We start from the raw sequence: 214,453 nt of genomic DNA, 5'->3' as shown, positions 1-214,453 counted from the left end.
TAATAATAAAGATTGGTCTGGTAGGAATGAAAAATGGTACAGCACTGTGAAAAACAGTTTCTCAAAAAGTTGATATATAATTATCATATGTTCCAGCAATTCCTAAGTATGCACGTTAAGAGAATTGACATGTATACAAATGTTTATAACAGCTTCATTCATATCAGCCCAATACTGAAAACCCAGATGTCCCTCAACTGATAAATGGATAAATAAAATGTGATATATCTGTACAATGGAATATTTTTCAGCCATAAAATGAATGAAGTACTGACATATGATATAGCATAAACCAGCCTTGAAAACGTCATGCTAAGTGAAAGAAGCCAGTCACAGAAGGCCACATATAATACTTTTATGTGAAGTATCCAGAATAATTAAATTCATAGAGACAGGAAGTAAATTAGTAGTTGCAAGGGAGGGAGGAATTGGGAGGCATTGGGTTCCTCCTTGGGGTGATGCAAATGTTCTAGAGTTAGTAGTTGTGCAACTTGCAAATGCAAAAAACCCCTGAATTGTTCATGTTAATATTAAAAGGGAAAATTTTATGTATGTTGTATGTAAGGAAGCCACCCCAAAATGTGTCTCTTTGGCATGAGTATTAATTTAGGGAGATTATTTTTAAGAAACAGTCTTAAAAGTCTTTTTTTTAAGTCCTAAAGTCTTTCTTTTCACCTGCCCCTTAACTGCCTAAAGAATTTAGATAAAGCGTCTATTGCCAGAATAGAGGTATCACCAGAGATATATGCAAAGGATTTAGGCTAGGTGTGGTGGGGGAAACTCAGCAAGGCCCAGACATTTAGAGTTCACTCTGTCTCATTGTCTCACCCTGGCCCAACAAACAGTTGTTTACCAAACATTTGCTTTTCCAACTTACTTGAATTGCCTTCCTTTGAAGTCCCAAACCATTACCCTCAACATCCTGCTTTGTCTTTAGCTGAAAGTGGTTTTTAAGATCAGGGCTTTGACCATTTTAGTGAGCTATTCAGTATTCCCGATTCTCTCCCATGTTATTAAACTTTTGATTTTCTCCTGTTAATCTATTTCATGTCAAATTTACTGTAATTCTTAGACCAGCCAGAAGAATCCAGAAGGGTAAAGGAAAATGTATTTCTCCTTGACATAGATGAATTATATCTCATTTTTTTAAAAAGTAGATCAGTGTGGGCTCACATATTCTCTGCCTAGGAAGCACCTTTACTTTGAGATAAAGTAATTTTAAAATTGCCAAAACAGTACATGACAGCTACCTATTAAAAATTACAGTAGGCTTTACTACTGTGTAGCATGGGGAACCCTACTCAGTGTTCTGTGGTGACCTAGATGGAAGGCTGTCCAAAGGAGAGGGGCTCTATGGATAAGCAGAGCTAATTCACTTTGCTGTACTGCAGAAACTCACATAACATCGTAAAGCAACTGTACTCTACTAAAAATTTTAAAAAAGATGAGCGTTTTTGCTGAAACTATTTCTGTAAAGCTAACTCCTCCAAAATGGTGTATGGAACAGATAACTGCTATAATATACTTCTTTCCTCAACTTCTTGTGAAAATTTGTATTTCCTCAATAAATCATTGCCCAATTCTTTTTTATTTTTAGTTGTACTATTATAAATTTGGGTTGAAATGTCTTCTAAAATGTTGAAATTAAATGGCATTTTTATAGAAATCACAATAACTTTGTATTTAATTTAAAAGACCCCATTTATAAGTGTTCAAAAGATACATTAAAAAAATTAGACAATTTTGGATATGTTGCTTAGCGTTAACTTGGTATGATTTTAGAGTTAAATATTTTTATTTATTGAAATTGTAAGCAGATGAATACTGGACAAGTTAAGATAAGCTGAGAGGATATTTTCAGAGACCAGGACATACAATGCAAATTCAAAACTTCTGGAAAATACAGAAAAATATCTGTTTTACTGCAAACTAAATTTTCCCTAATACTTTTCTTCAAATTATTTAAGGTAGCAAGATATATACTTTGCTTTTAAAAATATTTAACTTTTAATGGTATAAGAATAACTTTCAATGCTCAAGTCTCCAGTTTTCAAAGATACTAAAATCATTCATTTTAAACAGTTTTCTTTCTTTTACTCCTTGAAACTAAAAGCAGTTCAGTTATTTGATTAGTTGATGCTAGAATTTGACCTGGAGCTTATATAATTAGAAGAGACACTAGTTTTCCTCATTTAAAAGCCTAGTTAGCATATGACAGTCTCGTTTCCGGGGAAGTCAAACCTCTACTGCTTCTTTTTATAACCTTTAAGTTAATGCAGAATCCAGATACGCCTTGATCTGATGATGATATAACCACGGCAAGCAACATGGGGTAAGTGGTGCTTTTATATGCTCTGAGAGGCACTGAGAGGGCAAATATTTTCATAAGAGAAGAAATCTCATAAATCTTTACTAATGTAGGTTCAAAATACGCTAACTTTTATTTAAGGAAGTCATTTAAAGAAATGACTATTTATTCAAAGTTACAACAATTTGTAAAATAGTCATCTTCTTGCTTAATTTTTATATGATGTCACAATCTGCCTTTGCAGGTTGTCAACTAAAAAATGTTTGGACTGAAGAGCTTGCTTATTTACATGTTTAGTTGAAGCTGACTTAAAATTTAAGAGCAATCTTAAAGAAAGGATGACTGACTGCCTATTTTACAAGGCAGATAAATCCAATATGTATATGCCTCTTTAGGATTAAGAATGAAATATAAAAAAGATTAGAAATGGAGGGAGGTTAATTCATGCCTTTTGTAACATAGAAAAGGGATAGAGGATTCTCAGTGTTTACTCCTCTATGTGCAGAAAAATCTGTGCTAATTAATTACATGGGAACATTAGTGAAAATTCTAAAGCCTTTGCAGGAGCTTGGGGAACATGATAAGAATTAGGTTTCACTTGAAAGCTTTCTTAAGTGAGAATAGGAATCCACTATAATTAGTTTTTTATATGCTGAAACAATAATATTCTGAAAAACATAGAAATTTTTCTTTGTGTAAATTTTGTCTTTTTTATATCTCCTTTTAATACAAAATTATTGGCTGCAAATGGTGTAGCCATTTAAAGGCACTTCTGAAGGCTTTAGCATAAACAATCAGAATTTATATGAAAGAACTTTTTGGACACACTTTCTTCTAAATAGTTTCCATGAATTGAATAAACGTCTACATTTTTGCTAATACCATGGGCTCCAAAATGCAATCAAAACCAGCCTGAAACCTCAGAGGCTATTGATTATACTATTGCTAACTTTTCATACAAATACAAAGGTTAATAGATAAGTGCCTTGTACGAAGTTCACATACATTTGATTGATTTGGTTTGGGACAGAATTGATGAGACTCCTGAATTCTCTTTATTTCCCTCCTTTCCTCTCTCTCTTTCCTTCTCTCTTCCTCTGTCCTCTTTTATTTAATGAAGGGAGTTCACCTTTTTGAGGGTCAAGGATCACTCTAAGAATTTTTAGAAACCAGCCCACCCTCTCTGCAAAGAAATGTAAAATCACACCAAATTTTGCAGATAATTTCAGAAGACTTATAGATGGCCTGAAATACAATCTGTGGACACCCTGAGTTAAGGACCTTTGATTTTGAAATTTAAGACTAGAGTATGAGTTGCTCGACATTTTTCTTAGCTTCTGGGTTTTTATAAAATGTAAGAATCTTTTAAATTAATAATTCCTGCTAATCTTCCCTCAGAGACAATGTTGAAGATGTTGGTTCTCCCACTGACTAGCTCCCAACACACACACACACACACACACACGCAAACAAACATACACAAACACCTTACCTGAGAGTGAAACAGTTTATCGGATATCTATAGTTTTGACAATCACATTACTGCTGCTTGTCCCCACTGACTTGATTAATCACTTCTGCTTTCGAGAGTGCTAGGAATCACCTTGGGAATCATGGAAGAAAAAAATCCTCATTATTTTATTTCATTTATTGCTCTCAGTGCCCCACATAAGATGAACTAAACCATAAATTGCAGAAGATTACACAGAACACGCTTCTGATTTGTAGGTTCATGGTTATTTTGTTGTCGGCTCCTGCCCTACTGAGAAAAGAGAGATTAGAAGGTTTTAATACCAATTTCAATCTTCCTCAACAATCAGGAAAATAAAAAGAGAAAATGGCAGCTGATTAAATGCTCAAATGTGTCCATTCAAGGAGATCTCTAGAATGTATCTCCTGATAATGAAGAAGTAGCTATTTAGGATTTGGGGGAGGGGAGTGTTATTTATCTGAAAGCTGTTAGAGAATACAGTGCCCTTACATGGGTCTATGCTAGCCTTTTCCATTTTGGGGGAGCTAGGCTGGCATGGTTTTAGTGAGCAGTGAAGAGGCAAATAGGAAATTCTTATACTGTTTAGAAAACCTCCTCTTCCTCTTAAATTTTCTCTGGATTTCTTATGGAGTGTGTGCATGGGTAGACTGGGTGAAAATGGTGCATAAGGATGGGCAAAGGGATAACCGAGGAGAAGTGGAAGAACCTTACGTTATAAAATACCTTCCATCTGCTATTTACTATAACACTTGGGCAAAGGATACATTTGGGCAAATTGAACACATTGTTCAATGGGATAGAAGGGTTGGTTGCATTCTTTCCCGAGATGCTCTTCAATATTCTTTCCTTAGCTCCTAGAGGGTCAGTCAGAGTACCCCCAATTGACATCTGGGGAAAAACAAAGGTTAAGTCTCTGTCAAAATTGTAGAGCCAATAAATTCATTATTACAGCATATTCAGCCTCCTTTTAGTTTCCTAGTGTAAGAGTGTAATTTTAAAAATTCTTTCCACTTATGGATCAGGGAATTATTCTTTTTCCAACTTTTTTTTTTTTGTCCTGGGCAAAGCATACATTTAGTTCATGCAGTAACCTTTGAAATATTGCTTCTGTCTGTGCCCTCCTTTCCATTCTAATAGTCACTTCCCTAATTCAGGCCATCATTGCCTTTTACTTGGATTATTAAAGGTGTCCATCTTAGCCTCTTTGCAGCCGGTCTTTCCTCTGCAGTCAAAATTGTCATCTTCTTACTCAGGACATGTGATCTGGTTATTCCCTTGCTCAGAGGCTTTCAGTAACTCCTTATTCTCTCCACATCAGATCAGACTCCCAAGAAGATATTTACTTCCCTTTACCTGTCTCTAATCCACCTATCCAGCCTTACCTTCTACTCTACCAATGATACTCCCTGGAACCCCTAAATCCTCTGATGCATTGCAACTGTCCACCTCTGACCCATCACTGATCCCCTTTGTACCATTTCTACATACTGTTCACAGTCAAGCTCATAACCTATCTTCTTTATGACACTTTCTTTAATCCCCATGACCAGAACTCATCTTTTCTCCTCTGCAAGTTTTAGGTACTTTATACTTTTCTTACTGCATTTTTCCAGTCCATCATATGCTATAGTTATATGTATGTCTCATCTTTCCTACTAGTCTGTAAACTCCCTGAAGGAGGAACTATGTCATCTTTATATTCCCTCCCAAGATCTGGCACAATGCCTTTTACATAGTATGGGCTAAATGTTTTCTGAGTTGAAATGAACTCTACTTTTCCTATAATATGCAAAAAAGCTAAAATTTAATTTTAGCCAAAATTCCTTTTTCTCTCTCCAGTAGAATGGTCCCATTTTCCAAGTTCTTTCTGAGGAGCTCAAATGAATGTACAGTATCCAAGATATGGGTGATGCAAGAGAGAAAGGGTAAAAACAACTGGAGGGATACCCTAGAGGCTTTTGAATAGTAGAAAATTTGTTGATATGAAGAAAGCACACATAGGATCAAAGGAAATGTAATGACACTTTTAAGAATTAAAGATGGTTCTTGGTTCAAGACAACTTTCTAAAGGACCAGCATATAAGTAAGGTTGGGCTCAAACCTAAATAATAGTGGCTTACGTAAGCTAGAAGCTCATTTCTCTCTTACGTTAAAAAAAGAAGGTCCATAGATAGGCAATCCAGAGCTATTCAATCAATTCCTTGGTGTGAGAGACCAAGATTCCTTCCATCTTGCTCTTCTGCCACCCTCGGTGTCTCACCTCTTGTACAGAAGGTTGCTAGGAGTCCACCTGTCTCATTTGTGTGTTCAGCCAGCAGGAAGAAGGAATGGGAAGAAAAAGACGTGCTGTCTCTTTTAAGGAGACTTCCCAGAAGTCACTCACACTATTTCTACTTGTAACTCATGAATAGAATCTATCCCCATGGTTACAACTACCTGTGAAGGATAATGGGGAATACAGTTTTGTTTTGCTTTTTTAACAGGTTTCTTAGAAAACAGGGAACATGGTTACTGGGTGGCAATTAGTGACTGACAGAGCCGGTAAGGCCAACCATTGCCTCTCATATTCCTTTAGGACAAAGAACAGCATTTGTACAAAAAAAGAATCTTTTAAGAAAAATTTTCTGTGAAGTTAAAGGGAAAGAAAGAACAAGCCAAGCTGGAATAAACATAGATTCACTTAGAATAAAGGACAGGGACCTTGACAGAATGATAAAGGTGATTCAGTAAGCCCACTCCTGTGTCCTGGTCCCTCACTCACTCACCTTAATCTCACTTCTGAACCGTGAGGTGACTCTTACTACTACTGTGCCTCAGCCCTCACTCACCTTAATCTCACTTCTGAACCGTGAGGTGACTCTTACTACTACTGTGCCAGTTACACCAGCTAAGAAACTGAACGTCCAGAGATTCAGAGACTCGGCCAAACTGCCCAAGGGGCTTCAGATAATGAAAAATAAATAAAAGACACAGCTGGCTTGGAGTCTGCTGTCCTACTCACAAAGCTATATAATTCATAGAGTGTTCTCCAAAAGGATTTATACCTACTTTTGACTAGATCACCTGACTTAGCCCCAACAGAAAAACCTATTACAAACCTACTTCACTTGTCACTTGATGTCAGTCATTTCATTTAATGTGGGATACTTAATGAAAAATCTCTAGATTTTTGGCTTTCATTATTTTCAGGTCAGATGAGCTGCTTTGAATTCTTTTGATTCAGCGAAGCTCCCTAAGCCATGTTAGAGTATTCCAACTACATTTCTAAATACATAAGAATTAATTTATTAGTCACTCAGATATAGATACCAAGGTCATTGTGCCTACTTAACACCAAGTGACTTAAAAATTAAAAGTCTAAGAGGAACAAGGACTTTTGCATTTTACTTTATGTATTTTTAACTATTAGAAATTTTAAACAATCAATTGCATATATAACAAAACTTTTAGTTATGAAATTATGGGATAAAAGGATGGTAGAAATTACAAGGTACCTGTCATTATCAATGACATTTTATTTTTTGTAGAACCTATAAAGAAATCAAGAAGGCTTCACAAAATATGGTGTAATGTCTACAGGTGGAGACAGGCCACAAGGTGAGTGAAAACTGCAAAGAATTTTTTATTAGTAAGAACATGGATAAACTGAGAACCCAATTTAAACATACTTGTACTTTACTTAGTTTAAACCAATGCTTGTACTTCATTCTTGAAGTACAAATATTACAAATTGTTCTGAAAAATTTTGTAACCCTTCTTTATTTAAAAACAAATGAATATATTATGGGATTCCTTTATTAATTAGCAATCACAGCTAATAGCCACATCATAAACCAGCCATATGACATCAAACTTTTACTGCATTTATGAATGTTTACTCACAGTATTGAGATAATAAAATGGGCTTCCCTGGTGGCTCAGATGGTAAAGAATCTGCCTGCAATGTGGGAGACCTGTGTTCAATCCCTGAGGTGGGAAGATTCCCTGGAGGAGGCCATGGCAACCCACTCCAGTATTCTTGCCTGAAGAATCCCCATGTTCAGAGGAGCCTGGCGGGCGCAGTCCATAGTGTCACAGAGTTGGACATGACTGAGTGACTAAGTACACTTTAATGTTTACTCACAGTATTGAGATAATAATGGCTATGTTTTGAGTTCTATTTTAGATGTTTTTGAAGAGTGCAAAAAAAACCCTTAACTTTACATTCAGCTAAATTTACTGTCTACTTTCTACTAGACTTTGTGGTGTAGTAACTATGTGGGATTAGTAACTCTTCTCCTTATTTTACAGTTGAGGAAACATAGGTTTATAAAGATTAGTAAGCTTCCAGGGTCACAAAGCTAAATAAGAAACAGAGCTAGAATTTGAAGCTAGCTGTTTAATGCACTTAAAGTCCCATAGTTCAAAGTATTATTTTTAAATTTAAAATCTAAAAAGTGCACATTATAAAACAAACACTTGTTCAAGACAGAAGAGTATAAGTAAAAGGTGTAAGTCCATCTGACCCTTAACCCATCCCTCTTTTCAAGAGTAACCACTGTTAGTAGTCTGGTGTAAACCCTTCCATCTCTTTCCTTTTATCCTATGTGCTTTTCATCGTGTCACACTTCTAGTCTACATAAAAACATCAAAGAATAGAGGAAGTTGAATTTACCATATATCTTTACTAGTATGAACATCTATCTTTAAATAATAACTGAAAATCTCATTCTGCTAACATTTAGTTATCTAACTATAGAGACCCAAAGAACAGAATTCACTCTTTTCTAGGGACTGATCATCTAGTGCAGTGTTCTTAGCTTGATTTTGAGAGTAAATACCGACTCTTTTGAGAGTCTGATATGAGCTCTGAACCTTCTCCCCAGAAGAAAATAGATCTGCATAAAATTTTGCTTATAATTCAGGTGATTCATGGATACTCTGAGAGTATGCAGACCCCTGATCTTATAGAAGCAAGATACTTAAATTAGTAATTTAACATAGATAAATACTATAGTAGAAGTGTGGACAAAACACTAAGGCAGCTCAGAAAAGTGAGGACTTTACTGAGACATATCAAGAAAGGGAAGAGTGATACTTGTACAGACTCTTAAAGAACACAAGGAGTTTGATAGCTAGCCCAGAGTAGGGGAAGGATGTCCACTGAGGAAACAACACTTACAGATCCTACAAGCTAGAAAGGACAGGGAACCACAAGATTGTTTTTGTGTCAGGAGCCCAGTTTGTATATGAAAGGGATGAAAGATGAGTTTGCAGAGCTATATAGAGGTCAGATCATGAAGGGGTTTGTCTATTGTATTAGGATGTTTGAATATTAGGAGTCAGTGGAGGATTCTGAGCAAGAATTTCATCATTGTAGGTTAGAAGCCTACAGTTAATGCACGACTAAATAAATGATCCTGGGAATACTCATGTGGATGATAGAATAAGCTATAAGAAAGAGATTCAGATTTTTTGAGGGATCATTGATGAAATAAGATGCTATTGAAAAGACAGGTTGTAAAAATCAAATGGAATTGAGTAGAAGGTCACTGTTTTTACAAAGGACATTGGGAGACTGCAGCTCTGAGACTGTATTTGTGAGATAAAACTCAAAATTTGGGCAGTCCACCTGCCCCCCACTGCAGTGAATCCCCTGTAGAGTCAAGCCCAGTGTCAGTCCCTCGGGGTCAGGGGTCACTCCTGGTCTGTCACACCCTCCTGTCCTCCACCATCCTCCAGTGACTCCTGATGGACCATTTGGTTTTCTGTTGACTGCCAAGAGGAGGAAAGAGAAAGAGGGTACAGTAGGTCAGGTTTTCAATTCTTTTTAACACCGAGTATGTATCACTTTTGGAGAAGGAAATGGCAACCCACTCCAGTGTTCTTGCCTGGAGAATCCCAGGGATGGAGGAGCCTGGTGGGCTGACGTCTATGGGGTCACAGAGAGTCGGACGCGACTGAAGTGACTTAGCAGCAGCACCATGTATCACTTTTACAGTTATTTTTTTAATTTTGTTATTTATTTATTTAGCTGCACAGGTCTTCGTTGTGTTGCAGGAGCTCTCTAGCTGTGGTGCGCAGGCTTAGTCACTCTGAGGCATGTGGGGTCTTCCCAGACCAGGGATTGAATCAGTGTCCCCTGCATTGTAAGGCAGATTCTTAACCACTAGACCATGCAGGAAGTCCCTGTAATTTTATTTTAAAGTAATGTGGTAGAAAGCCAGGCTTACAAACAGTGTCATAGCCCATTTGTTTCTGTTTGGTTGTACTTCACCTGATGTACGTACCTCAATATCCAGTATTAGTCTCACCTCCTGCTTTTTGGCAGTGGCTTCATAATTGGAGTAAGAATCTAAAATCTCAAAGATATTTCACCTGATAAGTATTTATTACTCATTAAAAAATATTACTTATCAGATGTTGTAAGGGCTTTGAAGACTATACTTGTACATGTATTATATATGCTATTTTGTGTGTATGATGTATCATAAGAACTTTTTAAAATACAAGAAGCATTTGGTCTTTGCCAAAGGGTAGTGCTCTGAAAGATTTCTCAGTCTACATGTATAGTGAACTTTTGTTAAAACAAAATTTACAATTTACGTATATATTGTATATAGATATAAAATTGATTTTCCCAGTCTGCCTTTCTAGCTCATTATTTTATTTTAAATGTCTCCTTGCTATTAATAAAAATAAATAAGTTACTGTGTTGTTTTCCTTTTCCCCAGCTGTGTTGAGGTATAACTGATAAATAAAATGGTAAGATACTTAAAGTGTGCAATGTGATGACTTGATACATTTATACATTGGGAAAGGATTCCCCTCCTCTATTGGCAGGGACATTTAAGCTGTATTCTTTTAGTAAATTTTGGTTATACAGTCCAGTCTTATCAACTATGAGTGTAAACGCTTAGTTGCTCAGTCGTCCAGCTCTTTGCAGCCCCATGGACTGTAGCCTGCCAGGTTCCTCTGTCTGAGGAATTTTCCAGGCAAGAACACTGGAGTGGGTAGCCATTCCCTACTCCAGGGGATTTTCCTGACCCAGGGGTTGAACCCATATTTCTTGCATCTCCTACACTGGCGTGCCTGTGTGCTAAGTTGCCTCATTCGTGTCCAACTCTGTGTGACCCTATGGACTATAGCCTGCCAGGTTCCACTGTCCATGGGATTCTCCAGGCAAGAATACTGGAGTGGATTGCCATACCCTCTTTGAGGAGATCTTCCCAACGCAAGGATTGAACCCATGTCTCCTATGTCTCCTATATTGGCAGGCAGGTTCTTTACCACTAATGCCACCTGGAAATCCCCTTATCAACTATAGTCACCATGTTATGCATTAAATCTTCAGACCTTATTTTACTTAAAACTGAGAGTTTGTACCCTTTTACCATCCTCTCCCTATTGTTTTCTTTAGGGAAAGAAGTTAATTACTATATAAACATCCTCTGGAATTTAATAATTAAATTAAACTCAAATTTGACTCAAGTGTCCACTGCAAAAAGTTCTCAAACTTTTCATATCAGAGGAATATGAACAAATGACATAAATGTCATATCTCTAAAACTCAAGCTAATTTTGCATGCCTCTCTGTGAAACATCTGAACACTTAAAAATATATAATAATTTTAAAAATTGCTTACCATTGAGTAAAACTGCTCCTATAAAGAGATCGTCTCTGTTAGCTGAGGCTTGCAGTCTAGCACTCTAGTTTGGTAGGAATCAGATACTCACCAAGTACAATGGCTATGAGTAAGAAACAGTCCCTGCACTGGCGGAGCTTATAGTATCATGTGGAAACAGAGACTCCTGCCTATAAATCTCAACAGGAAGAGACACTAATAACATGGTATGAGAATGCAGTGAAAGAAAGAAAGTAAAGTCAGTGAAGTCATTCAGTCATGTCCAGCGCTTTGCAACCCCACGGACTGTAAGCTACTACGCTCCTCCATCCATGGGATTTTCCAGGCAAGAGTACTCAAGTGGGTTGCCATTTCCTTCTCCAGAGGATCTTCCCAACCCAGGGATCGAACCCAGGTCTCCTGCAGTATAGGTAGATGCTTTACCATCTGAGCCACCAGGGAAGACAAGGGAATAACTAATGATGGCTTGGAGGACCAGGGCAGGCTCACAGAGAAGGAGCTTGAACTGAGCCTTGAAGGATGAGAAGCATTTCATTAGGTAAGGAAAGATATTTGAGGCATAGAAGATGGAAGGATACACAGGCAAATGTTTGATAAAATGCATGAACTGTGATCATCTATACATCTGCATCATATATACTAACTACTACCAAGTTTTATTTGAAATACTATGAAATAGAGAACGAATCAAGTAAGTTCAGCTAGTCCAGTCATTAACTGTTACAAGTAGTAAAATCATATCAACTAATGTCTAACTGGCTACAGAGACACATTGGGAGTAACCCTCAGGCCTAAAATTAGGGTCCCACAGGCAAAGTTGGATCCAGAGACATGCAGCCAGCTTAAAATCTGACAGTCAAATGGGTTTTCTTTCATTATTCAACTTCAGAAGAGAAAAGAGGCTGATTCTTCCCTGGAGATAGAGTATAAGGGCAGTACTCAGCCTCCTGTCCAGGATGAAGTACAGTTCAGCTCTGGCCTCATATTGGCTACACCGCTTAGCAAAATCAAAATCCTACAGGAAAACCAGACTCACCCTTCTAGGAAGGCTTTTCAGCAACCACTTGTTGCTGCTCAAGCCGTTGCCCCCACCACAACATAGACACATACATACACATTCTCAGGGTGCTGACAGAAGCATTCCTTTCACTCACACAAGATATTTTTCCTGAGATAATTCCTGATAAATATGGTTTTCTCCCTTTCACACTTCCAGGCTCTTTCAGCACTTCTGAGAGATAAGTGCATGCATAGCTCCTGAATCTAAAAGCTCTAAGCCCATTTCCAGGCCCGATATTGCCAAGCAATTGATCGCTGAGGACTCCCTCCTTCTCCACGGCTGGGTTCAGGTTGCTGCCGTGCATCAAGCTCTCAATTGTGGCTCATGAAGTGGTCACCGGAGCCTGCACAGTGCTCACCTGTGTGAGCTAGGTGCTCCGGACTGCAGAAGAAGCTTAACACACAGTCCCTAGCTTTAAAGACCAATGAATCTAGACTCCTTGGGAGGATCCAAGTTTGCTGCTTCTTTCATCTCTGTCAATTTTAGGTGAGAGCCTCCAGCTTTGTCCTAGGCAAAACTGCAAAGGATAGTGATAATCACTACTAGAAATAATCATACTAGAGGATGAGCTAATCAGACTCTCCGAGAGGGTCGCTAATTTTCTCAAGGTCAATCAGCTATTTAAATCATCAAGCTAGGATTTGAGTCCAGAAGCACCATATTTTAAAGCTCAGATTCCCCATCTCCATTCCCCGCTGGCACCTAGCTTGGCTCTCAGTATTGCTTTCAGCTGGTGAAAGTGGTAACTGACAACAGAGTAAATAAAGCATGTTTTTTAAAAAATCTCTCAGGATCCAAAGGAATAAAGTCACAATGTTGGTGACAGGTTAGTATATTTGGGTGAAGGGCCTGACCTGATAGTCTTTTTATTCCACTTATTTATGAGGCCCGCCTCACTGAGATAAAAATGGTATTATCAAATAACATAATTACCATATTTGCATAAGAAATTGGAACTCTGTAGTGAACCATTTTATTATTTCTGTCAAAACAAGAGCTTATGACTTGGTCAAGTCACTTAATCATGATCTCACTTTATTTGTGAAGTGACAGGATTTGGCTGGATGGTCTCTGGGCCATCTTTTAGTTCTGACCTTCTTTACCACACTTGCTGAACCTTTAATTTATATTGCAAGTTGTTCTGGTTGGGTATGGTTTGGTTTGATTTTTCTAAACCATGATACTGGTTCATTTGTTTACTTCACACCTATGTATTTGGGGTCTATGCTGTGCTAGACCCTGTTTCAGACCTTGGGGAATGCAGAGTGAATAAAAATGTCCAAGCCCTCATGAAGTGGAGGTGATGGGCCAAGAAGATCAAAGAGCAAGCAAATAAACAGGCAGCATTGTCGTTTGATGGTAAATGCTGTGGAGGAAGCGGAAGCAATGGAAAGGATACAGGCTTTGAAAATGTGAGCTGTTCTTACATGTGTGGTCAGGGAGTTGACATTTAAACAGAGACCAGAAGCCTTAGAACTTTTTTATTCTTAATGGATGATTGTGGGCTATTGCAAATTTGACCAGACCTTGAAGCTGTCAAAATTCTGATAGGAGCAAAATGGTCCTGGTGGACATGCGTGAGTCTGAGTTTCAACTTCGCCTTTACACTAACATCCTGTGGGTCCCAGGATTTTCACAAATGAGCTTTTCTTGCTTCTTTGATTCTAAATATTCTATATTAACATTTTAATGGCTTTTCAAAAGTACTGCATCTACTTATATATGTAATTTTTGCCAATGAGGGTTATGGTATTAGCAGTAAGTTCAAAAGGGTGTTAAAACTGAATTTACAAGATTTTTAAGAAGCAGGAATTTGATTTGCATGTAAACTTTGCATCTAGATTTAGAGTATTTCTTTCCTCAGCTTCATAAACCACAGGCTTAGAGGAAGAACCTAAGCTTAAAGATGTGTGAGGAGTTAAAGATTTAAGGAGTAGTCTAGAAATACTGCTTTCAAAGCGATGGGTGTAGTTTTGTTTTGTTTTGTTTTTTTCTGGATTCATTTTCTACCTACTAGCTCCGTCACTGCCCATCTCATATTTGTTTTGGAGACCTGGAGCATAGATCCCCAAGAAGATGAGTGGTAGACATTATAGACCAACAGCAGGTCCTTGAGTTTTAAGAGGAAAGAGGTAGACAAACCCCAGGAAGTGAGGTTTCTAAGGTACATCTCAAAATGAGTAGAGGAAGAAAAGGATTAACTTGGTCTCTAAATCCCAAACATTTGAATCTAATATATGTAACAAAGGCTAAGCCATTACAGATCATCTTGTTTTAACTCCATCACACTGAAAACGCCCATTAAGACTAAGATAGAACATTAAATCTCCTTGTTCCACTCTCTCAGCCTGGGTTTCCTGTGACCAAATTCTTTCTCCCTTAATCTTTATGTCCATGACTATGATTACCAGATTGTTAGGTAAGAGAACACTTAATAAGTAATTATTAATAACACCTAATTAATTACAGGAGAATTGTGTGCTAAATACTTACTATTGACAATGTTTAGCAGGTTTATCATCTTAGTCTCAACAAAGTTTTATTGAGCTGATATTCTATGTAAGAATATAAAACAGGCACCAAGAACACAAAAAGATGGAAAAACTAGCCTCTTTACTCAAGAAGTTTGTTTATGAGATTATATACATAAGTTACATTCAGCAGAAAATCATGGTTTTGGTTCCAGTTGAGTTCTACAGATTTTCCAAGAAAGGGATAATTTCCTATTGGACTGAAGGTGAAAGCCCAGACAGGTATTGGGCCTGAGTTAGACTTTGGGGAATGAGTAAGGATTTGACAATTGGAGTAGGATGAGGAGGGCATACCAGGCTATAGGGAAGAGAAGAGACAAGATAGGAATACAAGTGATGAGTAAGAGTTAGGAGGCTGGAATACCTCCTACATATCAGAAAAAATGTTGGAGAGGAAGGTCTGGGACACTGGAAGACCTTGAGGTTCACTGTCTATTTTAACAAGGAGAGAGCTGTTCAAGAGCATGAACAAGGGCAAGAGATGATCAAAGTGATATTTAAAGAAAAATAATCTAGTACAAGTATAGAGTGTTGATAAACTAATGAGGATGTTACTATAGATGTTTGAGAACAAAGCAGTCAGGTTGAATCAAAGAAGTGACATAGAAAGAAAGGAGAAAATGTAAGAAACCATATAAAGGAAGACTCAAAGATTTCACTACAGTGGATCATAGGATGAGAGGAAAATCATTCCAAGGGCTTAAGTCTGGGTCAATAGTGGCAATTGTGACAGAGCCTGGGAAATGAAATCTGAAGTGGGTACCTGGATAGGCTGAAGATGACCAGTGTGATTTAACCGGCTTGAATTTGAGGTAACCTGGGAACAGCCAAGTGGAAATTTTCATTGAAAAGAAGTTCAAGATATATAAAAAGGATATTCATTTAGCAGAAAAAAAGATCAGAAAGACAGTTTTGTTTCCTTCTCTTGAAATACAGACCTGAATACTGAAAAGACAGCTAAAACTGTGCAGTGGAAGAACTAGAAATTAGGAGATTGTGAACTGTTTAGCATCACTTTAGTTTAGGTACGAAGCATCTTTTGGTTTTTGATTTTTAAATTGAACAAAAGGACAGTTATGAAAGGCTCTGGACTGGGTGCTGGGAAGGAAGGCCCCTGGTTGCCATATCATCACGTTGCTGAGTAACATTTGGAGATGCCCTGCTAGATTTTAGCCTTGCATTTTAGAGCTGCAAGGACTCTGAGAGCCTCTAAATGATAGAGGTGAGGACATGGAAGCCTGGAGAGGGTTCCTGGCTTTTTCGTGGCCGCGCAGTGAATGAGAAGTCAGGATCAGATCTCAGTCCAGTGTTCCTTCCTTCCCCCGACACTGCTGGTCAATGGGTGTACCTTCCCGACTCTTTAGGGAACATTTTTACATAGTTCTATGGTAGGAAGCCTGATGAAGATGTTCACAGATTATATCATCAAAAAGCAAAACGGGGACCTCCCTGGTGGTCCAGTGGTTAAGACTTGCACTTCCAAGGTGGGGCAGGGGTTGTAGGGTGGGGCGCAGGTTCAGTCCCTGGTTGGGGAACTAAGAACCCACAGGCTGTGCAGTGCAACCAAATTTTAAAAAAAGCAAAATGGATGCCTTAAGAAGAGTGCTAAATACATAGCAGTGAAGGCAGGAAGTGATGGGGCAAGGGGAGAACACGCATGTGCCCTGTTAGATCAACTCACCTTCAGTTAAGGGAATCATTTTCAAATGACATCAGAACAAGATGAATCTACATAATCTACACAGGGAATGATTTCCCATCGTACATTTAAGGAGCCCTAGATAGATTCTAATGAGGTTGTTTAGTATCTTTCCATACTTATTTTTAAAGGTTCTGAAGAACTGGATTGCTATCCAACTACCTGGGATATGAGAAGTATGTAATTCAGTTGGGAGGCAGGAGCATTTATATATTTTATTTACTTATTCCTGTCCTAACTTTTTCCAAAAAGGAAACTTAAATAGCGCAGTATGAAGTTTAGGAATCAAAATACAGCATCTCGCAACACCAGCCCCAGTGTGCCTCATGTATTCTGGTCCCTTTATGGAATGTTTTTAGGCCTTTTTTCTTTTCTTCTTTTTTTCAGTCGCACCATTGAGTGGTTTGCAGGATCTTAGCTCCCTGACCAAGGATTGAACCTGTGCCCTCAGCAGTAAAAGCACAGAGTCCTAACCAGGGAATTCCCCAGGGCTTTTATCCTTGTGCCAAACTTACCAGATGTGGTAAGAAATTATCCATTGATTGGGTTCAGTATGCCTTAGCTCTGAGGAGGACATGTATGAAATAGAAATTCATTTCAAAAATTTAAAAAGAAACTATCGAACTAATGATGGCATTCCATTTGTTATCAATTATATCTAGGTTACTCTGCTGTTGGACTCTAATAAGAACAGATTACTGGATGATCCTTGCCCTAGGCAGGGTAGATGACAGTTGAGGAACTTAGCCAAGTCAGGCTTATAAAGAGTATGAGTCACGCTCTGCCCTCTGACGGGTGTCCCCTGTCAACGGTGCACGGGCTATGGGCGACCCTTCTACTGAGGTCATAGATGTGCAGGATTGTCTATGATTTCCAAGCCCTGGGGTTCCCTGGGAGGTGGTGAGAGGTTAGTCTTTCTGAAGATCGGATTTTACTCTAGTCTCATTTTTAGCACTTCAGAAAACGCCAAAGGCAGATCCAAATTAGATGTCATTTCATCTGAACTATGAAAAAGAATTCTCCTAGGAATAGCAGCAGTAACCTGGTTTCCACTCTCACCTAAAATAGGTTGTTGTGGTAACTGATGCTCTATTTTACAAAGCACTGCTAACTCCGCTTGTGATTCAGGTCTAGTGAGTCCTGCCACTGCCTCTGCTTCGGAAGGAAGAATACTTCTGAGGACTAGTTAAGGATTTACCCTCTGTAATTTAGGGCCATCCCTAGGGCTGGACGGAGCGCTCGCTGGAGCTCAGCGCCCCTTCACTGCACAATTCTCCCAGGGGCCTCTCCTGCCCTTCACTGTCTTGCCTCTCTTCCAATCAGGACTGACCTAGTGAAAATATAGCAACAATCAATTTTCTTTTGAAGGAAGTATTTACCTGGTATTCAGGTAACACCGTGCCCTCTGCCTCTTGCAGTGTCTCTGGGAGGCTCTTAACTTCCACTCAGATGAATCCAGGGAGAGAACCTGTTTAAAAGGTTGAAATTAAAGTGAGTCAAACCAGGATAAGAAAAGAGATGGAAGAAAAGAAAACATCTGTGTGGAAAAGAAAACATCTTCCACGGCAGACCCATAGCCCCTGAAGCATCCAGGCTTGCAAAATCAGATTCTAACACCTTTTTATTTTTGCAAATCAATGAGTCAGAAGAGCTTCTGGAAGTATTACAAGCTTTTGATAAGTTTTGATCTCTTAAATGAAGCATTCTTAAAATAATTATCTCTAGCCATTGGATATTTTTGTAATGACATGCTGATAATATTTCTTTTTCTGACTGAGTTGACAAATAGCAACTCAAGTAAATTATCTTGACTGATATTGGTAGATAGAACAAAAACAAATTAATGTGTCTGTGGAGTGGAGGTGGGAGGACCTCTGGTTTCCACACTCAGAGAAAAAGAACCTCTGTCTGCTTTATGAGCTACAGGACTGCCCACTCTCTGCGCTTTGTCCCTCTTCTCACTGGTTCTGAGCACTCTGAGGTTGCTGGCAACCATGGGGTATAATTAGTTATAATTATAAGAGTTATAATTAGTTTTGGTACAGGGCCATTTGTTAGGAAATTCTATCTACTCTCTCTTGGTTCCTCAAGCCCAATGGTGGATGCAGTGAAACTTGGTTCAATAAAATAAAATTGGAATTTTTTTCTAACAAAAATCACCTCCAGGCTAAACTTTTCCATATTGATCACTGATTATTTTTGCTTATGTGAAGCCCATGTGGTAAACAGTATGTTTCTCTTGTAGTCTATTAGATGAGAATTCAACTCACTTCCACAAAATATTTGGGAGCACAAGCTCAGAATGGGGCAAGGAGCTGGCGATGCAAAAATGAATAAAATACACTCTCTGCTTATGGTCTGGGGAGGGAACTAGCATTCAGGCAGTTAACCAAGGATGTGACAATGGCCTTGTGACCTTCTTCAGTGGCAGGGGTCATCCGGTTTCTAGCAACACCTATATCTGAGAAAAGGTCAAGTAAGAAGCTGACTTGAGGACCAAGAACTTTTTCAAAATAAGACTACTTATTGTTTGAGTTGTCTGCTGACAGATCCCTGTTACTTTAATTTATTGCTTTTGCATAAATTGCAGTGTATTCAAGGATGATTTGGTTATATATATTTGTGGGAAGTGGGTATAAAAAGTTACATTATCACTAAAGTATCCTCATTTTAAACCCGTGCGTATATACTTATGCATTGTGAAATTTGTCTTATCTCTTTATTTTGCTTCTTAGGGTAACACTGTGCTCTTTGGTTTTTTTTGTTGGATTTTTTTTGCATTATATTGGTTAATGAATTACATCAATAGATTTCTAAGCATCAAGATATTTTTATAACCTAAAACCACTAATCATACTGTTGTATTTTTGTCTTCTAATATTTTATTTAGAATATGTGTATATATAGGCTATCCTAGAGTAGATTTGGTATCAGAACCTCATAGAATGGATTTAGTGACTTGTACATATCTTATTTTGGGGTATGGATTAAATGACACAATCATTGTTATTTATAGACATTTCCTGTTATATTATCCTGGGTGATTTCTTATTTGGAGGTTGATATTCAACCTCCCCCTTTCAATATCTTCTATAAATAGCTGCTGTAATTGATTTTATAAAGCAAATTTCAATGGTCTATGTTTTCCTTAAAAATTATCCATTTCATTTCGCTTTAAAAGTTATTAGTAATAAAATGCACATAGAATTTTATTAATTATATTTCATAGCCTCTGAATCAGTGGTTACATCCTATTTTTTTGTTCTACTTTGTATTCTTTCTCTTTCTCTCAATCTCCCTATCTCTTATTAAACTTATCAAAACTTTTCTCATTTTACAATTTATTCAGTCTTTTTTTTCAAATAGATATCACACCACATGTAAGAACTGATATACTTTTTTTTTTCCATTTGTTTTTATTAGTTGGAGGCTAATTACTTTACAATATTGTAGTGGTTTTTGCCATACATTGACATGAATCAGCCATGGATTTACATGTGTTCCCCATCCCGATCCCCCCTCCCGCTTCCCTCCCTATCCCATCCCTCTGGGTCTTCCCAGTGCACCAGCCCCGAGCACTTGTCTCATGCATCCAACCTGGGCCGGTGATCTGTTTCACCCTTGATAGTATGCTTGTTTCAATGCTGTTCTCTCAGAACGTCCCACCCTCGCCTTCTCCCACAGAGTCTAAAAGTCTGTTCTGTACATCTGTGTCTCTTTTTCTGTTTTGCATATAGGGTTATCATTACCATCTTTTTAAATTCCATATATATGCGTTAGTATACTGTATTGGTCTTTATCTTTCTGGCTTACTTCACTCTGTATAATGGGCTCCAGTTTCATCCATTTCATTAGAACTGATTCAAATGAATTCTTTTTAATGGCTGAGTAATATTCCATGGTGTATATGTACCACAACTTCCTTATCCATTTGTCTGCTGATGGGCATCTAGGTTGCTTCCATGCGGCTAGAGACCAGCTCCCCAGAACTGATATACTTTTAATGACAGTAAAAGTGATTTTTGATACAATAGTGGTTTGGAATCCTGTCACATGAGCAGTTTATTTAAAGATAGAAAGTAATACAAAAAATAAGGGTCCTACTTCGAACTACTTCCCTAATCGTTCAGAGCTACAGTTTCCTTCTGTATAAAATGCATGGTAAAGTGTGCTGCCCACTGCACAGCATGGCTACAATCATCTGCTGAGATAACGTAGGTGAGAGCATCTTGGAGACTATGATGCAGGTACGAAAAAGGTCATGAAATATGTCATTTCATGAAACATATGTTGCTTTTAGGCTGTATAGAAAAAACAAACAACCCCTTTCAAAATTTTTTTTAAAGTACTTTTCTATATCACGAAGTTCATATAGACTTTCCTCTTTGAAAACATTAGCAAGATTTGTCCTGATGAATTACTTTAGTTTCAGGGGAAAATATTTCCTCATCAACCTCCCCACAACATAAAGAGTTCTCATTCTACTAAATTAGAAATGTGCACTAAAGACCCATTCAATAAAGGACACTGGAATGGAAATTAACTCAAGTCTACTTTCAATTAATTTCAATTCCCCAAAGTGCAAAACTTTCCTTTTCTGTCACAGCGGTAATTGGAAAGTAATAGACAATCCTAGGTTTTTGTGGTCTTACACCTGCATTGGTGTGTGGGGTATACATTCTAGGTCAGTCTGGGGGAGGGTCAGGAGATTTTCCGGTATTCTTTCTGCTTCTATTAACTTTATTAATGCTATTAATCTTATTACTTGAGTTAATTTCATAAAAATCTGGCTATAACTTTTTAGATGAATGTTTCAACGTTCCTATATCTCTATTGTGATCATTTTAGAACCTGTTTTTAAAGCAGCAGAAACCCATTTTAAAAGAAATTTCTTCCCCCAAAGTTATAGTATGTAAATTAGATGAGAACAGAGAGACTCTACTTCAAGGGATGGGAAGGGGGGGCCCAGGACTCCACCAGCTTAGTGGCTTTCTCTTTGCTCCCAAGGCAGGCTCAAAAGACCCAAGGGCTTCAAAGTAGAGACTAAAAACATTGTTCTATGTAATGATCAGACATGGTTTAGAGACAAACAGGCTTTTTCTAAAAACTTATCAGTATTTTCTCAAGGGTCTGGCAAGGCCCAGATGGATGTTATTAGAGGCTAGCATCACTCTTTGGGCTTCTCTGATAGCTCAGTTGAAACTCCAATACTTCAGCCACCTCATGCAAAGAGCTGACTCATTGGAAAAGACCCTGAGGCTGGGAGGGATTGGGGGCAGGAGGAGAAGGGGACGACAGAGGATGAGATGGCTGGATGGCATCACTGACTCAATGGACATGAGTTTGAAGTAAACTCCGGGAGTTGGTGATGGACAGGGAGGCCTGGCGTGCTGCGATTCACCGGGTCACAAAGAGTTGGACACGACTGAGTGACTGAACTGAACTGAACTGATAGCTCAGTTGGTAAAGAATTTGCCTGCAATGCAGGAGACCACTTTGATTCCTGGGTTGGGAAGTTCCTCTGGAGAAGGGCATGGCGACCCACTCCAGTATTCTTGCCTGGAGGACCCACTCCAGTATTCTTGGGTTTGCCTGGTGGCTCAGACAGTGAAGAATCTCCCTGCAATGAGGGAGACCTGGGTCGATCCCTGAGTAGGGAAGATCCCCTAGAGGAGGGCATGGCAACCCACTCTGATATTCTTGCCTGGAGAATCCCCATAGACAGAGGAGCCTGGCAGGCTACAGTCCATGAGGTCGCAGAGTCGGACACGACTAAGCACAGCCTAGCTCAGGCAGTGATTCAAGGATTATGAAGGACAAAGTAAAAAATTACTGGGCTCAGAGAGTGAGGGATGCCCACAATGAAGAAGAGTACAAGATCTCAAAGGAATTTCATAATGTATAGCTCTTCCCAGAAAAAGTCTACTTTTCCACATAATACTGTTATTTTCCCTTTTAAGATGTATCTTTCAAAATATGTTACTCACTAATATGATCATACTCTTCAAATTAGCAATTTTCTTCTGTAAACCTAGCCTAAAAATGCCTTAAATAAGAGGGGAAAAAAATCTATATTCTTTTTTATATTAGCTATAATTTTTCATTAACTATAATGACAAATAGAAAATGATCCTAATATTCAATAATTTAGAAAGGAAAAGACAACAATGACATAATTCCTCAAACGACTATTTTTCAGTAATTAAATATAATGACTGCAAAACTATTTGGAGAAATCTAGGAATTGAATCCACCAGTTCTAAAGTCACAGAGACCTATTCCAGTTCTGGCTCTCTCTGCCATATCTTATCTGTGATTCCTGGTACATCATTACCTCATTTTCCCAAGCCTCAATATGCTCATCTGTAAAATGGAGATAATGATCCACACTGAACAGGATCAGTGTGAGGATTCAATTAGATGTGACAATATAAAGAAAACATGAAGACGGTGCTACAACCATAGCAGCTGTTCACAAAATGTAGATACTTATCCTCTATCAATAGATTTGTTAATAAACTTAAGGAAACACATGATGTCCTAAGAAAATACAAATGATAAAATTAAGCTTAAAAGTTGAGTAGACCAATTACCTTTTAAGAAATTGAATTGGGTTTAAGGATGTGTCTACTTTTTTTAAAAGGCATTAAGACCAAATGTTTTCATAGCTATGATATACTGTCTTTCGATGAACAGATAATTCCAATTTAATTGAAACATTTCTAGATCATAGGACAAGATAAAAAACCTCTCTAATTCATTTTAAGAAGCTAGGATAATGTGAATATCCCTCTGCCATAGAATAAAAAATAAAAAAAGCAATTAATCTTCCACAGATCAAAATCACTCATGAATATAGATGCAAAAAATCTAAATATTAACTAATAGGATCCAGCAGAGTGCCAATAAAACTATCTCCTATGACCAAGCAAATATTCCAGGAATGTGAGGATGATTCAACATCAGAGAATCAGTATAATTTATTATGACAAAGGAGAAAAAGGCAAGTCTATCAATAGCTGCTAAAAGATGGATAAAATACAGTAGCCATTCCTTTTAAGAAATTTTGGTAAAACAAGGCTAAAGTTACTTAAATATGATATACATTATTTACCAAAGGTAGAAAATATGATTATAAATGACTTTAAAGTCATTTACATTAAAATAAGAAGATGGATAATAATATCCACTGTCACTGTTATTAGCAAACATTATTCTAGAGGTTCTAGCAAATACGATATCATTCAACTGTGAAATAACCAGTGTAAAACTTGAAAACAAGAATTAAAATCATCTAGAAATATTTATTTTAAAATCTTCTATAATTAATAAAGGAATTTAGTAAGATGGCTGAGAACAAAATAAATATTTAAAAAAGAGAGAGAAACACCAGCTAGAGAGAATTGGAAATTGAAAAATGCCATTTGCAGTAGCAATAAAAACTATACACTACTTAAGAATAAATGAGTCTTACTTATTAAACCCCTAAGTATATAAAAGCACCAATATATACGGCTCTGTATGCCGAGATGTTTGTTGTAGCATTGTTTACAGTGACAAAATAATGGAAATAAAGGGAATGCCCATCGATAAAAGAACAATTAAAACAGATTATTCCCACCATGGATGTTACTCAGTCATTAACAGTGATTTGCTAGATTTATACCAATTAACTTGGAAAGATTGCCATGATATATGAAGTGAGAGGGATGATGCAGAGAGGAAGAGTATGAACCTACAATGACAACCCCCACCTTATCTGTATATTCTGTATATACATTTGATTGTGGCTCTATGAGGATAGAGAAAGGAATGAAGAATTTCAGCAGATTGTTAACACTGACTGGGTCTAAGGAGGGACACTTGTACCTCAATCCAAATAACCACAATAAAAACAACTTGAATAATAAAGGTCCAATTTGTAAAAGAAAGAAAAATACTTAATATAGGTAAAAAAGTAGATATAAAATTATAGGCTCCATTAACAATCAGGTAAAATATACAAGAGAAAAGTGATAGACTAGCAATAAAATCAAGTGATCAGTAAGTAGAGGCATCATAGCTGTTTTTTTTCCCTCGGTATTTTCTAAAATTTTTATAATGTGGTTTGGTTGCTTTCATAATTAAATAAATAAAATTTCTAATGTATTTTCTAGTAACCACACACCTTATCTTCTTGAAATCAGTAACTATTTGTACACTTGTGAACTTGATGATGTCTTACCTCTGAAAATGCATAAATTTACATTTTACCTATGACAGATGGCAGTTTGGGGGTTTGTTTTTAATTAGCTGCAGATTAGATCAACAAATCCTCTGGAATTAATTATCCATAAAAAATCCCATTAAAATATGGCTTCACATATTTTAATACTTTTTCCCCCAAATAGTAACAGAAATCACATCTAACAATTATTTTCAAAGCTGTGTGGTTTTAAGCAGATGACTTATCTTCCCCTCTCCACGCCTTGGTTGCTTCTCCAATAAATGAAGAAGTTGAATCAAGTAATTTTCTCAGTGTCTTTTGGCTCTAACTTTCTGTGATTTAATTATATTCATTATGGAATTCATTAAATATCAAATGATTATTTGCTAAGGAGCAGAAACTTTTCCTCTTAGTGATGTTTATATCAGCTATGAAAGAGATTCAGATAGCTAGGGAAGATGCCTTATCTTGATATAATTTCCATGCTCACATGAAAAATGTACAAGATTCCAAAGAGCATATGGCCTTCACTTCGGGCCTTTCTTTAGATTCCTCATTTATAATTTGCAGCTATTGACCAATGCTTTTTCATCCATTTGTGCCTTCCAGACTCTGTCAATTTATCATTCTGCTTCACAGACCTTAATATATGCATGAAACACTAATTTCTACTTTGAGGTGTAAATTATATAGGATAAAAGGCACTCAGTCAAAATACACATGAGTGTATTTTGATGAGTTTTGACAAATTTATGCATCTGGATAACCACTACCATAATTAAGCAATAGAATATTTTTATCAACCTAAAAAGTTCCCTGTGCTTCTTCCCAGTTAAACTCCCACCTCCTGCCCTAGGTAAACATTGATCTGCATTTTATCACCAGTAATTAGATGTGTCTTTTCTAGAGCAGTGAACAAAGTTGTAACTTATGCTTTCTCAATCTTGGATAGTGTTGATATATTTTTATTATTTCAATTAAGTTTCTTAATTGTAAAGCAATAGGAAATAATTGGCTGATTTACTCAGCAAAGGACTTTGTTAAAAGGATATTGACAGCTCATAAAATCTCTGGGAGACTGGAGAACCAAGTTTGGGATTATGCATCCAGCAGCAATGCCCCAAATCATGTAGTACAGCTGTTCTGGTGAGGAAAGCAGCAGCTGGAGTTCCCTAAACTGTCTATACCAGATCATGGTCACCACTACCACCCTTGTTGATGCTGCTGCTGCTTGTCTTAAAAATCATTTCTATTTCCAAGAAAGTAGAAAGTATATCAAGTATATCTGCCTTAGGAAATCCTTCTGCAACTGCCAGCACCAATTGAGGTGGGTGTATCAAAATGTTACCACATGTCCATCATGCCTTAGCTGCAAGGGAGGCTAGGAGAACCTGGCATTTTCAGCCTCCACATAAGGGGAGGCCTCTGATCAAGCTGCATAAGGTTGGGGAATTCCCCAATCATTGAAAAGGGTTAAAATTCTAGATGGGATAAAAAGAGGGCCGGTGTCCACAATACTATTTTTACTTGTTAGATTGCATTCTGAACTGGCAGTTTCATGTCCAAAGATCACAACAGCCAGACCACATTTGACTAGCATCTCCTGGTGTAAAGAAGTCTACAGATGGTGAAAGTGGGGACAAAGCCATCAAGGAACTTACTATTTAATGAAATAGAAACAGATATATTAGCCTTCATGCTTGCTCAAGTTAATTTCCCCAAACTATACCCTGCTAATAAAATTAATAGGTTTAAGTTAATTGGTTTGATCCCCAACAGAATTCAGTATATTAAAAACTACCATAATTTTAACTAATGAAATTCATACTTGTTGACAAAATATTTACCTTTGAGTTTTAAGCTAAATGTGTGCTCAACTTAATATTTTCACTCTTCTGAACCTGCACATAACACCTGTTGCTTCTGTGTTCGTTTCAATTTTTTAAAGTTAGCACATAAACTTAAGTCCAGTCACTTCACCTGTTCCCTTACTCTTGATTTCAACTGACAGGTCTGGGGACGAGGGGATGGCCTGATCCAGGGATGATGAAGATGCAATGTTGAATAAGCTGGAGGAGAGAAGCAACAGGCACCATGGAAAAGACCAAAACCAAGCAAGGTAAGATTTTTCCTATGTCTTGCTTAAGGCTCAGGATTTAAGAAATATAGGTTGTAAGCTGGTCTTGCCCTTATCTCATAACATAATAATATGTTAACTTGACTATTCTTATTTCACTATCATAACAGAATGACCAGGAAGAGCACAGACACAGTACTGGGGAAACAGGAAATGCTACATGTATATCTATAATTTGAGTAGTTTCTTACTTTTCTTAGCAATAATTTTAGGACTGCCTCAGAATGACCTCCTGAAAAGGGTCAAGATATATATTGAACTAACAGACATCCAACGCCTTCTAGGCTGACCTAGAAACATGAGGGCTTCCTCTTTTAAACTTTACCACACAGAATCAACCATATAAAAGTAGGGTCTGTTATCATCTTCAATTGATAGGTAAAGAAACAGTCATAGAGAAGTGAGGCTATAGCTACAAAATGTCAGAGTCTGGTCTGGGACCCTGGTCTCTGTCCCTAGGTTCTGGTTCTTGCCATTATACCAGGCTGTTGGGACATAGCATGAAATAGGTTAAGTAAATCCACTCAAGTTTGTAAGGGGGATTGGTAATCTCAAACCATCTGGATTTTATAGAGACTGCCTTTGGTGTGTATAAGATCTGAGCTGAAGTTATATATTATTTATAAACTTAACATACTGAGGCTGATTCCTCTAAGGAAGGATTTCCTGTACCTGAATGTCCTAGGAGAACAATGTACACATCTATACATCCAAATATTTGCAGCTGGGGATTTTATCTATAAACTGCTTGATTCATACAATGTGATACAAAGGAGATGTGGCTAAAATGGATAAGCAAAGGGCTGCATGTGAGGTGTACATTTTATGCAATTTACCTCGTTCTCGGGGCTGAGGTTCTGACAGGTACATTCTAGGCTAATCTTTTTCCTCCCTAGTGCAAATGGTTTTCATAACCTACTACTTTCTTTGTGTTTGACCTGTCTCTAGTGTTGACAATACTGTTTTCTTTCTGCCTGCATCCTTCCAAGACCCTTTGTATTGCAATTTCCTTCCATCAGCCCTCTTGCCCAAGAGGACAGCAAAATTCCTTTAGCTGATCTAGGCAGGACAGAGGGCGGAGCTCTGAAGTTTAGCAAGGATCAGAAGCAGAAGAAGTAAGGGATATTTTACACAGGCCTCCTGAGAACAATAGAGTGACGACTGGATAAAAGACTTCCTGACTGGAACTAGCCCCTCAGATAAACTTCACTCAGTCCCAAGAATAAGACAGACCCTTTTTTTTTGGCCCTGCCATGCGGCTTGTGGGATCTTAGTTCCTTGACCAGGGAGCGAACTTGTGTCCCCTGCAATGGAAGCACAGAGTCTTAACCACTGGACCACCTGGGAAGTCTGAAAGAGACCCTTCATGGGCATTCCCTTCTGGCTAATGAATGATCGTTTATCATTCAGTTTGATTGAGAAACTTCCCCACCTTGGTAGCACATCATTTTCTACTATAAGAGATATATCAGGTAGATATGGTTTGATCATTAGAATGTAATATAAAATAACCTATGCCAATTTATCTTCTGTCTCTGTTGAATCATTGGCTTCTTATCATGCAAGTACAGATTTAATATCCTCTAAGTCCCCTCATTCCCTGCATGTGAAGAGAATAGGGACAGAATGAATTGTGTTGATTAAACTGAGCTCTTTTCCCTACAGGAGATAATGAACATAAGCCAATGAATAATCCTTCTGCACAGATTTACCAGGTAAAAACACAGATTGTTTTAAACTCTTTTATGTATCACAATGATGACTGTTCTTTATGTACACATTGTTTTTAGCACTCACAAGAGCTTCTACATGTATCATTGTGTTTGTTCACTTAAGACTGTGAGATGAGCAGGGTTAAGAGTACCATTCACATTGTACTCTGGTGAAAACTGATCACTGAAGGACAGCTTACACAGTTTATAAAATATAGCAGCACCACTCCCACATCAATGATGCTTTTCTTTTTGCCACCATCATTCTGGTCATTACCCTGTGTAATAACATTTCCATCAGAAGGAGAGAGCAAGATCTGGTTTTTTCAGTCTCTTATTTTAGTGGGGAGAATTGAGAATAAAAGGGGGTTAACACTGCAGATGTTCATATATGATAACAGAAAAAAAGTTAAGCTCTTTTAACAATGGGAATAATTTGATTTATGAGGAGATAAATGTTCTGCCAACTTTTATGTAATATGTTTGCAATGACAGTCACTTTGGCTCTCTACACAGTATTTCTTTGGCTTCTATCTACCAACTGTGATTTAAAGTAAATTTCTGTCCTTAAAAATCATAGAGTTCATTCTGACATAATATGTAACGTGAAAAGAGCTTGGGCTAGGGAAACCCATGCTACTCTCTAGACTTAAGGCATTGTTATTTGGAATACTTGAGAAGGAAGAAAGAACTGACAGGGTTAGGTGGGGGTTGGGAGAAAGGGTGATTTCAAAGTTAGCTCTTAAGGTTTTAAGCCCTGGTATACCAGACCACCTTACCGGTCTCCTGAGAAATCTGTATGCAGGGCAAGAAGCAACATTTATAATCAGACATGGAACAATGGACTGGTTCAAAATTGGGAAGGAGTACATCAAGGCTGTTTATTGTCACCCTGCTTATTTAACTTATATGTTGAGTACATCATGCAAAATGCTAGTCTGGATGACTCACAGATGGAATCAAGATTGCCAGGAGAAATATCAACAACCTCAGATATGTAGATGATACCACTCTAAAGGTAGAAAGCAAAGAGGAACTAAAGAACCTCTTGGTGAGTGTGAAAGAGGAGAATGAAAAAGCTGGTTTAAAACACAACATTCAAAAAACTAAGATTATGGCATCTGATCCCACCATTTCATGCAAATAGATGGGGGAAAAGTGGAAACAGAGACATTTTATTTTCTTGGCTTCAAAATCACTGAGGATGGTGACTGCAAACTTGAAATTAAAAGATGCTTGCTCTTTGGAAGAGAAGCTATGACAAACTTAGCATATTAAAAATCAGAGACTTGGCTTTGCCAACAAAGGTCTGTATAGTCAAAGTTATGATTTTTCCTGTAGTCATGTACAGATGTGATAGTTAGATCATAAAGAAGGTTGAGCACCAAAGAATCAATGCTTTCAAATTGTGGTGCTGGAGAAGACTCTTGAGAGCCCCTTGGACAGCAAGGAGACATAAAGGAAATCAACCCTGAATATTCACTGAAGGACTGATGCTGAAGCTGTAATACTTTGGCCACCTGCTACGAACAGCTGACTCATTGGAAAAGATTCTGATGCTGGGAAAGATTGAGGGCTGGAGGAGAAGGGGGATGGCATCATGACTCAATGGTCATGAGTTTGAGCAAACTCCAGGAAATGGTGAAGGACAGAGAAGCCTGGTGTGCTGCAGTCCATGGGGTTGCAAAGAATCAGACATGACTTAGCGACTGAACAACAACAAGTAGGAAAAGGGGGCATCCATGGTGACTCAGTGGTGAAGAATCGGCCTGCCAATGCAGAAGGCGCAGGTTCTATCTCCGGGTCGGGAAGATCCCCTGGAGAAAGAAACAGCAACCCACTCCAGTATTCTTGCGAGGGAAATCCCACCGCCAGAGGAGCCTGGTGGGCTATTGTCCATGGAGTCGCAAAAGAGTCGGACATGACTGAGTGATGAAACAGCAACTATGAAAAAGAGTGTTCTCCCAAATAGAGATATAGGAATCCAGAGGAGCAGGTAGTTTGGGGAAATGTAATTTAAATTTGTTTACTTTGAGTAACAGTAAAATGAAAATAACAACTAGTTAGTTCCCAAAAATATCATGTAAGAGATCACTGCTGAGGACCCAATTAGGGCAAACCAGCACAAGATGATGAAAACATTGTAATCATGTTGCTCTTAGAACCAGACCAACAAACAGAGAGGCTGAAGAAAATAGCCTCATTTCAACTTAATGCATATTTATTGAGCAGTTACTATGTGCAAAGTCTACTGCTTGGGACTTGAATGGGGGATGAAGCAGTTGTTCTTACTGATTTTTAAGTGTCCTGAAAAACATACAATAAATACAAGGTAGGCTGTTTGGAAGAATTTCAACAGAGGTATTGATAAAATTCTGTGGAATATGAAAAAGGGATGAATTAATTTTAACTGAAGGATTTGATCGGGCATGTAAAAACGAGTTAATCATTTGGTAAGTGGGTGTGAGGAAGGGTAATTTTAGGCAGAGGGACTAGCCTGAACAATGGTCTGGAAACAGGAAGTGAATCTTCCTTCAATGCTCATCTGACGCTTCACTTGTCTGTCCAAGACCTCCCTGCCCACCTCCCCTCTGTTAATGCCTGACCTGTGTATGGCATTTGAATGAGTGTGACTATCTCTTTAAACTCAGGTATGATTTAAAGTCTATTACAGATTTTATGTAGGTCACTCCCTGAATGTTGGCTAAATATAGCTGCAGCGGGGATGGCCTCATTCTCTTATTGTATACATCCAAGTACATCTGTTCACGGAGGAACAAACGAAGCAGTGGAAGTGAACTTGCTCCATGTGACCTTTGTGATGCTGTGATTATAACCCCGTCCTTGTTTTAAAAGAATGTCTCCTAAACCCCAGTCTGTTTACTCCAAGCAACATTTAACCAAAAGATGGAGGAGAAATCAAGAAGAGGACAAGGAAGGAGGGATACAGGGAGAGATTAATTATAATAGGTACAATCTGTACTTAAAAGGGAGAGCAAGATATGAAAGGTGAAGGAAAATGTGACATTTCAGACATTTTCTATCTCCTTATTTTCTCAACAGACCTCCCAATCCCTACCTGACATTATAGTAAATATTAACTTGTTTATTATTTTTCAATTGTCTGTCTCCTTCTCTAGAATGTAAGCTCCAAGGGCAGGGATTAGTACATTTTGCTCTTTGTTATATTCTCAGAACAAAGTATAGTGCCTGGAATATAATACATATTCAATAAATATTAGTTGAATGAATGAATGGATATCGTGAGATGTATATATTGCTTTAAGCCAAGGGGTCTGATGTAGTCCTTTTAGTTTGGTGCTAAATGGTGTTTGGAAAACTGTCTGGTTCTTTGCAAAAAAAGAAGAGATCTTTGCTTCATACTCTAATCAAAATAAACTCAAAACTGAATTAAAGCATTAAATATTTTAAAAAACCATAGAAGTTTAGAATTAGTGAATATTTATTTTGTCTCTGGATGTCTTTTTAAGAAAAAAAGCGCTAGAAAATATCTTTTTAAGAAAAAAAGAGCCCTGGAAAAAAATCACAAAGGGAAAGGTTAGTGAGTATATCACATCCCAATTAAAAATTTTCCCAATGTAAAAATATTTTCAACAAATTCAGAGACAAATAACAAAAACTGGAAAATTTCCTACAAAAATATTACAGAGCTTTCATGATATATAAATAATTCATAGAATCAATAAATAGGAAAATTCTGAAACCCTGATAGAATATGGGTGAGGAACACAAACAATTTACCAAAACAAAATTGCAGATGACTAATAAATAGAAGGAAAGGTTGAAGCTCAAAGAAACAATGATTAAAACAAGGAGTATTATTTTTTGACTAATTTAATTTAAATGCAGTAAAAGTGTTAAAATGTTCGTACCCCTAATTGGCTTCCAGTTCTTTGGATGAACGTAACCTTGGTAAGAATATGGTGCTGTGACCTAAATCAGGTCACAGAAGTCAACAGTAGAATGAGCACGATCATCTCCCAGCTCACTCCAGGTAGAATTACTGTGGACCAGGTGAATCAGCAGACACCCTGACCGCTCCTTAGCTTAGTACACTCCCTTTTATTTGCATCCAAATCTATCCCTCTCCTCTTTGTCCATTGTCCATAACCCCCTCAAAGTCCACCCCAGTCTCTTTTCCAGAGTCCGCTGTGTTGATTCAGCCAAGTGATTACTTCATTTGGAATATATATTTTAAAATTCTGATTTCAGTAACATGAGAAGTAAGGGTTGAGGGTCCCCCAATTAAGGCATCAGATGTGGTAACAGCACAATTTAGTTCTAGTGCAACCCTCACACTAATGACTTGAACTCCAGCCATGTTTTTGGCTCATGTGTAGCCTTAGGAATGTGGACACTTTAACTTCTACCATTTATATTACTTATGTTTCATATGTCTTGTCTAAGACATGATTTTCCAAATACACTAATTTAGGACATTGCATGTCATACAGTATGTTTCCAAGAATATATACAACCACATTATTATAACTTTTCAAGCCCTCTGGTCAAATATATTTTGTATAATTATTAGTTAATTGAATATGTTCCAATATGGTATATTTTCCTTTGGGTCAATATTACCTAACATCCTTTGACTCAGTAATTTCATATTCAAGAATTATCCAAAGGAAATAACTGAAATATATACAAAGCTTTAAGTAAAAAGCATTGTATTTCAATGCATTATCTTATATTGAAAACTTATAAATAACAAATTTACAGCCAGGGTGAATGAGTAAGTAAACTCTGGCACACTTGTAGGATGGAACATTATATAGCCATTAAAATGTACACTTAGACAAACATTTGAAGGCTGAGGGAAAGGACTTATAAGAATGTTATGCAAAAGGAAAGAAAAAGGAGGGCAGAATCAAAATATATCTTTTATGTGATTTCAACACTATAAATATGCATGCATGTGTGCTTAGTCGTGCCTGACTCTTTGAGACATGATGGACCATAGCCCGCCAGACTCCTCTGGCATTTTTCAGGTAAGAATACTGGAGTGGGTTGCCATTTCCTACTCCAAGGGATCTTCCTGACCCAGGGATCAAACCCATTTCTCTTACATCTCCTGCATTGGCAGGTGAATTCTTTACCACCATGCCACCTAGGAAGCCAAAGCCAATGCTATTAATACTTGCATTTATATTCATAGCACAAAATAGAAGGAAATATACCAAAATTTTAATGGTTATATTAAAGTAATGAGATTTGGGGTGACTCTCTTTTTTTCTTTTTCTCTGTTAATAAAAATATTAATAATTTAAGAAAATGGGTTATATGCCCAAAGAAACTCTAACTGTGAAACTATGGGAACCAGTCCTACAGTAATAGGTTTCATCATCAAAATTTCCATTGAATGTTTTCTAGGATTTATAAGCCCTGTTTAAGCCTCAGTCTCTTTTTACCATTGAGGCATGTTCTTCTAACTTCAGAGAAGCTACCTCTGCTAGACCTGTGTTGCATCCAGGGATAGATAAGATAAATTTCCACCACACCAGGCTTCCTATCAGCCTCAGTGTTGCCTGGTAAGAATAACTTTAAGGATCAACTTCTGCAGGAAGTGTAGAGGAGTAGATTTGGGAAATTTACTCTTGACTGTTCAAATGACTCACTTTGTGTTTTAAATCACTGCATTAAATTAATTGCAATGGGTTAATCCATTGCATTGGATTAACAGAGGCTAAAAATTAGGGAGTGGCAGCTGGCAGAAAGACCCCATTTCTTCTCTAGCAACCCTGATTTAGGGGGAAGCCAAAGCAATTACCCTGGCATTCTAGTCATTATGGGCTACTTCAAAATACTTGAGCTTCTGCTTCTGTAGAACTTTTAGTCAGGTGTCACAGGAATTTGGCATACCTTGTGGAGATTTCTCAAATCTTGATCTTTAAAACTTTGCAGAGTTCTCAAAGCACAGCCCATTCCCTGCTTTTCTGACCTTAATAATGAGACAGAAGGGAAGGAGAAGTTTGTGTAAAAGACAAGTTGGAACAACTTGCTTAATTTATGAAAATTTAGTTTAAGGGATCTTTAGTGAAAAAAAAAAATTTGGAAGACATTGACTAAAATTCATCTTGAGAAGAGTTAAGAGCCAAGAAAGTAGAGGAAATTGAGAAACAAAAATTAAGAGCAGGAAATAGGAAGAATTCGGACTCCCCTCCCCTATTTCTTTGAGCCTAAGAAGCCCTCTGTGGTACCGTAGGCTTCCAAGTACAAGAGTTCCCTGAACCTGCCTCCAGTGGGAGCCCGCCTCCAGCGGCAGGATGGAGGGATCATAACCTCTCTAGAGCAGCTTCACGAAAAAATCAACGAGATGAGGAACGTGTTCAACTCGCTGGAGAACAAGGTAGACACCCATTTCTAATCCTGGGGGTGGGCTGTGGGCTGTCAATTAAGAAAGCGGGAGACAGAGCAGAGCAAATAAGTCCACGTCTTCAGAGTATTTTTTTTTTTTACTTACAAAGGAATGGCCAGTTGGTACCAGAAAACCAGTCTGCAGTAGCTAAAGGTTTTCAAAATCTCCCAAGCAACTTAAAAGTGACCTGTAGTCTCAGGTGTGTGATTGTACTCACTATGTATGGCATCCCCTGCCTGATCAGTGGTCATGAACCTGTTTATAAAGCAGTAGTGTTACTTCAGTGGCAGGTATCGAAGGAGCTCAAAGTAGCATATGGAAAGAAAATGGGTGCTTCCTAGCTCAAAACGGTTTCAGAATTCCCAAAGTCCCTATATAACCTGGCTGTTAGTGAAAGGTATTGATAGCTCTTAATATTTGAGAACTGGGGTTCTACGGGTGAAGAGAATCCTGCTGCTTCCTTTTGCCTTCTGGGCAAAACGCCACACATCCACCTAGGGGAGTAGTGCAAATGAAACCTATTTCTGTTGGAAAGTGGTTCCCTTTTTTTTTCCAAGCAGGAATCATGAGTGAATGTTAGATTTCCTTCCTTCAATTTTAAAACATGCCTACATTTTGCTTTGATATCACATGGCCATCGACTTCATTTTGCTCACAGAAGATGAATTTGTATAATGAAAATTACCAGATCAAATGTAGTTGATCTGGTGATTTAACCTAACATGACAACTGAATTAGGACATGTGCTAAAACCCATCACAGACATATCAAAATTAAAAATGACTGGAATGAAATACAGATTGCTCATGTTGTTTCCCAATCTTTCAGCTCCAAACACCTGAGATGTCATGCTTTTTTTCCTCAGAATGATCTCCTTGATTCCTCTTACTTTCCCCTCCTCCAAGCCCTCTGTGAAGCACAGAGACCCACAAGCCCTATATTTTGAAAATATGGTGCAGAAGAGTAATTCATTTTATACTTTGAGATGTCACACAAGTTGGAACCATTTGGAAAGGGTGTTTAAGGCTCCTAAAAAGTTTTGTTTCAAAAAGCAATCTGGAGTAAGCATTTCTATACCTAGCAGAATGTAAGATCATAAAAATCATGTAAGTAATGTTATTATTACCTTATTGTTATTATCTTAACCTTTTGTTTGTTGAAAATGCTTTTTTCAATGACTCAATAAATAAAACTGAAATTTAGAAGTGCTCCATTTTCTCCACATTTCTGTTTGTGCTTAGCTTTCTGATTTACCACTTCAAGGGGGAAAAGAATTAAAATTTCCTGAACACTTTTTACATACCAAGCATATACTGTGGTAGGTACCTTACCTACATTTATTCATTTAATTCTCAAGACAGTCCTGTGAAATATTATCCTAGCTATATTATAGATGAGAAAATTGCTACAAAGAGGCTAACCAACTTGCTTGACGTTTTAGTACTTGTAGCAGACTTGCTAGGATTTATACCCTACCTGACTCCAAAATTGACACCCTTTTCATGGTTGGAAGTTGACAATAAAAATCCAAGTGTGCATTCCTACAAGACCAGGCTTGACGGCTGAAGATGGTTCTCATTACTATCAAAGTGCTGAGTTTCTACCACTGTAGGTTTTCCTGCCCCTGGAAACACAATAATCTCCTTTTTCATGATATCATCCAAGAATATTAAGAAAACTTCTTCCCTTTCAAAGAAATATTCAAATATGCTTAATTATTACTCTTTTTATCATTTCATTTTTTTAAGGAAAAATAACTGAATTTCTTCAACATCCTTTCTTGCATGGAATTCAAAGAGTTACTGATCAACACTGTCTTTCACATGCATAGGTTGCTTTTAAAATAAATCTCTTTTTAATCAAAGGTGTTCAAATAAATAGTAAGTTGCAGGAACACTTGCAAACAATAAATTGGTTGCTTTTTTATCACTATCAAGCTTCATGGTGAGTGATATAAAGAAGACCCACTTTTCCCTAGACATGTGGGACCAAGGTTGCCTTAAGTTGTGTACACAATAGTCTTCTAGTAAATGAGTTCTGTACATGTTCAAGAGCCTGGTTTTGCAAACAAAAGAAACATCCAAGGGATCAGAGATTCCATTCATAATAATTTATAGCAAATTGAATTAACTCTTTGTGTATTATTTAGTTGCAGGCTCTAGCCTCTGAACTCAAAACTGGCTTCACAGAAGCAATGCAAGAACTGTCAAGAATTCAACATGGAGAATATGCTTTGGAAGAGAAGGTTAAGAGCTGCAGATGTTCCATGGAAGAGAAAGTTACTGAGATGAAGAATTCATTGAACTATTTTAAGGTAGGTCCTTCTTCTATTTCCTTCCTAAAGATTTCTGGTTATCTTAACAGAAGTAAAAAAAAAAAAACAAACTTGCCTTTTTGCCTAGCAACCAAATACAAGAATTTTCCTCTGGCCCATTCACTAACTTTCATGAAAAAATATCATGTTTTACTTGGTTGGATCTCTATGTTAAAATTAGAAGCTACAATAGAAGTTTTCATCTCTCATTCATTCATTTAATATGTATGAAAAGTTTTATGTGTACTAAATATTATGTTATATACTTTAACTCCATATACCAGATTAAATATATATCAATTCTTATTTTTTAGGAAGAGCTGAGCAATGCCATGTCAATGATCCAGGCCATCACTTCCAAACAAGAAGAAATGCAACAGAAAATTGAACAGCTTCAACAGGAGAAGCGAAGAGAATCTCGAAAAGTTAAAGCCAAGTGAGTGTCTGACCAAAAAACTGACCAAAGGCAAATGTATAAGCAATGGCTCATAGACAGGCACCAGGAATACCTTTCCTTCTATTGGCGGACAGCTGGCCACTGGGCTCCATGAATCAGCATGTGATAGAGATTATGCAGCACAAAAATGAATGGTGGGACTTCTCTGGCAGTCCAGTAAAGACTCCATGTTTACAATGCAGGGTGCAAAGTTTCAATTCCTGGTGGGGGAAATAAGAACAGTAGCAGAAAAAACACTTAATATAACTGGAAGTTAAATAAAAATGATATGAAGTGGCATGCAGAATTTAACTGTAAAAATGTAAAATAACAACTAGAAAGTGAAAGTGTTAGTCATTCAGTCATGTCTGACTCTTTGTGACCCCATGGACTGTAGCCCACCAGGCCCCTCTGTCCATAGCATTCTCCAGACAAGAATACTGGAGTGGGTTGCTATTTCCTTCTCCAGGGGATTTTCCCGACCCAGGGATTGAATCTGGGTCTCCCACATTGCAGGCAGACTCTTTACCAACTGAGCCACCAGGAAAATAACAACTAGAAAGATATATTTAAATTATGATTTTTGTGCTAAGATAGTGGGGTCACCAGTGATTTTATTAGATTTCTGAAATTTCTCTAATACTATTATTATTTTACTTTGACCATTGAAAATAAATTTATGTTAAACAATATCCCAACCAGCCTGAATTAAGTAAAGCTGCACCACTAAGGAGACATAATCTTCATTGTTACATGTTTTGATATGATCAAATTTAAAATATAACTAATATTTGTGTGACCCTGGAGAATGGTTCAGTGTTTTCAGTCGAGTACCTGCTCCTTCCTGCTACCCTTGTGTTGCTTTGTGAAGAGAATGTAAATTATCCCAAGAAATTATTCCCGCTGTAAACTCTGTAACAGGGAAGCTAGTAACAGAAAAATAAGAATACAGATATTATAATTAGAAGGTGAATTGTAGGTATTTGGTGATGAGTTGCATTGAATCATATGAATTGCTAGTATTCAACTGTGTTTAATTTACAAAAACTGCAATTCTGTATGGTTCAGAAATTTTCTTGACCTATTCTGAACTGACTCTTTTCTTACCCTATCATACAGTAAGAGCCTTTTTTCTTTTCTTTTTTTAGGAAAACTCAGAAAGAAGAACATGGATCACAGGCTGGACCTGCTCAAGCACAAGGAAGTCCTTTCCGTTCCATCAACATCCCTGAGCCTGTTCTTCCAAGTGAAGACTTTACAAACCTTTTGCCTTCTCAGGCCTATGAAAAAGGTACAGTTCACACATCATATTGAATTAGCCAAGTAGTTCTCCCTTGGTTCCTGGACTTCAGTAACATTGAGAATAGGCTTACAGCCTCCATCTTTATTAGATGAAAATAATGTATCACTCAGGATGTTTCGCTTTTGTAACTGGAATGTAAAAGAATTCAGAGGATCTAAGAGATGGAGAGAGTCTGCCCAAATTTAAAAGATTTTCTTTTGAGGGAAAATAATAATCTGGGTATTCTAAGTTTCAAATGGGTTGGAAATAACTTATTATACAATGATACTATACCAGATATAGTAGAAAAAAATTTTTTAAATTATTCAGTCTAATAAATTGTTTTATTTTCTACATTACTTCTCAATCCTTACCTCTCTGCACAGATGGAAAATCGTGTTCTTTTTTTTTTCAACAAAGGTTTCACGGATATGAGAAAGTTATATCTGCCCTAACAGGCAAGCATTGATGTCAGTGATAACCTAATTCTGTACTCTCCTTTCTCTGGAAAACTGATCTGGTGGTGTTTGTGGGCTGAAACAGCCACAGCCACATCACCGAAAATAATTAGAAAATATCTGTATGTAGCAGTCCTGAAGAAAATGGCTTTCCAAGAGATGTTGCTAAGCATGTTCACTTACATGTTTGCTACATCTTTGTATCCTCAACAATGTTTAGCAAGTACCTTATATGCAGGAGCATGAATGGAATACCAACATTGTTTCGATAAATTTTCCTATGATTTTTCGGTCTCATGTTGAAAGTCTCCAAAAGAGACTCAATAACTTCTAGACCAACTGTAATCTCCTCAAGAACAGGACTGGTGGTTTTCCACCCTTATGGCTTAAGAAACAATGTAACTCATATATTCAAAGATAATAAATCTGCTTTGGATAATTTAAAAATCTTAATCAAGTGGCTTTTAAATGGTGTTAACTTCAAAAGTACAGATTTGCTTTTTTATTTTTTACCCATTTGAGTAGTTATTTTAGAGACTCAATAGGTACAGCCTGGGAAGACTCACTTGATCAGTCTAGGAAATGGGTTCATCACAGGTGGCTCTACATTTTTTGTTCCACGGCATAAAAAGCACAGCATACAATGAAGATGTTGTTAGGGAAGAATGTAGAATGGGCTTGGAAGGTAGAAGTCAGATCAGAGTCAAGTCTGGGACCGCTGACCATATGCACAAGATAAAAGATTAAAAGTTGTATTTGCCCAGATGCATGGCAAATTCTCCTTCTTTCATTATTATATAGGCATGGCTTATATAATATAATTTATTCTACCGAGTTGCTATACAAATTTGGGAATAATATGGCATAGTAAGACATTCTGGATATGATTGGTGGTAGTTTATGTTAAAACTTGAGGTCAAAGGACCAAACTTTCAGAAGGGGTTGGCTTACCCATTATAAAATGGTGCCATTGTTATCCACTGACCCCAAATTCAGTATCTTAAAATAGCAAACATTCATTATATCACAGTTTCTCTGAGTTAGGAATCTTTGCACAGATTAGCTGAGTGCCTCTGGCTCAAGGTCTCTCATGAGGTTGCAGTCAAGGTGTTGGCCACCTGCTACCCTTCCTTCTCTCCATCCATTCATCTATACTTTCATCCATCCACTCGCCTCAAGCATTGATTTAGGTGGTGGGATATCATAATGAACAAGAATTTCTAACACTCAAGGACCTCTTGTTCTGAAGGAAGCAGACAATGAACAAGACAAAATATGTAGTATGTTAGACAGTGATCAGAAGACAAATAAGGAAACACAGGTATAATTTTAGAGAGGGTACCAGGTAAAGACCTGAAGGAAGTGAGAAAGTAGGTTTATGGATATCAGAGTAGGGGAAAGGGACCAGTCCCAAGGTCCTGGTAGGAACATCACTGATATGCTCAAGAAATTGCATAAGACCAGTGGGGCTAAAAGCAAAATAAACAGGGAAACAATAGGAGATGGGTTTTTTAAAAAAAGAAAGAAAGAAAAAAAACCAGCAGGCAGGGGAGGGGGGCAGATATTTCAGGGCCTTAAGGTCATTCTAAGATCTTTGGTCTTTGCACGGAAATGGGGAGCTGTTGGAGGGCTAAGCAGAGGCTTGACAGGGTCTGACTTACATTTTAAAATCATCCTTCTGGCTCTGTTTAGCATTACCATCCTCACCATAATAGTTACATAATCATTTAGCTCTTGCTGTGTGCAGTTTAGAAATGTTATCTTATTTAATTCTTACGGCTATCTATGAGTTAAGTACTAGTTATATCTTTGTAGAAATGAGAGACTAGTACTTGCCACACTCTATTGTAATTTTTTTTTTGCTGCTCTGGCTTCCCCAGTAGAAGGTAAGCTCTGTGAGCCTATCCCAGTTCTTAGTTCATAGAAGGTGCCAGTCTATGTTAGTGGGATAAGTATTGATTGAAAGCTTTCCTTCATCTGCAGCGCAAGAGACCAGATCCATGCACGTAGGAGACAGCAATGTGAAGGGAATAATGGGTTCTGGTAAGTGGCTCTTCTTCAAGTTCTCTCTTCTTCTAACAGTCTCACCCTATCCCTTCTTCTACCTTTCCTGCTTCTACGCCCTCAGTCCCAAACCAGGCATGAAAGAACTCAGGCAAGATGAAGCACTGTGTTTACTAAGATTCCAAGATGTATGCTGGAGTAGGTCAGCAACTCAGTTAAACCCAGAGAGAAAGGGAAGGGAAGTTGAAGACAAAACCAGTCTTCTCAGTTCCTTCAGGCTTGTTTCAGTTACCACTGAACTAACACTTGTTGAGAACTCACAAGTGCAGGTGGAATGACATTTAAGTTTTCTGTGGACCACACATCTTAGAGTTTATGTATTTAAAAGTTATCTAGGAGATAATTCACCAGAATCTTATAAATTATTTCATCTTCCCTCCCTCCCTTCCTCCTGCTCTTTGGAAATATACCATCATCAGGGCCAAGGAGGACAAATTCCAAAATACGATGCTGTCTTTGGTACCCTTCTTCCTGCTTTCTGTGTGTTCTCCCCAGGTGTGCTCACCTGAAAGGAAGAAATATGAAGAATCAATACATATGACTATAAATTAGTTTTGTTATTATATTTTATAAAAATAAATAATTTATAAATTAACTAATTTATATTTTATTTTATAAAATTTATTTTTAAAAGTCATTCAGTACAGTCTATGTGCCAAGAGTCACGTATATAGACAAGAAACAGAGAAAGGTGATCCTTTATAACTGTGGAGACTTTTAATTCTTAACTGATATGTTTAACCCTCAAAGGATAGTTGTATCCAAGCAAAGGCATAATATTTTTGAGTTAGTAACAAATATAATTTAAAAAAATCAGAACTTGATGGCAGATGTTATTTTTCAGGAATGACCCCAACTCCAGAAGCAGAAGAAAACCTTAAGCCTTGCCTCTCGGCTGATATCCAACCCAAGAGTCATCTCCCACCTGGTGTGTGGAGGCAGCCTAAGGATACTAAAGACTGGGGTGAAGAATACGTCACAAAAGACCATCCAGATAAACTCAAGGAAGTGGGCCAGGGCAGACATAGCTCCTTGGAAAATGTTTTATGTGAAACTTCTTTAGCTGGTAAGTCCCAAGGGGCAATGTAGGCTGAAAATGTAAAGAACAAGAAACCTAAGGGCTGGAATCCTTGCAGTTTAGATGCAGCGGGCCTATGAGACCACTGAGCCTCTGGTTTCCTTTTGAGATGAACAAACTGAAGTCTTTAGTGGTAAAGGGACTCACCTGAGGTCATACGGCCAACTGAGACTAACACCTTGATTCTGGATATCCGTGACACTTAGTATTGTACTGCTCTGGAAAAAAAGGCATAAGGTTAGTGGAGGAGAAGGCAGAATTTTGTGATGGATTTATTCAATGATATGGAATGTTCAACGTATGAATCTTGTATCAGGGGTTCACCACCAAAATGTCAAATACTGCAATGAGGTCTGTTTTTCCCTTCCTCCTTTTTTCCTTTTTTCCCTCTTTCCTTTCTTTCTTCAAATGATAAATCATCACTGAGCACTTAGCTTATGTCTGACAATGGCATTACCCTCCAACTGTTGTTTTTAATTAATTAATTTTAATTGGAGGTGAATTACTTTACAATATTGTGGTTTTTGCCATACATTGACATGAATCAGCCATGGGTGTACATGTGTCCCCCATCCTGAAGCCCCCTCCCACCTCCCTCCCCATCCCCATCCCTCAGGGTCATCCCAGTGCACCAGCCCTGAGTGTCCTGACTCATACATTGAACCTGGACTGGCAATCTATTTCACATATGGTAATACACATGTTTCAATGCTATTCTCTCAAATCATCCCACCCTCACCTTCTCCCACAGAGTCCAAAAGTCTGTTCTTTACATCTGTGTCTCTTTTGCTGTCTCCATATAGGGTCATCATTACCATCTTTCTAAATTCCATATATATGCATTAATATACTGTATTGGTGTTTTTTATTTCTGACTCACTTCACTCTGTATAATAGGCTCCAGTTTCATCCACCTCATTAGAACTGATTCAAGTGTGTTCTTTTTAATAGCTGAGTAATATTTCATTGTGTATATGTACCACAGCTTTCTTATCCATTCGTCTGCCAAAGGACATCTAGGTTGCTTTCATGTTCTAGCTATTGTAAATAGTGCTGTGATGAATATTGGGGTATATGTGTCTCTTTCAATTCTCGTTTCCTCTGTGTGTATGCCCAGTAGTGGGATTGCTGGGTCACATGGCAGTTCTATTTCCAGTTCTTAAAGGAATCTCCACACTGTTCTCCATAGTGGCTGTATTAGTTTGCATTCCCACCGACAGTGTAAGAGGGTCCCCTTTTCTCCACACCCTCTCTAGCATCTATTGTTTGCAGACTTTTTGATAGCAGCCATTCTGACCGGCATGAGATGTTACCTCATTGTGGTTTTTATTTGCATTTCTCTGATAATGAGTGATGTTGAGCATCTTTTCATGTGTTTGTTAGCCATCTGTATGTCTTCTTTGGAGAAATGTCTGTTTAGTCCTTTGGCCCATTTTTTGATTGGGTTGTTTATTTTTCTGGAATTCAGCTGCATGAGCTGCTTGTATATTTTTGAGATTAATTCTTTGTCAGTTGCTTTGTTTGCCATTATTTCTCCCATTGTGAAGGCTGTCTTTTCACCTTGCTTATAGTTTCTTTTGTTGTGCAAAAGCTTTTAAGTTTAATTAGCTCCCATTTGTTTATTTTTGCTTTTATTTCCATTACTCTGGGAGGTGGGTCATAGAGGATCCTGCTATGATTTACATCAGAGAGTGTTTTGCCAATGTTTTCCTCTAGGAGTTTTATAGTTTCTAGTCTTACATTTAGATCTTTAATCCATTTTGAGTTTATTTTTGTGTATGGTGTTAGAAAGTGTTCTAGTTTCATTCTTTTACAGGTGGTTGACCAGTTTTCCCAGCACCATTTTTTAAAGAGATTCTTTTCTCCATTGTATATTCTTGCCTCCTTTGTCAAAGGTGTCCATAGATGCATGGATTTATTTCTGGGCTTTCCATTTTGTTCCATTGATCTGTATTTCTGTCTTTGTGCCAGTACCATACTGTCTTGATGACTGTAGCTTTGTAGTATAGTCTGAAGTCAGGCAGGTTGATTCCTCCAGTTCCATTCTTCTTTCTCAAGATTGCTTTGGCTATTTGAGGTTTTTTGTATTTCCATACAAATTGTGAAATTATTTGTTCTACTTCTCTGAAAAATACTATTGGTAGCTTGATAGGGATTGCATTGACTCTATAGATTGCTTTGGGTAGTATACTCATTTTCACTAAATTGATTCTTTCAATCCATGAACTTGGTATATTTCTCCATCTAGTTGTGTCATCTTTGATTTCTTTCATCAGGTTTTATAGTTTTCTATATATAGGTCTTTTGTTTCTTTAGGTTCCCTCCAACTGTTTTATAGGAGGTAATTTTAAATTTTTTATTATCAAATACATGAAAACTGAATAACACTAAAAGGTTTATTGTGAAAATCAGTAGCACCCACTTTAAATTCTTTAGACATATTTTTTTTTCTGGTGCTTGCTTCCATGTTTTAAAAAAAGAGTTTATGCTGCTATTTGTTTTTCTATTGGTACATTGCGTGCATGCTAAGTTGCTTTAGTCGTGTCCAACTGTTTGCAAACCTATGGCTCCTCTGACCATGGGCTTCTCCAGGCAAGAATACTGGAGTGGGTTTCTGTGCCTCCTCCAGGGGATCTTCCCAACCCAGAGATTGAACCTGCATCTCTTATGTCTCCTGCATTAGCAGGTGGGTTATTTACCACTAGCACCACCTGGGGATACACAGACCTGTATAATATGAGAACTATATTGGGTTGGCCAAAAAGTTCTTTTGGGTTTTTCCATAATGTCTTAGGGAAAAACCCAAAATAACTTTTTGGCCAACCCAACATTAATATTTCTAATAATAGAAATATTATCTCATAAAGTTCTCTCATATACCTGTTCAGGCAATACCCACCCACAGAACCACTACTCTGACTTCTGTCACTGTAAATTAGTTATGTCTGTTCTTAACTCCATAAAAATGGAATATTACAATATGTTGTTTTTTCATGTCTGGCCTCTTTCTCTCAACATAACGTTGCATGTAATTCATTCAGTAATTTATTCTTTTTTATTAATTATATTGAATGAATTTACCATTATTTGTCCATTCTCTTGTTGCTAGAAATTGGATTGTTTCCAATTTAGGGCTACTATGAATAAAACTGCTATGAATATTCTTGCACAAGTCTTTTTTTTTTTTTTTTTTTAATGTGTGCCCTCATTTCTCTTGAGTGTATACCTAGGAGTGGAATCTTTGGATTATGGGATAGGATTATGTTTAACTTTAAAACACCAGCAGTTTACCAAAGTGGTTGGAATATTTTATACTCTTACCAGCAATGTATGAAACTTTCCAGTTGTTTTACATTCTTCTCAGTATTTAGTATGATCAGCCTTTTTAATTTGAACCATTCTGTGGGTGTGTCCTGTGTCACATTGCAGTTTTAATTTGCACTTCCCTGAGGACTAATGATGCTGAGCATCTTTTCATATGCTTGTTGACTATTTGTATAATTTCCTTTATGAAGTACCTATTTAAGTCCTTTGTCCAGTGTTTAAATTGGGTTATCTTTTTTATTCTCTATTAGTAGGGTTTCTTAATATATTTTGAATATGAGTTCCCTGTAAGATATACGTGTTGAGAATATTTTATTCTATTCTCTGCCCTGCCTTTTCACTTTCTTGGTAGTCTTTTGATAACAGATATTTTTAATTTTAATGAAGTTCAATTTATCAATTTTAAATGTTTTAAATAGCTTGTGGCTTATGTGCCCTTGCAAGATATTTTTGCAAATTCTAAGGTTATTAAGATATTCTAGTATGTTTTCTTATTAAAATCTTTATAGTTTTAGCATTCACATTTAGGTCTATGACTCATATTGAATAAATTTTGCTGTGTGGTATGAATCCAGATTCATTTTTTCCCCATATGGCAATCCAGTTGCTTCAGCTCCATTTATTGAAAATGCCTTCCTATTCTCATTGAAATGAGTAGGAAAAGCCAAGTCATCACATATATGTGGGTCTAACTCTAGACTCTAAGGCTTCCCAGGTGGTTCAGTGGTAAAGCATCTGCCTGCCAATGCAGGAGATGCTGGAGACGTGGGTTTGCTCCCTGGGTCTGAAAGATCCCTTGGAGAGGATAATGGCAACCCACTCCAGTAGCCTTGCTTGGGAAATCCCATGGACAGAGGAGTCTGGTGTGCTACAGTCTATGGGGTTGCAAAAGAGCTGGCCATGACTTAGGGACTAAACAACAAAGTCTACTCTGTATTCTTTTAGTCTGATTAGGAGAGAATTGACATCTTGACAGTACTGATATTCCAGTTGAAGAATATGGTATATGACTCCTTTTACATAGGTCTTCTTTAATTTTTCTTAGCAATGTAACAAAGTCTATCATTGACATTTTTTTAAAACAGCACTTGCCCTAGAGACCTCTGTCATCCTACTCCATTCTGACTCACTGCACTGCTGCCCTCCTGGGACTTCTCAGTCTTCCTATGAATTCCCTTAAAATTTATCCTATGTTAGATTCCTATTCGGGTTTTGTAGAGGTATTTTTGTTTTGTTTTGCATAACCTTCTCAGTTTCTTGGTTTACTACTTGTTTTGAAGGAACACATAGCCTGGTAGGTTCCACATAATTCTTGACTATTTAGATGAATATAAAGTCATTTTCCACTATCATTTTGAAGCAATTGTTCCACTGTCTTCTAAATTCTAATGTTGCCAGTGAGAAATCCAATATCATCTAATCCCCAGTCCTTTGTATATTACCTGATTTTTCTCTCTGGTAACTTTTAGGATCTTCTCTTTACCTTTGGTGTGCTAAATTTTCACAGTGATGTGGTATATTTTACAGTGATGTGAGAGTTTTTTTTCATTAATTATACTGAATGCAAATAGGCCCTTTCCTCTGGAAATACATGTCCTGGTATTTTTTGTGTTATTAATTTGATAATATCTTCTCATTCATTTTCTTTCTTTTCTCTGAAACTTCTACTAGTTTGATATTGCATCTCCTGGACTGATTTTCTCTATTACTGCCTTTCTTGGTGGGGAGAGAAATGGAGGCAGGTGCACAGATTTCCTTGACTTTGTCTTCTACTCTTTTTTAAAAAGTCAAAAAGTTTCTTCTTGTTTTCCTGGATTGTTTTTTAAAAATAGGATCCTGTAATTATTAAATGGGCAGAACATTTTTGGTAACTCTTTGAGGATATTAATTATAAGATTTTTTTTTTTTAATTTTTTTATTAGTTGGAGGCTAATTGCTTCACAAAAGATTTTTTTTTAAAGGTTTCTTTTTTTTCCTGCATTGTCTCTATTTATGGTTCCTCCTTTTAAAAATGTGTGTATACTTTTTTCTTCTCTTTCTTTTATGATGTAAGATTGATTCAAGTATCTGAGGATTCTTAGCTAATTATTCATATCCAGGAAAAAGGCCCTAAATAAAAAGAAACATAAAAATCCTGGGTTGGTCAAGCTGATCAATAAGTGGGCTTCTTATCTGCTAATCAGGTGGCAAATTACTGTTTTGATAGGTGACCTCTGTATGTCAGTGTTTGTAGATCTTTTTCACTTGGGCAGCTCATTCCTCCAGTGGAAGATCCTCTGGTCTCCAGTCTGGACAGTATAAGTCTGGCTGCTGGCACTCTGGGACCTGCTGGCACTCTGGGACCTGCAGGCAAAGAGGCTGAGAGGAGTCTCACTGTTTTGTATGTGAGCCTTCTCTGAGTCCCTTTGTTTTCATTTTAGCATTTCAACTCTGCTCTCTACTCTGTCTGATGTTGTTAGTTCAGATACCAGAGACCCAGGCTTCTCTAGCTTGTCTCATTTCCCTTGGGGTGGAATTGAGGAAGCCATCCAGCATGGGGCTGGGAACTAAAGGTTCAGCTTCACTGAATGTAGACTGTTTCTCCTGTTCACAGCATTGCCTCTTACTTGTACTCTCTATGATGCCTTGGTGTCTCCAATCCTTTCGCCTTTCTGCTTCTCAGCCAATTTCCCATCCACAGATGAAAACACTGAAGTAAATGGCTTGGTGCCCTTTGCTCCGCTGAATTAATGACCATGCCTCCACTCTGCTTTCCATCTTCCAGAAACTTGCCGGTGTCTCTATTGCTTTCAATACCTTTTTATTGCTTTCTATCATTTAACAGGGTCTCAGGGAACAGTGGTTAACAAAAATTCCCTCCTTGGTTTGTTTTTAAAGCTAAAAGACAGACTGTGGCTCTAGAACTGCTTGAATCAGAAAGAAAATATGTCATTAACATCTCTCTGATCCTGAAGATCAAGGCAACATTCCAGGGGTCAGATGGAAAGAGGAATTCTAAAGAGAGAAGGTACCCATGTATTCATTGCCTTTGCTTTTCAGATTGATTAAAATTTAAGGTAAGTTGTTTATTGTTTCCACTTTGGGAATTCTGGTACTTATCAAGAGCTCCAGACATAGACTTGGAAAAGAGAATAGTCAGTGACCGCAGGTAACCGCTGGCAGGTCTCAACTTTTGACTTCCAGCAGATAAGAAAATGAGTGGAGTCTCTGGGGCTTTCAGTGGCTCTGGCATGTCTGTTAAGAATTTAAAGGGGAAAAGTGCAACAGTGAGGGAGGTATTCCTGTCTGTTGCCATCTGCATATTCCACTGGAAATCCTGGAGGAACCCCTGGAACCACTTCTCATGGGAGCACAGGGAATGGATGGGAATGGAGATCTGAAGTGGCCATTAGATAAATGATACAGGGCTTAACATGGTTGTGAACTTAGACCCTTATTATTTGTTCAGGAAATCCTGGTTAAGGTATGAGTCACATGTGAGTGTAGTCACGTTGTGGGGGCAGAGCTTCCATCGGGCCTCTGATGTGTTATAGCAACTTGCTAGTCCCCAGGTTACCACACCCCTCCCTCTGTATCTGTTCCAAAACTTCAGATTTTCCTTGCTTCCCTCTCTGCTGAGAGAAAGCAGGAAAGAGAAACTTATGATTTGGTGGGGAAAGACTACTGTCATAAAGATGTAATAATCCAGATCAACTGAGGAAAAGGCCAAGCCAAATAAATGAGAAGTCTGGATGATGGATGACTAGAGACAAACACAACATTACCACTTTAAGTATTCGACCAGGTGATATGCACTGGTGGTTCATGAAGTTGTGGGAAGCCTGAACTATATTTTCCAGATCCTTATCACCCCCACCCCCAATTTTGCTTGGCTTTGCAGCTGCCAGCAATAAACCCAATCACCAAAACACAATGTTCCTCCATCGAAGCGACTGATGTGAGAAAATGTTCCACGACAAACCCACAATTGCTTCACTATTTGCAAGAATTATTTCACTGCAAAACTGAGATAAATAGAAAGCTGTAAGGAACCGAAAAGGGTAACATGACACTGAAAGCTGTGAACAGTAGAAGCTCTGGACTGGGTTTTACTTTCTGTGGGCACCTAGATCCTTGCTGGCTCTTCCTTCCCCATCTGACCACTTGATTCCCCCTCCTTCACCCCATCCAGCTTGTCTGAACCTCCCAGATTACCCCTTCAGCCCTCCAAGAAGTCTCTCTGGCCTCTTGCTATCTTGCTGGTGCCAAAGCTTTGCTCAGTTCACATTTAAAACCCAGTTAAACCCAGTCTACCTTTTGATGTGGCTTTGCCTCCACATCTATGAGTCTGAGCCAGCAGCATCTCTTTCTAGCCTCTGAAAATGTGGGATGGGGTAAGGAGAGTGAAAGAGAGGATTGTTTGCTCCAGCATACAGTAATCAGGCTCCATGCTTGGGTACTTCATTTACTTCGTGAAATCTTCACAAGAACCTGTGATTCCTACCTGATAGATGAAGAAACTCAGGTCCAGTGAGGTTTGAAGTCACATAACCAACTGAAGCCAGAGCTCAAACCCAGGCCTGTCTCGTGCTCTTTAAACATCACACTGCTTCTCGAAGGACCATGTGATTTCAAAGATACCACCTTGACTGACAGCGATATGCCAGGTGCCTCAACCAGAAGCTGACTTTGTCTCTTCCTGCTTCATAAATCAGGCTTCTCCCTTCTGCCCATTTGTCCTTACTTCAGATCTCAGCTGACCCGTCAAGTAGGGGAATGTTTTTAGTTCACAGAAGCTCTTTTCTGCTTGACCTCTCTTCTACTTCTCATGACCCATTACTAAGGAAGAAGTGGGCTTTCCCCCAAATCCTGAGATGAAAAATAATTAAAACTATCATTTAAACTACCTTCCTCAAGAAAGTAAGATAATGGTTATTTCTCATACCCATGATTACGCTATTTATGTTAGTTATCTGCTAAGCTGATGCTGTTTTTTGTTTTCATTGCCCAAGAACAGAAAAGCTTCAACTGAGTAATCTTAGTGCTAATATGAAATCTCTGGTTCTGAGCTTTGCTGTGCTTAGTCACTTAGTCATGTCCTATTCTTTGCGACCCCACGGACTATAGCCTGCCAGGTTCCTCTGTTCATGGGGATTCTCCAGGCAAGAATACTGGAGTGGGTTGCCATGCCCTCCTCCAGGGGCTCTTCCCCCACCCAGAGATCTAACCCAGGTCTCCTTCATTGCAGGTGATTCTTTACCACCTGAACCACCAGGGAAGCTCCTCTGAGCTTTGCAACATCACCCTTTTCCTACTGTTGTTGAGTCGCTAAGTCATGTCTGACTCTTTGCGACACCATGGACTGTAGCCCACCAGGCTCCTCTGTCCATGGGATTTCCCAGGCAAGAATACTGGTTGCCATTTCCTTCTTCAGGGGATCTTCCAGACCCAGGGATCAAAGCAGAGTCTCTTGCATCTTCTGCATTGGCAGATGGATTCTTTACCACTAAGGCACCAGGGAAGCCCTACTCTTTTCCTACCTGAGGTTAGAGCTTCATCCTCCTCCTCAATTCACGGTGTTTCTTTTTTCCTAAGCTTTCTGAAGCCTCCACGTGTAGCCTCTTTATTTAAATAGATCAGCGGAATGAAATACAGAACAGAATGAGATTATTCCTCTTCTCTATTGGCGTTTTTCCTCCCATGCAAAGATGAAAATTACCTTATGAACATTTACCTTTCCCATCACAAACCACAAGCCTTCTGCATTTTCTGCCCTCATTGAAAAGTCACCTGGGGGTGAAAACAACACCCAAAAGTACAAACCTGATGCTCAAACCTGAGGTTGCCACATCTTCTCAAACCTATAAAATAAAACTTCAGGTTTTCCCTAGAAAAACATGAAGTGCTCAGGAGTCTCTGCAGGCTGCTTCCAGCCAGCCCTGCCCCTGGCTGAAATTGCCGGATGCGGCAGGAGCAAGGCTGCCAGTGGAAACCCGAGGGGAAAGTGTGGGCTGTTGTGCACTGGTAGAAGGATCACAGATGTTGGAGTTCTTGGCTTTTTCTGGTATGTTTCACCCACACAGAGCCACTACCTCAGGCTTGAATAGTCCTGCCTGAACCCTTGTCGGGAGGGTTAAAGTCAGCCCCATAGGATTTGCCAGTTAGCCTTTAAAGCTGAACCCCAGAGAGACATCCTCCAAGAGCTCAACCAACTTCAGATCACCACTAGGTGGCACATGTTTTTATTATCATCAATGCCTCATCTTGCAGCTGAAGCTCAGGAGTTGTTTTGACCTAGGTTACTAATTTAAAACTATAACTGGATGTTCATTGATTGCTTTTAGTTTATTCCCCTTGTTGCTTAAGTACTGTCTTGCAGGAGTTGAAATTACTTTGAAGGCTTTAGAAAGAATAAACTTATGTTGCCATAATCTCACCCCTGGTAAGGAACAGAAAATAAGTTGAGCACTTAACATTTTTGTCCTAATGAAAAAGTTGCTTCTGGGAGTCAGGTCAGGCTCCAGGCAAAATAGTGAAATAGGTTAAGTGTGTCTATACTTCTCGCTTCTTTCTCCCTCTGCTCCTCATTTCCTGGCTCACCTCCTCTACACTCTACCCTAATTTCAAATATTATCCTTATTAAATTAAAAAAAACCTTAAAGCCTGTTTTCAATATTTGGTACAGAAAGTGAAAAGTGAAAGTGAAAGTCGTTCAGTCATGTCAAACTCTTTGTGATCCCATGGACTGTATAGTCCATGGGATTCTCCAGGCCAGAATACTAGAGTAGGAGAAATACTAGTATTCTCCAGGCCAGACTACTAGAGTAGGTAGCCTTTCCCTTCTCCAGGGAATCTTCCCAACCCAGGGATCAAATCAGGTCTTCCACATTGCAGGCAGATTCTTTACTAGCTGAGCCATAAGGGAAGCCCAAGAATACTGCAGTGGGTAGCCTATCCCTTCTTTAGCAGATCTTCCTGACCCAGGAATCCAACCAGGGTCTCCTGCTTTGCAGGTGGATTCTTTACCAACTGAGCTATCAGGGAAGCCATTTGGCACAGAATCCACCTTAAATCATTGCTCTTCATGTAACTTACATGCTTCCGTGAAACTTAATGAGAGTATTAGCCTTTTGTGATCCCCGTCCTAAAACCTTACACTGTCACTCCAGTGGACTGTCCACAAGGCACCTGGACTCCAACCGAGTTACCAACTGTCCAACTCTGCAAGGACAATGGTCATAGTGTAACAGAAGACAGCTTTCTTGAAAGAAAGGAAAAGAAAGGACAGGATAGGGCAAAAAAGGAAGGAAAAAAGGACGGGAAGGAAGGAGAGAAAAAGAAGAGATAAATCAAGACATTTTATACCAGCCTACACTGACCACCCATCACAATCTCAGATCTTACCACTGTGCCCTAACATTTCGCAGTGTCACACCAGGAATATTGCCTGTAGTCACTGTCAGCATCTGGGTGGGGAGAAATCTTTCATGCCTAGGTCTTTTGCGGGTGTAGTGTTTGACTCTTTCAGTGTGATCAGTTCTGCTTTCCTCCATCAGCTTTATGGTTTTTCCCAGTTAGACTGTCTCCTAGCCACACCTCCAAATTCCCTCTGATGTGGACAGGGATTACTTAGGTCTTCCGAGCCTATTATACCAGCCCTAGCACAGATCAGGAGGCCTCTCCTCCTGTGCTTAGGGATCAGTGGGCTTCACATACATGGAGACTCAAGGCACAGGGACTGGAGGGGTTGGCAGACTGGAGTAGAAGGAATCTTTGTCCCTTTTCATGGGAGGCTGGCATTTGTGTGTCTACTCTGAGCTGCAACCACAAGGGACTTTTCTTTGCTTGGAGGTGGGCTGAAAACTCCTCCTTCCAAACTGGTGTTCTTCCTACTGTTCTCAACAGAAGTCTGCTTGTTTGAGGGTGGCAAAGTACCCCAACTGTCCAAAGTACCCCAACTCATTTACTCTTGGTAGACCCTTGGGGAAATATCCAAATAAGTCAGACTCTCGGCAAGTGACAAGCAGGCCAACACTTTCATCTCTATTAAACTTGTAGCCCTGGCAGCTCTCGCCTTTTGAGACAGACCCACATTCTGCCTATGGAATGTATTCTCTGCTTTTCCTTTACTATGGCTCGCCCTTGAGTTCTTTTCTGCATAAAGCCGAGAACTCTTACTTGGTGGCCTGTCCCAGGAACCTGCCCGAGACCTGGGACATAACCATCCTCTCCTGCCTCATTTTCCTGCAACTTCTTTACAAAGGATATTAATAAATCTACTTCTTACCTGAAACAAAAGAATCAAGAAAACCAACCAAACTAACATGAAAAACGTTGTGGTCTTGAAAGCACAGGGGAACTTACTTTCAGTTCCCCCAAATTACCAAGCTGGAGCTGACATCCTTGCTGTAGTCCAGCAAGGCTCTACTCCTGTTTCTTCCTTCCTCACTCCTCAGGCCTCTGCTCACCCCGCTTCTCCATCCAATCCACCTTCTCCTTCCTCCCATGATTCTCTTTCTGATTCTCCTCTCCATCCCATCCTCCTCTGACTTCTCTTCTTTCCTTCATTTCCTCTGAAATAAATGAGACACACGGAGATAGAGGGCAGAGGGTGGGAGAGCAGGGGGGGCGGTGCTCAGCAAAACTGGGACCAGCAGGCCAGACCTACTCTGTTGCCTCCTCTGGCAAGACTCCATCCATTCCCAGATTCCTCTTAGAAACTGAAGGAAAGGGGGAAAGTAGCACTTTTATGCCCTCATCCCCTGAACTTTCAGTTGCCAGCTTTAAACGAAACTTCCTCCTTCTCTAAGTACAGTTGGTAGCTATGAATGGCCAAGTGCCACCTTAGTGCTGTCATCTGCAACATGAATTAGAATAGATGATTTGCACATCAAGTGGGAAGAACTTTAAAACATTGAAAAAGATTTCCCTTAAAATTTTGCTGTCATCTAAATAAGAGTGTACCGTTTTGCTTTGAAAAGGTCACTCAAGTGAAGTGCTCTTTACTAGTTCAATACACATTTGAACAGGAGTCATCAGTAAAGGGGTCTTGCTGTGGTCTGAGGTTACCTGCTGTGAGGTTGACAGTGACAAACTTTTTTTTGAATACTAAAGGCAGACCTGTGACTCAAAGTATTTTGAATGACTGGGAAAACTGGACTTGTTCCGTATGTTCTTGAAGAGCCTTTTCTTCTCTACACCTGGTTTGTGTGATCCTGTCTCTATTCTGTTTCAAGCCTCTTCCCTGGCTCTTTACGGTACATTGTCCAGCAGCACCTGGATTTGCTTCATGCTCTGCAGGAAAGGGTCTTGAAGTGGCCACGCCAAGGAGTCCTTGGAGATTTATTCCTTAAGTTAACAAATGATGAGGTAAGTTTTTTTCTTAATCCTTTATAAACTTGAATTACATGCATCTGTGTCTTCCCTGTCCATTTCTCTTAAAGGAGAATCTAGAATCAGTGGATTTCAGAGTCCGAGGAGATCTAGTCTAACCTCCTTGTTCTACAGATAATGAAATAAAGTTCAGAGAAAAAATCATGGTTGAAATTACCCAGCTTTCTACATATTTGTAGATCTGTGGCTAGAACCCAAGTCTTTTAACTTCCAGTTCATCATTTTTCTGCTGAACTATAACTGCCCCATTGAATATGATGTGTATGTGTGTGTGTATATATATACATGCACATATATATCCATCCATACATATAAAATACATATATGAACATTTGTATATATGTATATGCTTTCACACAATTTCACTTCTTAAAGATTTTTAAAAATGTGATGGGTAGCTATTTGTCTAGAATGTTTTTTGTTTTCACTTTCTTGGAGAAAGGATGCTAAGTTTTTAAATCTCTGTAATGTTCTTTAAAAAACATATGATTTAGGTCACAAGCTGCAAACTCAAATGCCTACAGGGCCAACAGATGACATTAGTAAGTAGAGGTGAGCTGAATGTAATTCAATGAAGGAATACTACTGGGAAGTGAGCTTAAGTGGAGCACATATGCTTTGCTATAAGGAATGGTTGCTCATCTTTATCCAATTATTATGCAGGAAAAAAGGACTAGAGTTGCCAGATATGGTATTTTAAGAGAAGTGGAAAGTCCAGAATTTTGTGTGAAATTTTATTTTTAAAATATTGCATGGGTTAATTGAAATTGGTCTGCAAGTAAGATTTTACCTTCAGTTGACCTCTATATATGAATGATTCATAATACAAGTTTACAAATTATTTACTTGTATAGAGTGGATGTAATGCCATCCCTCTAAACTCACTTTTACTCATTTGTATTCAATGTGCTTTCTTGAGCTGAGAATTGTTATACCTATGGGAAAATAACTTTGAGAGGTGAGAACTGTTTTCCTGAGGGGATATTCCGTAGGTGAATAAGAAATTAGTGGAAAAAGTCGAGAATTCCAGATCTAAACCCTCTGAGGTGAGTTGGAAAAAGTTCCTCATTTGGATGTAGATGATTGAAGCAGAGAGTAATTAAAAAACAAAATTTGCATTTTTATCATTTAACTGTTTCAAATATTTTTTCAAATTACATGGCACCTTCTTTCTGCTCTGGTTTATCATTTCACTTTCATTAAAGCAGGGATACTGAGTTTTGGTTTCCAAGTCCATAGGACTATTTTCCTTAAAACCAAAAAGATTTTTTAAAAGGTGAATAAAAAAACAAAACAAATATTCCTAAACACATTTAATGAATGATTAAACTAATCTCTGCAAAGTACTCCTTTATATATGCATGAGTCCGCCTGCCAATGCAGGAGACGCAAGAGATGTGAGTTTGATCCCTGGGACAAGAAGATCCCCTGATGTAGGAAACGGCAACCCACTCCAATATTGTTGCCGGGGAAATCCCACGGACAGAGGAGCCTGGCGGTCTATAGCGCATGGGCTCCCAAAGGACTGACCATGACTGAGCAACTGAGCCACACAAGCATAAGCATACTAATTACTATCATTCCTGTCCCCAAGTTCTTACCATGACTTTCTCTGTTTGTTTTCAAGAATAATTTTTTGGATTATTATGTTGCTTACCTGAGGGACTTGCCTGAATGCATCTCTTTGGTTCATGTGGTTGTTCTGAAGGAGGTAAGTTAACTCTATGTTTGCATTCTCCTTTGGTTACATGTGTGACTACATGATGTTGCTCACCTTTCCAGAAAACACAGCACATGCCCTCTGAGCTTGTTCTCCAGGCTGCGGGACGGCTTGAACAAAGCCACTGACTCTCCTCCCTGGGGTTCAAGGAGCCACTCAAGGATCAGTGCCATTGCTTTGGTCTTTGCCCTTCCTTACTGAACTTCTGTTCCATTCCACTGGAAATACAGACAAAGGAAACAAATATTCTAACCAGAGATCCTCAGGCTGCAGTTTGTAACCTTAACGGGCTTGGGGCTTTATAGACTTAGACATATTAATCTGAATATTAAATTCATGTCATATTGTGTCTGTCATTTTATAAGATTATAAAATGGCTCTAGTCATGTTGCTTTAAGTATTGTTACTGCAGTGATATATTAGATGCTCAATAAGCACATATACATGTAAAGCAATTCTAGTTATTTTAGGTCAATAGAAAAGTACTATATCAGAAGCTCTAAAGCTAAGAGTTAATTAAGTTCCACAAGAGGTGAGAGGCTCTCTTAACTTTCTACTTCAACCTCTGACTGTTCTCAACCCAGTATAATACCTACCACATATTAGCACTCAGCAAATATTGAGTCAGCCGAAAATTTCATGGGGGTTTTTCCATAAGATGTTATAGAAAAACCCAAATGAACTTTTTGACCAACCTAATATTTGAGAAAGGAGAAAGGAAGAGAAGGGACATGAAGAAAGTTCAGCATGTTTCCTGTTGCCAACTGATTTCTCCCTTCTTCATTCTCATGAGGTTCAAAGCACCTTTAATGCCTTTTGGTAAAAACATTGTACAGATTACTTGCTGAAGAACCTTAACAAATTTAGTCCACTTAAGTCTAATTTATTGAGTGCTCACTTTGCTAAGATGGTGTTGGCGGGTGGGGAGGAGGAGGGGGTGGTTTGGACACTTGGGTAGATTCTAAAGAAGAATATGACACACTCCTTGTTAGCAAAGAGGTGTCTTCTTGAGCATGTCCCTGAATAAGTAGCCTCTCCAATGACAGATCAATGTTTCATGACACTCTCAATGAAGAAAATGCTCTAGTAAACCCTTGCTACTCTAGTAGAACTGACCTCAGTTTTGCAGCCAGAACTGGAGGCACCCTGAAGACTGACTCCAACTTTCTTTCCTTCAGGGTGATGAAGAGATTAAGTCTGACATCTACACATTGTTTTTTCATATAGTCCAGCGCATCCCTGAATATCTGATACATCTACAGGTAGGCATGGCTAGTCAAGCCACCAAACTGATTTTCATGCTAAACAGTTGTTTTGGGCTTCCAATGAAAAGACACCATAAAGGGTCAAGGAATCATTAATATTTCTAAAAAGTGTTTGAATGATTTAGATTTTTATGATTACCCTATCTCCACCTTGTGGTATGAGCTAAAATCTCATCCTCAAAAGTTTTTGGCTCAGGATGCCAAAAAGGAAATTCTATCTTTATTTACCAGCAATTCACACCTATGCTGATCCAGGATCTTTCTATGGAAGCTCCTGCCAGATACTGGGAACCTCTTCAGTTCTTCCATCTTGGTTCCACAGCCATCTAAATTCACCTCCACTCCCAGCCCTACCCCTTGGGTATCTAAGAAATATCTATACAACCTCCCCACTTACCTGCTATTCTGACTACTTTCTTTTGACTTGTGTCTAAGGATCTACCATACTTTGCTTATGTCTTGTGTCATGAAAGAAGCATGGAGAAGCTGATGAGCTGACATCATCACACCATTTTCCTATAGGCTTGTAGCATCTTAGAGGCAGTAGAGTTGAGAGAGACTCATCAACACCCCTACCAGTCCCTCTTCTTCCCACTACCCACCTGTTCTGGTTTAATTGCTGACTGATTTTTCTAAGCAATTCAGTGAAAGTATCTCAGAACTGCTTGGAGTTTGTCTCAGGTAGAAGTAGCCCAGTATTAATAATAAAAGGACTTTCAATTGTATTGGCTTTATATCTTGAAATCATTCTTTCATAATAATTATCTAATTTAATCTTCAACTATCCCATGAAACTGGTATCATTATTAACACTTTAGATAGTGGAGAGACAAAGAAGTAATTTGCCCAAGTTAAGATATTTGGTTGGTGAAAAAAATATAGGCTTGAAACCCAGGTCCTGCAAGCAGTGTGTAAGTAAGCAAACAAGAACCTAGAGTCTACTCTCTGGTTTGAGTTCAAGTCCTGGCTTTGATCTTCATTAGATGTGTGACCCAGTGAAGATTATTTAACTTCACTGTACCTTGATTTCCTTCTTTGTTAAATGGAGGTAATAATGGTACCTATCTAACTGGGTTTGGGCATAAGTTAAATGAGAAAATGATGTAAATGACTTAGTGCTTAGCAATGGGAAACACTCAGTAACTGTTCAGTTCAATTCAGTTCAGTCGCTCAGTAGTGTCCAACTCTTTGCGACCCCATGGACTGCAGCACGCCAGGCCTCCCTGTCCATCACCAACTCCCAGAGTTTACTCAAACTCATGTTCATTGAGTTGGTGATGCCATCCAACCATCTTATCCTCTCTCATCTCCTTCTCCTCCTGCCTTCAATCTTTCCCAGCATCAGGCTCTTTTCAAATCAGTCAGTTCTTTGCATTGGGTGGCCAAAAGTATTGGAGTTTCATCTTTAGCATCAGTCCTTCCAATGAACACTAAGGACTGATCTTTAGGATGGACTGGTTGGATCTCCTTGCAGTCCAAGGGACTCTCAAGAGTCTTCTCCAATACCACAGTTCAAAAGCGTCAATTCTTCAGTGCTCAGCTTTCTTTATAGTCCAACTCTCACATCCATACATGACTACTGGAAAAACCATAGCCTTGACTAGATGGACCTTTGTTGGCAAAGTAATGTCTCTGCTTTTTAATATGCTAAGTTGGTCATAACTTTTCTTCTAAGGAGTAAGCGTCTTTTAATTTCATGGCTGCAGTCACCATCTGCAGTGATTTTGGAGCCCCCCAAAGTAAAGTCTGTCACTGTTTCCACTGTTGCCCCATCTATTTGCCATGAAATGGTGGGACCAGATGCCATGATCTTTGTTTTCTGAATGTTGAGCTTTAAGCCAAATTTTTCACTCTCCACTTTCACTTTCATTCAAAAGGCTCTTTAGTTCTTTGCTTTCTGTCATAAGGGTTGTGTCATCTGCATATCTGAGGTTATCGATATTTCTCCCTGCAATCTTGATTCCAGCTTGTGCTTCATCCAGCCCAGCATTTCTCATGATGTACTCTGCATATAGGTTAAATAAGCAGGGTGACAATATACAGCCTTGACATACTCCTTTTCCTATTTGGAACCAGTCTGTTGTTCCATGTCCAGTTCTAACTGCTGCTTCCTGACCTGCATACAGGTTTCTCAAGAGGAAGGTCAGGTGGTCTGGTATTCCCATCTCTTGAAGAATTTTCCACAGTTTGTGGTGATCCACCCAGACAAAGGTTTTGGCATAGTCAATAAAGCAGAAATAGATGTTTTTCTGGAACTCTCTTGCTTTTTTGATGGTCCAGCAGATGTTGCAATTTGATCTCTGGTTCCTCTGCCTTTTCTAAAACCAGCTTGAACATCGGAAGTTCACGGTTCATGTACTGTGGAAGCCTGGCTTGGAGAGCTTTGGGCATTGGTTTACTAGCATGTGAGACAAGTGCAATTGTGTGGTAGTTTGAACATTCTTTGGCATTGCCTTTCTTTGGGACTGGAATGAAAACTGACCTTTTCCAGTCCTGTGGCCACTACTGAGTTTTCCAAATTTGCTGGCATATTGAGTGCAGCACTTTCACAGCATCATCTTTGAGGATTTGAAATAGCTCACCTGGAATTCCATCACCTTCACTAGCTTTGTTCGTAGTGATGCTTCCTAAGTCCCACTTGACTTTGCATTCCAGAATGTCTGGCTCTAGGTGAGTAATCATACCATTGTGATTATCTGGGTCATGAAGATCTTTTTTGTATAGTTCTTCAGTAACTGTTAGCTTTCCCAAACCCAACCAGCATTCATGTTCCACTACAGCACAGCAGGCATTGTAATGGGAGGGGGTGCTAGGGCAGGCTTGATCATAACGTCCCCCTACTTCTAGCCCTGATGCCTGACATTCTCACCATTGATTAGAGACAATAATTGTTAGAATGGCTCCATTACTTCAGAGATCTAATTAGTAGATCCTTCTAATTTTCCACATGTTCAAATTCAACTCAAACAGGAGCAAAAATGACTGTTATTTTCCCGAGGTGCGATGGACAAAGGGAACAACAAGTTTGACTTTTCAGTTTGTAATTAAATTGGCCATTGTTTTGAGTAAGTGGCTACCAAACCCTTACAGCATATCAAGGCAAGGTACACAAGAGACAAAACAACTTTTCATTCTAACTCTGCAATGCTGCTTCCTTTTTTTCTTCCATCCAGAATGTCCTGAAGTTTACAGAGCAGGAACACCCTGACTATTACCTACTTCTGGTGTGTGTTCAGCGCCTGCGAGTATTTATCTCACACTACACCCTGCTGTTTCAGTGCAATGAGGATTTGCTTATTCAGAAACGGAAAAAGCTCAAGAAGTAAGGTTCTGATGGTGAAGTTTAGAGGGTTGACCAAAGGTTTCTGAGAACAGGGATACACATGGTCAATGTGAGTGTCTGTTGCAAGTAACCAGATTGTATGTAAAGTAGCGGAAATGCAGTGGTGGAGACAGAAGAGAAGAGAGAAGGGAATGGAAGAGAGGTGGCCAGGCTGGCTACAGGAGGGAGGTACTTACCAGCTGGTAGAACTCACTTTAGAAAAATAAGCAAGTTTGCTGTAATGTTTACACGGACCTTCTAATATCTCATGTTGCTAACCATCTCAAAAATAGTTATTTTGCTAAACTTGCTTGGTTTAAAATTGCAGTTTAAAGGCCAAAATCTGATTTCTTTCATTAACTCAAGAAATATTTATTGAGCACCTATGGTATATCATGGAGAAGGAAACAGCAACCCACTCCAGTGTTCTTGCCTGGAGAATCCCAGGAACAGGGGAGCCTGTTGGGCTGCCGTCTATGGGGTCGCACAGAGTCGGACACGGCTGCAGCGACTTAGCAGCATGGTATATCAAATACTGTTCTGCAAACTGAATACACTGCAAAGAACAAAACAGTAAAAAATTGTTGCCATGTGCAGCTTACTTTTTAGACCTGGAGAGCCAGGTAATAAATAAGATAGATGGTTTTATGTGCTATGGATAAAAATAAAACAAATAAGGGAGAGGGTGGTGGTTGAACAGATTTCACACTAAGAAGAAATAGGAAGGACAGGAAAATCTGGTCTTCAGAGGAACAGAAGCAACTCATAACAAAGCTTCCTAATAACCCGGATTTTTTCCAACCTCATCTCAATCCAATGAGGAAAACAGAATTATTTCTATCCGTGCTTCACATTAGAAGAAGATGCTATCCTCCAAGTCAGGGCTCCTCTAATGGATGACATCTCCCCATACTCCCCCTATCCCCAAACTCAGTTCAGCCAATTGATCAGCATCCCTACTCCCACCCAGCAGTCAGCTTGCACTCTAATATACCAGCAACCTAGTTTGTAGAGCGCCTGAGGAGAGCGAGAACCTCACAGCTGAGATTCACCTGAGAAACTGTACTTTGCTTGGTATAATCTATACATTCAGAGAGCTGATTTTCCACTGAGAATTATTACCTCCACTCTGTTAGGTCATCCATGGCGAAGCTGTACAAAGGGCTGGCTTCCCAGTGTGCAAACGCCGGGCAAGACGCTTCTCCCACTGCAGGCCCTGAGGCTGTCCGTGACAGTGGCATCCACTCCGAAGAGATGCTGCAACCCTACCCTTCCGCTCCCAGTTCCGGCCCTGCTGTCACGTAAGCACCCGTTGCTGTGGAAAGGCTCATGACAATGCCCTCGCGTCCCAGGCGGTCTGTATGGGGTAGCAGGCCAGTCTGTGCGGGTTAGCAAACCAGCTTAGATTAGGAGTATCATTTACAGGGCTCCTTCCTCCCACTCCCATCAGGTCTATATGTGGCAGACAAACAGCTGACCCAATGTCTGGATCCCAGAGGAAGGCACTCATGTTAAGGAGCAGGCCTAGAGGCTGGAGGTTACTCCCAACAAGGTTACCACATGTAACCATCCCCCACCTACAGCATGTGTCTCTCAAGTTTTGCACAATGATAGATTGGAAGGGAGTGCCATAGATGACAGGAAGGCATTTTATAGCTCTCAGAAGAGTGGGGCTTAAATATCTCCAAGAGATACAGTGGGGAAAAAAGCTATCCCAGCCAGGGGTCAGAGGAAGTCTGGGCTCTGAGGATGAGACATTGGTCTGAGGTGATGCAGAATATTGATTAGCATCTCCCAATTGTCCTTGAAGCTGCTTCAGAAATAGACTTCATGACCTCTGTTCTTCACTTACAACAGCTTCTCTGAAAGCTGTTCTGGGTCGTGAATGGATGTGATCATTGTTAAAGTCTCTGCACACAACCTTTTCAAACACTAAACTGGTTTTTCCATTTAGCAAACTTCTTGATGATCTTTACGGTAAGGATTAGGCCACTTATCTGGAACTCATTTTACCTCTGAATGATAAGTGGACTTGGGCCACCTCTGAAACTAGGACTTCTGGAAGGATCAGGGAAACCAAAACTCAAAATTCCAAATCCCCACTTTACCAAATATAGACAATTCTCCCCAAACTAATTCCTCGGACTATAATTTCTGCTTTGGGTTTTATTAAGGAAAAATTAGAAATCATGCAAAAAGCTACTTTTCTAATATTATAATTAAGAGAGAAGCAGTTGAGCTTATTTCATTTTTTAATCACTAGTTTTTAGAATGCAAATTACAACCATGGAAGGAGCAATTGATCAATAACTCAAATCCTGTTTGCTTTTTGCCTTCATCTCTTAAACTGAGAACACTTAGCAGTAAGAGATGGTAGAGAAGGAAATGGCAGCCCACACCAGTATTCTTGCCTGGAGAATCCCATGGACAGAGGAGCCTGGTAGGCTACAGTCCATAGGGTCGCAAAGAGTTGGATACAACTGAAGTGGCTTAGCACAGCATAGCACATCAGTGAGAGACGAAGTGCAAATGTGCAGTCAGGAGGGTGAAATTTCATAATCATTCTGAAAATCTGAGACATTAATCTTTCTCTACATAAAGTCCAGGATGATTTTCCTACTATAGAGAAAATCTTAGAAGACCTGTAGAGAGAGTACACCACACAGAAAAAAATACCTTTCCTGGGAGGGGAGAGAGACAGGAGATGGAATTTTTCTTGTGGACCACTTCAGCTTTTTTTCACTTCTGTTAAGACAACGATAAAACTATCTTCTTTGAAGTTAAGACTTATACTGCCCCAAAATGAAATCCCTAGAGATTACACCCAGAAGAAGAACATGGCTGCCACGGCACTCTGTTGGGAAAATAACCAGAAAAGAAACCCAAGTCTTCCAAGTTAAAAGAGAATTCAAGTCAACATTCCATTTTACTATATTTTCACCTTTGTAAATGTGACACCTAATTTTTAACTTAAGACCATCAGACAAAATAGTGTTACAGTTTATTTCTGCATTCTTTATGCATTTTTGTGGTCAAATTTAGTATAAATAAGTTAACACAATAACTAGTTTGGGTCAGTGTGTAGTCCACTCTTATCTGTCTGGCAATTAAATTACAGCAGAACTAGCAAGTCACATCCAATCTGATGCGTATGCTATCCAAGTATCCAGTGTGAATTACTCTTTATCCACGATTAAACAAAAAAAATAACTCTCCATGAAATCGGGCATATTCAGAGTGACAAACTTTTCATTTTGGTAATGTTCTTGCGGATGGAAGTTTGAGACGACTTATATAGCATGCTTTGTAGCCACAGGGAATTTTTTAGTTTATTATGAAAATGTCAAATACATACAAAAGCAAAATGTGATACCATCATCACATTTGATACCCCGCATACCATCATCCAGATGTTTTTTACTTCATCCAGATGTTTTTTTACTGCTTACTTCATCTGGGAATTTAATTGTTCTTAAGCAGGAAGATCCTTGAGTTGAACAAAAGTTGTTTCCATGATTTTCTATGACTCTGCTAGGACAAAAAAGGGAGAGAAGAGAGAAAAAGATGTGCCTTGGGGCCTTGACACATGGTGGAGAGGGTCAGCGCTGAGCATCCTTGGCCCACCAGCCATCTCTACACAGTGCCTCTGGGCTCAGACGGGTACTTCCGGGATCCTCTTCACAGACGGTTATTTTCACTCTCCCACTTGGGGGACCAGGGCTCCTGGGGACTCCTTAATTTGACAAGCCTGTGGCGCTTGGTAGGTAACACACAGAGGCTCCGGGGAGGGCCGGAGAAGAGGGAGCAGACAGTTTGCGTCTAAGCGGTATGTGGTAGGCACTGTGTGGTTCCTGGCCTCGCGCTGCTCGGGGACAGGCGCGCACTAATACACCGTAAGCACACCTCTTTTGTATTGTCTCCCCTTTAAAGACATTTGATGCCCCCAGTGAAGAAAAGCCAACAGCAGCAAAGCTTGATGGAGAGCATGCAGCCCGGGAAGCCCAGTGACTGGGAGATGGAGGGCAGAAAGCACGAGAGGCCGGAAAGCCTCCTGGCGCCTGCGCAGTTCTGTGCCGCTGAGCAGGACGTGAAGGCGCTCGCCGGGCCCCTGCAGGCCATCCCGGAGATGGACTTCGAGCCGTCGCCGGCGGAGCAGCTGGGCAACGTGGAGCGCTCCCTGCGCGCCCCGGCCGAGCTCCTGCCCGACGCCCGCAGCTACGTGCCCGCGGCCTACGAGGAGTTTGAGTATGGCGGCGAGATCTTCGCGCTGCCCGCGCCCTACGACGAAGAGCCCTTCCAGGCTCCGGCCCTCTTCGAGAACTGCTCGCCCGCCTCTTCCGAGTCCAGTCTGGACATCTGCTTCCTGCGGCCCGTCAGCTTCGCCATGGAGGCCGAGCGGCCGGAGCACCCGCTGCAGCCGCTGCCCAAGAGCGCCACGTCACCGGCGGGCAGCAGCGGCGCCTACAAGCTGGAGGCGGCAGCGCAGGCGCACAAGGCCAAGCCGCTGAGCCGCTCGCTCAAGGAGTTCCCGCGCGCGCCGCCGCCCGAGGGCGTGGCCCCGCGCCTCTACAGCACGCGCAGCAGCAGCGGCGGCCGCGCGCCGCTCAAGGCCGAGCGCGCCGCGCAAGCGCACGGCCCAGCCGCCTCCGCTCGCGGCGCGCCCCGGACCTTCTTTCCCCAACAGAGGTCCCAAAGCGAAAAGCAGACCTATTTGGAAGTAAGGAGGGTAAAGTAAAACCAACCCCAAACCCACAGCGCTGGCAATCCCGGGCCTAGATCTCCAGGGGTGCAGCCTGGGCTCACCTAGCGTGGAGGGGAACGCAGGATGGCCAGGCGGGGGCGGCGGGGGCAGCAGAAGATGCTGAGAGCCCGTGTTACTTACAGGCTTGTCCGTCAGTGGTCCTCGGAGGAAAGTGTTAGCTCTCATTCTTCAGGGCCAGGAGGCAGGAGCATGCCATACCTATGTATGTGTATGATGACAATAAGACTAGGAATCCTCTTAGACCTGCTTAAAACAACCCCCGCCCACCACCACCAAGTTAAAAGAGTTACAGGTGTTCTCTGCTTTCCTGCCTAAGCTCTGGCACCTCCCAGATGCAGTTCATATGCAAAACACTTCACAGAAATCCCAGGGCCTGTGTCTTCTTTGCCTATTAAACGCACCCCTTATTGTTCAAAATATCGAGCCCTGTGTGCTAGCCTACTGTACTTCCTGACCTGCACCCTTGTTTATAGCTAGGGAGGAGGCAAGTTGCCCTTTCTCCCTGAAGATTCCTGAAAAGTTCATTTCCGCTTGCTTTCCTTTTGCCTGGAAAAGGGTGTCATGGTACTTTGCAGACTCCAGTTGGACGAAGACAGCACCAAACTGTCCAGAAAGCATTGACTCACAAACACCTTCTTTGGCCTCTATATGGATGTTTGGTATTTTGATGTTTGATCTTGACATCTGCAAGCCTTGGGACATTTAAAGAAGTGTTTAAATACATATTCCTGAAAGGACTAATAGTTCCTGAATAAACAGTGTCTACGCAAGTGATTGGAACAAAGGCAATTTCTGATTTAAGTAGAGAGTAGCAGAGTGACTCTGAGCTGCGGCCCCATTCTTCCTGTTTAACATTTTAGAAGCAGGGTTAGGATTTACAGGGCAGCACTGTATTGATTGAAACACCTTGAAAATGACAGTCCAGGACTGCCCTTCACTAAGTGTCCCTTACATCCAGCACTAGGGATCCTTTGCCTTCAGGAGAAATGATTTTCCAACAGGAGCGAGGGCCCTGCATTCCACCTGTTCCTATTTCTAAAGGAGTGGGAAGAGGTTGAATATCACTGACTCCATTCATTTTTCAGCAAATCCTGACCTGCCTCACCCCAGGCTCTGTGCTAAGCGTTGAGGGTTCCAAAATAAACAACATCCAGTCTCTGCCTTCCAAGGCCACTGGCTTAGCCCTGAAGGAGACACATAAGCAGAATTATAATAAACCATGGGAGCACATCAGAGAGTCTCTATTTAAACCCTCAGAGAAGTTTTAGATAGTTCGAACATCTGAATTCAATTTTAAAAGCTGCTTAGCTATTGGCTAAGTGAAGAATGGTGTAGGAAAATATAAAAAAGACAGCTCAGGGGCCTTAAAAAAAGAAAAAAAAAAAAAAAAAAAGGCAGGAGTGAGTCTTCCTTTGAATACGTCCCCAGGTGGGAGTGGTGGATATTAAGCCAGAGGAACATGAAGAACCTTGGAGCTTCTAGCACATCTGGACTCCAGAAATCAAAGTCTGTGTCTGGCTCCTGAAAGGCAGAAATACCTTAGTGTGCCCAGCTAAGGTTGCTGAAGGGCCCTGCCTGGGATTCTCAGATTTCCTTCTGCCTCTGATTTTCAACTCTGAACTTTATATACTGTTTTACTAGGTAAAATTTCTTAGATAAATCAAAGTTAGGCATGTGTCAAAGTTTAAAAGTTTAGGGACTTGTCTGGCAGTCCAGTGGTTGAGACTCCGTGCTTCCAATGCAGGGGAGGGGTGATGGTGACATGAGTTTGATGAGTTTGATCCCTGGTCAGGAAACTAGGATCTCACATGTTGCACAGCATGGCCAAAAAAAAAAAGTGGATGCAAAAATGAAAGAGATATATATTTTTTTAAAGTTCATTAACAAGGGAAGTAGAAAATACTAGTGCCAACTCAAAGTGACTTGGAATGGGCAGAGATATACATCCAAAATCTTTTAACTCCTATAGTATAAGCTCCAAAGAATGCTTTTATTTCATATGCTCATACAAATGTCTTTTTTGATGTGTGAAAAATTGGGAGCTCACCAAATGGTTTCGCCAGGCAAAAACCATTAATCAGAGTGAGATGGGGTTTTAGTTACAAAAGATGAGCCCTTCAAAAGCCCCATCTGTGAAGATATCAGCTCTTTCCTAATGAGGTGTGCAAAGCTCCTAGGGTTCCATCTCCTCAGATATACTGTGTATTTGCCATCCTTGCCCTCAGAGCCAGCCAAACCCTAGTCCTTAGTGTTCTGTCTCTAAGAGTCAAGAAAGAAGACAATATGCTTTAGTGGCAAGAGCACCTGACTGGGAGTCAGGAGATCCGTGTTCTAATCCTGACTCTGCTGCCAAATAGCTGTGTGCTTCTGGACAATTCATTTGGCCTCTCTGCCTCCAGTTTTCTCATCTATGAAATAAGACAATCCATATCTTACCTACCTCACAGGGTTGTTGTGAGGATAAGGCCAAATAAGATAAAGTTTGTGAATATGCTTTGCAAAGTGTGAAATGCTACACAAATGCAAGATCTTATCAAGATCATGATTCTACAGAAAGATTTTCCTTCAACTATTAGTAGATTTAGTTCCTAAAAAAGTCCCTAAAAAGCCCACTTCTCAAGATATGGTCCTTGCACGAGTAGTAAATGCTTTACCTGTGAGCTTGTTATAGATGCAGAATTTGGGCTCCACCTGTGACCAGCTGAATCAAAATCTGCATATTAGCAAGATTCCCAGGTGATTCATATAAACATTAAGTGCAGGTGGGCAAGAACATACCTTAAACTGCTGGTTTTCCTAATCTGTGTGCAAACAGATTAGCTAGGCCTAACGTCAGAGATTCTGATTCAGATAGTCTGGCTTAGGGCTCAGGAGCCTACATTTAAATGAAAGCCCCAGTTGATCCTATAGCCTCAGGACCACACTTTCAAAAATGCTACACTCAGCCATCAAAATGTTGATCTCTATTATTTAGTTATGAATCTTAGTAGAATCCCGAAGAATCCCTAGATCTAGTGTCTTAATTAGTCCAGGTTTGCTTTAGTTGGAATAGGTGCCTGTCATTAGTCTTGGGGTGGGAGAGGAAAGTGAGAGGTTAAAAAAAATTGTCCCATAGTCAGGATCAATGTTAACTTTGGAAAAGAGTAAAAATACACCCCTCTTTTGTGTTTCCAGGAAATGCATTTAGAAGATGCCACCAGATTCTGTCCAAAGGAAGAAAGAGAAAGCGAACAAACATCTTTCAGCGATCAAAACCCCAGGCAAGACCAGAAAGGGGGCTTTCGCAGCTCCTTCCGCAAGCTCTTTAAAAAGAAGTGAGTAGCCCTTAGACAAGACAGCATTGTAACTCATTTCCCTGTGGGCTAAGTCCTGAGGTTTTAACAGTAACAAGTAGCCTGGTTTTACACAACTGCTTCAAGCTCAGTGCCTGTACCCAGTAGCCACAGTTCCTGCCAGGTGAAGATGTTTCTCATTGTGATCTCCTAGAGTAAAAGCACACTCGGCTCTGTCCTCTGCTGCCTCTGTCTTTTAGCCCTGCCTCCTTGTTCCCAAAGTCCCGTGTCCTGGGAGGAGTGGGCAGAGGAGGTCTCCTGGAAAATCCCCATGGGCGCGAGGAGTGGGATCCCCTATCGGGGTTGGGTGTATTGGGTGCACCATCAGAACCTCCCCGCCTGTGGGAGGTTTTCTCAGGCATCGCAGCTCTTCCGCCTGTAGGGGCCTGTAGTTACCCTGGTTGCGAGTGCATATCTGGGGGACATCTGCCTGTGTTTTCCCTAGCACAAATGATTGGATGGATTTGGCTTGGGTCCTACTTAAAAAATCAATTTAATGGAGTTTCCGTACTCCATAGGAGGCAAAAGCAAGGCATTTCTTTCCTGTGGTCCTTCTAAGATTCTCAGCCCTTGCTGTGTGATATCACCCACCTGTCGTTTTGGTCAGCACTTACAAGCACTGTCTCACAGAGTGGGAGGCATTGGCCAAATGCCAGCATGAAACTAAGATGAAAGCACTGAATGTTAGCGTTTGGCAGTAGGGGGGCGGTCTCCAATCCAGCCATCACCCCCCTGGGAGACTACTGTCTCTTTCTCCACCCGTGCTCAGGCCTGTTGTCTCCCCCTTAGAGAGAGCTGTTGCCTGGTGCTTAGTTTCCCTTGTTAGACGAGGTTCTCGCAGCGAGCCTTAAACAGCAAGTGTTCCTATTTTAGTGGATGGAAAAGTTAAAGGCACTGTTGCTGACTTCCTAGAGTTTGGAGTTCCTGTGTGAGGAAACACAGGGAAATCCCTTTCTCCCAATTTAGATAGTGGTCTTGATGGAAGAATTGGGGGCAGGCTTGGACTGAGGACTTTTGTGGTTGGTTTGTCTAATTCCTCTTCTAGAGGGAAGGTAGTACTGAGATTACTAGGTCTCTCTGATCGTTGGTCCCACCCTTTGTTACTGGAAGAAGAGGGAAGGGGGACCAGCAATCCTGCAGAGAGAGCCCTATTCCTATTCTAGCCCTTTCAGTTTTGCTAGAGTAGCCTGGGCATGCGTGACTGCTGGAGCCCCTTGATTTAGGGGTAATGAGCTGAGAATTGAATCTCTTTCTAGGACCATAGATTTAGATCCTTCCTGACCCAGCACCTCCTGACAATTATGACAGTGGAGAGACTGGAGACAGACAGTTCTCCAGCCTGACTTTGGAATGCAGGTTTCTGAATCCTGCTAAGAACTCCAGACTCCTAAGACCACTGCTTGAACCTTTTATTTTTACTTATTTCTAAACCACAGTATTTCCCATGAAAACAGTCACTTTTTGCCATTTACAATGACTGCGTGCTGCCTGTTGGCAAGCACTGAGTATGGATCTGTCACTGGTTTCTTTGCACATTCCCGTTTTTTCAGCGAGATGTAAGAAAACACTCTGCCTGTTCCCTGAGGCCAAGGGACAGAACCAGGAGCAGTGGATAAGAGAGGAACTTTCTTAAAACGCAGCTGCCTGGAACTGGGGCTGGCTGCCCCACGAGGCCGTGGATTCTCCTACGGAGGATTTGGATGACCCTGGTTAGGGAGGCTGTGAAAGGGAACCCACACCGGGTGGGAGATCACTGCCACCTGAGTGCTTTCTAGCTCAAGATTTGCTTTATCTGTATTTTGATTTTGTTGTAGATCAGTCTGGGAGATCACATCTTTTTAATGCTTGAAACAAGAAATCAGTGTGGCCTGGGACCCATCATTTTAATGACCACATAGAAGGCCAGATTTTATCTTTCTATAGCCTCCCACAGTCCTTGGTTCAGTGCCAAGGACTTGCTGTGGACTCTGCAAATTTTCATGTTGGATAATTACTTTCAGCCCTCTGGCAGATTTTTGGGATCCTTTCTGGAGGGTCAAATGGATGTTCTGAGTCCTCTCCTACTTTTATCATAGACAAGTCCCTCCTGCCTCAATCCAGTTGCTGCCACCACTTCTGGTGCTGCCTTTGTATTTAAAATCTGAAGTGTTATACGGATGGAAGTAAAGGTGGAGCCATACGGTTGTTGCTCCCTCCGGTCGGTTTTCTGGCTTTTTACGTCTTGTGTAGGACTGTGAGCACTGCTGTGTGATACTTGCTTGTCGCCTTGCATCCGGGGTGCTGTGGTGGGCCCTCTGGAGACTTGGCTCGGAGTAAAGAAGCAGCTTGAGTAGCTTCTCCTGAGTATTTTCATCCAGGAACCTTGGAAAGTTTGTTCCATTTTGCTAAGTAGAGACAAAGGGCAGGGAGGCCCCGGCATAGCGCAGAAAGGTTAGCGGCTCTCAACTCAGATTAGAACACTTGACTCTTCTCATGAATGAAGCGTTCTTTGCCATACACAGGTACTGTGTGAGATGCTTGTCTAGGGGTCGTGAGTGACTTGGTTGGTCCCAGCTGTTACGTAGGAACTCGCAGACTGAAGCCAGGCATACGGACAGGCACAGGGAGAAAGCAGATAGGAGAAACCCATCCTCCTCCCCTGTGTCGGGAGGTCAGGCTGGCAGCAAGCCCTGTGACTTCAAGACATGCTTCATCCTGGGTTCTGAAGTCAGGGGGTCCAAAACGGATCAGCACCAGAACGGCTGCCTGTGTCACACCCGGGGCTCACTGCCTGCCTCCCCACAGCCCTCTGGAGGCTCGTTCCTGTCTACACTGACACACTTTTTGTATCCATAGGGGCTTGTTTGGCTGGTGGCCCCACACACCCAGAATGCTGCTTCGGGATGAAGTTAGGCATGGAGCCAGATGCAACAGAAAACCTGGGAAAGGGTTCTCTTCCCTCTGAGGCTGGGAGGGCCGAATGCTCATACCCACAAGGATTCAAAAGGGAGAGTCAAGTTGACATCATAAAAAAAAAAATCATGAAAAATGCCCAAGATATCTGTGGGAGAGGATGATGCTCTGACCGTTTCTATCTCAGGCACATTCGTCCTGGGTAGATACCAGGTCACATGTCCTTGAGAGCTGCCCAGAATTGGTCAAAATAAAGACGACATATCTTAAAGTTGGAAAACGTTAAGTGATTTAAAAAATTTTTAAATGAGGATTCTTAGAAGCCAGGAACAGAACAGACCTCATGTGATAGGTTGATGCTGGACTGAATCCTTGTTCCCCTGCCTTTGAGCAGGATGGAAGGTAGACCATCCCATTGTACAAGCATTGACCTGGAAGCTTTCAAAAACTTAAATCTAGACTGTCCTGAAGTCTGAGACCGGTGCTACTTCATCCCTATGTGTGAATCTTACACTTAGGCCAGTACGTAGTCTTGGTTGGGGCTGTGCATGGGGGAAGAGGGTTCTGTAAGACAGCTTAGGGGCAGGGATGTACATGCTGTTTTTATCTTCAACTCTCATGGGAGTGGAAGACAAAGAATATGGTGTCCAAATGATTAATTCTACTTCCTCACCCATTTCTTCCTCTTTAGCACTTTGTAATTGACATGCCTCAGAGGGTCTCTTTCCCAGTCAGCAGCCTCCCTCTACCAATCCCATGGAAATCTCTTCTTTCTTTAATCACACACTGCAGAGAGAGCACTTCCACAGAGCCCCATATGATTGAGCATCAGTGAGTCCACTTTTATGCCGTCCTGCCTTTGCCATCTGCCCAGCCTCGACTGTGGAGCAGACCATGTCATAGAAAGCACGACTACTAAAGAATCCATTGATCACTGCACCCTCACGTTCTTCTCTACCTCCTTAGAGCCCGCCTCAACTTCTTCCTCCATTCTTAGCCACTTTGGGATTCTCTCTCATTTCCCATTTTAATTCCCTATATAAGTTGAAAATGGAAGGAGCTGGTTGAAGAGAAAACATTTTCTTAAACCTGATTATAGATGTTACTCAGTAGGTCATTTGAGATCCATCACTAAGTTAAGGGTCTTCGGTGTTCTAGGTTCTGTCAGCAGAAGCTTAAGATGCAAATATAAGAGTGACCCAGCTACAAGGTTTAGTGCCTAGAACATAGTAACCCCTTTACAAATCGGCATTAAATGAGTGCGCGCTTGTCACCCTGTTGATCGTCAGGACCGACTGACGTGGCCGACAGGATGGGTGCTCCCCTGCCCCCTTTCTTCTCCATCTGCATGTTCCTGAAGCTTTCAAGGCAGACAGTCTTTCCAGTCAGAAAAGCAACCCTTCTTGGGTCAGAGACTCCTGCACCGCTGATCCCCCCCCTCCTCTTTTCCCCAGTTCCAAATAAACTTTATGGCTTAATATAGCAAATTGATACGTGCATGACCTACCCAATTTGTGATTTTTTTGGTCTCTGTCAGTTGAGTGGAAGGAAAATTAGCGACAGGTGTGTTCCCCTCCCATCAAACATTTAGATGGCTGTGTCAGAATGTCCTGGCAGCCATCCTAATCTTGCCCAGCAAGTGTTTGCCTGCCTGGCCCTTGTGTGTGTTCCTCTGTGGTCAGTCAGAATGGCCCTAGCGACTCAAAAGCCATTTCTGTTTTATAGAGAAAGGGGATAAAAAGCAAATCCACTAGCTTTTCACCTAGATTCCACAGGTTATTTTTCAGTAATTTAGGCATGCATTACTCTAGAACCTGACAACCACACATTCACAAGGGTCCAAGAGTTGAGGTGTTCATATACCATGTAAGCATTAGAAAGAAATCAGCTAAAAATATCTTTAAAAGGGTGAAAATTAGCTTCTAGTCATGGCTACAATAGAATACTACTTAAAAATGATTAGCAAGTTACCATTTAGTTAATTGTTAGTTAATATCAAGAAATGCAGAGCCATTCACACACCTGCAGACAGAAAGGTGGTTTGTGAGAAGAGCAGTTAAAAAAGAAAAATACTAAGCTGAGTTTGTGGACTTTGGAAACTAGACAGGGCGATTTTGGCATTTGTTTCAGAAATGGGAACTCAACTGGTGAAGATTTCTGTGGTCCTTGGGGCTGGTGGTGACATCAGAGCTTTCCCATTTCCAGGTAAACATGAAACAGTTGCATGTTGGAACCATCAAAGTATGACATGGTGGGTTTTGGAGAGATCAGATGTAGCTAAGAGGGGAAATGGGAGGCAAAGATTTTAAGTTTTGATGAATGTTTTCTGATGAGAAACTATCATGTGGGGAAACAATTTAGAAGAAACAGCAGCCAGATTCAAATCTTGCTTCCTACTTCCTGCCCCCTCGCCCCCCAATGCTTTAGGCATTCTTAGTCTTCTGGATAACAGAAGATAACGGGGAAAGAATGACATGGTCAAAAATCTATCTTCCTAACAGTTGGGGCACAAGTGCACCAACCAGGGATGATTTGAACTGGAGGTAGCGGGGAGTTCTGAGAGAAAGCCTGGAGCTTTAGGGTGAGGCCTGAGGAGGTGGTTTCAGGGGAGAATTGCAGGCGGCTTCTGAAAAGGAAAGAGACTTTCACCCCAGCCAGCCATCATCTTACTTAATGAACACCCAGATGTACTGGGGTTGAGGAGAGAAAGTTCTTCCTCTATGGACTGGAATATAGTGGAAAAGGGCTCCTTACTGACCAGATGGAGGAAGTGTGGTAGACAGCTAAGGCCTTCATCTGTGAAACCAAATAACAGTCAGAGTTAAAAAAAAAAAAATCCAGTCAGTCATCAGGTGTCTAGACATCAGAATTTTAGTCTTTGCGTGGATCTGGATTCTTTCCTTAAATAAGGTAAAGGAATGCTTGCATTCTGCCCAATGATTTCAGTAAATGATAGAGTCATAATTAACTTATATAATAGCAACAGTGAGGACATTCATAGTATTATCTACGATAGTGAAAGAATGTATCCTTCTTTTGTGGATAGTGGAAGCATGCCTGACTCTGCCTCGGCATATGGAGAACTTGCTCAGTTGTGTAGGAGTTTTGGACAAAGAACTTCATGTCTGATGTCACTGTCATACACCTTGCATGAGGTCTTTTGATATTGCTTCTTAGTCGCTGGGCTAGTTTTTACCCGTTCTAGCTCAGAGCTGAAGCTAGCCAAAGGGCCCCAGCCTAGCTTATTAGAGGTTATTTCCAGAAAGCCTCCTCCCTCTAGGGACTTCTGACATGAACAAACTGGAGAAGGTGCAGAGCTGGAATGGATTACCCAACTGGCTTAACCAAGAGAAAGGAAGAATACACCCTCGACTGGGGACTCAATTGGACTGTTTTGAGTTGTTGCTCTTGATTGGGCTTGGTCTCCTATGTGGTGGTTGAGATAATAGAATCTCCTTAATCTGATTACTGTACTAATTTCTGCATTCTACCAAATGTAGCATATATGTGTGGTTGGCTTCAATAAATTTTTCATTTAAAAATGAAAACAAGCAAAAGCAAGAGTTTGTAATGTAATGCCCAGATTAAGTAAAGGCTCTTGATAACCTTGGTTGAGAGCAATGAATTCTATCCCTTAAAATCTAAGGGCCTTCTTAATTTGTGTAGTAGTTCCTTGATTGAATTGAAAATAGGATTTATTGAATTTTCTAATCCTTTCTCCCCCATTGACAATGCTATTACACGATTTCTTACACTGTCATACACAATTGTCACAAGTGTCCCCATAAAGGACTAGAAAGGTAAACTCTTTATGTGCACTGCAACTCTTAGTTACACGTGTCCTGAGTCATGAAATTCAAGGGAAGTTAAAATTATTCCAGATCTAGGAGGCAACTGTTTTAAAAATGCAAAACAATTTGGTTAGATAAAATATTTGAAAACAATTAAAACCAAATCAACCTGTACTTTATCTGTGTGCTGAGATTTTAGGTCCAGTGGATCAGAATACAGGGAAAAAACTAATGAGAATCCCTCAATGGATCCTTCACCCACCAAACAAGATTTCTTCAGAAACCGACTTGCTCTTGCAAATGAGCTTGACCAAGGAACAGCTGTGTAAAACATACTTAAAGTTGTATTGTCAAGTGGTAAGATGAGGATAAAAAGCTTGTATATATCTGTGTAGGAATATATATATATTGATGTATAAATCCCTGAGGAAAACTAATATAAATACTAACATATGAAACTAAATCAACATACAAGACATTGAAGAGATGAAGATTAGTCTGTGGTTGAGAGCTGGCTCTTTGAACAACACTTGGGACAAGGGAAATGAAGACTTTTCACAGCATTACAAAAACACAATAAATTTGGAGGAAAATAAATGCTTGTAAGAAAACTTCTACCTTGAAGTCATTCCCCCAGTATAATATTGAGCATGTTCATATTTAACATGGATGTGAAGTTTATGCTTCAGAGGTATTTAGCTTATTCATTTCGTCTTAGACTAGTATACACCATGCTAGGGGCCAGTTCTGTCATGGCATATATCTTCCAAAAACCCCAAGGCAACACCTAACATCCCTTAAGGCACAGCATCAGTTAACACAATTGTATTACGTGTTGCAAATACGAGTTGTGGAAAATTTGTGCTTAAACCATGACACAGAAGGTTCACAGCTTAAAGACATGTTGATATGCAAATAGGAAAAGACCTTAAGAGTAGTATTCCTCTTGTTTTATGGTTATGAAAACCAGTGCAGGGAATAGTAATTCCTCTAGAAACCGGGGGTTCAAAAAAACATTTTCCCTCATGTGGGTTGTGGGTTGTGCTGTGGATGGGAAAAAGTCCAGAGTCTATGTTTTATTAAATACTCAGGATTCAAAGATCTACCAGTGATCCTGAGTGTCACTCATACTCATGACCACGTGGACTGAGAAGAAAGCATTGATTTAGCCTCATTGTCTTAAAAGAGGTTCTTCAGTCTCTAAAGAAGGTAGCAACAATGTCTATACTTTACTGGCTTACACACAGTGGTTGCTACAAACACCAAGTCAGAATGAAAGCTTAGGGCTAGCATTACCTTATTCTGTTTTCCAGAAGTAAGTTGAAAAGAAAGTTCTTACAGTACAGGCAGAAGAATTATTGCAATGAGGCTTGCCTGGCTATAGGGAAATAAAATGTGCTCTGTTTCCACACAGATATGGCCCAGATGGTCCTTGACATGCCTAGACTTCGGAATCGTAATAGAAAACAATTAGGTTTAAACAATCCGTCTCTATTTCTAAGCAGTTCTCTGTAACTTGGGGCATAGGTTACTACTATTCATTGAGAATCTTGGTACTGCAGCTGACTTCTCCAGAGGGCTGTTCCTCTAGTGATGTACTGTTTGATAAAATAGGGGAAGTTTCACTTGTAAGTCTTACAAGTTTTCTTCTCCTTGTCTGATGACTAATCAGGAACCCATCTATTAGCATCTTGAATAAAAGGAGTCTGGAACAGTCACAGGATAACTGCCAGCTTTTTGGAGTTTCTGCTATTTAATTTGAAGCCAAGCTTTTCATTTTTCTGAAATTAATGAACTCCTTTGAAATTAGATGTCTATTATCAGGCCACAGATGTTTTTGGGGGTCAGTGCTTAAAAGCATAGTGTGAAATCGACTGGACACGAAAAGTGAAACAGCAGACATAAGCTCGTAAATAAAAGATTAAAAACAAAATTTCTTTCCCCTTCATATTGTTTATTATAGAAATGATCAATTACTGGGAAGGTTTCAAAAATATCACACACATCCCAAATTTTCATTTTGATAACATCCTTTGAAAAATCTTAATGCTGCATTTGTAGCACAACTCCACTTAGTTGTATTTTAGGAACGTAACCTATAAAAACTAATTGTAATGTTGCTGCTCTCTGGGTCTCAATCACCTGATATCTGGATTTTTTCCTGGTAGATTTCCTCCTGCTCCCATCAATCTCACAGGTCTCTAACATCTCATTCCGAAATATTGCTTGTGTGAAACTCTTTGACTGTTCTTATTTGTCTACAGTCAAATTCCAAATTCCTTGACTTGACATTCAGTCTCTCTCCCTCCAGTACAGCTCCAGTTATTTCTCTGGCTCCTCTCTCCCTGTTTGCAGTCCGGGTGAACTACTGTACCTCAGCTAAGCTGGGCTCTTATTATTTCCTGGCAAGCCATGCACCTTGCTCAGTTTCACTCCTGCTTCATGTCTTTACTCTGGCCTCCTCTGCTAATCTTTAAGACCCAAATCTAAGCCTCATCTTTCTGTGGCCTCTTGTGGTGCAACTTGTCTATCTTTTGATGGGTATGTCTTGTCTTCCCAACAAGAATGTAAGATGCTGCAAGGGCAGGAACTATACCAGAGCTTTTGAAATTCTTTCCACCTCTGGAATAGTAGGTGCTCAGTAAATGGCTGATATCAATATTAATGGGGGTGCTCTAAAAGAGACCACAGAAATTAATTTCTACTCATAATTGGTCAAAGAGTTTCAGGGTTGTCACTTTACTTTCCTGTCTTTTTAAAAAGAAAAATACCAATCACAAAGGAAATAAAATACAGTTGTCATCAGAAGCAGGTAAAGGCACCACTACCTTTCACAGTATCTGCATTAGAAAACATCTCTCCATTAAGGAAACAGTTTGCTGCTCTTCCAGGCTGTACTGGCTGATTTCATCATCTTTATAGGTAGTGCTGTAAACTGAGGAAGGAGACATGATCTTTAATGATATTGATTAAGGCTATTTAACTGATGTCACACTAGGGATGAGGTCAGGGTGGGGAAGACTTGGGAACTGCTAAAACTTGTTGCCTCCAGTCCTCTGGAGAAGCATGGTTTACAAAGGAGACCACTGACAGCTTCTGGAAGTGTTTGGATTAGCAGAAAGAAGCATTCCACCAAAAATGAAGTGGGTATTTCTGCCCACGCTGGGAGTGGCTACTGATTCCTTCTGCATTCTTGTGAGGTCTGTATAGAACCCCAGGCAAGGATTGTCCTGCTTTTCTGATTCCAGAACTGGAACCTCATAGAACCAGGAGTTTATGGACTAACTTTCTGGGGTTCCATGTGGTGGGTTATTTCATCATAGTTTAAACTTCTTGAAATTACTGTCTCTTGCTTGCTCAAGGAAAACCCTTTGAAAAGTGTTTCTATAGCACCTCCTGTCATAATCACTCACCTCCTTCACGTCTGTACGAATATATTATCTTCCCTATGAGGGCACTTAGAAAATTGAAGATTCCTGGGTAACATTTCAGTTCCACTCTATTGCAATATTTCAGAGTGGGGCCCGTGAGTCTGCATTTTAAATGCACTCAGATGATTCTTTGGCCCACTGAAATTTGAGCCACTACTTCAATTCAATAAATTGAATGAGTCAGTATATAAACCACAAAACTCAGTTTCTAAACACAGATTGACTTTTAGGACAGAATAAAGGATTATACTTACCTTGAGTTACAGAAAACTGGTAGTTCATGAAAACCCCAATTAAATCTTATTTAATTTACCATCTGTGTCCTCTATTATCATTTGATTAAAAATATATACATGATCAGTGTTCTTTCTAAGAAACTGGTAAAATTGACTGTATATTCTGAATAATCTATTGCATGCACTTAGAAACATGAGAAAATGAATGTCTTACATTAAGTGGTATAGTAAAATTAAGTCTAGTTTTCAGACTAGATTTTCTCTTGAAATATCACCATACTAAACTTCCTTCCTGAGGCTAAAACAGGGATGCTCTGGGAACACTGGGGATTCTCATATTCTGAGAGCCAATTTGACTTAACGATGTACATTTCCCACTCAGCCTGGGAGCATCTTAATATCTGTGCAGGGGCCAGTGAGTCTCGCATGGTAGAGAAGGGTTGAGGGAAAAAAGGGTGAGACAGTTTTTCAAAAAGGAAATGGATTAAAAGAAGGTTGAGAAAACTGATGGGAGAGACACTTCTATATTTTAAGGGAAAAGTTTAAAAATTGATGTGTGACACTAAATTTAGACACATGAGAACATAAGAATGTGCTGTAAGCAGTGCTGAAAGTACTTTTTTGGGAAATTATCAGAGATTTGAAATAGTATTTTTGTCCTTAAGCCAAATAACTTGCTTCCCAAAATTTATTGTGCTTTCAAAGAGCTTAGTGCATAATCTTTAATAAGTTATCAAATGTGTTAAATATCCTTGTAGAGATATTTTTATTCCTTCTTCTTGTTTCATTCCTTTCAGAGATAGTAGCATTCAGTGCTCCTAATCCTTGGCAGGAAGACTGGATGTGTAAGTGTTTCTTCCTCACGTATGTAAACCTGTTCATCTGAAGATCGTGGTGTCTACTGTAAAGGGCTGGTGTGGGTCCCATCTGCGTTTCTAAGTGGTCTGTTTCCACTTAGCGCTAGAGCCCATCCCCTCTTCTCATTATCATATTTTCCTTTGCCACTGGGGCAAACCCTTTAGAATACAAACACGCTTTTATTTCTCCCATTTTACAAAAGAAACTTGATTGCTCTAGCTCTGTCTCAGTTCTCGGCTTCCTTTGATTCCTCCCATTCCATAGCACTCCCCTGACTGCTTCTGTCAAGGGTGCTGGTGATTTTCACCCTTGCTAAACGAATTCTGTCATTTTATTCCCCATGTCAAATAGCACTGGACATGCTGATCACTTCCTTCTTCAGAAATTCCTTCCGTACTCGGCCTCAAGGACACAACGGGCTCGCCATTCTCACCTCCATTCCTTCCTGGTCTGTGTGGTGGTTCCTCCTCTCTCCTCTTTCATGTTACGATGCCTGAGGGCTCTTTGCTTAAATTTCTTTTTCCAGTCTGTGCTCTCTTCTTTGGTGATCTTATCTGGTTTGTTGCCTTTACTATATAATGTTTATGAGAGTGACTCCCAATTTTATATCTTCAACCGTGAACTCTCTCTGACTCCAGACTCACATTTCCACCTGTCTCCTGGGCACTTCTCAGATGTCTTCTGTATTTACTGAAGCCCAAGCCTGTTTCAGCTGAATCTTCCCCACTTCAGTTATTGATAACTTTGTCCTTCCAATTGCTCAGGCCCCAAATCTGGAACAATTCCTTCCTTGACAATTCTGTTTCTTAAACCCAACATCAAGTCTATCAGCAACTTAGCTGTCGTCAGCAATATATTAGGGCTCCGATCTCTCCTCACTACCTCCTCTGCCATCACCCTGGCCAATCTGCTGTCTACTGGGCTAGCTGCCCTATTCCCACTCATAACCTCGAATTATTCTCAACACTGCACCCAGAATGCCAGCCAGGGTGTTGTTAATATGTAAATGTGATCACATCGAACCCTCTAAGGGCTCTATTTCTCTCAGACAGAAACGAAAGCCATTACAAAGGGTCTGGACCCCCTTAAACCTCTGACAGCATCTCCTGTTCACTCATATTCATCTTCTCCAGACACAAGTAGCCTTGCCATTCCTCAGATATATTAAGCATGCTTCTGTCTCCACACTTTTGAATTGGCTGTTCCTTGTGATTTGGCGTTCTTCTTTTCCTAGATACTTGCATGTCTCACTTCTGCACCTCCTTCAAGGCTTTACTGTGTCCTCTCCTGCACGAGGCCGACTCTCCCCACACTGGTCAGGTTTCACTTCCCCTGCCTCTGCTTGTCATCTTGTCTGGCCTTTGTTCATAGCAGTTACAACATTCTTACATATATCTGTTCTTACATTCTGTTCTTGTCTACGTTTCCTCACTAGATTATTAGTCCCGCGATGATGCGGATTTTTGTCTGTTTTGTTCATTGCTATATTCCTAGCATCAAAACTGTACCAGATGCAATAAATATTTGTTTAATGTTGAATAGTCAGATGGGCCCTTATCAAATGTTTATAACTAACGTCACTCAAAACCAATTTAAATGACAGTGAACATCAAAGAAGCTATATGGTATGTAATCAAATTATGGGAACTTCAGGATGAAATCAAACTCTTAACAGATATCTAAAAACAGGCAAACTCTGAAGATATATCCCTCATAACTTTAGTTACTATTAAACACTCTGTGAAAGGCATTGGGTTTTAGACATCTTACCTTTAAAGTTCACAGTAGTCCCAGGTAGATCTATTAACCTTATGTACTGAGAAACAGAGACTCAGATTATTTATATATCTTCTCCAAAGTCACACATCTAATGGGTCATGGAAGCATAATATGAACACAGAAATCTGACTCCAAAGCACGTGCCTGTTGTACTCCACCAACAGTGATTTTTCCTTTTCTAAATGAGTCATGATGGTAGAGAAACTAGCTTCTAAAAAAGGGCTGTAGCTTTCTTTCTTGTCTCCAATGACAGTCAAAAGTCCTAAAACAGTAGAATGGCTATAAGGCAAAGTCCTCCTTGCCATCTGCATCTATCTGCAAAAATGGTCTCTGCTGAACCCTAGAGGCTCAAGTGCCCTGAATCCGTGATGAGCTAGTGACTAAGTAAAAAGGCAAAATACCTGGTTAAAATTCAAAAGAAGTGGTGTTTCAAAAGCAAATCTGAAATCAGGCAGGTCTGACTAATCAATATTAATGTTATCTTCCTACAGCTATTAAATTGATTACCTAGAATATACCCAATAATACATATTTGGATTTCACAGTGGACTACAAATGGAATTTGTACGAATTAATGATTTTGGGTCTTTAAACCAGGGGTTAAAAACAAACAAACAAAAAAACCGTGAATTTTGACTGTTCCGGAAAGCAGTCCTCCAAATACCAGGAATCAGTTGCTTCAATTTTTAAATAAGGGCATTAGATCTCTCAGGATCATGAGTTTTCACATTCTGTAGTTCACCGTGAATGACCTCACATTTGCATAATTCTTTACAGTGTGCAGCTGTAAGCTGTATCTTTTCCTGCCAAGCCTACAAAGAATTGCTGAATGTCAGTCTGCCATGTTCCAGCAGGTCTCAGCAAAACCTGCCTTTCGAGGAACTGTGGTATCTTAAAAACTTCTTTTAGGGAATACAAATGCCTCAGCCCTCCCCCTGTAACTTATCCAAGTAACACCCAAGGTCACTAAAGCACTAATTTTCATCCTGCTGTCCTCCCACTCACTCTATTCAGAGAGTGTGCAACAGGAGGAAGTATTCAACTTCTTTTATAATACTGTGATACAGAAAAAAGCAGCTCAAAGCAAGAGCATGATTAAGAGCAAACCATTTCTACAGAGTATGAGCTAAAATGAGAGTCACTGATGACATTAAAATGTTGCTCTCTAAAATAAACACATGCAAAAATAATACACGTGTGGGCTATGTAAGGCATTTTTCTTTATTATTTTTCGGTTTATCTTAGTAATGCCAGAAAAATAACAGCCATTATTTTCACTTTAAATGCAAACCAAATACTGCTGCACACAGAGTACAAAGATCACCTATGAACATGGTTAGGTACAAAGGCCGTATTAGATGTGTAGACCGCACTTTGTTTTTACATCAAAGTAAGACTGACAGAGCAATTTTTGGGACAATTATTTTAGCAAATAACCGTGCTACTAAACAAAGGCAAATACACACATATATACACAAACATGTTTCAACTAAAGTTATTCGTGTCACTTTGACAAACGAAGGCTTCTTCTCTGGTGGGTTTCACCAGATATTTGCACCCCAGAGTCCCCTGCCCTGATCCCGCCCCCAAATGCTGACTTGATCTGAAGAAAAAAACTAGAGATGTTCTTAATTAAAGGCACATTTGGCAGCTACTGAAAAGTGGCATGCATCTGGCACAGGTGCGCTCTCCCTAAAGCCACACATGTGACTTCCATCTGCTATGCATCTTGTTTCTTTGAGTGGTAGTCCAATGTGATCCACCTTTAGCTAACTTGCTCTGTAATTCTGCAGCAATTGGCTACTTAATGCACTATTTTCATTAAAGGCAAAAGGGAAATTTGCTCACAGTTGACAGAAAATGCACTTTACGGTGTCAAAAATGGAAAATAAGGCATGAAATTTACAAAACAAGTTACAAGTGCTTTTGTTGTTCAGATTTATCATATAGACTTCATGCTTTTCTTTAACTAGAGCTCAAAAGATTTCATTGGCTCATGTATAAAGGATTATGAAATGATTTTAAAAGTAATGAGATGCTTCAAAAGAAAAATATTGAATAAATAAACTAAGTCACCACTTTCCCTTATAAATAATTTTACTGCATAATTCTTTCAGCCAAACTGGTATTAACCCTGTGATGCTTATTTTACTGGTAAAGATTAATGTGCAACTCCATAGGACCTACACTTGTACAACAGTCATACGATATAGGTTAAAAGATAAGTGAACCTACCTATAGCAGCAGAAAACCAAGAAATAAATGGTTTATTTTTCCTTTCTGAATCTGGAGGGAAAAAAAATAGGTTTTCCTCAATATGTATAACACTAATAAATTGGAATTATCCCCCCTATTTGCATTATCTGTTTTGCTGAGCCACTTAAAACTCTCAATTTAAGCTGTCATTAAAAGACAAACGATGAGGTACATGATTAAAGTGAGCTAAATTTGAGAATTAAGACAAGATAGTGATCATAGATAGCAACTAATTTTTGGTTTAATTTTTAATGTAGGGAAAAACACATTAAGGAATTTGGAACCACAATGTAGCCTCCGGCTGAAAAAGTACGGTTCACTACACTGTTCTGTTAACTGTAGTATAATTAGGGTGGCATGCTCTTCGCTAAATTTAGATTTCTTAAAACATTCTTGAGTTGTTAGAGCGTAGTAACCTACTGAACACATAATCTGATATCCAACAACCTTTAATTAAGCAAACTTTTGACGTTTATACATTTCCTGATAATTTGTAGTCTTAAAATACATTTGGAGATGCAGAAAGAGTAAATAACCTTTCAATAAATTTAGAAACATATACTTTATTTGTTCCTGTTTTTAAAAGTACTTAGATGTGAAAAGCCTCCCTTTCTATTATATTGGTTATTGGCCCATGTAGGTAAATTCAGCCTTGAAATATTTTCATTTTGTTGATCCAAAGATAATGAAACAACTAAGAGCATTTCCATTTCTAAAAGAAATGTTCCATGTTTTGGAATGTGGTTTAGAAAAGTCATGCTGCACTGACTGTCTTGTAATGTCCTGAATTCAAAAGCAGAATTTTGTGGTGATGCATTTATCTTCTCAGCCACTTCTTGTCCCTGGATTAAGTAGATTTCAGTTACTACAAAGAGTAAATCTGCCAGTGAGTTAATGCTTCACATGTGAAGAAGGCAAGGATACAGTTTTCTTACCACTGTTTAAGGGCATCCAATTGAAATTTTTCTAATCAGTTACCACTGCAGAAAATCTTTTGCCCCCACTTTTACACTTCAGAGTACAAGTATCCTCTGTCCACAATGCATATACAGCTGATGCACAGTGAAGCGGTCGCCTAGAACCACCAGGGTAAAAGAATACTTCCCTTTGGAAGAAGTATGATTAGAACTTCAAATCTGAGTTTTTCCTCTTTATGCAATCAGGCAGGTTGAAAAGAGGTCATTACCTTATTAGAAGGCTAACACACTGGCCAGAGGGATACTGAATGGGCTCCAATGTGACTTTTCTCAGGTTCTCATTTGGAGTTAGGGTTGGGGTAATTAAAGAGAAGTGTGCATAAGACACATAAAGGGAAATCCTAGGGATGATGAGGCTGGTCTAATCAAAAGTCATGGAAATTCTGGAATGTGTATTATGATTAATTGTAGCAGCACTAGTAAGTAGGCTTAGATAAATACTTGTTGAATGAATGGTCTTATGGATGCTTTGCAAACAAGAGTGGATTTGAAATAAATTTTGGGGGAGACTTTTGAAAGGAGACATTTCATAAAAGTGGCTACCCTGACAGGAATGGTACAAATATTAAAAACAAAAGATTCAACTCTAACAAATAAATAAGAAAGGATATGACAGGATGGATTGCTTAATGATGATGCAACCAACGTTCTGGTCTTAAAGGACTATATATTGTACTACTGTGATGTATATTTAATGCTCTAATAAATATCACAGAAAATTATTAAAGTACTAGGTTTCCACCATGATGCAGCACTTCTAAAAATGCCTCTAATGGCATGGTTAACAGAACTGCTGAAATGTTACTTCATTATTCAGAGGACACATGCAGATACAGATGAACTGATGACTCTCTAAGGATGGAATACTGCACACTTCACAGATATTACAGTGGAGACTAATAACATTTTTTCTCTTCAACAAGTTGCATGCATTTCAGTCACAGTATTTGTTAGACTCAGAAGGTCAGTACATAGGTTTAATGAATAATCCATACTATGATATTAATGATGTAGGTAGATGTTCTATTATGAATAGTTCTGATAGAGCAAAGACCTCAGGCAAGGTAGAGTGTTTAATATAAACTTTAACAAACTGTAATACATGTTACCTAGGAAATTAAAAACCTTACAAAGCTCTGCTTAAAAGATACCCATCCTACTCTAACCAAATATTTTCCTACATGCCAAACTGCAACTTTAGATCATTCTTTTAAGAGGAATACATACATCCAGGACTAGAAACCAAGGCGTACCACAATACGAGCTTTTATGCTTAGTGTTGTGTGTGTGTGTGTATGTATGTGTGTGTTTCAACTGAAAGAAATAAGAATCAACCATTTTCTCCATATAATAATTTAATATATGCCAGCCAAACAAAGTATTTGTATCTTTATTCAATTAAATTAAAACAGACCTGCCAGGTATATTATATAACATTCACTATATACACATGATTTAGGCAATGCAAGGTAATTCTAGATATGCTGATCACTCAACTATTAGTCAAACATGACTGGTGTCAGCGACGCCCAACAAGTGCTCCTTTCCCACCGGGTAACTGCATCTCCACAGTATGGTTAGAGGGACATCTACAAGCCATGACACGGATTACCAGTAAACTTCTGTGGGAAAAGGGGGGAAATGACAGTCTAGCATAAAGATTAACAGTCTCCTAAATGTAAATCATATGCTTGACAGTTACATTTTTAGAAGAGTTCTTCTGTCATTGTTATAAAACTTCTCGTTTGAAGGCAACACCACCACATTCTGTTTGTGTAGGGAGGGTGGGTAGGGCGATGCTCTTAAAATTGGCATAATTATTCTTAAAAAAAAAAAAAGTACCTCTTTGGTGAAGCCTCGGTACCCACTCACTTCACTGTGATAATCTGTAAACAGGACCGCGGGATGGTGCTGGGCTTGATTCCAACAAGGGCAGGTACCACGGCCTTTCCTCACAGTCCTCTGAATGAGTTTTAAGAAAATATTCTAAAGTAGGACGAGTAAAAGCAAAGGAAAACAAAGGAGGATTTGAAGATCCCTGTTTAAGATTTCTTTTTAAAAAGTGCATAAGATTTTGAATTACAAAAACTGTCATCATGTGGGCCTGCTGGACACTAGACTGTTTTCCATCCCTTTAATGATAAAGATCACTTCACAAAAAGAGGACTCCTGCCTACTGGCTGGCAAAAGGTTCCTTTACTTGATTTTCAGGTGAAATCAGTTGTCCACTTCCTCTAGATCAGTCTTTCCATATTCACTTTATAATTATGTCCGTGTTAAAATTCATTGTCTTATGACTGCATCTTGAAGTAGAGTCGTTAGTGTTTGGAGTTCTCATTTTAACTCCTCAGTGCTGGCACGTTCAGTGCATCCATCGCCAGCAATGGATCTGGGGCTAGGAAAGCGTACATCCTGGTCCAGAGGGACTCAGGAAGAATGGGCATTCTCCAGCAGTGGTGGCCCATCTCTGTGCACGGACGGGTGGGTGTGCTCCCTTTTGTAAGTTTTTGGAGGGAGTTTAGGGATATGCTGAGAAGTGCTTTGTCGTGGAGGAACAGGCGGCCCAGCAATGGAATGGAGGTCCACTTCTTGTGTCAATGGTGGTGACGGCAGATGCCTTCTTGTTCCATGAGGAGAAGGTGTTTGAGGAGGAGGTGGTGTAAAGGGGGAGGGGCTGTTTGGGAAGAAGGCATTACTATGGTCACTTTTTTTGCCCAAAGGGGGAGGTTGGAGATGTAGTGGTGAGCTTGAGAAAACATCAGGTGTCCTCACGGGTTCTCGTGGAGGTAATAAGGGAGGGCTTTCAGGAGGGTCTGATATAGAGGTCCGGTCTGATATTGAATACCGTGGTGAATAGGCTTTTGATGTGGGTTGCCTAGGAGGAATTGCTGGGGGGCTGTCCAAATGCTTAGACATCATCTAACATAAATGGAAAAAAAGAACATTTATTAACAACATATGTAGCACCATGAATATACTAAGAATTAAGCTGGGTTTTCAAATATGTTATTGGAAGAACTCTAGGTGTGGATCAGGGAGTTTTGCCATATGCTTTAAATTGGAGGTTATTGGCAGTTCATTCATTAAAAAAAGTATTTTTCCTTCAATGTTAAGCTATTATTTTTCTCAAAATTTTGTTGTTTGCTGCTGCTTACCTATCATTCAATCTAATATAAGATCATTTCAACTTAGCATGTTACCTATCAATTTTACAATATTAAATTTACTGTAATAGCATTTCATGGTATTCTGCAAAGAGTTTTGCCTTGCCCAGGTGCTCTGCTCTCTGGACACTTTGAGACCACTGAATCATGTTAACAGTTGGCAAAGAAAGAAATTTAAACAGGTAGGGAAAAAAAAACAGCTATTATGAGCTGTTAAGGTCTCTTCTGACCTGGAATTTTCATGAAAATCCCACTTAAAAGCCTGTCAGATTCACCTGTTACAGGCTTAGATATGTAACATTTAGCACTGAGATATAGTTTCATTTAAAACATGCCTTCATATAAAGCTTCAGATCTCTTTCCTTATGTCTATCTTTTTAAAGAACTGCTTGAGACTACATTACTCTTAAATTATAGGTTAAACTTGTGTTTTTGTTTTTTTTTTGAAAACCTACCAGAAAACTGTTTTCAGAAGAAATAAAACATTACTGCATGGTAAACCCATACTTAATTCTGGTTTACACTCTACTAAGCCCCAATACCCTGAGTATTAACCTCATTCAGTTAGAACTCAATGAGAGATGAGCACTTGATTATAATGGAACTGCAATGATTCCAGTCTCCAGATAACCAGATATTCTACTTTACCTTAGATGGCGAAGATTCTGCTGGGGCAGACTCTGGCCGTCTTCGTGGAGGAACAGGAGGGGGGACAGGCACTTCATCAGTGCTCTTGGTTAAACTTATAGATGATACTGAAGCAGATCCTGTAGATGATACAATTTTGAAAAGTTCACAGGAATTTTATTTCATCAATCCTGCTTATATTTATTAAAAGAAATGTACAGAAGTATAAAAAGCAGTTCAATAAAGCAACACCCAACAGTACTTCCTTTATTAAAGCAAACTGCTATAAAAGCATGCAGAAATATCTTAGCAGAGTTTTCAGAAAAAAAGCTGCCTAAGTTATTCTGTTGTTATACTTCTTGAACAAAATAACATTTCTATTGTTAATCTATTACTGGAATTTTCTGGGAGAGAGCAAACTATGAAAAACTTTTGGAATGGTAACTTTTGTTAACCTTTTATGATGGGCTCATTTCCCGCCCCCCCCGACTGTATTAGTACAGAATTTCCTTGCCTTCACTGGATAGTCTTTGGGAATACTTTCTGGTCTTAAGCACTCTCTCCAATGTCTCTCCCTGCCATGCTTTAAAAGGACGTCCTTTAAAAGGACGGCAGGGAGAGACTCTATTGTCCCGGGGAGGGATCTCTTCAGTTTGCTTAGGTATCAGCTCTTCTTGGTGGGGAAGCAAAGTCAGGTTCATCACACTCTAATCCAGAATTTTTCATTGTGATGAACACATTTAAAATGACTGAGGCTGTGCGGATAATAAAAACAGAAATTACACTAGAATATAGTGAACCTGACTTAGGAGTAAATTGATGAATTGGCACTAAAAAGGTAAGTAAAAGCCTCTGATTGTAACCTGTCTTACAAACATTTATGATAAGGGCTTAATATAGGCATATAAATAACTACACTTTGAAAAACATTAATGTAAGTTAACCTGTACATCAGCACAATGAAAAAGACGTGAAAAAACACTTAGATGATCATTCAAAACTGTATTTGGCAGGTTTTCTTTCCCTTAAACACTGACAGTTTTAATTTTGTTAATTAAATGTTGTAACAAGATAGAACTTAGAGTACTCTGTGTATTTATATTATTTAAATGAGCAACATTCTGATCACCTACCTTTCTTCTTATGAGACTATGTTAGCTTATAAAACTATTTTCCATGGTATACATTCTGAAATCATTTGTATGAAGGGCAGCAAAAACCAATCTATTGGCTTAAAGTTTAAGGGATAGTTGGTGAATTGTTAGTTTACTTTAAAAACAAATACCTACATTGGAACTTTATTTTGCTTATTAGTGATGAATATTTAGGTTATATAATACAGATACTCACAGTGATAAGACAGCTGTTCTAAAGTCAAATAACAGTCATTTGCCTACAGCCTGTGCTTTCCCCAGCCTAAGGTATTTTGTGACTTAGACACTGCATGTAGCTGCCAACATTCTCATATGCGCATGCATGCTCTCGCCTTTTTTTTAAAGTTGGGCATTAGAACTCCAGAGTTGGAAATGAGAAATGGTTAAATGTGGAAGCCACCCATATAATAATGTTCTTTCAAAAGAGAAGAAAGGTTTTACAAAAAGCATGAGAATTATATAAGTTTAAGCAAATCATTTATGATCAAAAGATAGTACAAGTGAAGGCCTCACTTCTAAGATGCTGCAAAGCAAGGCACCAATGCTGCCAGACCCAAGACGAGTTTTAGCAGGAAAGGTTACATTTGGTTTAATTTTTAAAGCCAAAGCAAAAATTATGAGTCTTAAACCAAATATACTAACTTGGGCCATGGGGCAGTGTAACTTGGATAAAGACGGTATCGCTGCCTGTGAAAGGAAACAAGAAAAAGTAGATTTTTTTCTTTCATAAATATATTCAACTCATCTGTAAAAATTTATTTATAATAGAAATGTTATTTCTGTCATTCTAGTTTTAAAGAATGATAGAACAGCTTAGCAAAAGCTCATTACTACTTACTTTTGAGAAAAAGAATTAAATTGCATTAACATCATTGGGAATTTTGAAGATTCGTTTTAGATTCACTACTTGATGTCATAATAATTAAATGAAAAAGCATTCATGAGAAAACTATAATATCCTTCTATTTTAGTGGAAGACTTCCAAAAAATGTATAAACCCAATTTGAGCAAAGAATTCATTTGGACATACAGAAATATGTCATTCAATAAGGATTATTTTGAAAACCCAAACTTGTGAAAATAAGTAGTAAATAATGAATTTATGTTATAAAAATTGAGAAATAAAAGGGAATTTCTTACCATTATTGTCAGTAGTAGTAGTATATATATACCTTAGAAAAGTTCTTGGGATATGTGTTCATCACAAAATAACTATAGCTTGGATATTACAAACAAGCTGAAAGTGATATAGCTTTTTTCCTTCTATATTTTTAAACACTTAAAATATCATTAAACATTTTTGGTGCTTAGACACATTATTTATGCAGGAAATGGATACTTTTTGAATATCTAATTTCAACAATACTCACTCTTTTAAGAAAAAAATTGAAAATCATAAAATGCAAAGCCCTGAAAGCATTAAAGTAGAAAAACTGAGACAAAAGCTGGAGGATCTATACTGGCTCTAAATCAATACAGTTGTTTAGCTTACACTGCCTCATATCACCAACATACCGAACAGATCATATCTAAGAGGCTAAAGCAATAATAACTCTAGCATGAGACTGAGCTGATTAATTCAGGTTTTTCTCTCTCATTTTTGCACAACAAACAATCACTCAATTAGGGCTGTTGCTTTTTCTAGCTTCTTTGGTCAGAACAAGCATAATTTACGTCCTAGGTTTAGTTGGCAGAACCATTCATTTGACTGCTTATATAGATACAGTGTTTTTGTTTCCCAGACAGCCCTGATTTCAAATAACATATGGTACTACCTCCTTTCCATATGTACTGATATTTATTTGCAGGCTATGGTTACTGAGGGTAGGAATCCAGCTAATCCTAATAAGTTAGCTCTCAAAAGATTAAAATTCATTTTTATACTTTTGACATTAAGTAATGCTGCTGCTGTGTCAAAGATTCTTTTCACTAAAAATGAGATTCTCTTCACTAACATAACAGGGGTTTTAAAGGGAGTATCTGCTCCAGTGCTTACTACTTATGTATTTTCCACTTTTTTGGAAAGGAAATAAGTATCCTTTCTGGAGATAAGCGTCGAGAACATGGTCGTATACTTTGTAAAATATAGGAGTAAAATCAAAACATAAGCTAATGACAGCTACCAACTGCAGGCTTTTAGAAAGAATGATTACACTTACACATACATACTTGTGCACACAGTTGTAGGCTGGGCTTTGGTCTAATGTATATACAGCAAAGGCTTAGATTTATGTGTAAACTTGGGGCACTTTTCTGATTTGTCACTTCAAACTAATTGCTTAGTCTTACTGCCTGGAAAATGCTATTAAAAAATTCTTTGAGAATTATACATTATAAATCTCAAGAAATATATACTAGGAATTCTTGTCAGCTAGGTACTGAACAAATTTATTGACAGTGACTTAGGGCTAAAATCCAGTTAATCAAAAAGTAGCATAAATTGGTAAAGTACAAATCCCAGACAACAGATCAGTGGTTTTTCCATTGTGCCTGCATGTTAGGCCCTGCTGGAAGGTTTTTAAAAATATTGATGCCCACATGCCAATGCTGGTCTAATACAAGCATGGACTGAGCATATAGGTATTTTTTTTAAAGCTCTTCAGGGGATTATAACTTTCAGTCAGCGTTGAAACCACTGTTGGAAGATAACCTCCAATTTATAACTGAGTCATTCTGAGAATAAAAATAAGCATTTTCCTATAGAAAAAAATTATATAAATCATGGATAATTTCTTAAATTCACAAAAGCCTGTTAAATGCAAATGTATGAGATCAGAAACTAATCACCTACAACAATCTGCTACAAAGAAAAGCTTTGCATTCCAGCTTGAAATATATCTTTTCTTATTAAAGCCTTCCCTACTAAGGGATGGGATAAAGCTCATCTGTAGCACACAGACCAGGCCAGATCCATGGCTCCCTTTTATCACCAGGCAGCCTTCAATAGCAAGGTACCCAGAGCACTTCTTCCTCCTCCCTCCATGCTAGAGCCACAGAGAGAAAGCTGGTGGCCTTTCCCCTTTTCCCGGCCACTGAGAGGCAGGCCTGGTGAGCGCAAGGTGTGGAGCCGGGCTCTGAATGTGAGGCTATGTGTAGCAGCACTAGAGGGGCCAGTTTCCTTCCCTCTCTGTCTTCACCACAAAGTTTTCTCTGACCATTCCTGCCCATTCTGTGGTCATCTTCGTGTGAACTTCTACTGCATTTATATCTTCACTCATTTAGCATTTTGTCAATAAACTAAAACTTATACATCTTCTCTGCAATCTTACTGAGAGATGAAAAAAATCATAGTACAAACAGAATCAAAGCATTTAACCCTTGTTAAGCATTTAACTGTGAGTTTCTTTTATTATGATTATTTTTTTAAATCTCTCAGTAAGATTGCAAGCCTTACCAGAGAAGATGTATCCAAGCTTACTTAGCAAGAAATGAGATATTGACAGATACTGGCTGAAGAAATTAATCTTTGTTTTTAAAATAAATTATTTTGGGGGAAAAAACTAAAAAAAAAAAAGCAAAACAACTATTATAACCAATCAAAAAATTCTAGTCAAATTCTACCTTTTGAAAAACCTAAGCAATGTCTTTGCTTTGCAATGCCTTTGCTTTGCAGTGCCTTTCTGCCTCTTCATACTGAGTAGAATATGCCCAGATGACTTAAAAATGTAGGTACATCAGGTCTTTCCTGCCAGGCCCTGAGGACAGCAAGGAAGTAGGTATTCGCTCTAGTGGCAACACAATGAGTACCAAGTTGGATGTGCTGGTGACCACTGGGCCCTCCCCCCCATTAATACTAGCAGATCTGTTAAGCAGAGTGGGGCCAAAAGCAGATGAGGACCTTTAATATCCATAGATGAGCTTTAAGGAGGGGATTAACTGAGCTTACAGATGGTTTTGTATTATACTGGCTTTCTTAACCTCAAAATCTGTTATTTTCAATTTTTACTAAGAACAAAAGGAATAGTAACAGAGGTTTCCTTTTATCACAAAGAAAGAGAAACTGAAAAAATCCTCAGGGATAAGATTACAAAGTCTAATTCTTGCTACAGTGGTTTCTTCGTTTGTCCAGCTATTTTAAGTTAGTATTACTCCACTGCCACATATGAGAAAACAATGATCCAGAACACTGGATTCCAAAATGACTTTTTTCCCTGTTTGACTAATCACTGAAAGATTCAGCACTAGTAGGGAATGAAATATGTTTATCTCCTGTTTCTCCACATCTTTCATTTTTAGCTACTTCAATAAGAAAAACAGAATTTTCAGTTGATGGCTTTCATGCAATTTCAATAATTCACGCATGTGGGAATCTTTATAACACAGATCATTGCCATCTGCTTGAGGAAAAAACCTCTTCAAACAGTTAAATGGGTCATAATAAATAATAATTTTAAGTCAGGTACACTGTAAAATGTGTTGGTTTTATATTATCACTTAATTTAGGAAGTTGGTGAGTTGGGGAAATGGTAATATTTTACCTGGTCTTACTTGAACTTATAAAAAATATCTGATAGCCTACTAGTAACATAACATGATTTTGTAATCTTCAGTAGCCAAATAAACCCAAGATGTAGTAATTCTTAAAACAAACACCGTTTATGTGGTAGAAAAGATAAGACAAACTAATGGGTAACTACAAATATATATTCAACACAGGAATAAATAAGTAGTATTCTGGACCAAATCTCAAAATAATAGAACTCCATAGAATAATTTTTTTTAAAACAGATTTTCTGAATTGGAAAATATCTTAAAAATCTAGTTTAACCCACAGAAGGCATCCAGAAACTGTTTAATCTAAAATCAGAAGGCTCACTAGCAGACTGAAATGACAAACTAGGAGTCAGGAATCCTATGTTAGTGCTTAACTACCTCCCCAACAATGTCAGGCTGCCTCTCAGTATTGGATTCTATTACGTCGAATATTAGGGGAAAACCTGAACGATACAATGAGCTAAGGCAGCCAGTGGGAAGAGCATGTGGAAGGGGTTGTGAAAGGGTTAAAAGAAACTGCATTCAAATTCTGATTTAATAATGAATAAATGAAAAAAGGTTCTGAGATCTTAGTAGAGCTTTAAAGCTCAATATGAAATTGATTAAAAAAAATTAATGGTAACAGTGAAAGTAGCCTCTCAAAGGGCTAGGCTGGGCTGTACAGTTTGGTACCCATTAGCCACATGTGGTTATTAAGTGCTTGCATGTGGCTAGTCCAAATTGAGATCTGTGGTAAGTATACAATACATATTGCATTTTGAAGATTTGGGACAAAAACTGAGATTGTAAAATATCTCAGTAAATTTTAATACTGATTTCACGTTTAAATGACAACATTTTGTATATACGGGGTTAAATAAAATATATTATCAAAATTAATTTCACTTAATTTTTGCATTTTAAAAATGTAGAAAGAACATTTAAAAGTCACATATGGGGCTCATATTATAAATATTTCTATCGGACAGCACTGATTTATAAATAGAAAAGGATGAGCAACAGTGTGCAATCTGTGAGAGTTGTATGGCTGGGCTTGAAAGCACAGGAGTTTATTAGTAGGCACTATATAGGATGCTGTTGACTCAACAAGGGTTAAGTAGAAGTTTGAATTTGATACATTGTAAAATTAGAAACTACAAGATTTGGTGAGAAAGAAATCATGTACTGAGCAGTTTCAAATATAGTTTTGGAGGAAACATTTAAGGCATCAGATTGATTAGTCCATGTAGTTTTAGCAGTTATCTTCGTTTCCTCTGGAAGTCAGAGAGGCATTTTAAATTCGCCAATTGAAAACAAATGCTCAAATGAAATTTCAATTACAAATTTAATCACCAGGCCTATCAGTAAAGTGTACTACATTTAAAGAGGGCTGTTCTAATTTATTTTATACTTTTATAATAATATATTTTGAAATGGTATGTGGTTTATATCTACAAATTTACAAAAAAATATATATATAAATATATATATACACACACAGATTCTTTTTTACCTCTAGTACACATAACACTAACAGTTACTTAAAGCACTTAAAACTTGAACACCTACTTGAGTGAAAAGGGCTTGAATGATCAGAATCAAATACGCTGCAAACATCTGTGGTACTAGAAGCACCAGAAGCAGGAGGAGGTGTTAACGGTGTTCTTGGAGAATTTGGTGCAGATGCTGTACTTTCTGTTTCACTTTCAGGGATCCTACTATAACTAATTTTCCTTGGCTCTTGCTGCAGAGGTGTGGGATGTCTCATAGTACCTGGTCTTGGGTTTGATGGACGAACACCAGGAGATTTTAGGGGATAGTTGTATTTTTTTGGCTGTAGACATATCAAAAGAAACACAATACATACAACACCGTTAATGGAAAAGAAGGTTCTTCTATAAATGCCTGGTAAAATTCGATTAATATCCAGGAAAACCATAAACCACTAATACTGATTCAAATCAAAGTATCCAAGTTAAGTGTTAACAACCCATTTCCATAAAGCCTTGGCTATCTAAATTAGTAGGGAATGAATTTCTTTAAATAACTGAATTTTAATCCTATAAATACCAGAGTATTTGTTATTTCAATATTTCTGATGGAAATCTTTCTAAGATACAGTGAACATTTCTCTGGCTTTTAAAATGGACTGTGTGAAACTAATTTAATCTTGGGAGGAAAGCCAGGACCGTTGTTTTGAACTATGATACCTTACTGTGCTGTAATACAGTGATGCCATCAGGATTATTTACAAATGCATTAAATTGCTTGCATTCTCACCTGTTTATGCTAGTTTGATGGCTTTTTTTTTTCTTACAGAGTGATTGTTTCTCAATGATTGTCAGTATGTTTCACTGGAGCAGACTATATATAGCTATTTTCAATTTTCTGTTTTTAATCTGTCTTTTGAAATTGTTTTAGGCCTTGAGAAATTTTCTTATAGAGTAACTTCATTAAGCTTTAGTTCACAGACATTATGAGATTTATCTTGGTTACTTAGAAGCCATTTATGTTTACTTCTTGGTTCCTAACTTTCTTATGAATAAGAGAAATTATATTCAGAACAGGGAAATGATGATATTGTACATAAATTTGGTCAGGCACTTACAAGTAATAGGAAAGAATGGAAACTTTATTTCCCCCTCCAAAAAGTATCTTGTCAAACCTGTTATTTTTACAGCTAATGATTTCATACTTAAAATTCTCATGTCATTACTTTCAAAAAAGTTGTAAGTACATATATTTACTATAAGAGAATAAATCAGTCAAATTTCCTGCCCTTTAAATAATTAATAACATTTTTCTTTGTCAAACAAAACAAAACAAAAACTTGTACGTTTGCCCAACTTCTTCATCTATTGTATTAGGATTTTATTCACATTAATGTTACTGCTCATTTACTTGGAACTAAGTGGACTAATCCTGAGTATATTTATTAAGGATTTATCTACTATTTTTATCCATTACACGTGCACTTCATCCCTGAATGCCTTTATAGAAAACCATAAACCACCAGATAGATGTAGATAACAACTGCAAAAAATATTTAAATGTAAAGGAAATAATATGAATGCTTACAAATCTTGGAAGAGGCTTAGGGTTTCGTGGTTCTATTTCTAGGGATTTGTTGAAAAGATAATCTGTAAATTCTTTTTCCATGCTACTTCCCATTGGATTCAAGTTTTCAAAAAACCTCTAAAATAAATGCAAAGAAATAAAATATTATTAATGTTAAATAATTTAAATTCAGTTTAAAAGTCATGAAAGTAACTTAAAACATTTTAACGCAAGAAAATTGGAAATATTTAAAGTTTTATTTTCCTTTTTCTCTTCTATGAAATAAATCCGACTCTTATCAGGTGGTTATAAACTTAATCAGAAATATGTACCTTCAAAGAATTCAACTTACTTTGATATCTGACTCTACTCGTAAACAATAAGGCTGATTTTGGTACTGCTGGATCTCGCCTGTTATTTCTGCTACTTTCCTCCTTTTGCTAAAGTTTATAAGCTCTTTTCCATGCCGTTTTAGGACCTCAGGGTTGCCTTCTTCTGTTTTCAAGATATTAGTTAGATAAATTCCTGGAAGATATAATGAAATTACTTCAAGGATAAAAATGGAAACAGCTAGTTTTTTTCTCTTTCAGTAATTATATTACAGTGTACCATTTCAATCGTCATAACTGAAGAATTAAAGCACAAATTTCGACTCTATGAAAAACAACGGGCTAAGTAAATATCAGAGAAAGGGAGACCAAGTTTAAGAAAATTAATAGATTTACAGGAAGAATAATTAAGTTTCCATCTCCAAACCATAATGTTATTTGACATATGTCATGATTTTGTTAATGGAACTTTAAGAATAACCCATCACTTGACGCATATTTTTGGCAAAAGAGGAAAATGTTAACTTCAGAGGATCATATTTTCTGCATAATTAGCTCTTGGAGCCCTCAAGAGGTTATTAGGATTTGTAATTCAGAGGTGGTACTGTTTGGATAGGCTTACTCATGAAAATGTGAAAGGATGTGCAATCCTATCAAGGACAGGACTGCATATAATTTATGTATATTCTGGTCTTCAGTACTTCTAGAATTATGGCAACCAAGTAAGGAGTTCCTGTTTCTGCCTCACTGCAGGCTGTGCAATGGATAAGGAGGAGAATGAACAGAAAAGCAGGCTTTTTAGTTCCTTTCTGTTCTAGCATAAAGGTTTTGGAGCCAGCTCTGCTGCTTTCTCTTTTCGTGATCTTGTACAAGTTGCTTAACCTCTGTGTGCCTTGGTTTACTCAACTGGGGAATGAGGATAGCAGGGTCGCTGTGAGAAACATTACGAGTAAATTTATGTACAGACTTAGAATAGGGCCTGACAAAAGTAGATGCTTAATTATCTATGGTTGTGACTGCTGATGCTGTTGTTGCTATTCTTACCCTATCCTCTTATGTCTGCCTTTCCTCTCAAGTACTGACTGTGATGCGTGGGGGGAAAAAGTGTGTGAATGTGAGTTCCTGCACTCAGTACACATGTACTGAGTCTCTGCTCTATGCCAAGCACTGCTCTAGATACTGCAGATACAAAGATGAACAAGATACACAGTTCCTCCCTCAAGGAGCTCAGAGCTTTGAATGTGGGCTACTACAGTACGATTTGGTAAGTGCTATATTGATTGGTACTAAAGCATAAGATGCTATGAGAGCATAAGCAAGGTGTGCCTAATTCTGCCTTGAGCTTCTGGGAGAGAAAAAGGCACCACGGATTAAAATATGTTTAAAGCGAGTCTCAAAAAATGAACAGAAGCTTAATAACTAGAGTAAGATAACGGGGTGTTCTAAGCAAGGCAGCCATATGTTTGAAGACATTGGTCTGTAGTGAAGCTGGAAGGCATACTCAGAATTGGCTGGACTTTAGGGATTTGGTGAGTGCGGTGGAGGAAGAGGGGCAGGAAATGAGGACAGGTATAGGCAAGAGGTTAGTAGTTCTAATCCCTTCTCCGCAGCTATACGTTATGTACCAGATGAGAAGAATGAACAGAGTAACAGGCATTTTCGTTCTAATCAGAGATTAGTGGTTCTAAATGAGTTTGTGGTAGAGGAACTTCATGGCTTGTGGGGTTCTAGTTCCCCAACCAGGGGTAGAACCTAGGTCCTTTACTGTGAGGGCAGCAAAGTCCTAACCACTGGACCACCAGCGAATTCCTGAAGCAAAACTTTTAAATACTAGAATTTTTGGTTATCTTCTTCAAAAGATTAAATGACTCAAAACCAAAGTGAAGAAGTTTGCAATAATGAAATATGATAGATACCAGTGCTTGTCTGGTTCTAGAAAGTATTCAATTGTTAAGTGTATTGGTTACTTGGTTATTTCTCAGCATGACCATATGTTCTAACAAGTCCAGGCTCTTTTATTTTTCATATCTCTTATCACTGACTCCTTTACTTATAGTCAGTTATATTCTCCTCTACACTAAGTCACTCCTGTATTCTTGCCTGGAGAGTCCCATGGACAGAGGAGCTTGGCGGGCTGCAGTCCATGGGGTCACAAAGAGTTGGACACGACTGAAGTGAGTTAGTATGCACTACACTTAGTTGCAGTGATCCACTTAGCTCAATGTTCAGTCTTATAAATGTCCATGACAGTACACATGATTGATGACAGCCAAAATTAACTTTCCATATTCCATACTGGTCACAAATTGATGGCCCAATTGTGAAGAGTTTGTGGGTCAGGAAGAGCGCCCCCCCCCTGTTTTTTAATTAAAGAGCTTAGATTTTATCCACTAAGTAATTAGGAGATGATAGCATCTTCACATTCTAGAATGATTTCTCTGGAGTTAAGAAGGAGTTAAGACTAGAAGCAGGAAGCTCAGCAGTCCTCAGTGAGATGATGAGGATCCACAGGGATAGAGTGGAGCGCGTAAATATTTAAGAGGTAGAGTCCACAAGAACTGGTTAACTGGTTTGGGCAGAGTTTGGCATAGTGAGAACAAGACTCTCAACTTTGTGCCTGAGGGTCTAACTGGGTGATGGTATAATGACTGACCTGGGGAACATGCGGATAAGAAGTTATAGGATATTGTAGGTGTTAAAAGTATACTTGAATTAAGTTGTGAAAATGCTTACAAGTAGCATTTTGAGAGAGTTCAGAATAAAATTTGGAAATTATTTTATGACAAATAAATTGCTAGTTAAAAGGAGAATAAATGATTAAAGACATGGTGTTCAAATTTTGTTGATCATAAACTATCAGTAAAAAATGTTTAAGCATGCATGTTTTTTTATATATGTGTATACATATATATGATAGAAAATGTACTGCACATATATATATGACCTGAATATTATAAACTCTTAAGGCCTAATTTTTTTTTTTTAAAAAAGATCATTTTATATACCTGCTCTGAAGTCAGCCGTTGTAGGGAGAGGAAAAGCAGAGCATTATGACAAATAATGAAGAGGAGTGAGGTTTCTGGGAAAAAGTGGCTGCTCAGAGTTCCCACAGCACTTTGTTGATGCTCTGACTTACATGTTTCTACAATACAGTGGTATATTTACTGCACAGCACTATAACTTATTTTCCTGCTCTTTCAAGGGAGCTTATTGAGGATAAGACTACGTTTTACTTGTCCCTCTCTTCTCAACACCTAGTCCTGGTTCTGGCACATATAGGCATTCAACTGATGTTTCTGAATGAATAAAAGCAGCACATTATTTCAGAACAGAAATGAAAGCACTTGCAAACTACAGCAGGATACAAGAGACATACAGTCAATTCTAAAATGGCAGGAAAGCAAGAGTGGAGATGAAGCAAACTGACCAGAAAGGGGGAGGACACGCAATTAAAGCTCTGTGAGAGGCAGGAGCAGAGCCGAGGCTGTCGGCTTGGAGTTTCGCTTAGAGAGGTGAGGCTTGGTTGAGGTGGGAATCTACTGCACAGCCTATTACCTGAGAGGAAATGTTAGTCTGCCCATATATATATGGCATTCTATCTGCGAGTAGAACCTTTTAGTGTCTGGAGAAAAATTGGGATATAGACCCGTAGCCTGGCATAACCTTGGAAGGAGAAACTGCCTGATTTTTATCATTCTGTAAATAGTGCAGTGCCAGCCCAAAAAAAACTGAGTAACAATTCTGATAAGACGATAAAGAAAGTGTTGGGTAGATACTACCCTTGACCCTCTTAATAGAGGGGAAGTATCTAGTCACAGGGACCACAGGATATCACGAGTAGCATGACTGTAAGTTCAGCAAGTGTACTGAATGACTATGTATATTTCATTTTTTTTCTAAGCACCTGACATAGTTCCTGATACTTAGGTACTCAAGAAACATTTGTAGACAGGTTGAATGAAATGAACATCAGACCTAAGGTCCTTCTTAGGTTCCTTTGTATGAACTGGCACCAGTTACCACACTTAAAAGTAAATGCATAGACTTCATTGTTTTATCAGGAAGAGAAAATAAATGAACTCAACAATTTTATCAAGAATTTATGGGGAAAAAAATCCTCAGAAGACAGAATAAATTAATAATGATAAAAAGCCATAAATGACATAAAACTATAAAATCAGGGAGAATAATTATATTTCAGCTTTGTTTTGAAGAAAAACTCAGTATGTAAAACAAACAGTAAAAATAGAAATGGAAAAATATATTGCAGATAGGAGCAAAATCAAAAGTGTCATTTTAATAGAATGCTAGTACTTTAAAAGACTTAAATGAGACAACTGTGTAGCAAAAAAAAAAAAAAAAAACTGAAACAGAAAGAAAATTAAGGAAGAAATGAAAATGTTATTATAGAATTACATGATACAAAAGATTCTAGGCCCAGATGGTTTTTCTGTTGGAATATTTCAAAGTTTAAAGGCTAGATCATTTCATGACATCCTGGAATCAAATAATATGGAAAGCTACTAAACCTTTGTTACAAAGTAAATATAACCATAATAACAAAAGCTGATAAATATATATATAAGACAAGAAGAGAAACCACAGAGCAATCTCATTTACAAAGATGGATGCAAAAATCCTAAATAAAATGATAATGCATAGAATTCATTTGTATATTTAACAGATTAATCCACCATGAACAAATAAGGCTTAATTAATGTGAGTAAACAGAAAGTTTCAGTATTAGCAAACTTGTAATTTTAATTTGTTAAGCAAGAAAAATCATTTGCTCTCAGATAGCAAATTACTTAAAACAGTAAATGTATATTGCCAATAAAAAAGCAGTAGAAAACTATAAAGAGAAATTTTCTAAACGCAGTAAACAGCACTGAATCATGCAAACAGCAAAATTATAACGTATCCCTGCTGAAATGGAGATTAAAACAGAATTTCTTATTTTTATTATCATTTAACCTTTGTTTAGGAAGTTATGACTAATGTTATAAGGCTTAACACAGAAATAAATTCAAAGGAAGAGCCACTGTTATTACCCTAGATATGATTAAATATTTAGAAAATCCCTGAAATGAGTAATTCCTGGAATTAAGGGAAATTGACCATTAAAAAATAAATACCATTCACAATTAAAAATACCTAAGGAAAAAACTAAATATCATATATGTACGTCCTTTCCAAATTAATTGATAGATCATTCCAACTGTATTTTGGGGAATCACCCCCTCATTCCCAGGTTCATTTGAAAAAATAAAGAGACAAAATTGGCAAAAAAAAAAATACTGACGAACAAAGACAAGCCGGCTTTACCATATATGACAATATTTTAAATATAAAGCAGAATTTTGGGGGTTTTTTGGCCCTGCTACATTGGCTTCTGATCTCAGTTCTTCCACCAGGGATGGAACCGTGGGGCCCTGGCAATGCAGCTCCACGTCCTAACCTCTGGATTGCCAAGGAATCCCCTAAAGCAGGATTCCTTATCCTTGGTACTACTGACCTTTCACACTGGATATTTCTTTGTTGTGGAGGGCTGTCCTGTGCACTGAAGAATGTTAGCAATATTCCTATCCTCTACTGACTATACTGAACAATAAAATGTCTCTAGACACTGCTAAATGTTCCTTGGAGGGCAAAAACCACCCTGGCTGAGAATCATTGATTATAAAGTGCCAGTCATTAAGACTAGGGCACAAGGATAAGAAGTTAATGGGATGGACTTAGAGATTATCATACTAAGTGAAGTAAGTCAGACAGAGAATGACAAGTATCATATGATATCATTCATATGTGGAACCTAATTTTAAAAAAGATACAAATGAACTTATTGACAAAACAGAAACAGACATACAGATATTGAAAACAAACTTAGAAATGCTGGAGGGAGGGATAAATCAGGAGCTTGGGATGAACATGTACACATTACTATATATGATAGATAAGCAACAAGGACCTACTGTATAGCACAGGGAACGCTACTTAATATTCTGTGATAACCTATATGAGAAAAGGATCTAAAAAAGAATGAATATATGTGCATGTATATAATGGATTCACTTTGTTGTATATCTGAAACTAACATGACACTGTAAATCAACTCTACTTCAATAAAACTAAAATAATATAAAAAGAAGTTAATGGGAAATATTTTTTTCTTAAAGAAGGGGGTACAATGTGTAAACGGGAATAAAGAAAACTTATTCAATAAACCAGGGTCAACAGATAAAGAATTGGTGGAGAAATAAATTTGAGTATTTCATGATATCTAAAAGAGATTTCAACTTGATTAAACAGTTAAATATAATTTTATAGGCCAAGTCATAAAGCTAGGAGAAAATATGACTGAATATTAAATTTCTAAACTGGAAGAACTTCCTAGGGTTAGAAACAATAGAAATCATAATGAGGAAAATGAACAGATTATAGAATTTTTAAAAAACTGTATTTCAAAGAATAAAAACTAAAAGGCAGATTGGTAAAAATATATAGCTCAAGAAATATCCAGCTAGATATAAATTATCTAGCTAAATTGGCTTTACAGCTCAAGAAAATATTCTCAAATGCATAAAATAAGCATAAATACGAAGATATTCATTATAACATTATTTAGGAAAGCTTTAAAAAAGATAGACACAACACACACGTCAGGTCATAGGGTAATGGTTAAATAAACTGTCATAACAACTTTAAAGGATGTCATGTAGCCATGAGAAATGTTAATTATGAAGACTAATAAAACACCATACATTTGGGACATGCTAAGTGAAAAAAGTAAACAATGTGTACATGTCACACAGTTACAACTATATACAATATGTATAGGACAAAGATTAAAAGTAAATACAAAAATGGTTATTAGAAAGCCTGAACAAAGATGTTAACTGAAAAAATATCAGGGCATAACAATGTTACATGCAATATAACTTAAAACTATATAGAAAATATACAAATAGAGATGAGGGAAAGGCTAGAAGAAAGTATACCACATACTAAAAAGATTAAACAGCATATATGTAATTGAGGTCATAATTTTTCTAAGTATTTAGAGGAAGAATCACCAGAGCATACATACCAGCAGAGAAAAGAAACCAGTGTGAAAGAGATACTGAAGATATAAAATACAGGAAATAAATGATGGAATAAGACAGAGAAACCTATCAGAAGGGAGAAGATTCAGATGGTTGGTAGGTTTCAGTCTTTACAGAAAGAAAAGGCACTACTTTCCTCTTGTGCAGAAGAGAGGGAAAAAGAGTAGGTAAAATTTTGATGTGTAGAGCATGTGGGCCCTAAGGCGCATGATTTTTAGCCATGTGAAAAAAACTGAATATAAGAAGCATGGTTATAAATATGGGTAAATATGGCCATGCCTCTTCTGCAGAGTATCTGGTTTACTATAAGTCAATAAAAAAGACTTCTATGAATATTAAAACAGAAGTAAGCATTATACAATACTGAATGGCTGCCCATTATGGAAATAAAAAGTAGAATGTACATATTGGGCTTGATTTTAAAATCCTCACAGAGAAAAATTCTAAGGGAATTCAGGTGCTAAATATTTTTAAATATTTTCAGCTGGTATATTAGACATGTGTATACTCAGTCACTTAATGAAAAATTGTCTTAGAAACATGATAAAAATTTAAGAAGAAATGCTCACCAAAGAAAGGCACACATGGTGGATTGATAGACCTGAGTTTTGCCAAATATTTCTTATAGTGATCTTCACTTAGTTCATGAGCTTCTTCTAAAATTTTCTTTTGGCGACTTGGTATTTGCTACAAGAAAAAAAATATTTAGGGAATATAAGTTTAGAAAAGGAATCACAGATTTTGCCCCAAATTGCCAGGCTTACAGCAAAGAAGCCCACACACAACAGTATCAGTTTGACTCTAAGAATGGTAACACTGCTTCAAAGAGACTATCTTCATAGACTCTAGTACAATCTTAAAGAAAAAGCGTGTGTATGTGAGAGAAATCTAGTTTATCTTGCCATTCCTCAATTATCTGAGCATTTTATTATACATTATATTACAAATCAGATGCTGAAATATTTTTCTTCTAACTTAGGCTAGGACCTGCGAATGTATTTTAATAAGGTTACCTAATTTAAAAAAGAGCACACCAATTCAATAAAAAATATAGATAATTACATCATTTTGGCTGTTATTGAAAAGATAGATGTGTCTCTCAAAAATTAAAGATCATAACTGTTAAAATCCTGATCCTTAAAATGGGGAGTGGAAGTTTATTTAAAAAAACACTTATGCAAACCTACCTCAAACGTGTGGTCTAGTCTGTAAACAGGGGAGGAGTTCATAGCACTGACAACCTCAAGAACACCATTGAAGTTGTTGAGCTCTTGGAACACTTGTAGAATCTCAATTATTCGACTCACCACGGCTACTCTTTCTTCTAAGTTTTCAGTTTCTACAATACATCTGGGAATCAAAGACAAAAAGTGAATTAAAATATTTGTAGTTTTCCCAACAAAGGTATGATTTAAAGAATTTACCAAGTAAAATGGTGTGGACGGCAGCTATAGTGTAACAATAGAGAGTATGTATTCAGGGTGGCAGGTAAATAGTAGGTGAATAGAAGAGAAGGAAATGCTTTCAGTCAGGCATGCTTCTCTTCTCGTTTTCCAAACCGAATCAGTCAATCGTTTTTCCTACTATATTTGGTGTGTTCTCCAGCACTGGAGTTCTCCCAAGTGGTTCAGCAGGTAAAGAATCTGCCTCCCAATGTAGGAGATGTGGGCGACCCGGGTTCGATCCCTGAATGGGGAAAATCCCCTGGAGTAGGAAATGGCAACTCACTACAGTATTCTTGCTAGGAAAATTCCATGGACAGAGGAGCCTGGTGGGCTACAGTCCATGGAGTCGCAAAGAGTCAGACAGGAGTGAATATGAGCAAAATCAATCTATCATTTTGTTGAATGGATGCTGGTCTTCAGGATGTGGGTGTGTTCTAGGGAAATTTATTCTCAAATTTTGTAATTCTCTGACTCTTACTCTTCATCTAATTGTAAGATTTTAGTGATTAATGCTCAATTTCTTTGATATGTAGGAATAATTAGCTACATTTCTAAGAACAGCTCTTGAGATAAGCACTATAATGTTAAAAAGTGACTTTTACAATTAAGCACAAAATTTTAAAAATCAGAAAGAATGAAGAAATCAGTTTTGAATACAAAAGCTCTTTATATTTAAATACCAAGAATCCTTGGAAAGTATATATATCCAAGTAAAAAGAAGCTATGCTCAAAAAAAGAATTCCTCAGTGAGCATTTATTCTCTATTTCTAATATTTGAGAGAATTTTTCATCTACTACTCATTTATCAGCAAAGAAAGTATTTTAAACTTGGTTTTCAATGGCTGTTCTGTCCTGTCTGACTTTTTGCAACCCCATAGACTACAGCCCGCTGGGCTCCTCTGTCCATGGAGTTCTCCAGGCAAGAATACTGGAGTGAGTAGCCATTCCCTTCTCCAGAGGTTTTCAATAATGTAATACTAAACAAATCAATCTAAGAAAAAATAAAATACACATATGGAAAAAATAAATATAAACCAATATTAAATATTAACAAAAATGTAAAGTTGCAGGTTATACTATTCTCTGATGAGGCTGATCTAACACTATGAGAAAAAAAACTGCAAAATTATCAAAATAAACTTGTCTTATTATCAAATTAAACATGTTTATGCATTAAAACATTAGCTAGATGTCTATAAATATATCATCTATTGGCTAACTAGTTATCTGGACATTTTAAAAGGTATGAAACAAGTATATTTACATCTTTTAAAAAACTATTTTAGTTGATATTAACTAGGTATACAAAATGAGATCACCTGTGGAGCTTTTGTAAAAACCAGGTAAGTCTGGGGTGATTTATTGAGAAGTGATTTCAATTCTAATGCACATCTATGGCCAAACCACTGTAGCAAGTGAACAAGAACCTCTTCCATTGAAAAGGCAGAAACTGGAACCCTTACACATTTTGCAAAATGATGTAGTTGCTATAGAAAACAGTATGGAGGTTCCTCAACAACAACAACAAAAATTCAAAAATAGAACTTTCCTTTGATCAGCAATCCTGCTTCTAGGTATTTATCCAAAAATATTGCAATCAATATCTCAAAGAGATATTAGCACTCCCATGTTCATTCCAACACTGTCCACAATAGCCAAATACAGAAACAACCTGAATGTCCATCAACAGATGAAAGGATAAAGAAAACAAGAAATACACGTACAATAGGATATTATTCAGTCTTAGAAAAGAAGGAAATCCCAAAATGAACGCTGAGGACATTATGCTATGTGAAATAAACGAGTGGTAGGACAACTATTGCATGATTCTATGTACATGAGGTATCTAAAACAGTAAAAAGAAAACAAAGAACTTATAGAAGCAAAGAATAAAAGTTGCTTATCAATGTATAAATTTTCATGCTGATTAGCACTTATTTATACAAGATAAATCAGTTCTAGAGATCTGCTGTACAACATTATGCCTATAGGTAACAATATTGTATTTATATATTGAAAAAATCTTACCACAATTAAAAAATAACAAGAGAAAGGAAAAAGAAAAGGAAATGGCTGCCTTCTCAGTAATCTATTAAAAATAGGACAGATGGAAATTGTCTGTAGGTCTTATGAGTTCTGTTTCCTCTTTACAGACATAACTTTTAACTATTATGATGGAAAAGAGCCTTTGCAATTGAAGTATAGTTACTTGATTGATAAAGAAGAAATCAGGAAGCAACACTGAGAGGGCAAACTCCAAAGTTCTACTTTTTAGAGGCTAAGAAGTAATAATATAAGTAAAAGGAAGTCCTAACTTTCAAAGGATTTATTTCTCTTTAGGAATTGCTTTCTGGTCTTTATCCACACTATAGCTCCAGTCATTCCCTTATGTCACTGGTCTCTTGTTCTGATAATGCCAATATGATCTGTGCAAACTTCACATCACCCTTATAAAACATGGGTCAAGATCATAAAAAATATGGCCAATACATAAAACTCTTATTTCCAGTTCCAATTAAAAAACTGTATTGAGATCTGGACTTCTGACATGACAAGAAGTTATGCTTCCTTACTCCTCAGGGACATTGGTTAAAATTATATAAGTTCTAGCAGTCTCTAGAAATGGCCCTAAGAGTAAACAGCAAGTAAAGAAACATCTATTCAGGAAATTTACAATTCAGTAAGAGAGGCAAGAGTCTGCTTCCTCAGAGAATCTTGAAGAGATGGGGGGTGGAGGGACACAGCCTAGACAGCCAAAAACACAGGGCTCCCTATCTCCTTTGACATCTAAAATGTCAAGATTCACTGGGGAAGAAAAAACAGGGAATGGTAAACTGCCTGTAAGACAGACCTGATATGTCAGATTTAACAACAACAACAACAACAAAGATTTCAAAGTAGATATTCTGAATTTATTCATAGGACTAAAGGGAAGTATGATTTAAAAAGTAAAGGGGGGAGCTGATGACAGTGTGCATCATCAATAGGAGTGTCCTAAAAACACAGGAATTGTAGAAGAAACCAAACAGAAACTTTGGATTTTGAAAAATATGATAATTAAATATGATAATTAAAATAAAAATGTTACTAGAGGGACTCAATAGTCAGTTTGAACTGGCAGAAGAAATAAATAGTTAAACTTATAGGGGTATTGTTTTTCAAAAATGAAAGACAAAGTAAAGATTTTCCCATATAAACAAAAACTAAGAGAATTGTTGCTAACAGACCCACCATATAAGAAGTGCTAACGTAAGTTCTTCAAGCTAAAGGCAAGTAACCCCAGATAGCAGTGTGAATCCACACAAAGAACACTGGTAAAGGTAATTATTTAATTATAAGAAACAATATAAATGCCTGTTTTTTCCTCATTGTTTTTTTAAACTGATTTTAAAAAACAACTGGATAAAATAATATGCATGTAATGTATTGTTGGGTCTATAAGACATAGAAATGTTAACATATGTGAAATACATTGCCAATAAGAGAGCAAAGCTGTGAAGGGCTAAGAAAATAATACCAAGTGGTAGTAAAACAACAATTATAACAATGCACTGTTAGATCTACAGTTACAATTATCTATAATTACAGATCGTTAATTATATGTAATACATGTTACAATACCACAAAAGGGGAGGAGTGAATAGAGCTATAGAGGAGTAACATTTTTATATATCAGGTATAATCTGAAACTAATTCTGTTACAATGCATGTGGCAAACCTAAAAGGCAATCATTAAAAAAAAAAAAAACACTTAAAATGCAGTTTTAGAAAAACATTCACTAATTGTCAAAGAAAGGCAGAACAGAGGAACAACAACAACAAACACAGGAGACATGGAAATAGAACTGCAGTGAAATTTATCACGTAACTGACTGTCATGAAAATTAAGAAGATCAATAACACTTACTTCTCAAACCACAGAGTGAGATTAGTGGTATGCCGGATCATTTTCAGAAGATTAGGAGAATTAATTTCTTTGTCTTCTTTTGTCCACACACTTCCAACTAATTCTGATGGCTGTACAGCTCTAAAATCATCAAGACATAATTCTACGTGATATTTTTCCCTCTAGTATATTGTTTTATCAAGTAAATGAGATAAAAGGTTTATGAAAACAAGGTAAAACAAAAGCATTATAATTTTGCATTCTTTCTATTGATTTAAAAAAATTTTGTATGCATGTACCTGTGTACTTTTTTTATTGCTTTAGAGCAGTATTTTGCTTTGGGCATGGGTGGGATTTCTTCACAGTGTCTTTCCCAGCACTTATAAATATTATCTAACAAATGAGGGAAAGAAAGTAGTTTGGGATAATTCTTTTAAATAATGATATAATAATTGAGGGTATAGTAATTGCTGCAATTCATAAATCTTTTTTCCCCCCACCTCTTCAAGGAAGGGGAAAAACTCTCTTAGGAAGAGTCCTGGGAAAGAAAAACAAAAGGTTCTAACACTGATTTTGGGAATAGTGATGATCTTTGGTGGGAAAGCTATACATTTAGTTTCCTTTTCCATTTAGTTAAAAAAATAAACAGCTTGAAATCTAAAAAGTCTAAATTTAAAACTAGAAACAGGCATGTTTTTTGAGATTAGTAGCTATATCAATATATGAAAACTAAAAAAGGTTAAATGGCCATGCCTTATGTTCATAATGACAATGGTGCTATCTAACCCCCTGAGCCCTTACTCTGTGCGGGGCAATGTGCTAAATGCTATAAATATATGGACTATTTTAAACCTTGCACAACAGCTCTAGGAGTAGGTACCATCATTAACTCCATTTACTCTGGAGGAAACTAAGTAGCAGAGGAGTAAGTCACAGAAGAAGATTAAAGTTGCCCGGGGATACGAAGTTAGCAAATGAATTTAGCAGATTCACTACCTAGGGGTGACTGCATAAAGAGAGAAGTTGTAAACCCAGACAGCAAAGGGGATCGAGGAGTAAACGAAGAGGCGTCTTCTATACAGAAGGCCTTATTACAAGACACTTGGTGTGCTATCTCATTTATGTCTTATAATAATCCTACATGCCAGAAATCAGATTTCATTTTGAAAGTTAACTCATTTGAAATGATTTTTCAGCTTGAACATCAAATTACATACCGATATAGATCTGATTCAAGTAAAGTAAGTTGTCGAGCAATTTCTATTGGATGTAAGGTGAGCAGGTCAAAAGTCTCAATGTGCCCAGGTCTGCTTATATGCCACTCAACTGTGGGAGGTGAACTCTGAAATGTAATATTATGACCTGGTCCATTGTCTCTTGCAATTTTTTTCCTTTGGATTATTTTAGTGATGGATTCAACCCATTTTTTCATTGCTTTACCTGAAATAACATTATATGAAAAGTAACGTTTAAATATTTTACTCAATATTTAAAAAAATAGTTTAAAATCATATAAATGATACCTGAATATATCTGTTATAAAAAGTTCAAACAACCAAAATTTTAAAATGAAGTTCCCCTTTACCATTTCCCTGTTTCCTATCCCAGTCTCATTTTTCTTCATGTGGCTAATCATTTGTTAATAGTTTGGTATATATTTTTCCACATCCTTTTTAAATAAAATGAGAAAGTAATTTATTTGCAGAAAATCTTCACTTCTATTGTTCTAGACTTCAGTTCAAAATATTATTTTATAATCCTCTCCAAAAAAGATATCTTACACAAATAAGATTTATAATGATAGATCATACAACATTAGCTGTTAATCTAACAAACTACATTTTATAAACCAAACAGTGCCAGAGGACTGATTCCTTCCTTTTGTGTTTTTTCACGTGGCTTTGTTTTGCACTAGGCATGAAATTTTTCGATTCTCATTTAAAGTGTACAGTGGAAACAGAAACAAGTTTGTTAAGGACATCTTTAGAACTAAAAGGGGAACTGGAGATCATCAATCCTAGCTCGTCATGTTACTGAAGTCTAAAGAATCAAAATTATTTCACCCAGTCATTTATCTAACAAGTGGCAGTGTTCAGAAGAGAACTCTTATTTCTCAGGTCTTAGTTCAATATACTCTGCTGACTCTCTGATATGTTATGCACTATTTACCTGTTTCTCAGTCAACCTCCATTGTGGTGTTACTACAACAGTTCCTAATTGTCCTCTGGTACACATACTTTCAGATGTGTACAAACAGCATAAATTGAGACTCCTTCTATCCAATTCCAAAATAATCAGTAAGCTGATTTACTAAATGAAAATTCACTAGATCAACAGGATCATTATTAAACAATTTGTAGGTCAAAAATGTTTGATGAAAAAATTTTGACTTTTCCAGTTGGTTATGCTGGCATAATTATAAATACCTCTAAACTACAGTGAGTAGTGATGTTAGTTGATGGTTACCATACTTTTGTTACATATAAAACTAAGGCACTTAAAAAAAAGAAACATACCTCTTACGGTTCCAATAAATTCCTCCATTCGCTGCAAAAGATCTGCATCTCTTTCAAAATCATAGAAGTGGTGCTCTACCCAGTGCCGACATACATTTAACACTCTATGGTAGTAACACAGAAGAAGAATTAATTATACGGGAACTCAAACATAAACATTTATCACAATGAGAGGTATAAATGAAAACACAGGAACTCAACAAATTAAATACAGATGACCCTTGAATAACAGGGTTTGAACTGCGTGGCTGCATTTACAGTTTTTTTTTTCTCCTGCTAAATCTATACCACAGTACTACACTCTAGGCAGGTGGTTCAATCTGTGGATGCAGAACCAAAGATTTAGAGGGCTGAGTGTAAGACTGGATTTTCTGCTCTGCCGAGGGTCAGTGTCCCTAACCCCCATGGTGTTCCAGAGTCAACTTTAATCTTGTAAGTGGCTTACCACCTTCAAAATTCTATTTTAATCAACACTTACACAGTAATTTCTGATAATTTCTCTTTACTTTACTCATTTTACATGTTACTTCCTCCTTGCTTGGGAAAGATCTTATTTAACTCTGAAACAAAAGTTCAACAAAGACTTATTTACTTATTAATGCTTACCGCAACTGCACAGGCTGTATATATTCTTTTCTAAATCTTTTTAGTTCTGCACTCAAGGGTTGATCTCCATTCTCTATAGCAATGCGATCAGCTTCTGTTGGCTCAGGCTCTGGAATTTCAAACCTAACATAAAACAGAACAAACTAATGAAAAGATCAATTATATCAAATTAGGCAAACAGAAAACTACAAATCTTTTCACAGCACAATTAAGTCAGCACAATTAAGAGAGCACTGTAAAAATTACTAAGGATATACACAACAGTGAGAACAAGTGAGGTATCTATAATGTAAAGACTAATTTTTAAAAAAGAAATGAATACTTGCCAGGATAAATAAAACTAACTAGAAATGTAATAAGGAATAAAGAATATATGCAATGCCTAAAAAATAGGTATGATTATAAAGTTAAGGGAATGATATTAATTTTGGGTTTGTGTAAGTACTCTAAATAAGCCAACATAAACTTTTTTAATGGTAAATTTTGAAAAATTGAGTGCTCTTTGGTTAGAAACATTTTTCTTGATTATAGTACTTGTTCACTCCATTCTCCTCAACATGTAGTATATTTTAAAAATTCTATTTAGAACGTTTAAATCATTAAAAATTCAATTCCCAGAGCCTAAATTCTACATTTTTATAGTTCTTTAACATGGTTAATTCTATAAATTTGAAATTTCACATGCTGAGTTTCCATGTAAAAAAATATGCCTATTTTTATATTTAAATAATCAAAGCTAACATAGAAATATAAAACAAATGTTCTTCCAAGATATTTTCTTCTCAAAGTATTCTTGAACTAGAATGTAAAGCTCCTTCAAAATATTTCTATATCTTAGCTCAATCTCATTAAAAAAAAGAACAAAGAACTTAAACATTTTAAAATGACAGACCTTTCTATTATAAGACTCAGTAGTTCTTGAGGTTTACAAAAGGATCTATATGTTGTAAGAAATGTCCGGACAAAATTGGGATCTATGAAGAAAAAGGAAAAATATCTTATTAAAATCTTGTATGAAGAATGATTAAAATTATTATTTACATTTCCAAAAGAGAGTAAATAGTCAACTTTTAAAGTCCCAAAGTGTTCTGACCACACAGTGTGCTTGGGACCTTGTAATCAATTGCTAGCTTTAGTTTTTTACTAAATTAGTGACAAAATCATTGACACCAAAATTTTACATCAACTTGTTTCTTGACCTCTGCACACTCTGACTAGCTGCTATTAAGCTCATTATTGACCACAGGAATGCAAGGGGGAGAAAGGCCGAGCACAGAAGCAAGTCTACATGCTGCCTGGATCTCAGCGCATCATTAGGTGGTTTCTCTCTCTCAGAAACACAAAGGCCACGTAATAACCCATTACTTTTTCCTGCCATCCAGACTAATTTATCTAGGATTAGTTATCTAGATTCCTTTAAATCATGTCAACAGAGCATTCAACTGGAGATTAGATCTTATAATGTCGTTGATTAGTTAAATAGTTTCTAAATTGTTTTATTTGCTAGAGGTCTTAATTAAAACTGCTAAAAGATGCTTACAAATAAACACCTGTAAGTTATTAAAACTATTACATGTATGAGAACATGTTGATTTGGCTCTATTTACAACTTTTAATTGCTTGCACTGCAAGTAGGCACAATGAGGGGGTTTTCCTGGTGGCTAAAGGTTGGACAAGACTGAGCGAGCATATACACAGACTCAATTAGAATTTCACTGTAAGACCATGAATCTTCAACTGCTTCCACGAAAAGGACCTACTTTTCATTCATACTTCCATGAGAGGACCTACTTTTCATTCTTCATAAAGAGGAAGCTGGTTGAGTGTGATCACCTCTCCAGACCTGCCTATTCCAGTCTCTGACAGTATTCTCCCAACCTGTGGAGAAAGGCTGTTGTCACCAGCACAAGAGGCCTGGTGGCTGGGGGACAACTTCCCATAATGGGGGAAAAAACCACTCACCAGTCACTGTAACTCACATTTCATCAAGGTCCACATTTAGCTGTTAAGAGTCTTTAAAAAGGAGGAGGGGAGAATTCATTAACTTGCATTTTTTATTGGGAGTATCCTTTTTCTATTTCATATCACTATGGAATGGTAAGCTCTAATTTAATGATAAATTTATTGAGAGTAGCAACTAAATTTATTTTTGTCAGGCTACATATTATGGATTCTTTATAAGAAATACTATGTATTTTATTAGCATAGGATGTAGCAAGAATCAGAATTTATTTGCGTGGAAAACCTCTATTTAGTCTGATTTTTGTCTGATTAAGAATCACCCTAAATTTAGCCTGAAAGTAAAATAACTATATTAATTTCCCACCTGCCAAAATAAAATTCATGGATTTATAATAAATATCTACTTCCAATATACTGGTATATGTGGTCGTCAAGATAATGAACTGATTTAAATATCAGACAACCTTGAATTTAAGATTATAATACTTTAAGTTAAAGAAAAATTAACACAATAAAATATATTCATTTTAAATCCCCTCTTCTCCTTTAGCTTCATACCTTCTGAGGCTAGAGTGGGTTACTGATAAAAGTAATTTAAACAGATACAATCCTTTAGTAATTTCCTCTCTGTTGGTATTTTATTGTCTGTCTTCAGTTACAGAGTTCCTCAAACGTTAAAGACTAATGTCTCAACCAGAAGAAAAGATTTTAAAACAGAAGGCTGTACAAGATTTTAAAACAGAGATTTATATCGGTTTCATCACAATCCTCCCTTCCAAGAATCTTCTTCCTGTTCTGCAAATCTATATGTAAGGTGAGGCTACTCAAAACATCATGTATTTAGGAAGCAAAAGTAGTGGCCACTGTAGAGATACTGAGCCAGACCTTAGTACAGAGTGCTCCAAATATCCCTGAGCTGTCAAAATTAAGGGCGATCGCTCCCTTTTTTAAAACAAAAGTTTAGTCTAAAAGTCTAAAATCAATATCCAGGTCCATTTCTTCTCAAATTCCACCTAAGTCAGGCTAAAAATTTGTGGGATATCAAAGCTACTTTTAAGTTGAAAAACAATAAAAGCAAGCTCTAAGTAAATTAAAGTATGTTTTAAGAAAGTTGGCTATTTTTTAAAGGCAAACTATTTTAAAACAGCCTTTTCAGCTTATACCAAAGCTTCTGGCCATTTCAGTACTTTACTAACTAATCATGCTGCGAAAGTCACGGTGTGTCCCACTGCCTCATCAGTCAAAAGGGATCACATCAGTTCCTGATGTCTGTTATGTAATGAATTCAAAGAGCATTCACATCATTCATTCCATGTCATTTCTGTGAAGTCAGCAGAGTTGCTGAGGTTTGTCCCTTTCTACATAGGAGAGAGGTAATTGAGAGTTATCTAAAGTCACACAGTGGAGTGACAGAAATGGAATTGGAATCTGGATGGTGTGTTTTCTGATGTATTGCTTTTTTCTACCACATCACATAACCTCCCTGGATTAAAGGATTTTGTTAAGGTTTCCAAAGCTGTGAGATCTAACTATAAAGAATGAATCCATGAGTTATATAGTCACTATAGAAATTTACATAAATTATTAATTCAGAATAAAGCTGTAAACTGCTAATCTTGGTTAAAGGCACTGAAGTCATTGAAAAATTAGCAGTCTAATTGTGATTCTGTAATTCTTGTTAAGCCTTCTTCCAGATTTTAGGAAGGAGCAGCTGTACCTTCCTGTACACTGTACTCAGAAGAGGAGTTTTTCGAGCTGGCGGTGAAATAAACACTCCCACAAGCATCACTGTTGTATTAACTTCTGAAGTGACTCAAGTTTAAGTTGTTTTTAGCCTGATTAGAAATTAGAGCAGACTTGCCAAAAGAAAAAACCAGCAGAAGCTAAAAATAAACCAAGAAAATCTGGCCAAAGTTTAAGTACTTTCAAAAAACATCTTAAAGGCCACATATATTCCCAGGCTTGAATTAATTCTGGCTCTGTTTTTAGTAGAAAGCCATAGAAAACTGCTAATGAATGAAAAACTTAAAGAAGGACATAACATCTCTACTTGAAATTTTAACACAAAATATCACATTCCAGATGCTGTTTTTATTTCTGTTGATTTCCCTATTTCAGGGATAGTAACACATATAATGCTACACTAACCACTGGAGACCTTTATCTTACTGATGATAGGAAAGCCCAAGATAACTAGATACTTAAAAAACACGCATCAATAAGGACAGGTTATGTAATTTTGTAGAAAAACAAAGTACCCACTTGACATTTATCAGACAATGATAGAAGTTAAGTTTTACGCTGCCTCTGATGGTTGTAGAGCAACAGTTTTCTCCCTATATTACAAAGTGATGTTTCAGAGACAGATGGAAGGCAAATGCATTAAAAATACAAAAGCCATGCTATGCTGATTTGATTTTAACACATAAGCACAAATATTTGTGGAGAAAATGAAAATCAACTATTTTGATATTCTCTTTTTGTTTCTTGCTAGTGGATGTAATTCCACAAACTTCTTTCTCAAACAATATAAGCAATGGTAGAAATGTCCTCTGTGGTTTTTCTTCCTTTTAGGCAACACTCTTTTCTCCTTGATTCTCAAAGCCCTGTACTAAGATTTCTATCCTGCTCTGCTTCCCTTCCCTCTGTCTACCCAACCTCTCTGTATGTACAAATTATCTTCCAAGTTTACCATCATGTCCCTTGTCTAGGTTCAGGTTATTTCAAATAAGATATTTCCTATTTTCTGCTGGTCTTTAGCTGCCTGTCTCCCTCACTCTAAAGCTATTCTTTCATAATATTTTATTGTACATTTCTTGAAAATCTTAGGAAATCAGAATGTAATTACTATAATGTTCAGAATACAGCATATTACATTTGAGGTGAAAAACTTAATCCTTTTTTTCAACACATTTTTATTGGCAAGGTCAATACATTTATGAAATATTTGTTACATAGAGTTATTTATGTAAACACCCCTCCCCCAACCACCATAGTGAAACACTGTTAATCAGGATGTCTGTTCATGTGATAATTCTCCCTTTAATACAGCCATTTAAAATGCCACAAGAAACAATAAGCTCCTCAACAAGGATTTATAAACAATCACTCTTGAATTCCTTAAAAAAGGAAACAGACGCTATGCTGACGCACAAACACTTAAAAAAAAAAAAATCAGAGTTTAAAAATAGTACAGCACTGCCCTATAGATCAAAAATTGTTCAAAAGTTTTTTTTTAAGAGCTAAAACACCCAAACGGAGCTTATATAGAACACAAACTTCAAAGAAATCTAAAGCAGTTTTTTTTTTACAAATTTTCTATATGAGGGCCTAAGATAGCAGTAAGTATTTTAAAGAAAAATATGAATTGGCTTAAGTTTTTTAATACCATTTTCTTTAAAACCAAAGTACACTGTGCATGGGAAACACCTTTTTCCCACACTTTAAAATGAAAAGTTCTTGCTTTTACATAATGTCAGATCTAATAGAGACCCCCTCCCTCAAAGGCATCTCATTTCTCTAAAAAAGACTATCAAAACCAGACACACCATCTCCAAACATTTCTTTACACATGTTGTTTCAAAGTCTCAATAATGAATTTATACTAAATTATTTCCTGTAACTCTGGAATAGAACTGAAATTCCTACTTTCATCTCCTCCTTTTTATGCATATTGCTTTGTGTTTTCTCACTGTGAATAAAGATCTCTTCATATCCTTGCCAGGTCCAGAATGATACATCTAACAAGACAATTTACCCCCACACCATTTCGGATGAATTCTGAAGTTCTGATGTAGTAAGCAAATTACTGTTATGCCCAGAAACACTGGATCTGCAGCACCATATATTAGATTCTACATGAGACTCTGTTGTAATCTTTTGAGCAACAATTAAGCACTTTCCAGTTCACCTAAATTTACATAGCAGGTAACACCAATAGACTGGATTTTGTTAAAAACTAAAATTATAATGACCAACATCTAACTATAAACTAAAATCTATGCATTAAAATAGAAGTTATCCATAGTTAGAATTTATTACCTATCTCAATAAGGAAAAACAGTACTCTGACTATATCTTCATAGTAGACCTGTGTTTGCCCAGAAGTGAAGAACCATTTATATTCCTGGCAATTCAAACCAAGCAAGTAATTCTATTTTTACTGTTCAATATACATAATAAAAATATTATAATCTAAAAGTGAAAAAAAAATTCACCTTGTATGAGTCAGTGTAACATGACAGAAAATAAACTCTATATTTAAAGAGTCAAGAAACCTGATTTCTCACACTCTTTCCTGCAATTAACTGATATGATTTCTGGCAAATCACATAACCTTCAAGGCCTTGGGTTTGGGTCTATAAAGTGAATGACTGATCATTTGAGATCTATAGCTGTTTTATAAATTACTGTAAAACACTTGAGTGATCAAGTTGACTGAAGCCACAGTGAAGTCTGAATTAAGAATGGTTAAACAAGTTTTCTGTTTTTTGATGACAATGTCTGACCAACCTATAATCTAAAAAATTCTGTAAGTAGTGCTTATTAGCTACTGGATTTTTCTCATGTATTACAGCCAATGTTTTTATTACAATTCTATACAACATAATAAAAATATGCAATCTAACTTTTAGCTTTTGTTTCAGTGCAAGCCACAACTTACACTGTATGTTCTGATAAAAAATACCTATCAAACAACCAAACCAAAATTAAATAGAGCAGACCAACAGTTCTTAAACAGTTAATCCATTATCACTGTGTGAGGCCTCAGAGTCCAATTAAGCTGGAAAAGGCCTTAAAAAATAGCTGCTTGCATGTTTTACAAGTTCGTACATGGTCTATTAAAAACACATTCTATGTTGCCAGTAATACGTTTATCATAGACCTTACAGAAGTCAAATAAGCTAGTAACTAATACTTATTGGTATATATGGTAAACTACAGTTCATGAAAGCTGCTTGTGGATTTTAGTTACACTAGTAATATATTTATGACGTAAGTTAAAATATTCTATTAAACTTCAAAATAAAATAGAAAAGAAAAATGTAAAAAAAAAACTTAGCTATAATACTCTAAACCCAACACTGGCTTTTTATTCCTCAAGAAATTAATGAAAGGAATTTTTAAAAAACTTTAACATTTTAAAAAAGTAAAAAGATCTTGTCACTTTAAATTTGGATACACTTAACTTTGCAAAGTTCTATAAATCTAGAAAACTGAGTGCATATTAATTAGAAGTAAAACTATTTAAGTTATTCTATTCAAAAGCTAAAGATGAATATAAATGAGGGTGACTATCAAAAGTAACTAATAAAACACCATAGCAAATGTACTCTGTCTATAGATTTGGTGTGAACTGTGTATATTAAGGAGAAGATTGCCAAGACTAAAGAAAAACTATCAGTTATGCTTGTTAAGTTTTGTTTGTTTTAAAGTATCCTCATTCAAAAAATAAATAAAAGAGTAGGTCTCTAGAAAAGAAATATTTAATTGTAGCACTATAACTACTTAATAATAATCAGAAGTTAGTTCTGTGAAATAAAGCAGGCAGTAAAGAATATTTTTATCACTAACAGTAGTGCTTTAAGGAAAACAATTATATTAAAAAATTTGAAATTTGAAAATATTTTCTAAATCAAATACCACGTGACTTGATAGGAAACACTAGTAAGTCTTCTTTAGCACCTGCGGCTTGTCCTGCTGTACAGAAGAAAAAAGAGTAGAGCTGCTGTCTCACAAACACAGGTAAAAATCTAAGGATTAATTATACTCTCAATAGTCTAAGGACCCAAGACAAAGGTGTTTAAAATAAGATGATGAATACTTTAGAATGTTTAGGCTAAAAATTTCTGTGAATCTTCTAAGATCCAAAAATCAGAATAATGTGGCAAGAAGAACAATTTGAACTTTCATATCCCTAAAAATCCCTTAAGAAGGACCAAAGAAATAACTGTTTTGCAACCATAAATTTCTGGTAATTGAATAAGATAGTTTTTAAGCTGTATTCTAGATCTTAAAGAAGTTGATGGGTCATATTTACTACTGAAATTGCACCTATCAAAATTAGTTTCACATGTAAAAAAAGATGACAGAATAATGTATTTATTTTTCATGCAAAATTCTAGGCAGCTTATTTAAATTTTCTATACTTGGATTTATTTTTTATTTTTGTGTCAGTAAAATGAATACACTGACTACATAAGTTTCTAAGTGAAAAATCAACAGTAAAATTGATTAATTAATAAAGTCAATTTTACTAAAAAGAGTAAAAATCCCAGAGTCTTTTTTTGTTATAGTCAACATGTTTCAGTTACTGCCTGCTACTACCAAATGGCATATGCTTAAAGAGCCTAAACTGCTTTTAAAATTACGTCTGGGGGAAGAAAAAACACTATTATTTTACAAGGGAAAAGATTAGCAAAAGAACTACCAAATAGAGGCCAAATAAAAACTAAAAACAAAACACGGGCTTATTTATCCCAGACATGTGGAGATAATGAAAGAGATCATATTTATAACACGCTTTGGGATCACAGAAACAAAATTATAATTTTACTTTTTTGCAAGGTGGCCCTGATAGTTTCCAGGCCATATGAGTAGTTCTGACCAGGTATTTAATAAATTAAACAGATTAATAGTGTTGAATACCATTCATCTTTATTACAGTGGATTATAGTTAACAGATATTCTTAAAAGTTTAATTGAACTGGTGCCAGAATAGTTTCCAGACAGAACTGAGAGCCCATTTGAAGAAGTTTATTTATTTTTTTGAAGAACTTTAAAAGCTGGAGAAATTTCCCCAGAAAGACACATATCCTAGAGATAGAAATATATTTAAGCAAAAAGTCTGGAGATGGAGGTTAACTTATACATTCAATTATTTTAAGACTAGCACTTGTAAGAATTAAGTTTAATTTTATGTATCTTTGTAATAAAAGCATTCTTTGAAAATAAGTTTATAAAGAGCTTTCACCTATAGTATTTCATTTATTCTTTCCAACAATATTCTAAGATAGCTGTTGTGATGTTGGTTTTTGAGATGAAAACTAAGCTACTTTTGAAACCTTAAGGAACTGTGATAGAGTGAGGGTGTGAATCTAAATATAGTGCTCTTTCCACAGTATTTTATAGTCCTCAAAATTCCTACTATGTAGGGAAGCTATAGAAAACTGGAGTATCATCTGTTACTTTATAGAAGAAATAAAATTAAAGAATCGACCATTACATTTGTTCCTTACCTCCCAAATATTATATTTGATTCAGTCCACTTAGAGACAAACATGTCTCAACACTCTAGGAAACCTCCAAACCCCTATGTTTTTCTCTAAAAATTGCCATAATAAGGTAAATTGTTTTCTAAATAATATCAGTTGTAAAAAATCCTGAAAATTTAAAAGACTCCAGGATTGTTAAATTTAATAAATTTTAGGAATGGAAATTAAGAAAAAGCAATGCTGTATATATTTGTACTACTGGTACAGTTTTGGTAATGGATACATAACATATATTAGAATTTTTACTAATTTTATAACCCCAGTAATGAAAGAGAAAAAAAGAGGTAAAGGAGTAAAAAAATTTTTTGATCCTAATGATGACTGGTTTATCACTAGTTTCAGTCTTATTTTTGTCACTGGCTAACTGGGTAAATTCAGCCCAGTGACTTTATTTATAATTCGATTGTAAAGTTAAAAATAACATATGTAAATGTGGCAGAAAAATTATAAAATTTCAAAGAATTATAAAGTGGCAGTATTTTTAGTCAAAGGAAAATGAACTCTGATAATGCAGAGGTCTTTTGTTGTCAGTTTGCTTTCTATTTTCGGCACAATGACCTGTGCAACAAAGAAAAATCAGCTTGAAGGAGGAGAATAAAAGTGACAGGCAAGTTCATATTTCTTACCTGCATACATGTGGTATGTGAGCCTCTCTATAAGTTTAATAACGGTTCCTGCCTTGATAATTGGAATTCCGGCTTTGGGCTGCACGTTTTCTTCAAATATGATATTTTCTTCAGAGTCAGGCTCTGCAAATCTATAAACGTCAGCACTAGGGAGCCTCATCTGCTCCTCCTTTTCTTCCTGCAGCATGGTCACATCAAGCATTCTTTCCAGGGTACTCCGGTACTGTAAAGATATCAATGCTGCCATCCAATTGTTCTTCTCTTCAGCTGACTTGGCAGAAAATACAACACTATTTTCATCTTTTAAAATTATTTCAAAAGCATGCTTGTACTCACTGGTGTCATCTTTGTCATTAATTTGTACCTTTCTCATAAAAAACTTTTCTTTAAGACGATACTCTGCATTGCTAGCACCAGGTAGTCTTGGCTGCCCATGATTCGATTTACAGCAAATCATTAAGCCATCAAAGAGAAATATGTGTCTCTCATGTTTGGCTCCTACACGTGTAAGAGTTCCTTCCATTATAAACTCATTGCAACACTGTCCAATGTCTTTTCCCTCCCAACCATCAATATTCTTCTGAATCTCGTTCATTTTCTTGATTGCTAGTTGTTTCCCCTTCATTTGCTGACTATAAAACCGACATGCAGATTCACTGGGATAAAGGAAAAAAACACTGTTAGTACAAAGATGACAGGGAATCTATAATTCATGAATATAAATGACAGTGCTAAAGTATATTTTTAAAAGTTGCACTGTGAAGGTTTTCACTAATTCTCCAGATATATTAGTGTTACAGAGTTGCACAATTTTGGAAACTAAAGCAACACATTAGAGACATTTTTTTAGTGCTCTAAAAAGAACAACTGAGGACTGACAAAAATCTACCCTATATATTTAGCTACAGAATGATTATTTCTACCATGGCTACTAAATATTTAGAATGACAAGTATTACAAAGTAGCCCAATACAGTGAAAAAAAAAGTAAGAGATTAAATTTATCTAGAAATGCTTAAGTAGACAATACCTAAAGCTAAAAACCATGCACTTACTATAATTAGGAAACTGGAAGCGTATTATCTGAATTAATGCCTCGAGTTACATAATCCCTAAAATAAAGGCCACTACTAATTTTACTTTGACAGAACAATGTTGTTGACATAAATCTACCCAATACGTTTGCTCTATCTCTCCTTTAGCTTACCAGTTGACTCTCAGGAGGTCTTGTCTGGGAGTATGCAAGGAAAATGCACAAATATGAAAGGTTTTTCAAACAATAACAAATTCTCTTGGCTTTGATGTCACTTCCTCTGAAAGACCAAGCTTGTCACTAAAAGTATTTTCTTCATTGTTTACTTGAGGAGGGACCAGAGATCCCTGAATTTATACCACAGTATTAAGGGTGAAAAGGAGGATTAGTTAAAAAAAAAGTGAAAATATTCACCTCAGTCTTCGTTTTGCAAGACTTTTAGAACATATTTTTTCCATACCACTCTGAACATTAAGCAAAGCTGTTATTGCTTGTTTCAAACATTCTTTGTCTTCTTGATCCTCACTCTTTTCTTCTAACTGCTGCAAAGTTAAAAATGACAAATCTGAATTAACAGAACATTTCTGGATAAAAATAAAACCCATTTTATTGATTAAGATAACACTGACTCATCTCTTTCTGCCGCAATTAAAATTTTAGTGTGTCATAAAATATATTATTCTTTTCAACAGTCTTTTTCTTCTATATGTATTACTATCCGTATGCAGATGGAACCTAGTTTTCCTAGATTTTGAGTAAAACTAGTAAAATATATGTCAGTGGAACTCAAGCACATTTTTAATTACTGGCTAAAGAGTCTACATGTGCCAGCAGAAAAATAAAGTAGAAACAGTGTTAAAAGATGTCACACCTTCTGACAGGCAGTAATGTGCATTTTCTCAGACAAATATTACTGAAAAGAAATGAGGAATATAAATTATCTTTTTAACTATCACAGGTCTTGGAACAGCAGTAGACACATGGGTGAGTTTTTTTTTTTTTTAAGTTGTGTAATTTGGTCTCAGATTTCTGATTGCCACATTGCTGTTGTCAGCAATGGAATGCTTAAGAAAGATAAATATACAGAAAAGGATGCAATATGGTATAAAGGCAGTTGAAGATACAAGGCTTAAGATCAATATTTGACTCTTACGTTCTGTGTGAACTTGGGGCAAGTTATTTGACTGAGTCCCACTTTTCCTATCTGTCAAATGAGGCTTATAAAAAACCTGCTTTGCTTATTTTATGGGGTTGCTATTAAAAATCAAAGCACTCGGAAAAAAACCAAAGTCCTTTATAAAATAGTAATGTACAATATTAGTGTAAGCTGCTTTCCTTTATAGTGTAACTACAGAATTAACATTAATATCATGAAGAACTTTGTCAGTATTCACATGTGAAGATTTTGAGTAAAACTAGGAATATATATGTTAGTGGAACTCAAGCACATTTTCAAATACTAGCTAAAGATACTACATGTGCCAGACAGAATGTCTGTACTTAACAGGGATTGAGTCATTAATAATTACTAATAATAAATATGACAAGGTGGTGATAATTCAAGAAAGCAATTAACTGAGGTATAAGTGACAATAATTCAGTAACCTTATAAATCTGTGCTACCAAAGAAGAAAAGTTAATAAATAACATTTATTAACAGGGTTTTCATGCAACATTTAAGAACACTTACTCTCTATCGTAAATGAAAAAGGCTTGAGAAAGAAAACCATAAAAAATTCAAAGTAATTTTAAAAAGTAAACATAGTCAATGCTCCAAACCATTTTTATAAAAATAATTTACTTAAAATATCTTAATGCTCAAATATTCCAGAAGTAACAAATATAAAACATCATGTCTTATTATTCAAATTTCTTATATCCATTACTTAAAATTCACTGAGGCATAATCTGCCCTCTCTGGAAATTTAGTCTCATTTGTGATAAATAAAACAAAAATCTAATCACAAAATTTCCAACATAAAAAGGGTTGTGGAGGAGACAGTTTGTAAAGGATAAGAGACTTAAAAATAGATACATTAAAAAATGCAAATACTTTTTATTCATAGTGTTTCTCTTCACTATGGTCAGCTATATCTATATTAAAGAAAGCCAATGGCCAAGTTTTCATGAAGATAACTAGGTTTTTACTTAAGGGTAGGCTGAAGGCTGGATTCTGGGTAATCTTTTAAAGTATCTTCCATCTCTGTTGGGCTTCCCTTGTGGCTCAGCTGGTAAAGAATCTGCCTGCAATGCGGGAGACCTGAGTTTGATCCCTGGGTTGGGAAGATCCCCTGGAGAAGGGAAAGGCTACCCACTCCAGTATTCTGGCCTGGAGAATTCCATGGACTATACAGTCTATGTGGTCGCAAAGAGTCGGACACTGAGCGACTTTCACTTTCACTTTTCATCTCTATGAGTCTATACTATTTACCTCTCCTATAGCAGAATTTTTGGAGATAGATAAAATATTACCATAAATTTTTATCAAGTTTAGGCGTCAAAGGCAGCAAACAATCTAACACTGAAAAAGTAACATTCAAAGAAAGGGCAACATTCTAGATGATGTAATGAAAGTACTACTAAAGAGTGAACTACTTCATTGAATTGTTTCAGAATTTAATCATTCAATATTCAAGTCATTATGATATAAGGCAAAACAAAAAAAAAAGTTGACATTAACAGAATATCAGGCTTCTCAGGTGTCGCTAGTGGTAAAGAACCTGCCTGCCAATGTAGGAGAGGTAAGAGACATGGGTTCGATCCCTGGGGTCAAGGGATCCCCTGGAGAAGAAAATGGCATCCCGCTCCAGTATTCTTGCCTGGAGAATCCCATGGACAGAGGAGCCTGGCAGGCTACAGTCCATAGGGCTGCAGAGTCAGACACCACTGAAGCAACTTAGCACGCAATAGAATATTAGAGTCCTTTATAGTCTATCCTTTGATTTTTTAATATCATTAATTCAGGCAAAAATACCAGAAGTCATACAAGACACACAATTCTAACACACATAAAAAGAACTTTCAAAGTAACAGATCCATTTAGACATGCATTTGACTTTCTATTCTAAAAAGTGTTTTAAATTTCTGAGTCATGTTATCTACCATTAACTATAGCATTTCACGGGGCTTTCCTGGTGGCTCAGATAGTAAGGAATCTGCCTGCAATGCGGGAGACCTGCGTTTGATCCCTGGTTGGGAAGATCCTTTGGAGGAGGGCATGGCAATCTACTCAAGTACTCTTGCCTGGAGAATCCCATGGACAGAGGAGCCTGAGAGGCTACAGCCCATCGGGTTGCAAAGAGTCGGACACGACTGAGTGACTAAGCACAGCATAGCATTTCACATACAGAATATACTGGTATAGCAAAAATATTTTTAATCTATTTTAAAAGCACAAATGCAAAGTCTTTGAAAAAACATGAAACTTTACTGATGAAATAATTTTTAAATGTAATATTTACCTTTATAGCATTAGTCAAGCATCTAAAACAAATTTCAATGTAATAAATGACTTTTCTGATAAGCATTCTTTGCTTCTTTTACTTAACATAGCTGATTTAAACTGGGCATTGGTGAAGAATAATTCAAGTTAACTATCACCAAAGGGGTAGCTTATTGTTGCTACAGAAATAAAGCAAGGGCAATTAGTATGTAAATGAAACTTTACAAAGCAGCCTCTTCTTGTTACCGAAGTGATATCCATGCTTTTCATGGGGGCCTATTTTAATAACATTATCTAACAGCAACAATTTAATTTTACAAATGCTGTTCACTAAACAGTTTTAAAAATTATCAAGTCCTGATGATATATTGCCATATATGAGAATATACTTAACCTTATCCAGAGAATCATATTCTAAAGCACAATGGTAACTCATAATGATCTATAGAGATGACAAAATTTACATTTTCCAAAAGAAAGGAGTCACTTTCACCAGTGATTTGGGGTGGGGAGGAATCCTTTAGAAGTAAGTAGAAGGAGCTACAGTCAACATGGTATATTGTGTGCCCAAAGGGAATCCTGAGAAATTGAGCACTGAAGAATTGATGCTCTTGAACTGTGGTGTTGGAGATGGCTCTTGAGAGTCTCTTGGACTGCAAGGAGATCAAACCAGTCAATCCTAAAGGAAATCAGTCCTGAATATTCACTGGAAGGACTGATGCTGAAGCTGAAACTCTTAATACTTTGGCCACCTGATGCGAAGAACTGACTCATTGGAAAAGACCCTAATGCTGGAAAAGATTGAAGGTGGGAGGAGAAGGGGATGACAGAGGATGAGATGGTTGGATGGCATCACCGACTCGATGGACATGAGTTTGAGTAACCTCCAGGAGTTGGTCATGGACAGGGAAGCCTGGCGTGCTGCAGTCCATGGGGTCGCAGTCAGACACGACTGAGCGACTCAACTGAACTGAACTAGGAGGCTATACACTGGAAAAAGATAATTCACAATAGTATTCAGTAGATGAATAAAATTAACAATTGGTTTATACATAAAAAAATAAAGTGTTGAACCTGACACAATTTTATAAGTCCAACTAATACACAATCAAATAGTGCCTTCTCTTTTAAAAAAACAAACTTGAATCTATATGCTTTCATTTCTAGAAATTAGTTTTCTCCAACACAAAATAATATAAAATGAAGGAACTGCCAATTACTTGATGATGGAGGCAAGCAGGACCAGAACCCAGGAGTCTCAACTCTCAGCCCTTTTCAATACACTATCCAGAGAACTGAAAAGACTGTAAATACCTGTTTAAAAAATATTCATCAAATAAAACTTATTCCATTCAAATGGTAAATTACAATGCATAAGGATGACAAAATAGGTCATCGAGGAATAAAGACTGTAGTATAACTAAATTGCTGTGCTTACACCTGAAACTTACACACTATTGTAAATCAACTGTACTTTTATAATTTTAAAAAAATATATACTAATATAATTAAGATTTGGAAAATAAAGGTTTATCTTTATCTTAAATATTATATATACATATAAGATTTCATCACAAAATGTGAGACAGAAGCAAAGATGGGAATCATGAAGTAAATTTCATAACAGGAAGTTCCTTCCTTTCCCCCCAGAAGTTATTTTTTGAGTTAAAGTAATTTCAAATATGCAGATAATTCTACAATACATAAAATTTCAACCAGTATATGATTTTAATGATATTAACAAAATTTGATCTTTTTTACTTAACCCTCATTTTCTCCCTAGACAAGTGAAGAGATGACCATTTTCAACATGGTATCTATTACATGAAATAAATAATGTAACAGTAAAATAGTATAATTCTTCCATAATTGTAATTTAAATGAAATAGCATCTTTATTAAACTAGTCAATGGTTGAAAATATAAAAAGGAAATCTTAAAATATAAATTATAACATGACATAGTTCACTATTAGGAAATAAATGCAAAATGCTCAAAGTTTTTGAGGAAAGTCACAAGTCTTATTAAGATAATGAAATGGTCTTTTTTTCTACATTTTTAGAAACTATTTAGAATATTAACAGTAGCTGATTGGAAAAAGACTCAAAAGGGCAGTCTACAGAAGACTTCCAGTAAAAGTTCCAATCAGAATTAATTGAACAAATATTTAATTAACCATCTATCATTCATGAAAGAAAGTGAAAGTTGCTCAGTTTTGTCTGACTCTTTTTGACCCCATGGACTGTAGCCTGCCAGGTTCCTCTGTCCATGGGGATTCTCCAGGCAGAAATACTGGAGTGGGTAGCCTTTCCCTTCTCCAGGGGAATCTTCCCAACCCAGGGATCGAACTCAGGTCTCCCACATTGCAGGTGGATTCTTTACCAGCTGAACCATAAGGGAAACCCAAGAATACTGGAGTGGGTAGCCTACCCCTTCTCCAGGTGATCTTCCTGACCCAGGAATTGAACCAGGGTCTCCAGCACTGCAGAAGGATTCTTTACCAGCTGAGCTACCAGGGAAGCCCCTATCACTCATAAGTAATAAAAATATGATAATGAGCAAGCAAAATCTGGGCACTGCTGTTAGAGCTTAGAGTGTTAAAGAGAAGACAAATGAACAACAAAATGATATAATGGGGAAACATAGGGCACTCCGGAAATATACAGCAAGAATCCCTAACCTAATAAAGGGACAGAAGAATATAGCAAAGAAGGCTTCCAGAAAGAAATGACTATAAAGTTTGAAGGATAAGAATGGTTTAGCCATGGGGCAACAGAGGTACAAAAAAATGTATTAGGCAGAGGAAATAGTTTGTTAATTCAAAGAGTTATTTAGGGCCAACGTTGAGAGAAATGAACTGAAGAGTAGAACTCGGTGAGTGGGAAGGGGTTAGGGGTGGACAGAAGTGATGGGTCAAGATGCTGGAGAAGTCAACAATAACCAAGCCAGGACTGTAACCCTTATTAGGAACTTGAACATTAACCTGGGTCAATGGGGAGCCATTAAGGATTCTAACCTAGTGGCTAATGCTATCAAATCTGCATTTTAGGATGGCTTTGGTTTGGTTATCTACTCAACAGCAAATTGGGGGATGGGGTGGGGATGAGACTAAATGGAGATGTTGATGAGATGATCATGGCTCTCAGAGTATTGAGAAGAAATGAACAGAAGATGAAATCAAAAGATCCTTTTCAAGAATGAAAAGGACTTATTTGGTCACTAGGGGGCTTTTCTGATGGCCCAGCGGGTAAAGAATCTGCCTGCAATGCGGGAGACACAGGAGACACTGGTTCAATCCCTGGATCTTGAATATCCCCTGGAGGCGGCAATGGCAACCCACTCCAGTATTCTTGCCTGGAAAATCCTATGGAGAGAGGAGCCTGATGGGCTATAGTTCATGGGGTCACAAAGAGTTGGACACGACTGAGCAACTAACACACACACACACAAGTGGATGTAATGTGGAAAATGATAGAGAAGAGTTGAGGACTTCCAGGTCTCTATTTTGAGTAACCAAATGGATAGTGGGACCACTTCACTGAGTGAATGAACACAGAAGAGTGGTTTTGCTGGGAAAGATGAGGAGTTTTCAAGAAAGTGAATTTGATTTGCTTACACAATAAATAAGCACAGCTGTTCAAAAGATAAGTGGACAATAAACAGCCTGCTGCTGCTGCTGCTAAGTCACTTCAGTCATGGCCGACTCTGTGCGACCCCATAGACGGCCTACACTACCCCATTTCCTTTTTCATACCCCTCTCTTTATTTAATCTCTTTAATCTTACTGAAATCAGCAAAAATTCCTGATTTTCTTCATGCTACTAACAGTAACCTTTGGATTGACACGTTTATTATCTGACAGCAAAGGGGTCACTGCTTTTTCTAGGTAAACTTCATGAGTAAATGATGAGATGGGAGTTGGGGAGGGGAAGGGTGTGACAGGGTTCAGGACATACTATTCCCCAATCTGGCACCTTGGTATACTGAGTACTTTAAAAGTTGAAGAAATCGGAGAAAAAAGCATAAGGGAAAGAAAAGGTCAGTGATCTTCCCGGTTCTATTTTCTCAAGTTCCTTCAGTTCAAAATACTCATTATGTAAGGTTCCTATGTCAAGCAAAACTTACATTAAATAAATCTGTATGCTTTTCTCCTGTTAATTTTTGTCAATTTCCTTTTCAGACCAGCCAGAGACTCTAAAAGGGTTGAGGAAAAAACTGTCCTCCCCTACAGGTGCTTGGGAAAGGAAATAATTTGAAAAAATAAAAAAGCATATTGTATTGGAGAATAGTACAGCTTGTTAATTGTATCTCAATAAAGGTGTTTCTTTAAAAAGTAATAATTTAGTACTTTTAGCTAACTATATGCTCTTCAATTTTCTGTATATCTATTAAAGTGAAAGTGTTAGTCGCGTAGTCATGTCTGACTCTTTGTGACCCCACAGCCTGTAGCCCGCCAGACTTCTCTGTCCATGGAATTCTCCAGGCAAGAATACTAGAGTGTGTAGCCGTTTCCTTCTCCAGTGAATCTTCCCAACAGAGGGATCGATCCCGATCTCCCACACTGCAGGCAGATTCTTTACTGTCTGAGCCACCAGGGAAGCCCATATACCTTATTAAAATGGGCTTTAAATGGTCTTAGCCATCAGACTGATGGTAAGTTCAGTTTCCAGTCTGAAACATGCAGTTATCAAAGAAAGACAAGGCAAGATTTTATGGTTTTGAAAAAGTAAATGGCAACTCTACTTAATGCTCGTGGTAACCCAAATGAGAAGGGAATCTAAAAAGAGGGGACATATGTGTATGTGTGGCTGATTCACCTTGCTGTACAGCAGAAGCTAACACAACACTGAAAAGCAACTATACTCCAATAAGATTAATTTAAAAATAAAAAATAAAATGTAATTAAAAGAACCTCTAAAACGTAAAAAATAATTTTTTAATTAAAAAATTTTAAAATGAAAGTGACTATACATCGGTATGCATTGGTCCAAAAAAAAAAAAAAGTAAACGGATTCATTAAAATATCTGTAGCATTTTTCTTAAGATTTTGCTAAATTGATTTTATTCATCCCCTTTTGTCTGTCTTTGCTGTCCAGACAAATGGAAAATTACAATTAATACAAACATTAAGTATATAATAAGAGTTAAAACTGTCTATGAAAAAGTTTTTCAGTATTTCTGAACAAAAGAATGATAGAGACAGATAATGGTAAAAGTATTATTATCTATTAGTAAAATAATTACCAGTTAAATATTATAGTATTAGAAATTCTGAAAACTTTTTAAAACAGCGAAGCACTTAATGAAAGAAAAGATCTTACAACTTAAAAAAAGAAGAAAGAAACTGAAATATAACTGAAAGGCCAAAATGCTGGTGAATAATGTTACCAAGCTCCTTTCATTCTGACTTAAAACCAATTTTCTGTAATAAGGCCAAATTTATTTTTATTTTTGGCTTAAAGAAGGAGAGAGTTTGGTGAATTTCCTACTAAAAAAGGGGGATAAAACTGAATACAGTGTTTATTTGATGAAGAAGTCATAACACAACAGCAAAAAAAGAAAAACAAGGAGATCTATTTCCAAGTATCACTATTATGCTTTCAGATTGAAGTAATCTTAGGTAACTGTAAAAAGTTTTTAGAATTCCTGCTAATCGGATAAAATTTGTGTAATGTTTTGGTATGGGAATATTTTAAGCTCAAGCATGTTATCTAGGTGAGGAAAAAGATAGGATGATTTAACAACTGTGCTTCTGCTTGGTCGCTCAGCCCTGTCCAACTCTTTGTGACCCCATGGACTGTAGCCTGCCAGGCTCCTCTGTCCATGGGGATTCTCCACGCCAGAATACTGGAGTGGGTTGGCATGCCCTTCCCCAGGGGATCTTCCCAACTCAGGGAACGAACACAGGTCTCCCACATTCCAAGTGGATTGTTTACCATCTGAGTCACCATGGAAGCCCAAGAATACTGGAGTGGGTAGCCTATCCCTTTTCCAGGGGAACTTTCTGACTCAGGAATCAAACTGGGATCTCCTACACTGCCGGCAGACTCTTTACCAGCTGAGCTACCAGGGAAGCTCCCCAAATAACCAATGCAACTGATTTTTAAACACGCCCAATATTCAAATTGTATTTTAAACAGCATTTAGCTATTTTTATCTTTAAATTTAGTAGAATACATTTTCTAATGTTAGCGGCTCTCTTGCCTACCTGTGGAATCTGAGTTGCAGCCCTTCACTGTATCCCCTCCTATTGTCACAGATAACAAAGCCACAACAAATACTGAAGTAGAGCTAAAAAAAATGCAAGAACGTCTAGTAATGGTGGTGCAGTAGTCTTGAGAACCATCTGCAGATAACAATTATTCAATCTAAACAAAAAATTAAAAATATTTATAGGCACTGGAAAACATCTAAAAGAGAGCATAAGCCAGAAGTACTATTGCTCTTAAAAAGTTACAACTAGAAAGTGTACAGTTGTGGGATTAGGGTTTACCCCCAACCTCCCATGATGACAGTGAGGAAGAATGAAAGGAAGAGTTACAGGCTAGAGATGAAAGACAGAAAAATATAAGAGGAAATGAAGGGGGAGATCTGGAAGTGAATCAACTACAGAAGGTTGAGACACAAAATCTGAGAATAAATTCTACCCAAACATCTGGCTGACTGCTAAACTCTGAATGCATGAAAAGACTCCAGTGAAGTAATGTGGCAGAGACCAAAAAGAAATATACTTTTGAAAGACAGTGCTATAATGGATATAAAGTTCTGAGTTTCTTAAACTGAGTTTATTTCTCAAATGTACATAGCTCAAACAGCAGAAAGCTGAAGTCTTACTGGTTTAAGGTGTTAGGAAACAGCTTGAGTCTGGTAGAGGAATGGAAATTAATGGGGAATATCTAGGTGTAAGGGAACCAGAGACTGTACCCCCAAATCTCAACATTATCTCTGCCCAAACATTTAGTCTGTCAAGTCATACTCATGTAGGGCAGACAGGAGAGAATTAGGCTAAAAGAGCAGCATATGGAAATCCTAAAAAGTGAACAGAGATATCAGCTGCTACACAATACAGCAGAGACAAATTTGCAGTTGAGTCCTAGGTGACACAATGGTAAAGAACCCAGCTATCAGTGAAGGAGATGTGGGTTCAATCCCTGGGTCGGGAATATCCATGGAGTAAGAAATGGCAACCCACTCCAGTATTCTTGACAGGAAAATTCCATGGACAATGGAGTCTAGCGGGCTACAGTCCATGGGGCTGTAAAGAGTCGGACACGACTGAGCATGCACACACACAAATCAGAAGTTAACTGCCCACTAGAGTAAAAACCCAACAATCCAAAACAAAGCAAAACCCAAATCCACAAATGGAACCCCAACAATCCTCAGCACAACAGAATCCAGAGTTGTTAGCCAGCAAAAATACTGGGAAAATGTGACCCATATTTGAGGGAAAAATCCAGTTAGTAGAAACTGGCTCCATGTGGCCCAGATGTTGGGAAGACCTCAAAGTAGTTTTTGTGACCATATTCAAAGAATTAAAGGAAAACATGGTCTTCTTGAGTGCTCAGACAGGGAGTCTCTGGAAACTATAAAACAAAATCCAAATGGAAATTCTAGAGTAAGTATAACGACTAATAATTCTATTGACAGAGCAACAGAAATTACCACTTTGAAGAACAAAAACCAAAATCATTTAAGAAAAATGAATAGTCTCAGAGATGTACGGGACAACATGAAGTAGTTCTACACGCCTTGTAACTGGCAATCCAGAAAGAGGAGAAAAACGGCAGAAAAAGGAATAATGTAAAAGCAAGTTAAAAACCTTAAACACGAAAGGATTTTGAACTTTAAACAGGAAATTAACCCTAAAGAATGTTACGATAATATCATTTATGAAATAAAATACCTCTCAAAACCATCGCTCTGTTCTTATCAGAGAGAAAATCACCAAAACTATAAAGGTTCCTCATAGCAGTTTAGTTGATTTAAAATTTTAAAACTAGAGTAAAACATTAATCAGCTGTTTGTTTATAATGGTTTCTGAATTATACTATCTTATGTTTAACTTTAGTCATCAACATCTGTGGTCAGATATACCATTTAGCTCAATGCTTTGAGTCCATGGTTTCTGGAAAAGAATTTCTAAATTTAGAAAGCTAGTTCAAAGGAATGGAAGCTAGACAGACCTCTTCTGGGCTTATTTTTGTGATACTCAGAGAGAAGCTATGCTTTCTAAATCTCCTCTTATTACTGGTATTAAACATTGGCTTATGGGCAGTATAAAAAAAATGGTCTGAAGCATACAGCAACCAGATGGAGAACATTGAAAAAAACTACATAAGAAATCACCTAGAGCAGAAGATGTTTGTTACTTTCCCGCTCCCCAAATGAAAAGGCAACAAACCAAAGCCATTAACAAGTGCACACAAGGTGTCTGCAGCAGGGGGTTACAAGAGCTTCTGGCGCACTATGTGAAGGTCACTAAAGGGTGTTTACAGTGAATGATGTAGCACAATTTATATCTGCCTTTTCCATTTGTTTTATATTATATCCTGAAAAAAAAAAAAAAAAAAAAACTACTCTGGGAGGAAAAGTATCTCCTACTTTTAACATCCCTCAGTTCCTAAGTTTTCTACTCACTGCACCATTCAGATCTAAGTTCTTACCTGTAATCCCTTCCCATGATTCTGTACTTAAGCATTTGGGACTATAATTTTGGTAATATTTATGATGTTAAAGGGAAAAGTTAAGAACTATTCAAGTCAGTACACAAAAATCGAGGAATATTAGGAAATTAAATGTTAATATGTAACACAGGAAGCATCTAGTCATGTGAGCATTCAGATTACAATCTTTAGTGTCTCTTATTTTCTAAAGTAAAACTTGTGACCAAGACAAGCACTGCACTATTATTAACGAATTAACATCCACTGCAATATTTACTATTTGATTGGTTCTTAATCTTATCTAAAAGCAGAGGGTTGTTATGACGTGTTAAAATTAAACCTGGAAATGTCTTCTCTCAGTTATTTTGCTAGTCTTGCACTTTTTATTATCAGTGAAACCTAAGAAAAGAATGGAGGTTTTAAGTGTTAAATTTTATATTATTTTTTCATTTAAGGGAAACATGATACATGTTTCCCTTAAATACATGATAACCCCAACCTCAGTTATGTACATTAGTCTTGCTCAGATGATTGTTAGTAATTCTGTATACCTGTGAGTTTTTACTATTTGAAAAATACTGCAATTGCTGGCTTTTCACTAAATTGCTGTCGGATTGAAATTAAATTTTAAAGTCTAAGATCAGGAAGCAATGATTAATTGGCCTATGCAAAAAATATATTTTTATGGGTTTAAGCAAGTCAGTATATACTGGAGAATCAGAAAAACAAAAATGGATATAATTTTTTTATATTTTCAGTTTTACCAAAAACTGAAAGTAATGGGTTGAACTGTGTTCCCTCCAAAGTCCTAACCCCTGGTACCTGTGAACATGATGTTATTTGAAAATTGGACCTTTGCAGATATAATCAAGCTGAGATGAGGTCACACCGGATTACGGTAGGCCCTACATCCACTAACTTGGTATTGTATGAAAAAGGAAGAAGAGATTTGAATGCAGAGGAAACAGACAAGAATGTGAAGATGTAAAGAAAGAAGACTGAGGCAAAGATTGAAGTGAGGGCATCTATAAGCCAAAGGATGCCAAGGGTTACCGGGATACACCAGAAGCTAAAGAAAAGGCAGGAAGGATTCTTCCCTAGAGCCTTTAGAAAGAGGATGGCCCTGCCGACACCCAGAATTGTGAAAGAATACATTTCTGTTGTTTTTAAGCCACTCAGTCTGTGGTGCTTTCCTCTAGCAGCCCTAGGAAATGAATACACTAATGCACAAGTTGCAATTTAGATTTGAACCTGCTTTTGAAATTAAGGGAGACGATTCATATCTCCTAGGTTACAGGTATCCAGTGCATTGGGAAAAGAATAGGTAATTCTCTAGGGAACTGATTTGCTCAAAATCATCCTGGATAATTTTTTCTAACATTTGTCTGAGTTTACCTCAAGAGGATAAGATAATATATTTAAAGAAGAAAAGGTTACTGTTGTTGCTGAACTGAACAATGTGCTGATTAGGTAAACTTCAAAATACTTAGCCCCAAGAAACAACTCTAAATTTGTTTAATAAAGCAAATTAAACTTCACATAGAAAAATCACATTACTAGAGCAATAAGGTTTTCAAAAGGACACAAAGGAAGTTGTTGATTTTAAATGAACTTTAATGTGAAAAAGTTAATTAAAGGTTTCAAAGACTTGACTCCTAACTTGAGGGGGATGGGTAAGGGAGTTACTTCTTTTTTCCAGTTTCAGTGGCATTAAAGTCATACTATCAATAACTAAACTTTTATTCTCTGAATTTGTAAAGTTTAGGCATTTTAAATTTCCAAAGTAAATGTAACTGTATACAATTTACAGGTTAACTATTCCTACAAACATAAATTCTAAGGAAAACTTACCTTATTTTTGTTATTATCTTGTAACAAGCATTTATTAAATGTCTAAATGCCAAACACTGCTAGGCAAGAGAATTCAAAGATACATAGGGTTTAGCTCCATTCTGACGACAAGGTAGACAATAAAAATGAGACATGTTCTATAGAGATATGAAGAAAATAAAGCAGCTTAGTCAAAGATTCAGCCTAGAGAATGGAGGGAAACTTTAGATAGAGAATCGACATTTGAACAAACTCTTTGATAAGCAGGAATTTCTCAGACGAAAGGGGATGGTAGAGATAGAAGAGAAATTCCAGGGAAATAGGAAAAAAGATAAGGAATTCTGAACAGACTTGACATTTCCAGGGCTGCTTGGAAATTTTCTTATGGCTAAAGCATAAGGTAAATAACACCAAATATTGAGAGATGAGGCTGAAGAAAAGTTAAAGAATTTAGACTTTGAGTCCCAGTTCAAAAGGACACTAAATGCACTTTTCAAACTGAGAGTTCCATGAGATACAAGACCTTATAGGAAACTGCTACAGTAACCCAGGAAAGACATGCTGAGGGTCTGGCCTAAGGCCATGTCAGTGCAACAGGGGAACAGACTGGATTTCAGACTCATTTCTGGAATCAAACCATGATGCTCTACAAATAAGGGAGAGAGAAGAATCAAAGATGGCACTGAGGCTTCTGGTGAAGGGATCTGAGCTGATCAACAAAGAAATGGAATACAAATTCAGGCAGGCAGGAGAGAGAGCTAAGTGGTGAAAGATGAAGGGAATAAGATGTTAGTTTAAGTTGAAGATACCTACAAGACAAGAAGAAAAGTCTCCAGTAATGACAATACTCGGTATTTATATTTTTACTGTATCTTAAATACTTTTACATACACTCTCCTGGTTGACAGAACAACCCAGTGAGATAGGCATTTCACAGATAAGAAAACCAAGGCTCAGAAGGTGAGGTGACTTGTTGCAGGCAACTCAGCTAGTTGGCTACCAGTCTAGAACCAGAAAAGAAACATCAGACTCCTATCTAGTCCAGTGAGCCTTCAGAGGTCACTCCATGCCATAGATAAATTATTCCAATTGTCAATGATGTCTTAAGATTTTGCTGTTCCCTGCTGATTTTATTTAATCATTGTTGAGTCCAAAATCACCAAGTCCACCCTGGAACTTGGCGTTATGGCAATACCCAGATTAAAAAAATTTAGTTAGTGAGAATCATGTTGTTGGAAAAAAATCTTAATACTGTTAAGTGTTAGAAGGTCTTTCAGTTATTCTGATGGAAGTATTCTATGATAGTTTCCCAAAGTAACTGCCAGAAAAACATTACATTTTTTAAGGGTTTCATGGCCTACTTGGGTTTCCCTGGTGGCTTGGCAGTAAAAAAATCTGACTGCCAATGCAGGAGATGCAGGTTCAACTGCTGGGTCAGGAAAATCCCCCAGAGAAGGAAATGGCAATCCACTCCAGTATTCTTGCCTGGGAAATCCCATGGACAGAGGAGTCCATGGAGTCACAAAGAGTTGGATACGTCTTAGTAACTAAACAACAAATGGCCTAATTAATTTGGGAATTAACTGCTTTAGATAGTTTTATATAGATTGCTTTATTGCACAATTTTACAAAGCCTTTAATATTCTAACATATACTGAACATTTCTAGGAGTGTAATTAAGGATACAGTTTTTCCAAAATATACTTGACCACTGAACATGTGGAATCTTAGCTCACTAACCAGGGACTGAACCCAGGCCCTCAGCAGTGACAGCATGGAGTCCTAACCACTGGACCACCAAGGCATTCCCTCCCCCAGACCTTTAGAGTATCTTATGGGACTAGCAGTCCATAGAATACACTTTGAAAATACTGTGCAATAAAATTATTTAAGCAACATACCAACAAATAGAAATGAAAGACAGTAAACACAAATAGTACATTAGTGCTGAGGGAAGGCAGAATAAAAAGGAGTGATGACAATTTATGGAGTTAACTGGGCAAAATTTTCTGCCCAATATACTGTTAATTTTGCAATGAAATTTAGGCAGTAATACAAACAAGGAATACAGGTGTTTACCAGTAGAAATCTTTTAAGTTGCTGATAGATGCAATTATAAAACAAAAAATTCAATACCATAACTTAAAAATTTTTTTAATTTAATTGCCTATATTTGGGGGAGTAAATAATTAATTTCTCTTATACTATTAAGATAACTTCATTACAGTCTCAGGTAAAAAAAAATCCCATTATTAGAGATGCCATTATGAAGAAAGGTCTATATAATAAACTTGTGTGCAAATGACCCATTCTGAGACTATGGTTTGTCATTCTTTACAAAGAATGATTTTATACACCAAATGCTTCTTCTTGATTATCCTCTTAAAATAATCATCCTATACTACTAAAGACCATAACTTGTATTCTGTTTGCAGCTAGAACAGAGAGCTAAGAGCTTCATAACTCTGCCTGGTGATTAAGTTCTTCAACTTCCTCAGTCCTTTCCTGATTCAAACTGTCCTGCTTAAGAAATCTAACTGAACTCCAAGTTCCCGAAATGTAGAGACACCTGGGAAGGATGAGAGTTCCTTCAGTTTACTAAATTTAGAGGCTTTCTATTCATTCGTTGATTCATTATAGAGAGCCCATTTCTTCATGTACTCCTGCAAACTATAAATCTGATTTCCAGTAATACATGCTCCATAACAACATGATATTAAATTTTTCTTTAATGAAACATTCTTTTAAAAGCTAAAGAAATAATAATAGTATTAATGCATATCATATTTTGTCTTCATGGGGCTAGTTCATTACAGATAAATAAAATATCTTTATTATCTCATTCGTTATTTAAATTTTTTGAGAAAACTTGATGTTTTTTAGGATATATTATCCATAATCCAAAGCAGACATCATTAGTTACTTAAGATATTTAAAAGTAAATCACTAAGTTACACTATTGAATTATACAAACTAATGTTCCCCCTTTCCCTAGTTAATTTCAGTGCATAATAGGAAAAGGGGAAAAAAGCAAAATCCTTTCTGTCAGTACTTTTTAAATTGAGTATTCTGAACTATAATCAAATGGGAAATTTTTTACTAGGATTACTATAGTTTACTGTATCTAAACTAATAAGAAGTAGTTTTTATAGACATAGTTGCAAACTTAAGCTACGAAAATTAGGTGATTAATCTTCTCCATTACTTTGGCATTATCCAACATGTGGTCCCTTATCTAAGTCCCTGAATCTGCTGAGGTCCCAGGATGGAGACTAGGATGCACAAACCCAAGATTGTTTCCAAACAACTGGCCATGAAAGCAAGAAGTACACAAGATAAAAATATCTGATGACTGCTTTAAAATTCACAATTAAAACTGGAGAAAATATGTCACTCTTTTGCAAATTCATATATATTTGCTGAACTAGAAAAAAGAAAACAGATATAGACATACTCATGAGCACTCACATAATGGTTCACAAATAAACTGGTAAAAAACTGTATCACACTTGAATATTTTATAAGTAGAAGAAAGAGTTTTCTTACCTTCAGAAGTTCGAAGTAATGTAGACAGTGGTAAACAGGGGCTAGAAGTAGCCTGGGTAAAACATATTGAACAGCTTCTTTGAAACCTTCGCCTATTGACTAGAAAACAAAGTGATTTAATTTTTAAGTTTACTTTCCAGGCATCTTATATCTTGATCTAAAAATTACTATATACCTGCAAATAGAGTGCTGCTCCAGGCTTTGATAACTGACTAAGGAAACGATCATGAAATCCAGGTCGTAGAATATCTCGAGCATATGATTCATATGGATCAAATGCCAGTTCCTTAGAAAATAAAAAAGGTAAAACATAAATAATCTTTCTCTACGGTAAAGAATAAATAACCCACCTCCATAAACACAGAAAGATTATATTATGAGCACTTCTATCACTGCACAATTACATTACATATTTCTTTTAAAGCCTCAAAGCAAAATTATATAGCTATTAATTTTACTAGAGTAAACCTAATATTCTCAAGTAAGAAAGAAAATGAATTTTTTTCTGATGAGTAATGGGATTCTAGCATGTTATGACACCTCCCATGAAAGGATTCTAGTAGAGTATTATGAACAAACATATGGGGGGATTTGGGATCTGGAAAATGAAATTTAGCCTGAATAATAAAGAGCATAGATATCTATAACCATATAAAGTATAAAAATTTAGAATACTGATGCCAAGCATTTATTTTCTCATGATTACTTCTTAGAGGTAGACTTACTTTCACATCCTGCAAGCTGAAAGTAAACTGTTTGTATCACCTAAAATCCACTGTTACAGTTTTCACAAAACAATTAAATAATTTAATTCAAATTGCCAAAAAATTTTACCATCATCAATCATTAATAAACTAAACAATTCTAAAGGTTATAATTACTAGCTCTGGTGAATCCTGAAGAAAAAAAGTGAGCAGGTATTGTGATTTTTCTCAGGAGGTAGGATCTCCACTCTCCTCCATCCTGTGCCCTATTCTAGGTAAAAATAAAAACACAAAACCTCCAAACTATTATGAAAATAGTGTTGTAGATTCTAGCAAGAGCTCAATTTTATGAAGGGTAATTCTAGAAAGAGGAGGAAGAGGACATCTAGTGGAGGACTGCAAAAGAAGTTAGGAGTGAATGACAGAAAATATGATATTTATTTTAACTTACCCTGCTATTTATCAGACTTATTTTTTTAAGGAAAGATATATATGTACACATATAGGTCTTTTATCTAGCAACTGTATTGAACCTACCTAATAGTTATAACACTATACATTTTCTTGGATTTGCTATGTAGAAAATTATGCTGATTACAAATAGAACACTTTTATTTCTTCTTTTCCTATCTTTTGGCTAGTATCTCTATTAGAGTGCTCAATATAAGTAGTGAGTGGCATTCTCCTACAGCTTAGTCATTAAATATATCTTCTATAGGTTTCCGATAGATATCCTTTACTAGATTAAGAAAGGTCCCTTCTATTCCTACTTTGGCCAACATTTTAGTTTTCAATTAGCAATAATCGTGCCTCGGATAAACCTCATTGGCTATGATACTGCCACTGCACAAAGCTTGGCCAACATTTTAAAGAAATTTCTGAATGACCTTAACATTCTATGCTTTTTCTTATTTGTTGAGATTTTAATGTTAATGTGAAATGTTATATTAATTTTTTAAAAACGTCAATCATTTAAGATATATCATAAAATATATCCTAAGATATATCATACTGGACACAGTGTTTTAGAGTATAAACAGGTTCATATTTTTCTTATTCTTTCCCAGTTTTAATAATATATGTATATAATCCTAAAACCGAGTCACTTTTTGTGTCTCCATTTTTGATCTTCCTTATGAATCTATTTTAATATTTTGTTAACAAAAATCTTGCATATGTTTATTGGGCTTACTTCTGAATACCCTGTGGTTTTAAGACTCATCCACCATATTCACCTGATCTCTTGCCAACCAACTATCACTTCTTCAAGCAGCTTGACAACTTTTTGCAGGGAAAATATACTTCTACAATCAGCAGGAGACAAAAAATACTTTTTAAGAGTTCATGGAATCCTGAGCATGGGTTTTTATGCTACAGGAATACACAAACTTATTTCTCATTGGCAAAAATGTGCTCATTGTAATGGTTCCTATTTTGGTTAATAAAGATGTGCCTGAGCCTAGTTATAATGATTTAAAATTCATGGTCCAAAACAGCAATTAACGTTTGCACCAACCTAGTATTTCTGAGTCTCTGTTTTGGGTATATGTCTTATAAGGGCTTCCCTGGTAGCTCAGCTGGTAAAGAATCCGCCTGCAATGCAGGAGGACCCTGGTTCGATTCCTGGTTTGGGAAGATCCGCTAGAGAAGGGACAGGCTCCCCACTCCAGTCTTCCTGGGCTTCTCTGGTGGCTCAGATGGTAAGAACCCATCTGCAATGTGGGAGACCTGGGTTTGATCTCTAGGAGGCTACCCACTCCAGTATTCTGGCCTCGAGAATTCCATGGACTATATAGTCCATAGGGTCGCACAGAGTCAGACACAACTTGAGTGACTTTCACTTTCACTTATAAGCTGCATAAAACAGACCTTAAAAAAATTAAGTACTTTCTTTAAATAGGCAAGTTTCAGCAGCTTGCGCGTACTGAGTTACTGATGTAGTAGTGTGACGTAGTTGGATTTATTTGTATCATACTACACAGTCGGCCCTCTGTATCTGTCTTCCACATCTGCTGATACAGAAGGCTAACTGTACTATACCATTTTATATGAAGTTACTTGAACATCCACAGATTCTGATATTGGAAAGGGGATTCCTGAAACCAATTCCCCATGAATACTGAAGGATGACTGTATTTTGTTTTCATTATCACTGCTTTCTTTGCTTCATTATTTTTTCCTATTATCGTAGAAATGATTAAAAATTGTTTCTATACTTTTGTGCACTGTTATAGGTAGTATTTCTATTATTTGGTGATTTTCCTAAATGTTTTAAAAATCAAATACAGTTTGCTATTATTTATAATTTTTTTTCTAAATTTTAAAGAGAGTTTAAAGTTGTTTAAACTTTACATTCTCTGTCCCTGGTACCAGGTTTTCCCTGATAGCTCAGCTGGTAAAGCTGCAATGCAGGAGACTCCGGTTTGATTCCTGAGTCAGGAAGATCCCCTGAAGGGATAGACTACCCACTCCAGTATTCTTGAGCTTCCCTGGTGGCTCAGATGGTAAAGAATACACCTGCAATGCAGGAGACCTCGGTTCAACCCCTAGGTTGGGCAGATCCCACGGAGAAGGGAACGGCTACCTACTCCAGTATTCTTGCCTGGAGAATTACATGGACAGAGGAGCCTGGTGGGCTACAGTCCATGGGGTCGCAAAGAGTTGGACATGACTAAGTGACTTTCACTTCGATGGGTTTTCACTTTCAAACTTGTTTAGTTTTTCTTATCCTCTGAAGGTAAGCCCGTATTATGCACTGAGAAGTTTAGTTCACTCTTCAAGTTAAAAACAAAAAAGCAGTTTGGTTTAAAAATATGCAATAGCTTATAAAATTTACTACTATGTTTCCTACCATTAGTTCTTGTATTCCTTGACTTTTCTCTGAGTAGAACTTTCCCTCTGGCTGAAGAACATCCTTGTTTTTGAGTCTAGTTATGTATATTCCTTTTTTCTTTTTATATTTTGTGACTTTTATGTAGTTAAAGCAACACTGAGGGGCTGTAGTGAAGCTTAAACTCAGCATTATTATTTTATCTGAAAGTCTTAATTTGTTTTATAAACTCAACCCTGAGTTATAATAAAAGATATAGTTGATTTTAGAATAAGAACAAAACAAGAGCTAGAAATTTCAGAATGACAATCAATGCTAACTTGTATATTTTAGCAGCTGAAGTATCAAGAAGGTTACCATTTTTCTACTCCTGTGATCATCATCTAAGCCTTAGACTTGATTTTCCTATTCTAAATAATAATGCACTTGTTTAGTTGCTAAGTCATGTCTGACTCTTTTGCGATCACATACACTGTAGCCCACCAGGCTCCTCTGTCCATGGGAGTTCCCAGGCAAGAATACTGGAGTGGGCTGCTATTCCCTTCTCCAGAGGATCTTCCTGACCTGGGGACTGAACCCGGGTCTCCTGCAGTGGCAGGCAGATTCTTTATCACCATTCCACTAGGTCCTGGACTTCATTTTCCTCTTTCTAAATAATAATGCACAGTTATCACATATTAAGTAGCTGTATGAAGGTGGCTAGCTAAATACTTCAGGTAGGTTATTTAACTTTCACAAAATCCTGAGTCCTATTATTATCCTTATTTTACAAATATAGATAGGGAGGTTTAGAGATGTGAAGTAAATTGCCCATGGTTATATATAACTAATAAGTAGAAGAGTTGAGATTGAAACATAAGTAGCCTGACCTCAAGCCCAAGTTCTGTGGCCTCTTCATTGCTAAGATAGCCAATTAAGTGTGAGCTGTGGGATCTGAAAACAGCTTTGGGATCTGCTTGTTTTTATAATGGAAAAGAGACTACTTTTTCTAAGTTTTATGAAATAATGGCAACAAATGCTGACGGTGACCCTTTGAAGAAGGGGCAATACCGCTGAGTAGCCAGCAGTTAATGTCTATGTTAGCTGGAAATAAGAATTCAGATTCCAATTTTTACTCAAATGTATTTGAATTAAATCTAGGCCTTTGAACTGCATTTAGGCCTTCTAAATTCAGAAATTTCTGGTGTATAATTAAAGTACTTACCTCTGCTAAGTCTTCAAAGCAGCTTCCTACTAATGGATGGGGACTGCCTTCATCTGTCATTTCCACAGTATCTTCTATATGGCCCAGTAATTTTACACTAAGTTCATGTATATCCACTATACGACTAAATATATTTTCTACATCCTGTTGGGAAGAAAAACATATTAATTCAGTTAGGTTGTATAATAAAAAAATTATTTTGAGCCAATAAGTCATTTTATAATCATGAAATTTTAAATGGCAGATATAGTGAAAAATTTTAACAACTTTACAAACATAAGTAAAAGACAAAGAATTCCTTTTGCAATGAAGTACAATTTGTAGGTACATTGCTCTAGGTCACTGGTTCTCAAACTTTCTGGTCTCAAGATTCCTTCATACTCTTAAAAATTATTGAAAACTCTTATTTGTTTACTATATTAGAAATTATTTACTATTGCCATTTACTACACTTACCATATTAGACATTAAAACCAAGAAAATTATAAAACATTTAATTCATTTAAAAACAACAATAAATAGCACTTTTATGAAAAGTAGCTAGTTTCTCTAAAACAACCAAAAATCTTAGTGAGGAGAATGGTACTGCTTTACATTTTCTAACACAATCTCTAATACCTAGCTTAACTGCAGATAGCTGGCTTTTCATGTATATTTCTGCATTCTATCTGTTGTGATACACTGCTTTGGTTAAAGCATATGAGGAAAATCTAACTTTAAAAGACACGTAGTTGGAAAAGAGAGGACTATTTTAATAGTCTATTCAAACAATTGTGGATACTCTCCTTTTCCTGCATAGCTATTTTTATGGAGCTACAAGTTACATATCATAAAATTCACTCTTAAAGTATACTATTCAACGGTTTTCACATATTCACAAATGATTCAAATCAATCATTACTACCATCAAATTCTAGAAAATCATCATCCCCCCCCCCACCCCAAGAAACTGTATCTGTTAGCAGCACTCCCCATTCTTCCCTTGCACACCCACTCCCAGCCTCTGGCAACTACTGATCCACTTTCTATCTCTATGGATTTGTCTATTCTGGACACTGCATATATATGGAGTGATTATCTTTTTACAGTATTACACAAGTCAATATGTAGCTTCTTAAAGGTTAGTTGCAAGGTAGAATCTGAAATTATATAAACTTTGTATCGTTAAAATCCACTGGTCTATTTTGAACTTTGAATGGATGTTTTGCCCAAGTGTGATTTTGCAGTGGAATTGCTAGGTAGTATGAGTAAACTCTGGGAGTTGGTGATGGACAGGGAGGCCTGGCGTGCTGCGACTCATGGGGTCGCAAAGAGTTGGACACGACTGAGCGACTGAACTGAACTGAACTGAAGGCTAATTTATGGTTAATGTTATATGAAATTACCAAATTAAAAAAAAAAAAATTACCAAATTATTTTCCTAACTATTTAAACCAGCTTACATTCTCACAGGTAATGTGGGAATTTTACATTTCCCAAAAGCAGTTGCTCCACATTCTTTTCAACATCCAGTACTGTCAGTCTTTTTAATTCTAGCTTTTCTAATGAGTATCCAGTAGTGTCTCATAATGCTCTTAATTTGCATTTTCCTATGATTATTAAGATGTGTGGGAGTTTGGCTCAGATGGTAAAGAATTGCCTGCAATGCAAGAGACCAGGAATCCCTGGGTCAGGAAGATCCGCTGGAGAAGGGAATGGCAACCCTCTCCAGTATTCGTGCTTGGGAAATCCCATGGACAGAAGAGCCTGGCAGGCTACAGTCCATGGGGTCACAAAGGGTCGGACACAACTAAATGATTAACACCATGACTACTGATGTTGGTCATCCTTTGACATGCTTTCTGATCACTGTTGTATCTTCTTTTATAAAGTGTTCAAATTTTTTGCCCATTTAAAAGTATCAAGCTGTTTTTCTCATTACTGAATTGCTGAAGTTCTTTATATATTCTGAATACAATCCTTTGTTAGATTTATGTATTTGAAATAGCTTCCACCAATATATGGCTTATGTTCTTATTTTTCTGACAATGCTTTTTGAAGAGCAAAAGTTTTTTTTGTCTTAATGCAGTCTAGCATATTAATTTTTAATTTTTATAGTTCTTGATTTTTTTGTGTCCTAAGAATATCTTTGCCTACTCTTTATCTCTCTCTCTTTTTAAACAACTTCATTAAAATATTATTTATAGGCAATGCAATTCATCCATTGAAAGTAAACAATTAAATGGTTTATTTACAGATTTGTACAACTCATAATTTACTCCTTTATTTTTTTAATGTTCACTCATTGTCATAACAATGACTGAACATCAGTCTCAGCCTCTGTTGTGAGCACCACATCTCCATCATTCATCCATGACTATGTAGGTACAGTTTTAGAAATTACTAGGATGCAACTTCCTTAGACAATCTCAGCTATTCTTCTTTAGTACTTCTCCAGGACCCAGTCAGGCTGGTTTGATTACTACTGTGAGATCAGTAATCCCTTCTCTAATTTTCAGTTATTGGCTCCTTCCTTTGCACTCCCCAAAATACTGCTGTCAAACTTCTGCTATGGTAATTCGTACTGTATCGCAATTTAACGTTGACATCTCTGTCTTGACTAGATTGTACTTGAGAAAAGTAAATAGCTTTTGATTTATCTTTGAATCTCCACTGCCAAGTATGGCATCTAACAATATAGGCAGCACTGATGCAGTGTTCATTCAATGCAAATGAGTCAAACACAGAAATCTTCCACCTAAACAAGAGGCTTTATTCTCTGGAATTTGTGGAAGATTCTGTGAATTCATTTATAGTTACATAATCAGTCTAGCTTAGATTTTGTCTTTTAATTTCTGGTGTTTAATTTATCAAAACTGCTGTAGCAGGGGGAGGGGAGAGAGGATCAAAAGGAAGCAGATATATGTATAATTATGGCTGATCTGTACTGCTGTGTGGCAAAAACCAACATAACATCATAAAGCAGTTGTCCTCAAAATTAAAAAATAAATTAAAACTGTTGTAGCAACTTTATTTGTGACCACAGTCATGATAAATTAAACCCCACAACTTTTAAAAAATGGACCAATTAGCAGTCATGAACTATACAAATTCAAATTTGAGTGGTCATGTAAAATTAACAACACATGTAATGATATACATTCACACAAATGATACTTACATTAGCTGAAAACAATTTTGAATTGGAGACAAAGGGCTCTCTAAAAACTTTTATAATTAAATTAAGTTCCCTTATGTATTGTCGAATTTCTGCCATAAATGCTTTTACCAAGTCATAGTAAGTCTGCTCTCCTGAGGTGGAAGGCTCTTCATCAGTTAAAGATAATATATTTATATCTTCCACATCTTGATGAAACATATCCATCAATACCTGCATAGTCAGAAATATAAAAAAACTACAATAAAATATGAATCTATAGTCAAATTTGAAGTTAAACAAAATCTGCTATTTGAACACAGTTCTTGCCTGACAGTAAACAGACGCACAGTGACCTCTCCTTGGACAGAATGCTACTGCTCCCTCGGCAGCTTCTCCGAGACAGAATCTCACATCAGGCATCACAAGCTGCCTCCTCTCAGTTCTCTGTCAATACTAGTATCTATCTGTCTGTCTCTCTTGTTAATCTACTACTGCTAATTTGTTGCCATATCTTGTCTTGGATTTCTGTTCGTTTCCTCTGTTTCATACCCCTGGCATCACCATTTCATTCCAGAGCCTCACATAACTCATATTTGAATAACTCCCAGGTTTCTTGGTGATTGATCAAAATAAGTCTCACTTTTTCCCCAAGAAGTCTACTACTACTACTACTCTTACTAAACCTCATCTTTTCCCTCCTGTGAACTTCTACATCATTATCCCTACAACAATAAAATAAGATTTTACCTTGTATCACTTTCTGCTTGTTTCACAAATATAAGTACCCTTTTATCAAATCTACAGCCTTATTTTATACTTCTCTTGCATCTCTTCTCTGTGAGCTACATACATACTCAGAAATATTTTATTTATCAATTCATTTAAAAGTATCAAATATTTTATATTCATTTACTCTTTTAAAATACTTATTCATTAATAAATAAAAAATTTGAAATCCTTCAGGTCAGGTGATTTTCACATTCTGAAAGAACACTAAATACTAAAATATATTTAACTGGATTCAGTAATCAGAAAGAATATTTCAAATCAATAACAGAAAAAAGGGGATAAAATACTTTATTAGAAAATATTTTCTTTTCTGAAAGATCATTTTTATTAAATAAAAATACTGAGGTAGTATAGTGCAATTACTTAGACTTAGATCTGGAGTTCAAGTCTAGGCTTTGAAACTTCTCAGAAAATTCTGAACCAGTTTCTTTATCTCTGTGAACTTCAGTTTCCCTTTTATAAAATGTACATAAGAGTATCTGTTTTAGAGGGATATCTTAGGGACCAAATGAGGTAAGTCACATACATGCTCAACTTTCAATAAATGTTTGCTCTTACATTATCACAGTAAAGCCATACTAGCACTATCTAAAGAAAATTAGGCACTGAAAGAAAACTATCAAGAGTTTAGTATTTGTACATTTTCAAAAATTGTTTTCAAATAAATCCATAATCTTCTAGTTCTTCCAATCCAAATAAAAACTTAAGAAGTTCACTAATAAGAGATGAATTACTGTTATTAACCCTACATGCAGCAATATAAAAAAGAAAAGCTACATGACATATTTAAACACATTTTAGCACTCTAGATTACTAAAAGTATAACCTAACTGACAATATACAATTCTATTTTGTCTGAGTAGTATGTTAGCACCCAGTAAGTCACAAATAAAAATATAAGAACAGAATATATAGATCATTATCTTACCTTATCAGCACACATTGCCACTTTAATATCTTGTTTTGTAATCTCATAATGCCGTATATTTCGCACATAATTCCCCACCAGCTTTAAAATGTCTGCAGAAATGTATTCTAATACTGCTACTATGTAAACAGAAACCTGGTGGTCAATTTTATAACCTAGGACCTCCTGAAAAATTAAAAGAAAAGCACGTTTAAAATTATTTACTATAAATTTGACAAACTGATTTTTTTAAATGTATACAGTTTAGCTTAACTTTTTCTGAGGCCTGTGATTATCAACAACATTTAATTATAAAGTGGTACATCTATGAATAATATACATATTGCTATTTGAAAATGTAAGATAAGAAAAGGTAAGGCAAAATTACCTATGATCACGTAAAATACTTAAGAAGTACAGATAACTATAGAGATAATCCCTCAACTAGGAAGGGAAGCCCAAGTCTGTGGGAGGGGAAAATGCTCATTGTTATCTAATTCAGAATACCCAAAATTAATAATGACAAACAAGTTTCTTTTCCTTTAATTGGTGTCTGGGAATATCTACTATCCTTATACCTCTTTTCCTTCTAGCCAAAGGAACCTGGACTTCCTAAAAACCTAGTGGTACATTCCTGGTATCTAAGTTGTTTCTACGGAAAAAAAATTCCTGTTGTGTCCTGCTGGACAACAGTGGTTATTAAGGGCGCATTATAGTACCACTATCCGATTTCAAAGAGAGTATGGCTTTTGTGGGCCTGATCAATTCACATAGGAAAATAGATTCTATTTTCTAAACAATCCAATTAAGAAAAAAACTTCAAAATAAATTTATGTATTTTATAATAACCTTAAATGGAGCACAATCTACAAAAACACTCACTATGTTGTTCACCGACACTAATATAACATTATAAATCAACTATGAGAGAATCATAAAGAAGTGCAACAACTAATAGCTTAGTAATTTGTGTAAGTTGCACTTAACGTCCTCAGACCAGTTAGTAAGATACAGGCAGATATTTCTGTTCAAACAATAAAGGACAAAACATAACTTTTTGATAGTCTTAATCATACAAGTGTCCAGCCAGACTTGAATTTCCTAACACTATCACTTAGAGCCCTGTGAACTTGGACAAAAAGTTACTTAACCACTTTCTGCTCAGTTACCTCATCTACAAAGTGGGGATGATAATAATTAACCCTGTTGAATAATAAAACTTAGACATGATGTATAAAAGTATTAGCATTTTGCTTATAGTAAAAAATTATTGACATCAGAAGTATTACTAAGGTTTTAATTATTCTAATACCCATATTTTTGATGTGAGAGCTAATCAATAATGTCATAAAATGAAAATAACATTATTAAAGTTTCCAGCAGTTATTTTTTCTATTAGTTCTGGAGGGATTCAACTAACTGACTAGACTAATATAAATGACAAGTAAGACTAGATAGTAGGGCTTCCCTGGTAGCTCAGCAGGTTGAAAATCCGTAACGCAGGAGACCCCAGTTTGATTCCTGGGTCAGGAAGATGCCCCGGAGAAGGGATAGGCTACCCACTCCAGTAGTTTTGGGCTTCCCTGGTAGCACAGACAGTGAAGAATCTGCCTGCAATGTGGGAGACCTGGGTTTGATCCCTGGGTTGGGAAGATCCCCTGGAGGAGGGCATGGTGACCCACTCCAATATTCTTGCTGGGAGAATCCCTATGGACAAAGGAGCCTGGCGGGCCACACTACAGTCCAAGGGGTTGCAAAGAGTCGGTCATGACTGAGTGACTAAGCGCAGCAAGACTAGATAGTATAGGTGATCTCTATGGAATTTTTGTTCAAAGATGACACATGGCCCTATGGCAATCTCACAGAGGTCCCTACACTTCTAATGATATGAAGGATTAAAATCTGAAGGATTTATAGGGACAGGTACGTCTAGCCAATAGAAAAAGGAGTTTTGCAAACTCTTTGAGGTTCTGGTAACATCTGAGATCAACAAAATTCACAATTATAACTTTCTTAGTCCTTTCAATTTGATGATTACTGTGGGTATGAAACTACTTTAAATCATGTTGCTGAACATATACTTTCCTATTATATTATCCCTCCCCATGACATAAACTCCTGAAAAACTAAAATGAGAGAATGTCGCTCTTCAGTTGACTCTATTATCATAAAATATATTCCTTGTGCTTGAAAATCATGGGTTTTATTTTGCTTTTAAGAGGCAAGAAGGTAGTATTTCAGCTTTACCTTTAACAAAGGATGGATTTTTTCTACTGGGAGAGATAAAGGGTTTCTTCGCTTCCTCTTTTCAATAGCCGATTGGGCATCAGCTATTGCCCACTTATCAATTGGATGAGGGAAACTTTTTTGAACACGTTCCTTGGAAAATAGGAAAATAACAACTAAGCAACAAATATAGTAAAAAGTGTTCTTCACTTATAATTTACTTTTAAAATCAAAGAATACCAAAAGCAGGTGTTTCACATGTGGTATAATTTATACTACAAACATACCTAAACTAAGAGACAACTATAACTGCCAAAGTACTAGTTTCTTAATTAGGCAATTAAGAGTCTAAACGCTCCTTCTACTAACTGGGGGAAATCATATTCTGAATTTCTACTTCACCATAATAAAGCTGGTAATAAGAATGAGCAGAAGCTATTTAAAACATTATTACATAAAATTTCAAGGAACAAGATCTAAGTTCAAAAAGCAAATATCTAAAATTCAATTTTCATTTGTCCTTTCTTTCAACATCAATTATAATCTAAAATACCACTTTACACTTGAAATTTCTAAGAATTGTTTTTCTTTATCCATCATGCAAAGAGGTACTTGATTTCAAAACTATTTGTAAAGCATGGAAATCAAGGTTTACATGAGTAACAGCCAACTTTTGTACATTGTAGTTTTATCATTAGAGTTTGCATCTTCCACAGGTCATTAATTTTCATAATGATACTTCATTTTAATGTCTAGCACTCATCTGGTTAGAATTTCCATTGAAAGTTAAAGAACTCATGTTAATGTAAAAGCTGAATTTCCCGACTTTAGTAAACTAATTCATTTCAAACAAAAGGCACTTTCAACCTCTGAAGTTTCTAAAATCCACTTTCAGGATACCATAATTACAACCAGTAGAGGTCACTATTACATAATTTTAACACGTATTTTGAATTGTTCCATATTTAGTGGGTAATATGTAAAAATTATTAGGTAAAATTGTAATAAATGTAAATTGAAAGTCCTAGCAATTGCTATTGAAGAGATCACTATGTGATATTCTGTTGGAAAAAGGACACAGTAATTCCAGGACATGTTATGAACAAATTTATGAATTGAGAATAGTTTAACCCACTCAAATTTAATAAATTTTCTCTTCATCTATGTTCAAGGCAAAGTCAGCTGTCAAATATAAGAAGTGATCATTTTAATTCTAATGAAAGAAATTACTGTAGTTAAAAATGGAGTTAACAAACATTTTCAAATATCTAGTTGAAAAGCTATTTGCTAGGATACTATAGCCTATATAATAAAGGCAATACAAAGGCCCAAAATACTGGGGGAGTTTGGCAAGTGAAAAAGGAATAATAAAGGAATGGGGAAAAGGGTGGAAAGGAACGTTCAAAACAAGAATTCTTTTCCTTTTTTCCAAGTCAGTATTATACACTTGCTAATCCAAAAATTACGATTAAGAGATTTTAGACTAACTTTACCATAATTCTCAATTAAAAATTTCATATTGATGGGTTTAACCCATGGTTAACTGAATAGGTATAGGTATAACCATGATTACAAACCTTATAATAGTATAACCCTATAGCTCACTGGCAGGCATGGGGGTGGGCAAAGCTCAATGCATAGTAAGAAATAATAAATTCTTATTAAATTCTTAATACATTGGAGAAGGACATGGCAAACCACTCCAGTACTCTTGCCTAAAAAATCCCATGGACGGAGGAGCCTGGTGCAGGCTACTGTCCATGGGGTCGCAAAGAGTTGGACACGACTGAGCGACATCACTTTTTCTTTAATACATTTTACATCACACCCTTGTAATCACACACATAGTAAACTGAAACAAAGTTTCTTAAAACTTTCTTTTACTATAGGCAATGCACTGATTTTTCCTATTCATTTATAAAAATTTAGTTGGGCATAAGGGGTGATGACCGAGAGTCTAAAAAGCACTGGTATATAGTGGTGGTAGAAAGCTGTGGAATAGAACAGAAGCTGAACTCAACCTACCAATTCTAAATACACTTAACATACATCTTTGAAAAAAAACCATTGGTAGAATTACAGAGGCAAACAGTAGGAAGGGGTTGAGGTAGAAGAGAAAGAAAACACAACAGCAATTCCTTCTCACCTCAATCTTATCCACCTAATTCCAAGTTTATCTACTGTCTTGAGAAAGAAGGGGAAGGAAAGTCAGGAATAATAAAAGAGAAGGCAAGAAAGGGAAAATAATAATGATGAAGAAAACATTTTTAACTTATTTATTAGTATATTACTGGACTGTTTATTTGAGAAGTATTACCAAAGATCATGGGAAAGACTGATAGGGTAAAAAGATGCCTTGATTGTGAAAAAGGCCAGACTGGAAGAAATACTTTATCTCTTGTAGTGGAAAATTTAATTTTAATTCTAGAGCAAAGTAAAATTTCTTTTTACAATTATCTTATATAATTTAAGGTAAAGAAGCCCAAGGAGAAATGGTCAATAAAAGATCCATGAATTAAAGGCTATTACTCTGCCACTTTCAAGATTAACAGTTTGGCTTTAAATTTGAGACTCTCCACTTTGACTGACATTTAATGGCCTTGGGAAAACTAAAATATAAAGAGCTAGGTTCACAATTCAGCTCTGTCTCTTATTAGCAGAGCCTGTCTTTTCCTTTACATAATAAAGGTGTCTAGATAGATAATCTTGAAGATTAATTCCAATACAAACACTCTAGGCTCTATGAAAATTCCTATACCCGCACTTGAGTGCAAATATTCAGACCCAGAGGCATTTTAAAGTGCTATTAATAAAGGCTTAGAATGTGGAGGAGAATTTTTTTTTTTTCTGCCTAGAAAGGTAGAAAATAATGAGAAATCACTTTGGAAATCTAATTGTGAGTGACAAACTTATTAGAAACTACAAAGATTCTTTAGGAATGAAGGAAAAGGAAAAAAAGTTGAAGAAAAAAAAATGAAAGGAAACAGAAAGCCAACTTTTAAATTTTAAGGATATAGTTCACAGGGTAAAAAGAAAATCTAAGATGAAGGAAAAAGAAATAAAAGGGATCCAAACTGGAAAAAAAGTATTGTCACTGGCAATGACATCATACTATACACAGAAAATCCTAAAGATGCTACGAGAAAACTACTACAGTTCATCAATGAATTCGGTAAAGTTGCAGGGTACAAACTTAATACACAGAAAGCTGTTGCATTTCTATACACTAATGACAAAAGATCAGACATAACAATTAAGGAAACAACCCATTTATCATTGCATCAGAAAGAATAAAATACCTAGGAATAAACCTATCGAAGGAGGAAAAAAGCCTGTTATTTTGAAAACTGTAAGACGCTGATCAGAGAAGTCAAAGAGGACACAAACAGATGGAAAGATATTCCATGTTCTTGGATCAGAAGAATCAATACTGTCAAAACACCATACAACCCAAGGCAATCTACAGAATTCAGTGCAATCCCTGTCAAATTACCAATGCCATTTTTCACAGAACTAGAACAAAAAAAAAAGTTTTAATTTGTATGGAAATACAAAAGATCTCAAATAGTCAAAGCAATCTTGAGAAAGAAAAACAAATCTGGAGGAATCAGTCTCCCTGACTTCAGACTATACTACATAGTTACAGTCATCCAAACAATAATGGTACTGCCACAAAAACAGAAATATAGATCAATGAATGAGGACAGAAAGTCCAGATAAAAACCCACTCACCTCTGGTCAGTTAATCTATGACATCCTGCTTTTGCAACTATGTTACCTTAAGAATCGTAAATCCTAGCAACTTTGTCTCTGATCCCAATGTATTCTTCTATTTCCATCAGGTATTCTAGTGTTATCAGCTCTCTGATCTTATTGGGAAATCCCTGTTCCTCCATGTTCTTCCAATCTACCTGCCCCTCTCCTAACTTACAGAAGCGTTTACTGGAATGTATGCCCTAAAGTTTAGACTTTCTGATTTAGCGTCTTGGCTTCACTACTTACTAGCTATAACCATGGGCAACTTACTTAGCCTCTCTATGCTCCAGTTTCCACATTAATTCATTCAACCTATATTTCCCGAGTGCCTTCTCAGCGCCAGACATCATTCTAGGTGCTGGGGATTTGGTAGTGAATAAGAATTTATATTCTGTACTTTATACTCTCATACAGGAAAAACAGTACCATCTTCATGGGGTTATTAAAAACTTTAAATGAAATATAAACATAGAAGTGTTTAGAGCAATATGATATTATAGCAAGCACTCAAAAATCAACTGTTATTAAATTTCTTTTTTTTCCCCTTATCCAATTTGATTCTCTGATGCTCTTTTCAGCTGAGCTTCCTATTGGATATAACCATGTATAAATCCCTAACTGCCTCAGGAAAACAGAGCGGGGGTACACAGAGATACACCTCCTCCCCAGTCATTGTGTGCCACAAAATCATTATTACATTCTAGTGTGTTGTGTCCTGAAAAAGGTTGTAAAGCACAACTACTGCTAATTTCCACAATCCTCTTGCCCTACTGTTCTGTCATTGTATAGCCATGGTGAAATACCATTCAACTCAGCTGTCTTTTTTGAGCCCACACAAGTACCACAAAAGAAATGTCACAAAAATGCAAAGATCTGTACACTATACATTCAAGGTCTTCAAAGTCAAATGACCTTACATCATTGCCAGAAAACTCCTTTTGTATTTCCAGCTCTACCTCCCATTTTCTATAGTTGGTACTTCAAACATTCTTTCTTCTCTTCTCAAACTTGACTCCTTAAGAACTCAATTTAGGTGGCTCTTCTTCTGAGAATCCAACCTTAAGCCCCAAAGTCTGTATTATTAGTTTGCTTTTTGTTTTTTTTTTATGGTTTCTCACATACCCTTTACTCACAGGACATCACATTATGTTATTGCCCATACATCTACCTGTATCTGCACTAATCTACAAGCCATAAAAAGACAGGAGCCATGTCATCTTTGTGACATCTTCCTTCCTAGATTTTTGATGTTTCCCTCCCTTCCAATTGGTGGGGAGGGGTTCACTTCCTATCTAAAAATACACAGAGCACTGAAGATCAAAGGATTGGCTGAAATGCTTTTGAAATGATCGCTGACTTTAAAAAACAACAACAAGAAAAAAAAACACTTGGACATATTCCACTGTTAAAGGTATATCTGTCATTCTAGCATCAAGAAGTAGTATTTAGAGGTCAATAAAAGTTGACTTTAGATTAAAAGCAAATAATGGAATACTTTGATGCAAAAACATATATAAGCTAGCAGACACTCAATACCAAGTTAAAAGAAATCTAGTCATCATTTTAAAAATACCATATAGACATTGTGTGGAACTGAAAAGCAAACATCTCCCCTCTTCATTGATATTACAATAAACACACATATTAGATATAAGGCAAAACTGATCATACCTCCACATCTGAAGCACTTCGGGGTTGAGCTTGGCATAGCATATTTAATAGTTGCAAAATTAATTCTTCAACATACTGAAGAGCATCATCACTAGACTCAAGAGTTGGATGAACTTGCCCCTGAACCTATAAACAAAAAGAAATTAAAATAAAGGTTTGTTTAATCTGATTAAATAAACAAAGCAAATAATTTTTTCAAGTGTGGGGTTTGTATTCAAGAACACAGTCTGGCTTGCAAATACAGATTTGAATGTTATTACCCTAGCCTGAAATTCTTAACCTTTTTTCTAGTCACATGCACCATACATGCTTATTGACATGTTTCTAGAGATTCAGATACTTAATTACAAAATTTCAAAATTTTTTTCTTAAACCACGCCTATCCTAGAGTGTGGGAATACTGAGAGGGAGGGAGAGGCTGAGCCAGAGATACACGATGCAGTTTACATGGATTCTGTTAAGAACCAGTGGTAGGTAGAACACTGGCTCAATACAGTGCTTGGGCAAAATCTACCTCCTACGTGTCCCTTGTTTAACTCTATCTTTCCTGCCAAATCATAACACTCAAGAGGCCTATATCTTATTTTTTTTCATCAAAATAACTCCAGCAACTAGCACTGTACAGGGCACATAACACAAGCTAATAAATGTCTTGAATACAAAGTCACCCTGTATTCAAAGGACACAAAATGGGCACTTTTGACAATGAGAGACTGTCCATGCTTCAGGAAGATAATTTGGTGGTCACTTATTCATAAATGCCCAGCAATCTTTACCTTCATTTTCCTCAACCATTTCTTTGAAGGCATCTCAGCCACCACTCTTTGTAAAACTTAAATTTTCATAACCAGCAAGGCAGTCTTTGCTTGCATCCCTTTGTCACTCATTATGGATCAAAACCACTCCCTACTTTTAAAAATGGCAGCAAAATAAAATTCAGAAGACAAACAATACATGTTTCAAAAACGCTCAACTCTTCAGAGGATGGTAGAACTCTCACTGGATTAAAGCAGACAGTACTCACCAACCAAGAGCATTTAGTATGGTCTGTCTTACTACATACACTTCATTAGCTGAGGGCTTGACAGACTCAGAGTATGGACAGATTTTTTTTTTTTTATCAAGAGTACCATATAATGAATTTTTTAACATATATTAAGTACACAGATATGTATACAAACATATATATGCACTTATACTTTTTAAAGAAAAATATTTTAGAAGCAAATAACATTACGACAATGCTGTGTGAAGGGTGCTACATCAACTATGAATAATAATTGATTATTATTTTACAGGTAAAGAAACTGAGTCCCCCGAGGCATAAATCATTTGCCCAAGAACTTTTTGTCATCTTTGGTATAGCAGTTACCAACCTGACAACAACTGATCTGTTTACAGATCTCCCACTCTATTAGATGACTGAATGCTTGTGCAGTTAAAATAATGGATGGAGTACAGACCAGAACCCAGATGTTTTTCAGCTTTCTATTCACCAGCCAAAACAAACTTTGTAAATGGATTCCTCTTCAACACTAAGCATGACTTTAAAAACCTTTTTTTAAAACAAAACACAAACGGAACTTTTGACAACACTTTTACTTTTATACACAGAACTGCATGCCCTCATTGGTTTAAACTGTTTTTGTAGACACCCTTTACCTTCAAGGTTGCCTTATCTTTCTTGAACAGTGCACCCTAACATTATGACAGGATTTTTTTGGTGATGGTAGGGAGGGGGGGCTCGATTTTTCATTTTTTAAACTCTCTCTTCTTATCAGTGACACACTATCTCATCTGCTTCTTTTATTTCTGTTTCTTTTTCCATTTGTTTCTTATAGAGTTACATATTTTCCTTCAGCCCTCAAATGTGGAGTCCATCCTTATCTGTCTGCTCCCTCCTTCTGTTCTTTCCCCTAACTAATCTCATCTACTTCCAAACTTTTATCACCTACATGGAAAGTTCAAGTGTTAGTCATTCAGTCATGTCTGGCTCTTTGCAACCCCATGGACTGATGACTCCAAATCTGATTTTTCTCCTCAGTTTTAGACCCATACACCAAATTCTGGGCTAGATATCTGCACCTATCCTACCAAAATCTCTACTATGACATGGGGGATGGGGAGAGGAACTTATTATAAAAGTTGAACAAGAAAAACTATCTTACACATAGAACTATATCTCACAAATGAAAAACAACATAGACAGGCCCTAGTTTCACTAAGATAGTCCTGGAAAAGTCACTATAATTGGGGTTACATTCCTATTCAAGGATCCAGCATCACATAAAATATAGCTACACATTTATAAAACCACAGAATTTTAGAAGTAAAAGGGACTACAGATGTTATTTCACACAGTCCTTCTATTTAACAGATGATAAAAAGGAGACACCCACAACCTCGTAGCTAACTAGCAATGCTGAACCTGGGCCTCCTGGTATCTAAGGCAAAGCTCTTTCCACTAAACCATAGACTGTCAAACCTTGGAGGCCTATGGGGAGTGTCTAGTAGCTCCATCAGCATAAGGAATAGAATGTCCATGAAATGTATCTATTTATATAGTGGGTTTCTATATAAAACTTGGCTTTGAGTACGTGGTCATACTTTAAGTAACACCAGCATACCATAAATGTAAATGCAGCACTATGAATCTTATGATCTGAACAGGTAAAATCATCTTACCCATTCAAAATGGGTAAAATGATCTTTGATTACACAAAGGATCCCATGTATTATGTAATATTATAAATATACTAAAAATCTGACATAAATCTAAATTGCTAGAGGTAAGAAATATTAAGATTAAAATATTTAATCAACAATAATTCTAATTAATTTTAAAAAACACCCAAGCCCTTTGAAAAAGTGATTTAGGTACCTCAAAACACATTTTAGAAAGTGTTCAAGAAAATGTAAATCGGTCAGATTACATTTTTTAAAATGCTGTTTTTCAAGGAGCCCCTTGGAAATTATGTAATTCTTCATTAATACAGCTCCATCTTTAGCGGCTCTTCGGGTTACACTTTATGCTGAAGCAATTCATACTATCTGCAGTGTGTGAAACATGGCATGCAGTTTTCACTCACACTGTTATCCACGGCCATCATTCATTCTCTTGCCCTTTTGTCTACCTATTTGATTTCAAAACCCAGATCTCATCTCATTTGGGAAGATTTCTTTGCTTCTTGTCTCTTTCTAAGGCAGTAATAATCTCGTTCATTTAACTGATTTATTGAACCTATTAAATACCAGCCTGGATACACAGATCAAAAATTGCCCCTGATCTATGGGTCTTATACTCTGCTCTGTGCTATTCCTTGTACTAGGTATCACATTTTTGTTACTGGGTTTGTCCTACTGAATTATAATTACTTGTTCCCTTGTAAATTTCCTCTACTGAAGCTCCCATTAGGCAAGGCCTTGTTTATCTACTTACAGAATCATTTTCTCTTTGTTTTTCACACTAAACCTCTGACATTCAGGGAACACTCAAAGCCTCTGTGTTATAGGTGTAAAAGTAAAAAAATATCTTTTTCTCAGAATTAAGAGTGAAAAGGGGTGGTAGTGAAGGCTACAGAGTATGGTTGATTTCAGGAGCATAAAACTTTAAAGCAGAAATCATTCAACATAAAGGCAGTCAGAACTAAAATCAACATTTACTATGTAGAATCAATTCAACTGTATTTAATTACTGTGTTGAAATGCTAATATGTTAAAAAAAAAAACACCCCAACCATGATACTGCTTGTAATTCAGTCACATATAGTTAAAATATTAAGTTTGACTCATTATATGATACATGAAATCTTAGAAATTAAAATTCAAATGGTTTTATTCACTGATGGTTGAACTGAATTGAACTGAAAGTTGCTCAGTCGTGTCCGGTGTCTGACTCTTTGCGACTCCATGGACTATGCAGTTCATGAAATTCTCCAGGCCAGAATAGTGTAGTGGGTAGCCTTTCCCTTCTCCAGGGGATCTTCCCACTGATGGTTACTAAGAGTCAAATAAAACCTATCAGGTAAATAAATCAAACAAAGGATTAGGCTTAAATAGAAAATAATGCATGATGTGAACTGTTCATCTAAATTTCTAGAGATTAACCTTTATCACATCTTAAATCTGTCAAATTAGGATCATAAAGTTTATTTACACAGAGACTAATAAATTATTTTTATTCCTTAAAAATGAAACAATACTTCAAAAACCTCTGACTGAAAAACAAGGGCAATGATAAATGTTTAAAGATAAGCAGAGCACCAATTCCTGAAATACAGAGTTTGCTTTTTATTATTTCAAAGAAGATGCTGTTAAAAGAGATTTCTTTAATGAGCAGGCAGAAGTAGCATTTCCTATACAGATAGGATAAAAAAAACAAAACAAAACTTCTCTTCCATGAGATAGCAGTTACAGCTAAAGTGTTGTTCCATTCCATCTAAATGGTACTCAAATGAATCTAAATGGTACTCAAATGATCCAAGACTATACAGAAAATGTTACACTGCCAAATTTTATGACAGCCTTCAGAAGCTATCTACAATTGATATTCACTAAAGGTGTGTGTGAGAGAGTACTTACAATATGCATATTTATCAGTGTGTGGAGGGGGCATTAAAAGAATGAAGAAAAACGTTCTTTCTCCCCCTAAACTGGGACTCATTCAGAAAATTTTTACTGAAAGTCTACTGTGTATAAGATGCTATTTTAAATGTCAGAGATCAACAGCGACTAAGATACACAAAATTGCTCTCACTGAGCTTATATTTTAATAAGAGGGATCCAGCCATTTGCTTTTATTTTTTAAAAACAGGATCTTCACCAGCCCAGGTTGGATGCATGAGACAAGTGCTTAGGGCTGGTTCACTGGGAAGACCCAGAGGGACTGGATGGAGAGGGAGGTGAGAGGGGGGATCAGGATGGGGAACACATGTAAATCCATGGCTGATTCATGTCAATGTATGGCAAAAACCACTACAATGTTGTAAAGTAATTAGCCTCCAACTAATAAAAATAAATGAAAAAAATAAAAATAAAAACAGTATCTTATTTTGAACCCCAATCTACTGAAATGAGACATCAAGTATACATAAATAAATAAAAGAATTTTTTTATTCTTTTAATGCCACCCCCCACACATAGATAAATATGTGATGCATAGTGTAACTGATCTCACACACAAACCTTTAGTGAGTATCAGCTGTAGATAGCTTCTGAAGGCTCTCATAAAATCTGGCAGTGGAACCTTTTCTGTATAAATAAATAAATACACAAATATATATTTGTACTTTAGTTACTGTAACTAAAGTATATGCAACAGTCTTTAAGTATATCTAAGCTTTCCTATGAATTGAATGTGCATTATTATCCAATGTACATGAAATAAGTCTACCTACATACAACTAATGAACCTCCCATAAGCACATAACTGGTGGTTAATTCAGAAATACCATTATTATTAGTATCTTTCCTCCAATAAAGCCAGGTCCGTATCCTATCTGCACTACATGCTTTATAGGTAAGTTGACAATCACTGTTCCTATCACTGCCTTTCCATGAGAGTGCCTTTCAAATCACAATCATTGACAAATCAACTTTTGAAACTCAATTCATTATTAAGTGGGAACTGGCAACATACCTGGATGGTAGTTTGAGTTTTTCTTCTTAAAATAACTTTTTACAATCTCACTGAAGTTTTTCATTTAAAATTTTCCCTATACAAATATATGAAATGTTCCTCAAATGCAACAGAATCAAGAGAAATGTGAATTAAAGAATATTTTACTAGCAAAAATTAAATGATCAATAGCACCTATTGTTGACAGGAATGTTCAGAAAAGATTATTCTATTACCTTGCTGGCAGAAATGCTGATAACAGCTTTTTGAAAAGTAATCCAGCAACCACTATCAAAACTAAAAATAAATTCTATAGCCCAGCAAACACACCCCTGGGGATTTATCTTAACCAAATAAAAGAATATATATAAAAGGATTTTATTTCAACACTGTTCACAGTGGCAAAAACTGGAAAGCAAACATCCATCAGTAAGAGAATATTTGAATAAAGTATGCAATATTACTGTTATGGGCTTAATTGTGTCCCGTAAAAATTCATACCAGGAGTCCTAATTCCTACTACAGAACGTGACTATACTTGGAAGCTGGGTCTTTATTAGGGTGGGCCTAATCCAATATGACTAGTGGTCTTATAAGAAGAGGAAGTTTAGATACAGATACACACAGAAGGAAGACCATGTGAAGATACAAGGAGAAGACAACCTTCCACAAGCCAAGAAGAGACACCTCAGAAGAAATCCACTCTGTTAACACCTGGATCTTGGACTTCAAGCCTCCAGAATTATAATAAAATACATTTCTGTTGTTTAAGCTACCCCGGGTATGGTACTTTGTTATGGTCACCCCGGTCAACTAATACAACTATGTAGTCATTAATAAATCAGAGCTCTGCCATTAAACAGACTTCCATAAAGTATTCTTGAATAAGACAGAAAACTTCAAAGTACAGAAACATTCAAAAAATCATACACACTTCCAAATGTATTATATACATTTATACACGAACGTGACAACATAGAGAAAAATATGGAATAATATAACCTAGGTCATTAACATGGGTTGGAGGGACCTGGCAGAGCAGGAATGTGAATGAAAGGAAAAAAGGAGGAAGAATGAATAAACTACCTCTTCCTCTCAAAGAGAACAAAAAAAAACTATACTGAAAAGATCAAATTGATGTAGTTCTGTAATACTTTATGTATACATAAAATTTAGATTAAAATTTTTTCATTTTATTTTTAATTTGAATAAAAATTTCATGATTGCTTTTCTGCTGTATGTACGTGAGTGACAAGACAATATGCAATGTCCTTTCCCACAGAAAATAACTAAGCACATCAAATTCCAAACGTGTCAAGTGCCAAGTTTATATCATCTATCATTTATTTTGCTTTAAAAATAAGTATGACCTTTCTAAAAATTTTTTAAATTACTGTGATAACAGCGTTCCCACCAATAAAACAAAGAACTGACCCAAGGAAAGAATCTCTGATGTGTTTTTTAGTTCTTCTTCAAGCATTTTCTTAATCTTCATGCTCAAGAGTCTTTCAAAGGTAAGAAATCCCTTATTAGTGAGGTCCCGATACAGGTAGTCGCTCTTTATAAAACACCCATCGTTTTCACCCTAGTGTTCCCACTCATTCTATCTTACTTTAAAAGTTATTATTCCATTCTAAGAGGCATCTTTAAAGCTAGAAGAGCAAATCATAATACATGTGTGTCTGTTGTCTATTCTCTGACATTTTCCCCCAAAATACCACAGATGGCAGTTTGTGACTTGAATACCTAACAAAACACACCAATTCAGTGCCTATAATCTCTATGCAATGCATCAGATTCTAAAATCCGGTGAATCAACAGCAGGGTTAACTTTTTTCCAAATTCAGTCTTATTCAAACAGATCACGTTCCTTGATGTACAATCACTAAGCTGATTTGACAAGATGAACTAAAGAGATTTCTTCATATTTATGCTTTCATTTCTAGAAGATGAAATGGTCAATGTCATCTGTGAATTCTTGATAATATTTTTGTAAATTTTATTCATTTTCTGACCTTCTGAGTAAAGAAGGCTAGATCTCAAATTAGATGATGCACACATGTATACATTCAACAGATACTGTGCTAGAAACTAGGAATACAAGATAGATGTAGTTCCTGCCTTCACAGAGATTTTAAGTACAAGAGAGAAACAAAACATTAAACAATCAAAAGAGTAACTACTTTAGTAAGAGACAGAGCAGTGAAGAAGTTAAGTGTGGGCCTAAACTGTCTAATTGAAGAAAGTGGGGAAAACCACTAGACCATTCAAGTATGACCAAAATCAAATCCCTTATGACTATACAGTGGAAGTGAGAAACAGATTTAAGTGACTAGATCTGATAGACAGAGTGCCTGATGAACTATGGACGGAGGTTCATGACACTGTACAGGAGACAGGAATCAAGACCATCCCTAAGGAAAAAAAAATGCAAAAAAGCAAAATGGCTGTCTGAGGAGGCCTTACAAATAGCTGTGAAAAGCAAAGGAGAAAAGGAAAGATATACTCATTTGAATGAAGAATTCCAAAGACTAGCAAGGAGAGATAAGAAAGCCTTCATCAGCAATCAATGCAAAGAAACAGAGGAAAACAATAGAATGGGAAAGACTAGAGATCTCTTCAAGAAAATTAGAGATACCAAGGGAATATTTCACAAAAAGATGGGCTCAATAAAGAACAGAAATGGTATGGACCTAACAGAAGCAGAAGATATTAAGAAGAGGTGGCAAGAATACACAGAGGAACTATACAAAAAAAATCTTCGTGACCCAGATAATCACGATGGTATGATCACTCACACTCACCTAGAGCCAGACATCCTGGAATGCAAAGTCAAGTGGGCCTTAGGAAGCATCACTACGAACAAAGCTAGTGGAGGTGATGGAATTCCAGTTGAGCTATTTCAAATCCTGAAAGATGATGCTGTGAAAGTGCTGCACTCAATATGTCAGCAAATATGGAAAACTCAGCAGTGACCACAGGACTGGGAAAAGGTCAGTTTTCACTCCAATCCCAAAGAAAGGCAATGCCAAAGAATGCTCAAACTACCACATACTGCACTCAAACTGCACTCATCTCACACACTAGTAAAGTAATGCTCAAAATTCTCCAAGCAGGCTTCAGCAATACATGAACTGTGAACTTCCAGATGTTCAAGCTGGGTTTAGAAAAGACAGAGGAACCAGAGATCAAATTGCCAACGTCCGCTGGATCATTGAAAAAGCAAGAGAGTTCCAGAAAAACATCTATTTCTGCTTTATTGACTATGCCAAAGCCTTTGACTGTGTGGATCACAATAAACTGTGGAAAATTCTGAAGGAGATGGGAATACCAGACCACATGACCTGCCTCTTGAAAAATCTGTATGCAGGTCAGGAAGCAACAGTTAGGACACGACATGGAACAGACTGGTTCCAAATAGGAAAAGGAGTACATTAAGGCTGTATATTGTCACCCTGCTTATTTAACTTATATGCAGAGTATATCATGAGAAACGCTGGGCTGGAGGAAGCACAAGCTGGAATCAAGATTGCCAAGAGAAATATCAATAACCTCAGATCTGCAGATGGTACCACCCTTATGGCAGAAAGTGAAGAACTAAAGAGCCTCTAGATGAAAGTGGAAGAGGAAAGTGAAAAAGTTGGCTTAAAGCTCAACATTCAGAAAACGAAGATCATGGCATCCTGCCCCATCACTTCATGGCAAACAGATGGGGAAACAGTGGAAACAGTGGCTGACTTTATTTTTTGGGGCTCCAAAATCACTGCAGATGGTGACTGCAGCCATGAGATTAAAAAGTTAGTGATAATTTGTCTTTGTTTATTTGGGGCTTCTAATCACCATAGCAATTCTGTAAGAGAGCCACCTTTTTAACTCCCTTCTCCTTGGCCTCAGTTCAGTTCAGTCGCTCAGCCATGTCCGACTCTTTGCAACCCCATGAACCACAGCACACCAGGACTCCCTGTCCATCACCAACTCCCAGAGTCCATCCAAACCCCTGTCCATTGAGTCGGTGATGCCATCTAACCATCTCATCCTCTGTCATTCTCTTCTCCTCCTGCCCTCAATCTTTCCCAGCATCAGGGTCTTTTCCAGTGAGTCAGTTCTTTGCATCAGGTGGCCAAAGTACTGGAGTTTCAGCTTCAACATCAGTCCTACCAATGAGCACCCAGGACTTATCTCCTTTAGGATGGACTGGTTGGATCTCCTTGCAGTCCAAGGGACTCTCAAGAATCTTCTCCAACACCACAGTTCAAAAGCATCAATTCTTCAATGCTCAGCTTTCTTTATAGTCCAACTCTCACATCCATACATGACTACTGGAAAAAACATAGCCTTGACTAGACAGAACTTTGTTGGAAAAGTAAAGTCTCTGCTTTTTAATATGCTGTCTAGGTTGGTCATAACTTTCCTTCCAAGGAGTAAGCGTCTTTTAATTTCATGGGTGCAGTCACCATCTGCAGTGATTTTGGAGCCCCCAAAAATAAAGTCAGACACTGTTTCCACTGTATCCCCATCTATTTGCCATGAAGTGATGGGACTGGAAGCCATGATCTTCGTTTTCTGAATGTTGAGCTTTAAGCCAACTTTTTCACTTTCCTCTTCCACTTTCATCTTGAGGCTCTTTAGTTCTTCACTTTCTGCCATAAGGGTGGTACCATCTGCAGATCTGAGGTTATTGATATTTCTCTTGGCAATCTTGATTCCAGCTTGTGCTTCCTCCAGCCCAGCATGTCTCATGATGTACTCTGCATGTAAGTTAAATAAGCAGGGTGACAATATACAGCCTTAACGTACTCCTTTTCCTATTTGGAACCAGTCTGTTAGTCCATGTCTAGTTGTAACTGTTGCTTCCTGACCTGCTCCTTGGCCTACCACTCAGTAAAATGGTGTTATTAGTGAGCACCAAATATCGTCTAGTAATATAACTTCCTGAAAATGTGTAGTTTAAAATCCCTTTTAAGTGAAGAATATTAAGTGCATCAACCAATAAAAAAGTACTTTTGAGGAAAAACGTTGAATATTCCTGACTAGTAGTTTGTTTCAGTAACCTAGATTTAAATCAAACTCTAAACATATAGAATAGCGATTGTCTACTTCTGTTATATTTTCCTAAAATGACTGATCGCCTATGTGGTCAGGTCCTAGTAAACTATTGTAGCAACAATATTTAGTGTTTTGCGAAGGGGAGGCACTCTATAGCAAAGTACCAGCGATTCAAATGACTTGTTTCCACTGCCATTTCCACCGACACAGGACCAGGTCAGAGTCTGCCAGTAAGTTGGTAGGTAAATGTTTCTGACTGCAATGCCAATGCCAAGCCAACATAGGCAATTCAGCTCAGGGATTCCTATTTTCACATTCAAAACCAGAAATCTGTTTTGCTGGTAGATTTTTACTAAATTAAGATCATTTAACACAATATCTAATTTATTTGGAGAAGAGTGGAGAAATAGCTCCAGAAAGAAGAGGCTGAGCCAAAGCAAAAAGAACGCCCAATTGTGGATGTGACTGGTGATGGAAGTAAAGTCTGATGCTGTAAAGAACAATATTGCATAGGAACCTGGAATGTTATGTCCATGAATCAAGGTAAATTGGAAGTGGGCCCACAGGAAATGGCAAGAGTGAACATCAACATTTTAGGAATCAGTGAACTAAAACACACCGGAACGGGGGAATTTAATTCAGATGACCATTACATCTACTACTGTGGGCAAGAATCCCCTTCAAGAATTGGAATAGCATACAAAGTCAACAAAAAGAGTCTGAAATGCATTATTTGGGTGCAATCTCAAAAAAGACAGAATGATCTCTGTTCATTTCCAAGGCAAACCGTTCAATATTACAGTAATCCAAGCCTAGGTCCCAACCACTAATGCTGACTAAGCTGAAGTTGAACAGTTCTATGAAGTCCTAGAAGATCTTCTAGAACTAACACCAAAAAAAAGACATCCTTTTCATCATAGGGGACTGGAATGCAAAAGTAGGAAGTCAAGAGATACCTGGAGCAAAAGGCAAGTTTGGTCTTGGAGTACAAAATGAAGCAGGTCAAAGGCTAACAGAGTTTTGCCAGGAGAACACAAAACACCCTCGACCAACAACACAAGAGATGACTTTACACATGACCATCACGAGATGGTCAATACAGAAGTCAGATTGCTTATACACTTTGGAGCCGAAGATGGAGAAGCTCTATACAGTCAGCAAAAACAAGACCGGGAACTGACTGTGACTCAGATCTTGAACTCCTTATTGCAAAAATCAGACTTAAATTGAAGAAAGTTGGGAAAAGCACTAGACCATTCAGGTATGACCTAAATCAAATCCCTTACAATTATACAATGGAAGTGACAAATAGATCCAAGGGATTAGATCTGATAGACAGACTGTGTCAAGAACTATGGACAGAGGTTAGAGACATTGTACCAGGAGGCAGTGATCAAGACCATCTCCAAGAAAAAGAAATGCAAAAAGGCAAAATGGTTGTCTGAGGAGGTCTTACAAATAGAGGAAAAAAGAAGAGAAGCGAAAGGCAAAGGAGAAAAGATATACCCATTTGAGTGCAGAGTGCCAAAGAATATCAAGGAGAGATTAAAAAAAGACTTCCTCAGTGATCAGTGCAAAGAAATAGAGGAAAACAATAGAATGGGAAAGACTAGAGATCTCTTCAAGAAAATTAGAGATACCAAGGGAACATTTCATGCAAAGATAGGCACAATAAAGGACAGAAATGGTATGGACCTAACAGAAGCAGAAAATATTAAGAAGAGGTGACAAGAATACACAGAAGAACTATACAAAAAAGGTCTTAATGACCCAGATAACCATGATGGTGTGATCACTCACCTTGAACCAGACATCCTGGAATGGCAAGTCAAGTGGGCCTTAGGAAGCATCACTACAAAGCTAGGGTGATGACAGAATTCCAGCTCAGCGATTTCAAATCCTCAAAGATGATGCTGTGGAAGTGCTGCACTCAACATGTCAGCAAATTTGGAAAACTCAGCAGTGGCCACAGGACTGGAAAAGGTCAGTTTTCATTCCAATCACAAAGAAAGGCAATGTCAAAGAATGTTCAAACTACCGCACTACTGCAGTCATCTCACATGTTGCAAAGTAATGCTCAAAATTCTCCAAGCTAGGCTTCAATAGTACATGAACCGAGAACTTCCAGATGTTCAATCTGGATTTAGAAAAGGCAGAAGAACCAGAGATCAAACTGCCAATATCCGCTGGATCCCAGAAAAAGCAGGAGAATTCCAGAAAAAACACCTACTTCTGCTTCATTGTCTACACTAGAGCCTTTGACTGTGTGGATCAAAATCTGTGGAAAATTCTTCAAGAGATGGGAATATCAGACCACCCTACTTGCTTCCTGAGAAATCTGTGTGCAGGTTAAGAAGCAACAGCTGGAATCAGACATGGAACAACTGACTGGTTCCAAATTGGGAAAGGAGTACGTCAAGGCTGTATATTCTCATCCTATTTATTTAACTTCTATGCAGAGTATATCATGCAAAATGCTGGGCTGCATAAAGCACAAGCCAGAATGAAGATTGCTGGGAGAAATATCAATAACCTCAGATATGCAGATGAAACCACCCTTATGGTAGAAAGCGAAGAAAAACTAAAGAGTCTCTTGATGAAAGTTAAGAGGAGAGTGAAAAGGCTGGCTTAAAACTCAACATTCAAAAAGCTAAGACCATGGCATCCAGTTCCATCACTTCATGGTAAACTGATGGGAAAACAATGGAAACAGTGACAGACTTTTCTTAGGCTCCAGAATCACTGCAAGTGGTTACTACAGCCATGAAATTAAGACACTTGCTCCTTGGAAGAAAAGCTATGACAAACCTAGACAGCATATTAAAAAGCAGAGATATTACTTTGCCGACAAAGGTCCGTCTAGTCAAGGCTATGGTTTTTCCAGTGGTCATGTATGGATGTGAGAGTTGGACCATAAAGAAAGCTGAGTGCCTAAGAATTGATGCTTTTGAACTGCAGTGTTGGAGAAGACTCTTGAGAGTCCCTTGGATTACAAAGAAATCAAACCAGTCCATCCTAAAGGAAATCAACCCTGAATATTCACTGGACGACTGATGCTGAAGCTGAAGTTTCAATACTTTGGCCACCTGATGCAAAGAACCGAGTCATTGGAAAAATCTCTGATGCTGGGAAAGATTGGAGGCAGGAGGAGAAGGGAACAATAGAGGATGAGATGGATGAGATGGATGGCATCACCAACTCAATGGACATGAGTCTGTGCAAGCTCCAGGAGTTGGTGATGGAGGGAAATCTAGCCTGCTGCAGTCCATGGGGTCTCAAAGAGCTGGACAGAACAGAGCGACTGATCTGAACTGAATTTATTTGCTATGAAGTTGGGGGTAACAGCAAGCACGAAAACCCAATACAGGAGACTGTTCAGAGAAACAAATAGCAAGCAGAGCCAGCAGAGGGTCTGGAGATGAGCTCAGAGAGACAGGAGGTGGCCAGATCACTTAACGACTTTTGAGGGTGATGAAGCAGCAATTAGGTTTCTACAAGGGTACACTGCAACTTTAAGTTCAGGAAAAAGAAAGTTCATTGCCATGGTTTTAGATTTCACATTGCAAATAAGAAACTTGTGGGGTCTGATGTCAAAGAAAAACATTCATAATATCTGAAAAACCTTTTCCCTTCCCAACTATTTTATAGCCATGAGGCTGTATATTCTTTATACAGTTCAACTAAAACAGCATATCAGAACGGACTGAATGCAGAGAATCTGTTCCTTCTTTTTCTAATTTTTTATTTTTTGGCCTTGCCATGCAACATGCAGGCTCTCAGTCCCCTGGCCAGGGACTGAGCCTGTGTGCCATGCAGTGCAAGTAGTCTCAATCACTGGACTACCAGAAACTCTGTTTCTTTTATGAAGTCAGATATTGAGATTTGCAAAAATGTAAAAAATGACACTAAATTTTTTGTTTGGGGAAATACAGTTACTTTACAAAAAATTTTATTGTTAATATGTAAGGAGTTCACTATTTTAAAATAAGTTTAAGTGTTTTATTTTTTAAATATAAATTCATGGGCATAACTCATATACAAAGTGCTCTTTGAGAACCTCAATAATCGTTTAAGAGTGTAAAGGAATTATCAGATCAAAAACTTGAGAACTACTGATTTGTTCGTCAAAGATGTCTTGGAGTAGCATTCCCCAATCATCATTAATAACTTCTGAGGACTTCTTATCAGGCTAACTATAGAAGATCTGTTTACAAATAATTCAGTCAGCCACACACATCATCCTGTTCACCCTCCAAAACCCCAAATCATAAACCTGTTAGTCCTATGACTTCCACAACTTTTAGAAGTGAGGGGCAAGCTTCCAAGAGAAATCTACACTGAACCACAATACATAACACAAGTAAAAGTAAAGCTGCCCTGGTTAAAGAGAGCGTGGTATCCCCTACCTCTAGTTCATCAATCCCTTCAGTTGCCATGAAGGTCCCTCTAAAGTACTACCTGCTGCTGCTGCTAAATTGCTTTAGTCGTGTCCGACTCTGTGCGACCCCACATACGGCAGCCCACCAGACTCCGCCATCCCTGGGATTCTCCAGGCAAGAACACTGGAGTGGGTTGCCATTTCCTTCTCCAATGCATGAAAGTGAAAAGTGAAAGTGAAGTCGCTCAGTCATCTCCAACTCTTCGTGACCCCATGGACTGCAGCCTACCAGGCTCCTCCATCCATGGGATTTTCCAGGCAAGAGTACTGGAATGGGGTGCCACTGTCTAGAATCACACAAAACACAGTTTTTAAAACCTTTATTTTAAACTGCTGCTCAAATGTGCTACTTACAAAGTTTCAAAAAGGTTTTGTCATTGCTTCAAAATGATCATGTTCAAACTCACCCTCCAGTAGACACTCTTCCTATCCAAGTACTAACCAGGCCCGACCCTGCTTAGCTCTCGAGATCAGACAAGATCAGGTGCGTTCAGGGTGGTATGGCCGTAGACCAGTACTCTTAAGACTGATACTCTTAAGTCGCTCAGTCATGTCCGACTCTACGACTCCACAGTCCATGGAATTCTCCAGGCCAGAATACTGGAGTGGGTTGCCTTTCCCTTCTCCAGGGGATCTTCCCGACCCAGGGATCAATCCCAGGTCTCAGATGTACAGTACTACTATCTATGTGTGTGTGTGCGTGCAAACTCAATCGTGTCCAACTCTTTGTGACCCTCCTGGATGGTAGCCTGCTAGGTTCCTCTGTCCGTGGAATTACCCATGCAAGAATACTGGAGTGGGCTGCCATTTCCTACTCCAAAGGGATCTTCCTGACCCAGGGATTGAACCACGTCTCTTGTGTCTCTGCTTTGGCAGGTGGATTCTTAACTACTGCTCCACTTGGGAAGTCCATTAGTATCTATTCCTATGGAGAAACACAAAGTTGTTTAAATCTCATAACAACTCTCAGACTCATGAGAATGTCTAAGGATTCTTAATAAATTACTTGAGGACTGGTGGGTGAGGGCAGGCAGTTCATCTAAAAAGGCTTCCTGGAGAAAGAGACACTATGATTAGGCAAGCAGGAAAGTCAGTTCAGTTACAAAGGGCTAGAATGAGGCATGTTTCCTAGATTATACGAACTAACAACCAGGCAGTGTGTGGCTCTTAAGCACCTGAATTCTGCAGGCCACATACAAAAGTTTTTATCTGAAACAGTGAAATAACTCTCTTTTCTTGAATTTAGGGCAGAAGTACATCTCCTACTTTAGTAATAAGTTCCCTACTCTACACAAAATTTGAAAGATGAAAATAAGCCCAAAGACTTAATTGGAATACTTGTTTCTAAGACAAAAATTATTTCAGTTCCACATAAACTGAGACTGACATAGGACAGGACTGTTTCACAGTTCAAAGAAGACAGAATTCATTAAGAGTTTTAACAGTGAAGCATAAAAATTATTTTAGCAACATTACAGCATAGTTGGAATAGGCCACTGGCTGTATAGAAGCCTAGGCAGGAGCAGACCAAGGGCAGGCAGGCAGCAGTGCTTTCACAATCTATTTTTAGTGCTTAACAGTGCTGTCTACACATCTCACAGTTAGTGTCTAAAAAACTAGATGTTTATATAAAGCTACCTATTTGGCTAAGCAAACTCCTATGAAAGAAACAACACAGATTAACTATTTTGGGCAAAAAGTGAAAAAAAAAAGATTGCTTTATTAAGAGTGAAGGGCTAAATGATGGCTCAACTGGTAAAGAATCTGCCTGCAATGAGGGAGACCTGGGTTTGATCCCTCAGTTGCAAAGATTCCCTGGAGAAGAGAAAGGTTACCCACTCCAGTATTCTGGCCTGGAGAATTCCATGGACTGTAAAAGTCCATGGGGTCACAAGGAGTCGGACACGACTGAGTGACTTTAACTTTAAACGAAAAAAAGAGACTTTAGTATTTTTGTAATTATTAAAAGGAACATCTATTAGCCTATATCTTAGACTGGTGAAAGCAAGACTGTCTCTTCCCTTACACCGACTTTGGCCAGGGAGATTTTTAAAGGGGGCACGTGGGGAGGAGTTGGGGAGGGAGGACAGATAGATTTATACTTTTTCTATTACACGTCCTTTTCTCATCACTCCCTCTGAATTTTCTACTAGGTGTAGCATGTCTCCAGGAAATAATTAACTTGCCTACTATACTGTTTTACACAAGTTTATTCATGAAATTCTGTCCCACATTTCACTGTCCCACCTATCTTCTTCCTCATATGCTTCCTTTGTTTAAAAACAGAAGAGAAAAGACACCCATAAAGGGAAATGTACTCTTTATACAAGATTTCAGTAATGCAAAATGAATAAGTTCTGGAGATCTAATATACATGATGACTATAGTCAATAATACTGTATCATATTCTTGAAATTTGTTGAGAGCACATCTTAAGTGTTCTCACAACACAAAAAGAGGATAACTATGTGAGCTGGTGGAAATGTTAATTAGCTTGATTGTGGTAATCATTTACAATGTAAATATATATCAAAATATCACACTGTATACCTTAAAAGTATATACAAGTTTTCTAAGTTATACCTTAATAAAGCTGAGAGAAAAATAAAAAACAAAACCACCTATAAATCATACTTTTTTTTTTTTTGAAGTGTTCCTTTTTATTTTTTTTTATTTTTTTTTTTTTATTAGTTGGAGGCTAATTACTTCACAACATTTCAGTGGGTTTTGTCATACATTGATATGAATCAGCCATAGAGTTACACGCATTCCCCATCCCGATCCCCCCTCCCACCTCCCTCTCCACCCGATTCCTCTGGGTCTTCCCAGTGCACCAGGCCTGAGCACTTGTCTCATGCATCCCACCTGGGCTGGTGATCTGTTTCACCATAGATAATATACATGCTGTTCTTTCAAAACATCCCACCCTCACCTTCTCCCACAGAGTTCAAAAGTCTGTTCTGTACTTCTGTGTCTCTTTTTCTGTTTTGCATATAGGGTTATCATTACCATCTTTCTAAATTCCATATATATGTGTTAGTATGCTGTAATGTTCTTTATCTTTCTGGCTTACTTCACTCTGTATAATGGGCTCCAGTTTCATCCATCTCATTAGAACTGATTCAAATGAATTCTTTTTAACGGCTGAGTAATATTCCATGGTGTATATGTACCACAGCTTCCTTATCCATTCGTCTGCTGATGGGCATCTAGGTTGCTTCCATGTCCTGGCTATTATAAACAGTGCTGCGATGAACATTGGGGTGCACGTGTCTCTTTCAGATCTGGTTTCCTCAGTGTGTATGCCCAGAAGTGGAATTGCTGGGTCATATGGCAGTTCTATTTCCAGTTTTTTAAGAAATCTCCACACTGTTTTCCATAGTGGTTGTACTAGTTTGCATTCCCACCAACAGTGTAAGAGGGTTCCCTTTTCTCCACACCCTCTCCAGCATTTATTGCTTGTAGACTTTTGGATAGCAGCCATCCTGACTGGAGTGTAATGGTACCTCATTGTGGTTTTGATTTGCATTTCTCTAATAATGAGTGATGTTGAGCATCTTTTCATGTGTTTGTTAGCCATCTGTATGTCTTCTTTGGAGAAATGTCTATTTAGTTCTTTGGCCCATTTTTTGATTGGGTCTTTTATTTTTCTGGAATTGAGCTTCAGGAGTTGCTTGTATATTTTTGAGATTAATCCTTTGTCTGTTTCTTCATTTGCTATTATTTTCTCCCAATCTGAGGGCTGTCTTTTCACCTTACTTATAGTTTCCTTTGTAGTGCAAAAGCTTTTAAGTTTCATTAGGTCCCATTTGTTTAGTTTTGCTTTTATTTCCAATATTCTGGGAGGTGGGTCATAGAGGATCCTGCTGTGTAAATCATACTTTTTAAAGCCAAATTATCTGCCAGGCTAGCACAGAATCAATTTTTAAGTCATTCCAAAAATATTACGCTTTTTATTATCTAAAGAACTGTTGCCAAGGAGATCTGTATTTGAAAATCACTAAAAATATATCAGCTGAAATAAATTTTTACTTTCCTTCAAAAAAGAATTATCAGAAATAAATTTACTAAGAACTACCTAGAAGCGTGTTCAGCCGTGCCCAACTCTTTGCGACCCCATGGACTGCAGTCCACCAGGCTCCTCTGTCCATGAGATTTTCCAGGCAAGGATACTGGAGTGGGTTGCCATTTCCTTCTCCAAAGAACTATCTATACCTACCATTAATTAACTATGTAATCTTGGATTAAGTGTTTTAATTAATTTCTATCTGGGCAAAGAGAAGAGGAATTAATTGGATGATCTGTAAAGCTCCTTTTAAGTTCTAACATTCTTTGATTGTAAGATTATTTTCTTAAGTCCAAATAACTGTGAGGATCTGAAGGAAGACAGCCCTAGGAAGAAAAGTATATGTATGCGTTAATTTTAAAAGGAACCAAATAATTGAGGCACTAACCATGGCTAAATAGTATAAGAAACTTTGTATACGCAAATTGTATGTGCAAACAAGAGAGGGTAAATCTAAATTTTATCTAGTAGACAAGTAGAAACTGCTACTTATCAGCATTTCTCTAATATTCCGTGGTAGTTAACAGGGATCATTAAGGCAGAGGGTCAGGAACCAACATCATCCGCATCACTTGTTAATGCCTAATAATATATGAGAACTGATCTAAGGCACAAGCCTGAAGTAAACCCCTGAAACATTAATGATGAACCCATGATTAGAAAAGTTCAAGTGCTAAACATTTTCACTTTCTGAAAATTAAAAGTTTATATAAGCTTTAACTACTTTATATTAATCACAATATTGTAAGAAGGCTCTGGTTCATAAAGTGGGAGGAATATCTGCAGTTCATTTATCTGATAAGGAATCTGTATTCAGAATATATAAAGATTTCTCACAAATTAACAACAAAAACAAAGAACCCAATTAACAAATGGGAAACGAATCTGAATAGACATTTCTCCAAAAAAGATATACAAACGAAAAAAAAAAAAAAGATATACAAATGACCAGTATGCACAAGAAAGGAGGTCTAACATTATTACTTTAGGAAAATGCAAATAAAAACCACAATGAGATACCACTTCATTTCCACTAGTATGGCTAGAATCAAAAAGATAATTAAGTACTGGTGTGGCTGTAAAGGAAATGGACCCCTCACACACTGCGGGTGGGAATATACCATGGTGCTGCCACTTAGGAAAGCAGTCTGAGGCTCCTCAAACAATTAAACATGAACTTTACCACATGCCCCAGCAATTCCACTCTGAGAGAAATGAAAAGACTACATCTACACAAGAAACACTTAAACAAGTGTTTATAGCAACATTATTCTTAATAGCCAAAAGATGTAAAATAACCTGAACGTCCATGTCCTGTCTTGCTGTTAGTCACTAAGTTGTGTCAAACTCTTCTGTGACCCCATGGACAGTAACCCTTCTGTCCATGGAATTTCCCAGGCAAGAATACTGGAGTGGGGAGCCATTTCCTTCTCCAGGGTATCTTCCCGACCGAGGGATCAAACCCATGCCTCCTGCACTGGTACACAGATTCTTTACCACTGAGTTCACCAGGAAAGCCCACCCATGTACTGACACATAAAATGTTAACACTATCCATATAAGCTTCCCTGGTGGCTCAGATGGTAAAGAATCCACCTGCAATGCAGAAGACCCAGGTTTGATCCCTGAGTTGGGAAGGTCGCCTGGAGAAGGAAATGGCAACCCACTCCAGTATTCTTGCCTTGAGAATCTTATGGACGGAGGGGTCCATGGGGTTGCAAAGAGTCAGACGCAACTAAGTGACTAACATACACAGATACAAATATCCATACAATGGGCTAATAACTGGCTATAAAAAGGAATGAAATACTGATACATACTATAACACAGATGAACCTAAAACATTCTGCTAAGTGAAACACATTATATGATTCCATGTATATGAAATGCCAGAATATGCAGATTTATAGAGACAAAGTAGATCAATGGTTGCCTGGGGCTGGGGAGGGGTATGACAGAAGGAATCAAGGTTTCTTTTTGAGGTGATGAAAAGGATTAATAATTAAATGTAGTGATGGTTGCACAATTCTGTGAATATACCAAAACCCACTAAATTATACACTTTAAATGGCAGACTGTATAATACACAAATTACACCTCAGAGTTCCTATCAAAAAAAAAAAAATAGAAAATGAATAAAATCAGGAAAATATAAACAAAAACATATATTTTCATTGCAGGAGTTAATTTCAGTAGTATGGCTAAAACAACTGAACAATTACATAATACAGAAAACAACTTTACATGTAGCATTATGTGAATTCTAACAGCTTTCTGGACACTAATCCTAACTAACCTGATTTGAATTATACTTTATTTATTTAGAAATTATTAAAAAAATCTGTTCCAAATGTTGAAACTTCTGACAAAGCAACATTTATATTAGGGATATAAGGCTATTTTTTAAATATATGCTTTTAAAAACCAGAGTATGTCTCCTTCATAAAATGTTCAACTAATTTCTTACTTTTAACCAGCAGAAGCACAAAAGAAACAGGAGTTCTCAAATTATGAGCACAGAACTCAAGAGTTTTCCCAGAAGGTACACAAGTACCACCATAATTCTATTCACTGCCTTTGGAAAAAAAACTTAGTGATCTGTCAATATATCGAATTTCTGTTTAAGACTTTTTTTTTTAAGTACTGCTTCTATTTTTAAAAAGGAAGAAGAGTTCATTATTAAGCCAAAAGATTAGGCTATGTAGATTCTGGTGAGTTGAGACTGGTGTGATGGAGGAAGAGAAAAAAAGAGATTTTTCCTTTTATTTCACATGCATCTGTATTATTTTAACTTGAATAGTGAATGATTATTACTATTTAAAAGGGAAAATCCCACAAAGCGATTCACAAGGAAAGTCTCAATCTTTTAAGTTCTTTTCTTATTTTTAAGAAGGCTATAAAATCAATATGAAGATGGCCATAGTTACCAGTATATTCATTATTAAATGTTAACCATTAAAAAACTTAAAAAAAACTTGTATTTTAAAATAATTTTATTTTTAAACCTGTACTTTTGCTGTAACCAAACTATCCAGACTAAAAGAGCTTAGTATTATGAGTTGCTAAAAAGCATAACATACTCAAACTCTGAAAAAGAAACCACAGAAGAAATGTTTTGGCTTATGCAAGATATTTTTGTTCCTAAGTGGTGACTAGATGAAAAAATTAGGAGTTACTTAACGGTAGAACAACAAGATACATTCTGTAAAAAGCTGGGTCCTTTAATACTTTAATCATTCTAAAAGGTAGAATTCACTCCATATACTATAACTATTAATAAGGTATCAATAAGAGTATTGTTATGCTTTTATCAACTTAATAATCATTCAACCTAAATCCTAATAGAAGACAAAAATCTAAAAAAGCAAAAGCAAACTAGAATTGGTTTATTACACAGATCTGAACATACTTCTGGGTACTTAAACTTTTCCTACCCTGCAAAGTTTTGAACTTTCTCAGGTAAAACGCTAATGTAACACAGATAACTTAAAATACAGTCATAAAGAGATTTCACTGCATTCAAGTCTTGGTAGTTTTCCAGCATATACATTAAAGACTGAAATATTTCACTCAAAATTTCAAACAGGGTCAATGGAATGAAAAATTACTTTGGATAATAGAATCTGAAAATATAAAGTACCCTGGCTTAGAGGTGGGTATTAGATAAATGTAAAAAAAAATTTTTTTTTTACTTCACTTTAAAGGTCTTTACTTAAAAAGACCTTCTTTTTAAGAATTAGTTTAGCTATAGCTGCTATGGAGAATTAAGTAAAGCTGTCATCACCATCTAAAAAGTAGTAGTTTCATTATGAAATAATTTTACTAAAACTTCCTAGTAATTCCTATTTAAGGCTAACAGTACAATATTGCTGGGGGAAATTTTTTTTCACACACAAAAAATCATACACAAATGGAAGAGAAGATTTTCTAAATAGACTGGCTTGAATGCAGTCAGAGAAAAACACCACCTTACCTAGATTAGAAAAACAATTAAAATGACAGAAAATTTCTCATCAAAAACCACGAGGTCAGAGGAAGTCACAATAATATTCTTTAGGTGCTAGATGAAAAGAGCTACTAACCCAGAATCCTATATTGGTGAAAATACTGTTCCGGAATGAAGAGGAAATCAAAACATTCTCAAATGAAACAAAATTAAGAAAATTTGTTGCCAATAGACCCACCCTAAAAGAGTGGCTTAAAGAAGTTGTCTAATCAGAAGGCAAACAATGAAGGAGGAATTTCAGAACATCAGGAAGGAAGGAAGAACATGATGAAGAAATTATTGGGTAAGTACAACAGGCTTTCCTTCTCTTCTTCATTTTTCCAATTATGTTTGATGGCTGAAGCAAAACTATAACAATGTCTCATGTGGTTCTAAATGTAGGTAGAGAATATATTAAGGCAATCACCTTATACAGAACCACATAAAGGAAGGGAGATAAGTTTCTCTATGCTTCAGTCAAACAGATAAAATAATACCAATAAGCTGTGATAAGTTATACACAATTAACCCTTGAACGATGTGAGTCTGATCTGCCTGGTTCCACTTATAGGGGGCTATCTTTCAATAGTAAATATTGGGAGCTTCCCTGGTGGTCCAGTGGTTAAGAATCAGCCTGCCAAGGCAGGACACACTGGTTCATTCCCTGGTCTGGGAGGATCCCACATGCCATGGGGAACTAAATAAGCCCATGAGCCACAACTACTGAGCCCGAGCTCTACAGCCTGCAAGCTACAACTACTGAACATGCATGCGTAGAGCCTGTGCTCCACGACAAGAAAAGCTACTGGAATGAGAAGCCTGCACCATGCCACAAAAAGTAGCCCTGGCTGGCCATACATAACTAGACAAAGACTTCACACAGCAACAAAGACCCAGAGAGTCAAAAAGCAATTTTTAAAAATAAACTTAAAAAAAAAAAAGTAAATACCATAGTACTACATAGTTCATGGCTGACTGAAGCTGGAGATTCAGCACAACAGTGAAGACTGTGGGCTAACTGTAAGTCATGCACAGGTTAACCCCCCACCTTGTTCAAGGGTTGACTGTATACATCATGCAATACTCAGCGCCACCATACAAAAAGTTATACAAAGAGATACACAAAAACACAGTAAATAAATAAAAATGGAATTCTAATAAATGCTCAAGTAAACCCAGGAAAAAGAAAACAGAAATGAAAAGCTGAACAAACAGAAAACAGTATCTAAAATGGCAGGCTAATAACACAGCAATAATTATACTGCATGAAGATGGTCACAGCAATTAAAAGCGGAGATTTGCAGAGTGGATTTAAAAAAAAGTGACCTAACCAGATACTATCTAATGATAGTCACTTCCAATATAATAATATAAGTAGATAAAAAGTAAAAGAACAGAGAAAGAAGCATTAATCAAAGGAAAGCAGAAGTGGCAACATTAATATCAGATAAAGTAGACTTGGAACAAAGCTAGTGGAAGTGATGGAATTCCAGTTGAGCGATTTCAAACTCTAAAAGATGATGCTGTGAAAGTGCTACACTCAACATGCCAGCAAATTTGGAAAACTCAGCAGTGGCCACAGGACTGGAAAAGGATTGCATTCCAATCCCAAAGAAAGGCAATGTCAAAGAATGTTCAAACTATTGCACAATTGCACTTATCTCACACAATAGCGTAGTGCTCAAAATTCTCCAAGCTAGGCTTCAACAGTATGTGAACCGAGAACTTCCAGATGTTCAAGCTGGATTTAGAAAAAGCAGAGGAACCAGAGATCAAATTGCCAACATCTGTTGGATCACAGAAAAAGCAAGAGAATTCCAGAAAAACATCTACTTCTGCTTCATTTTCTATGCTAAAGCCTTTGATAGTGTGGATCACAATAAACTGTGGAAAATTCTTCAAGAGATGGGAATATCAGACCACCCTACTTGCTTCCTGAGAAATCTGTATGCAGGTTAAGAAACAACAGTTAGAATCGGACATGGAACAATCGACTGGTTCCAAATTGGGAAAGGAGTAAGTCAAGGCTGTATGTATATTCTCACCCTACTTATTTAACTTCTATTCAGTGTACATCATGTGAAATAGTGGGCTGGATGAAGCACAAACTGGAATCAAGATTTCTGGGAGAAATATCAGTAACCTCAGATATGCAGATAACACTACCCTTAAGGCTGAAAGCGAAGAGGAACTAAAGATCCTCTTGATGAAAGTGAAAGAGAAGAGTGAAAAAGTTAGCTTGAAACTCAACATTCAAAAAACTAAGACCACAGCATCTGGTCCCATCACTTCATGGCAAACAGATGGGGAAACAATGGAGACAGTGAGAGACTTTATTTTCTTGGGCTCCAAAATCACTGCAGAGGGTGACTGCAGCCATGAAATTAAAAGATGCCTGCTCCTTTGAAGAAAAGCTATGACAAACCTAGACAGCATAGTAAAAAGCAGAGACATTACTTTGCTGACAAAGGTCTGTAGAGTCAAAGCTATGGTTTTTCTGATAGTCTTGTATGGATGTGAGAGTTGGACCATAAAGAAAGCTGAGTGCTGAAGAATCAATGCTTTTGAACTGTGGTGTTGGAGAAGACTCTTGAGAGTCCCTTGGACTGCAAGGAGATCCAACTAGTCAATCCTAAAGGAAATCAGTCCTGAATATTCACTGGAAAGACTGATGCTGAAGCTTCAATACTTTGGCCACCTGATGCAAAGAAGTGACTCACTGGAAAAGACCCTCATGCTGGGAAAGATTGGAGGCAGGAGAAGAAGGGGGCAACAGAGGATAAGATGGTTGGATGGCATCACCAACTCAATGGACACGAGTCTAAGCAAGTTCCAGGAGTTGGTGATGGACAGGAAAGCCTGCATGCTGCAGTTCATCGGGTCGCCAAGAGTCAGACATGACTGAGCAACTGAACTGAACTGACTGAACTGAACTGAAAGTAGATTTCAAAGCAAGGAAATCACTGGACAGAGGGACATTACACAATGTTAAAAAGGTCAATCCATCAAGAAGACATAGCAATCCCAAATGCGTAGCCACCAAACAACACAGTTCTAAAATGTAAGCAAAAACTGATAGAACTGAAAGGAGAATATACAAACCCACAGTTATAGCTGAACAATTCAACACCTCTCTCTAAACAATCAGTACAACTATATAGAAAATCGCAAAGAATTTAAAAGAACTCAACAATACCATCAGTCAACAAGAATTAATCAACATTTATAAAACACTCCATACAAGAAGAGAGGAATATAGATTCTTATCCAGTGCCTAAGCAACACAAAATAAGATAGGATATATCTTGGATGACAAATCAAATCTGAACAAACTGAAAAGAATTGAAATCATTAAGAATATGTTCTCTAACCACAATAGAAACAAACTAGAAATGAGTAACAGAAAGTTAACAGGAAAATCTTCAAACACTTGGAAACTTTAACAATACACTTTTATGTAAATAATCTATGGATCAAAGAGGAATTCTCAAAAGAAATTTAAAAACATATATAATAGAACTGAAGGAGGGACTTCCCTGGTGGTCCCATGGCTAAGACTCTGATTCCCAATGCATGAGGCCTGGGTTTGATCCCTGGTCAGAGAACTAAATCCCACATGCTGCAACTAAGAACTGGCACAGCCAAATAAATTCAAAAAATGGGTGGAAGACCTAAATAGACATTACCCCTAAGAAGACATACAGATAACCTACAAACACAAAGAAAGATGCTTAACATTACTCATTATTACAGAAATGAAAATCAAAACTACAATGAGGTATTACCTTATATCGTCAGAATGGTCATCATCAAAAAATCCACAAATAATAATTGCTGGAGGAGGTATGGAGAAAAGGGAACCCAGATGCACTACGGGTGGGAATGTAAACTGATACACCCACTATGGAGAACAGTACAGAGGCTCCTTAAAAAAATTAAAACTAGAACTACCATGACCCAGCAATCCCACAAAAGTGCACATACCCTGAGAAAACTGTAACTCAAAAAGACTCGGGTACCCCAATGTTTACTGCAGCAATGTTTACAATAGCCAGGAGATGGAAGCAACCTAAACATCCATCGGCAGATGAAAGAATAAAGCAGCTATGGTACATATATACAATGGAATATTACTGAGCCATAAAAAGGCATGAAATTAGGTAATTTATAGTGCTATGGATGGGCCTAGAGTCTGTCACACACGGTGAAGTGAGTCAGAAAAAGAAAAACAAGTATCATGTATTAATGTCTATGTATGGAATCTAGAAAGACAGTGCAGATGAGCTTGTTTGCGGGGCAAAGTAGACACACTGGTGTAGGGAAAAGACATGTGGACAGTAGGGGGAAGGAAGGGTGAGATGAAGCGGGTGAGGAAGACTGATGTACATATACACTACCGTGTGTAAACAAAGAGTAGTGGGAAGCTGCTGTGATAACACAGGGAGCTCGGCTAAGTGCTCTGTGATGAGGGGTGGGATGGGGGAGGGAGGGTCAGGAGGGAGGGGATATATGCATACACACAGCTGATTCACTTTGTTGTGCAGCAGAAACTACCACTGTATAGCAATTATGCTCCACTAAAAGAACAAATAAAAGCTACAAACAAATTTTTTAAAAAAAGAACTACAGGAAAATGAAAATACTGTGAGGCATAGGTAAAATATATTAAAATCTGTGAGGCATAGGTAAAATAGTGCTGAGAAAGAAATTTACAGCAATTTAAAAAAAAGGAAAAACTCAAATCAATAACCTCTCAACCTCTAGAATCCCTCTGCAAAAAAACCAAAGGAAAGAAAGAAAAAGGAAAAAATTATAAAAATATGAGCAGAAATCAATAAAACTGAAAAGGGAAAAACAGGGGAGGCTCAATGAAACAGCTGGTTCTTTTAAGAGATTAAAAATTGAAGCACATAGCAAGACAAAGGAAAAAAAAGAGAGAGAGAGAGAAGATACAAATTACCAACATAGTGAATAAATAAGGAATGAAATGTGAATGTGTCTGTCTACACACCCTGCAATTACCAAAAAAAAGAAAAGAAAAAATAAGGGAACACTACGAATAACTCTTCACAAACAATTGACAATTTAGAAGGAACGAACCAATTTCTCATAAAACAACAAAAACTACAACTTACCCAACTTTACTTATGAAGTTAATAATTTGGATAGTCTTACACCTACTAAATAAAATGAATCTGTAAATTCAAAACATTCAAAAAACTCTCCAGATACAGATGGTTTCACTGAAAATTGTAGCAAACTTTTAAAGAAGAATTAACATCAATTTTCCACAATCTTTTCTAGAAACAGAACTGAAGGGAACATTTTCAAATTCATTCTATTAAGCTAGTATCACTCTGATTTAAAAAACAAACATAAACACGGTACACAGTATAAAAAAGAAAAACTACAGATCAACATTCTTCATAAGTACAGATCTTTAACAAAATATTAGCAAGTCAAATTTGGAAATATACAGCAAGAATCATTCATTATGATCAAGCAGAGTTTATTCCAGGGATTCAGGTCTAGACCAATATCATAAAACTAACCAATATAATCCATCACACTAAAAAGCTAAAGAAAAAAACCACATAATTCAACTCAATTGAGGTAAAAAAAAAAAATAGTATTTGACAAAACTCTTCGCCCATTCATGGGGAAAAAGTATCTCTCAGAGAAAGAGAAACAGAATGGAACTTCTTCAACTGGATAAACAGCATCTGCAAAAACCTACAGGTAACACAAACTTGAGAGAGAGAGACTGAACTGTTGCTGCTGTTGGTAGCTAAGTCACATCAATTCTTTGCAAGCCCATGGGCTGCAGCCCGCCAGGCTCCTCTGTCCGTGGGATCTCCCAGGCAAGAGCACTGGGAAGTGCGGATGTAGGAGGCACTCAGTGTGTCCAACCTTTGTGACCCCATGGGCTGCAGCCCGCCAGGCTCCTCTGTCCATGGAACTCTCCAGGCAAGAATACTGGAGTAGGTTGCCATTTCCTTCTCCAGGGGATCTTCCCGACCCAGGGATCAACCTGTCTCTCCTGCACTGCAGGCAGATCCTCTACTGCTGTGACAACTAGGGAAGCACGAAGACTGAATACTTTCCCCCTAAAACTGGGGGGAAAAGACAAAATGTCCAATCAACATATTCATTAAACATAATGCTGAAAGTTTTTGCCAATGCAATAAAATAAGAAGAGGAGATATAAAAAACATAAATTTGAAAGGAGAAAATAAAACTGTCTCTATTGTCAGTTAAATGATTATCGAGGTAGAAAATTGCAAAGAATCTACAAAACAAAACAAAAAGACAACAGATAGTGAGTTCATTAAGTTCAGAGGATACAAGACAAACACATAGAAAAAATCCATGGTACTTTCAATGAATATAAAAAATAAAATAACCCAAACACCCGAAACATTAGGTGCAAATCTAACAAAACAAGCACAAGACTTGTATCCTAAAAATGGCACAATACTGATGAAGGAAACCAAAGATCTAAAAACAAGTAGAGAGACATTCTATGTTAATGAATGGGAGATTCAACAATCAATAAGAATGTCAATTCTTCTACTCCTTAATATTAATACAGGGGTTTAACATAGTTCCTACCAATATCCCAAGCAGGACTTTTCTGTAGATCATGACAAGATTATTGTAAAATTTATATGAAAAGGAAAAGGAACTAGAATTACTAAAACAATTTTGGAAAAGAATAAAATGGAAGGAAATATCCTACCCAATTTCAAGACTTATTTTACAGCTATAGTAGTAAAAACTGTGTAGTACTGGCAGAGAGAGAGAAACACATGGACTAAAAGAGAGAACCCAGAAATACATCCACAAAAATATGCACAATTTTTAGCAAAAGTACAAAAGCAATTCAGTGGAGGGACTGCTTTTCCAACAAATGGTGCTGAAGCAAATGGACATGTGTAGGCAAAAAAAAAAAATGAACTTCAACTTAAGTCTCATACCTTATGCAAAAATAACTCAAAATGTATCTCAGACTTAAAGGTAAAATGTAAAACTATAGAGCTTCTATGAAAAAATACACAAGAAAAATTTGAGGATCTATTGATATGCAAAGATTACTTAAGACCTGACACCAACCCACTAAAGGAAAATACTGATAAATTGAACATCAAAACTTAAAAACTTCTGCTCTAGGAAAGAGCCTAGAAAGTGGATAAGAAGGTAATGTAATAATAAGTGGGCAAAATATTTCCAAGCCACAGGCCCAACAAAGGATTATTATCCAAAATATATATAAAGAACTCTCAAAACTCAACAGTAAAAGAGTAAACAATCCAATTAGAAAATGGGTAAGAGACAGGAAGAAACACTGCACTCATATATGATATGACATATACACCAGTTTTTGCTACAAGTGTTTACAAAACAAAAAGACAGAAAATGACCTCAATGGTTCTCAGTAAGGGACAAGTTAGCTTTTAGACCCGCCATGTGCAGTGGAACCATCACCAAGATGCAGATTTTCATGAAGACCCTGACAAGGAAGTCCATCACTCCCGAAGTCAAACCCTCAGATGCAATAGAAAATGTAAAGGCCAAGATCCAAGATAACAAAGGAATTCCTCCCAATCAGCAAAGACTGACCTTTGCTGGCAAGCAACTGGACGATGGATGTACTTTGGCTACAACATGCAAAAGGAGTCCACTCTTTACCTTAATGTTTAAACTTTGTGGTGGTGCTAAGAAAAGAAAAGGAAGAAGTCATATTACTCCCAAGAAGAGCAAGCATAAGAGAAAGAAAGTTTAAGCTGGCTGTTCTGAAATACTATATCGTGGATGACAATGGCAGAAATCAGTCACCTTCCTCAGGAGTGCCCTTCTGAAGATTGTGGCGCCGGAGTTTTTATGGCAAGCCACTTACACAGGCAATATTGTGGCAAATGTTGTCTGACCTATTGTTTCAACAAACCAGAAGGCAAGTAATTCCATATTGGTTAATGAAAGACAGAGACACTAGTTTGATAAATTATAGTACAACTAAATAGTAGTATACAGCCGCAGAAAGTAAAGGTGATAACCTTAACTGCTATGGTCTCCAAAATATATTTGTCCAGGGGGCTGGGGCGGGGGGAGCAGGGACAAGGGTACTAAAAAAAGGGTGTGCTCCCCAAAAGAAAAAATCTCTACACAAGAAACTTGTAAATTGTCTGCCCCTAGGTAGGTTGCAAGAACAGTAGAGCAGATTAATGAGATGGAAGATTTTTACTATATAGTCTTTTGAGCTTTAAATTTTGTGACTGTGTTCTAAAAGTTAAAATAACTTTTATAAAGTGTTCAGTTTTTTTATTTAAAAAATGAAATAGAAACAGAAATAGAAAAAATTTAAAAATTTAAAAATTTTCATATTTGTTATATTAATACTGAAAAATACATTAACTATCAAAAATGTAAATACAAAGAACATTTTTAAAAATTAACAAAGACTGAAATGAGTTTTTAAATTAATTGTATTTTCAAGAATTTGCTACTAGAGATTACTGAATCTTGATGAGTTTAATGGCAAACGTAAGTGTAAGAACGTAAAGTAGCAACAAAATTAAGAACACTTTAGTATACAATATAAAACAAGAGTGTTATGTAAATTTGTTATTAACTGTTGGAATGCTCTTGTGCGTTAGTCGCTCAGGCCTGTCCAACTCTGAGCCCCCCAGGCGCCTCTGTCCGTGGAATTCTCCAGGCAAGAATACTAACCGTGCTTGTGCTCAGCCCCTAAGCTGTGTTCGACTCTCTGCAATCCCCGCAACTGTAGTCCTGCCAGGCTCCCTCTGTCCATGGAATTCTCCAGGCAAGAATACTGGAGTGGGTTGCTATTTCCTTCTCCAGGGGATTTTTCCCGACCAAGGGATCAAACCCTGGTCTCCTGCTTTGCAGACAGATTCTTTACTGTCTGAGCCACCAGTTGAAATGTTAAGGCAGAAAAGACTTTTTAATGGAAGTTACCTTTTCAAAAGTATTTCAAACTTATAAACTCACTGCTATTCCTAGAGATTATTTGTTTGATGCTAGAGACTATTTGATGCTGAGGACACATTTTCTGACAAATAAATGGAGATTAGGGCGTCCCTGGTGGTCCAGTGGTTAAGAGTCTGCCTGCCAGTGGAGGGGACATGGGTTCAGAAGATCCCACATGCTGTGAGGTAACTAACCCCACGTGCCACAACTATGAGTCAACACTCCAGAGCCCACAAGCTGCAACTACTGAGCCCACGTGCGACAACTACTGAAGCCTGTGCTCTGCAAGAGAAGTCACGGCAGTGAGACGCCCGAGCCCTGCAACTAGAGAAGCCACCACTCACTGCAAACACAGAAAGTCTGCGTGCAGCAAAGACCCACTGCTGCCAAAAATTAAAAAAATTAAAAAAAGAAGATTAAATCTTAAGAATCTCAGAAAAGTCTACTTAAATTATAAAATGAAAGTTCTAAAGTAGAACTTTGAATTCTAGAAGATGAGAACAGAAAATTCTGTGGTTTTTGAAGGAAGAAAGAAAGGAAAGCAGGAGGAAGGAGGAAGGAATAAGAGCATATTACTTCCCTTTCTCATATATAAAGTGACCTCAGTCAAAATGTTCAACTATGTAAATGTCATCTTTGATATCAGTGTCTCACCTTCCTCTCACTATTCCTTGTTATGCGGTCCTACATATATCCCAATGCAACACCTTCCCACAAAGCCTTGCCCCCCTCCAAAATACACTACATGTACTTAACCCACTGTCCCAGCTGCCACCCTCTAAGACTCTCAATCTCTCATGAATTGAGAGAGATTGAACCCAGGTCTCCCACATTGCAAGTAGATTCTTTACCAGCTGAGCTACAAGAACTACTTTTTACTTACGAATTTTAAAAACCAAATATTAGAACACAATTTAAACCAAGTACAAATTATCTGTATTATGAAGTCAAGTGGGCCTTAGGAAGCATTATTATAAACAAAGCTAATGGAGGTGATGGAATTCCAGCTGAGCTATTTAAAATCCTAAAAAATGATGCTGTTAAAGTGCTGCACTCAGTATGTCAGCAAATTGGGAAAAAACAGTAGTGTCACAGGACTGGAAAAGGTCCATTTTCATTCCAATTGTAAAGAAGGACAAGACCAAAGAATGTTCAAACTACCAAAGAATGTTCAAATGTACAACTGCTTACTTCACATGCTAGCAAGGGTATGCTCAAAATCCTTCAGGCTAGGCTTCAACAGTATGTGAACCAAGAACTTCCAGATGTATAAACTGGGCTTAGAAAAGGCAGACACACCAGAGATCAAATTACCAACAACTGATCATAATTGATCAATTGTTGGATCATAAAGAAAGCAAGGGAATTCCAGAAAAACATCTACTTCTGCTTCATTGACTATGCTAAAGCCTTTGACTGTGTGGATTACAACAAACTGTGAAAAATTCTTAAAGAGATGGGAATACCAGACCATCTTAACCATCTCCTGAGAAACCTGTATGCTGGTCAAGAAGCAACACTTAGAACCTTACATGGAATAACCGACTGGTTCAAAATTGGGAAAGGAGTATGACATGGCTGTATGTTGCCACCCTGCTTATTTAACTTATATGCAGTGTGTATCATGCAAAATGCTGTGCTGGATGAATCACAAGCTGGAATGAAGACTGCAGGAGAAATATTAACAACCTCAGATATGCAGATAATACCACTCTAATGGCAGAAAATGAAGAGGAACTAAAGAGCCTCTTGATGAGGGTGAAAGAGAACAGTGAAAAAGATGGCTTGAAACTCAACATTCAAAAAACTAAGATCATGGCAACTGGTCCCATCACTTCCTGACAATTAGAAGAGGAAAAAGTGGAAACAGTGACAGATTTTGTTTACTTGAGCTCAAAAACCACTGCTGACAGTGACTGCAGTCATGAAACTAACAGACGCTTGCTCCTCGGAAGGAAACTATAACAAACCTAAGCAGCATATTAAAAAGCAAAGACATCACTTTGCCGACAAAGGTCCATAAAGTCAAAGCTATGGTTTTTCCAGTAGTCATATACATACATATACAGTATGAGAGATGGACCATAAAGAAGGCTGAGCAGCAAAGAATTAATGCTCTTGAACTATGGTGCTGGAGAAAACTTTTGAGAGTCCCCTGGACTATAAGGAGATCAAACCAGTCAATCTTAAAGGAAATCAATCCTGAGATATTCATTGGAAGGACTGATGCTGAAGCTGAAGCTCCAATACTAGGGCTACCTGATGGGGAGGGCCGACTCATTGGAAAAGATGCTGATGCTGGGAAAGATTGAAGGCAAAAGGAGAAGAGGGCAACAGAGGATGAGATAGATGTTAGATAATAGTAAAGGATAGGGAAGCCTCGCACACTGCAGTCCATGGGGTCGCAAAGAGTCAAACATGACTTTAGCAACTGAACAACAACAAAACAAATTATTTTTTGTAGAAAGAAGAAAACTCGATTTTACATAGAACAATGGACAAATATCAGGATATAAATCTGAATCTTACTCTATTACTGCTATGTCACACTGGCAATTTTCACAAATTGTTACAAGAGTATACCAGTACAGAGCCAAGCTGTACAGACTGAGAGAGGTTTTGTTGTTATTTGTTTGGCTGTTTTTTAGCTCCTGAAGCTCAAGGAAATCTCTGTCAAAACACTGTGGAAACACAAGTTAAGTCAAAGAGACTTCAGTGATTACACACACCAAGGAATACTTTGTTTGAAAAAAACAACAGCTTTGGAAAGTCATTCAACAAACATACTAATATAGCCTTCAACAATCAAAAACAAAACCAAATAAAAACAAACAACAGAACAGTAAGCCCTGGGAAAAGGGAAGAATTTACTTTCAATAGTTACATACTATTCAAATGCCCAGTTTAAGAAAAAAAAAAATCACATAGCATACAAAAAAAAACCAACAGAATGGCACATTCAAGGGAACAAAATTAACTGAAAGAAACTGGCTAAAGAAGCCCAGACATGAGACTAACTTGATAAAAACTTTAAAAACTGACTTGAATATGCTCAAAATGCTTTTTTAAAAAAGTAAACAGGGCCTAAGGAACCTGCAGGATAACAAGCAGACCAAAACATGCATTGTGGGAATCTCAGAAGGGGAAGAGAGAGAAAGGGACAGAAAGAATAAGTAAAGAAATAATGGCTGAAAATACCCCAAAATCGATGAAATACATTAATCTACAAATTCAAAAAGTTCAATAAAATCTACAAAGGATAAATTTGAGGATACCTGCACCAAGGCATATTATACACCAACTGTCTAAAAACAAAAACAAAACCAAAACCATTAAAGCAGCAGGAGAAGCAATTCTTCCCATACTGTTCAGTTCAGTCGCTCAGTCATGTCTGGCTCTTTGTGACCCCATGGACTGCAGCTCACAGGCTTCCTTGTCCATCATCAACTTGCGGAGCCTACTCAAACTCATGTCCATCAAGTCTGTGATGCCATCCAACCATCTCATCCTATGTCACCCCCTTCTCCTCCTGCCTTCAATCTTTTCCAAAATCAGGGTCTTTTCCAATGAGTCGGTTCTTCCCATCAGGTGGCCAAAGTATTGGAGTTTCGGCTTCAGCATCAGTCCTTCCAATGAATAGTCAGGGTTGATTTCCTTTAGGATTGACTGGTTGGATCTCCTTGCAGTCCAAGGGACTCTCAACAGTCTCCTCCAACACCACAGTTCAAATGCATCAATTCTTCGGTGCTCAGCTTTCTTTATAGTCCAACTCTCACATCCATACATGACTACTGGAAAAAACAGCTTTGACTAGACGGACCTTTGTTGGTAAAGTAATGTCTCTGGTTTTTAATAAGCTGTCTAGGTTGGTCATAGTTTTTCTTCCAAGGAGCAAGCATCTTTTAATTTCATGGCTGCAGTCATCATCTGCAATGATTTTGGAGACCAAAAAAATAAAGTCTGTCACTGTTTCCATTGTGTCCCCATCTATTTGCCATGAAGTGATGGAACCAGATGCCATGATCTTAGTTTTCTCAATGTTGAATTTAAGTCAACTTTTTCACTCTCCTCTTTCACTTTCATCAAGACTCTCTTTAGTTTTTCTTCACTTTCTGCCATAAAGGTGGTGTCATCTGTGTATCTGAGATTATTGTTATTTCTCCCAGCAATCTTGATTCCAGCTTGTGCTTCATCCAGACCACCATTTCACATGATGTACTCTGCATAGAAGTTACATAAGCAGGATGAGAATATACAGCCTTGATGTACTCCTTTCCTGATTTGGAACCAGTTGATTGTTCCATGTCCAGTTCTAACTGCTGCTTCCTGACCTGCATACAGATTTCTCAAAAGGCAGGTCAGGTGGTCTGGTATTCCATCTCTTTAAGAATTCACCCCAGTTTATTGTGATCCACAGTCAAAGGCTCTGGCGTAGTCAATAAAGCAAAAGTGGATGTTTTTCTGGAACTCTCTCGCTTTTTCTATGATCCAGCAGATGTTGGCAATTTGATTTCTGGTTCCTCTGCCTTTTCTAAATCCAGCTTGAACATCTGGAAGTTTACGGTTCACGTATAGTTGAAGCCTGGCTTGGAGAACTTTGAGCATTACTTGGCTAGCGTGTGAAATGAGTGCAACTGTGCAGTAGTTTGAAGCCCACCAGGGCTTCCCTGGTGGTTCAGAGGGTAAAGTGTCTGCCTGCAACGCAGGAGACCTGGGTTCGATCTCTGGGTTGGGAAGATCCCCTGGAGAAGGAAATGGCAACCCACTCCAGTATTCTTGCCTGGAAAATCCCATGGACAAAGAAGCCTGGTAGTCTACAGTCCATGGCGTTGCAAAGACTCGGACACGACTGAGCGACTTCACTCACTTTTGAACATTCTTTGGCATTGCCTTTCTTTGGGACTGGAATGAAAACTGACCTTTTCCAGTCCTGCGGCCACTGCTGAGTTTTCCAAATCTGCTGGCATATTGAGTGCAGGACTTTCACAGCATCATCTTTTAGGATTTGAAATAGTTCAACTGGAATTCCCTTCCCATACAAGGAGTCCTTAATAAGGTCAGCAACTTATTTCTTACTAGAAACCATGGATGCCCAAATACAGCAGGATGCATATTTAAGTGCTGAGAGAAAAAAATTGTCAACCAAGAATTTTGCATCTGACAAAACTGTCCTTCAAAATTAGGTACAATTTAAGATGTTGTCAGATAAACAAAAGCTAAGGGAGTTCAATATCATAAGACCTGCCCTACAAGAAATGCTAAAGATAGTCCTTCAAGTTGAAATTAAAGGACACTAAACAGCAACTCAAAGTCATATGATGAAATAAAGGTCTCTAGTATAGGTAAATAACACCAGCAAATAAAAAAACGGGCATTACTATATATATTACTATATATATATATATATTTCTAACTCCATTTTGTATTTCCTATAGAATTTCAAAAGACAAATACATAAAAAATAATTATAAACCCATGAGACTGGATATACAACTTATAAAGATATAATCTGTGACAACAACAATATAAGGGGGTAAGACTGAGCTGTTATAGGAGCAGAGCTTTTATATGCTACTGAAGTTAAGTTCGTATCAGTGCAAACTATATTGCTATAAACTTAGGGAGTTAAATGTAATTCACAAGGATTACCACAAAGAAAATTTCTAAAAAAATACACACAAAAGAAAATCAAAATGGTTCACTATAATAAAATGGGGGTGGGGGAGAAGAAGAAACCAGTATGTAATGGAGGAAATGAGCAACAAAAAAGGTATAGGATTTCACAACAACACAGAAGCAAAATGATGGCAGAGGTCCTTCCTTCTCAGTCACTTGTTGCTATTTAGTTGCTAAGTCGTGTCTGACTCAGAGACCCCATGGACTGTAGCCTGCCAGGCTCTTCTCACTACTTTAAATTTAATTGGGTTAAACTTTCTAATCAAAGCCAGAGATTGGCAGGACTGATTTAAAAACATGATTAAATTATATGCTGACTATAATGATCAATTTATACACAAAACCATAGTTTCAAAATGAAAAGATGGGAAAAGATATTCCATGAAAACAGAAAGTAAGAGTGTTAGTGTGGCTAATCTAATATCAGAAAAAATAGGCATTAGGTCAAAAACTGTTATAAGAGACAAAGATGGACACTGTATATTGAAAAAAGGGTCAATTCATCAAGAAGATAAAACAAAGACAAAGCATATGTTAGTCTATATATAAAATAGATAACTAACAAGAACCTGCTGCATAGCACTCAGAACTATGCTCAATAACCTGTAATAACCTATAAGGGAAAAGAATCTGAAAAAGAACATGTGTGTGTGTGTGAGCTTCTTCACTCTCTTCCTTCACTCTCATCAAGAAGCTCTTAATTCCACTTCACCTTCTGCCATTAGAGTGGTATCATCAGCGTATCTGAGGTTGCTGATATTTCTCCTGGCAATCTTGATTCCAGCTTGTGATTCATCCAGCCCATCATTTTGCATGATGTACTGTGCACAGAAGTTAAACAAACAGGGTGACAATACACAGGCATGTCATATTCCTTTCCCAATTTTGAACCAGTCAGTTGTTCCATGTAAGGTTCTAAGTGTTGCTTCTTGACCAGCATACAGGTTTCTCCGGAGACAGGCAAGGTGGTCCACTTTCCTCTCTAAGAATTTTCCACAGTTTGTTGTGATCCACATAGTCAAAGGCTTTAGCACAGTCAACGAAACAGATGTTTTTCTGGAAATTTTTTGCTTTCTTTATGAGCCAATGAATGTTGGCAATTTGAACTCTGGTTCCTCTGCCTTTTCTAAACCCAGCTTGGACATCTGGAAGTTCTCGGTTAATGTAATGCTGAAGCCTAGCTTGAAGGATTTTGAGCATACCCTTGCTAGCATGTGAAATGAGTGCAACTGTACAGCAGTTTGAACATTCTTTGGCATTGCCCTTCTTTGGGATTGGAATGAAAACTGATCCCATGGACTGTAGTCTGCCAGGCTCCTCTGTCCATGGAATTCTCCAGGTAAGAATACTGGAGTGGGTTGCTATCCCCCTCTCCATGGGATGGATCTTCCTGACCCAGGGACAGAACCTGGGTCTCCTGCATTGTAGGCAGATTCTTTACCATCTGAGCCACCAGAGAAGCCATATGTAGACACACACATACATACATAGAGTAAAACTATTTTTATTTGCAGATGACAATCCTATATACAGAAAAATTCCAAAGAATGCACAAGAAAGATACCAGAGCTAGTGGATTAATTCAGCAAAGTTGCAGAATAAAACCAACACACAAAAAGCAGTTGGGTTTCAAGATAAACTGAACTTCATTAAAGTTTAAAGCTTTTGTGCAAAGGACATTATCAAGAAACTGAAAGTAGAGTTTTGGTTGTATCTGAATAAAAGAAAATATTTACAAGTCATATAGCCAATAAGGAGCTAACATCAAGAAGATTACAATGATGCCCTAAAATTTAACAACAAAAACTCAAACCACATAGGTTTTAAAAATGGCAATGGACTTGAACAGACATTTGCCAAAGAAAATATACAAGTGGCCAACAAGCACATGAAAAGATGGCCAATATTATTAATCATTAGGGAAATGTAAGCCAAAATACAAAGAGGTATCATTTCACATAAAGTAGGATAGTAATTAAAAAAAAACACAACAGAAAATAACAAGGGTAAGAGAGGCTATGGAAAAATCGGAACCTTTGTGCACTGCTAGTAGGAATGTAAAAATGGTGTGATTGCTGCAGAAAGCAGTATAATTCCTCAAAAAGTTAAACATAGTTAAACATACAAACCAAATGTTAAACTTATAAACGTTAAATAAGTTAAACATATAAACCAAATGACCCAGCGATTCCACTTCTAGGTGTATACCCAAAAGAACTGAAAACAGGAACTCAAACAAATACTTGTATACCAATGTTCACTGAAGCATTCCTTATAGTAGCCAAAAGACAGAAACAACTCAAGTGTCCATCAACAGATGAATGAATAAACTAAATGGGGTATATACACAAATTATATATTATCTATTTATAATATTATTATATTTATATTAATAAATATATTAATATGTAATGGAGTATTAGTAAGCCTTAAAAAGGAATTAAATTCTGATACATGCTACACCATGGATGAATCTTAAAACATTGTATTAACTAAAATAAATCAGATACAAAAGGACAAATATATGACTCAACTTACATTAAATACCTTGAACAGGCAAATTCATAGAGACAGAAAGTAGATTAGAGGTTATGGGGGCTGAGGGAGGAGGAAGTTAGGAGTTATTGCTTAACATGTACAGAGTTTCTGTTTGAGGTGATGAAAAGTTTTGGAAATAGACAAGTGGTGACAGTTGCACAATCTTGTGAATGTAGCTACCGGCCCTGAACTATACACTTAGAAATGGCTAAAATGGCTAATTTTGTGTTTTATATATATACATGTGGATATATATAAAAAATATTCTAGCACAGTAAGAAAGAAGTTATTAATTATATGTGAAGAAGTCAGAATCCTATCAGTCCTTAAAACAGCTGTGAATGCAATTAGCATAAGTGCCTTCCATTACAAGCTACTGAGCCATACATAGAAATCAGTTCACTTGCAAATGGCTTAGATTGTAATAAAATAGAAGATGGGACTTGTCTATATAAAAAGGGAAAATTTTCTTTCAGGAATTATAAAAGAATAACTAGAATTTAAGTCAGCTTATTCCAAAAAGTCTCTGTTAATTTAAAACAACTTTTTTTTTAATTCGAAGACCTGGTTTTATTTTTAAAATTTTAGAATTTATATTTTTATTTTTAACCCTGAATCAAACTTTCTATAAACGAGAATCAGAGTGTTTTAACACATATGGAAAGATAACAGATTTCTTTTTATCACCAGATACAAGTTTCATAAAAGCAACAATTGAGGTATTAGTTTTCAATTGTCTAGAATGTCTGTCATATAATACTCAACAAATCTGGTGAATAAAACCTAACCAGTCAAAATCAGCTTCCCTCATAGCTCAGTCGGTAAAGAATCTGCCTGTAATGCAGGAAACATGGGTTCTTTTCCTGGGTCGGGAAGATCCCCTGGAGAAGGAAATGGCAACCCACTCCAGTATTCTTGCCTGGAAAATCCCATGGACAGAGGAGCCTGGTGAGCTACAGTCCACGGGGTTGCAAGAGTCGGACATGACTTAGCGACTAAACCACCACCAGCAGTCAAAATCAGCAGGGAAGCAGCATTACGGAATCTCTTTTCAAAATCATCTTCCCATTATAAATTTAAAATATCTACCTTAAAAATAACATCTGAGTAATTCAGGGTCCATAAAACTAAAACTTAAAATTATTTCTTTTCTCTGGTATATGCCTCCATCCCCAACTCCAACAGGTGATTGCCAGAATCTGACTTTATATGTGACTTCTTTTACTGATCTGTGCTTGTCTACCTGAAGTAGCCCAGCCTAGAAAGGAAAGTCCACAGCACTCATCTTCATAACTGGGTGGCTGGCCTACTCAAGGTACTCCTGAAGTGCTCGAAATACTCCTGATTCACTAGTTCATATTGTAGGTATCATTTGCATGCTTTCTTTCATCTTTATTGCTTTCTCATTTGGTACATTAAGGCTGAATATGAAATCAACTTGAATAGGAAATGCAAATTTTATTTGATAACTACTAAAGCAAACCACGGGTTTCCCTGGTGGCTCAGTGGTAAGAATTCGCCTGCCAATGAAGAAGATGTGGGTTTGATCCCTGGGTCAGGAAGATCCCTTGGAGAAGGAAATGGCAACACAGACCAGTATTCTCACCTGGGAAATCACATGGATAGAGAAGCATGGTGGGCTACTGTTTACAGAGTCGCAGAAGAATCAGACACAACTTAGCAACTAAACAACAACAAAGCAAACTGTGCACTATTAATGACAATTAAGTTATGACTTTTGGAACTCATCCTAAGGTATCTTTTAAAAAAAGAAAAAGCATAAGGAGCTCAGGGGGAACAAATTACCACTTTAAGTGGGGAGAGAATACTGCAGTTCAATTGTCCTGAATCAGGCAAATTACAGCCACAGAGATGACCATGGCTGGCTATGAGAATCAGCCTCTCAGATCTCTGACTCCAGGGAAAAATAACTGACTCAGCCCCAGCTGCTGCACTCTGAAATCCATCACTTTGTACAGAGGCCGTGCTTCTCACTGACTGCTCCCAGTAAAGAGCACCACAGGCATACACTAAGGTGGCCCTGATCTTGGAAGAAGAGAAATTTCTGTGATAGGCAACTTTTGCTCAAGAACTTCTGAGGTCTCAGTTAAATTTCCTTAGAACTATGATACTTTCATCCAAAGTTCCTTCCTTCCTTACCTTTCTCCTTCACTTAGAGTCAGACTTGCATCAGTATGATGACTGATGACTCTCCTTGCCTCCTTCCTCATTTTCTCTCACAAGCACTTCTTCTAATAAACTTCTTGCATGCTTAACCCCATCCTGGCATCTGCTTCTCCCTTGAAGCATTACATGGTTGTTTTTTTTTAAATTTAGCCATTTAAAAAATTATTTCTAAAGCATTACGTTTGCTTCCCTATTTGCTAAATAGGATACACCAAACATGACAATTCCAATGCCTTTGTCTGCTAAAGATCTCAACTAAGACCCACCTAACTCATTAGTAAGTATATTCTTAAAAGGACAAGATCAGAGCTACATACAATTCAACATGTGTACTGAGCACCTGCTATACATGCGAAACATGCTAAGCATTGGAGGGAATACAAAGGTGAGTTGGTTCCTATCTTGCTCTCAAATAACTCCGAATATAGAAGAGAGAAGCCACATATACAAAATTTAAAGGGCAGATTTTCATTAAGTACTAAAATTGACACATAAAATACTAAAGAAATTAATGGTGGTGGTTTAGTTGCTAAGTCGTGTCCAACTCTTGCGACCCCATGGTTATAGCCTTCCAGGTTCCTCTGTCCATGGGATTTTCCAGGCAAGAATACTGGGGTGGGTTGCCATTTCCTTCTCCAATGTATTAAAGAAATTAATAGATTCATTCTACTTAGGGGATAGAATTGTAGTAGAAAGCCTGTGTAGAGGAGACAGCATTTGAAACGTACACTGAAAGAATCTTCAGGTTGTACCTGCCTATAATTAATAAGGACAGTCCAATAAAGATGCCTTCCATGCTTACATACTTGGCTACCCTCAATGTGTAAATTCCTCCCATCACAATTCTCTCACACCATGTTACTCCCAGAATACTGATGGTTTCTTAGTTCCCCTCCAAAGGTGCTCCTCCTCCCAGTATTCCCCCTTTCATCACTATTGCCACTAAGACTCCTAAGCCAGAATCCTGGGAATCAACTTTGAATCCTCTCTCACTACCCCATCGTTCAACCACCAATCTACTTTTAAAGCTAAAATCTGTCCACTCTTCTTTACCTCACAGCTACTGCTCTAGTCAAGAACAGCACTATCCCTTCTAAGAATTGCGGCAAAAGTCCCCTAACCTGCCTTCCTGCCTACAGTTCTACAGTCATTTAATCCATGATCCACAGAGCAGAGATCCTTTAAAATTCATATCTAATTATTAATACCTGGTTTAAAACTCTTCAATAGTCCCTCACTGCTCACAAGATAAAATGCAGTAATTTCATTCACAAGAGCTGACCCCACACTTCAGGCTGAATAGACTCCAGCTACTCAGAATTCCTAAGATGCTGAGTTCCTCTTGGACTCCAGTGGCTCTCTGCAACACCAACCCTGGGAAGACACATCCTCCTCATCCTCACCTAGTCAACGCTCACTTCCACTAAAATGTCACTTCCTTCACTCCCAAACATAAGCATACTGGAATAGTCTCCTAGCTTCCTATTGCCATCCCAAGATCACTTCTTCTCAGCCTTCTCCTTTATGATCTATGCCGTCTTTCCATTAACTATTACCTTCAAGATGGAGAAGGAAATGGCAATCCACTCCAGTATTCTTGTTTGGAGAACCCCATGGGCAGAGGAGCCTGGCAGGCTACAGTCCATGGGGTCGCAAGAGTCAGACACAACTTAGCGACTAAACCCCCACCAGCATTACCTTTAAAAGCATTACTGTTTCATGCAGCAGTGTAGTTTTGTCAAATGCAAGTCTATGCAGAACCCCAATATGTAAAAGAGCTAAGTTTCTCAGTCTAACACAAAGGGTTTCAAAGCCCTCTTCATTTCGCCTCCTTCTCCCCTAAGATAGTTATTCCCTAAAATCTAAGGTGCAGGAGACAATTAGAACACCACATTGTTTTGTATCATGCTGCCTACTCAAAGGAAGCAACACAGTACAGTGGGAAGACTTGTGTCTGAAGCTAAACAGACTTAAGTTCAAATCTTGGTTCTATTACAAGATTTTGAGCAATTTGCCTCTCTGAGGATCCATTTCCTCAGCTAAAAAACTCAGCTGTAAAAATTACTACCTTGAAAAGTCAATGGGTGGAACAGAGATAAATATGTAAAGTACCAAGCATAGTGCCTAGAACACTAGCACAAAGAAGAAACTCAAAAAAAAAACAAACCATCTGCTATGGCTTATCCAGGAATGTAGGTTTACATTCAAAGTCAGTCAATGTGATTTACCATACTATTTACAGAATAAAGGAGGAAAAGCTTATGATTATTTTAAAAGACATAGAAAAACAATTTGACAAAATTCAATATCCACTTTAACTTCAGAAAACCCCAAAACTCAGAAAACTAAAAGTGGAAAGGGAAAACCTCAATCTGATAAACAGTATCAATGGAAACTAGCAAATAACATCACCCTTAATGGTGAAATAAGACATACTTTTCCCCTTAAGATGGCAGGGATGACCACTTTCACTACTTTGATTCAACACTGTAATGGAAGTCCTGGTCAATAAAATAAGAAAAAGAAATAAATAAAATATCAGATTGTCTCTATTTGCAGATGACTTAATTATGTAGAAAATTCTATGGAGGGGCCTTCCTGGCAGTTCAGGGTTAAGACTCTATGTTTCCAACGCAGTGGTGTGGGTTGGATCCCTGGTCAGGGAACTAAAATCCCACATGCTCCAGGGAGTGGCCCAAAAAGTCAAAATTCTATGAAATGTTTAAAACAACTATGAGCAAGGTCAAAGGATACAGGATCAATATACAAAAATCAGCTACATGTTTCTATTTAATTCAAATATATGATCTTTATTAAACAACTTTTTGAGTTTCATAATGCCTTACTTTTTCATGCATTTTTAGCATATCAAAGGACTCACTGATGCTTATTTAAGGACTTCCAATTGATAACAATATAAAATTTCTGAAATTCCCTCTCTTTTCCCTTAGAAGTCTCTTCTTTTCATCTTCCATTTGGACTAAATTCTCTCTAGGCCTGAGCACATCTGTCACCCTGCAGTTTCTCTTTATTGCTCTCCAAATTTTCACCTATTGTTTATATACCCATTAACAAATAACTGGAAAATAAAAACTTTTAAAACAATTTACAATAACATCAAAAAACAAAATATTTCAGATTAAACTTAACCAAAGACATGTAAGACTTCTACACTCAAAGTGTTTCTGAGACAAATTTAAAAGTCTAAATAAATGGAGACATATACCACCTTCATGAATCCAAAGACTTGCTATAGTTAAGGTGCCAATTCTATCCTGTTACCTACAGAATAAATGAAATTACAATTAAAATCTCACCAAGATTTTTGGTAGAAATTGACAGAATGGTTCAAAATTTGTACTGAAATACAAAATCTAGAAACAATAAAAGAAGGAGGACTTGCACTACCTAACTTTAAGACTTACTATAAATCTACAGTAATCAATAGTGTGGAATTGGGGGAAAGATAAACAAGACATCAATGGACTAAAACAGTCTAAAATACATACAAATTTATTTTATATACTACATATTTAAATATACATTTACATAAATATATAATATATATTCATTTAATTTTCACAGAAACAACACAATCCAACAGGGAGAGGAAAGTATCGTCAACAAACAGTTCTGAAATAACTAGATATGAGCATAAAAAAAGAAATCTCAATTCCTACCTCATATCATATAGAATTAATTTGAAATGGATCACAGGTCATGTAAAAGCTAAAACTATAAAGCTTTTAGAAAATAGCCTTGGGACCATGTGTTCATGACTTGGTGGCAGGCAAGAGATTCTGAGACAGAACACAGTGACCTTAAAAGAAAAAAATCTGATAAACTCGACTCCATCAATATTAAAAACTTTTGTTTATCAAAAAACACCATTAGGAAAATGACTAGACAAGCCACAGACCAGAAGAAAATATTCATGAAACGTATATCTGATAAAGGACAGTTAACCATGATATACAAATAACTCTTAAACTCAATACTATAAAGAAAAACAGCCCAAATTTTTAAATGGGCAAAAGATTCACACAGACGTTACACAAGAGAAGACACACGAATAACCTATAAGAACATGAGTGCTCAATATCATTAGTCACCAGAATAATACAAATTAAAACCATAATGAGATACCACTACACACCCATCGAAATTACTAAAATTAAAGACTAATAACATCAAATATTGGTAAGAATGTAGAGCAACTGCAACTCTCATACACTGTTGGTGGGAACATGAAATGGTACAACCATTCTGAGAAAGGGTCTGGAAGTTTCTTATAAACCTAACAGACATTTACTCTATGAGCCATTTCTCCTGGTATTTACCCAAGAGAAATGAAAACATTTCTACAACACGAGCTATAAATAAGAACATTCATGGCAGCTTTATTCTCAACAGCCCCACACTGGAAACCTCTCAGGTGTCCATCCATTTAATAAACTTCGACATATTCATATGATGGGAAAAAAAGACTGAATTCTTCATTAAACACAACCTCAAAAGCCTCACCAAAAATATATACTGTACAATTCCATTTATATGGGATCTACAACACATAAGATTCATCTATGGTGATAAAAGATCTGAAGAGCAGTTGCTTCTGGAGGCTGGGGGCAAGAAATGACTGAGAAGGCACATGAGGAACACTTCAGGAGTGCTGGTAAGGCCCCATATCCTGGCAGAGGCTGGGGTTGTATTCATTTGCCAAAACTCATTAAATCGTACAATTAACATTTGTGTATTTCACTGTACATAAATTTTACCTGAAAAACAAAAAGAACTGTAAACAAAGAGTGAACTCTAAGTTAACGATATGCAAGTTGACGTGTTTAAGGGTAAAGTGTACTGATGTCTACAACTTACTTTGAAATCCTTCAAAATGTTAAGATGGATTGGTAGATGAATAGGCATGTGATAAGGCAAACAGTAAAATAGTTGTAAATTATAGAATCCATGTGGGTATATGAGTATTTACTATGCAACTCTTTGAACTTTTCTGTATATCTGAAATTTTTCATAATAAAATGTTGGATACAAAACTTGATTACAAGACAAATAAATATATCCTAAAATGAAGGGCAAAGTTTTTTTCTATTCCAGCTATAGTTGTAATAAAAAAATAAAGAGAGTAGTTGCCACTTATTATTTGGTTGGAGCATCGTCACTGCTGTGATGTCTGGACCTCTCTGTCACTGCCTTCTTCCTCTCCACTACAACACACATCATAATCCTTGTGAATCCATCCTCATCCATGCATGCAATCCACCATTCAACACACCAGTTCAGAGCCCCTGTCTCATCTTCCTCATTTCTAGAATCTTAAAACTCCCAAATGTAATTATCACCATCTCTAACCATAATTCCTTATCTGCTCCCTTTACCCTCCTCTTACAACTCATTAAGATTTCTAATCCGTGGAGCTCTCATTTACACCTCCATTATCTCTCTTATAGCTTAACTTTCAATCTTCTGAAATATCCCTGTTTTCTTCATCTCTACTGCAGCCACAAGCAACCAGTAATCCTTCTTTACCCCTTTACCTGACTGATGGGTGCTGCCGGAAGAAAACCTCACAACCAGCAGGCCAGTGAATGCTCTTCAAACCTACAATGCTCTCCACACTCTGCACTGCTCAGCAATCCTTTCTAATTCACTGGTTGGCTCCTTCTCCCGACTCCACAGCAGCAATTCCAAAACTTAAGCTCCTTACTCATTTCTCTTTCCTCGTTCTATGTAAAGGATCTTCTCTTCCATCATGAAAATTGAGGCTACCTAGCATGAACTCCCTGCTCCTCAACCTACAAACCCATTTTATATATTTTTGGTGAGGCTTTTGAGGTTGTGTTTAATGAAGAATTCAGTCTTTTTCTTCCTGTCATAGTTAGATTTACTACTATTTTTCAGGTACTTTATTTGACTTTTCTATAGCCTGACACAGTTAATGACACTTTCCTTGAAACTCATCCATTCTCAGCTTCTTGGACACTAGGGTCTTATTCCTTCTACCTGACTCTTTCCTTCTTAATCTCCTTCACTCACTCTTTGCCCTTTGCTCTTTCCCTACACCCTATTGTTCATTTTATTCCTCCAGTTCTGATGCCAGCTTAATTTCATTCTTACTTCTAATATTTTCAGTGGGTGGCCTCATTCACTTTTTGAAAAACACCTTCTTTGAGATACAATTAACACACAATAAATTGCAAATATCTGAGCTGTATAATGCGTTAAATTTTAATACGCTCCTGAGGAGGCTCACTGGTAAAGAATCTGCCTTCCAATGCAGAAGTCGCAGGAGACACAGGTTTGATCCCTGGGTCAGGAAATCCCCTGAAGGAAAAAATAGCAACCCACTTCAGTATTCTTTGCCTGGAAAAGTTCATGGACAGAGAAGTCTGGTGGGGTACAGTCCACCGGGTCAAAAAGACATGACTGAGCACACGCAAGAATACATGCATATGCTCCTGAAACTGTTAGTACAATCAAAAACACAAATGAACATAAATGCCTCTCTCCCAAACAACTACTGACTTGTTTTCTGTCACTGTAGATGCATTTTTCTATAATTTTACAGTATATACTATGATGTTTGGGGCAGTAGGGGGTGTTACCAGCTTTATTATTTTGAGCAACGTTGTCTCATATATCAATAGTTCATTCCTTTTTACTGCTGAGAAGTATTCCAATGCATGGCTATATCACAATTTGTTTATACATTCACCTGCTGATGGACATCTGGCTTGTTTCCACTTTTTGCTGAACAGAACTGCGATGAGCATTCATCTGTAACTCTTGAATGGATAGCTTCCTCTATCTCATGGCCCCACCCACACACCTAGAAGTCCCAAATCTGTTTCACCAGATACCAACAACCAATTGCAAGTCCTACAAGTCCACCTGGATAACCAGAAGGGACTCTAACAAGTTCAAAACTCATCTTATAATGCTACTCCTTCCACCCCAATAGGTATCCTCCTACATTCTCTATCCTGACTAAAGGCACTCAAACCAGAAACTTAAGAGTCCTCCTACGCTTACCACTTACCCCAATCACTGTGAGTTACTAGATCCCGTCAATTCTGCCTTTTAAACATCTCTCAACTATATAAAATCCATCTCCACACTTTCATCCTAATTCAAATGCACCCTTAATTCAAATATATATCATCTCCTGGCTGGACTATTAAACTAGCTTTCTAACTTTTCTCCTTACCTTTGGTCTCATTCTTCTGCAATCCATTTTCTATTCCATGGCCAAAGTGGATTTTCTAAAACCAAAATCTGATGTTATTCCCCTATTTAAGGTTTCTCAATGACATCTATCCCCTCAAAATAAAAATCATTCTCCTTAGCTTAACATTAAAAAATTCTCTATAAACTACTTTTCCCTCCAAACTCATCCTCTGCCACTTCTCATCATGTTAGAACTTAGTCATTTCTGGATAGTGTCATTCCCTTTTCATCCTTACTGCTGAGGGCAATACTTGGTCTGCAGTAGGCACGACAGACTTATGCAATAGATAAGATAGGACTTTAGCAGATGGGATGCATTGAGACATTCTGGGAATCTTCAGGAAAAGAGGTAGTCCTGTCTGGCTGAAGCATAAAGTATACGAAAGACTATAGTAGGCAATCCATTCAGAAAAGCAGGATGAAGCCAGATCACTGATTGATATCAAGTCTATTTCAAAGAATACACACTTCATTCTGTGCCCTCAAAAGACATTGATGGTTCTGAACAAATGTGTGACATATTCAGAAGTGTGCTATAACTTCTGAAATCTGAAAAACAGGCGAAGTGGGGGCAGTGAACTCAGTTAAGAGGCTATAGCAGTAGCCTGGGAAAGTGGACCCAAGCGTAGTTGGGGTAGGAGGGAATTGATTAAATGAACATGTCAAGAGAAATGAACCTACAAGCTCTTCCTGGGTGTGGACAGTCAGAGATGACATCAAAGTCTTGAGCCAGTCAAATGAAATAATACAGCTATGAAGAGAAAAAAAATTTTTAAATAGTAAGTGGAAGGGAGGAAGCTGATGGTTTTGCTTGGCTATTCCCTACCCACTCATTCAAATTTAAGTGCCAACTAAGGTGTCAGACACTGTATACATGGAGGGTGAAATGAGGGTAAAATAGCATCCCCGTTCCCAAGGACCATCCAATCTAATTTGGGTGGTGAACTTAAATAGGAAAAAAATAGGAATTGTTAAGTGCCTGGCTAGGGTCGTGTCTGACTCTTTGCGACCCTGTGGACTGTAGCCCATGAGGCTCCTCCGTCCATGGGATTCTCCAGGCAAGAATACTGGAGTGGGTTACCATTTCCTTCTCCAGGGGATCTTCCCGACTCAGGGATCGAACCCAGGTCTCCTGAATTGCAGACAGATGCTTTAACCTCTGAGCCACCAGGGAAGCCCTGCTAAAAAGAACAGTCAGACTAAAAGAAAGACTATCTATCCAATTCAGGCCTGAGGATCTGAGAACAGATCTGAGGTCCAGTAAGCCCAGAGGATGAGCAGTGTTAGGCCAGGCCAAACGCAGTCCAGGTGAAAAAAAGAACATATCCAAAGAGCCCCAGGCTAGATAACACAAATTGATGCATTTGCAAACTACAATAAGCCTAAAAGAAGATATGGAGGTATCCACATGAAATATCTAACTTGTCTTTGGTGGCTTAAAATCATCTTTACTGGGTATCTTAAGTGGGAATTGGAAGAAATCTCACACATCAACTAGATTGTGTACATTTTCACCCCCTCCCATCACTTCTACTGCCATGCAAGGGTATCTCTGCTTAAAGTCAAAGCAGGGTTAAGTAAATAAGCAAAGAGAACTGGTGGGGACTGTGGTCAATCAGAGACAGATGGGCAGCCATTTACTCAGCTCCAGCAGCTCACTGCCCTGCTTGAATGCTGGCCCACTGTGGAGAGATCTTCCCATTCTCCAAGTAAAGTTCAAGATTCAGATTTTATGTAGTAACACCCATTTAAAAACACTGGCAATTCCATTAAAAACAAAACAACACTATGCCAGCCAAAAAAAAATGTTCCTGTGGACAGATTTCAGCAAGGGCCACCAGTGTGGCAGAGGTAGGCCTGGTCTGCTAACTCCTACGATGTTCATCTCACTGCTTCATAGGACCCTCAGCTGATAGGGTTTCATGGTGATTCCCCTGGGATAAGAGTTGCTTGCTTCCAAGCAAAACAGTCCCAAACTGATAGTGTTTTATGAGTTCTTTTATATATTTTCCATAATTTTTGTCTCCTCCCCACCCCACCCCCACCTTGGTCAGGATACCTGCTTCTGGAGTCACGGAGACTTCCTACTCCTCAACTACTACAAGCTAAGATGGCAAGCTCGCAGGTAAAGCGAAAGTAAACAGAGTGAGAGCCGACAGGATTTCTAATGAATAAAGTCCGTAAGGCATATGGCACACCATTACTTTTCTTAGAAAACAGTATCAGAGATGTCTGTGACTAATCAGACACCTGAACAAAAAAGTCAGTAAGCTGCATGTGAAATATACCAGCAGATTCTGCTAACAAACCAAACAGCTTCCACTGTAAGATATCAAGAGAGGGAGAACAGGACAAAAGGGAAAGTAAAAGCTGCTGGCCTCTGAGAAATATCAAACACTTTTTAAAAGCATAAATGTTTAGGAGAAAGGGTACCCTATAATATCAAATCTGAGTGAAGAGCGAAATTATTTTTTAACCAGATCCCATGAAACATTTTTTGAGAAATGACGATTTAGATACCTATTAAAAGAGTAAAGCTACCCCTGTATTTATAAGGTAAAAGGAAAACAAAAATACTGACAGGCTTTATTAATATATTCACACAGACATCAGTTGCTGACGTTTTAATGTATCTATTAAGTCACAACATTGCTTTAGAAGCTTTGAAAATGTAACATTTCGTAATTATACTAAAACGTGTAAAAGTACAGATCACGGGGTATAGAACTTTCGGTAACAATGTGGCAAGCTCGAAGAAACAGAACTGCTAAAATTTCTAATCAACAAACCGAATGACAGGACCAAGGTTTTGAAAGAGAGAGAAAGACGTGGGAGTGGGGGTGGGGAGAGGTGGGGAGGGGGAAAGAACGGGAGGGAGGGAGGAAGGGAGAAAGAAAGGAGGAAAGAAAACAGTGGCATGTGCACCCGCCCCTGTAAATCGGAGGAATGGGGGAATTCAGGGGAATGAAAAGTGATTACGGAGGACAAGCAAAGCAGGCCATCCATGTTCCTGCTGGCAGGCGAGCTCTGCAATTACTTAGGGCAAGCGTTACGGCCAGAGCATTCGTGAACCCACTAGGACGAACACATTGGACACCTAAAACCGGACGCTGACAGCAGCTCCGAGAAAGCACAGAGAAGGCAAAGAAGCGGCCTGCTTTGACCTCCAATGAAAACTGAGGCTCCTCCAACTCTCGTCTTTGAATCAGGGGCAGGGCAAGCTCTCAGAGGTTGGATTCTTCGGACAAACTCTCCCTGGGTCCCTGCGGCCTTCCCACACGCCACACGGGGTGACTGTCAACGCCGAGAGCCAACGAGTGCGGGGGAACCTCTCGGGGTGTGCCGTCCCTTCTGGGAGGCGGTGAGACCGGGAAGAAAGACGGCCCCGCGCGCCCCGCCTCCCCAGCCCTTCCCCGACCCGGGCCCGGTGCTCTCGCCCAGGCTGCAGCCGGGGAGCGGGGTCTCGTGCGCGCCTCACCTTTTTCAGCGCAGGCACCAGCAACCCCCGCCACTTGGGCGCGTTCTCCTCGCTGAAAAACTCGTACGGCAGCTGCTGCGCCTGCATGGTGCCCCCGGGGCGCCTCCGGGCGGGGAGAGGGGCGGCGGCGGCCGGGCCGGGAGCCGCGAGAGGGTGAGCTCGCAGCGCGGAACAGGGCCGCGGTGCCACCGGACGGCCCGGCCCCCTTGGGGCGCCGAGCGGCCGGGCTAGCCCCGGAGAGGGAGCTGGGGGGCGAGGCCCGCGCCCGGCCACCCACCCGACACAGGCACCAGCCGCGGAGAGCGAACGCAGCCCGGAGGCGGCGGCGGCGGCATCCCGCACCACCGCCCCGGGGCCGGGCCCCCTACCCCTCCCCGGCCCGCCGGCGCCGCCCCGGGTTGCCCTCCGCCGCGGTCGCCGCCCGCCCGCCCGCCGGGACTGCGCTCCCGAGCCCGGCCTGGCCCCGCGGCGGAGCCGGCGGCTGGGGGAGGGCTGTGGAGGGACGCTCCAGCCGCCGCGCCCGCTCCCCGCGGCGGGGACCCCGAAACGCTGGCGACCCGGGGCGGGGCGGAGCTGGGCGCGGGGTCTAGCGGGGGAGGGGAAAGGCCCGAGGTCGTCGTTGGGGAATCTGGCTGCCCTGAGATGCCGCCGCGGCCGCCGCCGACGCCGGTGTAGCGCTCGAGCTTCCTACTAGCGAACTGAACCTGCTCGTTACTGAGCATGCGCCGCCGGGCAGGGCCGGTTCGCTCCGGGTTTTCCGGCTCCCCAGCGAAGGAGGAGGGAAAGCGCCGAGGAGGGAAAGCGCCAACGAGGGAAGCGCCGGCCTGTGGCTGCGCCCCCGAGGGCTGCAGGGGGAGGAGCGACAGGGCCCGGAGCAGTCGAACCCCGAGCCGAGTGGGGCCTGCGGGGTGGGGCGTGAGCTACGGTGTGGCTGCCCCCATTGTGTGGTTGGACCGAGAGGGATCCCACCCCTCTCCTCGAGTCCCTGGGCCTTTCGTTTCGGAAAGGGGTGTGTATTTGTACTTTGTTCCCGAACATGAAGATAAGGACTGCCCAGAGCGTGCAATGTATAGTAAACAGACTGGACAAAAGATAGGGGACTTTCTCACGAAGCCTACGTCTTAA

The 214,453-nt window shown here is 37.6% G+C and overlaps 2 protein-coding genes and 2 pseudogenes across 9 annotated transcripts; 2 read left to right on the top strand and 2 right to left on the bottom strand.

Annotated features, from left to right (window-relative positions):
- Positions 1–2,171: 2,171 nt before the first annotated feature.
- ARHGEF33 (Rho guanine nucleotide exchange factor 33) lies at positions 2,172–117,170 on the top strand. 5 transcript variants are annotated; one of them, XM_043918193.1, is made up of 19 exons: positions 2,172–2,332; positions 7,328–7,397; positions 26,933–27,040; positions 28,724–28,773; positions 37,302–37,466; positions 37,781–37,902; positions 39,051–39,193; positions 41,626–41,685; positions 42,551–42,772; positions 48,986–49,115; positions 55,324–55,456; positions 57,108–57,191; positions 58,379–58,462; positions 61,639–61,787; positions 62,924–63,088; positions 65,718–66,513; positions 69,724–69,863; positions 74,904–74,978; positions 117,079–117,170. In XM_043918193.1, the coding sequence occupies exons 3-18, from the start codon at positions 27,016–27,018 to the stop codon at positions 74,953–74,955; spliced, it is 2,520 nt and encodes an 839-aa protein (XP_043774128.1). In that variant the 5' UTR covers positions 2,172–2,332; positions 7,328–7,397; positions 26,933–27,015; the 3' UTR covers positions 74,956–74,978; positions 117,079–117,170. The 5 variants fall into 5 exon arrangements, with proteins under 5 accessions (XP_043774128.1, XP_043774126.1, XP_043774127.1 ...); XM_043918191.1 differs by lacking the exon at positions 117,079–117,170 and adding an exon at positions 76,764–76,895; XM_043918192.1 differs by lacking the exon at positions 117,079–117,170 and adding an exon at positions 76,757–76,893.
- SOS1 (SOS Ras/Rac guanine nucleotide exchange factor 1) lies at positions 84,069–213,558 on the bottom strand. 4 transcript variants are annotated; one of them, XM_043918184.1, is made up of 23 exons: positions 213,329–213,558; positions 160,065–160,190; positions 154,659–154,790; positions 152,433–152,597; positions 150,737–150,946; positions 147,577–147,720; positions 143,014–143,124; positions 142,839–142,937; positions 125,770–125,897; positions 124,324–124,979; positions 115,354–115,435; positions 114,462–114,584; positions 113,856–113,959; positions 112,557–112,779; positions 111,361–111,480; positions 107,196–107,358; positions 106,578–106,695; positions 98,929–99,101; positions 98,598–98,714; positions 97,089–97,353; positions 91,689–91,733; positions 89,914–90,032; positions 84,069–89,020 (listed from the first exon to the last, which is right to left on the bottom strand). In XM_043918184.1, exons 1-23 carry the CDS (start codon positions 213,413–213,415, stop codon positions 88,529–88,531), a joined length of 4,002 nt encoding a protein of 1,333 aa, XP_043774119.1. In that variant the 5' UTR covers positions 213,416–213,558; the 3' UTR covers positions 84,069–88,528. The 4 variants fall into 4 exon arrangements, with proteins under 4 accessions (XP_043774119.1, XP_043774122.1, XP_043774120.1 ...); XM_043918187.1 differs by lacking the exon at positions 213,329–213,558 and adding an exon at positions 209,831–209,872; XM_043918185.1 differs by lacking the exon at positions 91,689–91,733.
- LOC122704207 lies at positions 144,267–144,397 on the bottom strand (annotated as a pseudogene).
- LOC122703741 lies at positions 190,706–191,175 on the top strand (annotated as a pseudogene).
- Positions 213,559–214,453: the final 895 nt, after the last annotated feature.

This window comes from Cervus elaphus, chromosome 11 (genome assembly GCF_910594005.1).
Source record: "Cervus elaphus chromosome 11, mCerEla1.1, whole genome shotgun sequence".
Classification (NCBI taxonomy): domain Eukaryota; kingdom Metazoa; phylum Chordata; class Mammalia; order Artiodactyla; family Cervidae; genus Cervus; species Cervus elaphus.
Note: the sequence above shows the minus strand (reverse complement) of the source record. Positions and strands in the feature narration are given on the sequence as shown.

Excerpts from the sequence above, each read along its gene's own strand:
- ARHGEF33 (XM_043918189.1), top strand. The coding sequence starts at position 27,016 with ATGGAAAAGACCAAAACCAAGCAAG. Across the intron at positions 37,903-39,050 it reads TCTCGAAAAGTTAAAGCCAA|GAAAACTCAGAAAGAAGAAC; the intron begins GTGAGTGTCTGA and ends TTCTTTTTTTAG. Across the intron at positions 41,686-42,550 it reads GAAGGGAATAATGGGTTCTG|GAATGACCCCAACTCCAGAA; the intron begins GTAAGTGGCTCT and ends GTTATTTTTCAG.
- SOS1 (XM_043918184.1), bottom strand. The coding sequence starts at position 213,415 with ATGCAGGCGCAGCAGCTGCCGTACGAGTTTTTCAGCGAGGAGAACGCG. Across the intron at positions 154,791-160,064 it reads GAAGTGCTTCAGATGTGGAG|GAACGTGTTCAAAAAAGTTT; the intron begins GTATGATCAGTT and ends CTATTTTCCAAG. Across the intron at positions 111,481-112,556 it reads CTTGAATCAGATCTATATCG|AGCTGTACAGCCATCAGAAT; the intron begins GTATGTAATTTG and ends TGATGATTTTAG.